Source organism: Opisthocomus hoazin, chromosome 6, assembly GCF_030867145.1.
Source record: "Opisthocomus hoazin isolate bOpiHoa1 chromosome 6, bOpiHoa1.hap1, whole genome shotgun sequence".
Taxonomy (NCBI): domain Eukaryota; kingdom Metazoa; phylum Chordata; class Aves; order Opisthocomiformes; family Opisthocomidae; genus Opisthocomus; species Opisthocomus hoazin.
In genome coordinates, this window is record NC_134419.1 from 49,717,530 (window position 1) to 49,961,322 (window position 243,793).

At 40.6% G+C, this 243,793-nt stretch overlaps 2 protein-coding genes across 4 annotated transcripts; one reads left to right on the forward strand and one right to left on the reverse strand.

The window, feature by feature from the left end:
- The first annotated feature begins 51,945 nt into the window (after positions 1 to 51,945).
- On the forward strand, positions 51,946 to 109,186 carry PHYHIPL (phytanoyl-CoA 2-hydroxylase interacting protein like). 3 transcript variants are annotated; one of them, XM_075423054.1, is made up of 7 exons: positions 51,946 to 52,246; positions 70,215 to 70,234; positions 84,623 to 84,643; positions 98,211 to 98,407; positions 103,427 to 103,601; positions 104,528 to 104,645; positions 108,122 to 109,186. In XM_075423054.1, the coding sequence occupies exons 1-7, from the start codon at positions 52,137 to 52,139 to the stop codon at positions 108,654 to 108,656; spliced, it is 1,176 nt and encodes a 391-aa protein (XP_075279169.1). In that variant the 5' UTR covers positions 51,946 to 52,136; the 3' UTR covers positions 108,657 to 109,186. The 3 variants fall into 3 exon arrangements, with proteins under 3 accessions (XP_075279169.1, XP_075279168.1, XP_075279167.1); XM_075423053.1 differs by lacking the exons at positions 70,215 to 70,234; positions 84,623 to 84,643 and having other exon boundaries at positions 52,205 to 52,288; XM_075423052.1 differs by lacking the exons at positions 51,946 to 52,246; positions 70,215 to 70,234; positions 84,623 to 84,643 and adding an exon at positions 73,124 to 73,340.
- Positions 109,172 to 243,217, reverse strand: FAM13C (family with sequence similarity 13 member C). The gene is made up of 19 exons (XM_075423051.1): positions 243,145 to 243,217; positions 241,402 to 241,576; positions 240,989 to 241,198; positions 239,043 to 239,226; positions 232,609 to 232,744; positions 209,098 to 209,144; positions 166,617 to 166,655; positions 159,329 to 159,527; positions 150,146 to 150,264; positions 142,661 to 142,730; positions 135,544 to 135,694; positions 129,586 to 129,796; positions 128,484 to 128,622; positions 126,968 to 127,049; positions 124,337 to 124,548; positions 115,086 to 115,181; positions 113,611 to 113,810; positions 111,964 to 112,065; positions 109,172 to 111,142 (listed from the first exon to the last, which is right to left on the reverse strand). Exons 1-19 carry the CDS (start codon positions 243,172 to 243,174, stop codon positions 111,019 to 111,021), a joined length of 2,526 nt encoding a protein of 841 aa, XP_075279166.1. The 5' UTR covers positions 243,175 to 243,217; the 3' UTR covers positions 109,172 to 111,018.
- Positions 243,218 to 243,793: the final 576 nt, after the last annotated feature.

The following is a 243,793-nucleotide window of genomic DNA, read 5'->3' on the forward strand; positions in this document are numbered from 1 at the left end:
GCTTTGGCTGAAAACTAGGTGAGCATGAATATATCCCCTGCTTTGATCTCTTAGAGGATTTTTGGGGTTTCCTTCTGGTCTGCTGGAGGGGTGACTGTGGTGTGAGTGGAGGTGCTGGTGATGCAGCCAGCAGTGTGGAGGGGGCTGCAGTGCAGGGCTGGATCTCAAAGGCTTATGCACCAGATTGCTAGAGCAGCCCTCAGTTTTGCATCCCAGAAAGTCGGACTGAGTTTCCAGCCATACCACAGTGATGGCACTGCAAAACACTTTCTTGCCTTCAAACTAGCTTTCACACTTGATGTGCACAAGGTACTTTCTGCACTTTTATTTTTCCAGACAAGCTAGGGTTACTCTATATCCTAAACCATAAAAAGCCCTTTTGTGCAGAGTTAAATGATGTCTATCAGCTCCCCACCATGTCTGATGGATCTGAGTTTCAAAGATACTGCATCATAAGCAGGTTTTAAAAATTCATCCATGAGCTGGCATAGGGAAATCTTGGAGGTGAGACATAATCACAGTCCAGCTTTCCCTGGGCATTGAAATGTAATAGAAATGTCATTGTTACAGTTATAGGTTGTATTCTATGCATTTTGTCAAGAACCTATTTGTCTATTATCTTGATTTATTTATGGTCACTCTTTGGCCAGTGTAGGAGCTACCATGGAGCTTTGCTGCTGCGTCTCACTATCTTTTTGCAACCATGGGCTAAAGAAAAAAGCTGCAGAGCACATACTCCATGTAAAGGATCAGGACCTTGGCAGGATATAGATAGGACAGAATTGCTTATCCTTCTCTTTGGCTATATGGCTCACACAGGCTGGCTTTACAGACTGAATTCTGGAGAGAGGCATAAATACGTGACTGAGAGTTTGTTCAGTCCCTCAAGGGCTTCCCAGAGCTCTCTGTCTGAGATCTCATTTTTAATGGAGGAGCATCTGCTCCAAATGCACACAGTTGTTAAAAAATGCCTACCTAATGCTGTTCCAAGCAACACCCAAGGTAGATGAAACAAATTAAGAAAATATGCCACCTGCTTTTCTATTTGTTTAGTTCATTGCATTTCACAACACATTGTGTATAGTCAGTTGTACTGTTGCCCTGCACAGTCTGTCAGATTTTGGTTTTGTGGGGTTTTTACACATGTGGTGAGAGATAATGGAGGAAACCGTAAGGGACTGTAAAATCACAAAACAAATAGCTGGAATGCAGAAGCGTGATTCCTGAAGATATTTGAAAACTGAAAATGGCTAGATTTGTGGTAAACAGCAACATACCTTCAAAGCCCAAATCTTCAGTCTGCAAGTGTAAATTTACAGTTTCTTGCCATCTCCCTGTTGGTTAGGCTGCAATTCCCAATGCAGTTGGGAAATTTCCCCCTGTTGCTTTTGAGAGCCCTCTAATTACAATTAATTAAAGAATAGATGTATCTCATTTGATTTCTGGAATGACTTACCAAACTCGCATCTTTGCTTTCAAACTTCTTGACATCTAGACAGTTCATACAATTTGCGTGTTCAATTAAAAATTATTTGCTGCTTTGATCTTTGATACACAATGTGAGCTTCATTTGGCCACCTACTCTTTCACAGCCAACGTTATTAGCAGAAGCCTTCTAATTACTGAGATATGGTTGAATTCCTGCGAGTTAACATTTACAAAGCTAAGTACCAATATACCGTGATGCTTCGTATGACCGTTGCTAAGCTCTGAGACTCCAATGCTCTCAAAAGTTTACTATGCATAAGGCAAAAAGCGTGCATCTTCATCTCGCCAACCTCTGCCTTGTCAGGGTAACTACCAATGAAAGGTCAATATTTATGCTGTGGAAATTGCCTGGGGTGCATCACTACATGGTGTTATCGATCTGATACCAGACAGTCCTGAAGAATGGTTGCGCCAAAAATAAGAGGGACCCAAGTGTAAATACTGAAGTTAGGATGACTTAATTTCACCATTAATTTTCTATTCAGGATTAGTGACTGTCCTCTCTGAGTGAGAGGGAAGGGAAAGGGATGCCCCTACCCACCTGGGCAGTCCTTCTGCCAGGGCAGCTGCCCTGGCTGGGCACGGACATTCCTTTTCCTTTGCTTCTGCTAAAAGCAGAGAGCTGATCTGCTTGGCCTTGGACAGCTTTGTACTGGCAGAGGGAACACCTGCAGTTTCATTTCAGCAGTAGTAGTTAGGACTCTTACTCTCCCCACTTTGGGAAAATTACAGCTGAGCTACACAAGGGCAGCTCAAAGTCATACACTTAATGGTACCCACTCTCTAACGAAGGAATCCTTATTTGCTCTCTCTCCCTAATTGAGTGAGCTGTCTCCCCCCAAAGCTGGTGCAGCAAATGTCTAAGTGAGGATCTAGAAATCCCAACTGGGGGTTTACATAAGCCTTTTGCTTTCTCTAGGCCCAGAGCTTGGATAAATAATAAATGCGTCTCTGCTGGTGTATCTTTGCAGACCTAGCCCAGACAAATGCCCGCTTGTTCTGATACAAAATGTCCCAAGTGTCATAGGCCAAAACTAAAACGTGTTGTTTTCTCTCTCTCACTCTCTTTTTTTCTTTTTTTTATCTTCTTTCTGGCTTGGCTTTCAGTTACATCAGTAATACACACAGCTGCAGGCTGAACAGGGACGCTCTATAATCTGGCCGATACGACAGTGGCATTGCATGGTACAGCCCAGAAAAGCAGTCAGACTTTCATGTTGCCCAAAATCCATCACCTCCTCATGACTCTCCACCTGCCAAGGGCCAAAGGGTGTTGGCTGGTGCGCTTGGGAGGGAGCGTGGCCTTCCCCCTCCAAATATCCCACGGGCACTCTGGGCTTCCAATTTCTTCCCCTGCCTGCATGCTGGGCATCACAGGTAACCTGAACTCTTACAGACTGGCTGCTCACAAGATTTTCTGGAGCATTTTCCTGTGTCCAGTGATTTCTCTGTTTTTGTGACCAAAATATTTACCCTTTTTGTAGCTGGTTCCCCAACTGTACACCCCAGGCTGTGGGATGTCAGTGCAGGGCAGCTTGCGCAGGCAGCTAAGTGTGCTGTGCTGCATCCTAACCCTGCTACTAAACTCAGAAAGTTTCCTGGGGATTCAGTTTAAGGTGGTTTGCAAACTGAGAACTTGCTCCATTGGATTCTTGCAGCAGGAATACAAAGCTTCTGCAGAGAGTAGTGTATTAATTATTTCTACCGAGTGTTACAGCATCATCAAAGTACCTGCGCTGCTCAATTAATTTGCAGTGCATCCTCTGGGTAACTTTACTGAGCTATGCTTGGAAAGAGCTGAAATTGCTCCAGGTGTGCCAGGCTGGGCCCAGCTTTTCCTGGACCACGTACAGGTTTCCACAATGCTGCAGCCACCGGCTGTGTCTCCTGCAACCATGTTTGTCCTGTCCGGTTGAGCCTGGGCTCAAGTTGACTGTGCAGCCCCCAACTACATGAGAAATACCTACTGTGTATGCTTTGGGAAACAGAAAGGCAGAGCAGCTGTGTACTTGCACAGGTGATGGGTGGCAGGAGAGAGCGAGGGCTGGGGGTGCTCGCCAGGCATGCGTGCAGGATGCAGCCTCCAAGCACATGAGACCCTAGCAAAGTGTGAAAGTCAAAAAGAAACATGAGAAGATAGATGGTAGGAGCTCAGCTCAAAATTGCAGGAAGTAACTGAACTGCCTATCTATATTTTTTTAATAAAAAAATCTTCTTAATGAAAGAATTCTTTTTTAATAAAAGAAGTCTTCTTCTTGTGCTGCCTTTAAAGCCCATTTTGGAAAACCTATTCTAATAAGCCTGTATGATTTACTGCCCAGTTTACTACAAAAAACACACAATTCATTAGAAGAATTAAGGGATAATGTTAGTAAAAAGCATACAGTCTGCAATGTAAACTAAACAGCTTGTAGGGGTGGCTAAATGTCAACACATCATGGGAGCATTTAATAACCACAAAAACCACTTATTGCAAATATAAAAGACAACGCGAAGGGAAATATTTTGCTTTGGCTTGCAAGAATTTGAGAGTTCAGAACCACCGGCACTGATCTCTCAGGTTGGTCCTCAACATGGGCTGGAGGAACAGGGTGAGGAGGTAGCTGGCTGAGGAGGTCCAGGGAAGTGGGTAATTAATATTGGCCTTCATTTAGAAGAAAAAAGGCAGGTCAGCGTTAGCAGACTGGCTGAGGAAGCTGTGGCACTCAGCGTCCTGTTTCATGTTGGCCTGGCATATGAAGCACTGAGGGGTGCACAGCAGCTAGTAGTGATTGCTCTTTCAGGTGAATGTACCTGTGGTTTGAGAAACTGAGGCTTTAAACTGTTGTTTGAGATTATACCCTGCATGAAAAAGAAGTGGGACAGGTAGGGAAGGAATATGGCATTTTGGAGGGTCAGAATTCTTATGGTATTTTAGGTAATGCCGGTGCTGCCAAAGAGTTGGTCTTGCAGCTTTTTAAAAAGGCAGTGTCACACAGCAGGCAGAGGGGCCGGGCACATCTGCCAGTGCTGCCGGGTGCCCTTTTCTGAAGGGAGCCATGTGCTCTCCTGTGACACAGCCCGGGCCTGTCCTGCTGTGGAGTGGAGAGGTGCACGCCTGGGCCGAGTGGGCTGCCACTTGCCTGGGGTCTGGCTCCATGTGCCTCTGATCCAGCCCCTTGATGTGCTGCTTTAGGGAATAACAAGTTGCCGCTGATGCAGACAGCCACCCATTTGGTTTTGTAGTCTCCTGTTGTGTTTTTTCTAATCTTCCGTTTAGTTTTCTTTCCTTCTGCCCTTTTTTTTTTCCTGTTCTGCACTCGGGCAGGGAGCCTCTTGTCTCCTCCCAGTTCATGTGCAACCCCAGCAGCTGCTGCCAGGAAGGACTGACTGCTCTTTTGTCGCGGAGTAATGCTATTGTTGCTGCCACAAGCCTTGCCCTGGCGCTGGATACGTTGCCATCGCTGTTTCAACTGAAACCATTGCCTGTGGCCATAAAGAACTATGTCTGATGGGGGACATGGGCAGCCCTGCAGCAGCATGGGAAAATGGAGCATCACCCCGTCATGGGAAATGGGTGCTGAGGCCACCCTGCATTCCTGAATGTGGCACTCGTGTGGTCAAAGCACAACAAACCCCAGTGCCAACACATGAAACATTATACAAGGATTTTTCACCTTCTTCCCGCTCACACCGCTCTCTCCATGGTATGTGTCAGTGGGGAGAAGAAGCAACGGAGGCATTTCCCACTGGGATGGAGATGCTGCCACCTCCCCACCCCCTGCCTCCTGCAGCCAGCAAAATTTCAAGGTACATTTCTTTTTGTGAGAGGGTAGCAAATCACAGGGACTTCCTAAGGAGAAAACTCCTTGTTCAGGGTGTGAAATTTCTCACTTTTTCAAGCTGCTAGTGACACTTCTCAACTGCAGCAATGATGTTATTAACCTGGTCCTGGCTCCTCCAAGGTAGAGCAATCTGCTGCAAAGCAGTCCCTCTCCTCAGGGTCTGAGGAAAATGCAGTCCCAGTCTGAAAGGGAAATACAAGTTGTTGGTTTGCTTTTCAGTTTTGTTCTCCAGCAAAAACTGGATTTTTTTTTTTTTTTTTTAATCTGGAAGTTTCTTAAGCATGGGAAAGTGCAGCTCTGGCTGTGGGCCAGGCTGGACTAGGAATATGCTGAGACCTCAGTGCAGCTCCACAGAGGATGTTCAGTCTCAACCTGCCCGTGCCTTCACCAGGCACTTATTCAAAACAGCTATTGAAATCCCTGGCAATATCTGCTGGCAGCAGCTTGGGCAGAATTACAAAGGAAGAAAGAGTCTTGCTATAAAAAGCAGCTTCTCTGCCCTGCTGATTAGGGACAGTGGGGCTGGTTCCCCTTCACAGAGCCACAAGATGCTGGATGTGCTGCTGCCAAGGAGAAGCTTAATAATCTCCTCCCGTCATCTCGAGAGCGAACCTCCCAGTTCCCCTACTGCACAGAGCTGCGAGCCCAAACAGCCTCAAGAAATGGAGAATTTGGGAAACTCCTGAAAATTTCACCACTGGGGAAAACAGTGTGTTTCCCCGAGCAACACGGTCATACTGTAATGGATTACATGACCGCATGCTGACAAGCCCATGGTTATTACTTTAATCTATCATTAGCATACGAGACATTTTAAAAACAAAACCAAACCCCTTTGGGACAAAGAAGCCTTTGCTGCTCCATCAGACAGCGTACAACGGCTGGTTGCATTACCTGGAGGCTACAAGCTGCTTGTGTCTTAGTCTGGGCTTTTCTTTCTGTAGATGGAAATAAATGTGAGGAGATACTAAAGAGGAGAAAGCACTGGGAAGAGAGGAGATTGAATGGTTCAAGATGAAGATAGCACTAACCACTGTATGATACTGTACTAAACAAGACTATCTTTGTTTTCTATAAATGAAGTGTGTTCAAATTCTCTCTCCATCTCCTGTCTCTTTTTTTCCTTAATAAGATGGGTATTTCTGTTATTTTGGTTAGCCTGCAGACAATACCGAAATGAACCTTTAGCCTTTCTTGAAAATGGCTCGATCTGAACGGAACACTGAAGAGATGTAGGTTTGACATAAACCTTTGTGTGCTATTGAGTAAACTGTTCTGATTTTGGTGTGAATATAGTGCTTAGTAGAAATCTTGCCTGCTGCTAGGAAGTATAAACCATGCCCTATTTAAAAATAAACAAACACCCTCCCCCAGCAGCAATATTACTTGTCATTAATAAGTGCACACTGGAAGTGAGTGTTAGTTGAGTTAAACACCAGTTCCCCTTTTTCTGTGTTTCACAGGTCTTGCTTAACCATACCCAGCAGCATGTGAACACAAACCATGGTAAATTCCAGTCCAGGAGAACCTAATTTTTTTTTTAATAGAAGAAAATACCCTAATGATTTAGAGGTGTTGATGGCCAAGGTATGTCACACAGCAACATCCTCAGGCATGGCAGAGTTTACTGGGTTGGCCACGGTCTGCGTGCTCGGGGTCCCCGCCAGGTGTGGGAGCGGCTGCTCGGGCCTCTCCACAGCCCCGTCACCCACGCGTGGGGGGTAGTCTCATTCAGTGTGCTCCGCTCGGTTTTTCTGCGTCGCTCCTGGGTCTGTGCTCTCCGTACCATGGACATGTTGTGCAGTGGATTTTAAAGCGTTTTCTGCTTTCTTTCATCAGGCTAAACCCTGGGTTTGTGAGGCTGGCTTTCAGGATTTGTAAAGCTGCATCAATGGCAGCAACTGCACCTTCTGGGACAGGAGAAGGCTATGGGGGGAGTAAAGAGAAAGGTTGTTTGGGATACGAGTGTGATGGCGTTGGAATAACACAGTGCTAATAACACCTTTCCCATCTATCCGAGAGGATTTTTCAGCAAAACCACACAAATAAGAGCCTTTTCATGCAGAATTAATTTTGCTCTTCACAGCCCAGTGGGCACATCTTTTTAATGGAGTCAGAGACACACCTACACTGAGTATGCTTACCTCTCTGTGTGTAAATATATGTATTTTAAAGCAGTCTGCACTGAAGCGATGTTAATCTCTGTAAAAAAGATCTGAAAATGTCTTAAGTCTCCAGGACAGTTGAGCTATATTTAGAAACCAGAGGGGGCCTGCCATTATGATACCGGTTGTTTCTGCTGCCAGCACCGCGCTTAGGCAACATGCTGTGCTATGGTGCAGCTAAGGTTGTAAAGATGTCTCGGGTACCTGGGCTGAAAGCCTGGTACGCTCAAACTGTACTACCAGAAATCACCTAGCCAGCTGAACTAGCATTAAATTTATGAAAATGAGGAACTTCTGATTTTCTAAACCCAGATCTGTTACCCTCAGCTCTAGGCTTTGCAAACTTATTCAGCTTTGTTCAGTTGGTGGAGAAAATAGTCTATGCAGTTTCTGTTGATCTGGTTATTTTTACTGTATCCCTTCAACAGGTTTTTAGGATTTTACATTATCGTGTGAAGCTGTGGTATCTCAGCCAATTCAGATCACTCACAGCCTGTCCACACCTCAGGTTTCCCCAAGCTGTGGGATACTCTATGTCCTTGCCTGCTCCCTGGAAGTTCACAAAATGTCCTCGGGGATTATAAGTAATCCTTTTTAGGGCAGTAGAATATACAAGTGACAAATTACTGGAAAGATATTCATCTGGGATGAACAACATGAGGCTTGCTTCCCTGAGATGGTCTGTGCTTCCTGACCGGGCAGCATTTTGCTCCAGGCAGTGATGAAGTTTGGAGCAAGTTGTTCTGTGTGTGTGTGAGGCACTTTCTGTTGTGGAAGATTTCCTGCTGTTTGAAATCCAGCCTAACCTAAGGACTTAGTCCTTCACGCCAAAACCCTGTGAGCACCTGACCTGTGGCAGAGCCCACTCCCACTGTAGTGGGAGACTTTGGTGGCACTACAAATTTCCAAAAGCACAAGCATCAAGCCTAGGAGGCTCCTCTGGTGAGGGTGATGTGTGAGGCAGCTGGAGAGCTTCCCTGGGGGGGGAGTATCTCTGTCCCCCCACGCCCCTTCACAGGTGTGGTGTGGGGCAGAGTGCAGTACCGAGTATGTGGGTGTATGTCAACGTGACACTGGAGGTTTTACAAGAAATGCCCAGCTTGCAGAAGTTTCCAAAATTTGGGACCACTGCCATTCCCTAAATTATGCTGGGGGTCAGGAGGCTGGAACTGACCCCTCTGTGGTGAACCTCTTTCTCGCTGCAAATTCCTCCTGGTGTGGAGGGAATTATACTGCCAGTAGAGGAAATTATCACATCATGAAATATAGAACAATACCGATTCTTATCTAAATAAACTCACTGTATGCATGGAATCATTTATTTTATATAAACACTTTTCATGTCAGTAGATTATAGGTGCTTCAGTTTGTGTGAAAGTCACTGTGCTCAGGCTGAAATCAGCTGCTGTTATAATAAGCCTCTACAAGACAAAAATGAAGACTAAATGATCTATTTGAAAAGGTAAGGGAATTTCAGTTACTCAGAAATCTGTCTAGAACACTGTATGTTGCTATAGCTGCCCCTGCAGAAAATGCTACAGAAGATTTGTTGCTCAAGAGTAGCCAGTGCCAGCACTGCACCAGTGCATCGTGGTGAATCGTGGCTCAGGTTCTGACTCAGCAGTGCAGAGACATGATGAAGAGCCCCTGTCTCCACCCTGTGCAACTGTTACGCATCCATCCTGATGCAGTAGGCTTCGTGTTCCTGTGATACGCATCTGTGATTTGAAGCATGGTATTACCAAATCTTTTGTCAAAAAAAAAAAAAAATCAAGTTTCATCCCCCACTTCCATTCTGGCTAGGTCCTCATCCTAGGTTGACCAGCCTGAAATATGAGTGCCTTATGCTCTAAATGACATATCACTTATTTGTCACCGGTGACGGTCCTCTGCTTCCTCAGAGAGGGAGAGTACGTGGGTTTTTTGTGGGAACAGATGTTTTGTGCCGAGGCAGGAGAGGAGGAGCACACCTGCTGGTGGGGAGGAATGGCTGGATCTGAGCTGACTCTGGCTCTGTGTGTCTCCAATGGCTGCTACCTGCTTGGCCAGGGGCAGTGTTCACCACAACCTGCACCCAGGAGTTTGGGGAAGCAATGGGATGTTACTACCTAAAAATTCTCTCCGTTCAGCATTCTCCCAGTAACTGGAAACTTTACTGTACATTAGTGTCTTAGTAAAATATGGTGTACTACTACTCTTACCTGATTGAAGTTATAACATACAATTATAAAAAATATTAGCGGTGCATATGTCTAAACTGTAAGTTCCCAGTTCATCCCGACAGCCATAAAGCGCGGCAGCATGGCTGTAAGAGCCTGTGCGTGGTTTTGAGGATGAGCATTAGCCTGACCTGTGTGGTGCAGCTGTGCTCGAGCCTTGCGAGGGGAAAATGCAGCGTGCCAGGAAAAAACAAAACAATCTCCCAACTACATGGCTCTGAAGAGTCAGGGTCAGGGACCACGCCTCCAGTGCCTGCCCTCTATTTTCACTGAAACAGATGAATTTTAGAGTAGGCACTGACCTACATAATGTGGGAAGCCTTTCTTGTTGCTGGGAGATTAGCAGAGGGGGCCAGGTGTGGGGTGTAAAGGGGTAATAATTTTTTTTTTTTAAACTTGTTAGGTATTTAGAGTCCAACCTCATTAAATCCATGCATTACAATTCAGTGGCCTTCGAATGAATGGATTAATTCAGTGTTATTTTATCGCTTTCCTCCTGCACCCTGCAGCTGTGTGGTCTAAAGTTATCTTGTTTTCTCATTTATAAGTGTTGTAAAGGAAGCTCCCTGGAGATGATGCAGTGTGCTGAACACGAAAGCCTCCTCTGAGCTGGACTGCTACAAACACTCGTCATAACTCCTCAAAGCTGCAACCTGGGCCACACTTCATGGGGGATGCATTAACTGTACGTGTTCCCTTTTTGCTGTTTCACCTATGGATGTCTGCAAAATACCTAGAAAGGTGCAGAGCATCAAGACAGCAGTATTGATTTGTGAGGTTTGGGATCATCTTTTTCTGGTCTGGGATGACTGTGAATTACACCTTCCAGCAACAGTGTCAAAGCAGCTGCAGGTGAAGAAAAATGATATGAAGAATTGGAATTTGTGCTTTTCATCGGTTTTATGTAGGAAACGCTGGATTTTTGTAAACAGAAATCTCTCATACTGAGCACAGCAGGCTTTGGAAAAAAATGTTTAGAAGATCTCAGGCCACTTCTGCTCAGTGGGCACTAGGAGGGCTGTGGTAATGTGCACTGCATTTTAACATAAACCTCCCATCTACTCTGGCATAACATTTGAAAAGCCTTGCTGGACTTCGTCTTTCCTGGTAGATAATGAAAGTTTGATTTGATTTTCAGGATGGACAGTTACTCAGATGGGTAGCTGGCAATGCTATCTGTATTCGGCATGCCTACAAAACATGCTTGACTTCTCTGGAGCAGGGTCTGAGGGGTGATAAATCTCATCCTTTAATGTCTGCAGCTGAGCTGCCCCTGGACAGTCCTCCCCTGAGGGCTGGTGGAAAGAAAAGCCAGCAGCATTTCTAGGGTGCAAACTTTTCTAGGTACAAACTGTGCTGTAGGATCCTTCATCTCCCCAAGCCTTTCTCCTCCTGCAGCCTTCATCTAGCTGCATCTCACGTTCTCTGCATTTGTGTTTCAGATGAAAGGGGACCACCACAGGGTGTTGTGGTGGGGGAAGGTCCCACCCAGCACTGGTGCAGCTCTTTGCTGGGGAAATACAGGAAACAGTGGCTTTCCCCTGGCAAATGCGTCTTGGGTGTGGGTAAAGAAGGTCAGATCTGCTTTGTGGTGTAGGCAGGACAGCCATCGGTTGGAGGAAAGCTCCACTGAAGCCATTTTAGGATTTCTGAAGCTGAGCAGTAAATGCAGCAGAATCAGTGTAGCCTTTTCCACCTGGTCACTGCATACTATATGCTCCAACCTGCTAGGAGCTGGTTATGTCTTTTGCTTTATCCAGAAGTTTCCTTTTGTTTTAGTTCAAAGTTCTCCTCTGATAAATCTGGGATAGCAACCCTCCCACTCAACTTTTTTTTGTTTCTGTAGAACTTCAGTATGAATAATTTCATAGCAGGAAATCTTAGACCACTGTGCAAGTTCCTCTGCAAAATGAGCAGCCTGCCCACAGCCCTGGGAAGCAGGGAGGCAAGGTGAGCAGGTGAATCTCTGTGGTTTGTTTGGAGGGTGCTGGAGGCACGAGGGATCTCGGAGATGATTCAGAAGTCTTGTTTAAGCTCCTGGTCTAAGGGACCTTGGAGATATCTCATCTCCTCCAAGGAGCACTTCTGCAGACACTGTGGCCACACACACTGCATGGTCGCAGGGAGGATGAGTGCTCTGAAATCTCACTGCTGAGAAACTGGAACACTGTTGATGCTGCCATGAGGGCAAGGTGCTGCCTTTCCTCCAAGCCAGCCCAGCCTCTGTCCTCTGCTGCCCAGCTGCGGGGTACCCTGTGCATTTTATTCAGGCTGTGTATTCAAAGATCCTGACTTATATTGCCTTGTAGGATTCATTCCTCTGACCTATGGCTGATATCACTGTGCTCCTAAGATGAAAATTGTCCTCCTGCCTCTTGCCAGCTATGGGTCTTTTCTGCAGCAGGAGGGACAGCCAAGAAGCTGTGTCCCAGGAAGGCACACTTCTTTTCCAGGCATAAACCGCAGCTTCAACCCAGATGTGCTCTGCTCCATTCTGTGTGTTTAATTTTCTATTTGAAGTTGATGTTGCATCAGGGAAAACCTGACAGGTAAAGGCAGTTAAAGAGTTCCCAAAGGCAAGGTACTTTGGCTGTAAAAATTCTTAGACTACTCCCTTCCTCTGCAGATAATTAGTAAACTGCTCACTGAGATTATTTCCTATTAACAGGTTTGAATAACTGCATAGTCCTTGTGCTGCTTTGGGTTTGGTACCTGACAGCCCAAAACCCACATGTAGGTAACTGTGGAAAATAAATTTCTTGCCAGTGCTCATGGGCTACAACTCCAGGTCTAACTGTGTGTGGGCTGACTTGATGCCACTTTAAAGAGGAGCTTATTTATGGGGAGCTGGATGGTAGATCTGCAAGAGACGATTAGACTCAATGTGTCCTACACCTGTTAATTCAAACAGGCTGAGGTGCTTGCGGGGAGGGTGCATTTAGACAACATCAGGGCTTGGTTTGTGCCTGTACAGCCCTGGCTGAAAGCTGGAGCTGCATCTGTAAAAACCCAAAGACAAGCAATGAATCATCTTCATCACTTGCAGCTGCTCCAGTGTCGGTGTCTGTTTAGCAGAGGTGCTCTCAGCCTGGTTTCTGCTTGGCACTGCAGCACAATCAGAGCAGGGCAAGCTGGGGGCGGCTGGGGGCTCTCCTAGCACCCACGAAAGCCCGTGGCAGGCCTGCTTGTGTGAAGTCGTGCTCTCCCTGGGACGCAGAGCTGTCAGCCCCCATTTCTGGTTCTGCTGGCAGACTTGCTTTGTGCCAGCAAATTAACTTAGTGTAGAGAGAGCACGCATTTCTGCTAAAACCGTTTCTTTGCTATTAGCTCCAGAGAGAAGGGCCCTTAGTGCAGAGATAAAACACCAGTGGGAAGAGCAGGATGTTTGCTCTTTTCCTCTGAAAGTCCTTTGTTTTCAGGAATGATGTGGCTGTCATCTCAATTAAAGTTCTGGAAAATTATCTGCATCATTAGATGGAGGGTTGTAGTGAGGAAACAGATTTTTCGAACTTAAAATCTAAGAACATTTAAGCATGTCTGGGCCATTTATAAATTGTTGTAAAATACAAATCTTTGGGACAAGGCTTAATGCAGCAGTTGTTAATACCAGCATTAGGTCAGTGCACAAAAATCCATTAGTGCAGCAGCAGATTGCAGGATTAATTTTGACATTCTCTCTTGCAATTATTTTTGTTTCATTTTTAACAAGGCGCACTAACCTTGATATTCACAGATGTAAGTACTGTTGTATAGGACTGGGAGGGACCCCTGGAAATTCTTCAGTCCAACTCTAAGAGAAAACCAAGTTCATCTACTACACCCCAAGAAATATTTGTGTAACCTCTGCTTAAAGCCTTCCACAGATTCCCCCAACCTCCAAAAAAAAAGTGGTGTCAGGTCCCAGACCATATTCATTATTCCAGCTGAGGCCTTACCAATACTGAAGAGAAAGGAGTAATTGCCTGTCTGAGTAATGCAGCCCATGAAGTCTGCCTCTTGTTCATCAGCATTGCTCTGCAAACTCCTGCTCGGTTCAAGACGACTCCTAACGCTTTTTACATATTGCTGCCTTACTAGTTATCATTGACGTTGTACTGCGTATTTGATTTTGCCTTCCTCGGTGTAGGGATTTGCATGTGATAAAACATTCTGAATCATGTCAGACAGGAAAGATATATATCAGAAGCAAACACAGCTTTGAAAGTCAATGTAGTTTCTAATGTACAGTCAGATACTCTGTGACAGCTGCTCTAATAACAGCGGAGAGATTTCATTTCCATTTGGTAGGTGTTACATATTTTATTTCTAACAAATATTAATAACTGCAGTAGATACTCATTTTCAGTCAACCAGGATGCTACTGATTTCCTGTTGTCAGTATTCACCTTTCTTCACCTGAAAGTGAATACATTTATATTCCAGACCATAGGAAATTTTATGCATTTATTGGTACAGTAATTTTGGGTTTTGTGGCATACAGGAAAAGTCCATGAGACAGGATATATGCTGATTAACAGTCTCTCCTCATTGACTACAATTAGCAAAAGTAGTTTTCTCTAGCTGTTCTGACATAATCTTCCATTAATATAAAAACTTGAGCCCAATGATACATTCAGCTTTGTGTTACAAACCTGGGGAAGGAAATTGTGCCCAGCATGTAGTACTGTTCTAAACGTAGTTAAAAGAGATTTTCAATACCTGAAGAAGTTAAGTGAGATAGCTTAGGAGTTTCTTGCATTTCATGATATGTGATCTCCATGCATGGAGCTTTTGTTCTGTGTACGCGTGTAAGAACACTCTGGGTATGTGCAGATGGGGGTGTTAACTTCAGCTTCAGACAGCTGCAGCGATTCTAAATAGGAAAAGGATGGATCACAATAATTTATCAACAGACTTATTTTCAGTGTCCTGTTCTAGGCTGAAGAAGCCCTTTGTGCAACAGCATAATAACCAGCAGGCAGATGACTTTGACTCTCACTCTCAGGGGCACATGAATAAGACCTAATGAAAACAGGAGGGAGACAAAGAGCGATAGCAACTTCATGCTGCTAGCAAAGATAGTCCTTTCTAACACTCCATACATCTGTAACAGTTCGCATCTCGCATCTTCAACACGCTGGACAGGGCCAACAACTGTAAACAACGTTATCAGAGGACAATGTGAGCTGTATGCATGTTTATTCCAGATAAATTAACACAGGCCTCTTCTTCACTGGAGCAGAGAAAATAAAGCAATTCTTTGTCACTCTGCAAAAAGCCTGATTTGAAAAGAGCAATTTTAACTAAGAATGTTTAGAAATCGAATGTTAGTGGTGATGAGAGGCTGATCTTCCACTGTCTTATCTTTCACTGTCATCCTGCTTGTTGCCTAGAAAGAGGGACAGTATCTGAATATGCTCCTCATGAGAAATGCAAAGGAATGTAGAGAGATGTAGATCCAGTCCAAATTTTTGATTATGGTGTCTTCATAGTCTCTAACAGAGATGTTTAATTCCCTGAAATAACATTTACTCTTTTGCTCAAAAAAATTTAGTCTTTTATTAATGCTTAAAACCTCCATCCAATAGTAAGACAAATAGACTGAACAAATATCTCCCTACCAAAACAAAACCTCTTTAAAATGCCATGTTTGGTTTCTTAGCATAACTCCAGCTGAATGCACCAAAATAAAAGCGATGTTTGCTCAATAGGTCTCACTGGCTGCTCGTAGGACTAGACACAAAACACCCAGTACAATTTCTAAAATGTAGGTGCAAAAATAGTTCTTTTTTAAAAAATACAGCTGATAGATGTGCAGTGCAGTAACGGCCTATGCAACGTTAGCCTTAAAGGAAATCTTTGCTGTATTACTGTGAAAATAATTTCCCCACTTCTGTAAGTCGTTTTCTTTTTCTATAGTTTTCTCCCTGCACTTTCCAAAAAAAGAAGGACATACGATTAGAAGACATACTAGGAAAAGAAAGCCTGAAGAGGTAGTGTTGAGGTTTGATGCTTTCAAAACACTCCCTCCCAACCTCGACTGTCACAGTTGGGTACATCCTCACAGGTGCCACATGACTCGCTTTAAGAGTAAATCCTGAGACCTGCAGCTTGTGCTCCCCTGCATGCCCACTGCCCACCCGTCCCACAGATGGAAACACTGCAAAGCATTATTTGAGGTATTTTGAAAGCTATGTCTCTAATAATGGCCATACACAAATAACTCCTAAGAGTTATCCTGTTAAAATATATGGTGCCCTTATCTCTCATGTATATGAAAGAGGATGTGAAACTGGATCAGGTACAAGATATGGAGACTAACATATGAGAGAAGACCAGAAGAGCTTTATTTGTTCAACCTAGGAAAGGGCAAAAATATCTGTGATCACTTTCAATTAGATGAATTAGGGAAAGAGACACAATGGAAAACCATTTTAGTTCAAATAAAAAGCTGTCATGAGGAAAACTAGGTATAAAATTGTCACAAATCTAAAATGGAAATAAAATCACAATTTGTAACCTTCATAAAAAAAAATAGGTTGGGCAAATAGTGAGTTTTAAGTGAAGTGTTTATCAGCTGTGGAACAAAGGGCATAGTGGGACAAAACTCAACGGCCATTCTCTGTTCAGGAAAACTTGAAGCCCTTTTTTTTTGGTCTTTTAAAGAATGGTAGGTGCAGCAGTCCTTCTGTGTTTGAAAAGCACTCACTGCTTATTGAAGAACCTTTTGTGCTCAAGGGACCAATCTACTTCACGCTAATAGGTCTGCGTGGTACAGCCTTTGGTTGTGTCACGGTTCACACTTAATAACAACCCTGCCACTCTTTGAAACGGGTGGGAAGACTTACACTGGCTGTACTTACAGTAGCCCTTCGCTGTGAATTCAGCAATACAGCATCCATCCCTGTCAACTTTGCAGCCCTGGCTGTGCTTCACAAAGCGCTCGGAGCAGGCAAACAAGCAAGGGCTGCTGCGACTGTGCCCACAACCTGGCAAACAATTCATAGTCAACAATCCATTAGGGGTTTTTTACCTGTTTATTGTGAATTATCTGTGAACAGCTGGTTATAATGAATGAAATCAGCTCTCAGAATTATTTCATGAATGCTTTTATAGCAAAAATTCCAGATTGAAGCATTTGCTTTGACTTTGTCTTGACTGGTCTTCCCAATGAGATGAACCCCCTCTCTGCTTCCTGGTTAGGAAGCTTGGGAGGACTAGCAAGCGATGCTGCAATTTATAGCCCAAAGGTAGAAGAGACAAACATGGTCCCCATTTTCAGCTTTTTGGGAGAGACAGTCCTAAAACAAGTTGGACTGAAGCATTGCCAAAGCCTCGGTGTAAAGCCCAGTTATGCACAGATTGAAAAGCAGTAGTAGTTATGCCAAAATCAACTTTAAAAATCAGCTACACAAGCAAGCATATGCTATAGTTATCTTTTGATATTGTCTTTTATGCTACTGCAAGTTCTAACTTCATTTCATTCAATTAATGTAAATTACTTATATATTATATATACTATATTGTTTCTAGCAAATACTTCAAAACTGAAGTTCATTTACTTTAATTTTAAGTATGATTTTATTATTCTTCAAGTTCTTTTTAGATTGGAGTGCGTTTCCATAACAAAGGAAGGAAAACTACTTGTCTTGTTATCTTCTAGTCATCCCCTAGAAATTAAACCAGTGTATTCTGAATAGATACTCTGGAAGTGAGTATTCAAAATAAACCTCTCAAATTATTATTGTCGGGTTGCTAGGGACCACACTACTAATTACTTTTCTTTTGCTATCAAAGCTGTATCTGAAAATTGAGCAGTGCATTTACAGATGTGTTTTTTCCCCACCCTATATCTAGAGGAAAATACAGCATAATTTGTGAAAGATGATTCGTAGGCAGGGAACCAGCTTCCCTGTGTTAGTACAGCGTTCAGAACAATTATGCACCTAAGCACACTACAGAAGACACGAGTAGCAATGGTGTGATAAGTAGCCTATTAAAATGACAGCCGATGCCATATGAATAATTTCCTCCTCATTTGTCACCTGTCACTGCAGGACTGGGGATGCAGGAAATTCTTTGTAATGGCAGCTCCTCTGGTGAGCTTGCATGGATGCAAGGCTGGGAGAGCAGGTCTGGGCTGCCCCGCAGCCCCCCGTACCGTGTGCAGCTGGCAAGGGCTAGCCTGCCCCTTAAGTGATTTTCTGTCTCGGGTGTTTTGGTGGCAGGAGTGCCTGTATGGGAACTGCTTCGGAATTTGGTCTTGGGTCAGCCCACTTCTGCCTCGGCTTCCATGTTTGTGTGTATGTAACAAACGCCTTTGTTGGTAGAAGAATATTACGTGTGATTTCATGAGGAAGATGCTGGCCTCCGGGAACAGTTTGATGACATGCAATTTGTAAAAGCAAGACAAAAGATTGGGGTAGCTTGCTGTAAATCATGTTAAGTAAGCCTAGTTTACATCCACCATGCCTAGACAAAGATGGAAGACCTTTTTCTGTGCGGCTCTGCACATCTCAACGCCATGCTGTGCTCAGCGCAGTGCCCGAGAGCTGCCCTGCCTCACGCGCCTGCACTGAGCTCCTGGAAGCGGCCAGGGCCTCGCCAGCACTGGGAGCAGCCTGACAGCTGCTCGCTGTGCCAGCGGCACCCAGCGCAGTGCAAGGGCAGCTACACCAGCCTTGTGCCTGCTTGGCTTGCCGTGGGCACGCTCCTAAAAGGTTGGCTAGTGAAAATGCTATTATAACTCTACAGTACAGTAAGAACTTCTGCTCGTTTTCACGGTGTGAGTCTGGTATCATACTGCTTACCATGGTAGCTAGGCTGGCAGAGCTAGGGATGGGAGCAGGAACCATCCAAGTTGTGGGATTTAGAGATAGTACTCGTCTGTGCCTGATCCTGGTGGAGTCTCAGCACGGCATTTGACTTGTGTCTTGTAATAGCGAGTGCAGCATCTGGGGAGACCTGGGGGGGGAATGATTTGTGCATTGCTATGTTCCTGATTTGGGTAAAAAATACTGGGAGACAAGAGCCAAGCTGTAAAGAGGACACGACTCTCCCCAGTGGTTAGGCTAGACCTTGGTCCAGCTGCTCCTTGACATCTTAGCTTAGCAGGACATCTTGACATCCAGGACCCTGGCAGCAGCTGCCCAGCCCTGCATGCCCTCTCTGCCCACTGCAGTGGGGCATCCCGTGCAGTCACCCCGAAACACCAGATAATCTCATGGTCCTCAGAGCATGCACAGAAGATGCGAGAGACTGAGGCCATGAAGCCTGGGAAGCCTCTGGGTTGCCATTTATCTGAAATAGCTGTATGGTAGTTCGGGGAACCGGTGCTTATCTATTGATTACAGATCACAATCACGTACTTTCTTTGTCATAATGAAGCTACAGATGCATGCTGTTTGATTTAAAGTTTGAAAAAAGCAATTGGCTCTGAAGCCTAAACCCTTATTTCCACAGAAACGAAGCACCTTTCCCGTCAGAGTTCTTCAAAAGGGCCTAATGGCATCATTTCCCCAAAGTTACACAACATTGACTTTATATGTTTTTTCCAGAAATGAGGGGAAATTATGTGAACATCTAATGCAATTAATTTATATAAATATGCCTTGTGGCAATAAAGAAAACCAAATAATATTCTTCCTTAGTATAATGAATGAGTTAAGAAATTGTAAAGCAATAAATGTATCAGACTTTAAATTTAACAGCACACACTGGAAAAAATGATGCTGTTAGAGCCACAGTTCTAGAAATGTTATACTTCTCTGAGATAGCAATAGAAAAAGAGAAAACTCAGCTATAAATAGAATACATTGGATATCAACGTGTTTCATGCCTGATAATTAACAGATCAAGAACAATACTGTAAGATATGCCAGGCTCAGCTGCTTTTGACATTTCTAGGACCTGAACCTCCAGACTTTTATGGAAACACAGGATTTTATTCATATGAGCATTATCGTTGTTGTCAGGGAGACAGTCACTCGTCTACCGTTGCAACACAGAGCATTTTAATCATCGCTTCTCCACCCAGAATTCCTGCTTTTAAAATATCAGACAAAGGTTCCTTTTCTCACTCGCTTTGCATCTAGATACCACAGTTAGATAAGTCCTGCATCAGGTCATGTGCGATGAAGGGAAAATGTCATTTTCAGAGAGACAAGCGGCACCTATTATTAGTGCTCCCAAGACACACTGTTGTAAGACAAAAAAAATTGATTTTTTTCATTCTTAATGTGTTCTGTGCCAATGCCTGCTATTTTTGCTGTTAGCTTTTCACGTTTGCTTGACTGTTTTATTTGTTACTTATTTTATTAGAGCAACAACCATCTCATACCAAAAAAAAAAGAAAAAAAGAAAAAAAAGCAGACTGGTAGGAAGACGTTTTATTTTCTTGTTGTTGAATTTAAGAGAACCTGCTAAAGACCAGAATGCCACAGAATTGTGGGAACCCTGACTGCTCCTCGTGTGTTTTTAGTATTACTGAATAATTTATATTTTTGAGTGAAAACGTGCAGTCTTTGTCACCTTTTATTTCTGTCTTCTCTATAAATTTAAATTTCTTAATGAGACAGTATGGAAGTACCATAAACACAATAGGGATTGTGCAATAATTTCAACCCCCGTAATTTAAAAGTTGTGTCTTTCAATGCAGAATAATCGCTTCTCCAAAAAGTAGCACAATTTGCCTGCACGTTCAGCCCCTTAACCCAACCGCTGGCTCCCAAAGGCATCTGGGCTGTGATGCAGGCTTTGCGCAATTCAGGGCTAAAATAAACACAAAAAAAAATACTCCAAAGTGGTTGGATTGGCGTGTCGCTCTGCACCATGCTAACACTACAGCCACGGTATGTCAGAAAACAGCGCTGAGCCGAGCCATCAGGTGCCGTCTCCTCCAGGATGGTGTGCGTGTGCCTGGGGCCGGCTGAGCAGGGATGCGACCGCCCCGCACGGGCCAGGATGAGCAACTCCTAGTGAGAACTGTGTTACCGAAGGACGACTGAGAGATGGTCTCTGTGTGTTGGTTGTCGTACCTTAACTCCTGAGAACCCACGAAAGAGACGGGAATGTTTTTTGTAAGTCTAAATAAAGAAATAATGCGCTCCTGATGAATGGAAATGGGAAATTCAGAGTTTATGTTGGTTTTTCCAGCTTGTTTTCCTAGTGGCCCCTGGCAAGGCAGATAGATCCTGTCTCCTACCTCTGACTGCAAAGACTATTTATTACTTGTCCTGTGGGCATGTTACAAGGGTTGTTTAGCTAATACTTGTGAAATCCTTTGAACTGGAAATATGTTGGACAAGAGCTTGTTTCTTTCTAAACTCTGCTTTCTAAGTTAACTATAAGCAGGTATTGGAGTGGTTTTTCAAAGCTACACAGTTACAACAAACAGCTAGTTTATGAAGCAATATTTTACAGTTAGGGTTTTTTTTTTTCCTTTTCTGCCCCAAGATATTTGAAGAATTTCTCCAGGGAGAGGGCAAAGCAGGGAGAAATGAAAGTCTCACAGGAAAAGCTTACCAAAACATTAAGGAAATGGGGTAAAATCTTGGTACCAGTGTCAATATTTCTTTTGTACATTGTATTGGAAAGGAGGAGTTCCAAGGAGAAGTTAGTTAATTTTTCATTCAGAGGTAAATCTATGAGAAAATAATTACTGCCAGCAAAAATCATAAATTGTATGTTCTAAACGCATATATAAAGTTGCTTTGTAGACCATACCCCAGAGAGAGACTTGGCTGTAATACTAAGCTGGATCTTGGGGAGTTTCTGGCTGTGTTGTGGATCTTGCCCTCTGCAATGTGCAAGTTCACGGACATCAATCCCACATATAAAATAATCCTTTTCCCTTGTGTCCATTGTGTTTAGCAGTCTGTAAGATTTTTGTGATGGAGACTCCCTTTTTGCCTGTTTGGGTTTTAACAAAATAATCCTCCTGCCCAATAAGAAGTGCTCATCCCTGCTCACACAATTAATACCTCGTCATCATTATAATCTGCACAAGTATATTAAAAGATTCACAGAAGATGAAACTTTTTTCCTTAGACAGTAAACTTTCCTTAAACTTAAGGTCAGAAAAAACATTGGCACATAACCAAAGCTGTCTCCATGTTTAGTTTGGATCAATGAGCAGATTCTTTGGGAAAAAGTATGTCAGTACAGGTAGGGACTGAGACTACACAAATAAAATGAATTTTTATTTTTATCATCATTCTGTTAGAGAAGTGTTTGAATGAAAGCACGGAAAGATCTGATAAGGAATTAAAGCTTAATGTTCCATTTCAGGGGGAACAAAACATTTCAAATTACCTGACCAAGCAAACATCAAAACTGAAAGAAAAATTTTCACTCTGCTCTACTTCTTATTTTTCTATGTAAGCTTCTTCTAGAAGTGGAATTTTCTTCCTGTAGCACTATGGCATAACTTTTGTACAGTATCCATTTTGATTAGCACCTCTGGGCAAACTTGTGCCCAGGTTCTAGGAGTAATTTATTGCTCAAACAACAAGAGAAACCCATGCTGTCTGCCAACTGCACAGCTTTAGTTTTCCTAAGTGTAATTCATCTCATCGTAAGGCAAAACTTTCATTATATGATTCTGAAACTAATAATATATTCAACAAAATATCTTCCCGAATGCATGCAGTGGTATATGTCTTTGTAGATTTAATATAAACCGAGCCTACTTTCAATAAAAAGCCACCAGAATTCTCCAAGCCAGTGGGGACCCACATATTGTGTAAAAGTGTAGTAAGTCAATAAAATAAACTTGGCAGGACCATTAACTTCCAGTATAAAATCCAGTTTTGCCGATTATGGAGGCCAATAAGGAGTTCTGAAGCCTCCAAACATTCGTATTTTTTTTTCTTGGCTGTTCAGAGTTGGTAAGATTGGCAGAGTGGGAAAGCAATGCTACCTGGACCTCATGATGTAAGGCTGTATTTTACAGTGCAGCCTAAGCACTACATCTTAAAGTCATGTTGTATCTTATCAGGCTAGTTTCTTCTCCTAATTACACTGGTATAAACAATTGTAACTTAATTGAATTCAGCTGAATTGAATAACTGCTGTGAGAAGAAAGTAGATCACATTGAATTCACAGTCCAAATTAATATTTTAAAAACAAAACCAGTACGCTCAGAAGCAATGCAAAGTGCTGAATGTTGTGAGTTCCTGTAGAAGTTCGAGCTGCATTACACTGGTGACAAATCCTCATTTGGTCCACATTAATAAACTGCTAATTCAACTGTGCATTTTTGTGTGATGTTCCATAAGCAAGAGAGACCTGTAAAATTTAGAAATTAGATAAATTTTCTCACCTAGCAACAGAATCCAGTCCCTTTAATTCTTCTCAGAAGCACACTAGCCTATGCACTGCTGCAAGGGCTTCTTTTGGGAGTGCTTAAGGCATAAAGCATGCAGCTGGGACCTGATCCGTCAGGTGACCCAGCTTTGGATATGGACCATTGCTTTCAGGGAGACTTCTTGGAGTGAAACTTTTCTCAGTGAAAGCCAACACAGCATGGTGACAGACACACAGCAAAAACGATCCACAGAAATGTATTATCAGTCAAACAGAAAAGGAGTAGCGGGCAAATCCATAAGCTGCAGCTATAATTTTTCATTCAAAGTGCTTTGAAAAATACTAGTTCAAACTCGCAGCCTCCTTGAGGAGCGAGGAAATATAATCGTGTCAGGAACAGTTTTGCTTGTTTAGAATTATACACTTAGTGGCAAAGTGGAGACTAGGAGCTGGAAGCCCCAAGAACCTGAAAGGCTTGAGGATGTTACTGGTAAAATAGCAGTTAGTCCTCACAAGTATTTGATTCTGAGTGATTATGACAAATTTTGCCTTGCAGTTCAGTTTCCTAACTTGGAGTCCTGTAAAGATAGAAATACCACAAAGAATTATTATGCATGAAAATTATTGAGGGAGGAGAAGTTTACTTAACTGATATTTTACTAAGCTAAAAAAAAAAAACATTTCCAATGCCACAGACACCTGAATGATCTTTTTAATGTTCTCCTGAGGAGCCTTAAGGTGACTTTGAAAGATGAATCTGGTATGACCAAACTTTACACTTAGTGAGGTCTCATTAGTCCCTCCCTAACAGGCTCACCTGAAACACTAAGAAGAGCCAGGGAGCTGGTCAGCCACTGAAGCTAACTGCTATCACAGCGCATGTCTATTTACGGATGCTCTCCTAAATAAAGCTTATCAATAGACAGAGTGTTAGCTTCTCAGCTGTTCTGCAGCGGCAGCAGTAAACAGGACTCCTATCACAAGGCTGTTGCAAAACCTTTCCTGGGCTATACATACTATGCATGTAATCAACTGCCATTCAAGTTCGTTCATATGATGTGCCCTGCGGAAATAAACATATGAATTATTTACTGTGCAGGCAAGATGATACTGAATAGTTTGGCAGCTAAATATTGTAGTTACACTAAGTTCCCCTGAACAGGGCATAACTTATTCATAGTCAAGAAATGCAAGAACTATTTCACAAGCTAGATTTTTGTCAGTCATGATGGTTTTCCATGTCTTCTGTCCTATAGGAAGTCGTCTTTGAAAAGAGGACAGTGAATTATTTACCATGCAGGGAGAATGATACTAAATGGTACAGCAGATAAGCCATGTAGCTACAGTGAATTCGCATGAGCATGATGTGCATGAATCGTTAATTTAGCCTGGCTTCCATGCTGAGCTGGTGATCACTGGCAGCTCACATATGCTTTTCAGCCATGAAACAGAGCTGTCTTCTAGAGAGCAAGCACAGGTTAGCCCTTTGACAGCTGCAGCACCTTCATAACTGCCCAATAAACAAGCTGTTCTTGCTGTAAATCTACAGGAGGTATCTAAGTGGTTATGGTGTCTCCAGACAGTGCTCTGCCTTTTTAATTTGTTGTTATCTGGGGCCAGACCCTGCCTCTTGTGGACATAGACTTACTTACCTCTCTGCAAGTTGATATATGGGCTGCTGAGTGATGGCTGCAGGACGTGGCGCTCTCAAGGGTTGTTTTCAGGTGAAATTGCACCCTGCAGCTCATGTACAGCACACTCTGTACACGGTATAGTCCGCCATTGACACTGATATATGACATATCGTTAGCCAGAATTCCTGTTTAAAAAGGGAGAGAGAAGAGAAAAATACCACCACAGACAGCAGATGGCATCTTGAATACTGAAGTAAGAAGACCCAAGTGCTCATCCACTATAAAAGCTGAATATTCATTTTAAACACCAGACTCATTGGAGGGCTGGAAGAACTTGTTGTCATCAAAAAGGATTCTCCTTTGTTTTATACAGAAGAGTTTTGAGGTGTCTGTGATGATTATTGTGGTTTCTGTACCCTGTTCTAGGGCACCTGGAGCCTGGCTCAAGAAGGAAACTCTCCCTGCTGCAGCCCCTAAGACTCTTCTTGTGTCCTTTAGTAGGGGAAGAATATCGAATATCAGTGGTCATAAAATTTTTGAGGAATGAAAGAAGGAGGAAAATTCACTTTCCGCTTCCTCATGCCTATCCTTGGAATTCTTCATATGCTAGTCTCTGTCTTAAGGACTTTTGCATCCCATGCCTCCAAGCCATAGTGCAGTTGTCCTCATTTTCTCTGGGGGATGAGATCTCCTGTCTCTCATGCACAAATGCAAGTGGTGGCACAGAGAAGCTGAGTCACTTGCCCTGAGCAACACAGCTTGTGACTATATCTGGTGACTGGACAAACCTCCTTTCCTTCTGCAGTGCTGCTGAGGAAAAGGACTTTTCATCCTCTTCATAATTTAACATAGATATAGCAGCACGAGAACCAGTGTGAATGCAAATTGGAGAACATTTACCTGCAGACAGTTAAAATCTGCTCATCCGATTCATTCACATAAGCCTAGATAAAAATGTGTTTATTGAAGATAAATTAGCTATCATAGTTAATTTATTCTGCATACTTCTTATTAGCTATGCTAATTCCCTTAACTCACCCCACCACATTTTTCTTCTTTGCCTCAATTCTGTTTTGATCCTCTCAGCACCAGTTTGAAGAAGTTTTACATCATGACTGCTGTGTTCAAATACTTTCCAGGAACAGCTCTATGCTTACGCTTGCTTGTGTAGCATTTCTCTTACAGCATCCAGGCTTTGTTTTCACTTTACAGACCCTCTTGCAAACACAGTGGTTTTTGGTTTTGCCTTGTTGCGCCTTATAATTGCTGGAAGCAGATGTATTTTCTTGCTTGTCACCTACCTCTCCACAATAAAACCGCTCCTCGATTCAAGCCTACACTGAAGCCCTGAGCCCAGCCCTGTGTCTAGAGGGACTGTGCAGTCCTTTCTAGGATGCAGAAGGAAGAGCTGTGCCTTGTTGAATATTTATAAGGTATGATGCCGTTTCAAGTAGAATAGAAGACTACGTAAAACAATGTTTGTTCAAGTCATTTAGTAAGAAGTACTAAGAAAACACCCCACATCATGTAGTACGCTTAGGGAAATACCGTTCCTTTTCCTGCTTTGGAAGTTGTACACTAATTTTGCAAATGTATTTGTTGTGCAGTTTTTGAATGAATGTCTTGTGCAAACAGATTGTCCCAGCAAATTTCTGAGGAACTATATGTTGCTCATTCACCTTTCAGTGTTCCTGTGTCTCAGCTGCAGGGTGCCACCCCCGGTTGCGTCCATGCGTGGTTTACAGAGTGACTCTGAACCTGGGAGTTGTGTCTACGTTCCCATGGGACTGAAAACTCCATTTTGACTGTGAGGCTGCTCCTTGCCTCCCATTTCTCAGACAGCTTACTAAAGACCTGCAGTATGGAGTTGTTGGCTAAGTGCTATACTGTCAAAATCTAATTGCTGTAACCAGCGAGAGCTAAACTGTGGCTCTCCTGGCAGACAACAGGCTGCTGGGGAGGAGGTCACCCTGGCAACGCTGCTTGCAGGTACCTGCTGAGGATGGCTGATGAGAGCTCATCAGGGAGCTCTTGCAGAGCAGCAATGGGTTTTTGCAAATGCAACTGTGGCTTTTGCTCTCTCGGGCTATTTCCAGCAGCTCAGTGAGAAACCCAGAGAAGCAAAGGAAATCCTGCTTTCCTTAAGACTGTCAGACCCTCAGGGACTAGGAAAGGAAAGGAAAGGCAGTGATAACCATATTTTTTTCCAAAAAGTGTTGTTTCTGTGATGACCTGTCACTTTACTCTTTCAGTAAAGGCCATGACATACTCAAAATGCCATGAAAAGTATTTTAGTTTATAGCTATTACAAATTTGATGTAGATTTAGCTGGAAAGCAAAATCATCCTGCAGTGGGAATAGGGTATTAAAGCATAGTGGGAGTCTGAGTCTCAGCTGGAACACAGCTGCCTGGGGATGCAGCAACCCAGCACCTCACAGTAGCTTGGTGAGTGGCCTACATGAAATGCTCAGCCAGTGCCAGCACAACAGCATGTGGAGGCCTCCTGGGCTTACTATTCAGTACCTGGACAGTCTGACCTTTATGAACTGTAGTTTGGAATTGTATAACCATCTTTCAGAATTTTTGGTTTGTTTTTCTGCTTTTTTATAGCCACGTAGGTGTTTGTCTCACATTTTTGCAAGTAGGGCATGAGGTTCTGATGACCTCTGCATGGAAAAAGAGGACTATTTCACAGCCATGAACCGTACAACACACTGTTTTCTAATCAGGTAAATTTTATCCTTTTGGTCAAAGTTTGACCCTTCTGTAGTGCAATGCGGTTAACCATGATCATTCCCTTAGGGACACTAGACAGTCTTTCAGCCAAGACGAGCTTTCAGCTATTTCTCTAGAAACAGAATTAAAGCAGTGCAGACCCTCAGCATCAATGCAGGGCACCTGCATAGCTGCTGTTTCAAAAGCACCCTCAGCTTCAAAGCAGAGACCACAGATGGCCCAGTGGGATGCTTCAAGGAAAATCTGTGCTCTGGAGTGGAGCCCTTCTCTTCCTTCAGATCTTCTTGGGAATCTGCCACTGCTTAAAGTCTGCTCTTACATTAAGACTGCAATAAGAAAAAGCTGGTTGGGGTGTCAATTCATATTGGTGAAATATTCCCAAGAAAAAAATCCCAACCCTAGGAGACAAAAAAGAAATAATCAGTTCTGTTCCTGTCAGGTGCATGTCTCATCTGCTGCCCGACTGAGCAGGTCAGGTGAGGAGAAGACAGGGCTGGAGGTAAATTTTCACAGGTGGAGTGTTGCCCGTGCTTAGCTGGCAGACACAGATGGGCATCTCTTGCCATTTGCCTGTTCTGAAAATGTCCCTCTGAGATCTGAAATCTCTTGCTGTGTTTAATTTACAAAAGCCCCTGTTAACATTACCCTGAAATGCTTCTAATGGAATTACTTAAAATTCAGTTTCTCAGGTTGTTATCTGTCTGCAGAAATGCAGCTTGAGAGATAATTTTACAACACTTGAACAAAAACCTTCTGGCTTGATTCTAACATGTATATCTAAGCAAAATGCATGGTACTAACAGCTCTGATCGATATAGTCCTTCATTTAAACACCCTCAGACATGAACTTTGATACATAAATTATGAGTGAGAAGTGCCATATTTTAATGAGTTTGCAAGGCACAACTAAGGAATGTTTAGGTAAACTGGAAGTTATTGTATGCATAAAAAGCATGAGCAGGTGAATCAAAAAGGATTTTTCTTAATATGATCAAAACCAAAATATGTGCCAGAGGCTTTCTGACTGCTCTGAGGAAATACCTTTTCATCAGGTAATGATTTGCCACATCTCTTCATAAAAGGCTAAGGTTTTACTCTCATTTTAATCAGACCTGCAACAGCAAAATATTTGCCATTTTGATGTTTAGAAAGGGTGTAGTCCAGTAGTTAAACACTACACAAGAACATGCTATTGATGATACCTTAATAATTATTCCTCAGTAAGTTTACAATAGCAAAACTTTCAGTAATTGAATATTTATCTAGACGAGGATATGCACAGACCCCAGCAGAATAGGTCTCCTCTGTCATGATAAAAAGAAAATAAATCTGATACATCCTTTAATTTGTAGGCAGAGTGGGAAAGTTCCAAAGCAGGCACAAAGCACTTCAACATTTACATTAAGAGCATGGCTTGGCAGGCTCCAGTTTTCACAAACAACATGAGCTAGTGAGTTAGAGCAATTAGTAGCTATGTGAGGATGTCCTCATTTTTAATGAATCTCTGATAAGTGCTGCTTCTCCCAAGACCTCATTAAAGACTTGCAGATTTGGAGCAAGGAAGAGACTGGCTTTTCGGATTGGAGTCGTAGCGAGTACTTGCCAGATGACCAGCCGGTCACACCCCACTTAAACAAGTCACCGTTCACAGACAAGGGTTAACAAAACAGAGCAGGGGGGTACCACCAGCACGCTGCAGACAACTGCTTGAAGGGGGCATCAGAGGACAGAAGAGCAGTGATGTTTGATGGCAAGGCATTTACCAAAACACTGTCAAGAGATTTGCAAAACCCATTTTCTTTGCTTTGTGGGTGCGGTACAAATTTATTTGTATTACTAGCACAGCTTTTGTTTTATTCCAGTTTTATGGGAGGCCTTTGCAGAAAGTCCTTTTCTGCTGTCCGTCAGGAACCAGCCTGCGAGCAGGAGTTTGTTCCTGTTCCTTGCAATCAGTTCTGGCTTGTCATGCCTGCAGCTTGTGAAGGGAAATCAGCCTTTTCTGGTCATGGTAATTCTTCAGACAGCATGAGGGCTGGAAGAGGCGGGGATTCAAGACACCCTGCCTAAAGTTTGTCATGTCAGTTGAAAGTGTCCAGTTCAATTTGAAAAATGAAGGGTGAAAAATTTCTGCAACAGCCAGAAGTAAAAATGGGCCTTGAAAATAACCCGTGTAGCTTGTTACTTCAGAGAGTGTCTGCAGGTCATAGAGAATAATGATATTTCAACTAGTCACTGACTTCAAAAAGGAAATACACATTGAGTAGTGCCAATCACAGCACAGAAATATCATCTCAGTTTTTGATCAGAGCATATATTAAAACAAAAAAATAACACATGTATTTCACTTTATTTCTTCCTCTGGCTAATAGATAAGTAAGTTATGGGAAAACTGGAGGTTTAAAAATTGGATCAGATGTATGTCTGCTTCAGCATATGTATTTTGCTGAACTCTATTTCTCAGACATTCCAATTTGTTACTTTGGCATGAGTGCTTCACATTTTTATTCTACATTTCTGCTCTGAATTGTGGTTTACCAGCTAAAATACAGTACATCAGGGTGAAAAATACACAAAAACCTCTTTGCTGCAGCTTTCTGTGACATAAACAAGTAGAAAACTTGATTTACTTGACCAGGCATGCAGTTGTTTGTTGATGTCCTTTCCTCATGATTCCTGGTGTAGCGGAAAGTGCTGATACAGTGTTTTCTGACTCAACATCTACGATACTTCCTATCGTATTCCCATGGCTTCTTTCTTTGCCAGTGTACTTTGTTTACACATATTTTAAGTAATATCATTTTAATTCTTGCTTGCTTCCTTTGGCAGTGTTTTCTTAAAATCTTATCCTGCAGGCAGTGTCATAAATCTTGCATAAGGTGTCTATACCTTTCTTGTCATGGCTTTCAGTGAGTTCAGCAAGTCTGCAGTCACAGTCACTGCTTTTGTGTTCGCTCACTGCTTTTTCTGCTTCAGTGCAGATACTGGTTTCTGTTCATTGTTAGCTACAATAAAATTTCTTTATTATCTGTCCGCTATAATGTTTTTATTACAGGTGCTCCACTCTCTCTTCATCCTTTTTCTCCATTTTATGCTGTCAGTTTAACCACTGCTGATTATCCCATGGCTTGGCTTGATGACATCCATCCTTGTCTGAAAGCCTGATAGGAGCTCTCTGATTATATCAAGTATACTGAAATAATTTCCCGGTTGATACAGTCTCAGGAAAAGCAAGCAATACACGGTGTGGTTTGCGTGTGCCTTTGCTGCCTGTCTCCTCTGAAAAGGAGGTAATTTTCAGTGTATGTTTTTTGCTCTTACGCACAAAGCTGCTTTCAAACACAAAAGCATCCCCAGTGCTTCGCTGTACTCACCAGTGTATCAAAGCAGGCACCAGTTTTTGCTAAACATCCTTCTTTTCTTGTGCTCAGTGCATTCCTGAGCTATTGGGCTAGGGTGCATTTGCAGGACAGCTGGACTTTTGACAATAATTAACTGGTCATTTTAGGCTGGCAATTGACAGTGCAAAGAAGCTGTGAGTGCAATACCTCTTAAATGCGAAACTGCTTTCCCCAGGCTGTGAAATAGTTTCCGTTCTTCAGTGTTGACCTTGGGAGCGCAGGCTGTTCTCCTGGCCGCTCGCTGAAACAGGGCACAGGCTGGTGCCCAAAGCAGAGTCAGAGTTGTGCGTTACCATACCATTATGCAGTGATGGAAATGCTCCTCCTGTGTGGTAGAGGTGAGGCCCTGGCAGCTGCCATCAAGGTATCAGGAAAAGTGTTGGGAAGCCATCAATTTCAGCAGTTGGCTGGGATTGCCCGAACTATTGTTTTTAATAGGACTATTCTGTTTGTCAGGGCCTTGGCACTTAGGTAAATCTTGTATTCCTTTCCCTTTTCAATCTTATGTTTATCAGGACTCTCCATATACTTCGTGTCACTTGGCACTGAGAACGAAAAAAGGCAATTACAGGCAAAAATCACATAGCTAATAGGTTGTCTCCTGATCTTACCTTTATGCACTGATCTTCTTTCTCCTCTTCATGTTAGCTCTTCTCTGCTATCACTGTTTTCTTTGTTGAGCCTCCGGATTAATCTTCTTGAAAATTCAGTTTTCTTGTGTTGTAAGTAAAGCTGTAGCAACACATTTATATAATCTGTCAGTTGAACAAGAAATAAAAATAGAAATAGTCATGCAATGTATTAGTCATTCATAAAACAAACTGCACAGCTTTGCACCTAGGGACTGCATAATAAGAGAAAAATTCCCTGGACTGTGGAGGTTTCTGGCTTAGCAGCTTTCCAGTTGCACTTCCCATGTGAAAAAATCCCTGAGCACAGGCTGGTGGGAGGGCGGCAGAAGCACAGCGGACTGCTGCGCTGGCCAGGGAGAGCTGTGCTGGGGGATGTGGCAGCTACCCTCCCAGCTTCAGCTTGCGCAGTGAGTTTTGTCTTTACCCCAGCTACACCAATAAACAGGAGACCCAATTCTAGCTACTACAATTGAGACACACACGTGGATTTCCTCCAGAAAAGCAGTTGAATTCTACTGTAATCTAATAGGACCTTCAAACTATTGTAAGCAGCTTATTCTTTTTCTTCTATGACAGTGCTTCTAAGTCATACAGATTTTAAATATAGGATTTTAAGCCATAAAGAATGGAGCAATCTGTGCTAAGGTAACTGGAACCACTTAATTTGCCAATTTTATCAAAAGCCTTTGGTCTGCACAGAGTTCACATAATATTTAGGTAAAATTAGGAACCTGGAAGAGGATGGATCTGAATTAGTTTTCTAATGATGCATGTGTCTTTTAACTGGAATATTAGAGAGACCTTTGCTTGTACTAATTAAATTGGCAAATGAGAACAGAATAGTTCTGATTCAAATGCATTACTGTTGCAAAGCCCATCAGAAGATACCGATGGGGAACCTTTAGTGGGTCATAAATAAAGTGGGAGAACATGACACACAATTTCCTAAGTCCCCCTCCAAAATGTGGTGAAAAAAATCAAGGCTTATGGCAGAAGGTCAGCTTGAGGCTTAAGCTCATATATTGGTGATCTTGGGCATGCAGACTGGAGCATTATTAAAGTTCTTAATTGCAAAGCCAAATTTTCTATTTCAAAGTTTCTTGCTCTTTATACACGGCAGCTGCATTTTTAGCCTAATTTCTGAGGAGGAAGGGAGTTAGTTGGTGGGCCAGAAATCAGTGCGTACACAGAAGCTGGTGATCATGGCCTGATTACATCAGTAATGGATACAAAGAGGACCAGTCCCAACCGCTGTTGTCTGTGGTGGCTGATTCCCAAGGTCTGCTTTATCAGATCTGAAGAAAAATAAGGACAAATATGACGTGTGTGTGTATGTCCACACACACACACAGAAAAATGTCCAAAAAACTTCAAAGATCTCTAATATTTTCCTAGATGGCCAAAAAGCCAATATTCCTTAGCAATGCAAAAATATTGTTTTGGTTAAAAGCATATCCTACTTTAGGAGAAAACAAAGTGAGGAAATAGAGATACAGAATGTAAAAAGTGAGAAAATCAAACAGCATACATTAAAAGTTTTGAAATGCAAAAGAGGAGCAGAAAGGATCATGAATATCACCATCATTCTGCAAGAGCAGGGAATTTGGTTAGTGGAATTTCAAAAAAAAATGGACTAGTTCTCATTTTGTAGCAAAAGGCAAGAAAAATCTTAGGAAAAAATTTTCGGACAGAGAGAACTGGAGAATAAGATTGTAATTCATGTGGTCAGACAAACCTGATTTCAGCCTCTAAGGTAAATTTACATGTTGGCTGAGACGTATATTTTTATCACTTAGCATTGCAACATAGAGCCTGTGAAGTGCACTTCAGGGAATGACGAACAGGCTAAGTGGTAGGCGCAGTTTCTCAGTAATCTGAGAGTAAACATTAAAAGTAGGATAACACAGTGATTGGTAGAATATTAAATAACAGGGTGAGCAGGGTACCAGAGATATCTGAGCTACTGGCTACACTCATTAACAGATTCGTTGGAAGAATACACCTTTAGGAACAAGGATTGCCACCTATGTGTATGGAAAGGGGCACTATGGCTATTGCTGAATTCGACAGGTAGCTAAAACAATATTCCATGGGCAACTGCCAATAAGTATTCAGCACTGGAAAAAAAAAATCCACAGATGGCTAAAGGAGGCGTAATAAATAGGAAAAAATGGGTGATACTGTTTTGTCTACATTTGGTAAATTGGTATTGGGGAAGATGATCTGATCATGGTTAAAAAAAAGGAGGAAAAAAAAAAGCAGCAGCTAGGAAACAACAGAGTGGTAGTAATTCTCTAACTGATTCGAGGGCTAGAGATAATGCCTTCCATGGAGAGGCTTAAGGAGCTCAATCTGTTTAGTTTATCCAGAAGAGACTTGAGGGGAAACTTGATTACAACATATAAATACTTTAATGGGTTCTAACGGGCTCTTGAATCTAGTGGAGAAAGGCACAAGGAGGATCATCAGCTGCAAGTTGCAGCCAGATGAGTGGAAATAGTGAGTAAGGCCAGAATGTTGAACAGTGACAGTGATTTGCCTTAGAACAAGATATCAAAGAAAGTGATATATTCTGCTGAAGTACCCTTACTGACTGACTTTCAGCATACCATGCTTCAGTCTGTCAAAAAGTCGCTGGATTCAGGTCTGGAGCCTTTAATAAGCAGGTCTGTCTACAAGCTTTGCTTGTTTCCCTGCTGGCCCTCTATTTTTGTCTTTCTAGAATAGATATACTTGTATATTGAGTAAAGAACACTAGAAACCTCACTATTTGGATATAATGAGCACATTCTGTCACTGTATAATAAGTTGAACTGGCTGAAACATGATTTTCTTTTATTGAAAAACAAAAAAGTTGTAAAGTTAGAAAAATTTCTGAGGCTGCCTTTAAGTATACTCTTGATAAAATCCTTCTCCTGAAAGCTCTGGTAAAAATGGGGTTTCTTCTGAGAATGTATTCTTAGACTTTTTTAAAAATTATTTTCAGAGCAAGAACACTGAGGAGGATTATGAGCGATGCATTGTTGAATCTTGGATAGCTCCTGATGCACGCATGCCATATGGCAAAAGATATTTGCAGTATATTAGTTCTCACGTTTCAATTTTTGGATTTGTGTCTTCTGAAATGCCCTGTGCTTTAAACCCCAAAGCCAGGTTACAAAAGTCATGTGTGCTTTTGCAAAGCAGCTGCACTGAATTAGCAATACTGTAGGTTTTCCAGAGTTTCAGTCCTGACCACAATAAACCACCCATCACACTGAGACTGATTTTATAGTTCCAGAATCTTTCACTGACTACAGCAGAAACTGGCAAGACAGGCAATAATTCACGATAATAGTGATAAATTTCTGTGTCAATATTTTAAAATAAGTGGTCTCAAACAATGTGCTACATCTTACATAAACCACACATGGTGCATGCAGATTGGGAGCTATACCTAGCTGCAGGCTGGGAGCTCTTTACTGGTGCTTGCTGCCCCTTCCTCTCCCTTGCCTTTGCCTATCTCTCAGAAGCATTACAGCGCTGCAGCGTGTAGGCTGCACATCACAGTATATCCTAATTTTTGCTACTTATGCTGAGAAAAGAGAATGCCTGCATCATAAACGCACTGAAACATTACCCATCTGAACCAGCAATACTGAGTTAGAAGGCTTCATATTATTGTCCTGAGTTAGTTCTACAAACTGCATTTGCTAAAGCACACGTGTGAATGTGGCAAGAGTCAGTCCACAAGCTGAAGTCAAGCCAAAAATAAATTTTGTTTTCGTTCAGAAAAACATGAACTCCATTTTCATAAACCAGATATATATATCACTTTGCCAGCCAACCATCTTACCCAAATTTGAAGTGAAAATCTGCCCCCAAATGTGAACATGCAAACACTATTCCTGGATAAATCAGTGTCAGAGATGCATGTGCTTAAAGGTTGAAATGGATTTTTTCTGAATAGGCTTCGGGTGAGCTCCTAAAACTTGTTAGTGTTTCATTGCAAGGCTCACTTTCATAGATGCAGGTTAGCCTGTTTGTGAAGCATGGTACTGAATTTGTGAAGACTGACTGGGGTATTTACATAAATGACATTGAGTGTATGACTTTCTGGAGTTTGAACATTACGCAGAATCTTCCTTCTAACAAAATGAATGGAGAATAATCAGCTTGTGCATGAAAATATACATTAAAGCAATTATAAGATGGTAAAGTAAATGCTTACAGAGGCTGCAGGAAATATCTGGCAACAATATTTTGCTCTGCAGAACACAGATTCATGGCAAAACTGTGTAGTGAACTGATCTATTTAATCTGGTTTACGAGTACTTTTCTTCTTTAAAAAAGCAATCAAATAAACTCTACAAATATGATTATAATAAAAATAAATGCTAAAAGGGCAAATATTTATATGGGCTTTAAGTCAGAATTTTAGCTGTGATGAGGCCAAATGAAGGCAATCCAAGCGCCAGAAATCTCTGATTGTATTTAGAACAATAGTTTTAAACAAAATAATCTCATCAATTTACTGTATAAAAACCCACAGGGTACAGCAGTGCCAAGATTTTATGCTTGAAGAGACAGCATGCTTTCAAAGTGCTAAATAAGGGGGAGTTTTTCAAAAACATCCTAATAGTGAAAATGAGGACACAGAACTGTCCCTCTGCAGGCAGAGGAAGGAGCTCAGCAGTCTTTACGGTGAATCGACCACAGCTGAGCTCCAGAAACTGAGCAGCTCTAGCTGTGTTTGCGAGTGCAGAAAATGGCTGCCTGCGCGCATTAGGCACCTCGTGCACGCAGCCAAGTCTTTAGATGAAAGATTTTGAGGACGAGGTAGAGTTTTTCAGTTCTTTCCATGCATGATCTTTCTTTTTCTTGGCTCGTGATGGTGGAGGGAGATGGCATGCTATGCAGACAAGTGACTGAGGTGCAACTAAAGTACAAATAAGCAAAAGAGAAAGCAGGAAAACCAATTTTGTCAGCAAAGCAGCTAAACATTGGTTTGAACCTGATTGAACCTACAAAGCTTTTTGAACAGCCCATGACTCATGCTGAGTGATGACCCTTCTTCTCCTTTCAATCTTCCTTAGGTTTTCATTGCTACCATGAGCAAAATACCTCTTGGTACAGCTAAGTTTTCAGGTTAGGCTCATTAGGGACTGTCAGTTCCGGGCCTTCCCCCAGCACACAAGCCAAAGCTCCTGCCTTGGTCGAGGTGCAAGAGGAGATGTTGGGCTCTTTCACCTTCAAGTGCTGCCCTTACAGCTGTTCCCCATCTCCTCAGCTGCAAAGTGGCAGCTCTGGCCGAGCTCCTGCAGCTTTATACACATTTCTGATACGTGTTTGTTTAAGCTTCTCTTTAAACACTGCAGCATTTCTTTCCTGAGTAATTTCTCAAGGCTTTGCTATCCTTACTGTTAGAAACATTTTTATTTTTTTGTTTGTAAAGTGGTGGGGGAAAAGGTTGAAAGTGAGTAAGGTGGCTAAAGGTGGCTTCTCATACAATGTTCCTCTTAGTGTATTTGCAGCTTATTTGTTATGAAAACACAAAGTATCATTCCAGGATTTGAGGGTCATTCCTCAATAATCTCAGGCCAGCAAAAGAGGCAGTTTCAGAGCAGAAATAAATTCTATGCTTGGCTCAAGTTTCCTGTCCTGTGTCTGAACCATCACAAATCAAAATTCACATGCTGCTGATACACAGACACATAACAGACCACAAATAGCAACATTCAGTAGTTTTGTTACTGTCTGGGGAAAAAAAAAAAAACCACAATGCCCTCAGTGGTTTTGGACTTTTTTCTTAGTTCTACCTCATGATAAAGGCTTTGTACATTAAAACTGGCACTTACTCTGAGATAACTTTTCATCCACAGTTTTCTTCTTGTAGACTATCGCAGCATTTTTCTTGCCAGAAAAGCAGCCAAAGGTAGGCTTAAGCTTTCATGGCTTGTATGTTCCTATTTTCCACCAGTTGCTTGAGACTGAAATAAAAATACTGACCACCCAAGCTGAATATTTCTAGGACTGGTGTGCCTTTGAAAAATAACACTAAGAGCACTTTAGGTAAACCACTGAGTTTAGTAACGGCTTTTTCTTTTTTTTTTTCCCCAACCACAATGTATAAAACATTTTGACCTCACAACATCCTCTACCAGAACCTGGCTTCATCATTCTAATTATCTCATATTATGTGGGGGGGGAAGAAGTTCATAAACATACTTTTTAAGCACAGGACTCAAAAGGCTGCAAGCATCCTACAGGTCACTTCAGCTCTAAACAATTTCTTTGGATCTGCTCAAGCTCAGCAGGTTGTGCAGCTTCTCCAGTAGCTTATGCACAACACGGTGCCCCAGGATGTACTGTTCCATGCAGTTCTTCTATAAACCACGTGCAGGGAGAGATATTTCAGAAAAGTCTCATGGTTAGCTGGGTTTCAGTGTACTTTTGAGTGGGCAGATAGATTATATAGCACCAGGGACATCATTGCCTGCTGGGCAATGTGGATTTGCAGACTGTTCTCCCCTTCTCCCCTCCTGAGTGCCTCCAGGATCTGCGGAGCAGTGGGGTTAACATCAGCCATGCACACACTTTTTCCCCCAAGCAGTGAGGGGTGTGCAGGAGAAGGTTTTGGGGATTTATACGTGAAATATGCTGGCAAATAGAATTTAAGCTGGCGAGGTCGCTAAAATGCTCCCTGAGTAGCCAACGTGAGTGCTGGGGGTAGAGCCGGCTGCGTGCATGCTGGGAGGACTCGCTGCAAGGCTCTTCGTCTCTTCGTCTGCTGGAGTGGCGTGCGGGCGTGCGGAGAGCTCTCCTGCCTCACTGCAGAGACGCGTGCCCGGGCAGAAGGGCTGGCTGTTGATGTGGTGTGATAGAGAAGCTTGTGTATATTGGTAGCTGAATGGTCCTGTTAACATTGAGAGCATATGTTAAATATCTTTCAAACCCTTCAGGCTAAGGGATGCCATATAAATGTAGTCAGCTGGTGTGGTAAAATTCTTAACCTGTATTTACTGTATAGATCTAATTCTTCTCCCTTAGTGCCAGTGAGGTCTCTGACTCCAGCAGGAGCAGGGCAGGACACTTTATTTTTGAGGAAGGTATTTCTTTGTGCAACAATTGAAATCTCCCAAGTACTGCTGCCTTTGTACTAATTTTTGCCCTGGACATGGACTTGGACATGGGTTATTCCCTTTGGACTTACACACTGTGACTGCCCTCACACAGCAGCTGGGATTCTTTCAGCTAACCAGCTTTTCTTTCTCCTTTCTTAGCTATGGGTTTTGTATATCCTTTTGTCTCTATCCTGTCACAACAACAACACAAAGTGAGGTCAGATTTTACATCTGAATGCTTTCCTCAAACAACTGGATACTGTTTTCCCTCCTGATTCCACAAATCAGTACAATAAACTTTATCAAGGGCTATATAACGATTCCCTTTTAAACAGCAAAATGTTTTTTCTGGCTCCTGTTTGTGTTACTCTGGTGACTCAAAGGTCTGTAAAGTCACCTCCCCTGCCAGGCTCGCTCTCAGTGGGATGCTTTAGCAGCCTGCAGTTTGGATGCATGCAAACAGACGTGTGCTGTTTTCCAAGGCAAGCACCCATTTGTTGGTGTGAGCTGCTCGTGCTCTCTTCTCTGTGAGAGCTCTTCCCCATTGAACTTTTGAACCACCGAAGCAAATGGAATTGTGTAGCTCTACAAAATGGAAACCGGCATTTGGACTGCATGAAGGAAGTGTACCAGCTTCAGCGCAGTTGCCTGGGTAAGCAAAGCCAACAGAGAAACACGTTGTCATGGATGACTAAAGAATAAGGGCCTGTTAAACAAATTTTGTCTCTCAAGGTTGTCGTATCTTTCTTGTGTCATCCCTTAGGCATGACTGTGTATGTAGGATGATAAATTTTTGCAAGATTTTTCCTGTTCAACTGTGATTGCTGAAGTCTGTGCAGTACCTGCTAATAGAGTTTCCAGGACTGGTGAGAGAGTGAGAACCAGTGCCAGAAATAATAGCCCTAAGTTTATAAAGGCCATATGTGCTTTCAGTCTTGTGACAAGGGAATGTACCAGTTCTTAGAAATGGGACTCCTTTAGACCCGTCTGCTTCCCAGGGTCCCTGTACACCACCTCCCTCAAGGCAAAGCACAAGTGTGCTGCCCGGCAAGCCAAGTAGCTCCTCTAGATGCATCAGGCCATGTGTAGTGGCACAGCCAGCAGACACAGGGAGGAGAGGGAGATCTTGGAGCAAAGGGCCTGGCAGGCAGGGCGTCTGTGGGTTCCCAGGGTACCTCTTCTCCTCCCCCAGCAGCACAAGCAGCAGATGCGGCTGAGCAGACGAGGACAGCAGCAGTGGCAGTGCACCCAGCAGCCAACAGCAAGTCCAGCAGCAATGATGGGCAGAGGTGGTGAAGGTGGATTCACATGAGCACACTTTAGTCCTGACAGGTTGAGTTCAGTGAAAAACGGAGGCAGGGAAAAGAAAGGTTTCTTTTTCAGCCTGCAAATAATAATTGAAGAAACCGATTTATCTGTTATTTTTTAAACAACTTCTTAAAAATATTGCCATGAAACTAACTGCCCTTTGGTGTATGTTTCAGACCTACCACTTCCCTAAAATGAGTTTAGAATGACCACACCTGCCCTCAGGAATGCTGCGTAACTGCAGTCAAAAGTTCAAAAAGAAATCCTAACCAGAGGCATTTCCACAGCCAAGCTGAATTGTGTATTGGGCTAAAGAATTCTTCTTAGCTTATCTTTGGTGGATTTCTTTTCCAGGAATACATTAGCTCAAATCTTGATGCATTTCAAGTCTGTCTTCTTCAGAACAGTGTCCTCAAGCTTGAGAGGACAGCACTGATTCAAGTGGGCTCGTCTAAAATGCCTTCCTCTTTGACGTAAAGATGCTTACAAGCTTATACAACAGCAATGAGTCATTCACATAGGATCATGTTTTCAGTCACATGTTTTCAGTCACATAGCAAAAGTAGAACTGGTGTTCTCTGCCCCCAGCTCCAATATTGCTAATACGCAGGATACATATAACGGATGTGCTTTGTGCCCTGGAAAAAACAAAATAGTAGCGGGTGATGCCACCTCCATAGAGGACAATCATTCTGTTGTTCATTAGTATTCACTTATTTTTCCTGTTCCTTTTCCTTGTTCCCAAGTGGAAACAGATCTGAATTATATTTCTGCACTTCATCTGGGAGTAGGAAAGGTCAAAGGTGCCAAAAGCCCCTCTCATATACCACAGGCACTACAGCTGCAGGTTTGCTCTTCATCCTTAATACTGTGCTAATTAATCCTGTTAAGAATGGCACGTGACTTATACAAGCTTTAACAAGTGAAGCTCGGTCTATCTTTTTGACTGAGGGCATGATTCAGCAAGTCTCTTTTGCATTTGCCTGACTGGAAGAATGCATTAATCTCACAGAAATTAGCTGTAATGCATCGCTGAAGCGAGGTATTGGGGCTGGATCAGACCTGTAAAATTAATCAAAGTTGATTTTGAATAAAATTAATAGCTTTCACTGTAACTGGGATTCAGATCTCCTGTATTTGGCTGTGTAAATTTAAGGTATGTAGCCAAGGTCAGCCACCTAGGTGGAGATGGTCATTGGAAAGGATCTCAAGATGAGGATGGGGTAGAGTGAGGTGCCGGTCCTACTGCATTGACTGTAAAGGGACCCTAGGTCGTTGTTAGACTAAATCTCTAATGTATACATGTCTGTACATGGCCAGTGAGGTGAATCCTACCTAACTCCTGGCTCTAGTGATCAGTTCATGTCAGATGTATAATTAGACCACATTGTTTAAAAAAAAAACAAGAATAAAAAAGCATATTAAGCAAAGGATTTATGGCAGCACAGTATGTAGCCTTTGTTTTTTAACCATCTCTTTGTTTGTTTAAACTACTTATCAACACAACAAGATAAAATAGCTATTAATTTGAAATTATTTTTAAATATCTAGAACTATCACATCATGTTTAAGTCCAGTAAGCAATCATGTTATAAAACCCTTGAAAGCAAGGACATTAAGATTTAATGATTTTTGCAGGGCAATAACTTACTTCATTGTGTTCAAGTAGATTTCTACATGCTACAAACTTGAAGGTGACATAAAATATATGTGTCCTATGTCAATATAGTTGCTTAATCATCTTCCTGGTATTACTCTGTTCTTGTACTGAATGACGTTTGAATCTACAGATCTGCTGTGCGTTAGAGCAGATTGACTGTAGACAAAACAGAAAATATGCATGCTAAAATTTGATACACAAATCAATAAACCATGTGTCCCTTTAAATATAATGAAAGTAAAGGCTCATATTGATCTACATCAACTCTGATTAGAGTTGCATAGTGTTCTCTTTTTAAAAAAAAACAGACAAAACAGAATAGTTGCTGGTGAATGAATTGTAGGCATCAGATACGACGTAGCTGGCTCCCATTGCAGTCAGGCAGAGTAGCCAAAACAAGTAAGGAACCATAGGACTACCAGCTTCTATTAAATGGCGTCTCAAAACTGGGGCTTTACAGTGTATTTTCTAAAGCTCAAATGTTCATTGCCCTAGTCCGTGCTAAAAAAAAAAAAAACCAACAAAAAAAACCCCAAACATAGAAAGGGATCCCAACTCTGAGCTGAAGAAATATTGGCATACTTTGCAGATTATTTAACGTTTTAATTTTAGGGAAATTTGCAAAGTACGCACAATAACAGGGCCTAAGCTGCCAACATATTTGCAGGAGAAGTAAAACTCCTCCCAAGATAACTCCTATCTTCACTTTCCTGTGACACATGATTTTTAAAATAAGGTATCTAAATGCTTTGCACACTTGCACGCTCTAATTTGCTGAAATGTGCTGCTCTTTTTGCCCATGGATCCTAGCTGTACTTACCCTCTGCAGCCTTTCTTCAGCCTTCCCTGTGTGGGAAGAACCAGTGTAGATAAGGCAACCTCCTCCAGCTCAAAAGTTTGTCAAGTGCCAGGACATCCAGAACGGCAGAAAGTCCAAAATCCTCTCCAGCTTCCTTCCCAGCTTGCTAATTCATACTTCACTTGGTTTGAATATATTATAGCTCCAGATTGCCTGGGTTTATCATCAAAACATGCAATGGGCATGGTGTTATTTTGCCCTTGACTGTAGGTTTCTGTTTGATTATCTTCCCAGGGCTCGTGCAAGGTGGTGGTTTCCAAAGTGATGTTACAAAGAGGACTGTGGAGTATAGAGAAGCCAGCTGTCAAAACTGTAGGGCACATAATGTTATCACCTTGTGTGAGAAGGATCCTGGAGCTGGAGACGCAGGGCAAAGTGCAAGCCCTCTGTAGGGGTTCAGAGAGCGTGCTTACTTGGGAAATTCTGCAGTTTTCACTGCAGTATCACAGTCTGCAAATGCCTACGTTCATTTTCTCCTCAAAATGGCTATCTAGTATTTAAGACAAGTATAGGGACCACTTTCAAAGAATAAACAAAAGCCTGGTGAGAAAAATTAAGACAGTGGTTAAGCAGCATTTTTCTCCCTCTTCATTTGTTCTTTCCTGTAAAGTAACAAACCTTAGGTATGCACGTGAGTGCTGCTCTGCACTTTGTAAATATGCTGAGGTATCAAGGTACAGCACTACATGCATGACCATAACATAGATTCCAGGGGCACCCCATCAACTCTTTTACCATTGCCTATTCTTATGATTACCAGCATTCCTCAAAAATGGAAGACCGTGCCTCTTCTTCCAGACCAAACTTCTCCAAATTTCTTAAAAGACATTATGCAAAGAACATGGAACAAGTCTGCAAGATGAGAATTGTAGGTAGAAATCAGGTGAATAGCAAAGCAGATCTGGCTACAAGTTCACAAACCCCTACACCCTTTCCTTTGGAAGCAAAAAGCTACTAGACCAAAGCATCTCTCTTGAGCATATTACCTGACTCTGAAGAAGATCAAGCGTTGCTTTCCTCTAGCATTGGATAAAGTTAAGTTGCTACAATAAACTTAGCCTCTCCCTACTTCACCTGTTTTTCCTCAGGACTTTATCTCACCCCTTCTCTTGCTGTAAATTTAGAGAGACAGACAAATTACTATAACATCTAGTACCCTCACCGCTAGGGCTGTGCCAAGGGCCTTATACTCTCTCTTAGCCCTGGTCTGTCAGATAAATTCTTACTGTGTTAATCATCCGGCAGCACCATAGCTCAGAACAAAGCAAGTGCTGTGCTGGGTTATCTGTAGTGCCACCAGTGCATCTTGCTCTTGTGATTCCAGTGGAAGCTTCAATTTCTTGTTAATGTTATCAAAGGATATCAGGTCATCCTTTGCATAGAAGATTTTCACAAGTTAAATCTGTACGTTCTTCAGAACAGAAGCAAAAGTCTTGTTACCATGACATGTTCCAGCAAAACTGCTTTCCTGACATGGTGCAGGACTACTGACACGCATTTATAAGGATGGAAACATATATTGGTGTATTTTATTGGGTTATTTGGAGCTTGAAAGGGAGGAACATGCATGAAAGTGGGACACCAGTGGCTAATGCACCTGACTGACATTTATTCAGAAAAATACTTTGGGATTTACTTTAGGAATGGAGTGTGGAGGTAGGTCTCTTCTCAGTCCCTGAGAGTAGCTGAGGAATACTGTACTGTTCATTTACCACATCTTCAGATTTTTCTCATAATCCTCTGAGAAATGTGGGCAAATCAATTAATAAAAGTTGTGCTTTGGAAACAGTACATCTTCTTTCCCCTTATCAGAGGGAATTTTGTGTGCCATACCTCCAAATGTACTAGAAAATCCATGCTTTTTTAATGTCACCTATTCTTTGTGTTTATTGTTGAATTCTTTTTTACACTGATTAAGAAGTACTGTCTGCCCACAAAAGATTAAGAATCCATACGGATCGCTTATCCAAGCTCCAATCTTGTATACAATTAAAATCCTCCTGCAATTTTAGCTGCGCTTTGATATTTAAATGGATTAAGAGAAAAGATCCTCAAGGAGATTGCAACTAGTTAGATACTTTATTGTATGTAAACTGTACGTATATGCTTACAAACAGATATGATTAATGTGATCATGTAGTTTGCTTTATCAGAGTCATAGGTGGATTTAGAAAACTCCTCAGTTCCAAACTAGCAGAAAGTCACACAGGACCTCTCCCTCTGCTACAGATGAGATCTGTATTTTGGCCCCTTCTTGAAAAATCATAGATACTCAAAGTTAGTTTAAACTCATGTACAAAGGCTATGTCTAACAGCCTTCAGAGCAGCACACAGGTATTAAGAGGTGGAATGCTACTGAAATTCATACAGTCATAGAATGGTTTGGGTTGACAGGGACCTTTAAAGGTCATCTAGTTCAACCTCCCTGCATTGAGCAGGGACATCTTCAACTAGGTCAGGTTGCTCAGAGCCCCGTCCAACCTGGCCTTGAATGTTTCCAGGGATGGGGCCTCTGCTACCTCTCTGGGCATTCTGTGCCAGTGTTTCACCCCCCTCATCGCAAAAATTTTGTCCTTATATCAAGTCTTAATCTACCCTCTTTTAGTTTAAAACCATTACCTCATGTCATATTGCAACAGGTCCTGGTAAAAAGTTTGTCCCTATCTTTCTTATAAACCCCGTTTAAGCACTGAAAGGGTGCAGTAAGGTCTCCTGGACTCTTCTCTTCTCCAGGCTGAACAGCCCCAACTCTTTCAGCCTTTCCTCACAGGAGAGGTGTTCCAGCTCTCGGATCATTTTTGTGGCCTCCTCTGGACCTGCTCAAACAAGTCCATGTCTTTCCTGTGCTGAGGGCTCCAGAGCTGGATGCAGGACTCCCAGTGGGGTCTCACCAGAGCGGAGCAGAGGGGCAGAATCCCCTCCCTTGACCTGCTGGCCACACTGCTTTGAATGCAGCCCAGGATACGGTTGGCTTTCTGGGCTGCAAGCACACATCGCTTGGTCATGTCCAGCTTTTCATCCACCAGTACCCCCGAGTCCTTCTTGGCAGGGCTGTGCTCAATCCCTTCATCCCCCAGGCTGCATTGATACCAGGGGTTGCCCTAACCCAGGTTCAGGACCCTGCACTTGGCCTTATTGAACCTCATGATGTTCATGCAGGCCCACTTTACCAGCTTGTCCAGGTCCCTCTGGATGGCATCCCGTCCCTCAGGTGTTTCAACCACACCACTCAGCCTAGTGTCATCTGCAAACTTGCTGAGGGTGCACTTGATCCTGCTGTCTAGGTCATTGATGAAGACATGAAACAGTGCTGGTCCCCATACGGACCCCTGAGGAACACCACTTGTCACCAGTCTCCATCTGGATATTGAGCCATTGACCACTACCTTCTGGATGTGACCATCCAACTAATTCCTCATCCACTGAACAGTCCACCCATCAAATCCATCTCTCTCCAATTTACAGAGAAGGATGTTGTGGGGGACCGTGTTAAAGGCCTCACAGAAGTCCAGACAGATGACATCTGTAGCTCTTCCATTGTTCATTGATGTAGTCAGTCCATCATAGAAGGCCACCACTTGGTTGGTCAGGCAGGACTTGCCCTTGGTGAAGCCATGCTGGCTGTCTCGAATCACCTCTCTGTCTTTCATGTGCCTTAACATAGCTCCTAGGCAAGCTTCTGTTCCATGATCTTCCCAGGCACAGAGGTGAGGCTGACAGGTTGGTGGTTCCCGGGGTCCTCATTTCTACCTCTTTTTAAAAATGGGTGCAATATTTCCCTTTTTTCCAGTCACCAGGGACTTCACCTGACTGCCATGACTTCTCAAATATTGTGGAGAGTGGCTTGGCAACTACATCAGCCAATTCCCTCAGGACTATGGGACGCATCTTGTCAGGCTCCATAGACTTCTATATGTTCAGGTTCCTCAGGTGGTCGCGAACCTGATCTTCTCTTGCAGTGGGAGGGACTTTGCTCCCCCAGTCCCTGTCATGGAGCCCATCCACTGGAGAGGTGTGGGAAGAGAGGTTGCCAGTGAAAACTGAGGCAAAAAACTTCTTGGCTACCTCAGCCTTCTCCTCATCCACTGTTACCAGTAACAGTCCATTGTTACCAATTCAACAGGAACTGGGCTACTAGCTCTTTCAGACCCGTTGGAAAATCCCTGTCCAAATGTAGAGGAATAAGACAGCTGCAAAACAGATTAAAAACTTACTTGGAACAACTTTTATGAACATCTGAATGTGAAGTATTTTTAAGGCCCTTCCTGTCCCAAGTCTCCCCTGTAATTCAGCGCTAAACACGTCCTCAGCTCTGTGGAGCAAGATGGTGTTCTTTAAAAGCCATCACATTTAAATGTATAGAAAAGCTTTTTTTTTTTTTGGCCCAGGATTGAAACTAACTTCTCTTGGGCTTTGAGGCAGAGTTAGTTTTCAAGAAAAGGTCTGTATTTTAATGTGGACAGCAGACTGGAAATGCCAGCTGTCTGAACCTGTTCAACAGTATAAAACTTCAGAATAAGTCCTGAGACAGAATGGTTACTGGCCAGAAAGTAAAAAAGGTAATTAAAGGTGTTCAATGCGTGCATTTATCAAATAGCTCTGTGGTTTATCACATAGTTCTGCAGTTTATCACAGAAATATCACTTCCAGGCATTCCTGGCCGTATGTAAAATATGCATGCTAGCCCTGGCTTTTTTCCGCTTGAATATAATGTTTCATGGAAACAGCAAACTGTGTAGAAGTCAGAGATCAAAACTGAATGTTATTTCCAAAATATCAATGATACACAGAATGCTGTCATGGAAACCTTCCTTGCAGAGCCCTTAGCATAATCCACAATCATCCCACGTTATGCTGTGGAAGTATTCATCTGTCACCACAGCAGACTATGTAGTCTATAAATTGTAGTCACAATAAAAATACAGGTTTTCCTCATGTGATACTGCTTTTTGTGGACAAATGGTGCAGCCTGCTTTTCATGCCTGAATATCCGGCTATGCATTGCAAAGCTATGTGAAATCACATGGACTTTGTTTCCTTACGAAAAATGGAATTTCCTCTTTCCTCTGAAATCCACATTAATATTAAAAGATACTGTAGTTTCATGAACACTTTTTAGCTTACTTCTGATTTGGACTACAACTCCTGCCTGATCATGTCCCATCAAAATCAACATTTCATTCCTATTCACAGGTGGCTTTGTTTATCCTTCACAAAATCCTTGTGGTTATTAAGTTATATTTCCTGAAGCCATTTATCTTTTTCTAGACCATAAATAGAGACACCATACCAAATTTCCAGACTAGAAGTCAAGCAAAACTTTCTTGTCTTCATTAAGTGCAAACTATAGGCAGATTAACCCATTGCAATGATTTAACGACAGTGATATTTAGACTGATCGTGGGGCAGAAGTAGTAGAGAGTTTTATATGAAAGATGAGATGAAGTTTTGCAATTACATAACAGAAGGGTTTATATTGTGTCAGATTCATGTCCAAGCCACATGCCTCAGAGAAAATCGAAATTTTTGAATGAGAGACCACAAAGCTATTCAGATAGGTAAGCTTTGACAATGCAGGTATCAGCTTCCTTTGGACTTGGTATATTTAAGTGAAGAGAACAATATGTTCAGCTATGTGTCACAGTATGGTTTTAGTCGCATCCTCAGTTTTCATGTGGAATAGAAAGGCTGACTCGGGGCATTTGGAATTTATTACAGGGAGGAAATAGGGAAATCATTGATCTTTTCTTAGTTTGGGTTTAGACTGTTCCCAGTAGCTAATTTCTAGAATATGTAAGTGAAATTTTTTCTGTCTTTCAGTGCAGGTGGTTCAGTGCCTAAAGGGCACCAATGAATATTTACACAGATTGCACGAACCAGAATGTAGGTTAAAAACAAACGCCAAAACCCTCAAAATTTTCATTGTGGAAATAGAGTGATTTGTAAGCCTTAGTTATCATAAACATGATAAAAGAGAAATAGAAATACATATGCTCCTCTGTGCCCATATAGGCACTGAAGTTAATCTCTGTTCCTCTTACAGGAAATGTATCTTCTGAAACAGTCACAGGAAATGCTACAAGTCATTCTAATCTAAAACCTCTTTAAGATTGTACATTACTGTAGGTCTACCTCAAAAAAACCAAATCAAAAACAACAAAAGAATGTCAAATATCTCCTTTCTCATGCTGCATGTTTGCAATCAAGTGTTAGAAATTAAGACAGAAATTTTACAGCTTGGTGTAGGACTTTCCTAGGTCTTACAACACAGTAAATAGAATTATGAGAAAACAATTAGATGGGCTACACAAAAACCATGATCACACAAGATCCTAGAACAAATAAGGAGCTGACAGAAATTAGTCCTCTGTGAGCTGAGCTCCAAAGAATAAAGAGCTAAAAGTAGGCGATAACTGGCTTGGGAAATCTCACAGAAGCTGATGGTGCTTGTAGCACTGTGTGGTATCAACTTTGCTCTGTGACCTCTTATAAAAGATTGTCACAACGCCACAGGAGGGACAGGGAGGGAGAGAGCATCTGTGCATTGTGGGGTAGTGGGGAACACAACCAACTCTGCTTTTCACTTTGGTTTTTGGTTTGAGAGAGCAAGTGTGACTCTGCCTCTTCCCCTGTCTATAAGATTTGTTTTTCAGCTGAGTGAATACTACTAAATTTTATGCCAAAGATGTTAGGGGATAAGTTTCCCTTGTGTTTCTATACAAATTGGATTAAGTAAACCTTGAGAAAAAGAAAACTCTTAATTTACTTTCAGGCTGAATGGATATATCTGTTGTGTTCTTACTCCATGCTGTGTTGCTTCCTCCCCAGCAAAAAATATTTTTTATTACTCACTTTGAAAGATCTCTGCATACTGACTGACCACTGACCCCAATTCTCAACTTCTATTTCAGTTACGTTGTGATAGTTGAAACAAAATGAGATTAATAAAAATTTGGAGCAAGTTGTATGAGTTTTTGGGAGGCTTTCCTCATCGCGTCAGAGAAAATACTCATCCTGCCTGACTTAAAGCTGTACATGGGGTGTACTGGGAAAGAAAGTCTATTTCTCAGATCTTTTTCCCCCTAAAAAAGAGATTCCAAATAAGAGTTTCTGACTTTCTATTCAATATTTAAATCGCTTAGAAGATCCAGTAATTTTTGGAAGACATCTTCTGCCTTCTGCTTTCATTTCCTCCATTTTAATAGGAAACTCTTTGTTCCTGTGTCTGACAGTGAAGAAAAGTACACTTCATTAAGCCTGCAATTGTTTAGAACTCAGAAGTGTAGATTGATTAGCAAATACTCTATAATAGCTTTTATAATGGAGAGCTTTAACTAAGTGGGTTTTAAACTATTCTTACAGTTTCTAGTGCTTTTTATAGAGTCTAAACGTGCTGTGTACACTATTCTTTGACTCTGCTGTGTTCCTGGAGGGGAATGAATTGGAATATTCTGAATGCCTTATGTAACATATTTAGAGAACCTTTTTGTTTGTATCTTTGTTTTAATTTCTTGGATGGAACTAATTAATGGCAAAGTATAAAGGCCAACTTTGAAATCCTAGATGACTTATACACTAGAGCTCAATTTGTATTCCACATCAAGGAAATGTTTGGATTTAAAAGAAGGACACCATTATCAAAAAGATTTCTGTAGATGGCTCTGTTCTTCGGAGTGCCATCTCTTTGCCACAGAGTGTGGCTTTAACATTTGGGTAATTCAAAAGGAAATTGATTTTTTGATCAGAGTACATATTTAATTCCTTATTAAAAATTAAATGCAGAACAGGAAATAGTAACTGATTTGGGATAGGAAAAAAATTATAGAGGTTGGATTTGTTTAAAACAATGTTAATTTCAGAGGAAAGGTAAAGAGAATAAAGTCTGCAGCCTGTGCTTTTATGGTCCTGTGGAAATCTGACGGGGTAACAGCTTTTAGGAAAGAGAAAGATTCTTTTTTTTTTCATATCCATATTTGCATTGCAATTTTGTAACTATATTCCTTTGTACAGTAATACACGACTGCAGTAATATGTAAGGATTAGTTTCTCAGTGAGTATAAATTTGTCCAGCTTCATTGAAGACAGTGGAATAAAGACAATTTGCATCAGCTTCCAAAGAGTTTGATCAGCTGATCCCTGCAGCAACGGGGAAATTGGCAGGAGAATTCTGCCTTTTGTCTTTGCGGAAAAGGGGCTATTCATGAAATGCCATGTTCTGTTTTACAGACAACTAAAGCACTATCTTACAGTATGCTAGCATGTGTGCTTCACCCCTCTGCCCGCTCCGTTGTGGGATGGGCAAAGCAGAGCAGATGGAGGTCCTGCTTGCACACTCATGCTTTCCTAGATTTCAGGTTCTACATTCAGGAAGGGCTTTCCTTGTAGGCAAAGCAACTCTGCCTAAGTGATAATAGAGGGAATGAGAAAAACATAATTTGGGGTTATAACACACACCAGCTTCTGTCCAAGCTACTGGAATTTCCGCAGGTTGTACTGCAGGAGGGGCATTAGCTCTCGGTCTGTACCTGGAGGCATCCAAGGGAACTTTGACATCTAGTATTTACAGAAGACTACACCAGCACCTGTGTCACAGCAGGAAGAGGCAGAATGCTCAGCAAGGAAGGCTGGAGGGTTTCAAGTATGTGCATCAAGTTCAGTAAGTACAGGGGAATTTTTCCCATCTAGAGATCTCAAAGCTTGGAGGGGCCCAACCTTGCTGATTTTTTTCTGGCCTGTTTCTTGTGTTCTCAGGCCTTGAAGTTTGTGCAGTCACTCAAATCTGTGCAAAGTCAGCTTAATGCTCGGATAGCTCATGCATAGTGCCTAGCAGTAGGGTATTAAGACTTCTAGGTAGATGAAAGATCTTGTCTTTACCCTTTCCAAGATTATCCTCCCTGTCAAAGAGAGGTTAGATAGGAGGGAGTAGAGTGCTGATGATATCTTTTATGCTTTTGAATATTTGTAGGCTAGAAACGGGATTGGTTGAGACAGCCTTTTATGGTTTTAAAATACTTTTTTCTCCTCATGCTAGTAACTCTTTTTTTTTCTTCTCAAACCTTATGTATTTTCTGCCTCATTTATTTATCTCTGTGGCACCTTAGCATGGTTCTGAGAAATGTTAAACACTGTCCAGTCTGTGTCTTTAGAAACAGTGAAGCACTGAAGACAATTTTGTGGCATCTAACTTTTTATCGCAGTCCTGTCATACTCCCTTGTCACATTTCTCTGATACTGACAAACTTCCATATTCCTGCAAAAAATATCAAATTAGGATATGGACAGCAGCTGGTATACAGAAAGTAGCCCAGCTTCTCTGGCTTGTTTGACACCGGGCGGTCATGGATTCCCTCCAGAGCTCTCAAGAGCGCTGTGGACAAGCCCGTGTTTATACCGCTGCAGTACAATGTGAGCAGTGGCACAGAAAGGCTGCTGGGCTCCTGCCCAAGGGCCCCACAAAGGCAGCCAGACCATCTCCCGGCAATGCAAACACAATGACAGTGGCGGCAGGGGAAGCCTGGTTGTGCAGCCAACCCCTCCTCTCTCCTGCTCACTCTCCCCAATCGTAGTGTGGGCAGAGTATACGTACTGAGAGGGAGGTCACAAGAAGGGCTGACCGCAACAGGATTTGGGCAGACAGGCTGCCTTCAGAGCTCAAAGCTCCCACCTGCCTGACTTTGGGATAGGTCTGGTATCATCCCAGGTCTCTTATTGACCCTTCTCTTTGGGTGTCTTTGGCATCTGGCTAGTGGCCAGAGTGGGCAGGACTGTTCACTGGATGAGGCCCCAATACAACTTTCAACAAAACCTCTCTTCTCTGTGCCCGAATGAGGGGACCAGCTGGAGCTGGGGGAGGAGCACCAGCAGGGCAGTGCGGAGCCCTCTGCAAGGGGAAGGGCCCGCAGAGAAGTCACCATCTCCAGAGTGAGCAAGGGCGGCTCCTCAGGCAAGGATCCCAGCCAGTCACCCTGTGCATGAGGTATGGCAGTCCTGGGGCAGGGGGAGACTGGAAAGAGGGAGGAAAGGGAACTAGAGAAAAGCTGAGCCACTAGGAGAGGAAAGTGATGAAGAGAGTAGAGAAACCAGGGTGGAGGGACTTGGAAGAACATGACCCACTGTCTGCAGGGAAGATGAGATTCAATGAGAAGTTCAGATATGCAGAAAGTAGGAAATAGTGATGCTGTGGGGAGCAGAAGGAGAATTTATTGTAGAACTAATGGCTTGATGCAATTCTGAGTATGCAATGACTGAGGGGTTTGAGTGGGAACACCTGCATTATACAGGCAAATCTGATGTGCATTTTTTCTTTAAATTTTTACTCTGCTGACATTAAGTATTTTTGTCTGGTTCCCACATGTCTCCAGAGTTTAGCAACATAAAATTTTGTCCTTCTACGTAGCTGGTCTTCCTCTTAGCCACTGTCTAAAAACAACTTTCAAGACTAAAAGTTTCCCTTCCAGAAATCACCAAGTAAGGGATTCACTGCATCTTAGTGCGTCAGGTTTCCTATCTGTTCAAAAGCTTGTAGCTGCTTCCTTGAAATGAATACACTTATTTACTTGTTTTTGGAGGAGAGGAGTACATGATTCGGGAATAAGATGTAACAGATGGTATCCTCTTCTGAAGGGGTGGTTAGACCTGCTCTTTAGCATGTGACAAAGCCCAAATATGATTTGTTCTCTTGAACTTGAGTGCCTTTGGATCCTAGATGCTCAAGGATAAAAGTTTTCTTGTTTGTTTGTTACTTCTTTTCTGAGTGGAGTTTTATTTGTTAATATACGTGCTGAATGATCTAGTCTACTGTGTGGGATGTCAGACTGTTTATTTTGGCATCTAGTTTGAGAAATAGGTGCATTTACTGTGCAGCTAAAGTGTTTTTTCTTAATGTTCCCTTAGGATTGTAAAACCTCACCAGAGTAGTTGTTCACTGAAAAACGAAGAGTGAATAGTACACAGCTTTATAAGTTTCTCAACACTTTCCACACTCTACATCAAAGTCATGCATATAACCTTCCATTTTTCATGAATTTCACATGGGTCAGCATGCTTAGATTTACTGATTTTTTTTTTTTAATTTAAATTCTTATTGGATAGCTAGTTGTGTAGGGTATTAAGTTTCAGCTGTCCTTATTTTGATACAAGATTGTTTACTGCTTGATTAAGAACATTTGTCCAAAATAACACTGTATATATCATGGCAGAGTACTTTCTATTCAAAATGTCATTTTATAGTATTTCCCTATTGACATTTCTCCTAAGACTTGTTTGGCACTTGGAAGGCATGCTGGAGACAGCTGGCCTTTACAGCCATGGCTTAAGCCTTATCCTATCATTATCAAATGCACAAACCATACAACACCGTATACAGGACAGGCTCTCTATCCATGGAGTGGCTACAAGCCAGACTTAACTCACTAGGTAGTATCTGCTCGAAAATAGAAATCAGAGCTGGGAACAGCAGGTAGAGTGATGCCTCTCAGCCATCTCTGAGCAATGTGTGAGTGTGTGCATTCAGGCTGAGGAGGTTCTCCCATGTCCTTGGGACACTGGAAACACCCTCGGAGAGAACAAACAGTAGATTCATCCCTCAGCTTCTTGCTGTTCAGCCAGACTGCTGACAGCTGCATGAGGCTCTTCTTTCACCTATTTGGTAAATACAAATGAGCATATGAAATAAATATATATAAAATAAAATATAAAAAATATAATATATAAAATGTAGCCTTGGTCTCCAGCTGGAAGAGAAGTGGTGACTTTGCAGGGTGGTCGGGCTCTCCACTCCTCTGTCCCCGTGAGCTCTTCACTCCTCTCAGGCAGCGGGCTGACCCCAAACTGGCAGTAAAACAGTATACCCACTTCTGCCATAGCCTGTCTCGGTTGCCTGCTGCCGAAAGCAGTCTGCTGATATCTCACTTTCTGGAGCAACATTGCAGGATGTTCATTCTCATTCAGAGGTGCATTTTGTATTTTGGTTTTTGGTGTGAGGGAATGTTGCAGTTTGATATTTCTCTACAGATATAAATTTCAAGCTTTTAGGCTTAAAGGGAAAGGGTGGAGAAAGTATCTTCCTTTTTTATGCTTATTACAATAACTGTGAATGTAAATAGCTACATTAATGAGGCTTATTGAAAGTATTTTATTAAGGAATGTGCAAGTCATTAACTTTGCAGTAAGAAAGTGTAAATGGCCCTTCTTATATTTGCATGTGAAACTAGGAAACTTAATTTCCTATGCATATAAGAGCATTTTTGTCCATCATAGTAGACAAAGCACTTCAATAAGCCATTTTAGTTTGAAATAACGCTGTCATTTGGCACTGTCATTTTTTCCTCCACCACCTACATTCCCAAATGTTTCATCAAGGGCAGCATATGTTTTTGTGAATGTAAAAATAAAAACAAGGGTGATGTTCTGTGGGTAGAAACCCCATTTTGGAAGCTGGTTTGGAGAGTGGATATGAACCATTACTACTGAATGGAAAAATTTCTTCACCTGAGTAACCAGCTAGTTTGTCTAGTGGCTTGATAGGACATTTTATTTCATTTGTTTTAGAATTTCTCAGTGTTAAAAAGCGTGCTTACTCTGCAGTTCATGTACTTGCTAGCAGCAACAAACTAATGGACAAAGTAGAAAGAAATAAAAATGAGGAACTGATTAACTTAGGGTATTTCCATAGGTCCTGAAAATAAATAATGATTCATATCACCTTATTAAATCTAGTGTGTTCATTTTCAATTAAATGGACTGAAAGATCAAGCCAAGTGTCATAGTATATATTTTGAGTTTTCTCCAGTTCTGTGCTGGTTGCTACTTGAATCTGTAAATCAACCTGTTTAAGGTTTCATGGACAAAATTTCTTGAAAATCTCAATGGTTTTGGGTCTTCAAAATGGTGACATTTTAGTTGTTGATGTCATGATAAAATTCTATTGTAGAGAACTTTCTCCTAACATATATAGCATAAGCATAGAGCATTGGGCTCTGGGATTTATTCCAAATAAGTAGTTGTGTAGGGATAACACTCAGAAGAGTAGCAGTGGTGGACTGAGGCACAGAAAGAAGGCCCTTTGAAGACAGTGGAGAAAGAAGGGTAGGCACACTCCTCACAGAGAGAAATGTCATGGCAAAATGAAAACAGAAGATGACTAGAAGACAAAAACCGAACACCAGATGTTTGGTTTTTTCCTAATAGAAGACTGTAGTGACTCTTTGTGTAAGGGTTGTAAGAGATCCACAGAAGGAAACCTCATGACAAGAAATAGTTGTAGAAACATACCCCACTGAAGTCTAGTGCCATTTTTATCTGCAATATTGTCTTTGTTGTTTAACTGCAATAGTTATGAAATGCATCAAATTAATGTGAAAGAGAAACAGTTTCCTTTGTCCTAAACCAACAGTTTTAACATCTTTCTTATTTCTAACAGAAACAAATAAAAAAAAAAGGTTGGAAACAACATAAGTACTTCCATTTTATGGATGCACATGTATATAGCACATAGACACCAAGTCTTATAGTAAAAAAAATTGTCACGTGCACTTGACAACAGCAGGCCTCTGTGTTTTTCCTTAAGGCTTGAGCCAGCTGAGAAAGAGTGCCATGTAGAGCACTACACTGTTTTTCTCTGGATAATTCAATGTGTGAATTATCTCTCTATTATTTCACTGTTTTCCTGTACACTAGACTTCAAGAAAGTAATTTTATGTGTACAGTATTTAAGCACCCATGAAGGCCTGCTGACATTTGCTGGGATTACACATTAAAATCCTGCCATGGATGCAGAGACTACTCAGCTTCTTCCTCCAAAAGGCTAGTCATATCTAGACATCTGATGAGATATTTATTGGGTACAATGTTAACAGCTACCATATTGCTGTACTCCCACGTTGACGCAAATGTTGGCAAAAGCTACCATGCCAGCTGCCCACTTACACACTCTAGTGGCACCTTTGCTATTCCTCAAATCCAGAAATTGCCATTCTTGTCCAATTAATGCTCAAACACTGGTGGGTTTTTTCTGCCTCACAAATATAGCAGATTTCTGTTGGAAAATGAAAGATGAATATGGATACACAGGCGACTGTCAAACCAGACCAAGCCCAGCAAAGTTAAGACTTTTTCAATGCCAGAAAATACCCTGGAGTGGTCTGTGGGAATATTATGAAAGAGAACCAAGGATTAGTGCAGAGATTGAGCAGATTAAACCTTAATTAAAATGAGCACTTGTATACAGTACATATGGCAGACAACTGTTCTTAGAGCTGTAATGGAGCAGAAGTCTTCCTGTAGTTACACAGGCCCTACCTCTTTTCCTACCCAGACAGTGGGTTTCTGCAGTGACTGCTGGAGAACATGTTGTTTAGGTCAGTATAGAAACATACAACTACAGAAGACTCCCCATGGCATGGTCCTTCTCTGTAACAAGATAAGGTGACTTCCATAATCAGCATTTGTATCTAAACCACACACTTGATTTTTGCTCTTCTGCTCATAATCTGTGCTTCTCCAGCCATGATTGTATGTTTACTATCAAGCCAAAGCATGGGAGCTGCATTTCCCTTTTGAGAGCACAGAAGTGGAGGTGACAACCATTTCTGATAACTTTTCATCTCTAGAAGTATTTATCTCAGATCTGAGATAGTCTCTGCCTGCTGACCTCCAAAATATGCTGCAAGACACATTCAGCACTTGAATTTGTGTCCCTTTTTATTTTTAAGTATGTTTACACTATTTTCTAATGGAGTTACATTTCTCATGCTAAAAAAGAAAAAAATCAACTTAATTTTGTGCACGCCACTTCTATGGTTGTGTAATTATTTTTCTCTGTCCATTAAGCTTTATTTTGATTATCAGGAGGGACTTGTGAAGAACAAGAAGCATGATAAAATCATACTGTGGTGGTGTTCATCATCAAAATGTGAGGAAAAAACCCTGCAACTTTTGATGTACATCCTTTCAGAACTCAACAGCCACTTCAATATTTTGAAGTAGAAATACAGAATATCAATATATATATATATATATTTTATTATTCTCAGTAGGACATTTATTGGAGAAACCTGAAGGGTCTCTACATTGCAATAGTGTTCGCCAGTATTCTCTTCTGACCTAGTCTGTGTTTTGGTGTAATGTCATTTTACGGACATTTGATAGTTTAGGATCAAAGTCTGGACATAGATATCTACATGTACTCTTCTAAAGCAGCAGGGCTTCTGCTGCTTGGACTCTCTGATGACTTCATTCCTTTATTTTATTCAGAGGTTGCTTCACAGAAAGCATTCCTCCAGGTCATTGCCAAATTATTTGTTTATAGTTTCATGGCATATTATGTTTAAATTATTTGGAGATAGTGTCATAACAGGTATAAACTAATTATTCTAATCAATGATGAAATACAGTACTGTCAGTTCCAGGTGTCATTTTAGAATGTGTTCCTGTGAAAATCCTTCTGTGCTGTTCCTCTGAGACCCTTCTGTTTCAACCCCTGCATCGAAGTCAGTGAACTTCCTTCTTGCTATTGCTCTGGGAATTAAAAACATGATCTCTGTCTTAGGGGACTTCACAAGAGATATTTTATCCTTACACTTTTCTATACCCTCTATTCCTTACTTGGCAAATATATAGGTGTTATATACCAATAAAAAATAGTTATATCGTATGTGCTATGTTATTAGGTGAATGAATTAAAAAGGCAACTCAGCAAAAGAGGGTTGAGAGGAGGAGAATGAAGACCATGACTTCAGTGCAGGAAGAAAAGAAAAAAGTTTGCAGAAGCAGAGAAAAAGTGTTACTTCAGAATTCTAATAAGCAGTATTAATGACTTTTAAAATAATAATGTTTCCTGGGGCACGTACAGAGAAGCACGACGAAAGCTCAGCTATCTGGTGACTGCCAAATGATTCTGCTCTGCAGCCGCTGCCTCCAACACAAATAGCTCAGCTACATTTAAGTATCCTTACTGGAGGCAATCAATCACATACGGAACAGAGCAGTTATAAATAAGGTCTGCCGTTCATATACATTCAGTTATTTTTGCAACTAAGCCATATTTGTGTCCAAAAGAAATATTTGTATAACTGAAAGTCTCTCTTCTAGAAGGAGCGGAGAAAAAAAAAAGAGTGCAAATTGTCAGCATAGGTCAAGAAATAAGTGAAATTCAGAATTCAGTGCCTGGATGCATTTCATCTTCAGAACCAAAGCGCTGCCACCCTGTGCAACCTTTTGAAAGACATTGGTGCCTTAGGCTTAAGTACCTAATGTCACACTGAATGAAGAAAGCCAGACAGCCAACTTACCGCTCATGATGGAAAACACAGCAAGTAGTAGGAGGAGCACTGTTAAGAATATTATAAAAATTGCAGAGATAGTTTAGAGAAAATTGTTAATAGAAAAGATATCTTTGAGCAGAAAGTCAGCCTCTTGAAATTCCCTGTGTCTCTGTGTTTCTCAGTGTGATGATACCAAAATGCTTTAAAAACATTGATTTTTTTTTTTTCTATCAGTGTCTGCACCACAAAAATAATTTTAGAAATTTCAGTCAAGTATGTATCTGCACACTGTGGGTGCCCTGCTATACAGCACTGGTGAGAGACACCAACAGATTGCTGGACATAGGACAGCAAAGCAGGAGACTCACAGAGAGCTCAGCACGGCTAACGTCATCAGCCACTGCGGTAACACGTCTGCTCACATTTAGTAATTCAGTGATCAACATGTGAAAGTCTCGTTTTCTTAATTGGCTGAATCTAGTCAGATGATCAATATTTCATTGCTGTTTTTCCCCCATGAAACAAGAACATGCAGTATGTCTTCCCCTAGTTTGGGGGTATTTTTCTCCTTACTTTGCCTCTTTTTGGACATTTCGTCTATCTTATATTTCAGAACTATTCTGCCAGGCTTAAGAGAAGACAGATACAAGTACTGTGTTTGGATTTGTTCTGGCTGTGATATTTCATTGTAACTGGAGCCAATGTTAGGAGCTTTAACCACTTTTTCCTCGAGTTTGGCCTTGATCTTACTGCCAAGCAAATGCACATCAACCAGTGTTCTGCATTTTAAGGAAAAAATGCAAACAGAAAAACAATTTACAAGTTTTTGATAAAATATGCAAGTTTAGGATGTGTTTACCATTTGAGAGGCTGATAAAGTCCAGCAAAAAAAACCATTTTGATGTTAACTAATTCCAGAATTACAGCTTTTTGAATACAAAAAACCCCAGATATGAGCCCTTTGTTTATAACTAGTGTAGCATTGGGGCAGAGGTGAAATTTCCTTAGCTGCTTCTATCTTTAAGAATCCAGTCTTTACCAATGCATTATTCCAAATCCTTCACTGAATATTTTGCATAATGATTTCAGTGTCTGTAAGTCTCGTCACCAGAAAATTTGTTCATTAGAATGTATACGAAGGACAAACATAGAAGGAACTGAACACAGCTGAACTGAATTCATAAAAACGTTTGAGCAAATGCTGGTGGACTTTTTTCCAGTATTTCCTCAGCTCTCTTACGAACTGATTCAAATTTCATCTAAAAGCAGTGAAGAATCTCCATCACTTACTGAGTTTTGTAAATCTGTGAGCCTGCTATACCTCATGCTCAGAAGTAAGGACAGGAGAGATCTTCTCCTGATTTTGACCTTTTTCTGTAGGTATGAAACTTGTTGAGGTATTCTCACATTGCTACAAACAGCCTCCACCCATGAATACTGTTAATCTCTCTGGTATGTTCAGGTCTTGCACGTGCTGGCTTTTTGCCGTCTTATCTGAGCACAATGTTCTTAAAGCTTGCAGTACGACACATGAAATAGCAAAGGAAGATAAAGAAAGGAACAGAGCAGCCAGTAATAAATATGAATGAAATAGGCAAAAGAGCCTCTCCACATTTTCCATCCATTCTGCTATTCTTGCTTCTTTTTGCTTCTTTTTATCTTTTGTTTTACATTCTCCTCTCTCTGCCATCAAGATTTTAAACATTTTAAGTCATTCCCTCTGTCTTTCTCTACTCTGAGCATGAGTTATGAGGAATGAGCAATAATGAATAAATGCACTCTTCCTTAGGAGCAACAAGCAATACGCTTACAGCAGGAGCTGCTGACGCAGCACATGGGAAGGCTGTGAACAGAGTAGCATGGCACAGTTTCATAAATCAGCATGCAAAAAATGCCAGGCATCGTATGTCACCACATGGTACCTGGATAGCAAGAAGAACATGTTTTTCTCCAACATGAACATACCTCAAGAACAACCCATTTGGAATCTTTATGCTCCAGGTTTTGGAGCTTTTTGTTTAGGGTTTTTTTTGTTTCACTTAGGATTAAAACTTACTTGCTTAGGTACCTTCCATTTCATTCACTGAACATCTGATTAGCTAAATATCAGATAGTGGATTGTCACACAGGATTCTGTAGTGAGGTGCAACTCTTACTTAAGTTTCTTGTGTATATTTAAAAGAGGGTGAATTTTATTTCTGTTGGCTTTTTATTAGCTGTGGATATTCTAGAAAGACTTTCCAGGTGGCAATACCTGTGTTGAGCTCCAGATCCCCTGCTGTTTTGCTGTTCAAATTCTGTTCTTTACGTTGTTTCTTTCTCAGTCCTTATGTAAGGAGATTACATAAGAGAAACTGTAAGCTCCAAAATCATTCACCATATTAAACAGCAACTACCATCAATGGATCTGTATCAGCTGCCTAGAGCAGAAAGGAGACACATGGCTGTACGTTTGGAAACCAGTTGTTTACAGTGGTCATCAATGCTGGCTGCCAATTGTGGGCAGATGTCATCAAAAGTCATTACGCAGCTCTGAAAATAGAACCAAATTTGACCTCGACAGGTCCTCAAATAATTGATAAACTGTCTCTTAACGATGGAAATGTGTGGAGTTCATTCTCTCCACTAGCCTGCTGCCGCTCGGGGATCCTGCAGAGCCAGGGCAGCATGGGAGGGGGTTCTTAGTTGGGGTGCAAATGTCAAACTGATGTCTCCTCACCCCAAAGAGTTACGGTTTCTCTGTGTGTCCCTGATGTGTTCTCGCAGAGAGCAGCACGACCAGCATGTGCCTGCTGATCTCTGCAGCAGTGTTGTGCAATCTCTGGAAACAGCAAGTTATATTTGCTCCTCGTTGTTCTTCCATTTTCCCCAAAAACCACTAGTAAGCAAAGAGAGCAAGCAGGAGAAAGCACTTTGGGGAGAAGGGCAAGGAGGTTTTGAAACCTCCTGTGCCATGTGTGTGCTTCTTTGGCTGTCCCAGCCACTGTGCTGCACCCCAGAAATGGATAAAACCACATCAGAGTGCAGAGCAGTTCCTGTGCCTCTGTCTTGCCCACTTTCCCACACCGTGTGCGCTCGGCATCGGGAGCTGGCGTCATGGCTCTGACAGCACTCCTGCAATCGCTGTGTTGTGTGGAAGGGGACAACCTGCCATGGTCTCATATTCATACGTTTTCCCAAGTCTGGCTTCCTCTGCTCAGCTCCCACCAGAGGATAAGGAGTACAGAGAGCAGCTTCCTCTCCCGTTCCTTACCCTGCCCTCAGGCAAGGCTTGAGAGGAACACTGCCTTCTCCTTTCATTTGAGAAGTGCTGGCGAGCACAGGCTGTTACAGTCCACTGCACGCAGTACCTTGGCATCAGGAGTGCTCAGCTGCTCCCGTGCTCCTGTTTGCTTGCTGGCGTGTGGCAGAGGGCATGAGAGAACGCTTCTGAAACGAGGTGTAGCACGCATTGTGTTTCCGCAGCTCCAGCCCAGCCTGCCAGTGTTTGTCTGCTCGTTAATTAGCAGGTAGAACATTACAAGTGACTTGCACTTAGTTGCTCCCCTGTGCAAACCCCTCTGACCTGCAGCAGGCCTGGAAGACATTAAGGCTGTAAGAAATGTGTTGCTTCACCTTTTCAGAAGTGCACAGCTAGCGTTCATGTGGTAATGTTATCTTTGAAATGCAAGAGTGCTTTGTAAAGGCTACCAATACTGCTCAATGTAATGACAGGAAAAATAATTTTTAAGATATGTTTCTGCCAGAATGATACTCTGTTTGTCAGAAATAGCCAACAGTCCTCCCACTATGAAAGAGGGTTGGATATCGCTTTGCTATTTTCTTCTCCTCCTTTACAGTGTCTAGAAGGGTGCATGCAGAGGGGCTTTCTATCTGTTTGTCCACTTTCCCAAAACAAGGAGGACACCACAGCAATAGTCTAACAGTCTTTTGGTGAAAAAATGTTGGACTGAATCAAAGTGAGCTATATAGCAGAACATACTGTTACACTTTATCTGTGCAGGGAGCGATCTCTTTATTTAACAGCAGTTGCAGCAACAGAAATGTTTCTGACTACAGGGTTTTTTATGCTTTTCCCAAGCATTCTCCTTCTCCCTTTTGCTTGTTCTTGAAGTTGTGACATGAGATCAGGGAAGCTTAAGAGCTTAAGTGACTTCTTAGTGTACCATCGTTTCAAGAGCAGTAAGTGTTCATGAGGACAGCCTGCAGGAAGGGAATTGATGTACTATTTTAATGCCCTGACTTTATAATTCATACAAAACTCTCTCGGCAGGAGTGTGCCCAGTGCTGAAAACTTTGCCTTAGGGTTCAGATGGATCAAGCAGTAGTAAGACTCCACGGCTAGCTGGGGGAGAGGAAGAGAAGAAAACAATTTAAAAGCAATGAAAGAAGATACCCACAGTCATTGTGGCAAAGCTTTTATTCCTGCAGCCTGTGGAACCACCACATAATAGGCTGGAGAACTGACCCTGCTCTCAGTTGCCTGCCTTGCAGCTGCATGCGGGATTGCAACGTGGGTTTGGGAGCAACTGGCTGAAGGAGAGGCAGCTGGCTGCTCTGCTCCGCTGTGTTTTGAGATGAGCAGTTTTCTGTTGAGGTCAGTGAGAGTTTGACAGCATAAGGAGTTCAGACTACCATCCCTAGAGAGGGTGGGAGAATCCAAAATTAGAAAATAGGGATAAGACCATACGTTCTCTCTCAAACTGTTTTGAATGATCTACTTCAATCTGAATATATTTGTCCATAATGTGTTTTTTCCAAGCAAGATACAGGAAGGAGGTTTTACTCTAAGATGAATTCACAGTTTGCGTAAAGCTTGCATAATATTTCAATTTAGACAGTGCTGTCAGGCAGTCATTTTAATGAGTGCTGAAAACCGCAAACCCACTGGTCTAATCCCACTGTTTGCTCCTGTTTCTGTATTGACACTCCTGGCACCTCCCAGGCATTTGCCTTCCTCAACCAAACAGCCGCACATTGGGAGTGAGCATCTTTGCCCCAACTGCCTGCTATGAAATAATGCTTATTGATAACAACTGTTCTCATAAATTCTAGATGGCATGGTTTCAAATGCTGAAGCACTGTGCACCTAAATAAAACCAAGACACAGATAGCTTAGTTTTCCCCACGCTAGTCATCATGTTCACTACACATTTTTTTCAGATGATTTTTTGCAAGTTTTAATTAAGAAGGTAGTTTTGAACTACCTGGTGAGAGGAGTGGGGGGATCAACCTCTGCTTTCACAGCTGGACTTCCCAATGCATGTCTCATTTGTCAGTAAGTATCCCTTATCCCTCCTAAGCACGGGAAGAAGCCCTGAAAACATCTTGGAGCACCTTCCTGTGTTTTCTCCCTGATTTATTTGCTGTCATGTTTTTATCAGACGTCACTGCTCCTGTGCTGGAAGCCGGAAGGTTTACTTACGATTCAGGTAGAGGCCAGTTACATGCACTTTTGGTGTTTGTGATAGCCTTGTTATTAACTCCTGAGGGCATAAGATTTAGTGGTCAGGCTATAGATAGCCTATGGATCTGATAGCTGCTAATCTCATTAACCCTTGGACTTAGCTTAATTTATACTTCATTTGCTCCCCCCAGTTTATAGTTATGCATTACTCAACTCCAAGAAAGAACAAAACCGCAGGGTAGATTACAAAAAAGTGGTCACAGAGCATTTTTGCTAAGGACTCAAATTCTCTGCAGAGAATAGAGGATTTGGATATAATTTTGTGCTGCTGGCTATTTAGTGCTGTTTTTATTGCACTATTAGGCAAATGTGAACAGTCCTTTGTCAGTGCTAAAGAATTTCAGTTTTCTTTCCATCTCTTCTTAGGCTCACTCAGTGCTATATCTGCCTTGTCTGAATAATTTTGCTTGAATAAATTTTATGAACGTAAATACACATGTAGTAATAAGCTTCCAGAGTTTTTAGGATAAAAGAACATTTCAGTCTGCTCCAAAAATACGCACAGGTTTCAGTACTGTCTTAATACCAGGGCTAATTCATTCCTGGCAGGAGCCGTTTAGTGGTACACAGAAATTACGAGGGTTTTGTTGTCAGTTTTTGTGTGACATTAGCTATATCACTGCAGTGTGTGTAATTAGGCTGGTGCAACCTCTAAATTAATTTGATGGAGCTACAGCTATAAAATATGTTTAAAAGGGTAGCGACTGTTCTAAAAATTTAAGGAAATAAACTGTAGCAGTGTAGCTATTGCCCACACAAATAGGAGGACTAATCTAGACAACTAGCATTTAAAGTACAAAACTCTGTGTAACTCCACCTTACACCATTACTTTTGTTGCTCTGCTGGATCTGTTGTTGTAAAACTTTTCTGTCACTCATATGCACAAATTCATAGTTCCACAGCATGACAAGGAATATGTTATGAGACTGATAAAATCCACGAAGACAGCTTTCTTGTTTAGTGGCAGCTACTGTAAATAGTGATGCTAAGGACAAGACACCAGAAAATTTATTTTCACTAAATAAAACCAACCACTTCAACACAGAAAGCAATTTATTGCTCTTTTGCTGTTCTCTACCTGACTTCCCTGCCCCAGGAGTGACCAGGTGGATGTCAATGTGGTCAAACCTAAAAACGTACTGTTAGTGGCTAAATTGAATTTATGTCGATACATATTAAGCAGAAACTGGTACTGAGACAGATGCGAGTCGGTGAGGTTAGACTAAAAATGGAGAAAAAATAAGAACAGAGAGAATTAAGAAGAAAAATGCTAGTATTAGAAGGGAAAAATATAGAAATATCTTTAGTAAATTTGGTAAAAAAAGCTCATGTAAGATACCAGGTTAGCAGTTAGCATGGAGGAAAAAGAGGAAATTAGAGAAAAAGAATTTACAGATTATGGGCTTTGATGCAAGTTCAGCAGGTCACAGATAAGCAGTGAGCAGACAAGTCTGAAAACCGACCCGTGTTCCATCACACAGGAGCCACTGTCAGACCTCTGTCACTAGGCACAGCTGTGCCTGGATAAATGACTACTTGTTCTGCTTTGCAGCCAGCACTGTCCCTGTGAGCATGTGTAGATTAAGCCCTCTGAACTTTGGACAAGGAGGTGAGGGGCTAGTGTTAGCCAAGGAGAGAGAGTTTTGCTGTATTTGTTTGCTGTTCTCATTTCTCATTCCAGAATATCCTGAAGATTATAAGAGGCGGCTGTTGCAAGCCTATATAATTTAGGAGGCATTCACAAAGACTGGATTTAGCCTCAGGATGCTTTTCTCCCCCAGCTTCCTATGAGAGAGAAAGCATTTCCTCTGGGGCAACTCACAGCACCTACAATGAGCTCCCATTGAGGCACTGCTGAGGATTTTGCCACTCCCCACTGGCTGTGGAAAGATCTTAAGGCAAAAAAGCTCCTTAGGCTAAAGGTGGCCTTTGCAACTGTCCTCCTGTGCAGCCTGGTTTAAGAACCAGGAGCAGTGAATCAGTCTAACAGATTTTGGAGTCAGTTCTGTGATTTTCAAGGCTCACAGAATGCCACAATTCCTCCACTGGCTTCAAGCACTCCAGGGCACTGCATATGCACAGCAACTGGAAATCTGTAAGGACTGCTGTAACATCAATAAATAACATACTGCAGGGCTGCCATATATTGAGGACACAAGTAAAGGTGATCGGACATCATTCAGAGCAGAACGTGGCTTAATTAAGATGCTTATGGAAGTTGTTCACAAAACCATGCTGTAAACTAATGGTCACTTTATCATCTGCTTGTGCACTCTCTCTGTCTAATCTGCCTGTGTATAGATGCTAAATAGGTATACATTCCTACCAAAACAAAAACATGTAAAACACAGCTTTTAATTGCTGTTTGTAATATATTTCCTTGTGAAATTCTAATAGCGGATCATACATTTAAACAATCATAGATCTGAAAGACAGAGCTTGTAGTAAGTGACTATGAGTCAAGTGAGTGAAATTTAAGACTATTCTCACTGCACATCCAGGCTCTGAGCCAAGGAGAGGGAATGTCTGGGTGTTCCTCCTCTCACTCATTTAACATAGTTTTCCTTCTGTTTCCTTAGCAGTTAACTAGCTGTATTCATGGTAGCCATGGCGGCTAAGACAAAGGCGTCTTTCCTGTCTTGTCATGTCACCTCAGCCACAGCAGAACTTGATGGTACAAAAGCCAGCAGGTAGCAACATTAATCTAGAACAACTTCTCTTCTGTGCTTATACAAAAGCTTAAAGCTCTGTAGTTATAAGAAAACCAGATCATTAGATGACATTGAGTAATTAGTCACTTGGACTTTCTTTATTAACTTTATGTATTACTGAACTGTACCTCCTTCTTGGCTATCTTTGAAGAGTTTTGACGTCATCCAATGAGAGGATGTAGTATTATGAGGAAAATCCAATGTACAGGATCAGTAGAGAGAGTTGAAGAAAAACCTTTGTGGAAAGGGGAAAGGCAGTAGGAAAAACTCTAGAAGATACTGTAATGGAAAGCCAGCAGAAATGTGTCTTGTTCCAATGAAAATGGGAAAAACTGAAGAAAGAATGGGTCACTGTGGGCAACTTAAGCAAGTAAAAGTAAAATATGAACTGCTTTGGAAACAGAAAACTGGAGGGACACCAAAACAGGCTTTTACATTCCAAGTTTAGTACACATGAGAAAAACAGGGACAGCATGAGGATACACTGAAACAGTTGCCAAGAGGTTAAATAGAATGTGAAGAGACTATGTTATAAGTCCTGAAGGCACAATAACACAAAATGACTTGACCAAGAAAATATTAATTGCAATTAATTTGTAATAGGGAGATAAATTTTGAGACCAGTTCTTATTCCCACTAAAATTAATTGGACTTTTGCCACGAAGTTTATTGGGAAGGGGACTAAATTTTGAATAATGTTTTGGTTAAGAAATCATTGATGTAATCGTGAACGGCTGGGAAAATGTAACTGAGAAATGCATAATGAAATATCATCACTTGAACAAATGCATCTGAGGTGTCCCTTTGGGTATTTATAGAACTGACAGAACAACTAGTTGCTAAAAAACCCACAGAGGATTGAGGAAGTATCAGGAGACTAATAAAGTGTCAGCATGTCACAAGTCTTTAAAAATTGAATTAAGAATAACTATGGAAATTATTGTCTTACGGGCATGGCTCCAAATTGAAATAAATAGTATAAATATTAAAGTGGAAGAGGAAAATGTATTTGTAGGGAGTGAGCAGTATAATGAGAGCCAGATATGACACAGGTGTACTACAGTAAACTAAGCCAGACAAGTTAGGTTTATCCCTCCACTTCTTTTTAAGGTGAAGCCAGAAGATTAGTAGAGGACTTTACACAGGCATTTGATGCTCTGCCACATACTATCTTACGGGACTTACCAAAACAAGTCAGCTTGGGCTAAATTTCACTTAAAAAATATCACAGGCTGGCCACTGAACTGTAGAGAGAAAATAAATCTGAATAGCAGTCAGCATTGTCAAGGACAAGTGGCCGGTAGTATCCTTTAAAGGTCAAGATATGGTCCAATATCTGGAGGATAAAGCACTAATTAAATGTGAAAATTATACTAAAGTGGGAAGAGTGATTAACAGCACAGAGGAAAGAGGAAATACAGAAGGTTCTAGTTGTTCTCTAGGGATACTGTGGATCTAATAAAGTGAGGCTAAACTTAAAAGAAAAGCAAATTAATAAATGATAATGCTAAGCATCAACAGTACTTTGTGCCCATTAGGCAACAAATAAATTTTGTGAAGCTACAAATACATTATTTTTGTCTATGAAAGAATTTGTCTTTCTTAAATGCTTATTCAGGCTTTATAAAGCTGATCAGAAAACTGAAATTTGGAAAGCAGCAGCATAAATAGCATTAATAAAATGATAATTTGCTCGATGTCTTTCTGTTTATCTGAGGAACATTTCTTTTTAATGGTTTACGTTGCTTAGAGTAGGTTGGGAGTTGCACGCCCAGATGATATAGTTGGAGGGCTCCATACATTCCGTTCATTTGGAATGAAAACAGCATGGCAGTGGTGGTGGCGGGGTGGTAAGGAATGAAGGCTTAGATACCAGGGCATTTCCTTGATTGTGCTGGGTCAGACCAAAGACCTACCTAGCCCAGCGGAGTTTTTTCAGGAGTGGCTGAAAATGGATGTTTACAGAAGATGAAGAGCAGGAGAAGCACATAGAACAGCCTTCAGTAACTCTTCCCCAGATGCTAGTAATTTTCAGATTAGGACTCTGAATCACTTGTGGGTTTAGTAACTCTAAAGGATTTATTTTCCATGAACTTTTCCAGCTTCTCCTTGAACCAATTCAGATTTTTAGCATTGACACTATCCTTTGGCCTTACAAGTCTAACACCAATTGCATGAAGTACCACCACCTCCTGTTTGTTTTGAAGCTGGTTGCTATCAACTGTGTTTGACACCCTCTAACTCTTGTACTGGGAGACCTGGCAAACAGTCAGACTTTGGCTACCCTGTTTGTGCTGCTCACGCTTTAGTGAATCTCTATCACCTATCCCATTCGTTGCCTTTTTCACAGACTGATTGTCTTTTTATCTGGGTAGTAGACTAGTTCTTCCCCATGCAGAAGCCATTTTCACATCATACTATACAAAAACCTACAGAGTTATGAGTAGGTCCCTTGGCACCAGAAGTCACAAGATTACTTCAGAATTGTATCTTTGATGTTTTAAAGTATGCTTTGTGGCCTTGGACGAAAAGCCTGAATGCAGCTGCTGAAATGAAGTCATCCTAACAGGGAAGGAGAGACATTTTGAGGTGTGTGAAGTACTGCGTACATCTCACTGGAGAGTTCCCAGAAATAGTGAGGCCTTCCCAGCACCACAAGCAACATCAAAGCAGAAAACAGCAGACAGACCCCTTTCCAAGAGAGCTGCAGCCCCACTGCTGGACTTCATGTCAGGATGCCGGGCTGCAGTTGTTACCTTTGTAGGGAGTGGGAAAAAGCGGGTAGACAGACTCACTCCAGAGCTAAGACTAAGCACTGCTGCTCTGCCTTGGATTTTCCTAGAGAAAAAAGGAGGACCTGTGCCATCATTCTCCTTGTCTGAGCATTGGAGGAGGCCCTTGCTTTGCTGTCTCAGAAAAAACAGAGGTTCCCAGTGAGACAGCAGGCCTAATGCTCTAAACTGTCATACATCAATGTCTGTCTTTGTGTAGAAAAGGAAGCTGTGTCGCACTGCACATTAACTGTACATAGTCACAGCTTTCACTTAGGGTCTTAAGTCTTTTTTTTGTCTTTCTGTCATCAGTGTGTGGATTTTACTTCAGTCCTATGGTATTTCAAGAATATCTCGTGCAAAATCCTTGCAAGTATGTGCCTTTGCACGCTGAAACACTGACATGTCCACTAAAGACAAAGAATGACTGTGAAATTGCAAAGCACTTTTTCCCATGAAACTTCAGGAGTTAGTTGCTAAGCTTAGTCAATGCTCCTTGTAGGACTGACCTAAAATGCTGCATATACTGGTTTTGACCATTCCATTTCTCTGCCCTTTAATATTTTACTTTTCTCCTCCAAAGTGACCTATTAATAGGGAAGAAAAAAAAAAAAGGCTGTCTTTATTCCTCCCTTGTTTTTTCTCTCCTGAGAACTATGTCTGTAGCCTTTCTGCCTTCTGCTTGCACAGTCCACTGAGCAATAACACAAGTCTTTTTTATTCCCAAATGTGAAGGAAGAGCTGGAACTCTGAGTCTTGCTGAAGCCTGAGAAAGGAGGTTTCTTTTATAACTTGCAAATAAAAACCTGCTAGTGTGAAACACAAAAGTGTTTTCAAATAGGATGAATGGGGTTTCCTTACAGCTCTGTGCTGTATTTGCTGCTGCTGTGAAACAGTTTTCCCAACATGGAGCGCAGCACAGGCGGGACAGAACTTTGTAGCGGTGTGCGGGTTGGTTTGTGGGGAGGAGAGGAGCATGCGGCACCTTTTCCTTTCGCTTTGATGGCTTGAGTGAGGTTGTGGCTTTCAGGAAAGAAGCCACACTCCTCTCTGGCTGGCTGGCTGCCTCTCTGCCTGTCTGCTGCAGAATGTAGCCCTGCAACAAGATCTCAGTGACCTACCTGGGGGTCTGTGAATGCCAGGCTCAGGCACAAGGGCAGAGATTGTTGAGCCTAGCCAGGCAAGAGGCGTGTGTCACAGCCCATGTTTCCTGGTACGTGTATTGTGCTAGAAAATGCTGCTTCTCTCTCCTTACGTGAGGTTGCCGTAATAACAGACCCACTCTTCTTGAACTACAGAAATTGGTAATACTCCATTTAATGTTGAAAGTGCTAAAGGGTGCTGTTGTGGCAAATTCTTTGCAAGCTTTTGCAGTTCTAAACACGTGACATCCTGCTGTCTCTGTTGTGCTGCCATTGGCAGACTTCCCATTACGTAATGTTGACCCATATTTGTGATATGTGACATTTTTTGCTAAACACTGTCAGGGATAATCCATCACAGAGTAAACTTTCTGATTATATGCTGAGACTCTGTCATCCTTTAGCACAAACGCAACTTGTGCCTCAGACAATGCTATTCCTTGTTAAGACAAGCAAGTACAATTCTTTCAGGTAAGAAAAACACCAAGATAGTATCGTGTACTTTGAGACCAAAATACCTAGGACTAAATTCACCGCAGAACGATTGCACAGAATTGCATCTGGGAGTAATCTGAGCTTTAACAAATGCAGAGCCCTAGCCCAGGTGATGGGAGTAGTGATTGGCTGAAGGAAGCATGAAGTCTGAAGTGTGACTCTGCAAAATGCTGTCTCAGGCAGGTCCAGCTTGTTTCACGCTTCAGAAAAGTGGAGCTGTGGAAAAGGTTTCTCTGCTCTACTCTTCTACTGAAGTCTGCCAGTATTTGTAGACTAACCAGTCTTTTCTTCCAAAAAAAAAGTGTAATGGTGTGGGGAGATAAATAGATACAGCTCAGCTAGGGGTTCCTGCCTAAAAGGCAGCTGAGAAATGAGAGGCCTTGGAGGAACGGGAACACCACCAAAGCTGTCTGCTTTCAAAGAGCTACACAAAATCCACCCGTTCTTAACAACCTGATTTCAGTTGCATAGGATAAGAAGTAGAGGAGAGAGGTGTATGAAATAGAGGCAGAGAATAAAATGGTAATTCTCTCAGTATTGAAGAACAGAGTCTGCTTCAAATGGACTTTAAATAATGTTGTAGCAAAGAAGTAACAAGATTGTGTGAGCTGCTGAAGCGTCTGCCACATCGTGGAAAGGAATGAATGTGGAACATAAGGCCCAGAGACTAAACACACCGTCTTTAGAGAGAAATTTTCCAGCCTTACGTAGGAGATGACTCTGTGCTAAGAACAGTTGCAATATTGAGGAGAAAGGTTTTGCTTCTGTTCAAGGAATGAATGCTTGTCAGAGCCAAAATTAAAACCTGATTAATGCAGTCTCATCCGCTTTCATTTCTTCCCGCTCAGATTCTACATTTGTCCTCATTCTGTCTGTGAGTTCATTCATACATTCCTCTCCCTTCCCACCTCCCCATTGACTCACACCCTCCCTCCCTGTCTGTTAGCACTTCCTTTTCATTTTCTCTTCCCTTAGGTTTCTGTCTCACTCATTCCATCTCTCCTCTGCCTGACCCCTCTACACATTTTCCGTCATGGTGAAAAAATAGCAGAGAGACGGAGGAGAAAATAGAAGGCAAGTGAAGAAGGGAGGGGGTGAAGTGGAGACGGTGCAGGAAGGGTGCTGAGCGTTGCACTTTTTCCCCACGCTGCACTACAGAATTTTGAAGGTGTCACAGGAGTCGGGCCCCTAAAATCTGTTCTTCTCTCCCAGGCAGCAGCACTTGACAGTAGCTTTGTGAAAGGTAACGCCAGAGCTCATTTCCTCAGATCAGGGCCCCTGGAAACCACCGTAAGGAACAGAATAATCCCAAAGTCCAGTGGAAAGCCACCTCTGAGTGACAAACCTTTGGCTGTGCGTGAAGCTTGCTGCCGCGTCGGATCAGTGAGGATTGGGCTGAGACTGGGTGGCTCTTGGGACTCCGAAATGGGAAACAGGAGCTTTAGGAGCACTCTGGACTTGGTGGCATGCGGTGCTGGCCAAGAACCGTCACGGCCTCAGGCTTGTCGAGCGCCTGTGTGCAGTGACCTGGTGTTTCTCGGAGCAGCCGGCGCTGCTGTCTCCAAGTTGACGGCCAAATGGTGCCAGTTTTTGGCTTAGTGAAACAACAGACAGGGCGCCGTGCGCGCCTCAGGGGAGAGACGCGGGCCCGCCCGCCGCGCGCCCCCCCCGGGCCGCCTCCCGCCCGCCGTTACTAACAGGCGGCGCGTGCCGCTGTGCGAGGGGCCGCGCGCCGGCGGGAAGCGGGCGAGGGGGCCGGGGAAGGGGTAGTGCCCGGCGAGGCTGCCGCGGCCGCCGCCGTTACATAAGGAGGGGCGGGGCGGGGAGCGGCGCGGCGCGCGCCGAGCGGCTGTTCCGGCGCGGCGGCCCCTTTAAACGCGGCGGCTGGGGTGCGACGGGCGCGCGCCTCGCCTCGCCCGTGCGCTGCCCCCTCCCCGCCTCACTGCGGTGACAAATCCGCTCCCCGCCCGCCCCCGCCCAGCCGAGCCGGGCGGCGCCGGGAAGCGCTGCCGCCAGCACCGCCCGCCAGCCGCGGCCCCGGCCTCGCCACAGCAGGCAGCGGCGAGGGGCGCGATGGAGGCTCCGCGCCTGGCGCACACCATGAGCAGCCCCACCAGCCCCTGCGAGGAGGTGATCAAGAACCTGAGCCTGGAGGCGATTCAGCTCTGCGATAGGGACGGTGAGTGCGGGCTCGGCGCGGCTAATCCCTGCGGGCGCGGGATGCTGCTGCCCTCACGGATGCTAATGCACATTAATCCCCGCAGCGTATGCTCCTTTGTTATCCCCCACGTATTTGTGGGTGCAAGTGTGTGTCGTCGTGTCGTCGTCCCCCCCCCCCCCCGCCGCCGCCGCCCGCCTGCCGTCGAGAACAAAAGAGAAAGGGGAAGGTTGCACCTTGCTGGAGGGAAGGGAGGGAAACCCGCCGCTCCCTCAGCCGTGCCTTGCGTTGCGGTGCGTTCACCCCTGGGCGAGGCGAGCCTGCTGCGCAGCCCAGCCCCTGCCAGGAATGGACGCCGGGGTTTACTCCGGGAGTGGCAATAAGCAGAATCGGAGCGGGCGCTGCAGAGAGTCCGGATCTAGGGACGGGGTAGTGGCCGTAGTGGGGCTTTTGTTGTCCGCGATCTCCAAGACCCTTTGTATTGTAGGGCAGTTCCTGCGCTTAAAATACACACGCGAATCTGCTGCCTGGCGTGGGCTAGCGGCGAAACTTGTTGCCGGTCTCCCGAGCGAGCGATCAGGCGGGGAGCGGACGGGCGCGGGGGGAGGCGTAGCGGGAGGCGCCCGGCACCCGCCGTTCAGCACCGCGGACAGCACCGCGCCGGCGGCGGGAGCGGCCGAGCCCAGCCCGGATGGGCCCAGCCGGGCCGGCCCGGGCCGGGCCGGGCCGTGCCCCGCAGCCGGGGAGAGCGCGGTGCCCGGGAGGCAGCGGCAGCCCTTTCTCCGGAAGGCACGGCTCGACCGCCGAACAGGTGAAGTTTGGTTTCAGACTGCGGGTGCGAACGGGATAGGTCATCGGGGTCGGAGCAACCGGCTGAGTGCAAGGTGGTGATGAGGGACAGCCAAAACAGATTTACGTGCTTAAGGCAATACTGAAAGCGGACTATGGTAGAAGAGAGTAATACCGAGTATGCACAACTATGACTGACAAAACTGAACAGAGAAACCAACAGCCAAACAATGAAAAAATATTTTCTTGTAGAGTGGTGTATAATTCATGTTCATATGCTGGATTGTTGTCATCTTCTTGTATGACATTGAATTATCAAACATAACTTCTCATTTTTTGACACAAAATGTGCTTTGGGTGTGGAATATACGTTACCTGGTAAATACACCAAGGAACAGAGATACTGTGTCAGTGGATGGTACAGTTGAATTAATGAAACTATTTCCTTGTTGGGAGTGTGTTTTTGGAGCACAACTGTTATAGGTGATGGTTATAGAAAGAGTCAGTCAGGCTTTGTCAGTTGTTTTTTTACAAATTTGTTGTGATGAAATACTTCACTTTTTTGACCAAGGCAGAATTAATATTTTAAATGCTGGATTTTTGTAAGGTCTTTATTTTTCTTGAAACAGTCAAGAAATTGACAAGGCATTGAAAAGTCTTTTCAGTAATTGTTTCTATACCTGCATTGGAAATTCTCTGAATTTTTTGATGTTTGAATTAAGTTATAATATGCACTTCCACCTGCTCATGCCTGACTCACTGCCAAGAGAAACTGAACTATGTTTATAGTAGTGGAGGCTAGACCGTTCTTTTGTTAAAACACTTTTTCTCATATATTTATTTTTATTAATACTAGAGAGAAATGAAAATAGATAACTTACTCAATCCTTCATTCCTCCTTCGTTTACCCCAAGTAATTGTAGTGAGGTACTCCATCTTAATCATTGCAGACTTTATTTGGTTCAACATACTGTAGTTAAGGACTGCTCGATTTCTGTGGAATAGTGTCGTACAGATAAGCAAATGGAATACTGTAGTATTTTAAATTTTAATTCTCCCTTGGATAGGCTTACCTGAAAAACAACAACTTTGCTGTAGATCTGGCTTTACAAACTAATCTTCATCAATTAAGCCGCTATCGTACAGGGTCGTTGCTAACTACAGTATGTGGTTGAATTTCTGAAGGAGGCACCTATACTGGGCATGTCAGATGTGCAGCTCGGTGCCTAATTTGGCACAAGACTGCTCTTGAGCATACTTCGGTATTTCCTACAGGTGGCACTTATGTATCAAGAAGCTTGGTTTAGTGGGAACACGGAAACAAGCAAGCAAAGGTTAGGGCATTAATCTTTCTAGGTAAGCGTGCAAATGTATATGCAACATGTTTAGATCCCTAATTGTGTACGTGGGTTTACTTAGTGCATTTGTATTCTAAATACTTACAATTTATTTTAGCATATCTTTGTTGTAAAAGATATAATTCTTAAAGTGATGTGTTGGCACCACCAACGTTGACCAAAGTTTTGTAATAAGTATTGATATGTTACCCATAGTGAATTAAAAATATGCTAGATTTTTGTATTCTGAAAATGTCCTTGATCTCTAAGCTGTAGGAACTGTAAAGGCAACCAGTGAAAGGATAACATTACATATCCAACTATGATAAATTTTGCAGCACACTTAGTTTATAATTGCAGGCAATGCTGTGGTATAAACATAAGCAATAATGGAATATTTATGCAGCTAACAAAATATTTTCATTGTTTTCTAAGATGAGGGAATCAATATTGGAATATTTTGTATTCAGAAAACTGGGTTATACCTCTTATGGAGATATAGGCAGGAGCCAGAAATCCAGAAACTGGAATGAGCAATTAATAATATCACAACAATTCTTATCTTTCTTAGATTTTTTCTGTTTTTTTCCAGTGTTTTCTTGCAAGCATTGTCATAGCTCTTAATGAATCAAGACCATGGAGAAAACTTCAAAATGTTAAATAAAAGAAAACAAATGTATGGATTTTGGAGATTTTTTTTTTTTTTTAATAAAACCACCTGGTAAGTTTTGATTTAAAGTGAATGCAACACGACGAAGCTAATTATCAGCTCTTATTTTCAGCATTCACTGTTATTTAAAAGCGTGTCTTGTGTTATTTTTTTATATTATTTTAGGTGGGTCTACTAGCACATCTTAGTATTAGTCTATTGCACAGTCTAACACATAGTTCTTTAGAACTCTTCTGAACGCACTTTGTGTATAGGAAAAAGTGTATCATTTGTTCTTTTCCTTTGCTGTATTTGAACATTGCAGCCGTATTTCTGTAAACTTAGGCCAGGAAAGAATGTTTAATCTGTGCTAAAAATTCTGGTGACCTTTTCATAAAACTTGTCTTAGCCCTAGCTAAGGATTAAACCTGTAGTAGATGGATGCCCTTTGTGTTATGAGCAGGTCAATTCTATGAAAATATACCTAACTCCAGAAAGTTGTAAGCCTTTGAAAAAACTGTACTTTTCACAGACTTTGTAGAACAGTCTTAGATTTTAGCAGCTGAATGTCCTGAAGCTCCACATTGTGATTGCACAGCGCTTTCGCTACAGATCTGCACTTCGGCTCCTTCGACTTCTGCCAGGGTGAGAGCAGTGACGCTATCGCCAGCTTTCTTTGCTCTTACCATTGGCACAGAGAGCTGGAAAGCCAAGACACCCATCAAAATGCCAAAAGGAGAAAAGCAGATAAACAGACCTTCGATGAGGATGTTGGAACTTGGGAGACACGGGCTGGGAACAGAGGCAAGAGAACTGGCCCAGAAGGTGGTAATAGAGGCTGAGGCAGTGACTGGTCGAGAGTGGAAGAACAGGAAAGACTTAGAGAAGCTGGGGACGTTTGTGAGGATTGGATTAAATGGGAAGGCAGAAGCAGGCAAAATGACTCTGAATGAGAACAGGAAAAGAAGATGAAGGAGCAAGGAAGGTAATCCAAGTTCAGGCATGGTGCCCAGGGAAGTAAAACTGGGAAAAAAAGATGAGGGGAGCGTTCACTCAGATTAGATGATTTGGGTGAATGTGGATGGAGTGAGAATGGGGAACTCTGTGAAGAGTAAACCTGGAGACCTGTTTGCAAAGAAGACACAGAAAGTACAAGAATGTGGAGGGGGAAACTGCATGGTTTGGAACACAGAGGTGAGGAGTAGAGGAATGGAACTAGTACTTGCTGAGCAAAGAGACTGGAACTGAAAGGACAGCCTAAGGAATGAAGAACACGACATTTGAACTGTGACTGGGGAGTAGAAGAAGGGGTGGGATGGGAACAGATGCAAGAACAGGGCAGAAGTGGCCATGTTTTGGGTTGACGGCAGAGAAAGGTCGGTGTGTATTAGCACATGCCGTCTCCCAAAGCCACACATGACCCCATGATACCAAATTCTCCTTGGTCATGTGCCAGCAAAGAATGGTACCATGGTGTCGGGGCTTCAGGGGTACAGAGAGTCAACAGCTGGAGCTGACTTCAGTGGGAGCAGGACTTTGAAAATACAGAGCGCAGTGCTAAATGCTTTGAGAAAAGACACGTTAACCACCTTAAATAGGCACTGAAAGTTACTAACCATCTTTTAACTTCTCTGTGCCTCAGTTTTCTGTTTGTAAAATGGAAGCAGTATTATTGCCTTCCCTCACAGAGATGTTTTCAAAATAAACTAATGAATGTTTGTTAAGCAGCCAGGCACTGTGGTAGCCTGGAAAACCCATGAGGTGCATGGAAAAACCCATGATGAAATTCATAATTTTGTCTTCAGAGCAGAATATGAATAATGTGTAGCAAATAAGTCCTGGGACTACACACAGAACAATAGCGAATAGCTGTTACAAGAAAAATAGTTCATTATGTACGCACTATTCATTATGTATGCTGAATGAGTCAGAATTTGTGTGGAAAAAATAGTATGTAATCATGCAGTTAAAGACTATATCATAATCTGAACAAACGAAGGGGCCGATTTAAGGTTATTCAAATGTACTTCATTCTGATATTTTCTAACTGTTGATGGCTTGAACTATGCAATCTTCCTAAAGTTCTTTTAAAGGTTTTTTTCTGTCTTCATATATTTGAAGATAGTATTTGGGTATCAGCATCAGAACTGGAACTGGTGTCTTGGCCGGTTTCAGTTGCATAGATCAGTTTCATCACCTTCCAAACACTTGACACCATCAAAATTGTTTAGTCTACCATGCTTGTATAAAAGCATTACATCACACAAGCTGTCATTTCTGCCTTATGTAAACAACTCGCATCTTTGGCTTTCCATGTTATTTGAGCATATCTCATGTTTTCTTATTTATTTCAGAAGTTTATTATTATGCTGGATTTACTGGAGCATTCTCAAAGATATTTCTGGAGTTTGTAAGTGGGGGTTTTCATGGCCATATCATGTACACATTTGCCTTTCAAACAGAAAGGATAAAGTGCCATCGTTCAGTCTCTGGATGAATTCTTCAAATGCCTTTTTTGGCATTATAGAGCAGTATCACTGCTATTTCTGAAATGTTATCCTGTAAGTCTCAGAGATGGGGAAAAATGGAATTTCTAGGTAGACTCCCACACAAAGGACAACTGAGACATCCAGATTTCTCAGTAAATCTTAGTGTCCCATTTTCATACCCAGCATAATAGAGAGGCGCTTGTAACTGTGATATTTTGATAGGATACAGAATTCAGAGGCATGTTTATTGTTGTTTTTACTCCTCTCCCCAGCTGCAAGTTTGGAGATTTAAATTCGCTGTCTTCAAAATGCAAACTGTATCACTTTTCTGGGGTTTGAATGATGGAATGGCCAACTAAGAAAAGTATTTCTTCCATAAAATTTCATCTAACCTGGCTGAGCTTAAAAATAGTGATTTTTTTTTTTTTGGTGGTCAGCGATAATGCTGCTTCGGGTGGGAGTTAAATCTCCTATACAGCTTCAAAAGCTCTCTTTTTGCAAAGAAAAATACTTACTACCGTTGTAGCTTTACGTTCTTGCCAGATTCTAAGATGTTCATGTGTAATATTCCTTACTGTTAGGACACTGAAAAATACTAAATGGAGCCAAGCAACTATTTTAAAGTCTTCATAAATTATTAGAATTGTGGAAGAGAAGAAAACTAATAATTTGCTTATGTCTTTCACTTCAGCTCAGCATTGCACGTATTTTGTCCTGTCTTGTTTTATATCATAAGCAATGATGCCACTAATAACTAGTGAGGCTTTGCTAGAAACTGACTATTCAACATCCCTTTCTCAAGAAGTGTAGTCATCCATATTCTTCCTTTATATTCTGCAATTTTTTGAGTTATTTTCCTTCCTTATTCCCCCCCTCCTCATCTCCTTTTAGAACTTTATGCCACTCAAATCTGTGTAGTTGATTATTAGATATTTCGACTGGCACTGACCAAGTTATGTATTATTAGCCATTTAAATCTTGCCTGATATTCTATTTGTGCCCCTATTGATTCAATTAGCCTTCACTGAAACTTTTCTAGATCCTTTATAAAGCAACTAAAATGCTTGATGTGTAATCATGCCAGATTCATATACAAAATCACTGTTCTCTCCCAGTACTATACACTGATATTTCTGAGACTCAGATATATAATGTGGGTTTTGTAGTTAATTTATACTCACTGTTATAATTAAGGCTTTTTAAATATTTCTCTCCTATGTATGTCCCTTCTTCTCTATGTTTGTTACAGATTATAATTCCTAGATGCGTTCTTTTATTTATTCTGTAACAGAATCCATTTTATCATTTTCTGCCTATGTTTCTAAGCCATCTTGTGTTGTAGCTGCTTGTATTTTAATGTTGTCTGCAATACAGAGATGTGATCTCTCTTCCCAGATCATTCATGAAGATGCTTATTTAGCCTGCAACTAGGCACAGGCTCTGTGGTAGCCCAGCAGACACCTGAACTCCTTAGCTGTTTTATCAGTCTGACCTCTGCCAGCCAATGTTCAGCCTTGCAGATCAGTAGTGCTTAGTAAGTGTAATGGCAGGACAAATCATTTAGGGAAGAGAAAGTCTACTCCCTCCAGCATCCGAGAAGCAGGAATGCCAAGCCAACCCCTGACTTAAAATTTTGTATATCTTCTGTAAATCTCAAAGACAAGACCTGTTTTTCTTAAGTAAGAGTTAAGACAGTAGTATCCACTTCATCTGTTTCATCTTCCATCTTAAACTAGATGTAGCAATTTCTTCTCAGCCTACTAATCTGATGGCTCTACCACCTCTGGTAAGCTGTGTTCTGAGCTCGCTTCTCCAAATTTGCTCTTTACCTGCAGTTATGCCTGTGTAATCTAGATCAGAGTCCACCCTGCAGGCCACTTCAGCTTTTACAACAGCTTTCCAGTGAGGTCCCTGGTTCCAGAGCCATAGCTTTTAGAACAAGCAGAATATCGCTTTTGTCTTGTAAAGTGGGGGGAGGAGAGACTATATTACATTCTTACTTAGTATTCTCTAGTATTTCATCATTCACTTCTGAATGGGTTACAGTCAGGCATTGTTGTGTTCAATCGTATCCAAAGGCTTGCTGAAGCTTATCTTCCTGACCTTGGGTTTTCTTTCTGGTACATCTCTGCCTCATTAATTTTCCATTTTTTTCCTCTAAAATCTAGAAAGATCTCCTCCTTTACCTGTTTCTTGTAATTTCCTTCACCTTTTATTATTCATGGCCTCTGTATAACAGGTTTGGAGGCCCCAGCTTTTCTGAATAAGGTAGCTTTCAGTTCCCTTTGTGCAGCTGAAGCAGTGCCAGCATCTTTAACCACAATTGAGGAGATAATCTTTAAAAGTCCTTACGGTTGGGGTTTGTTTTTCTTAGTCCACTTGGTACAGTAGGTACGTCTGCCGTGCTCCCAGCATGCAGGACCTTTTGTGCTTTACGTGACCTGGAATGCTTTATTTAATTCTGGCTGAACACAGCCCAGAATTATCCACTATGTTTTCTTTTCTCTTTTGCTAAAAGGTTTAAGCATTTTTACCTGCCCTGCAGACTGCTTTCTTCAAAAATTTATAAACATGTCTGGAAAAAATAGCACTGACATTGCCAATAGGTGATATATGTATAAAATATGTCACTGGTATAGCAAAAGTATGAACAAATACAGTGTTTATGATGTTGGAACTAAAGAAAACTCTGCTCCAGGATCACTTCCTATGGTTCCCACACTAGATTTTGTTATACAGAGGAGCATCCTTTATTTGACCTTGAAAATGTTTCCTTCAGCACAGAAGGTTTGGTTAGAACTCGTTGTAGCATTTGTAGTTGGATCAATTTTCACAGTGGTGTTTGTAGTTGAATCATTAATCAATTTTATTTTATTGTTTTCACAGAGTGTTCTTGTTTTATTTATGCTTGAATGGACAAGCTGTTTTGCATGGATGTTTTTAAAACCAATGATTGGCTATAGTGTTTTTATAACCTAACAACAGTTTCTCTGAGCCTTTACAGTTCTAGCTGCTGCCAATAAGGGTAAACCTTAAAACTAGTTTGGTGTTACTCTTTCATTCCTGCAGAATGACAGAAAATATTATCAGAGTTGCAGTCTTTATTAGTTCGAAGTATGGTGTGGCATCTGGAGTTTACTTCTCCAGTACTGTTAAGTCACACACAGCTGGAGCTCTAGGAGAAGCATAGTTTGAGAAATTCCCGTGTTAAGCTTTGTACACCAGTGCACATTCGTTAGGAGAATTCCGCAGTTTGCAGTTGTTAGAAGCATCCCACAAATTTATTCCCTGAGCTGTTCCAATGGCTTCAGTAAGAGTTTGTATAAAAACAAATTTGCATTCGTAACGTGGCATGATTAAGAGATCACAGCTACTGTATTTTCCTAACTTTTGCGGTGTGTATTCTATCTTATTTCATACAGATAGAGATCTAATTTGGAATTTCCCTCTTTAAATTGCAGCTTGTATGGATTTCATCTATCTTTAGTTTTGGGTTAGAAATAACATTTTTAAAAGATTATTCTGGGTTTGTTTGCAGTTCACTGCTATCTGTACTCATAGTTGAAGACATACGGACTTCAAAATCAGCAGGACAGAAAGATGTTAAAAGGCTCTTTCAATCTCGGCCAGCCATAAATACTAGTATACAAGTATCGGTGGAGTGATTCATGCTGTGTGAGTGTGCAGCAGATTGTATTTTAATGCTACTAAGGTACATCTGATGACATAAATATTACGCACTTACACTTTTATGATGGAATTTATGCTGATAATTTAATATAAATGCTCAGTAGTAAACATGTGGCTTTCAGAGCACGGATGTTTCTGGATAATTTCTAGCCTATACACTTTCAATATAATTTCAAGGCATATCCCTAATCACAGGAATTGAAAATCGCCAAGCCTATCTGCTCACTGAATCCATTAATTCACAGAGAATTTCTGTCCCTCCAGTGGAACATACTGGAATTCTAGCCAGTGTTACCTGTGCTCTGATGACACAGCTACCACTTTACCCTTCATGAAAGGACAGATTTGAGCAGTAAGACTTCACAGGCAATTTACTGGGATTGTCTCACCTCTGCCCATGTGTAGAGGTTACTTTCTTGCTGCCCCGCCTCCCCCCCCCCCACCAGACAGAGGCACCTGAAACTCCAGGTACATTTCTTTGTTTCCTCTTCTGTAAACTACTTTGTATCATGCTTTGGAATCTTGACCCATTGAATGTGTTGCTTCAGTATTTCACTTTGTCACACTGTTTAGGTGGTTTGGAGTTCTTAAATCATGTTTGATTTACAAGGATCTGAGTATAGTAGCCTTTCTAGAGTATGAGAGTTTAATCTGAAGTTCCATGACACATCAGGTAGCCAGGTGCCCCAGCATGACCTGTGTAGTAGGAGCATGTCTGGTACTCTGTGCTTTCTCATAACTGTACAAGTGCAACGAAGACAGAATCAGTTCCCATCTGTGAAAAATAAAGTACTAATTCTCTTCCTTCTATTTTTGTATATATTGTAATGCTCAGCTTGTTTCTGGGCTGGTTCCTTGAGCAAACTATCAGCAAACCACCTAGGCTGTCTGGTGAGGCTGTCAGCCCTAATACGAATGTGCAGTGCTTGAGATGGAAGCCATACAGTGAAGCTAAATTCTCCAGTATATCTTAGTATTCTTTTGTATATTTAGCTCATGTAGTAGGGAGTGCGAGTAGGAAAGCATTACCTGAGATGCTTTTAAATGCTGTAAATCCAAAAGACAAAAAACAAATCTAAATACAAATTCTTTTTAAGTAACATACCCAAGGGGACTTGGTTTAATCAATTTGTAGTAGGTTGTGCAGGTATTCCTCTGTAGGTAATAATTCAGTTTTGTCTTGCTGTGGTCATGACTGATCACTTGTTACGATCCAATGACTGTTTAATAGCCCCAATGATAAGACTACAGAAGACTTTGTAACAGAAACTATTTAAAGCATCCAACTGAGCTGTGCTTTTTGAAAAAATAATTCTGGAACTATTGAGGACCATGGCGTTCAAATGGATTTGAATCTTATGGTTCAGAATTGTTGTAGGCTTCTTTTAACTTAATTCCATCAAAACTTCAGTTTGAGTTCTCTCCTCTTCATTAGACAATCGTCGTTAGAGAATCTACATGAGATCTGTTACAAATGCCATCAGGACAGGAAAATTATGAGCTGGAGTCTTAAAAACCCCACACAGTCTATATGCTATACTGTGTCTGAGAGAGGGGTGAATTCTAACATGGCAAAAACTTTGCTTAAAGATTTCTTTTGTCTGCAGTGTTCATAGCTGTCATTTGTATAGTCTAGTATCTGTGAAAGGCTTGAACTTATTGTAGCCTTCCCCTTGATAAGGAGTATTTAACAGGGCCCCCTCTCATTTCTGCTTGCTTGCCTATCTTAATGAAACTGGCGACAACCTAAGTTGTCTATGAGCTCTCTACTGTTATCAGAGGTTCAAAAGTTGGTAACAGTCAGCCAGTGGCAGACTCACATCCAAAGACCATGACTATGTTTGGTTGCCCTAGGAAACCACCTAAAAATGAAACAAAACAGAACAACTCTAGCTCTGCCAGAAAAGGGTCTCAAACCCCTTATATCCTTGATTTGTCAGGGCCTGAAAGTCTGAAACCTGCGTAAAAAATAAATTAAAAAAAATAGTACAAGTTACAGAGTAGAATTTCCTGAACCATTGTGAATATGTAATACAGTTCAAATCACAGTTAAAAAGCGCAAGCTGGAGTAAAACAGAGCCAAATCCTATTCCTTACAAGAGATCTGTGTGCAAAGCACACAGCAATTACCAGGGTGCTGAAGTAAAGAAATGCTCATTCACGCTGCAGACTGCCAGGGTATCCAGTGAGTTACAAAAGCCCCCTCATGCTGAGCACCCTACTTTCTCAAAAAAATGCTTAGTAAAATTGTGTTCCCCAGTCTTGCATTCTCACTGCTGCCCTTCAAGTGACCAGTTTCGCCTTTCTCTCTTGGCTTCCCTTTGCTTGAAAGAAAAGTGGGTCTTAAAGGAAAACCCTTGTGCGATCAAGGCAGTTGCAGTTTTCAGACAAGCTGGCAGGTCATATTAAAGCTCATGTGAATACAAGGCTGCCTCTCCTTGCTAGATTTGAACTCAGATGACTTAACTTGAAGTAGAGAACACATTTTTGGTTTTGATTAAGACGCAGCTGCAATAAATGGCACAAGTTGTTGCCAGCCAAATAAGAATGAGGTAAACAGTATGACCGTGAGGTTCATAGTAATAAACTAAAATGAAAGTGTTTGTTTGTCTCTGTTTTGTTTAATGACATGTGAAAGCACAAATCAAGAAAGGCCACTCACTGCTCTAATATACAGTTAATATTAAAAGCAGTAGAAGATTAAGGCTAGTGCTTTGCCTTCAGTTACACGGTGTTAGATGGAAGAGCATTGGAGCAATTAGGCCAGTGACCCAGAGCAGTGTAACCTGGATTGGAATCTGGCCCCGAGCAACTTGTCCAGAGTCAGACATTCAGTGCCTTCATCTAGGAGGTCGGTTTTCTTCCGTTGTTAGTCTTGGAGACATGGGAAGTTCCACAGTCTAAGAGGCAGCTGTACTTGTTTGCTCACCAGAAGAGATAAACCTCATGCCATAAGAAGCTCCACATCCCTTCCTGCTCCAAAATCTGCCCCTTTAGTAATCAAGAGGGTGGGAGTCTGCTGAAAAATGTCACACCCTATTTTTCCAGAAAAACAGTACTGAGATAGCAGCCTTCGAAAATACACCACAAAATGGGTCTGAGTGCAGTCTGAAGTATGGTCAGAATGTCATAAGAATGCATAGATGCCTGACAATGCAGGCTTCTCCTGCTAAATGAATAAACTACATGTGATAAATTGATCTGCTTTTATAGTGTTCTTTCTGGTACAGTTACTTCCTTTCAAAATCTGGAATCCTGTATAACTGAAGGTATGCATTCTAGTATATTTAAGTGGCTGTAAAGTTCACTTTAATTTTTAAATGACATTTAAATTAAGCTAGAAGATGGTTTAGAGCCTTTTACATCCCTTATTACCTTCTTTCCCTTTCAGCAGCTGAGAAATGCTCATTTTAATTAAAATTTGTTTTTAAAATGCAGCTTGTAGTCAACACATGCTGAGAAGAGCCACTTACCACCCATGTACTGTAAGCTTGCTGTGCTGAACAAAATGGGAGCATTACTTTGATTAGTAGTAAACACTGTGGTGGCTGAGTGTTTGCAGTCTACTATAATGTCCTGTTTGATTTCAAGGAGGTAGAATTGCTCTAGCCTAGCTCCGACGATCAGAGACATGAAAACCAGTGGTGTGCCAGTGGGAGTTGTAGTGCAGCTGTAGCTATTTTTGCCACACTGCAATTCTCATTCCATAGAAGATTGCAGAGAAGTTTGTTTAGCTTCAACATGACAAGCTACCGTAAAAAATAAACCCAAGTCTTTAGTATAAGTGGTCTAAGAGAACTTTAGTGGGAACAGTATATCGGTATAAATCTGTTGCATGTATGAGTCACTCAGCAAACAGGATGAGGAGCAAGATGCTGATGTTTGGTGGTGTTATTTGCACTCAGTCTCAAATCATCTGGCTAATTCAGTTTGCTTGGTTTTGATATTCATGGGTCATGAAAGGACATCCCACCACTTCTCAGCTCTCTCACAAAGATTTGATCAGTCTTTAGGGTGTGATAGGATCAGTAGATCTGTGTGTCTTAGATAAGGGGAAAAGTAGGCATGATGGCACGTTAACTCAACCTTCTGGGCTAGGTGTTTTTTTAGTGTCTTACAGTTTTGCTGGTCCTTAGTGAAGAAATGTGTACCTACATGATTATTCACAACCTTCCCATTGCATATTTGTATCTGATTATGAAATTCCTCCTTTTTCATAATTCCCCATATATTTTTTAACACAATGAAGCTTAAATTATGTGTATGTTTGGGTTAGTATTTTACTGAGTTAACACTCCTCAACTTACGTGTAACAAAAATGAAAAGGAAAGAAGAAAAATTGGGTAATAGTGGCCCAGCTTTGTGGAACACCAAGTACTCTACAGAGCCTAGAGGCATCCAGTTTTCATAAAAAAAATTTTCCAAAAACTATCCATAAGGAGTAGGGGGAACTCTAAAAAAGTGTTATTGTATCAACAGAGACTTGCATCTATTTCCATTTTAGTACTCAGTCTATCCAAAAGTCCATATTTATGGCTGCTGTTGACATTCTGAAAATGTGGTTTGGTTTTGAATGAGTAAAGCATAAATACTAAATTCTTCCAAGACATCAGGATACTCAGTAAAAACTGATTCTTAGTGAAGGAATAAGGTCAGCCTTGCCATATTAGCCATTGATCAGATTTTCAGTCAGGTTTTATCTGCCATGGGTTTGCGAAACTCATGTGCCTCCACAATTCACTCTCAGACATAGGTATGAATTGTTAGGTATTTGCAGTCAAGTTTTCAGAAGCTCTCAAGTAACTCAGCTTAAATCCTGTTGATTTCAGTAAGATTATTCTGAATAATTTTAGACACTTCTGAAGATGTTACCAAATGTTACTTACATTTTTGCTTCAGGTAAGGATGGGTCAAAAATCAAAGGAAGAATCGGCACTGAATTGGAACAATTGACTGATAACAAGAGAGGACAACTCACAGTGATATATCTGAATTTTCTTTATGGTAATAACAAAAGAGGAAACAATTATTTTGAGAAATTATTTAATGATGCAATTTAATGCATTATTGATTTTTAATTAGAATTAATTAAATTACAGTTATTAACTAACTTAGCTATAATTACAGTTAGCAAGATACAAATTCATCCACATTCAAGCTTAAATGGTCCTGAGATGTTTGATCCTATTAGTGCTTTCAGAAAAAATGTTGTGGGGATAAGTGAAAGACTCTGAAGTATTCGACACATAAAGTCAGATAAATTATCTTGAAAAGTTTATCCCTTTTAAAATATCAGTCCAGAAGATATTTCTGAGTCAGTGAGACATCAATTTCTTTGCTGTGGGAGTTCAGAAATTGGCTGCAGTGTAAAACTTACTTTTTTTCCCTATGTTCTTTTTCTTGTTTTGCTTTCACAGGAATCTTGCAAATTATCAGAGGTTGGTGTTGTATCATGAGAACCACGAGAAATGACGAATGTAATTTAGGAAATAACTACAAAGGGCAACTTCAGCTAGCTCATAACTTCTGTGACCTCCCTCTCTAGTCTCTGGAATGAATTAGACTCCTCCAGGGCAGAACTAAATGTGAGAGCTAACTGTAGGGACACCGATTATCCAGTTCAGGAAACTGCCTTTCTTCACTGAATGGAAAGTGAGCCTGAGGAGACTGGCTGCCCAAGGCAGGTGTTGGTCTTGGTTAGTATTTTCTTCTTTCTTAGCATAGCAAGGGTATTAGTGGTTTCCACAGTAGTACACCTGTCCTGGGTTTGGCCAGGACAGGGTTAATTTTCACCGGACTCCAGTAAGGGGCACAGCCGGGGGGTGGGGGCTGACCCCACCTGGCCAAACAGAGCCCGGTATTCCATACCCTGTGACGTCACGCTAGGTTCCGGTGGGGGGTGCGGCGCGCGGCGGGGACTCACTCGCGGCTTGGGGGGGCGCGGCGCCGGTCCTGTTCGGGAGAGCGGCTGTCTGAGTTGTACGGTTCGTTGTTGTGTTTTCTCCTTATTTGTACCGTTGTTGTTCCTGTTTCCCTCTGTTTGCTGTTCTGTTAAACTGCCCTTATCCCGACCCACCGGTTTCTGCCTGTTTCTTTTCATTCTCCTCCGCACGCCGGTGGGGGGAGGGGCGGCCGCGTGGCGCTTTTGTTGCCGGCGGCAGCCGAAACCAAAACAACACCATATCAATATTGCACATGAACATTGTTTCAAGCCATGTGTATAAAATCTTTTGGACAGTAGCCTTTGGTTTCGAATTAGAGGATGCTTCTTTTTTATAAAATTTGTTCCAGGTGTAAGTCCACAGTCATCTGTGGTCTCTGCTTTCTCCTTGTTACTGTATCTATGTCCTTTTTAAGAAGCAAAGAAATGTTTGGGTTTTAGTATCTTTAACTTTGAGGAGTACATGTGGCCAAACAAATCCACTCTTGAGAATTTTGTATCAGCCAAAATTTATATTCCACAGAAATGTTATAATGGGACTATTTGATTTCTGCTCACTAATTATAGTAACTTTCTCTATATTGATACACTTAATTTCGTGCTGAACCTAATGCTGCCTTCAGTCTCCACAGAGAGAACGCCTGAGCTGTGAACCAAAGCCCTACAGTTCTGATAGCATAATTATGTTCCAAAATGTACCAGTGCAACTCTGCATTTGTTACTACTAGCTGTCAGGTTGGCCACACTTGTATTCCGTGTTCCCTTTGGTGTTAGTGGAAAACGTACTTATACACGTTTGAGGAACCTAAGCTTCTGAAGTCCCACCTGCACAAGACCTCAAAATATGTGATAGTCAGGTGCTTTTGCTAAGGGCAAATGAGCATCTCAGTTGAGTTAATGTTCAAGCAAGTGGCAAAACTTCAAGACTGTGCTGAATGCTTTTCTTTCATTATGCACCATCCTTCAGTGCTGTACTGCACCTCCTGTCAGGTGGCTACCGAGTCTCTGAGCTGCCTTTGTGAAACAAGAGGCTGCTTGCAGAACCAGGTTCCGGTCCTGCAGCTGACAGCAGGCAGTGAAAAATGAGGCTTGGGAGAGAGCAGGGCGCTGCTCGGTGGGAAATGAGAGCCTGCACATTTGTTGCTGTCAGTGGCAGGATTGAGATATTGGTCTGCTCCTGGTTTGAATCACGGGACCACTTGTAGAGTACATTTGTTCTCCGTGTGAAATGGAGGAAGGATGGAGTCCTTTGTAAGAGGCTGAGAGAAATTCTTGAATACGGAAACTAGACAATCTGGATATGGCTCGGTGCTTTATGTAGGCACGGTTTTGGGGTACCCTCTCGGCTGAAGAAGACGGCTGTACTAAAGGCACAGTTGTGCTCACAGAGTCTAGTTGTGTTCTCTTTGTCTTACGATGTGGAATATTCCTGCTGAAGTCAGTGGTGCAGATTAGTAGGAAAAAGCTAAATGAAGCCTTGAGTTAAAAGCAATAGAATCTGAATGTATATGAACATTTCAAAAACACTCAGTAAATATAGATATTCATATTATAGTTACAGATAAGTAGTGCTGTATTTTCAAAATAATTTTTTGAAATTTTGGACAGAGTGCACATTATCTTGCTACAAAATTCACAACAGTGGTATCAGACATGAGGAGCAAACGAGGAGAAGATTTAGAGTCGTTTATCCCTGTAACAGGATTTGGAGTCAGGCATTCTTTATCTAAAGTGGGAATCAGTTTTACAAGGATACTTACTTAGAAAATATTCTTAAATATGTTCGTATAAATATAAATACCTGTATTGGGAGTTAGTTTCCCAGGATTCTAGGGGAAAGGAGAGACTATACACTCATTTTTTGTACATGAAAAGAAGCACAAAAAAAGCATAAATGTTACTTATGTGGCTATGGATAGCAAGTCAAACTCTGGAATAGAAGAGCTATCCTGGAGAAGTGCTACTTACATGGCCTAACAAACAGCCTTGATTTGATAGTTTTATAAATGTTGCTGTATTTGTATTTCCTCTGTGCCATTTAATTGTCTCTCTTGAAGTAGGTATTGCAGTGAACATTGAAATTCTTGATATTCAGGTTAATTATTTGCTTGTTAGGGATATATTATCCTGGTCTTGTAAAACGATTTTATGTAGCTCGCAGATGGATAGGAACCCATTCGTTCCAGAGCTCAGGAGAAAAACATGATATTGTATTTTTGCTTAGTTAAACTTAAAGTATGCATCTAATATGTAATTTCCTGGTACTTTCCTGTCATTTTTATACAGAAGGAAGAATTATCCCTCCTACTGAATTTTTGAGGAAGGAAAATACCTCCACAGTAAGCTGGAAAATTCGGTCTCAATTATAGCACTCAAATATTGTCATTCTATATCAGCTTTCTAGAATTATAAACTTAATATTTTGCCTTTATGGACCTGATATGTAACCAATCAGCTGAATTATCAAGACAAGGAAGGCTAGAAATTTTTCCATTTCAGAAGGTGTAAAGATATCTCTGTTCATTTTATGGGAGTTACTGTGCCTAAAGGAGTTGTTTTCAGTTGTTAGCATCAATATCTAGTAAAAGGATTTCTTACGTCATAGTACCTAGGTGCTCTTTATGAAGTTGATTCCCTCTCATCAAACATTTCTACTTCAAAAGGTCATAGCTAATGTCTCATTGTATTGAAAATGTTACCTTGAGAAAAACACTTTCTGTTTCCCCCAATGGATATATTTTAAGATCTGAAAAAGATGGCATTTAAAAAAAAATGGGATTTGTATTATAAGGTTTTGTTTGCCTTTTGGTACGTTTATTACATGCACTATTGGTATCTGTGTATAATGCAAGACTGATCTTTCGGGGTCTCAAAAATTGCTTTGCCTTATAGTTTATTCCTCTGTGCCTGTCATCTTCATCTACATATCTTCTGATTTTCAGATATCTTCCCAGAATGTTAGCTTTTAACGTTGTGCTATGTGGGTACAGTCTCACCTGGCTTATTTTCTGGCTCACAAACCTTAGTCACACTTCCCTGATCAAATTCCTAGGTTTTCACGGAGCTAACACTTCACAGAAGTAACTGCAAGGTTTGATATCTTGTGTGTCTTTCTGCAGACAGTACAGTGCAGTACTTAGTGCATCATCTTCTGCATGACAGCAGCCCAGATAAACCCCAAACTGTGTGAACCAGATGAGTAAAATTACATCAGTATAGAAGAATATTGTGGGGAAGTGGAAGTGGCATGACAACTGTTCCACTGGCTTTCCTCCCAGTTGCTGGTTGTGGGGTGTCACCAGGGCTTCCTTGTGCTTTTGGTGTTCCCAGTTAGTTCAGTAGCTTCCGGGTGTCTTACCTGCCATAAAAAACTGCAGCAACCTACAGGCTGCTTTGAGTTGTTTCAGCACAGCCAGCCACAGTTTGGATGAATGGAACAATTACCACTGAACCTAGGGTTTCTTTTTTGTAGCAAACTTTCAATCCTGGGCCATAGGTCGGTGTTAGAGGTGAAGGTTCTTCAGGAACTTGACATGTCATGTAGGCTTCATTTTCTTTATTGTCTGTATAGTCCCCCTAAAACAGGTGTTTTGTATCACTGAGTTTTTCACCACCTTTCCCCATCACAAAGCCATTTTTCATCATATAAATGTCTGCAGGTGTCATTTTTGGAAAGTTTCTTGAATTGTTTTATTCTTTGTTGCTGCTAGAGGTAAATGCAGAGAACAGCCAGTGTTCAGATAGAATTTGAGTAGGAACAGTTATTTACTTTGCTGTTTGTCTACCAAGTTTTAATTGAACCTTAAATGAGTGCCTTAACTTTAAGAAGTAATAACATTTCTGTATTTTCAATGAAATTCTTTGGGAGTTAGTAGATTCCATGACTTCTAACACTATGTTTATTTGAAATCTCTAAATATACACATCTTTGTAAAATTACACAGGTTTTGAACAGATGTTTTTTGCAAATCATTGTGAAATCAAAGTTTAAGAAACTGCTGTCCTCAAGTACTTAGCTGTCACCTCCTCAGCTGAGAACGTGCTAGCTAGACTAGGGAGCTCTTAGGGTGTTGCAGTGTAACTTAGAGCTGGAAAAGACAGGGTTGTCACTGGAAAGAGCCATCACTGACAAGCATTCCACTATGTTGTGTTGTGTTTTGTTGTAAGTCTAGACCATATTAAATGCAAGGAGTTTCATCCTCAGATAAACTTCTTAATAGCAACGAATTTGGATGCAAGGACAAGCATGAGATCTACGAAGCACGGATTGACAGCCCAAAATGCCTTAATGTTTTTACGAATCCTTTAGGAACATGTTTTCCAAGATCCATGGCAATGGTGTTGGCAGCTTAGGAGAGGCACAATAGTGGCTTTTGAATGTCTGCTCCAGAAGCATCACAAGTCCATGTTTCCCACAACATGACTCTAAAGACATTGAAGATTTATCCCTGAGTACAAAGAAACTTAGAACCAGATGATTTGTCTTTGTCCGTACAACTGGAGATTTTCCAGTGTGATGCCAAAAGAGGCAAATCTATTTATACATGTTGAGGGGGGGTTCATAATGGGTTTAAATGAAAATGTAAGTTACCCTTCATTAAGCTGATGTAATTTGCATCTTGAGGGACAGAGGGACAAAGCCTTAGCAGGAAACACAGTCGACGAGATTTTGAAGTAATGCAAGGAAAAGCCATTTTATGGCTTTCTTCTCTTTTCTGTTGGTTGTTCTTCTGGCAGGTTTGGGCTTTATGATACAAAGCACGTGCACATCACTTCAGGGATGTAACTTTCCACCACTGCTTAGGACAGCTCTGCATTTGGTTGAGTGAGGGTTCAAACAGACCTCCCCTATATTCCAAATTGTTTCGAGATTTACATTTTATTACATGTATAAAATGAATAAATAATTTTTGTCCAGATAATGGACAAATACTTCAGTTTGTTGAATCTAAACTCCATGAAGGAGAAACAGCAATCTGAAAAAGCCTTCTTTTATTACTTTGATGGTCATTCCCCCTAGTATCCAAGCCTAAACTGCAGATAAAGAGTAATATTTTACATCTGTATTTTGTCATCCGTGGTTACTGGAGGGGTACTTTCACAGCTCCAGCAGAGAAAAGGATTTCACTCGGCCTTGCCTTCTTTTAATTTCTCCAGATTTAATGGACATCATTGCAGTTGAATGAATATTTCACGAGTTTACTTCACACTGAGTACAAGCAATCACACTCATTATGGCTGTAATATTTGTAGTTGATGGATGGCTATTATGTCATTGTATTCAGTCATTTGCAGCTTCTGTTTTCTGTGAATTTATTTCTTGACTGCTGGATATTTTTTCATGCTTGCATAGTGCAGCAAGCTATGTAGTTAATACTGTGAAAGGTGGCATATTAGTGTTATGGATGGAGTTATGGGAAAAAGGGTGTGATTTGATTGCTGAATACAAGTTGCATGAGTTCTGAATACTCAGGAGTTCCACTGCAGCGTGTCTGGTATACAACCTTTGAGCACGAACCTGTCTTTTTAATGTTTCTAAATGATGAGTTACATTCAAACTATTGGAAATACAGATGGATGTATAGGGAATGCGTATCTTCATTAAAGGTATGTCATACTGCTTCAGTTAATTTTTTTCCATTGTTAATGTTAATAGCAGAAATGTATTTGCCAAGATAATATCAGAGTCAAAACTTCTATAAGCAAGGCTGCAGGAACCCAAAAATGTATTATTTTATTAGTCTAGTTTCATAAAACCCACTTCTGTGAGCTGTAAGTATGCTTAGAGTGTGGATTACAAATCTGCCCTTTCAGGATTTCTTTTGTGGATAACATAAACAGTTTGTCTGTGAAATGAAAAATCAGTAGGCACGTATTCCCTTGCCCTGCTGTGAAGTTCTGCATTTTTAGAACTAAGGGGGAAAAATGATCAAGTATTCTAAAATTATGAAAATTCAGTGATTGTGAATGCTCAGTAACTACCAATCAGAGGTTGTGTTAAGGTTCTTTTCCACCATCCTTCCACTGCTGCAGATGTAATGGCTCAGCTTGTTTTGAGTGACGAGGCAAATTAAAAAAAGATATCTTTTTCCAAATCTTTTCAGTGTGGACTTATCAATTTTCAAGTCTTAGCATTTGTCTCCAATAGTAACAGATGAAAGCCATGAATGTTCAATGGGAATTTTCTACATTTTTTTCCCATTCAGAGATAATTTATGTAAGTAGAAGATATAATGAGGATACTAAATTAAGTATGTCTATGTGTATATAAATAAAATTGGTTTGTTACCCATTTGCCAGCATTTTGGCTCAGCTGCAGCAGTGACTATCATAACTGCTTTGAAATTGATTAGACAATTTAACTTGAAATTTAACTCTGGATACGGCAGAGAGAGATAAGCCTGTGAATAGGAGCATAAAGCATTAATCTTGCAGTTTTCCAGCTGATCTCAGTAAAGCTGGCATCTTGTATTTATTCTTTGGCTTTGAAGAAATCTAGTGTCTTATGCTTCCAATGCGACCGGTGCACACACGAGTGGTCTTTGACTTCTTATTGTACGGGTCAAGAATCACTGAGCCCTTTTGCTTGTTCTAAAAGTGAAGTGTGTTTTTGTTACAACAGAGGTATTGCTGCAGCACCCAGAGATGACATACCTATTTTTTTTGGCAGGGGAGACCAGGTTTCTGTTACAGCTCTTCTGTAAGTGTCTGCCCAACAGAGACCTGAAAGCAGTGTTTCTGTCCAGTGCTGCAGTGGCTTCCAGTGTTGAAGCAACATGAATGCGCAAAATGAAGTAGCCATTTTAGTTGGAAGCTGATCTATTTTAATCTGATATAAAGCTGTTCAGGGCAACATTTCCTATGCTGCTTTCATTTTCAATTTTTGTTGTATTGTGATGCTTCATCAAAGAAAGATCAGTTTAGCCTCAGGGAAGTGGCAAGGCGACTAACATGAAAGCAGCCAGTTCTAAGGCCTTTTCCACCTATTTTCACAACGAGAACAGCAGTAACTTCCTTTCAGCTGGAGTTTTGGAGCGCTTTACAGCAGCTATGTGCTGGTTTTGCGTATATTGCGCTGCTATTTCTACTTTTAGTAGACATCCTATTTCCTGATGTTGATCTATTCTTTAAATTGATCCTGGTATAAAGAAGAAGCAGCTAGAAGTGGACATGCTTTCGTGTATGAAAACCAATTCAAAATATTCACCAAAGCACAAGTGGAAAAAAGGCAAGGTACAAATGTGTTATTTGTTTATCAGTTATATCTGACAGTTTTTGATCTCCATGACCCATATAATTCACTTACCACACACCTGAAGTCTCAAGTTTTAACTCGCAGGTAGGCCGCGAGGCAGTTTTTTGTAGCAGCCAGCATTTTTAAGGGGTTTGGTTGACAATATTATCAGACCCTACTTGAACCCTCACTTTAACAGCAGATAGTAGTATTTTCTTAAACACCTGACTTCCAAGTTTAGCTCAAAGTTACCCTTCTGCTATTGAAAATTCTTATTATTTTGTCTTATGATTAGGTAACTATGTATTATAGTAGTTGTAAAGCCTTTATAATATTGATAAATACTAATGGAATTATTCCACATTATGTAGTTGCTATAAGTGATGTATGTGCATTACCAGACTGGGTAGGATATTCTTACTCTCCTCCTGTACTATCCTGTCATCTTCATTTCTTTCTAGTTAATTACGGTGCAGTGATATCAAGCACTGTATCTCACATTGTTATGTCATATTCCAGTACATCTCAGGAGAGAATGCTCTTCCTAACATTGAAAAGCACTAGTTCTTGCAGGACCCAGATTCTGATTTAAAGCTTATGCTTTACGAGAGAATGCTGCTTCAGAATTTCATGGTGGTCTGAACACTAGGGTGTCTGCTGTGGCGGCAGAGCTGGTCCCCTGCATGTTTTCATCTCTGGTACTTTTTGTCAGTGGTCATTACTGCTTTGCACATCTCCTGAAGCTTAAACTACCTTGGCTGTTTATAACATGGCTAAGGTCCATAGCTGTGGGGTATAGAGGTTCACTTTTGAAGCAAAGAAGTTGCACGTTAACATATTGTGGATGTATATGGCTTGGATTTACTGACTGCATGTCTGTTCATGTCTTTGTTCGGTTATTCAGTGTGCTGGGATCTGAGTCTGTCCAGCTCTCCAGGAGTTCTGAGAATCTCAGCAGCATTACTCCATTTTCTGCTTAAACACAGAGACTCACTCCTGGAAGAGCGATCACATGTAGCCTTTTCAGTGCACCTGGTAGAGCTTTCAGTCATTTTTCAGATACAAAATGCTTACAAAAGAAAGAAATGCCATTTTCTCCCTCCTGGCTTTCTGAAATCTCATGTTGGGAAAAGCGCTTACCATGTGTTTCATATGAACAGAAAGCTTGCATTAATGACTGGTATTTCTGAGTCCGTTGCAGCCAGTGCAGCTGTTGAAAATGTCGTTGTGGATGACACAAATAGGGTAGGATTTTGAGCAATACCATGCAGCATCTGACTTTGATATTACTTGAAAAGGAAAAAAAATAAACACCACCACAATAGGATGTTTGAAGAATAGACAACCTGTTGGATGTAAATGCATAAAACAGAACAAAAATAGAAAAGTGTTATTATTAGTTCTTGAAATCCCTAGTAAAATTACTTTGTTCAGAATGCTAACTCTAAATCTATGGATTTTGCAGATTCTGTGATTGAATTTCACATATCCATGAGGAGAATTTTGAACAATCAGGCCAATTTTTAATATTCTCACATTGAGGTGTTGATATAATTCTTTGACAATACATGTTGAGAGTTTGAAATGTCCCTAATATTTTCCAGCTTCATTTTTTATTATTACTGGCTAGACTCACCTTCTGTGGCCATTTTTTTTTTATCAGTTATGGTGGAAGTAGAAATACTAACTTTTTCTGTAGACATGACTAAAAATAATTCTGACAAAGTGTTGCCTCACATCTTTGCGTGGGCTTCCTGTCTTCCTCATCTGGACAGAGTTTGGGAGCTGCTCTTTCTTACACCGACATTAACCTTGGTTTTCTCCTTTGTTTTTTTCTATTCTTATCTATGTTGGATTTTTGTTTTTTCATGCTCGGTTTCTTTATTCCATCTCTTACATAATCTTCTCTATTTTTTCCTTTTTATGCACTCATTTTTCTCATCTTTCTGCTTTTTTTAATTTGTTCGCTTTTGACTTGTGTCTTACATAGTGCAAGATCACCTAATGTTTCTAAGTTTTAATGTTCAGTGAATGCTCTACCACCGGGTTGCCTTGGGAACTAAGAGAAGATCTAATTTTAGAATCTGTGGTGCTTTTGGGGGTCAATGGTCTTAGAGGGATTAGAAAAAACTTCCCAAGAAAACTGCAGGGTCTCAACCGGGCAAATAGAACAGAGAGAATATAGACCAGAAAATGAAACTGGTGTGTATGTATGTTTTACTGTGGCTTAACAAAGTGATCACAGTTCATTGTTTCATTGTAAAGGAGACAGTATTTTATATGTATGTATACATATGTTTATATGCATACACCAGCTATAAACCTTGAAGAGATTGGGTTTACTTCATACTTGAAAAATAGGTTTAGGATGAATATGACTTCTGTTTGTATTTATTTCACTGACAGATATGGATAGAACCATTGTGTTACATGTGGACATTGCTGGCATCTTGACAGTGTAGCACCAGACAGCTTCAGATGTTTCTTATTCTCAGATTGCAACTGCACACGGTTGTGCTACTATCCAGTCTATGCAGCCTGCTTACATGTTGTTAGTGCTTGTTCACATGAGGAATTCCATCCCTTTCCAGTATTTCCCATCACTGACATTGAGACTTGTGTTATTGTAGCTCATAGCTGCTTCTGAGTACCACCTCAGAGACTTTGTGTAAGGCTGTTTGGAGATGTGATTGTATTGGAGCACAGAAAATAGGTATCTACTATGTCTTTAACTGAACAAATCGTGCTTATTTTTTTTGCAGGAAATAAATCACAAGATAGTGGGATTGCAGAGATGGAAGAACTTCCAGTCCCACACAACATCAAAATCAGTAACATCACGTGTGATTCCTTCAAGATTTCTTGGGACATGGATTCTAAATCCAAGGACCGCATTACTCATTACTTCATTGATCTCAACAAGAAAGAAAACAAGAATTCCAACAAATTTAAACACAAGGTAATTTTCATTTAAAAATCAAGGTGGAAATACTTGATTTTAAATACATGAATCTCAGTGTTTTATGAGCCTTTCAAAGCCAGACCATGGGAAACAGGTATTGGACATCCAGCAAACATGGGTTTTGATTAATCTGATTGAGGTTTTTTTTACTCGGAATACCTTCTCCATCTCTAGCCTATGTGCATGTGTACACGAATACCTGTGTTTCGTAGAGAACTGAACATTACCTTTTCTACTTTATTTGAAAGCAGTTTTGGAACCTGCACAATGTATTGCAAGACAGACATTTTCATTCCTGACTAGTTCTTAATCATTATTTCAGCATTTTATGTGTTCTGTGCCTGTCCTTGTTCAGTGACAGACTGATGAAAGCAACACATGTCATTTCAACAGAAGAGTCACAAATTCTAATGCACTTCTAGGAAGGCTTCCAGCAATTTTAGTTTGCAGCATTTCAGCACTGTGACCTGAATATTTATCTGGCCTCTTTCCTCAAGCCACTGATGCAGGGACATACTGAATGCATTGCAGAATCTGTACTGAGCAAATCCAGCAAAGTTTGCTGTGACCTCAGAGTAGTTGAAATACTGAGATGTCTAGAGAAACATCGAATGAGACAGAAGATTAAACAACACAATCATCTGCAAATTTAAAAGCAATGTTGACAATATCTCTAAAAGATAAGGTTTGCCAAGGCACAAATAACCATCCTGACAAATATGAGAAATTCTGTCAACACCTAAATTACTATTGGTTTATAAACCAGTGGGATAACCAGGAAATATTTCCACCAATTTCTCTGAGTCTTTTTATTGTGACTGTGTTTTTCCTGTGACTTCTGTTAATAGCAGTTGTATAATTTTCACATTTCCTTATTTGCCTTTTTTTTTTTTAACATGGTTGGAAGTAACATATGCATTAAGTGCAATAAAAAATCACTTACTACTGCTTGAAATAGAGAATTCTATATGTTTGGCCAAGATATTGCAGTTGCTAGGAACCAGCATGCGAAGTACTATCAAATTTAATGTTATAACAGACCTTTATTATGACCCATTTTTAATTGTAATAGCAAATGAAGTAGCGTATGTTTGATTTTTTCCTTACTTTTATTACTTTTGGACTGACTGCCTTTGAATTTGAATTTCCATTTCATACTGCAGGTATAAATACACCTTCTAATGTAAATGCTTACAGGGATGGATTCTTTGTAATTTCTTTCTTTTTATTAATCAATATGTTTTTTCATTCATGTACAAACTAGTGTAAAATTGTAAAATTTGTTTTTGTGGAAGATAGAACCACCCTAGCAGATCAAACACTATATACACTTCAAAATCTGCATCACAGTGGTGAAACTAGGGTTAAAATGGAGAGAGAAAAAAAATATATTGGTAGTGTAATAAAGATAAGCCATTAGATTTATTTTGTTTTTCTTAGCAATTCTCTAGCTTTTACTGTGATGAAGTGTTTAGTCGAAGAAGAGAGGCAATTGGTTTTACAAGGACAGGAGACTAAAGTCTATCAATTAAAATGATAAATATGTTGGATGTCTTGTCAGTATTAACTTAAAATTTCTTGGTACTAATTGTGTTAGTGACTTGGTAACGCTGGTTTGGGTTTTTTTTTTTTTCCTTTTTTTCCCCAAGCCAGACTGCTGGAAATCCAGACAGCAGACAGGGTGAGCAAGAGAACTGCACAGACTGAGTGCTCTAACAACTGTCTGTGCCAGAGCACATATGTGTTTGCTGTCGTGCATCTTTAGTACTAAGTAAATTTTAACACACTTGCTAGAATGAGCTTTTGCTGAGGAACACAGAATTGCTCAAATTCAGAATTTGCCCTAACCCTAGGGTGGATAGAGACAAGCATCCTTCCTCCCTGTAGCGATAGCTAACCGAGTGTCACAGCTGAAGCTCAGCAGCAGACCTGCTGGGTAGGGAGCTGATAACCTGGCAGCTGCCGCACCGGGGACTGAATCCTCCCCGAATCTGGGGAGGATGGAACCGGCCCCCACCCGTCCGTTGCCTGCATAACACGGCTGTTGTAAAAAGGTCAAAGATAGCACTGCCCCTTCTCCTAGCAGCGCTTGTTAGAGTGAGCCCTGCCACTTAGGTATAAGAAAGAGCATTGGGACTTAGTCTCGGGAGTCATGCAGCAGTCAGGCTCTGGTAGGAGGCGGGCATCTTCAGGGGAAAAAAATAATCCTTATTTAGCTTATGGGTAGGATAAGTCACTGTCTTCAAGTGCCTGTCTCTCTCACAGGTGATAAACCCAGATGACCAGCTTAAACTGTTTTCTAGCTTGTAGAGAGTCAGTCTGAAGTCTCCGTTTGCTCAAGAGACTGTGAGCAAGTGCCTCGGGATATAGACATAACCTGATAGCTAGGTGCTGTACCTCAGGAAAGGGGGCTGTTTGTTTCCTTGTGTACCCAGGAGAGCATACATGAATGATGCATCCTTTCAGTCCTTTTTCTGTTGGCAAATATATAAAGTATATTCAACATATTTAGGGTGCACATAGTTTTATTATTATGACTGCTGTCATCATATCTGTGAAGGGGAGGTTTGTATCGGTAGTAGTACACATAGACTACAATTCTAATAAGTTTGTCTTTCTCTCAATGCGATTTGCATGCCTTCCCTCCTTTTTAAGATATGCAAGTATGATTATTCCCATGTAGTAGGAAACGAGGCTCAGATATTTAGCAAAACTAGGTCTTGAACCTGGGTGTGCTGGGTTTCCACAATGTGTCTTATGAGCAGACCTGGCGAAGGGAAGGAGAAGGTGAAATGGGAGAAAGCTGAAAATTGAAAGTTGGTTCTTTGGCAACAAAAAGGGACTGCAGATGTCTTTTCCCAAAAAGGAGTGAGGTAGTGTGACTGGTGTACCTTGCTGCTTAGTTGTTCAGTGCTTTCAGGATGTTCTTGGAAATTCTTGCTGTGTGGGTACCTTTAGAGTTGTCTGGTGGGTGCTGGCGGTGGAGCAGCCATCTGCCACTCCAGAATCCTGGCTACCTTTGGACTGGCATGTAGCCTCCTTTGCACTTCTTTGGGGGCTAAGCCAGGAATGACAGCGGAGCAGAAAAGACATGAAAGGAGGAAGTGGAGAATCCCCAGAGGAATTTTAACATGAACATTTGAACATTTTTTCCTGAGGTCAGTATAGTGACCTTAAAAAAAAAAAAAAAAAAAAAAAAAAAGAAGCGTTTGTTTAGAAAAAAGAACAGATTAGAGTTATGAAAAGCGTCATATTTGCCCCTTCTCCCCAGCTGTGCAAGAGATGAAACCCTCTATTTAACGTGGCTGTAGGTAGTCTGCCCCTTTTTTGGTACAGTTAGAAGAGTTTCCTGATACACAGCTGGAAAGTAAGGCTTTGACACGTGGGGGCAATGAAGTTTTTAATGTTACATGAAAACTGACAGAATTAATAAGGGCAAAACCCACCGCCGGGTTGTGGGCACAGAGACCTGCCCCAGGTGGAGGCAATTTTTACAGTAGCCAAGGAGAAGATGACAGGAGGACTGGTGATTGTAACTGTAGCAGCTGCTGACTGCACTAGCAGTAGCAAATTCAGTCCAGTGGGATGCCTTCGCAATGTAGCTTTAAATGTCATTTGGAGTTTCTTGCATTTTTCCTTGTAATTTTTCTCTAGCTTTTATATATTATTTCTTTCAAAGTGCACAACCGACCCCTTAACAGGGAAAGTTTTCTCCCAGCTGTTACTTGATTTAAAGAAGAATTAACAAAGAAGCAATCATGACAACAAAATCTTGCTCTTGGTTATCAGTCAATCACGTTTCATTTCTTGTAGTATCACAGCTGCTAGTTTTACAGTTTCTTAATACAGAAACTGACAAATATTTTTTTGCTGGCAGAAAGAAAATGAAAGAAAGATGTTTTTCCTTAAAATAAAAGACAAGCAAAACCAAGATTGTTCAGGTCTTGCGTACAGGTCATGAACAGAAAATGTCTCTTTTCTGTTTCTTTTTTTTCCCCTTAAGGGACTGTTGTGCTAGTGTTTATAGGAGGATGACTACGGATGAATATCTATAGGTGGACAGCTATGGATGTTATCTAAAATGCCCACTTTTCACACGGCAGCCATCTTACTATTCTGTGATTACTGATAAATATTCAGGAGTAAATACCTCTCTTGCTCTATCACAGCTCCTTAGGTACACTGTGCAGAAAAACATTCAACTCCATTGTGAGTCCTTTCACCCACAGTTCTAGCATAAACCAGCCAGTTCTTTGATTTTTTTCTTCCCCTTGATGGTCTGTGCTGCAGTCTTTGGTACTGTAGAAATTAGGTATTGCAGCAACAAGGCCCAGCTATGCTTTGTTGCACTATGATGTGGTGCACTGGAAGAGCAAAACAGAGTGTCTGAAATGGTGGCAGGGTGGGAAGCAAGAGCTGCAATGACAGGCACAAACTAACTGTATGTTTGGCTTGTTCTGACCCTTCCTGTACATAAAGGTATTTTGATACGTGCAAAACACACAAAGTTTACCCTGCAATGTATTTAGTTTTCTCTGTTGAAGTTCGGTTTGGAAGATACCAACAGCAATATAGGTGGACTGACTGACAGCAGGAGGAATTTTGTTTAGCTACACTGACTGAAGGAAAACAATGGCAATGAGAGCACAAGAAGCTCTTAAATTAAGGAGTCTTTGTGCTCAGTAGCGTGTTTTTCTCCATTTGCACACTTACGCACAAATGGCCCTATTCTGAATTATATATTTGGTCTATATATAATAATATCAGTCTATAGTCAGTTGGAAGCAATAATAAACTCATACGTGCGAGTTATCACCTTAGATCTTAGAGCAGACCTTAGGCCGTTGTCCTCAGCCACCCCGTTAACTTTGCTGCACCCGTGGACTGTGGGGAGTGACCGAGGTTTGTAACAGAAGACCCAGGGGCTGGGGATTACATTGCAGAAACAGCAAAGGGGGCATGTGCTGGACTGGTTTGGTTGCACTGCTGACGTGTTTGTTGTTTTGTTTCCATCAGGATGTACCCACTAAATTGGTGGCCAAAGCTGTTCCTTTGCCTATGACAGTCCGCGGGCACTGGTTCTTGAGCCCGAGAACAGAATACACAGTGGCAGCGCAGACAGCATCAAAGCAGGTTGATGGCGATTATGTTGTTTCTGAGTGGAGTGAAATCATCGAGTTTTGCACAGCAGGTAAGGTTGCTGAGGAGACGTGCACCGCAGGACGTATGCAATTAACACCAGCTTTGCTGCCGGAGTGGGTTAGCCATTCCCCAGTGCCACCTAGGCTGGCAGAATTGTGATAGCCACACCTGGGCACCGGAATTCTAACTTCAGGCTTCGGATGTGCTCAGGTTTGGTGCGTTATGGAGAGGCAGCTGGGTTGCCCCTGTGTTCTGCAGTGGGTCAGCTGCCCCGAAGTGCTGTGCCCGGCACCACTGCTTGTCCCAGGCTGGGAAGAGGGGCTGGTGAGCCCAGGCGGAACAGGGCCACTTGTGTGCCTGTTGCTCTGCCTTCCCTGCACGCTGCAGAGCCTGAGCACCGCTAGCACCCCATCTCAGGGATCAGTTTAGCCTGTCATTAATGTATGAGTCTCTTCCTTTCGGTGTTCATCGTCTCGTGCCAGTGTGCTTGCCTGTGTGACAGCCGAGTGCTGAAGCGAGCGCCCTGTGAATCCCTTGTTGGCTGAGAGGCTGGTTAGGCTGAGTCCTGAGCAAAGTTTCATAGTTATAGGACTCGCTGTTGGCTCACAACCGGGTACATTGTAGCAAACAGTTTATGGAATGGTGTAAGCCAGAGAGGGCAGTTCTTGGTGCCTCTGCAGTCCCAAACACAGGGAAACCAGCTGTAACACAGGAAATCCTGAGCTGAAAGTTGCTGTAGGCTTGCAGAGTGTGGGGAGAGGAGTGGGGAGAGTCGCACAGGCATGTTCCTGCCGTTTGTCTGTTGCCAAGTGAAGCTGGTGCTGGGCTACAGAGATTCTGTACAGCTGCTGCGTGATGCCAGCCATGTTGCTGAGGCTCTGCTCCCGGTTTTAAGCCTGCATGTCTGTGTAGCTTTTGGAGAGTAATGTGGCTTTTTCCTGCCCCCTATACTAGCAGATTGTCTTTTCTTTACAGATTATTCCAAAGTTCACCTAACCCAGCTATTGGAAAAAGCTGAAGTGATTGCAGGCCGTATGCTTAAACTGTCTGTTTTTTATCGGAATCAGCACAAAGAATACTTTGATTACATGAGGTAAGAAAGTAAACATATGCAAAATTGTTTGGCAAATTAAGGGAGCAATGAAAATAACTAACTGGAGGCAGCTGTGCTAAAGGCAGAGCAGAATGTCTGTATGTTTTATTGCCAGTACGGAAGAAGGGAAAAAATAAAATGTAACTAATTTCTTCCACCTTGCTAACTCAGCGCTGCCATTAGGCAATAAAAGTCTGTGTTTTGAAGCACAAACTGAAGTAGTCACAGGGTCTCCAGCCTGATTAAAGTGTCTGTAACCATAATGGAGTGTGTAGTAGCCCAGTATTTCCATTATACCAAGAAATTCGGAGGGAGATGTCTAATAGTAGGAGTGCACAACTGTGTGCATAGGCATTTGCCTGCACGCGAGAACTTCATCTCAAATATTTGCTTTCCACATACATCCACCCCATTTCTATGCCCAAATGTAGTAACTGGGGCTCTGCAATCCAAATGTTAATTCACAGATCCTGTGGGAAGGGGGGGGGATGATACTTAGACAATTTTACAACACTGTGCTTCAGTTGGAGTGAATAAATGCGATAGCTGGAGGTAGGTTCCTTATTCCTGTTGGAGACCCAGTGTGCCTTCGCACACGCAACCAGAAGCATCAATACAATAGAGAAGACGACTTTTCAATAGAAGCAGTCAAAGCTCACGTACTGACTGAGCAGGAGTAGCCACCACGCAGAGGTAACCTCCCACCGTTAGGACGTGGACGCGAGGTAAGCAGCGTGTCATCATGTTTCAGCACGGTGTCAGAAGGGCCTCAGCACTGTGCTGCTTTAATACACGTTGAGAGATGGGGCTGCTGCTGTGCCACAGGATTCCAGTTTTGTGTGGGTGTCACCCTAGTACCTGTCTAGAACTATTTAAAACTGGTAAATCGAAAACATTCTCGAGGGAATCCAAAGAATGGGCTCCACTACCCTTGGAAACATTCCAACTTTATAGTCATGAGTATCTGCTCCATTCCAGGAGTGTCTTGTGTATTCCAGAGCATGGGGTTTGCTCTTTCCATTCTGTGTTTTTCAAGAATTATTTTATTGCACGTAGTGACAAAGCTGCAAAACTCAAATGGAGGTTGAGAATGAATTGCAGCTGTTCAGGTTCTTTGAGGACCTCCTAAATCCCTGCTGCCATCCTGGACGAGATACCACAGAAGGGAACTGCCTGTGGTGGTTCTGATTCTCATATAGCTTTGTTTGTCATTGTAGTGCAGCTGCCTTTGTGTTCACAGAGCTTTGAAAATTGCCGCTGAGGTGCACCTGTAGCTGTGGGTCTGGCCTTGTTCTGCCAAACGTGACTAATGGGTTACAGTATGTCTTTTCCCCTCCCTCCTGTTATGTTCCTTCTTGGTTCAGTACAGATAGAGACTAGTTTGTTTTCCCTTCTGTTGGTGAATTAGCGAGACAAAAATCTGTGTTTTGCCAGGTTGGTGTGAGGCTAGAATACCCGTAACTGTCTGATGGTTGCCTTTTCTGATCAGAAATGTACTGGTATGGTCACAAGGGCTGGTCCTTCCACAGTGCACCCTTCTGAATGCTGTGTTAAAAACCCTAACCACATGCTTCCTTCTAGGAAAAATTCCTTGTCACACTCTGCCTGCCAATGGCCTCTGTGGTGTCATAACTAGGAAACGAGCTTGGAAGAGCTTACAGAGTAGCTCTCATAGCGCTGGCAAACAGGCAACTGTCACAGTGCGAAAGCAGCAACCCCTAAATGTAGGGCTTGAAGTGTGAACTCGTAAGTAGCGTTTGTGTCGCTGCTGCTTGCCTTGGCTGGGAGCACCGTGAAGCTGCTCAGATCCCCGGGAAGAGTGGCCTATAATTAGCCTAATTGGCCACTGGATGTCAGTATCTTGCCACAGAAATGGAACTGCAAGAGGCCTGGCTTGTCATGTAGCAGAGACGGGGTTTTTTCTCCCTAGTAATCGCTTTAGTCATAAAATACCAATTGTAACCCCCCCACCCCAATCAATGTCTTGTGAAACAGGGCTTCAGACAATAACCATGTAGTATTTGAACGGCCCTGAAAACTTCTGAAATTTATCTTAGAGTCAAATTAAGATATGCTGCTGAGGAGATTAGAAATAATGAAAAAATCACAGTTGGAGACATTAGTGGGTTGATTTATACCTGTTTTGTGTGTATACACTGAATTTGTTTGCTTTGATTGCTGCCTCCCGCTTTAACCAAGTAAAACCTTCTCCCACACAGCACCATTTTACCTGGAGATGTAGCAAGCTAAAAGCAGAGAGACAACAGTCTTTCTTGGCTCATTTTCCCTCCCCCCCCCAAAAAAAAAGAGGAAAGAAGGAAAATGAGAAGAAAGAACAGAAGTAAAGCAGCATGTGCAAGACTCTGCAGCCCCACGGGCTCATGCATTTTTAGTCTGTCAATGTGTATAAAGTCATTTTCTAAAGGTGCTCAGTAAATCTGGTGAATGGTAGGACCTGCAGCAGGGAGTGTTTCTCGTTCTGGTATCTCAGGGTTGCAGGTGCAGAGAGAGCCAAAGCTGTCACTGCGGCCTTTCCAGAGAGGTGTGGGGCACGAGTTCTGGGGAAGTTCCTACTGCACATAAAACCTCAGGTGCCAGGCAGAATTAGATGGGGTGTTTTGGTCTGTTCTCCGAAATTTAGCAGCCTAATGCTGCCAATTTGGGATTTAGGGTTTTGAAAATTCACTCATTACATCACTGAATGTTTCTTTTCACTGGAACCAAATGGAGCTTAGCTTGCAAAAAAAAAAAAAAAAAAAAAAAAAAAAAGCGCTAGTCTTGTACATTTTTTCCCCTTAGGACTAGTGACTGTAGAAGCTGGATACCGACCACAGTGGAAGTTAACCAAATTGCCTAACGCTCTATGCCCACCTCTGACTGACGTCAGCAGTAGACAAATTAGAGCTGAAATTATCATTTGGGGAAAAAAACCATGGCAGGCAGTACGTTCCTTCCTATAAGCTCCCTGAAAAACATCATTCAGAAAGAACTTTCACTGGCTGTTTTCTACACAGAATATATACTACCTATGCTAAAAATATGCATTAACAAACAGTACATCAGCATATTGGGACTGACTTGCAATTTTCAACATGTGATTAAACTAAACTATGTTTATTGTTAGAAATGTAGTGGAAGGCTGAACAAATCAGCTAATTAAAGATATTGGTGGCCTGGGGGCTTTTTTGTTTGTGCTATTCTTTGCCTTCGTGTAATACCCACACAGCTCACAGTTGGCAGAGAAGCCAGACTGGAAAAGCAGATGTTCCCCTTGAGCAGGAGTTATTCTGGCTCTTTCTGAGTTGGGCGTCGCTTGATTTTCTCGGTCCTAAGATCATGACGCTAACCACAGTTTCCAGTTTAACAGTTTTCCTTTGTGTCCCTTCAGTACAGTTACCAAACAGCAGGACGTCCTAACTTCCACTTTTCCTTTAACGTGTGTTACAAAATAAACAATACCAGTCATTCGTTTCTAGGGAGCACCATGGGAATGCTATGCAGCCCTCTGTTAAGGATAACAGTGGCAGCCATGGCTCTCCGATCAGTGGGAAGCTGGAAGGCATCTTCTTCAGCTGCAACACTGAGTTTAACACTGGGAAGCCACCACAAGATTCACCTTACGGAAGATACAGGTTTGAGGTTGCAGCTGAAAAACTCTTCAACCCAAATACTAACTTGTACTTTGGAGACTTCTACTGCATGTACACGGCCTACCACTACGTCATTCTCGTCATCGCCCCTGTTGGATCGCCGGGAGACGAATTCTGTAAGCAGCGCCTTCCTCAACTAAATATAAAAGATAACAAATTTCTGACCTGCGATGAAGAAGATGGTGTCATGGTGTACCATCATGCCCAGGATGTTATTTTGGAAGTAATTTACACTGATCCTGTGGATCTGTCCCTTGGCACAGTTGCGGAAATTACTGGTCACCAACTAATGAGCTTGTCGACTGCAAACGCAAAGAAAGATCCCAGCTGCAAGACCTGCAATATCAGCGTTGGACGTTAACACTTCCCTCGTTACTTAGGAGCCTTCAAACCTCTGTTGCCCATTTCCATAGTTGGACATTTTTGTCAGAAGCATGCACATGCCGCTGTCACCAAAAGCAAATACCAGTCTTCAAAATCTCCAATAGCGTTTTTAGTATTTCTTCTCTCCCTCTTTCCCTTCTGTTCCCCCGATGCTTTAAATGATTAGAAGTCCTGGATTTCTTTCTGGCAACCATTTATACCTAGATGCTGCAAAAATTGTTTTCTGTTTCTTGCCAAACATAACAAAATCCTATATAAACTGCTTTAGCAAAATAAAAATAACGGCTTATAAATGGTGTTTAAATATGCATTCATTTTAACTACTGAACAAATACTGGGATAACGCCAAACAGCATGAAAGGTTGTAATTGCAGCATGATTTAAATTTCAGAGCCTAGAAATGTCAGCACTTCCAACGTGTTGTTTGACAGTGTTATTTATGTTATTTATATTAGCTAACTGGAAACAGAAACTGTGTCTCGACATAATAAATATAATAGAAAAATATTTTATTTGTACTGTTGTATAAAATATTATACAATCATATAGAATATATAGATTACATTTTAATATCAATTGTATACATATGTCATGAAATCATTTTCCCTTATCAAAGATGTAGTTTGTAAACCTCAAATAGCTCTGTATCTGTTCCTGTTGCTCTAGATGACTTTAATTAAAACAGATTTACGAAGGAGACCATTTCTGATTCATAAAAGTTAAGTTAGAAATTACTAAGTACACTGAAACAACAAATCTCTGAGAAATAAAAAATTCCTTTTTTAGTGTTCATACTTTTTCCTCCAAACTACTTGAAAATGTGTACGTCTTCAAAATCATGCCGAGCCATTACATACAATATAAATACAAACATGACTGGTACATAATAGGCTTTATAAAATGAAAATCTTCTTACTGAGATAGAAAACAGGTTGCTTGTACTACGTGGTCAATATAAAATGACAGTTAAAGCAAAACACTGAACACGATTCAACTTATTCGGGTCCCCCCTTTTTTTTTCTTATTCTTTATTCTTCATTCTTCCTTCCTTAATGTCTGGGCTAGGTATTTCCCAGGATCCCTGCTTTTCATTTCTAGGACAAAACCCACTGATAATCCTTCTGTTCACAGTCCATTTTTCACACAAATGGTCTATCACAAATAGTGAAAAAATCTCATTAATATTACAAACTGTGGTGCTCTGAAAGTTAAGAAAGATGCATAATTCCAATGGAAAAATATCTTTTTTATAATCTTATTTTAGTAAACAAGAAGTCTAGCATTCCTCATCAGATAACTGTGACACTCAATTATATACCATGTACTTTGTCTATCCAAAATATCTGAGCATAATGCAATAATCTAGTCTTGTTTTAATATATATATGTGGCAATTTATAACACAAGAAATACTTTGACATTTTACAAAGTGCATGCGGCTAAACGAGCTTTGGTAGTTAGAAAAGCAAATGTTCTAGCATCAGGCAAAATAAAGTGCAAAGTTTAATACAGAAATAAAAATTAGCATGTAGTTGATCTATTTACTGAATTTTAAGTACCATGAGCCAGGTCCTGTGAATCATAGTGAAAAGGACAGCAGCCAGTACATGTGTTTTGTCTCTTCCCAGTAAACGTTTATCTATTTTGTTTTGCCAAACACTTTCTCTTATTTCTAAAAAAACAATTCCATTTGGCAGCCATGTTCCGTCCTTCTTTTTTTTGCATAGGTAGCATCACTTCGCTCTGCTCCCAGAATTTAGACCAAATCCTGGCACTGGTTCTTTGTGTGCACCTTTCTTTGAAGCTACTGGAATCGAATGGCAACTCCATCTTTGTAAGATGGAGTGCATTAGCGTGTTTCTCCCTCGTTTGTTTTAAGCTCATGTTTCTTCTAATCTAGTGAATCAGCACACTGAGAACTGCCGTTAACAGTTAATTACAGTGCATGTTAATTGTGGAAAGAAATGCGTGGTGCGTTGTCATGTACTAAAATCCTGGAGAGCATTTCCTCACACTATTTGAAACGAAGAGCAGGTCAAACTCGGGATCTACAATACTTCAGTGTCCCCTTAAATTCTAACATTCTCACAGTGCACTTCAGGGCTTTTTCAAAAGGAAAAAATATATACTATAGGCCACTCACCCGTGCTTAATATTCTTGCATATTGCTGTCCTCTCTCATCCCAGCTAGTATAATTGGTAAAGTGCATCAAAAATCTCAGTGTGTCAAATAATTGTGCAGCAGACCAAGACCTGTAAAATTACTTCCTCTTTTTTCATTACTTGTTTGTTTGCTTGGGTTTTTTTGCTGGAGAACAATACCACAGCATTGCATTTGCTTCAAATCGTTTTGGAAATATCGTGCTTACTGATGAGAACCTCCAAGAGCCTGATTTTGGCTTTTGTGTGCTTGTATTCGGAGTATTCCTCGGCCATTGGCACCCGATCTTCTTTTTGAGGACTCCTATGAAAAGCAAGTTAAAGTGCTGTCACTTTTGTGAGTAAGAGGAGAAACAGTTTTTAAAATTAGTTCTGCAACAACTAATGAGGACTGGGTTGGATTATCTTTTTTTTTCCTAACTGTAGGTGACATAATAAATAAATAAAGATAATTTTACAGGACCAAAAAGCTCAAATAGACAGAAATGAAAGAATAGTATTTGCAATACTGAATTTTCATTTAGCAGTTAATTTTCTTTCTTGTCAGCTATGCAAGCGTAACTACTGCATTCTCAAATATGCGGCGAAGTTATTACATAGTGCTTTGACAACTGTTACCAGAATACTACATGCCCGTATCCTCCATGGTTTTCAGCGAACAAGATTGCTAAATGAAGGGAGGCTGCTACAAGAGAGGGTAAAACTAGCCAGCATTTCTCTAAGGGTGAAAGAAACAGTGACTTCTTTTTTTAAATCTGGCCTTTTAAAAATGGCCCAACAGCCCAGTGTAATCCCTGCAGCTTCACATCCTCAGAAAGACCCCTTAGCAGCCTCTCTTCAGCTGAGGAAAGGTCCCGTGCTGAGGCGGGGTTTATACCCATTGCAGGCATGTCGTGGAGGATCCTCAGCTCCAGACCATCCTCAGGGATGCGCACATCCCGGAGGAACTAAGCAGGGAGATGGACATCTCCACAGAGACCAGACACTGCCATGGTGTCTTCCAGTCCCTAGCAGCAGCTTCTTTGGCCTGCTCACCTTAAAGTACCCACCCTAGCAGAAACACACACGTCTGCCTCGGAGCCCAGAGGGGAGAAGGAGAGGGCTTGTGTTGAGCCGGTTATTTACCTTCCTGTCTGTTTATAGAATTGTTCCTCAAACTCTCTCAGAGCTTTGCGAAGCCTTTTCTTATCTGCCTTTGTTTCTCTGAGGTGTTCAAGCAGAACGGGCCTGTAAAACAGAGACAAGAACGTGAAAACCTCCCCCGTGCACTTGGGAATGTTGTGAAAGCTGTGGCTTTGAGTCATAAGCAGCCTGCTGCTATGAGCTCAGTGCCCTGAGGCATTCCACCACATCCCTCCAACTATGCCTTTACCTGACCATGCCATCGGACGCGATAAACAGCTGTGCTCCTTCCCTTTCACTGGTATGCTCACCCTCCTAATAAAGTGCAGGCAGAGACTCTGTGGTCAACATGGGAGGAAAAGCTCTCCGGGCTGAGTCTTGCTTGTGGTCTTAATTCTGTGTGGAACTTACAGATGTGACAGGGCTCAGCATCTCACCAGAAATGCTTTGCCTCTCTGTAACTGAATTAATAAAGTCAACATCCAAGCCTTATTCCTAAAAGCAGCTGTTGCCAAACGTGACTGTGATGCAGTGGAAATGCTAGTGGTACCCAGAATCCACATTTTTCGGCGCCCATGTTTTAGCTGGTGTTTGGAGAATAAGGTTTATAAGCAGAGAAGGAATTCCATTATGACATATGCAGCTGTGTTTGGGGTTTGGTTTTTTGTTTTTTTTCCCCCATAATAGCAAAATGCACAGAAATATCTTCACAGCGTTTGTGAGCAAACTAGTGCATACAGAGTTGAATTACATGGAAAACCAAGACTTTTTTTATTTACTTTCAGTTTTAGTAGAGTCTAGTCAACTTCATTTATGCATCTAAGAGCTCCCAATCAAAACACAAGAAAAAAGATGCCATCCTATAAGCTATGAGAATACATCTGTTCTTGTTCTTCAACAAGTTTCAGGGCTGAGTGATAACACCCACATGCATCTGGAGATTTGTTATCTCATGCAACCTGAAATTCTTATCTACACATCAGGAGGGTGGCTTTATTTTGGTTTTATAATAGAGGATAGGAAGGTGGCGTTAAGTTTTCTGGGCATCCACACACTAGTAACTATTCATATGAGAGGAAGATATTGATTTTTATGCTTGTTCAGTGGCCTCCCACGTGACCATGTGTTACGTGAGCCTTCACTCAGGTCACCTGTTGCTCTTTGTGTGCCTCGTGTCGCTGGCGTTTTTACATCAGTCACACAGTCAGTCCCAGTACACACACACAGGAGTGGCCTATCCTGCTTGGGCAAACTGTGCTTTGTTTTATGGATGCTTTGTAAGAACATGAGTAGTTAGATATCTAAAAATTATAGGTACGTCCACGTATCTTTACTGTGCCATTGTGTCATATCAACCCCTCTGTGTATGTAGTTATTTCTCCTGTCTGCTCACGTTCCTTCACCTTTCTTTTCATAGACTTGGCACAAAATTGTTTGAACAAACAGCTCAAAGCACAGGTGTGCTGCCCAGGCAAGAACTATCCTCTGTCCCTTTTCTCCCGCAAGAAAACATTGATTCACTACTTTGGTATAGAATATTCCCATGCACTAAGTATGGATCCTGTCTCATTTACAAACTCTACATGAAATATTAAAACTTTCAGGAAAAATTCATAAGCATTCAGGAAATAAAGAAAGGACAGAACTTACATTGTTGCCTCGTGTAAATTGGACATAGACAAGGCTGTTTGCTTAGAAACTTTCTTTTCATCCGGAGGAGAAACATATGCAGGTTCACTCTCCTCCTGAGAGTAACACAGGTGCTCATCAACAGGGAGGCAAGATATCGGACCGGATGATAACTCATGGCTGCTTTGAGAATGGTCTTCATCTGAGTCTTCCTCCTCCTGCTTGTGAAATGTAAAGCATTATTAAATCAGTTGCTTACATTACAGTGCTAAAGGTTAATAGGATGACAGCGAAAAGAATCAGGATCTAACTTTCTGGATGTATTCACTGGAATAGATTACATGTATTGAAAGCTTTACCCAAGTCTACCCAAGATTGTTCATGAGAGGATGAGAGGTCTCATGAGGCCCACTGTATATTGTCCACCGTGACTGAAGTCATGTGGACAGGAGGTCAGGGTTCCAGGACAGAAGCTGGCCCTGCTCCTCAGTATCTCCAGTCAGCAATTTATTTCTGTATACTCAAAAGCCTTTATATGTAGTAAAGATTTAAAGAACATTCTGTTTTTATGTAAGCAGTGCAGTCTTGCTGGAACTTGTACTCTGCTTATATACCATCTACTCTTCGTATTATGTCCGGAGATTCTGGCTGTAACAGGAGCTGGAGGTAGAGATTCCACAGTTTTATAGCTATGAATATGAACTACCAAAACAGAGCAATGCCAATGTCTTCCTCACATTCCTTCATCCTCAGAAGAAAAGTTGAGGTTTTGAAACTGAGGCTTAAGCATAGAAACTCCATGGAGCAAAGCTCCTAAGAAGTAACACAAGGGAACTTCAGTTAAATTTTTAAATAAAATAACTGTGTGCATGTGCAAAAAGATTTACGCTGGGATTTTCCAAGGAAATCTAAAGCTCCACTGTCATCTAACAAGACAGTAATTCATAATTTTTAATATCAACCCAGCCCCAATTACTGTTAGATTAATATTTTTGATAGACATGCTAATTCGCTCCCAAATAGCCAGATTCCACAACCTCTACCCACAGTGAGACCAGTACTGTTACATTACATTGATACATTATTAATTGAAGTACTGCAAATGCTATTTATGCGCTACATGATTGATAAAAGTATTGTCAACAAACTATGGAAGATAGATATAGTGCTAGTATAGCGCTTCCTGGAAAGAGACAGGTTTCATTCTGTGTTGCACATTAGCCATGACAGAAAACTAATGCAACGTTTGATCTCTTATGCAGTTTGAAGTGATTGCCCCAGAAACTGCTGCCATACATTACGGCCTCTGGCATGCTTAGAAGTTGAATTTTACAGAGTATTTGCTGTATTTGAAATATCAACACCCTGTATTAACCAATGAGCAGATTCTTCAAATGTCAGTAGTTCTGTTGCTGCCAAACTGACATACAGGTTCAAATCCAACACAGCGTTTCATATGTTTTCTTGACAATGGATATGAATTCTTTCCAACTTACAATTGTTGTGATCAAAGATGGAGTTGCGAGAAGTTTCTTGATAATTCTGTATCTGTCGTAAAGAGGTTTCATGAGACTCTTTTCTTGCTTTGTTACCTAAAGGGAAATCGTAACAAAATATACTCCTCCAAAATAAAAAATAATTCCATTTCTCATTTGCTCCTGTAAAACTAAGAAAGGTATTAGAAGAGTGTGCCCTGATGTGTATTTTGTTTCCATAGACATTCCGTGAGAATTGTAGTTTAATCCGTACAATTTCTAAAAGGAAAATGGCCATCTAGTTTCTAGTGGAAAATACCCAATGCAGATTCCTCACTTCCTTGAGCCATACCACCCAGGCAGAGGGTAAAATACTCTCTGTCTCATTCTGAAGATGCTAAGAGAGTCATGAGAGTTAAGATATGCTTCTACTGTACACTCCATTGATATCACACTTCCTTAACTGTAATAATGGCAACAGGCTCACTACTGGCACGCGACAGTCTGCCTGGGCCAACGGACTCAGCGGCCCAGTGGGCTGGTGAGTGCTGAGAATCCAGCTTTACAGCCTCGGTGAGCGAGCTGGCCCCATACAGCACCGCTCTGTGCATCCCTCCCTGGAACCGCCTGCCACTGTTGGGACTAACCGTCTGCTCACATAGTTTGCTCTTGCTCTTTTATGAGCACTAGGAGCATTGATTAGAAGAACATTATTTTAGGTCAGGCGTGAAGAGCTTGATCACCCACAAATATTTGTAAATACAAAAATAAACCTTATGAAAACTAGCTGTGCAGTAGACTGACTTATTGTATTAAGGAAAAAAAGAGCAAATCCCACAAGAAAGAAAAAAAATAAACCAAAACCAGAAGAACAACATGTTCCTCAGTGATCAAATGTCAAAAGAGAGTCAGCTGCAATTTAGTCCACGATCAGCCTCTGCTCCTCAACTTACATATCCACCAGCACCCGCTGGGTACAAGTTCACGCTCTTTTGGCACTGCAGCTGTGCAACTGCGTTGAAGCCCAGCTACACAGGCTCAGGTGAGTGAACACATGGCAGGCTGGGAGAGACACAGGTGCTGGATGGCATGGGCAGTGGTCCGGAGTGGCTCAGAAACAGACAAATACCGGGTCGTCAGGAGTAAGGGTGACAGCAGACAGCACAGGTCGATGCTACCCCATATGTCTGGCTGGCCGCGTACGTGGGGACTATTTCTAGAGGCATAGAATCATAGCATCATTAAGGTTGGAAAAGACCTCTAAGATCATCAAGTCCAACTGTTGTGCATGCTTCACTGCAGAATGTCAGGCTTGCCTGTTGCAGCTAGTCCTCTTCTCTTCCCCAGTCTTCATATTCCGTGTGGCTGCAACGCATAAGAGCTCCGGGAATGCCAGACAAGCCAGAACAAATCGTTTTCTGTTTTAAACCTGGCCAGTGCCCTCTCTCTCTGACTTTCCTGAGGCCAGTCTGGATAAAGATGGTGCTCATCCATACTGTACATCAGCAGGCAAACTTTGTCACCAGTGCTGCTCCCCACTGTGTTTCAAGGGTGCTGTATTCATCACATGCTGAATGTGCAGCAGCTTGATAAATTTTTCAGATGGGTTCTCTATTTGTACTCCCAAAGGAGGTTTCTACTATAACTGCAGCATTGTCTGGGACCGATTTTTGCTATTTGCTTAAAAAGAAAAAAAACCCCAAAGTCAAAAAAAAAAAAACCACCAAAGTTTTTGCATATTAGGCTAAATTTCTGATTTTTTTTTTCTTGGAATCCTAGTACACACCATTTGAATTATCCTTTTGACAATGCTGTGGTGTGGTATGTGTTCAGTGACAAAACATGTCATGGGTTGCTGCTAGTTCAAACATCTGAAGTAGGGAATCGTGAGGCTTCAGCAATCCACGTTCGTGTATTGTGAAAATGCATTTTTTGCACTGGGACACCTCTTGGCTGGCAGAGAGGCACCTGTTTTGTTGGCTGATGTCACTGGAGTGCCTCGGCCGTCACCAGTTTGCCTTCTCCAAGTCATCACCTCCCAGCTTTTACAAACTGCGTCAGCTTCCCCAGCAGAACTCTCTTTCCTGGACCCCTCCAGCTCTGCCCAGGGCACAGGGGCTGTGCTGCCCACTGAGCTGGGCCTTGCTGTTCTTGGTGCCCCGGATGCACACAGACTCTTCATCCCTTTCCCTCAGGAAAATACACTGATACAGATAAAAAGATTAAAGTTTGCTTCTCTAAGATACATCATTATTGAAGTATGCAACTCTAACTGTGTGTAGTGTCTCCAGATTGCTTGTTTATTTTCAACAACAAAAAAAGACATGAAAATCTTGCCTAAAGTCCATTTCCCTGCTTTAAATTCTTGACTGTCCCCGAGCTTTCTGTGCCCTGAAGTCAGAGCTGTTTGGCAGGCCTAGGATTCCCTCATGGCTGCTTAGTATCGCTGCTCACCTCTTCCCTTGGGCAGTTAGCATCGTCTTAGCTGGTTATAGAGCTGCCTCAGCCTCGAGAAGAAACACTCTTGCTGAATCCCATGCTACAAAGCGTGCCCTATTACTCTCTTTTTGATCTTTGACTCTTCAAGTCTCTTTTACCTCTATATAGCACTAATAACACAATTTCTTTGTTGTTCTCCTTCCTAGGAAATACAATTTCTTCATATCCTTTCTGTATATTCTTTCCATCCCATCCCTTGGTTCTCATTCCAAGCCCAGAGAAGATGAACAAAAATTATTTTATCCAAGATGCGGAGAGATCAGACTGAGATCATAATAATTTTAAGAGCTGGCATATTTTCAGACACGTGCTGGTGCCACTCCTTTTTTACTTAATGACCACAATTACTAGCCAGAAACAGAGACAGTCATGAGGATACAGACACAGATATCAAACAGGAATTCCTCAGTTGTCTGTAGACAAATTTTCAAATCATCATCTCGCCAATGGTGGCAATTTTTTGGTTTGTACCTACATTCAGCAATGATGTCCCTTGAAAGGATTTTAATAGTTTCAAGTGCTGCTGTGAAATAAAGGCAAACACAAATGACAGGTCATGTCACTTCTGTATGTGGCGTCTCAGTGCCCTATAAACGTTTCTCAGCTGCTAAGCATTCTAGCCTTTCACACGTTGTAGCACAGCTACAGTATGCGTGAGCCACATCTGCTGTGGATATATAATCCTCTAGCTCTGTCATCAAAAGCTGCATCTTCCAGTCATTTTTATTTATTTCAAAAATATTTTATTTTTAAAAATGTAAATAAAATTTATCAGCATCAGGCAATAACATTTATACCTGAAGATTAGTTTGAAATAACTACAATTATGTTAATCATCTAAAATATATCTAAATATATTTAATACATGAGTCCAAAAAATTTTTTAGACAAGTTAGATAATTTTTAATGTACCTATCTTTCCATCGTATACTTCCAGATCTTCCATGAATACTTCCAAAATATAGTAGACATTTCTGAGGATTTTTTTTTTTCCAAAGCCATTTGCTTTTTTGTCATATCCTATTTAAAAAAGTTATTTATAAGATTATGAGTCAGGATTTCATGACAAGGGTACAGGTAGGTATCTGCTTAATAATCTGTTCTCCCCAGATAAACATTAATAATGAATTCTGCTTCTGTCCACACTGAGATCAGTGGGGACTTGGCATTGACTTGGCAAGAGCAGAGTCCGAATTTACGTGACTGAAGTTTTAAATGAATCAAAGTACACGTCACCCTCTCAAGACAAAGCTGGTGAGAGCTAGGAGATACTTCCGCTGATTACAGCAGGTGTTAGGGTAGGCCTTTACCAGTGGGAAAGACACTGTGTTTATTTTGTCCGGTCAAAGGGGAGTCTTTGTGGCCTGAACTTGTGCTCCTTCATCTGGTGAAAGATGAATAAATGAAAATGTACTGAAAAGCTGGAATCTTATTTTTCTTCATGTCATTATATAAACATCTAATAATTTGTTGCCTTGATTTCTTTCAAAATTACTATTCTAAAATCTAAAAGCAATTTAGCAAGCACTGCGTCTTTATCTAGGAAGTTGCCAAGGGCACAGACTGTGGTCTTAGTCAGTAAGACAGGAATCTTCATGTGTTGCCCCATCAGAGCCTGCGTCTGAAAGACTTTTCTGGGAACACCAGTTGATAGAAAGTCTAAACAAGTAGAGATTTTTGCTTGGATATCACAGCCAGATTGCACGGGCATGGGGTATAGCTCATGGGTTGGGTTTTGGAAAGGCAGGTGCACAAAAGATGACTGCAGCATCTGAGTAGAAGGTGTTGGCCTTGAGGTCCCACAGATACCAGTGCAGCACTTTCCTAGAACATTTTCCAATGTTTAGGTAACGTTTATGAATAGTTGCTGTAAATGAAAAATTAAATAAATATTTTTCTTATGCATCCTAGGGAGAGATTAATTAATGAGATCCGTATGTTATTAACTTCCATTTGCCAGATCAGTTCATAAATCATAGATAGCATTACCCATTATATATTAAATATGATTTAGTTGTAACAAATGAGGACAACAACTATTCTAGACAAAATACTCAGAAATTTGCAAAAATGCAGAGAGGACATTCCTCAACTTTTTAATTATTCATTAAGAAAAATAAATTTGCCTTGCTGGTGAGGGATGAAGAACAGAAATCTTCAGCTACGCAGACACAACACATTTATGGAGCGGAATGATAGATGCACAACAAAACCCCTAACTATCCAGTCATTGTGATACCATGGTTAATACCCCATAAATGCTGAGAATGCTAGAAAAAGGTGCTATCTGTAAAATTAAATGGAAGAATAATCTGATCAGCTGGCAGGAGATTACTGTTGGACCGCGTGCAGCTGTAGAACCGCTATCAGGAAGCTGCTGAACGAGCAGCCCTTTACTAACGATGGGAATGGAGGACGGCTTTCTACCGCAGTCACAGTTCTTGCTCTGCTGGGCTGAACACCCAACACTAGCAGTTTGTTTCTGTTCAAAAAAATCACAATGCGAATCACTGGTACCAGAAGGAAGAACGTTGATGTTTCGACAAAGTGATTTGTCAGTGTTGGTGATATACCCACATATGTACAGGTGTCTGCTGCAAGGAGCACACTGTTTAACTGGTATTGCTCTCCTCCTCTCCCTTTCCCCCTCTTTCCAAGAAGACCTGCTCCTGACACTTGTGTATTTTTATCTGGGTTGGAACAGCAAAGAGCACATGAAGCTAATGGAATTTTCCAGTGTCTCTGCCAGATCATGACAGATCTGTCGGAGTTGGGGCCAAGTGTTTGGAGGTTTGGAGGAGAGCTTGTCCTCCACAGTGATGTAATGTGAAGAACAAGGAGTCTGGGGGAGCGGAGAATGCCTTTCTGCAGAAAGTCAGTGGCTAGGGTTTTTTGTTGACAACTTGGAGAAGTGTTTTTAACAATTAGCCTCTACTTTTTAAAAATATATCAAGCCCTGAAAGAGTAATGCTCTTCTAATATCAAAGGAGTGCTTTGCTGTTAACTGCAGCAGGAGCAAAACCTTTTTTGTTTGCTGCTCAAATGCAAAAACAGTGCAGAACCTCTAATCGCGTTTTGCCTTAAAGGTCTGCGTGAGTTAATCACGCCGAAATTATCTATCGTTCTCATTAAGAGAAGAGCTGCTAACTAGAATGTAGGAGTATTATAAAGTAGCTAATTGGTTTATTTATTGCGAGTTCTGCAATTAATACAAGGTTAATTCTTTCAAAAACTATTAAGCCTGGAGCAGCTGAATAGTTAGGAGGAAACAGGGGGTGATCATTAATATTGATTTTACACATGAGAAACGATCTCAGGAGGGTTTAGCGTTTGGGCCTGTTTCATTAGCTCATTTTCTTAGCAATCTGAAGACAGGTTTGTATTCAGCTGAGTTCAAAATGGCTGATAATTTCAAAATCAGAGTAGGCAGCTGAAATTGCAAACTACACACTGGTCTCAGCTTAGGATTGTAGGCTGCATACAGCAACGTGGATTTCAATGCTAATTAAATAAAAACACTGCCTCGTAGCAAAGGAAAAAATGAACTGAAGCAGGTCAACGGTGAGAGGATGGATACATAAAGGTAACCAGTCTGAGCAAAGCCTTGGGGGACCGACTGCAAGTCTTCAAACTAAGCATAAGGCAGAAGTTGTTTGTTGCGTATCAAGAAAGAAAAAGGAGACTGCATGCAAAGTTAAGGCAGTCTTTTGGTTCTCACAACCTGGGACAAAGGCACACAAAGTACTGTGCAGTGTTCTTCCTCGCCAGTCAGTTCCCGGAATGCTTATGCCTTTTAAGCTGGTGGTTGTTTTTCCAGGCGGAAGACACAGACTCTGAGGGCAGAGAGTAGGGCAGGGAGGCCTGGACCTGGCTGGGGGCTGTCGCTCCCCAGGGCAGCGCTTTGCTTCCGTGCAGGCAAGGAGTCCGGGTTCCCAGGGCCGATCACTCTGCCGCTTGGGGATGTCTGGTGCCTCGCCACAACACGGTGTTTAGCACAAAAATGGCACAGAGAATTTTGAAGGAAGGCAGCAAGCGACAGGACACATCCATAGAACGATGGTGGTTTCCTTCAGCTGAGGGCCAGGCCAAGTCCGACGGTCGCCCCACTGCGAAAGGCGGCGTTTGCTGGTGGCCCGCAGCTGAGCGCCGCAGGGCTGCCGCTCCTCCCGCTGACTGGGCAGCAGTGACGTCTCCAGCCGTTAAACACTCGGATTGGCCTAAAAGTCGGGAGCTGGGGTCTGGGCAGGGGGATTCGGTGGTTTTTTGAGTAATAGTTCAAATTATGTCTATTTGTCTTTTGGCTCCTGAACTCCTATGTTCATGGTCTTTATCTTTTTTTTCCTGAAGCCTTGCACCTAAAACTGAGGTGAACTGCTAAATAAATCTCCAGCTCCCAGCACAAGGAGCTGGCAACAGGAATTGTAACAAGCGGCCGTCCCTTTCTGGGTTACTGAATCATTCACAGGCCAATCCCAATTTTTGCTGTGTCTTCTCGTTCAAGAACTTTACTCACAGGCTTTTTTTTGTGGGAGGGGTGTTTTGTTCTGAAAATCGCATTCTGCTATTTCGTATTCAGACCTTGTGGTTTGTCCTCTTTAGACATACCGGGTGGTTTAGGATTTTGCTCTGTGTCTCTCTTAAGGACACTCATTCTCTCATCTGTATTCCAGCAGAGCCTCAGAGGCTTTCCACAGCTCAACTTCAGGGGAGAACTCAGCAGGCTTTTGTGGAAACACTATCCTTGCCCAAAATAACTAAATCTTGAAAAAAAGAAACGTTTAGCTGCTATTAGTTTACTATTAACCTGTCTCACATTCTGGTACAGGATCTAAATGTTATATACAAAATAAAATATTGCACATAAATAAGATCTACAGTAACACCAAAGTTGCTTGTAGCTGAAATGAAGCCTTTGATCTTTGCTGTAACCAGCAGACATCCTTGATTCATTTCACATCATCAGTGCTATAAACCTCATTCTCCCCCAAAAATCCAGGATTACTCATAACCAAAAAATGATCATTTTTAACATCATACTTAAAGACCTACTAAAAGATAGCATTTAGAAATAGATCAATTCGACTTCATTTTATTCCTTTACGAGCCTCTGTTTCATAGCAGTTTCGTATAACTGTTACCAAACACCTTTGCCAACAAACCGATAGTTCTCTCAACACATTCTCTCACTACAAGAAGAAAACAAAGTAAGATCTTTAAAAAAAAAGAAAAAGAAAATATCAACTTGTGTAAACATTGAATTTACATTACACATTCTCTGTGAGAATATTTCAAGCCAGCACTGCCGTTGCACAGATTTAGGAGGTTCTTTCTTGGAAAATCAGAAGTCAAATTAATCAAAAAAATGAGTGGGACAGAGACCCACACCCAACTCGTTGGTGTAAGAGAGTTTTTCTGGACAGGATTTCCTCACTGACGTCTGTTTTGGTATCATCTGATCTCACTCCTTGCATAATAAAAAAAAAATCAACAACTGAAAATAATAGCATGCATTCCGCACTGTTGTGATTTTAGGACTATATACGGAACTGCATGGTTTTGTTGTCATCTTTTGTTTTCTTACAAAGGAGTTCTGGTTATGAAACACTTTTTCCAGTTCAGCTTTTAAAAAAAGTAGTTTATAAAAAGAAACGATTAAGAAGTCAGTCATGTATGCAGAGCTCAAGAGCTCAGAAGCATGGCATCATTATGCACAGTTCTTGTTTTTAGAGAGTACCTAGTTGTTAAACAAAACAAAAAAAATTAAAAATTATCTCTGCTGGGTAATTTCTGCTACTGAAATCCACCCAAAATCGTTTCTTAGTTCTCACATAGTTTAACATTTAGTTCCTCTTCACTCCTCCTTGTCCCTCTTGTCCCCTCCCCTTTTTCATTCATCAGCCAGGGTCTAAATTCTACTGTCAACATTTAGATTTTAGGTACCTTTGGTAACAGAATTAATTGTCTTGCTTGGCTCTATAGCGTCAGGAATAACAACATCATTTGATGGCAAAAACAGGAAAAAAAAAAGTATTTTTATGGACGATATATATTGCAGAACAAAAGCTTCAGACAGACCCTATAAGGTACCAGTAGAGACAAGGTACAGCAGAATTTTAAAATATGTACTAGTTTAAAAACAAAAATAAGTTGCCAGCCAATCAAGCATGTTCCACGGAATATTGATCCTACATGTACAAGAGTAACTGAGGATGTGGAAGAGCAGAGGCAGCATCAGCACAAGTAAATGTACAAGATCAGCAGGGCAAAGCGGTCTGAACGGTCGTGCTATCCGTGTGATCTTAGCACAGTGCTATCAACTGGGCAGAAACTTTCAGCATTTCTCTAGTGAGAGGGGACCTTTATTCTCACAATCACTTCAGGAACGTTTTTAGTCACACAGTTTCTGTGGGCTCAAGTTAGGAGTTCTTTTGCTGTCATCATCTTTAATACTCTGGAATATGCACTTCCTGCGCACACAGCCGCAAGTAGGAAGGTTGCAGCAGTGCCTGGCAAACAGTTTTGTACGTGCATCTCTGAGCAAAAAGCCCTTAGCACTGTTAAAAAAAAACCTTCTGCACCTCTTTTTCTATGCACCTCTTTGCAGAAAAGTCATTTCAGAAAACTGCTCCCGTCTTGTTGGAGAGAAAAACGCACTGCAGTGCTGGCAGACACAGGACGCACACCCACCCGCACGCCCCGAGACAGCTACACACTAATTAATATCTGCCTCAGAAGACAAAGTTCTGAAAGGAACAGCCATACTTGTTAAATACCTTGATAGTCTCAGGAAGGTTGAAGTGCTGTCTTTTCTCCTTTAATCGTCTCAATACGCTGTCCATCGTTTCTTCTACCGAGAGAGCTGGTTCCATGCTTGTGGCCTCCTGTGTCCCAGCCTCTGTAGAGGCCCCAGTGCTTTCACAATGATCATTTCTTTGGGGTGCTCTAGAGGTACAGTTTTGCTCTTCTGACATTCTGAGTTTCAGCTCTGAAATGCAAATGACTTGGCGAGTAAATAGATTGGAAGTATTTGCAAAGAAGTGTCCTCTGACACGACAAGAAAAAAACATCCACATTTCTTGCATACAGTTATTATCATACCACAGTTGTGTAGGAAAGTAACTCTGCTTCACTTCAACGTGTAAGATCTTTTACATGGTTAAAGTGAAAACCAATGGTCAAGGGATGAGCTGTGTCCAGAGCAATGAAGCCCACAGCACACACGCGCTTCTCCTTTCCCTCCAAGCACATCTCTGACATAAAAGGTATTGTCGTGGGTGAGGACTGAAGAGGCACTGGGTTAAAGAGGGGGGCCGGGGTAGGAGTCAGTGTAGAATTTCTGTGGGAGTGAGGTTAGCAAAGGGGCTTAAGAGGACAAACAGCACTTCAGAGTTTTTGGGGGAGTCTGGGGGGCGGATACGGAAGCAGAGCTCCCTCTCTCCCGCTGCTCACTAAACCCATGCACTGTCTGGTGATCTGATGTCCAGATGAGTAAGACCATGCCCAAGCCTGATGTGGGGATTGTTGTCTGAGGACGCGGTCCTTCACAGATGCCTTCCTGGACAAGAGGCAGTGTTCCTGCAGGCACTGCCCCACTCTCAGCCCGGCTGTGCTCGCCTGCTGTCCTGCGCTGCTGCAGGAGTGGGGAGGCGAGCAAAGACCCTCCCCGGGAAGGGCTGGGGAGGCTGCGCTGGGCTGCAGGGCCCACCATGCCAGCCTGCTGGAGCCATGTGCTCCAGGTCTGCATAACCAAACCACTCTTCTCTTGCACAGTTTAAACCATAACCCTCCCATCCAGAGGCTGCACTGCCATCCCAGCCAGGCTACTGAGCTGGTCCTCACAGGGAGAATCACCCACTTCGCTTAAATGGCTTCCCTTGGCAAAAGAACGCCTGAGCAACGAAGAAGAAGACATATAGGTTACAGTGTGTCCTAGCTTCCCAGTCAGCAGCCTGCCTGGGCGCAGTAAAGTGTGTAAGTATATGAGCTTGACACCAAGTCAAAGACCCTGGAGCTCTAGGAATCTGCACAGAGCAACAAGGAAATTGAATTACAGTCTGAATTAGCTCCCGTAAAACCAGGCTTTATTCCTAGCGTATACCTGGCTGGTGAAGGACCTTGGGCAAGGCAGAGACTGATGGCTGCAAATATGTTAAATTTATTGAAATCCATGCAGAAACAGTAACATATTTTTTTTAGGTGTGACAGTCCAAGGATACAGGCTAGGTTTGTAGGGAAAAACAGCCATTTTTATTGAACTTGTGGAGCTAGGAAGGATGGACAAGCCTTACAAACTTGATGAAGGACCTACAAGAACTTGAGTGGTTTTCCATTTCAGTTGCACCTATCTCATGAACCTCATGAAGCTTGCTTCACTTAAAAGCAGTGTCATTATTCAGGATAATAAAATCAAGAATGTTCACAGCATTGAGGCATTTTGGGCGCGCAGGTGAGGCTGATCTACAAAAGCCAGACCCCCCTGGCTAGCTGAAGCAATGTTTGAGTCAGAGAGGTAATTTTCAGAGAGTTAACGATGTAGTTTGGTCATTTCCTCTCGTTTGCCCTTCCTGCATTTGTAACGCAAAGTTCAAGTCTGGGGTGGGGGGAAAGACATCTAGTAGTTATGCAGCCTAGTATCTAAGGGAGAAATTTCCAGAAGAAATTTATTGAAAGATGAGTTTCTAATTATTTACCACAATCACACCCACTATATCTACATTTTTAACTATATCCAAAACAAAGACAAAACATAATCTTACAATTTAATTAGTAGTAAGAATCCAGTTATAAAGGGGAAAAAAAAGATTTAGATCAATTATAAATAGCCTTTAAAAAAAAAAAATCCATCAGTCCTGGCTACATTCTCCCTGATGGCAAGCATGCAATATGCCCAGAGACATGAGTGGAGTGGTATGCAGACAGTCAAGGGCAGAACTTGACCCTCAAGACCAAACTTAGTATCTGGAAAAGACCATTTTTTATGATCAAAAAAATAAAAGCTTTAGAGTTGTGTAATCTCAGTCCTAAAGAAACATTTTGCACCTACATTTGTACTACTACAAGGACATTTTTAACTTTCTAGTTCTATATTTTAGACACATACAAATGTTCAGAATAACATTGCCTTTTGCATGAATGTTTATAGTGATGAAGAGACGATGTCTTTTCCCCCCTCCCCTTTTCAGCCTTGTTGTGAAGGTTGAACTGGCTTACTTTAATCCCTGCTTTTAGAAATTAAGGCAAGCCATATCACCTAATTTCTTTGTTGTCATTGGGAGACTTATCACCACGCACTAGTGAAAAATAAGCAGAGAACTGAGGTTAGAAAACTAACTCTAAAATACTCCAAGTACACTCATACTTCCAAACACTTCAGCAGTACAGTGACATGACAGGCTGTTATGTACCTTTGAGCTGCTTACGACCTTTGGCCAAATCATTCATCCATTTCAGAACTTCCGGATTGGAAGTCTTGTCACCATGTGAAGGCTGAAGGTAAAAAAAAAAGGGAAGAATAAAAGAGGAGGAATTGATGGTTCTACAATCAAACAGATAAAAACCTATCCATACACAGTGTGCTAAAAAAACGTCTGTAGTTCCTGCTGAACTGTATCTTTGTGTCACGCAGAGCATTTGGCTTGATCACGGTACTAATTCATCATGCCTTATCTCTCCCCGTTGTGGCACAGTGCTACAGGGATCTGAGTATTTTGGCTCTGATCCTAAAAAAAAAAAAAAAAATTTAAATCCTTGACTAATTGGATAAGTAATCTCAGTGACTTCAAAAGGACTGATCAAACACCTAATGTTAGTCAGGTTCCTAAGTGCTTTCCAGGATGGTAGCCGGAGCACTCTGTCCTTTGCAGGGATAAGGCCTTACTGTTTAAGACAGGGATTCTCTTGCACTTTAACAGCACTCTAAACATTTCAAATTAACTGCTTAACTAATCAATGAAAAAGTCCTGTGCAACAGAGTGATTTCACAGACAACAAACAGCAAAATCGTTGTATATCAGTTCTTTGCATTTAAAAATTGCCTCCAAATTAAGATCAGTTTACACTGGATCTTCAAAACTCAGGTACTTAAAATGGCAAAACAGTTTTGCAAAAATAAACCTCTGAAATAATAATTTCTTTTCTGGTCACAGTACGATGACTGGTTAAGTATGAAATTTTACTCCTAAGAGTATGTGATGACCACAGGGCAGTGCAATTCACAAATGTACATTTAAGTTTGTAGTCATTGCTGAGATTACAAGGCAATATACAATTAGCAGAATTTTCATTTTAATGTAGTCATAAAAGATCACAAACTTCCCTGTGTCGTGGTGTACACATCCTTCGCAGCACGGGTGTTTTGGTGTGTTTATACTGCACAATTCACATTACATAAACTAGCTCGATATGAGTGATGATCGTGCGTGCGCTGCACGGAGGACACCATTGACCACAAGCAACTCCCCACCAGCAACACCACAGTTCTTATTTCTCTAATTTCTGCCATCAGTTTCTACTGCGCCTCATGCTTTGAAGGTTTACAGGAGTCTGCTGGAATGAAGGAATCTGCACAGCAGAGCAACAGTTTCCATGAAATGACGTCTACAAAGTAAACATGTAGCTTTTCATCTTTTCAGTCATTTCGGTTCACAAGCCTGTCAGCTGTGTTTCACTGATTCCCACTTCTCACACATCTGGAAGATGGATATTTTGCAACAAAGGTAATCCAAAGAAAATGCAAATTAGAGTCTCAGAACTACTGCATATACTGAAAGATGATAAAAAGGTAGTCCCTCATTGATGCTTTTTCTATTTCATTTTACTAAATATACCATTTTTCCTATTGTTTTGCGTACGTTTAGATACACTGGGATTCTTGCTTGCCTCTTGTAGTATTTCCCTTTATCTTTTCAATTATTATCTTACCAGGTATTTTTTTTCTTGCTCAAACTTTTCTTCATACTTCCTAATTTTTCTCTTGAGACTCTGAAGATGCTTGGTAAGCTGCGCTACTGTTTGGGGTTCTTTGCACTCTTCACAGTTACATCTAGCAGAACTTCTTGGCCTGCAAAACCCAAAAGCACAGTAGCTGCATCAAAGAACTGGCTATAACGGACCGTGCCTTCCTTTCAGGCACATTTAATGCTTTCCTAGCACTCCAGAATTTGCAGCTAGGTTCTTTCACAGGACAGAGACAGTTTAGTTCTACAAAGTAAGCATAAAATAATTGCTTTTGCTTGAAGGTACCCATAGGGCATTCTAATGACTTCACCACCTGTCTTTCACGCTTTCGTTTTCTGTTTGGGTTTTTTTTTAATTAATTGTGGGATTTCTGAATATTTTTCAAAAGTTTAAGCTAGTAGGTCATAACCTGATCCAGTATTTACATTTAACACCCGCATCTTACTTCACAGATCTTCCAACTGTAACAGGAGAGTGTAACAATGATTTGTAAAAGTAAGCTCAGGAAGGGTTTTATTATTGGGCAAAAACATTATTATTTTGAAGGCAGTTTAGTTTCTAATTTTTTACAATTGAAAACCAGCACATCTGATTATTATTGATATGCAGCTGACAGCTATGTATGTAAGCTTTTAAGAAAGCTTGATTTCTGTGTGACACTCACAGCTTGGTTTCTGGAGATCACATATATGGACTGTTCATATGCTCTCTGACACTTTCATATCTAGTGAATGACTCAAGCTGCAGTTCTATTACAGCTAGTGAAATTTTTAGTATTATACCTTGATAGCCCTCTCTATCTTATGTTCACTCATCAGACTAATTACTAACTAATATTTAAACTTTAAATTAAACCTTGCTAACTATGATTAACAAAGACTTCAAACAATATTGTGCTGTGTTATTACTGAAAAAATGCTAGGTCCTGTTTCTGGTATTGCAAATCAACCATACCAAAATTTCTTGTTTATGATGTAACAGTAACTGAAGAAACATGAAGAGTCAAAGATCGTGGACTGTACAAAAATTATTTAAAATATCTAAGATTTAAAATGTATTTTCTTACATCATGAAAGGCTGAGCACTTGGTGGAGAAGGAGCAGACTCTGTGTCTAGATTAAATCTCTGGCTTTGGCTGAAGATAGAGCAGCGTGGTGACAGAAGAGGATTGTCTCCATCTGTAATGTGATACAGCAGTCGACTGGTCCCTAGGTAATGATGTTCTTGTGGGCTGCTATCCATTTCATTCTGCCAGTCTCTGCGGGCTGGCACAGGCTCTAGAAAGAAAGCATAAACCACATGGACTGAGGGTTACTCACAAGGTATTTAGCTACCTAGATAAATACAAATCTGTACTTACAGAAGTATTCAAAGCATGAGTATTCAAAATAAACAGCAAATAGTTCAGCAAAGTATCCCATGCAGGATGAACAAAATACTGAGGATGAGAAGATAGAAAGAACAGTTACTGGCTTAACATAAAGTATTTTTGGGTTCCACAGGAGAAGGTTGGTGGGTGTGTTTGTAAACTATGAAGTATAATATAAAGATGGAGAGTTTCCCAAAATAGTAGCATTAATTATATGTTCATAGATCTGTTTGCTTTTGAAAGCCACATTCCTGCAGAAGACTGATTGTACAAAACAAGTTTAATTTTGTGATTTAGCATTTAGTATTTTGGTCAAGAGAAAGGCGGATCAAGAATACAATATGCCCTGATGCTAAGAATCTCCAGTGCTGCAGGATACTGCAGGATTTCATTAAGGTTTGAAGTAGTGTACACGTGGTTCTAAACAACACGAGATATGAAAATAACGACTACCAATAACATCCAAGGTAGTTACTCAAGGTAGCGCGCAGTGACTGCTGCTTGGAGGAGTCATGCTTGTGATATTATGTTAATATTGTCTTTCACTATAAATGGAAACCTCACCTCCAATGCCTCAAAGGGTAAAATTTGTTTTATAGAGATGGTCAAGCTAGAAGCCAGAATGATTTATTCTGGTCTGAAAAAGTAGGAATTGGTGAACCTCATCACACTGGTTCTGTTTATGGGTAACTTGGAAAATAATGGGCACATTACGGAGCCTACCTCCAGAGAATACCAAGAGTTCGTCTTCCCTCTGCTGTACCTGGGTACATCAACAGGAATAACCATGGAATCTTATTCCTCAGCCTCAGTGGGTGAAATTGGTGAGGATGATCTAGCCTAGTTGATATTTTTGCTATCAGATAATTGTGTTTTAAAGCAGATTATATTTGTAGGGAGAAACTCCATGCTCTCATAAAAGCTTTCCCCCAAGAAACACTTAATGTATGTTAAAGCAAAGAATGTGCACTGTCTCAGGTTCCCCGACACCAGTTTCCATCGTACATAATATTTTACACCAGCTACATTATTTTTTTTTCTCTGAACCCATGTATATATACAGTCTTTGAATTCAAATCAATTATTTTATATTTCCAGGCAGCATGCATGTTATTTCTGTTCACTATTATATTTACCATGTAGCATGCAGTCTAATACATTTCACAGAATCTTTTTATTAAATGAAAGTCTAAAACTGTACAGAGAAACAACTGTACATGGATTTACTCACAGAAGAGCAGGCAGGTTTATAAAGCTCTTTCACCTTCACTTTCTTTCCCTGTTCTCCTCTGGACAGGGGACATGACATTCCCATGATGAGTGGGTGTTTTTTTCAGGATTTTAATGGAGCCTTTGTAATACGTTTTATTTGGCCTCTGCCCAACAGATACTGAAGCTACAAATCCTTATTGCTGCACTGGGACAGTGGGGACAAACCAGCTTTGAATGGCACCTTTCATAGAAAGCAACTATTGATGTCAAAAATAGTAGTTACAGTGGCCTAAAGTATCATTTTGTCAAGCGCTATCCAACTATTTTTGCTTTACAGGCAACAAAAAAATCCAATTGTATATTGTATAATCATCATAGTTTAGTCTGTCATGCAAAAGTTACATGTGGCTTTTTATCTATAAGTTCATTTACTCTAACAGCACCATCAATTATAATTACATTAAACATTTTCACGATAAGGCAATGTAGATGATTATTAGTTCTAACCTAGCATATTTCCTCTAAGTACTTCGTACTCTGTAGGTCAAATTCAACTCTCCAAGATACCAGAGCAACACCCAAAACTTCTAAATCATGTACGAGATTCAAATCCTTCCACAGAGATCCAGAAAGGTGTCTGGGAGAAGCGTTGCACCGCTCACAGGAAATTGCATTCACAGACAACATACAGTGATACAGGCTGGAATAGATGTTGCTCTGCAAGTAAAAGCGTTGTCTCTTTCTGGCAAGTAATCTTTCCTTCAAAGTAAGACTTTGAAACATCAATAGTTTTGGTTGGGTTTTGGTTTGGTGGTTCTGAGGTTTTTTTAACTTCTGAAAAACAATTTTGTCAACCAGAAGAAACTGACTTCCTTCCTTTTACTTCACTGTCTTTGAACTTAAAGAAACATAATCAATGTGAAATAGGTTTACTAGGAATAGTTTTGCTATTTCTCATGCTCTGTTATTAAAAGGAATAAAATTTTTTATAGTCATACTAAGTAGCAGTCTCCTCACTGTGAAAGGAACATGATGTTATAAAAGAATCATCCAGTCTGTGTATAATGGGTGCAGGAAAGAAGTTTCCAACATTTGAACTCGGATTTTCTGTGGACCTAGAGGTACTCCTCTTGCAGGAGGCAGTCTGTACTGGTGGTAAACTGTAGAGTCACAGGCTTTTTATCCTTTTCACATTTACATCCAGGCAATTTTACTAAGCCCAAGTCAGTCTCAGAAATAGAAGAAAAGTAAACATTCAGGACTAAACACTCCTGAAAGATAAATGCAAAGGACAAGTAGGGGCTGCAGCAGTCCCAGTGCAAAACCAAACACACAGAGCTGCAGGGACTTCACGGAGTTTTTCTTACTCAGCTAGCAAATGAAGGGGAGACAGCCTGCGTGCCAGGTGAATTTGGGAGTATTTTCCAAAGGCCAGGGCTCTTCCATTTCCTTGGTACCAGGGCTGCCTGACAGCATTGCTCTAGTAAAACTTTAAAACTAATGCAACTTTGGTGTGGCCCCAAGAAAGGTTTTAGTCCCAGCCCTACCACGGATGCACTAAATTACTACCTGCAGTCCAGAAGTGGCCAGCAAGTCACTCAAACTGATTCATTTATGTGGCCTGATTACTATAATAGCGGAACATCTCAGGACGATGACACATTATGACTAACCCCATTTTTAATTACAGCTTAGGACCATCATCTTGATTCCAGTTCTGCATAGATCCTAAACAAGACACTAAGCATTATCCTGAGAGCAGCCCATGGACTGACCAAATATGGACTCATGTTCCTGTGTCTGATCTAATTTTAGCCTCTATTTTTGCCAAAACTGGGAACTAAAGCCCCCTCTAGCCAAGCCAGTAAGTTGCCCCTTAGCCTGCGCCTACTCCATCTCATCTACTCAGTCCAGTTTAGCACCGACAAGAGCTCACCACAGGACTTAAAGCCAAGATCTAGTATCTTATAATATGCAGCATGCTTCATAATGTGGACTTCAATCATATGACATCAAGTCATATGGTACAAGTCTGTATTCCTGCATGTGATATTCCTTACTTTAAGTAAAACAATAATACTCTGAAATCTGATGTATAGAAAAAAAAAAAAAATGCAGACGTAGTGTGTTCATCCCTCAACATGTTATGTCCGTGAATGCTAGCATCAGGACTTTATTTTAAAGACATTTAGAACATCTTGTATTTAAGTTCAGCTGCTCACTGTTCAAATCACAGATTTGATGTATATTCATATCCAAAAGCTATAAAAATGACACTCTGCTGTACCCCCCCCAAAAAAAACACAAAAAACCAACAACAAAACCTAGCTTAATAGCACATTGCAATTCTTTATGGTCTCATTTTGCCAGCTCTAATTCAAGTTTTTCCATATTCAGAAGTAAACCAGAAATTGCTGGCTTTGCTCAGAGATAAGAGTTACTGTTCACCTCTTAAAATCTGCATCCTGAAATACCCTGTGGTTTTACTACACTGTTCTAGCTTCATTCATTATATGTATAATGCTTTTTTTTTTATTTTTTGGACTGGGATGTGAAACAAAAGAAATTCAATACACTTCACAATCATGCTTGTTTTTAAAAATAATACATTTGTACATTGTTATTATTAAAATTTTTATTGCTTGGTTCGCTGAGCAAGGGCTAATAACTAGACACATATTATATATGGCATATCCTCTAAAAGCTCTGTTCCTAGCCTGGTACAAATCTCTGGACTTCCATCCAAGTTCAAGATGAAACAGCCAATAGTCCCATGTGAAAACTACCTAAACTGAATGTATCAGATTTCAGTAATAATGTAAGACAAAGAATTAAGAATATCTCTATGCAAAATGGCAAGTTATGAAAAATCCCCACAAATCACAAAGCAGATTTTAAAAGAATGAGTGTGCCTTAAAATCCATTAAATAGGTAGGTTTTCATTCAAGCACAAGTTTGAACTGCTAGAGTGACAGAGGGTGCTGAACTGTGTGAGAAATGCTACATCATCCAGCCTTTGCCTGTGTAGCTGGAGATAGGCAAAAAGGAGCCAGAGAGGACATCAGAAGTAAGGGTCACTAACAGTATGAATTAAAGAAAGATCCAATCAAAACAGCAAAAATAAGAAAAGGAAACGATTATGAACCATTCTAACAACGGATTATGAAACTAGCAGAGCAAAATAATTCAGTAAACTACTGGAAAAGGAGAAAAAACCCACCCTGCCATAAAGGAAAAGAGTCAGTGCAGATTTTGGATCGGCTGCAAAATGTCTCTGCCCGCGCAGCACAGACATGAGGTCTGTCTCTGCCTCAGATCAACACCAAGGCACCAACACCAGTGCAAATTCCACACCTGTATTCAAGAGCTATTAAGGTATTTGCCTAGCTGGGCTAAAGCATCCGGGTTTTTTTAGACAAAACCCAGGATATTTAGTATTTTTTACAGTCCTTCATCTTTACAATAGTTTGGATTATACACACCATTTTCCTTACTATGCAATGCAACCCTCAAACTTTAGAATTTCTGAAGCAGAACACTGCAATTTGTGATTTTTTTAAGTAAATAACTTACTGTTATTTCTTGCTGAAAATTCTGAGCAAACAGCTTCTGAAATAAGTTCTTCTGAACCCAGCCTTTTTTTTGGCATAAAACATCAATCGCAAAGAGGATACTGACCTGTCTGCCTAAATTTGGACCATACGTGGTGAACGATTGAAGTATTTGCGTATTCACATCACTTGTGAGATGTATTAGTCATATTGCCTTTGACCTGTTTTTCACAAACAGTGATTTCTTTTCTGCTGAGCATCACGACTCTGCCAGCTCTGTGACTACAAGCTATGAATTGACAAAAATAGTGCCAAGCCTTAGGGCTATTTATTTGCAAGGACTGGTTTCCATATTGAGGAAAAGGGGAGAGATAACACACCACGGTTTACCCAGATGGGTAATAATACTGGATCATGAATGATTAAAATCCAGATGCTGTAAAACTCACCTTCGCTACCTCTCTGCTGAGGCACTAAATTTAAATCAATAATAGGAGAAATGAAGTGATATTGCTTTTACAAAAAGAATGAAGAAAATAAAATTACATGATATGGCAGGTGATCTCACACAATACAGAGATAGGAAGTAAAGAATGTAAATTTACTTGAACAAAAAAACCCAGATTAAATCCAAAAATAAAAGAATCAGGATTCTTAAAACCTGTCTGAAAAGCAAGACTGCCTTTCAGAAAAACAGAAGGTTATAGCCATTAATTTCCGTTCTTTTAACAGGTATCACCCTTTTTAGATTACATAGCATTTGCATCAGGAAATGGTGCTTTGCATTAGCTCTGCATTGTTTCCCAGAGGACTGAAAACCTGATATTAAACTGCAAGTCACAAGGCTTTCTTATAATTGCAAATGAGAACACATCATGACATGATTGCTTACCTCCACAACTGGCCCCATCAGTTAGCACACTGGTTTGGGCTGATGAGGGGGCTGGATCCTTGGGTGCTGGCAGCTGAGGAGTTTCTTCCTGGGTTGGCAGAAACGCAGAGCACAGATCAGTTTCGAGGGCTTGTAGCTTCAACAAAGAATTCTGCAGACAAAAGCAGAACATTGGGCTAGATAGACAACAACAGAATTACAGCGATAGCTCTTCAACTCACTGAGCCCATCAGCATCGCCTGCAAAGGGGTGTTCCACTAGCAGCTGTGAGAGGACGTGCAAGAGAACAAACACGCACTATTCCACGAGTTTCTTGACTTCTGGTTATTTAAGTCCCGATTTGCATGGATTATTCATGACACGTGGGAAAGATGACTTCGTCAGCAAAAGACGATTTATTCTAGGAAGCCAGACTGAGATGGTGTCCCTTTTCTTGGTCTTGAAGCAATACACTAAGGAAGTATTTCATTCATTGGGCTGACATCACGATCTGATGACATTATGTCCCTCCCCATTTACCATTCATAAAAAAACATATCTCCCTCTCCAGCCTATTGTGCAGTACACAGCGGCGAACAAAGAGTTACTGAGAACACGCTCCCTCATGGGATTCTTGGAAGAGATTTTTTTTATTTGGCTTTTTTAGAGACAGTTCTTTATGTAGACACAGCGTTCATATAGGCTGCTGCTGTTTGTACAGGGTAACCAGATCATTTCTTATGAGCTGCAAAGGTAAAATTAACAGATCGTTGTCACTTGCTGCAGACAAATCAGTGAGGACAAGGCTAGTTATCTATAACATCACTTCCAGCTACTGTGTCATGCTCGGTCCGTTTCTCATTTTAATCTTTAATGCTGCATGCAATATTCAGCTGTACACTCTGACACAAGCGTCTTGCTGTGATGTAAATACTGTGAAAGCCCTAATCACCATCTGACTGGGCAAAATGAGTCACTGCCGATACCCCACACATTCTGTTCCCCTCTCTCAAGGGAAATACAGCTTGCAACATTAAACAAAATCACACAAGGCTGTCCTAATAATCACACAACTGGGACACACAGAATTATAAGTAAAATGTTAAGTCACTCAAATGGTACATATTTGTGAAAAACAATTTCTGAAAAAAGATCTGAGTTGCAACAGAAAAAAAATTCCTCAAGTTTATACCCTGAAAATCTCCTTTCCCTGCTCTGTCAAAGACCTGAAAGCAATTTATTGATTCATTTAATGAAATTATGAGTTTATTTATTGGAATAATTTCCTTTGTGTAACAATATGTCATCTATGTAGTAAGTAGTTTAATATGTCTTTGTATTATTGTTATAGTGATACATCCCTTTTATAAACCCAAGACTGCCAGTGGTTTTAGTTTAAAAAAAAATAAAAAAGGAAACTAATTTGTCTGAGAACAGCTGGGAAGATTTCAGCCTTAATCCTTCCATTCCTTCTACAGAATTCAGGCAGTAAAAAGGGAGCAGACACTAGCTCTTTCTAGGAGATACCTCAAAACATGGAAATTTCGAAAAAGCACAAGATCACCAACACTAGATCCTGCAACCCTCTATGTGCTGTCAGGAGTGCTTCAAAATCCATATCCCGTCCCACAAAACAGACTAGGTTACAATCAAATGCTTGGACTGTGGTGTCAGCTTAGGTCAAAAAGGAAATCCAGGAACACCTTCCTTCTCCTGGTACAAGAGCAAACAGGAGCTCGGGCCATTCCTGTCAGAAGCAGCATGATATTAGAGACATGAGAGCAAAGAAATGGGTTGTGTTACACATTCATTTTAGAATTAATTTCCTCTCATCTGTTGTCAAGATACATTGTGACATCTCATCCTATAACACCAGGAAAGAAGGGATTGCAACATCAAGCACTGGTCCATAATGAAATGCCTAAATGTAATACTATTCTTTTTAAATATGGCATGATATAGAGCTGTTTTCTATGATCTGAGGCAGAAGATACTTTTACTATTCCCAGGTGCAGGTTGCATTAACAACCTGCCATCCTCTGGCCCAGCTGCCATTTGTAAGGATAATTTCCTATCTTGACCAGCAGTGCCTCATCTTCACAGCTCACTTTCTCCAGGACTCTTGAATGAATGGCATTTTTTCATTGTCACTTACTGGCACTATTTGGTCCAACACTTTACATATACTCCTTCAAACCGATCTGGCTCCTTTGGCCTGTCTGCAATATAGAGTATACCAAGTGTGCAAATGTCCACCACATGGGCTTTTTCAGTGAAGACCAATACAGCAAATTCACTCAGCCGCTCTGTTTACAGCTGTATCACCTTGGTGCCCATATTACACATCAGCCAGGCAGCAGTCCCAGCGATACCCTACCTGGCTTCCTGCATCTGACATATTTAGTAGACTTCTTACCATCAATTTAAGCATCTTTTGTGAGGCACTTTCAAACTCATCTTTAATCCTCTATAGGACTTTCTTGAACTAGAGACAGAATGATAGAAACCTTGAACAGCTTTCAGGTGGCAGTGAATTTTCCTTGTCAAGGGAAGGGTGATACCATGGCACTGTTTTGGAAAGAGCTTTCCTGACATGACAGGTCTCGCTTTCCACTGCCTCTCACCCCACCTAGACCCAAACAAAGTGGCTGTGGGATTACCACAACCGCCAGGCAGCATTTTACAGTCATTAATGTCATCTGGCGAAAGACGACTATGCCACTTACAGACCAGTGAGGACTGTGATCTCAGCCCGGACCTTATTGTGATAACTGCTGATGGTTAAGTGAGGAAACATAGACAAACGTACCAGAAGAACATACCAAGAAGGTGAACGTAGGTGAATAAGTGACAAATATACCTAAACTTCACAGACTGTTACTTCAAGCATTTGACAAATATCAAGAAAATGTCTTCACTTTGCATTATGGCAAGTTCAGTATCAAAGCATTCACACAGACTACATTGTTAGACGTTGTATTTTGGCAATGCTTATGCTGTAATTCACCAGCTGGTTTATATTCCGTTGCTCTAAATGATATTTTTCACCCATCTGTGGAAGGTGGGTGGATGGCAAATTTCCAGTCACTGGCAAATACTAAAAAAATTCATATAATAATAATAGAAATACCTTATATGATTTTGTGAATGTGCCCTTGACAGGGATTTGATATAGGGAGTAAAAGAGTGAGTACCTTTGATCATTTTGATGTTACAAGGGAGATGATGAATCTGGAGTATGCCATCAACCTCATCTTACACCTCAAACACAGCTGAGTACTATGGTACTGCCACAGTGCTCTACACATGAAAAGCCACCACCTAGTTATGGGAACACATGTAAGGAGACATAGCTTTAAGCAAAGACCAAGCACAAAGCTGCCCAAGGTCACCAACTCATGGCAACAGGAGCGTCCTAGTAAATGCTAGGGATGACCTTGTTGCCTGCCCTGCTGCAGGTCCTGTCCTGTGCCTCTCAGGGGGCTGCTTGAAGTACTGGCCATGCCAGAGTATCCAGGATCCCGCCAGCCTTGCACCTCCCGCTCCATGGCAGGAACAGTGCGGCCCCCTGTTTCTGCACCTGCAGCCTGAGCAGAGCAGCAGCGTGCTCTGGGAGGGGACACAGCCACATATCAGCAACCAGCAGCAGGTCCTCTATCCTGAGGCTCACTGGGGCAGGCCAGCATGATACCAACTGCCAGCGAAAGGAAGGCAAGGAGAGAGAAAAATAAAGTTTGAGCCCTGTCTTCATCTTTTCAAGCCTTCTAAGTTCATTTCAAATCTTACTGACCACTTCCAGCTTTCCCCTAATTCTCCAATACTTTCCAGCACCTGTACAGGCCTGATGTGACTGCAGGTGTCCTGCCACGGTGGTGGGAATGTGTACTCTTCTGCACTGCACACACTCAGCAATGCGTCTAATCTGGAGATGAAAGAGCCTGGGCACCTGCTACTCAAAACTCTGTCATGGTCCAGACCTACCCCTGGGGCCCAGCTGGGCCATCTCTGCCCTTGGCCATTTAAAAGAAGTTGCAAACCATGTTAGAAGCAAATATAAACAGCTAAAATACATAGAGAGGTAAATGTTCTTTCATGGTGGCTACCATCATAAATTTTGGTAAGCTCTTACATGGAAAACCGCTGTCACTTAAGGAATTTAAGCTATGGCATATCATATCAGCTAGTGATCGCAGTTCAAATACTTCAGATTTGACGCTCATTCCAGCTTTAATCTGGTGCCTAACACCAGTGTTTCTGAAGCAGTAATTCCTGATCCATGCTAAAGCAAATGAAAGGACATATTAATATTTAAAATGGATCCTTAAATTTCTTTGGAAAAATAACCACATTGTTGCCCTTTAAGAACAGTACTTTGCACATTTGAAAAAAAAAGCAGTTATAACTGTCTTGGACAAAGGTTTCTTATCTCTTCTTATGTCCTCTTAAAGTAACAGACAATTCAAAGAACTTGAGAAAAAACATCCTATATTATTCCACATCCAAGATAAGGGAAAAAATAAAGACATTTATAAGAAGTCTGAAGAAAACAGAAAGAGAGACACTGTGGTATTTCTCTCCTATTTGTAATTTTTGCTAAAGCTTTAAGAAAATATAGTCATTAAAGTATCATACTCTTGCCTGCTGGAGAAAACAGAGTACAAAAGGATTGCCATTTGCAGAGGAAGCTCAGTCTGTAGTAAAGAAACCGTCTTTACAGACAAGTACTCCTGTAGACTGTACCCCACTGACCATCTCGCTTTCCAGATGATGATTATTGAAAATCAAGAGTTGAGACCTTGGGGCAAGGATTTATTGAGATGACAGATAACCTCTTACATCTAGAGATAAATACTAAACACCTACTCTCACATTGGTAAATCCCGCTGGAGAACGGGACACTGAATGAACAAATACTCCCAATTTATCACCAAAATGCTGTGTCAATGAGTGGGAGTCCCCTGAAATAGAGTATAAACAACTTCTTGGTAGGTGCCATCAGTAACTCCCTCTCCAGCTGGAGGTCCCTGCTTGGGGCCCTGCAGGATCAGCACCATGGGACATGTTGGTCAGCATGTCCAGGGGGCCGTAGCCTGGTGGGAGACACTGTGCCAAATGGAGCCTCACAGCCCTGCGCTCTGCCTCATTGCACAAAGGGCTACAGCACTGCCGAACCAGTTACTCAGCCAGTGATCGCTGCTTATCCACAGAGAGAGCAGGCAGCTGTTCTATTATACCCAGTTTATTGATGGATTTACTGGATTTATGAAATCAGCTGGGGCAGAGAAAGAGAATAATCCAAACTTCCAGTATTTAATGGCCTTTGAAGTAATTCACACAGAAAAGAAACTGAGCAAATATCAGCCTGTTCAATTTCTTCACTCTAAGGAAATGAATACTTTCATACATCACATTAAAAGAGTGACATATAAAAGCATCTCCCTTGCTTTTTAATCTAAGAGTTCAGGTCAAAATAAGATAGGTGTATTTTATGTGAACGTAAATAAATATCTGCAGTATCTGTTATAGCAATATTTATGTCTTGAGGCGTATGACATTTTCAATTCAGAACTTCCTTTATGGGGAACAAACAAGCAACAATAAGATAGAACAACATATGCCCTGGGTCTGTATAATGCCACGGGTGAGCAGTGAGGAGAAACACCGCTTTCTCTGATCCAAGAAGAGAATTTATTTTTTTATAACATATGTCCATTTGGATTCTCAGTAAACCTGAGACACAATACAATCTAAGATTTTACAAAAGAAAGCACCAGAATGTGATGCTTGCTCATTCCTCATAAATTCTTAGCTATTTATTTCAATTTCTGATCTAACTATCTGGTTTAATGTTTTATACTGATTTTATATATTATCATATTTTGTCTTAACCTTTAAGGAATCCTTTGCAAGGATTTTAAACAGGTGCTTTTCAGTGGAAGCTTTGGTGATTATTTGCAATGGGGCTTCTCAAAAGAAACAGTAACTTGTTGATTTCTCCCAGGGCCTTAACTGGCTAGACAGACGCTGAGCACATGCCTTGTATTGGTCATGGATCGTGCCTCACAAGTTAGCATGGAGATTTTCAATAGTGAGCTGCACAACAATGACACAAATGCATGGGAAATAATTTATTGTAAGAAGATTACATCTGAATTCCTTTAAAAGGACACATTGTGGTTTTCCTCTAATGAAAGTCAAGCATCTATTGATAGACATAGATATTCTCTGGCTCATTATGGAAACAAAGCTGGTTTTCCCATGCTTTGACAGGAAAAGGATTCCCTTCACCCCAACTCTTTTTTTCACCCTGCTTCTGTTGATCTGTTGTCCTGGTCTACACTTAAAAATATTGACAGCTGTTTGTTTAAGTCCAGTATTGTTCACTGCCCTGGCAGTGAGCAAGCATACTCAATGCTAGTATGGAGATACCCTCGACTGTGGGAGATGCTTCATAAGGTTTCCCACTTAGAATAATTGTAAAGCTTGGGTCTGGCCTCCAGTATATTGCTGATTGTGAGAATCTAGCCCAGGCTCATCCATTGTTTGACACGATCACACAAACCGTTTCTTTGTGCTCTACTCTCACACCATCGTCCTGCCATAATCCCTGTGAAAACAGCTCTTGTTTCAAGTGTCACTGGTGTTATTTGGCTTTCCACTCCAACCCTCCCCTGCTCCCATCCTACAACAAGAGTACCTTTTAGACTACATTGTACTGTTCATAGTTCATTTATGAAGGATGTAGCAACTTTGAGAGCTCCTTATTTTCAAACAAAACATAATTGATAGTTGAACACATTTGAGCTGTAATATGAGGAAAAAATCAAATGTTCTTAAAAGATGGCCTTTTCGTTCAGTCAATATTGAATGTTTAATTCTTTTCTGAGCACAAATGGAAAGCAGCATAAAGTTGGCTTAAAATATTTTAAAAATCTCTTTCTTCTGGCTTTTAAACAGTTATAGCAGTCTCATATCACATTTTTAAGCCTTTCTCCAAAAACATGACTAGAATGATTCATTAAAAAGCTAACCTAAGATTCTCAAGTGATTACATTATTCCAAGTCCTTAGAATTAACAAAAACCAAACATCTAATTCAAAATTTGTAACATCATATTTCAACTTTTGGTTAAGCTCACCTCATTTAAGCTGTTAAATTGCTTAGTTTCTTCTTCTGGTGAAATACATGTGTTCTGTTCTAGTTCTATCCTACAAAACAAAACAAGAGTTTTCATGTAAGAGATTGCTTATCTGTGCTGCAAATATTTCAAAATGTTCATCATGTCTGTACATAAATTACAAGCAATAAAACTATTGCTGTCTCAGAGAATGAGATTTCACATTGCTGAAAAGTTGGCAGTGTTTGCTGGCCCCCATGAGACTCACTCACAGACACGATCAAAACTAGCACAAAACCCAGATTCCTTTGTACAAAATAATTCATATTTTTCAACCTATTGTTCTCAGAATCATCCCAGCAAAACCAAATAGTTTTAAAGGTCTCTAGAGACCTCAGAAACGGAGCCGACTGATGCGTAGGCCTTTGTTGTAGTTATTCATAGATCTATCAGGCATTTATAGACTGAAATGACAGGTATGCCACTTCCCTTACCGAAACAGACACACTAGACAGCAACACCAGGGTGAGCAACCTCTTGCCTCCAAACAGGACCCAAGGTGTGCAATTCACATAGGAATAAAACCATCATTTTTGTGGTGGTACCTCCAGCACCAGAATGGGAGGTCTCACAGGCCAGCGAGCTGCACCTCCCTCAAGATACACAGGTACATGACCAGAAGGGAGTGATTTCTGGAGATACTTAAGCAGCAAGGTGCCTTGGCGGACTGTTGTACAATCACCTGTCTACACCTCTGTGTGGCTCTCCACATACATATTCATTCTGCCATCTTCCCTCCAAATGAATAGCAAATGTCTCCATAACGTGAAGAGAACAGAAGGAAAATGGGCTTACAGGAGCAAAAAGGTTAATGCCTAACAACCAATCTCTAGCTTTTAGGCAGCAGCAAGGACATTATGAGGCAGCAGAAGAGAGTTAAAGAAAACTGAGAAAAAGCATGGGGAGAGCAAAAGGACTAATTTAATAGGAAAGAGTGAAATTTTTATAACATGTAAGGAAGGACCTGCAAGGCTACAAACAGCTGAAGAGTTAGTTCTCTAATGAAGAAAAAAATATTTAGAATTATTTATTGCATTGAACTAGAACTACATGTAAAGAAAAGGAATAAAAGCACACGTGTCAGATTTGTACACTTCGGATATTTGTTTGGATGATTCCTTTCAGGGTACGTAACACAGAGCAAATGTGAACTCTCCCTGAAAAAAAAAAAAGCAATAGCTGCCTAGCAGCAGTTCTTACAGTTGTTATATGAAGTTCTACATAATTCACAGCTGCATCACTCGTGAGTCTTGCAGTGTGGAGAGTAAAACACTTACAAGGCCCCTGACGCGCCACCTTTCTCTCATTTGGGATGATGTCCTTGTCTGCTTTTTTAGGGATGCAGAAGTCTTGCATTTTATTGTTTCTTATTCACTCAAAATAGTGGAGCAAGAAGCTGTTAGTTTTGCATTCTTTGGATTCTGGAGATACTGACATCATTCAGGTGAGTAATGGTTTTTGTGTGAAGCCCATTTACATTAACAGTCATATATCTATGCTGAGCTGATCTCACTCTATACAGAGAGTTTTGGGGGGTACTTTTTTGTTTTCACCACGATTAACTGCTCTGCTAGGCAAATGCAGGTTATCTGATTGTCACCAGGCAACAAAGGGCTTACAATTTAATAACTATGGGTTGGATCCTACTCTCATTAAAAGTCAAACACAAAATATCCATTAACTCCAAAAGAAGCAGGAACAAGCCCCAATTTTCCATCTGCGCTGAGTACATCAAAATTATTTTAAGCCTGAGCTGAAATTTTGAACAATTGCAGGCAATCCTTATTTTGTATAATTTACATCATGTAAAATAACGACAATGGAGTTCTCTCTGTGGCTACTACTCAAATATATGTTATATCATTCTTTATAAAATATGAGAAGCCTGATCTCTCACCCTCGCTATAGACTGGCAACTCTGGCTTTGGCAGAATCATTCTGTTCTGCATGGCACAAATGACAAAGAAAACCCAGTAACATGTACATTTGAAGCTTGTGGACATCACAAAAAAAAAAACCTCAATACTTATTATCATAACAGAGCTCCTATCAGACTTCAAGGGGAAAATCAATTTGCATGAGCAGTGAGCTGTTTAAAAAACAGACCAGAACATGTGAATTATTGAATTATGCATGATATCACTTCTAAACTCGCATAAAATTCAAATAAAACCACATAATTTTAAAAACTAGGAAAAATGTTTAAAGAGAACCTAAACGAATTCACTTCTTATTTCCCAGACTAAACCCAGGAAGGAGCATTACATTCTGTAATTTGCAAGTCTCAATCCAGTCCAACCCTGGATTACACTATCTCCATCCTCAGGAGACTTCTGTGTGTATGCACCATAATGCCACGCATGCTCAGTGTCTTGGGCCAATTAACGCTTTAGTGAAGCCAGGATAAATCCTGACAAGAAAACCACACACTATGCTGTGGGATTAAACCCTTTTTCCAGATTCACTTTCAGTCTACCCTGGCCCAATACTCCTTCCCTGTCCACAGCCTAGCAATCAGTGTTACCCTTGCCGCTGTGAGGGCGGCCTGCCAGGTTAACAGCTCGCAAGGGGAGTCTCAGTACCGCGTCAGAGGACTGATTCAACCTGTCCAGAGGTCACATCACTCCAGTTCACAGAAAGGCAGACCCCACAACAAACACGCCTCAGTGCCAGGAAAACAAAAGGTCCTCTCTGAGACCTCCGCAGACGGCAAAAACCATTATGAAATTCAAGCGTAGTCACCATCTTGACGCAGGGCTGCAGGTGAATATTTCAAAAGCATGCCTAGGAATCCTTACAAAGCAATACAGAACCACAAGAGGCTTTCGGGTGACCATAAAGTGCACACTTGCAGTGAAAGAAACACCACTGTTAAGGGCCCAAGGCTGTTTGGGTACATCCCAGGCTACTCCTTGGGCAGCCTCTGAGTGCTGGAATAAGCAGCCAGCCAGAGAGCCAGCGCAGCAGTGCCTGTCTCGTTAATCACAGCAGTTACATAAAGGCTGGCTGTGGACAACCACACTTGTTTTTCTTTTTATGAGTGCCTCCCACACTCACCAGGCCCAGTCCTTACTTAGGCTACAGTAAGATGCTATTTTTTTTTTTGTCCTTCTTTCCTCTCCCCACCCTGCCTTTTTTTTCTCTTTTTTCTCTGAGTGTACTGCAGCCGAAGAGCTTGCTAAGGGACTTTCCATGCCTTGATACAAGAAGTATCATTGGAACCATAAACACGAATATTTTAATAACAAGATTCCTGAAGAAACTGTTCTTAGGAACTGGTTGATCATTTCACAGCAAAGCAGTGTTTCATCAGCAAATTCTGATTTGCTGACAGAGAGCTATTTGCAGACACATGCAGGTTGTGATGATTTTTCGCCAGGTCTGAGGCAGGACTCAGAGTCTGGCCAAGATTTCTCCCTGCTCACCCGGCCGCCTGTGCAGGAACGCAGCCTCACAAGCTCTGCCCCACCTGTGTGGGTCCACCACATGGCATGGGGACTTCAGCACTTCTGCAGCTTCCCTACTCCCTCCCACACATCCCTGAGTTGTAGCTGTTCAGCAGAAAGCGTGGAAACTACGAGAGTCCTCACCTGAACTGCACTCTTGAAAGATACTTGCCTTGAAAACTGAAGTTTGAAAGCTTCATTAGAGCTCGGTCTCGCTCCGGGGAGCACAGAAACCCTGGGAGACTCTGGCTGAGCCCAAGACCCAGGGCAGCCCAAGGCTCTCAGCATTTCCAGTTTTCCTGGAGTAGTCATAGGTCTGACAGCAACTGCCACCCTTCAACCTCTACAGAACTTAGAGACCAACCCAGGGACCAGCTGAGTCCTACTAAATGAAACCCTTCCACTCCCATTTTGTTTGGGGAACAGGAAAGAGGGGGAACTTTCAGGAACTTTTCTTTGGCAGAAAACTTTACCCCAAAGTGTAGTTCCTACACTGGCTTGGAATGCAGTCTTCTCTGAAACACCGATATTCCCACCGCCCAGGAGCCCCAGGTCTCAGCCCCCTCTCTGTGTAACAGGCATCTGAACCAAACACCATCCTCTATTCAGGTAACAGCGTACACAGCTCTGCAATCCACTTCAGTTTTGCTGATTGCCTTTGAGAAGGCAATTGGTAAGAGCAGGTTTTTGTAATCACTTGTATTGTTCCATACTGGCTTTCTTATTCTCTGCCAAAAAGAGGCAATTCTCTTTATTGTAACATTTGTTCTTGGGGCCTGCATGTAACTTTTATCTCCCAAAGGTACAGATTGTATTACACTCTTTTCCAAACTCAACTACAGACAATGACTAGAGCAATATTCAATGTAATCACTGGCAATAGTATTAGAAATTCATGTTCTTGTAATAAAATGTAAAGGTTTCCTTCCATGCGGATGGCATTTCAAATTCTAAATGCCGATGTTCATAAATCATGCATGATAAACACCACGTGAAATTAAAATCCTTAATTCACAAGTTGGGTATGGCTTAGCCAAGGACAAAACAGTATTCCCTCATTCTTCTGACTGTAAAACTCTTCACCAAGTCTGTTCTTCCATTTCCCCCAAACCCTGCTAAAACTTTTTCTTCACTGTTTCGGTGGTTATCCTAAAATAAAAGTGCCCTCCCAAAAAACGATGAACACATAGGAGTCCTGTTTCTGTAGATTGTTTCTCTGATATTGCCTGTTCTGTTCTTCTCTGTCACGTGTCTGGTTACCAACATCCCTTTGTTAGGTTACTCTGAAATTAGGTTGCTCTGCTTAACAGAGGCTGTGCTGAAAAGATTTTCATATCTCAGTAGCTTTTAATCCATATTTAGACAAATTAAAACTATCCTGTTTCTAGCTGCCCCACACTCACTAAAACAGATTTTTAAAACAACTCTGTACAGCTCAGAGGCACCTAGAGCTTTAGGCTGCAATGAGACTGATGACTAAGCTATAGCAGTCTGCAGAAACTATATCAAAGCACAAGAAACAACAAGCGACACTAGACATCAACCTTGCTTCTTAGTAAGAGACAGAAATAAATCTTTCTTCTCCTATCTTCCCCACACACATCTGATAGACTGAGGAGTCTGCCCAGTGGCACCCTGCAGAGCTGTGGCCATCGCCTCTTCTCCAAAAGACCAGAAAGCTTTTGGTCTATGAGTTAGGGATCCTAGGCAGATGTAGCATTCCAAAGCATTGCTAATTTTGCCAGTAACCTAGGGTGGAAGATAGTGCAACCCAAGTTTTGTGGGACTAGCAGATGTGTTCCATCAAAATCTAGCTATGATTGTTGCCTGCTGCCAAGACTGAATACTTAACTTTTGCCATGTCCCAGAGCAGAGAAGGCAGAAAACAGCACAAGACGTCATACCCTGGCAGCTGTGTTTCACAGTCTGTTGCACGAACCAGTTCTGTGATCCAGATGCAGCAGCCAGCGATCTGCGTGAGCTGAGCCATGGGCATGTAATTGCTCTAGCGCTATCAAAGCTGATTGACGGCAGAGGGATGGGGCAAGCTGCTGGTGACCCTTAAGAGGAGTCACCAGACACAGTGATCCTCAAAGTGAAAGTTGTAACTTCAGCATATGTAATTTAAAGTCCTCTGCCTCAGCTGGGTGGTGGGAATGTTTTCTCCAAGGACAGTTAAGACAGTTAAAATAAATGAAATGTGTGTGTGAAGCCAGAGACCATGCATTAATTCTTGTTTACTCCATGTTCAAAGTTCCTTATTTGAGAGTAAAGTCACGTCCGTTTTGTTGTAATATAATCAAAATAAGACATGGCCAGAGTTGAGATATGATCGCTATGCTTTCACAGCTCTTAGCATAGTAAATCCAGGTACCAGTATTTAACAGATTTAGCACTTGTGGACAGCAGGATTCCTAAGGAGCTACCCTGATATTAAACAGGAATAAACAGCAGGTTTAATACCAAACAAACTAAAAAGGCCAAACTGTTGAAGTGGACAGGGGAACTTTACTGTGGTTGCTGTTTTATTCATGCACACTCTACTCTGGTTCTTACCTTTAAATTCTATGTTTCTTCCATCATGTTCCTTTCATCATTAACCAGTAATATTTCGTTGTCTACCCATACACAGATCTCCTACCAGCAAAGCCACTAGGTAGGTCTAACTCTCTGATACCAAACTCATTATGCTTCTCTTTACAAGAAATCCATGTGATTTTTTCCTTCCATAAAGAATGCCAGAAACAGAGAAGGCCCACTTCCTAGGCTGGGACTAATTAGAAACACTTTCGGAGATGCAGGACTTTGCCATGTCTCAATTACAGACACAAGCATTGGAAGGTAAAAGCAGTTCTTTCTGAAAGCTAATCAAATGCTTGGTCGTTCTGCTAAAGCTTCCTTTGAGAGCACAAATTAGTATCATTTACAATGTTGCCTACTAAACCTGTGGTGAAGGCAACCAGCTCATTTCAGATAGAGCACTAAACTCTCCTTGGATGGCAACCATCACTACTAACCCACTCCTGACTTGAAACAGACCTTGAAGGCAAAGAGCTCTGTATGTCCACTAGCTGTGCCCTGACCCATTGCACGTCCCTGGGATGTACAGCTGCTGCTCCAGTCCCTCCAAAGAGAGACAGAGCTTCTGCCACACAGCACCAAGGCTGTCATGTAGCTCGAGGCAGAGAACAAAGAGCAGAGACTTGGCTCACCTACCTAAAACTCTATGAGCACAGCAAAGCAGGGCCAAATCAGTGCCTGAGCATGGGCAATTTGTAAAGTAGTGCCCCAAAAACTGATGGCTGTGAAGAGCATGATCTTATTTACATGGTCCAAGCCAGTCAGTAAGAGCTAAATCTTATCTTTAGGACACACCCTCACTGGTAGATTGGGTCATTTGGGCACACTGAAACCTCATCTCTAGCCTTTTGCACCACTCTGAAGGACTGGAGGAGGAACTGTGACTTCCAATAGTTACCAGAGCTAAGTTACTTCATGATCAGCCGAGTTACCTGCCATCAAGACTCAGCTAATGCCAGACTTGAATATCCCATACCCTCCACAGCATTGGAACAAGCACAGTTACCACAGCACCCAGGGTCTAAACTGTACGTAAATGCATACCCATGCTAAAATCAGGTGTGTAGCTTCCCATGCCCATTTCTCAGGGAGAAAACAGCTCTGAGAAAGAGCGAGGCAAGTCAGCACTGGGGAAAAAAGAAGTGCCAAGATATTTCTGAAACTTGGCACAGAGGAACTGCAGTTTCTGAACTGAGGATGTTCTTCCTGCTTGAAACCTAAGGGGTTTAAAGGATGATGAAATTTGCATTCTTATCTCCATCTCTTTCATTTTCTCCAAACAGTTCTAGGCACATAAATACAGAATACAACTGTCAGTGGGAGCCAGGAGTCTGAATATTTTATACAAAAGGCAGCAAGTGAATTAGCCTTTCCTATGGTTAATCAGAAGTGAAATGCACTGTCTTATCCCAAGGCTTACCTTGGTTGAAATCTCACGACTGCTTCCTGGCCTCTGAAAACCACGTTCTGTGCATAATTAGCTGAGGATCCAGCCTTCCTCTGCCATTCTGAGAGACCCGGCAATGCACTTTCCAGCTCCTGCACAAAGCAAGAAAAAATGTTGAATGCCCTGTCAGTACAAATTAGGCTTAGCTGAACATTTTGCTTTAAGAAAAAATGAGCTCCACGAGACCAGATGCTGATTATGGTTCTTTATTATTTTTTTGTAATAATCTGGAAATAACTGGAAAGCAGAGACTAGAAAAGGTTCTAAACAAAGTAATATCTTCTTTCACTGTAAGAAATTTTTTGAAACCAAAGAAGACTGTAATCCGTTTTCTGTTTATTAGTTAGATAACAGATGTCAGCTTCTTAGCTAAGAGGTGCTATACACAGAGTTCAATATTTTTGTGCTTATATATAGATTCATATTTCATTTGAAATTATTTACTTACTTTTCAGTAATATTTTATTACTTGGGCATCATCAGGAAAATTTTGGCTGACAAAAGCAAGTGCAATTCACTTAAATAAGATTTGTAGGTTTAACCAGTTTCCTTTTTCCTTTTGCTCTTTCCCTTCCCTAGCATATGCACAGCTTTCAGAAAAGAGTGTTACTGAAGGAGGAGTGAAAGGCAGTGAGGGGAAAAAAGTCACATCAGTCAACCTACAACACAGAAAATAAAAAAGCTAATTTAGCCCAACTAATTGAGGAAGGGAGTAGGAATTAGAAAGATATGTATTTTACCCCAGACTTTTGAAAACCAGTTGAAGGGCTGTAACATGTTCAGCAGATCTTAATTTCCTTACCTATAAAATGGGTTCAAATATTTCCCTTGTATTGCAAATGGGTAAGTTAATGAAGCTCTTTGAAAATGCGATAATCATAGTGGGGCTTTTTTCTACTTCTCTATTAGCTTTTATCATCCAATATTTTATTCGAATACTTTACAAAATTAAAATACAGTGTGCTTAGCAAAACAATAGCATTCACTTCTCCCGGTAAAGCAATGCATCTAATTTTGCTCCAGTTTCAAACCTTAGTTGGAAGCATGGAAGTCAGAAGTTTAGATAAGACTATTCAGATGGGAGCTTGGAGGGCTGAGATCGTTCTGTTTACAAGAACAGTGGTTGCTTTAGATATTACGAATGAAGCTTGTTTAAACATGCATGCTATTTAAAAAAAAAACTAAATCAGACTTTCATAAAATTGTCAACTTTATAAAAAGTTTTAAATTTAAGAAAGTTGCCCAAATGTTCTTCTCAGGAGAAATATTCAGTGCCCACCTCTCAAAATTAATGAAGGACTAATGGATCTTGAAAAAAAGAAAAAAAACCCTGGTGAAAATAAATAAAAAGTCTGTTCACTGGTATTTTACTTCCTCTCCATGATGATATTTTAACTACAGGATATTTGTTGGATAAGTGAACATTAATTCCTCCTACATAGTCTATGAGATGAGTATAAAAAGAGTATTGAAATCTATCTCTAGAAACAGGCAGCTGTCACCACTGTGATGGAAGGTACTCAGGAGGAAGCAGCCATGTGCTGACTCTAACACACATGTCCATCTGTGGGGTATGTCCGCACTGCATTTATGAAAAGCAGACCTGCCCTGGGGCTGAAAGCACCTTCCCTGCCAGCTGAAGAGATCTGCGCTAGCGTTAAATTAGTTTGCTTGGGTATCAGCCGCTGCAGTAGAACTGACCCAGCAGAAGTAAATCAAGCTTTCCAACCATACTGACTACCTACAAGGGGAAAAATTCCAAAACAGATCTCCAGACCAGAAGCTGTCTTTTTATCAGACTAGATGTTACAAAGCTCTGGTGATGTCAGGGCAAAAGGAGCGAAAGCTTCACTGAATTGACTAGCGTTACTTTTGCTTTTATTACCCTTTGCCTCCTTCAGAGCCTTCTAGGACAGAAGTCCCCCTCTCCCCATGTCTATCTAATAGAGTTGAGCATTGAATGGATGATATTTTATCTAAAAATAGCAACAACAATTCAGGTTCCAAATGGAAAGCATTTTTTTTTTTTGCAGCTGTTCTACTTAGTGCATTACTATCTTAACATTGTTTTCCCCTAGTTATACAAAAAATGATCATATGCTTTTAGGGGCTAAACAGGTTAACACAACAGTTTTCATTAAAGTGCAAGGTAGAAGTGGATTGAACCCTTTCAGCTTATTTTATGTGCCCAGAATCTAATAGCTTTCTACGATGATATGACTGGCTAGGTAGACGAAGGGAGAGCCGTGGATGTTGTCTACCTGGACTTCAGCAAGGCTTTCGACACAGTCTCCCATGATATCCTCCTAGGGAAGCTCAGGAAGTATGGGCTGGATGAGTGGTCAGTGAAGTGGATAGAGAACTGGCTGAATGGCAGAACTCAGAGGGTTGTCATCAGCGGGTCTGAGTCTAGTTGGAGGCTGGTAACAAGTGGTGTCCCCCCGGGGTCAGTACTGGGCCCAGCCTTGTTTAACTTCTTCATCAACGACCTGGATGAAGAGTTAGAATGCACCCTCAGCAAGTTTGCTGATGACACCAAACTGGGAGGTGTGGTAGACACACCGGAAGGCTGTGCTGCCATTCAGCGTGACCTGGATAGGCTGGAAAGCTGGGCAGAGAGGAACCTGATGAGGTTCAACAAAGCCAAATGCAGGGTCCTGCACCTGGGGAGGAACAACCTCATGCACCAGTACAGGCTTGGGGTGGACCTGCTGGAGTGCAGCTCTGCGGAGAGGGACCTGGGTGTCCTGGTGGACGACAGGTTAACCATGAGCCAGCAGTGTGCCCTGGCTGCCAAGAAAGCCAATGAGATCCTGGGGTGCATCAAGAAGAGTGTGGCCAGCAGGACGAGGGAGGTTCTCCTTCCCCTCTACACTGCCCTGGTGAGGCCCCATCTGGAGTATTGTGTCCAGTTCTGGGCTCCCCAATTCAAGAAAGATGAAGAGCTACTGGAGAGAGTCCAGCGGAGGGCTACAAGGATGATGAGGGGACTGGAACATCTCTCCTACGAGGAGAGGCTGAGGGAACTGGGCTTGTTCAGCCTGAAGAAGAGAAGGCTGCGAGGGGACCTAATCTATGCTTACAAATATCTGAAGGGTGGGTGTCAGGAGGATGGGGCCAAGCTCTTTTCAGTGGTGCCCAGTGACAGGACAAGGGGCAATGGGCACAAACTGAGGCACAGGAAGTTCCGTCTGAACATGAGGAAGAACTTCTTCCCTCTGAGGGTGACGGAGCACTGGAACAGGCTGCCCAGGGAGGTTGTGGAGTCTCCTTCTCTGGAGATATTCAAGACCCACCTGGACAAGGTCCTGTGCAGCCTGCTGTAGGTGACCCTGCTTCAGCAGGAGGGTTGGACTAGATGACCCACAGAGGTCCCTTCCAACCCCTACTATTCTGTGATTCTGTGATTCTGTGAAATATTCAGAGGTTTGATGGTCTCCAGGTAGAACAGGCATTTAACTCATTCGTACTTAGAACCTCTTGTAAGGACTGGGTTACATTTTGCTAGGTATTAGGTACAACAGAAAGTAGAAAGAATAAGACTGTATTCTTTAAAAAGCATAACTTCTATATTGGCAACAGCAACGCTGGAAGAAAGAATTCTGCATCATCACTATGATACATACTGAAAATATTCTTTCTCAAAGAGATTTAATAACAGACAGATAGGAAGATTACAGGTCAGATCTCAGAAAAATCTTTGGAACTGAAGCTGGGAATTTGTATTCTTTGTAAATCTGAGGGATGTAGACTGGGGGGACAGAGGGAAGAGGTCAGGACATGGGAGTTCAGAAGAGAAGCTTCTTATGACTGCAGTAGCATTGTTAGGGGGGATTTCTAGTCAGGACTTGAATCCTAGCTTTTTATGCCATCATATCACAATTTGGAGTTTCAGGATACAATAAAACACTGAAAGAGGCAACATCCATTGACTTACACCGGTTGAAGACCTTGTCTAGAGTTCTTGCAACACCCTCAACTTTTACGCTTCGATGGGCTTAGCTTCAGAAGTTGACCGCAAAAACAGTTAATACAGGTAAAAAAAAAGTTTGGGTGCTATGAAATGATGAAACAAGTTCATTTCAAGTTAAGCAAGCATATCTTATGTCTGAAGCCTTCTCAGTGTTGTACTGCTTAAGTTAATCAGTCAAAGAAAGTCAATCCAGTTAAGGTGCAAAACCAAACCTGCATTAAAGTGGTAGACTTTCTTCAGCAAAATCCTCTTCTGCAACAAATACCCCTCTCCAATATCAGCAAAGAGAACATGGCAATTCAAGATGTCTTCTGCTAGATGAAGGGAAAGCTGAGGACAAGAATATATGCTGGTAACAGGTGTTCACTTGCAGGTTGGATATTTGAGGATTTGGGTGGGGTCTTTTTTTTTTTTTTCTTTTTTTTTTTTCTTTGTCGTTGTTGTTTATAAGTTATGCCATTAGGATGTTAAAGGGTAACCCTATGGAAACACTCTTGATGAGCCTCTGCTTCTTAAGAGCAATAAAGTCCATTCCTGATGTGTCAAAGGCTTCCGACAGTATAGTGCTGCCTTTTATTGTATTTTTGTTTCTTCTTCACTATGGAGAGTGAAGCTTCTACAATGAGGCTGCATCTGGTAAGCAGCCTGTGAAGAGTGATATCTCCAGGCATTGCTGAGAAGACTCAGTGCTGCATAATCACTATCCCGATATTTGCTTTGTACACAAAATAATACACGGGTTTGGAAGCAGCCAAAAATTACCATCATTGATACATGTGCTGAGGTAAATCATTTTGTGTTTCACATGCTAATTTAAAAAAAAAAAAATCTATTTTCCTTAAGAAAATCACAGCATGTCATAACCCATCTCTGTCAAAGTATCTGAATTACAGTACACGCATAGAAACCTTTGCTGTGTTTACGCAGCAGCTTAATCTGCTCTTCAAATCTAGAAAGTGCCTTGCACTCTTCATATGCTTTATCCAACAGACAGACACTTCCATCTCTCTCTTGAAATGCAAGCACCATGCAAATGTTGTACCAACATTTGGGATCACAGCCTTGGCATACCTCGTGCTGCTGTGTCAATGTAGAAAATAACCAGAACTGCAGTGCTGAGCAGAAATGCCTGCTACCCCTCCTGAAAATGCCAGTCCATACAAGAAAATAAGCAGGTACATTTAATGGACAGAGAATTGAACAGATTTAATCCACAATGAGAGGTATGGTTTAAACACATACAGAGTAAACCTAAAAACTGAAGTGGAACTAGCAGACTGCCTGTCATGTTCATGGGTTTGTGTAGCTAACGTGTTAACATCGGCTGTGTTTTTTTGATTCCAGTGCATTTAAAACCACAATTTTAATACAAATATCTGGAAGTTCTTTGAAATCCATGCAATTTTCCCACTTAATTTATACTCAAAATACGAAATTCCACACAGCAGTTCTCAGCATTCCTATCTCTAGGCATTTATTGTGAAGTCACTTCTTCATTTATATAGTCATTTACCTTGATATAATGACTTTAATACTGAACTTTAACTGTCTCTACCTATTAGCTAGCATATTTAGTGTCATTTTATAACTATGTCTCAATATCAACAAGGAATCTGAGGATGACTCATTTAATAATCTATATTCATGACAGTGCATCAAAGGTGAGTGACAGGAAAAAGAAGACTTTTCATTCCTCACCATCTGTTCCCACACTGACTCCCCAGTGTATGTTCCGAGCATATGCTTCCTCACCTCTTGAAGTCAAATAAATCCTAATTAATTTGATTTTCTACAGATTAACATTGCAGAACTGCTAAAGCAGTTCATGAAACCATAGGGAAGATGAAACCAGGTAGCTGGAGTACAGCGGTGTAATCACATTCTAGAGCCTGCCTCTCTTCCCACACCTTGGAAAGGTTACAGCTGCCCCCATATCCAGATCCTGCCCCCCAAAAACAACCACATGCAATTTCCAAGGTACAGCTTTACTCTAGTGACATTTTGTCAGCTCATAAGTGGTGAAGTCACTTGGTGCTGCACTTTTATTAGACTCGGTCCTGTAAATCATCACTGTAAATTTAATAACCTTTTCTTCATTAAGACCTAGGGTACATGACTACAGTACTACACCTGCTTCAGAAACATCAGAGGCACTGGAATCACTCTTCAGCAGGCTGAGAGCCTTGCGAAGTGAAAAATCCCTAAGTTGGCCGTCTTTCCTCTGCTGGAGCACAGAGTTCTCTCAGTGACCTTTCTGCGATGGAAATCCCCTGGATTCTCACTAGTAGAAAGGCACACAAAATTGGTTCCCGTCCAAAAGGACTTTAATCCTTCCAACACATACAGAAAACTTAACTATCTCCCAGTGGCCTATTCTGATTTTAAAGGGACAATTTTCTAAAAAAGAAACTCATGGGCTTATAGCACGTAAGAGCAACCAGCAAACATTTCCTTCGTTTATCAGAGCAACACACTTAAAAAAGTTACTGTCACTGCAATATTGTCACTGTTTCTTTCTGATGCCACAGAGAAGTCAGGTCGCTGAAGTGAGAAGACTATTGAAAAAACACTCTATCAATAAACTCAGGAAAACGAGCATGAACGGTTTAATCACCATGTGCAGTGCACCACGCTTTTCTTTCATGAATGCCTGTAGTCAGATATTGATGTTTGTCAGCTCAACATCAGCTGCTTCTAACCACATCATTTATCTCATGGAGTGGTTTGGTGGCAAGATGCTTCACAAAAGGAAGGTATATGCAGTTGCACAGCATTTCAAAGCATCAGTCTGGCCCACTCTTCCAGATAATAACAACCTGCCACATACTTACAAACAACAGCTACTAGAAACAACACAGCAGCACTCTGCTTTCAGCTTCAAAATGGGGAGATGCAGTTGCTACCAGTGCACGAGTAGGACTGCTAACACAGGCAGCTGCAGTAGGGTTTGGGAGGTCATAACACATCAGTGATCCCAATGGGAATCCACACACAGAAACAAACTCTTCACAAAGCTCTTCTGCAAGCAGAGCCTTGTTTTTCACAGGCACTTTTAACAAAGCCAGGAGCCTTATGCTTGCTTCTTCAAGAACAAAAGCCCTTGAGGTAGCTGAAGATGCATCAAGGCAAGCACTCAGGGTCAAGGAGCATGCACATCTTTACTAATGAGGATGAAGGCTATGTGAAAGGAAGGGCCTGGCAGATACTTTCTCCAAAACAGCTTCTGCCTGCAAACCGTTCCAAGGGGAAAACTCCTTCCTCTACAGCAAGCATCCCTGAACTCCGTGTAGATACAGGATATCTACTTAAAAGTCTTTCACAGTAGTAGGATACAATTCCCTCTACGAACAAGTGGAGTTCCTGTTATGGAGGGTTGTTTGCTTTGTTTTTGTTTTTTTATATTATACTCAAAGCTCTACACTAGCTCTTGTCGCTCAAGTACTCCCATCCAGACCTCACTCCATGAGATAAAATAGTGCCTGCACATCTTACCTCTTCCAGTATGCCAGAGATTAGAGCAATGAGTAGTGTGGGGGCCCAGGACCTCTTTTGTCTTTCCTAATTCATGCCCTTGAATCACACGACAATTATCTGTCTGGCCCTGCTTTTGCTTCCGGAGGATGCATATCGAAGTTGCACTAGTGGTTTTATGGCAGTCTAATTATATACTTGAAAAGCTTCCCATGAAAGAGTACCGACATATTCAGTTAACCACTTCAGGCCATGTAAAATACCATAGAGCAGCAAATCTGTGCTGTGTTAGCTTTCGTTGGGTGAGAGATACAAGCACGACACACCCAGGGAGCAGGCAGGCAGGAGACTGGGAAGTAGCTGACAGAGCAACAGATCATCTGTGAGACAAATCTTGCCCTGTTTATGACTTCTTCATGACTCCTCTTCCTGATACACCTCCACTTGCTCATCACAGGGCAAAATTTCCTATCATTTTTCTTATCTGCTAATAAACATGCACACCTCATCTCCCTGCAGTCTAAATAACATTTCCTAGTAACACAATACAGTTCAAAAAGAAATCAGCGGTTGTTACTTCATCTCACGCATGAACTCCAGCAAAAACATGCATGAAGATTAGGGCAAGAGTTGATACTGATATTCTGAAAGAGACTGTGATAATACCATTGGGATGCCATTTGCTTTTAATTTTTCTTCTGAGATTCAAAAGGGTATTTCTCACTTAGAAGGTAAGACATGCCATCCAAAATGATGAATTCCCATTCTAAATTTGAAAAAATGAACCAAAATAATTCCTGGTCTATGGTGCGTTCAAAGCACTTCAGAAAGTGCTCTGCAAATTTCTATCCACAAACAAGAAGAAAGGAGAGACGAAAAATAGCCAAATACATTATACATCAAAGAAGAGCTGTAAATACAGACATCTCTCAGGCCTTGCACCTGCTACAGGCCAACAATCTACCAACATTAACGTCAACTTTCTTGTTAAGAGAATACTTCTGGTTGAGGGGTTAAACCTGGACCAGAGCTCATCCCTTACACTGCACATGAGACACGACTTGGGAAGCACCAGGGCAGAACAGAGGCACTTCCACCAGCTGCTGGGAGATGGTGACTCAGGAGTCTATGCAGACAGCACAGAAGCTTCTTCTTTTCTAATCTTCTTTTATAGCCTTTAGAAAAGTTATAGTTCTGCTCCCCTCAGCTCAAACCGGGGATGCCTGTGGGCACCAATACCATAATCTGGACTGGAACAGATTTATTATTCAAAGATGAGAACAAACAGAAAGTAAGATAAAGGGAAAGTACTAAATCTCTCCACTGGCAGCCAAAATATCAGCACAAGAGATCCTCAGTCAAACAAACAAAACAGAAAAAGTCCAATCAAATGCTGCAACTAATGAGGTTTTTGCATTTGGTGAAGCAGTCACAGGAAATCTAAAGAGAGATAATCGCACACCTTCAGCTATGCTCTCCACTCATTTCTGACAGCAGTTGCAACACAGCACGCTCTACAATTCCCTGGCTGAAAGAAATTGTCTGTCATTACAGGAGGGTTCCAGGACTCCAGGACCCTGAAAATTAGGGTAGATTGTTGTAAGGTCTCAGTCACATTATGGATTAGCAGGGAGTCCCGCTTTGCATTTCAAAAGGTATGTTTGCTCAGACACTGTGCCATAAACCTACCCTTGGTAAGTTTAGTTCTTTACCTGACTTTCTTCATGGCTTTTTCCATTTTCTAGTTTTGCAATGGGCTTAGGTTTTCTTAGCTTTAAGTTGCCCATTTCAGGCTTTAGAGCGTTGTCAATTACAGTCTGCTGCTTGTGCTGCTGAGTATCTTGCAAAGGCAGCTGCCTTTCCTCTAAGACAGCAGCATTGTCTGGACAATTTTCTTTGTTATCATCATCCCTGTAAAAAATATAAAATTGAAATGCATCAGGCAGGACTTCAGACACCTGTCAAAACATTATGAAGGCAGAACATCAACACGTTCTTAGCTATTCATGGCATTTTAATTTTACCAAGTTGAGTAGTCTACAAACCAAACACTGCATATGTTAGTAAAATGAATCTGGGAGGCTACTGTTTATTGTTGAATCACAAGATAAACTACTGTTAGTATTATTACACATTCAATTGTGGAGCCATTTAAATAAGACTAGTTTTAGAGGCACTCTTTGGCTTCAGCCCTGTAGTTCATATCCCTCAAATAATATCTGAAACTTTTTCATGCAGAAGACCTCTCCCTGTCCGATGATTCACTCTAGGTTATAACCTCACAAAAATGTCATCACATAGAATAATTCCTTGCTATAGTCACTATTACCTTCTGACAGTCCCTAGTTTTGAGGGATTTTGGACAAAGTAAGGGAGGTAGGCATACAAAGTAGTGTTTGAACAGCCGGAGATGCGTTTGGGTGGAAAGGAGAAGCATCACGGGTTCCCATTTTGGAGAAAAAGTCCTCCTGTATAAGAGCACATTTGGTAGTTTAAACAGACGCTGTTGCTCATGGCTGTTCAGTTAACCGCTGAATCTGGGACAGATATTTTCAATCTCCACCTAGACTATAGAGTGCAACCTGTCGTAAGTAAACCTAGCTAGTCTTATCCACACCCAATCAATCTGATCTTAGACTGGTCTAATTCCTTCCACTGGGAGCATCTCCCTGGCACCATTAAGAAAGCTACTGCAATGCAGAATGCCAGGCTGCCTGCTTAATTGGCAGGATCACAGAATCACAGAATCACAGAATAGTAGGGGTTGGAAGGGACCTCTGTGGGTCATCTAGTCCAACCCTCCTGCCGAAGCAGGGTCACCTACAGCAGGCTGCACAGGACCTTGTCCAGGCGGGTCTTGAATATCTCCAGAGAAGGAGACTCCACAACCTCCCTGGGCAGCCTGTTCCAGTGCTCCGTCACCCTCAGAGGGAAGAAGTTCTTCCTCATGTTCAGACGGAACTTCCTGTGCTTCAGTTTGTGCCCATTGCCCCTTGTCCTGTCGCTGGGCACCACTGAAAAGAGCTTGGCCCCATCCTCCTGACACCCACCCTTGAGATATTTATAAGCATTTATTGGGTCCCCTTGCAGCCTTCTCTTCTTCAGGCTGAACAAGCCCAGCTCCCTCAACCTGTCCTCGTAGGGGAGATGTTCCAGTCCCCTCACCATCCTCGTAGCCCTCCGCTGGACTCTCTCCAGTAGCTCTTCATCTTTCTTGAAGTGGGGAGCCCAGAACTGGACACAGTACTCTAGATGAGGCCTCACTAGGGCAGTGTAGAGGGGAAGGAGAACCTCCCTCGTCCTGCTGGCCACACTCTTCTTGATGCACCCCAGGATCTCATTGGCTTTCTTGGCAGCCAGGGCACACTGCTGGCTCATGGTTAACCTGTCGTCCACCAGGACGCCCAGGTCCCTCTCCGCAGAGCTGCTCTCCAGCAGGTCCACCCCAAGCCTGTACTGGTGCATGAGGTTGTTCCTCCCCAGGTGCAGGACCCTGCATTTGGCTTTGTTGAACCTCATCAGGTTCCTCTCTGCCCAGCTTTCCAGCCTATCCAGGTCACGCTGAATGGCAGCACAGCCTTCTGGTGTATCTACCACACCTCCCAGTTTGGTGTCATCAGCAAACTTGCTGAGGGTGCATTCTAACTCTTCATCCCGGTCGTTGATGAAGAAGTTATGGGTAGAAGAAGGATGGGTAGATTGGCATCACTGCTGTGAAATCCCTGGCTCTTGCTTAGTCTGCAGGTGGAATTTCAGATGTTAGCTTCAGCTGACAAAATCCTAATGGTTAGCTGAGAGATGACCTCTCTCCTGGTGTGAAACTTCCACAACCAAGGGAGTCAAGGACTGTTGAATTAAACCCCTCAGAGATTTTTTCAGAAAGCATAACTTTCTAATTCAATATTTTCTCCTAAGGAGAAAAGCTGCCAAACTCACTTTCCATCTGTGGCCTATCAGCATCCAAATGGATGCTCGCAGGGTGCCTATGGAGTTAAACACCACTGCTGCCCATGTCTTCTGCAAGTGCGCTCCAAGGCAGTTGTTATAGTTACAGGGTACAGTGCTTTACATCCTAGAGGCATTTCAAGAATGTGCAGAAGTGTTGCTAATTTTAAGGCATCATCTGATTTTTAAATCTTTCTGAAAGATTAAGTTGCATTCCCTGGCAATCAGCATATACTAACATAGCCATGAGACACACATGCCTCAAGAATACTGAAGTTAAATTACAATTTGAAGGATTTTTTTTTTCACAGAGACATTCTTCAATGAGCATGTCCTTGCACAGCTGCAAGACTCCACTTACTACTACTTTGTACCAGCTGCTGTACAGTAAAATTCAATGTATTAGCATCAGAGCTACATCTGAATGAAAATTACAAGACATTCTGTATTTTAATTGTTTATAGTATACTTCACATTAAAAAAAAAATAAGGAATTAGAAACAATTATGTAAGGGTGTTTTTCTCCTAGGCCCACAATATTAACTATAGTAAAGCAGTCAATCTTCATGCAGCAAGAAAAAGAATCCCCAAATAAAAGTGATCGTTAGTCTTAAAAAGTGAACTAGCAGAATTTTTTAAGATGCCTGAAGAATCATTATCAATTACATCCCTTTAAGTTACAAACAACAGAGTTGTCATCAGGCTGCCTAATGAAGAGAGAAGTCTGGATAAATATGCTAACCATTCAGTGTTGGACACTATATTGTGCTGCATGGCTGAACTTTGCAGAATGATCTAACTGCAAAGCCTGTGAGCAGTCTTTCTTCAAATAAACACACATATATATGCATACACTCCTAAACAATAGGCATATACGCTTTCAAGACACTATTTCTGGAGAAAAGTCGGGGCCCTCTCCTCACCCTCTGTTCCTACTCACAGGGCACAAGCACTAAGCAGGTCTGGATGACTTGAAGTTTGCTGGCAGAGGAATCTCTTCATTATGTGGGAAGCAGCCTGTACTTCTGCTGACTTGTTAAATTTTCAGAACTTCCCAACTTAGGACAGAGAACATTAAGTGATAAATTCATAGCTCTGTGTTGCAATTTGATGGCAAGGTTTTTAATATATTCCTCTTTCCCACCAGTTTTCTGCTAGTATCTTTATCAAAAGCCAGGCTGCAGCAGAAAATATTTAAAGGGACACTCAAGTGTTTACACTTCCTGAATACATCAGCATATGGATGAAAGCATTTGCTGCTCACCACTGGAACATATAACTACAGTTGCAGACGCCTCCTCATCACACAATATTCCTGCAACGAGTGCAGTTCTCCCTGCAAGGCAAAGTGGGACGACAGGTGGAGGACAGGGATTGATGTACAAAATGGACAAATTCACTGTAGAAATCTAGTTGTGTTTGCCTCTGTATGCTGGGCACACCTTTCCTGCTGGTCCATCACTAATTACCTTATTGGTCTCTGACACCAGCAAGGTGTGAGGATAGAACATACCGGGGGTATGAAGAAGGAAGCCCAGTACGAAAGGAACCTGGATGGAAAACGCGATGGAAAATTTCAGAGGGAGAAAAACATAGCAAGGAAATACACTGAGGAAACAGTGCCAAGGTCAGAGCTGGATGGACAGACATGAGAGCAGGGTAAGATGGCACCAGATGTGCTGTGCACCATGGGCCAAGCCACAGTCAACAAATGCCAGGGACTCTCTAAAAGGACAAACTCTCCCTCCTGTGTGTGCCACAGGAAGATGAGGTGGGAGGAAGCAGCTCTGCCACCAGCTTATTCACCCCCTCCTCTCACCAGTCACCACACTTGGCAGCCTTCAGTCCTGAAAGACTATTTTGGCAACTGGGAACCGCCTCTGGAGGGACGATGGATGACTGAGCACAGGTTCATCAGCCAAGTCTTTGTGTGCATACTTGTGTGCATACTCCTTAACTTGGAGAAGTGCCCTGGGGTTGCTTTCCCCAACCTGGCTGTAATAGGATGACCTTGAGAAGCAGAGATCCTAACTTAATATCCAGTAACTGACAATAGTCATAAAACAAGACAGAACTTATAAACAACAGAAGTGAGGATGACAAAATGTATTTGAATATCCAAAAAGCAGTAGATAGGAAAGATAAGCAATAATGAATCAGAGATGACTGCATCCATCATGCAATAAAAAGACTGTGAGGAAGTTCAGAAGCAATACACTCTGAAACTGGTAATAGGAATTTTTCTCTTTGTAAGACAAATATTAACCAAGAAAGCTCTCTCACACAAGACAGTGCTTGAGGCTAAGACAGTAGCAAGACCTTTAAAAAGATGAATCCATGATATAATGTAAATATCCATCATAAAAGCAGAATGTTTTTACTTTGGTTTCTTTAAGAAATGCAGCTTATGTGTTCATGCCACTTGTCTGCACACATCAACACAGACATGCACACATTCCTCTCCTCTCACCAGTAGCTTGTAAATCTCTTCCAATTTTAGCTGTATTTGAGAGATAGAGGGATATTCAAGAGTTTTCTAAGTTTTGTGAAAGCTTGTGGCCACGTAGTAATGTTCCCACCAACCCAAAATCTGGAGCAGCACTTCACTCATTCCTAAAACATCAGAGAATATGCCAGAACAGCTTAAAGTCGTGGATCCATATGGGTTTTAGCTTACACTGGGCAGGAAGTATGTCTTTTGACAAAACCAGTGATGTGAATCCTTTTCCTTCAGTGCCCACTCTAACTACATCTCTTAAAAGAAGTTGTACATAAGTACATCCATTACTGATCTTCTGGTACTGGCCAGAGTCAGGGCAGAGATGGGATCCCAGCCTAGATGGACTGCTACTCTGACTCTTTATAGTACTGCCTCTGTATGTTTCTTCCAAGGATCTCTGGTTTAATTGGATTAGCTTTTCAAACTTTCTTCCATTTTCATCTGTCCGTAGGAGCCATTTCAGTATAACTGGAAAACTGCTCCCTTTTGCTGACTTGACCTTTAAGATGTTCACATGAACAACTTCTAAACCAGGATGCACGCATGGCTTGCTGGAAGCTTAGCAGCCCCAGGCACTTGCCTTGTCTGGAGAAATGTTCCTGAAAGTATCGTATCACGAATTTTATATCATTCAGGAAGCCCTAGTTTTACCTTTGCCACAAGTAAAGACAGAAATTGTCAGATGGGGATGTCTAAAGTTGCACGGCAAGCTCCCTCTTTATTCTGCTGTATAAAAGTAACCTATTTTCAGATACGGCCAGCATAAACAGCTAGTGCTGAAATCAGTAAGAATTGTGTATCATCAGCGGTTCTCAAAAATAGGCTTTTGTGGGAGGATCTAAACAGGATTTAGGGAAATCAACTCTGGAAACCAAGTTAGTTCATTTGGACAATGCTTTTCAGGTGTCATTGTTCGCTTGCTTTGTTTTCTAAAAGCATGTTTCTACTTCTATGTTTGGGAAGATAAGATTAAAAATTAAAGCCACTGAAACAGAACCAACAACAGCTTAAATGGGGGAGAGATTCACCCCTGGGGCAATGTATGGCCCACCACAGCTCTGCCATGCTGCTGCCTCTCAGCTTGGCACAGCACAGCACCACCTGCACCCATCTCCCTCTCCCCAGGGGCAGTGCTGGCACCCCGCAGTCAGAAGCACCACAGTGAAAGGCCATCACCTTCAAGTCCCAGAAACCTCAAGGGTGAGGCAGTTACAGGGGCCACTCCAGAGGAGTCTCTATGGGAAACAATGGATGTTCTTAGGGGCAGAGAAAAGGGAAGGAAAAAAAAATACGAAAAATTTACTATCTGTATTCCAGTTATTCTTCTGTGAAGGGGGAGGATCCCAGAATTTTACAGACCGCAATTCACCACCTAACTAATAGGGACACAGGAAAATAACAAAAAAATGTCTTAATGATTTATTAGCTTCTGTTATATCTTTCCGTGTCTGTCACAATCGCAGAAAAGGACTAAGTTAAAATATTAAATAAAGCAAGGCAATGTAAGCAAATAAAGTGAAGCAGTGTATGAGAGAGAAATTATTTGGATCCCTATGAAATGTTACTTTTCCTGTAGTGATTTTGACAATACTTAGGGATGGCTCAGGCAGTTACAGCTTGGCCTGCTTTCAGAATGTATCCAGTTCGCACAACACTAACGCAAACAGCTCACATTTGCTCAATAGCTCAATCCAGCTAGGATTTTTTAAATTATGAGCATTTTAGCAGTGCAAAACTCACCTAATACACAAACAAATGTATAAATAATTTCCTTCCTGAGATATAGCTTGGCATATTACTGCTGAAGAATCTTCCCTAAATACTTCTGAAAGAGTTAAAAGCATGCAAAATAATAATGTAGGAAACACCAAAATTGAAGTGTTTTAGACTGAAATAAAATAAAGATAATTTCATTTGTAATAGTTCCTAAAGCCTTTGCCTTTATAACTTTCTGATGTTGCCCCTTGTCCTGTTCTGTTGTCTCTGAAAAACAACAACAAAAAAAATTCAAGATACATATCCTTATGATCATGATACATATGAAAGGCCTTCTGATAAATTTATGGAATTGATTACAAAGAAATGACATATATGGTACTTGGCCTGTCAAAATTATGTATAGGGGTTTTTTTTCAAAATATTTGCAAAGAATTTCTTTTTCTAGTAATTCTTGCAGGAAGTACAGACCATGTGTTCTTAGAAAACTGACATACTTGTGTTTGTCAAGATCATCAGTACCAGAAATGAGCAATATTTTCACAAGAGGTTTATCCTACACTGAAAATCATGCATTTAAACCTGTGTGATGTGCATCGAACATATATTCTGCCAGAAAGGTATTTCACTGCTAAATGGCTACAGAGCATGTAAAGGCAGCTGTTTCATGCAATCCTTCCCATACAGTCAATAATATAGTTAGATTACAGAAAACTGAATCAAAATATATGACAGATAGCTTGGGACTTCTCACACACACTCCTTACAAATATTCTCTACAGTAACTAAACTCATCATTCTTATTTAAAAATAAGTACATCTTTAAAGTGTTCACTTACTCTGCTAAAGCTGTTGTGTTGAAGGAATTATCCTGAATGCTGAAACAGAAACAAGAAAACATCAGACAAGTCAGCAAGGCAGGCAGGCTCCTTGTATCCTTCTCAGTTGTAGGAACACATGCACAAACATGGCATTGCAAGGCAAGTCTCTGTGTGTTAGCTCTACATGCACGACTGTACCTTCAGCTGCTCTGCACATGCTCATAATCAAGGAACCACAGGGATTAGTCGTACAACATTCACAAAGCCCGTCCAGCAGCGCTTTGAATTAATAGAGGGATGCAGGTAGTCTGCAAGTCTCAGAAAGGGAACATATTCTTTTATAAATGTACCAGTGCTGCTAATAAAGGCTTAGGTTTACAAACAAGTATTTGGCATTCTGTCCTTTAAACATTTGCTCTGTGTAATCTGCTCATCAAACACAGTTTTTTCTGTTACTTAAATAGGGTTGCTCAGCTAAGATCTCTGGAGGATTTTTCTTCTTGTTTAGTGGTCTCTTACACACTCAGCTCATGGCCAAACCCCAGTGGAAGCTATGAAAAAATAGTCTGGCAGAAAGGACAGTTCAAGTAGCAGAAGGTTATTAAGCTAACAGCAAGCAATAGATGAAACCATTCCTATGAAAGGAACAGGCTGCTGTGCTCCGGCAACAAAATGTAGTGTAACTTGATGTAATACATTCAGTAGGGACCAACTCAGGATACCATAAACCTCTGGTTTGGAGGCAGCGGTGGAATTCCCCTTGAACAACACCTCTCAAAACCAGTAAATATGCTATTGGATCATCCTGAAATCTTACAGCAGCAGGAAAAAAAAAAATCTCACTGCTACATACCAGAGCTAGGATTTTTTTTGTTGATTTGTTTGGGTGGGGGAGGAGAAGGTAACGCCGACAGCAGCATCTTCTGAGCACTCCTGCTTGTGACAATGGCACCTGGCAGACGGCAGCACCACGCGGAGCAGGGACGCGTAGAGGTGCGGCGTCCTCTCCGCAGCCGCTTGTGCCGCTGCATGCTGTTGACACACATTTCCCAGGCTGCAGCAGCAGCCAGGAGCCACAGCCCAGACAATTTCCCTGCTCTCACCAACAGTGCTAACAACGTATCTTATCTGCACCTCTTCCCAGCCTTGCTACCTGCTTGAACACACTATTTTGCTCTTTTCTTTCCCATATTTGTGTAAACATATCAATTTATATAATCGCGCAAATTACCTGGGAGTCAGAATATCACAGCCAGTCTGTAGGGACTTCTGCCCTACAGAGTAGTAGATTTTGTGAGAGAAGGGTGAACAGAAAAGCTAGATTTAATGGTTAGCATTTACATATTGCCTTAGACAGAACATTCCAAATTTTTTCTCCTCCTGTTTGCAGTTTCTTGGGTCTGACTATACTAATATAAATTTCTTCATTGTTTTTCTATTTGCAGGAGAGCACCTTAATAAAAGGTACGCTTCTAGCCATTGGGGCAATCAAAATCTCAATTTACATGCACAAAAAATAGAGGGCCATTTGAAAAAAATGATATTATTTTTAATAATTGTATTTCAGAATGCTTCAGTGCTCAGCTCTTGATTTTTAATGGTTAAAACTAGGTTTACAGCTAGCATTTCAAGTGTGTAATGGAGGAATCACAACTTTTAACCACAAGATCACATTGCTAAGCATCACAGCTTGGTTAGAGTGGAGCTTAAAGACAGACTATTTATCCCCACTTCCCTGCATATGCCCACTCAAGAAGGGGAGCAAACGCAGAATGCTCTTGTAAACATAACTTCTCCATTTCTACGTGCAAAAGTTAAGGTCAAGTTCTCTGCTAATTCATGCCCTGTGAAAACATACTGCAGAGCTTTGCTGCTGTTACTAGTAACAGAATATAACTGAAGATCAGTTTGTAAATCAGGGGTGCTTTAGAGTGAGACCAAGTTTAAAAAGTCACTACTTTTCCATTGTTTCTCTGAACGTCGGTGCTATACAGCTGTTGCTAAATCTCTTCTAGGCAAGAACTTCACATTTATTTCAGGTCACTCTCAGACTTCTGTTTGTTTTAAAGATGGTGCTTGACCAGTGTTATTGGACAGTGTCTTCTTGCAAGGTTGTGAAATCATTCAACAAAAACCAAATTTCATGTAAAACAGAACAATATTAATAAATACATGAAAGTAAAGTACATCTAAACCCAGGATCCTGTTTCAGAGCTAATCTCCTGATCAGATGGATGAAGCCATCCTGCTCCTGGGGGAACTTAGTGGAGGAACTATAGTTGACTCACAATAACTTCTCTTCTTTTCCTCACAGAAGGAAGTAACTTCTCCTTAGGGGCAAAAGCTTATTTCACCAACGCTGTTGGTTTGGGCCTATGGCCTGACCCCAGTTTCTTTCACCTGCTTCCTACTCACATGCTCTGGGTGAGACCAGAGCAGGCAAAGAGCCCCTGGCCTTACCACGCCTTACAGGGTAGAGCCAAAGATGGTTGCATCTGCATTTGTTTCCCTCTAAGTCCCAGGTGCAGGGAAAATATAATACTGCTGTTACCTCCTCATGTACAGCAGTGACTTTAAAGTCAATTGCACTTGTAATGCAATAAAACATCACTCTTCAAAACACTGAAATTCTCAGTGCCGGATATGTTTCATCACCACATTCAGATCACGTGTCAGGTCTTTCATCACCCTGAAGCCCCAATGAAAATAATGCTACACTTGTATGTGAAGTAAGCTTTGGACTTCACCACCGGGTAGCAGATATACTTTTAAAGAATCTGTATTTTGAAGTCATTAAAATACGTCTTTCTGAAATTCTGAAATAAAAGCTTTTAAAACAGTTTTTCCTTATTTATGCTGAACAGCTTAAGTGATTCATATTTTTGCAATACCATGTCTATGCAAAGACACTTTCCCTGTTAAAAAGCTTCCCATTTTACACCCAGTTTTGTTCTTATGCTCTTTTGCCAAATGTTGATCAAACGAATGTAAATATTACATGCCAGGCCTCTGCTGGAAACAAAAATGTCAGAGAACTCCAAAGCAAACATCTACATGTATTTTTGAAATACCATGATTCAGAAATACATTGCTGTTCACTTCTGAAAATTTCACTAATATATTGCTTATTTATGGCTGACAAATAGATTGGCATAGAAATCCCATTCTTTATTCGGTTTATATCATCAGAAGAATTACCTGTAGGTCAGGAGGAAGACTGAAAGAGGAATCACTTCTCCTCCACTCAGTTTTGCACATAATAGAGACATATGTTCAATATGATACATCCATAAGCTCAGAACAGCATTAATTGGCACTATAAACATGTATCAAGCAGTGAATGCTTTGCAAAGACAGTATGGTCAAGTTGCAGAAGACTGCAAAAGAAGAGAGAGGTAGTGAGACAAAAGTGGGCAGAAATAGTTCTGGCTTCAGGAGAACAGCAGAGAGTGAAACAATCAAAATCAAAAGGCCAGAAAAAAAGGAGGAGGAGTGAAGCTTGCCAAGATACAGTTGTCTACGTGGTCACAAACACACCCACACACAACCCCCTGCAGACTTTGTGGCAGCTTGGTTTCACCTTTAGAACAGAGCCTGTGCCTCAATTTCCAGAATTTGCTTGTCTCAGTAAATGACTATGCTATCTTAAGAGACATTACTGACTCAGGTAAATGCTGAGGCCTTCCAGCGTTAACTACAGAATAACAAAGAATTTGTACTGGGAAATAAACTGTATGTTTAGAGGGAGAATTACAAACTTACAAAGAACTCGAAACTCTCTAAGGTTCTAGGAAGGTTAGTATTTCTGCATTTAATATCTACTATCCAATGACAAATTCAGTGCAATCCTGTAGGGTGTGATTAGCATTTATTGCAAGACTATTTTCTTTATTATTATTAGCTGTTCCACAGAGTGCAAAGAGCTTGTGCTGAAATTGCTGCATCGGAGGCAATTGCACGTTGCACTATGGTTAGGCCATAAGAGGGAGCTGCACTAGACGCTATGGAGGGACACAAGAGATGCAGTACAACACGCTGTGCGTGACGAGGAGCCCAAGTTGACTCCATCCAGCTCTGGGAAGAAGTTACTCATGTTCCACTACCCAAAAAAAGGGAAAATTGGAACGATCTCCCCCCTACTGCCTCTGTGGATGAAGTCACGTCATCCCTGCCAGAACCAGCTGAGCTCAGAGACTCATAAAAATACTGAGCAAATTTGTTTGCCTCGGAGTACGTATGTTCCTGCCAAGTAGCAATACCCTGAAGTGCTCCAACAGTCCTTCATCTCCCTCTCAGATTGTATCAACACAGAGATGCACTGTCCCACCTGTATGCATACACAGCACATGCTTTCATGGACAAAACTCACTCAGCTTTGCCAAGGAGCAGATTAAATATGCTTGCTTGTCACGTCACACTGCTACTTCTGAGGTCACATGACAGAACACTTTTATTTGAGCAGAAAACAAACTGAGGGAATGCAGTAATTCATCTCTGCCTTCAGCAAGTCCTTTCTCTTCCAGCACAGAGGACTTTTTTCTGGGATCACTCTGCAGCAAAATGTTAGCGCTGTGGATTGTTGCAGTGCCTTGTCCTTTCTTCAAAAGCGATCCTGCAGGACACTTTTGCTATTTTCCAAGCAGAAAGGCATAAAGCAAGGAGATGCCATGTGAGAGAGAAGTCACATGCCTCTTTCCTGTAGTGATAAATACTGAAGGCTACACTCTGCAGCTCAAAATATTCATGTGTTCACTGACTTACTTCCTTGACGTGCAGTCTGCCGTTTATGGGTAACATTTTCAGAGACATCAGAAAACATCTTAAGACAAATTAAACCAAAATACAGCAATTACGTGTAGGAGCCATTTGGTGAGCACTCAGTCCAGTTTCTATCCCTTTGATTTTCTCAGTGACCTAATTAACACATCATCTGCGTGAATGGACCTGGGGGGAAAAAAGCTTTCAGCTGATCTTGCTGTATGTCTTAAAATGCACAGACAATCTCATGCAGCAAGAGACTCCAGCTGAGCGTAGGTGCAGACACAGTTGTCATAATCCAGTCCAGGGCAATTCCATATATATGTTAGGTTGAAGCTTTGTGCAACTGCGCAGACCTTCAGGTTATATTTTCTGAAGATATTACATCGAGCAATTGAACTGCACATACTTCCTTACTGAGGCCTTCTAAGCAGTGGCCCGCAAATCCCATACACACTCCCATAGTACACCCAAGTTTACACTGGGGAAGGTATATCTACCATGCAGCTCAAAAGGCACAGCCGTACATCAGTCAGATCCTTGCTCTTTTAAAGGGAAAAATATCATGGAAATGCACAATTTTGTGTAGACTGGAAATTCTGATTCATGAACCACTTCAGTCTCATCACTTGGGTTACATTTGTGCAGCTCAGGTGCAGAGACACCGGAGCAAGCACTAACCCTGCCAATGGGGAAACCTCCCAAGAACACGGGTAGTCGCCAGGGCAGGGAGCCTACACTCATCTCCCTGCTGGAAGGCCATGCCGCGGCTGGTGCCCTGGTTAATTAGCATAAGCCTACTTCATATAGGTCTGCTGACTTCAGTAAGTGTACTAAGCTGGAAATACAGAACTGTGCCTCCAATTTTGTTATTAAAAAAAACAAACTGCTTATGAAGTCCCTTAAACTCTGCTGAAAATTTCTGTAGAGATGCCCAAGAATCGTTATCCAGCATCCACTAGGCTGCATGATAAACCTAACTGTACCAGTCAAACTGGTGCTAGTGACTGAGCCATTACAGGCACTAAAACTTGCTTGACTGCCGTTATCCACTGCAGATAATTTAATACTGCAACAGATTACAAAACTATTTCCAGCAACTTTACACCAAAGTCAGGCTACACTCGACAGAGCACTAATTCAAAATCAGTTTTTCCTCTGAGTATTGCAAGATGGGGAAAAATACACACACCCCACCTCCCTAAATTCTACTGACGTACCCAGAATGCTTCAACAGATCACTACACTTAAAGGTAAACATTCTTATTTAAGAAGCCTTGATCTTTACCACTACTTACTTAAGAAAACATCAGACTGGCAGGAATGACCTCTCTGAATTAATTTATCTGCTTGAAGTGTCTGCAAGCTCACCATGTTCCTTTTGCTTGAGATAGTAGGAAGAGAGGCAAACAAAGACAAAGACATTGTAAAAAATAATACTTCTTCCCTGGAGCAGAGCATGTGTGGAGAAAGTATTTAGATAATGGCAGTCAAAGGATGGTTGGGTTTTTTTTTGGTGGGTTGGTTTTGGTGGTGGTGGCTTTTTAAAACGGTGTTCCCGTTTTTTTGTCCGAGCTATCTAATAGTGTAGGGATGCTGCAGGGTCACATTCCTCCTTTACACTCCCAGTCTCATTGTTTTAGAGGTGTACTAAAAACAACAGAAAACATTAACAGTATTAACTAGCATTACATATACTAAAGTTATTTAGAGGAATTAGCACCTTGTGAACATAAAAATTAAGGAAAGTCAGGATTAGGCAGTTCCATAGTTCATGTTTCTTCATCTGAAGAAGACCACAAAGAGCTAGACAGCTCAGCCAAGAATAGATTTCGCTCTCAAACATTCAAGAATTTCCTTTTCTTTCTAAGAGTGCAGATATTGTTGAATAATTTGAATGTGACCATATAGAGGCCGTACAAAATTTATGAGCAAGAGTGCCAAATTAAGGCTTAAATGTATAGCTTTCCCAGCATTTTCCAATACAAAATTAAATGGAAAGGTGAACTTGACCTAAACCACTTTCTCAAAAAGTTGAATATTTGAAAGTAAATGGAGAATCATGCAAACAGCTGCTCATACATTCAAAAAACATTAATGACTTTTTCTGTTGGGTCTATAGATGAGCGGAGCCACACAATTTGGTTCTTGTTAAGCTCAGAGAAAGTCATATGCAAGATATTTGTGAATTTTACCTTCATGATTCTTGGCTATTTCTTGGGGTGATGACTGTTGTCATCTAGAGCAATGCTGATTATGCTAGGTAATCTACTTGGTTTCTGAAAACAAAAAGTAAACAAGAAAACATCTGCTTTTTTTCTCAGATTTCCCTTTGCAGAGCTCTTCCTCACCACTCGGGAACCCACTCGTGTGACCTGTGTGCACATACATGCGTGCATGTATAAACATGTTTATGTTTATTCCAAACATCTGTTCACAGAACCATAAACCTGAAAGACTTCCATTATTTGCCTGTCTGTAATAGTATACATACTTATGAGGTACTTTGCAAATCTTGCTCACTATCCTCCATGTAACTAGCAGAGCAGTACATGCTACCTTGGTTCACCTGTAGCTTTATCTTCCCAGCAGCACAGAGGCCAGAATGATATAAAATAAAATCGCATAGCAAAACCAACTTACAGCAATTGCTGCCTGATGTCAGAGCTTATTCTCAGTGACATATGGGCAACAGCTCTTTGATCAGCATTATCAAAGAGCTTCATTATCAGCAATTATGTGTTTTCAAAGGGCACTTGGCCGGCTCCCCAAGCATGCACTGTGCATCACATGACAACCACTGATTAGTCCTATAGATGTTTGAGGGACAGTTCGGGTAACATTAAAAACAGATTGGCACGGAATCCCATCTAAGCCTCTTTCTAGTTTACAAAACATGTGTGTGTGTTTTTACCCTCTGACTACCAGCAGAAAACACCAACAGGCTGCTTTCAGCGGGCTGGGTGGCTGTGCTCGGATTCCATTCAGAGCTGTGCTAGTTTACACCACCCGAAAGCGTTGCCCACAATATTTATAGTCCAGCAGGGCTGATCCCTTTCATCTGATGTGCCTGAATCTTTCTTGGGTATAAAGCCAGACAGACCCTTCAGGTCCTTGAACATTACTTTTTCATAGCTTGCTTCCTACTTTTTATATTTGTTGCACTGCAGGAAAATGTGACTGTTCCAGACAGACTATGAAGTGTTAATGTATAAAACTAAACAGAGATATGAAATGTAAAACTACACTGTCATAAGCCACTTCAACACAAACTACCTTCTATTTATGAATTTAGATCCTATTCAGAGAATTCTGAATAACCACTACTGTTTGTGTGACACCAAGAGCAATTACTAAAATTCAGAAATAGTAAATGCAGTTACAAAAGTATAAATTGTAGCTTCAGACTCTTGTACCACAAAAAATAAACAGAATTAGTACTTATTTGGAAACAAAAGAAAATATGGGCAGTAACACATGGATGTTTAGGAATGAAGTTAGCTTTACACTGCACTACTCTGCACATTTGAAGTCTCTGAAAAACGAAAGATAACATTGCTTCTTACAATGTGAAAAAACAAGGAATCTCCATTAGCCCACACCAGATACAAGACACGTGATCCCACATAGAGCTTTTTAATCCATTCACTGCAGTCAGTATCTTTATACATATGAATCTTGTTACTCCTTTGCCGAGTGTTTATTAATTTCAGGGGCTAATGGGGTTAGAAGAGAAGTTGATGTCATTAAGACAAAACTGATGTAATGTGTTTATTTACATGTCTTTTTCTGAACTTGCTGCATGTGTCACACAAATCTAAAACCAAGACAGATTCAATCTCTCACAGGCCCCGCTGGAGCTCCCTCCGAGCCACAGTAAAAGCCTACCAAGAACTGCATTTAGTTAACTTGTTTCTGACTGTCAAGTCAGCATAATGTTTCTTCAGAGCCATCTTACCTCTCATAGAGAGGAAAAGCTGTCCATATGGCAAACAATTTTGGGCAGGGAGAAAAGACAGAAAAGAATGTGGTGGGCAAAAGAAATGAAACTGATATTGGAGGACATAATAGAAAGGCAGGAATGAAATCCAGAATAAATACAATAAATTACCTTAGCAAACAATCATCATGTAAAAAGCAGTTGTGATGGGCAGCTGGGGGAGGTCCCTTTACTCCTTGGAATTAGCTCATCTATTTTTGGGGGTGGATTTGAAGCTCCGGTTGCTCATTCTCATTTCCACCATGAAAAATTCATGGTAATGAATCCAACCATTTTTATTTTTCCAAGTTATTTTTCTGCATTTCTATTCACTGTAATATATAGACAATGACGTTTGAAAACCACTGATTCAGACCATTAACTTTTCCGATATCATGATCCATTGACATCAGAAAAGTGTCCTCAGTTATGCCATATTCGCATGCACTTGTATTTCACTGAAATACCATGAGTAAGCCACTCAATATTAGCAGCCACAGTCAGTGGTAAAATCCTACTCAACTTCTACCTTGCTGTATTAATTTCTTCTCATAGCAAGTAGACCTCCTCTATTTGGCTTCTGTTTCTGTCCAGGCTCAAGATCTGTGCTAGTGTCCTACCGCCTACTATTTTAATTTACTGGAAGGACAATACAGTGCTCCTCAGCACCGATAAAAGTTCGTTCTTCCGAAGTTTGAGAAAATGTTTAACTCCCAACACATTTTGTTTTGTTTTTTCCCAGTAAGCAAAATATTTTTCTCTTTTCTCTTAGATTGGGGGAAAGACAGAAGAAATTCTATTTCACTCAAACATACATTCTCAGCAGATTATGTCTTTCAACATAGTAAAACAGCCAGGACAGGACAAAGCACTCTGCAGAAATTAAATAATATAATCCTGTTACGTAATATTCAGCTTTCATAAAACCAGAACCCCACAGAAAATATAAGTAAATAGCACATAGGTGTTTTACACATATGTTTGCATTTGCCTTCTCATTACTTTAAAGCATTTTCTTTCGTGTAATCGTTGTTTGCTGAAGAGATAAACCTGTGGCAGGCACCGAAACAAGGGGAACATAGGACCTAATTTCTTTACAAACTGAGGAAATATCCACATAACCACACACCATCTGTACTCTTGGCTTTTTATTCTCCTGCCGCACTGCGCATCGCTTAAGTGTGTGTGCTTGTATCTTGTGAGCTGGCTTGGTTCCCTGGCTGTGCAAAAAATATCCCGAGATAGCACTGAGCTCAAGTATGTCTTCAGATGTACCCTGTACCAAGGCCCCTGGGACATCTCCATCTCTTAGGTAACCGAGTTTTTTGCCCCTAATAGCAAGGTCTGAGTTCTGACGTAGCGAGACCACAGGTGATCTACCACCCATGGCACCACAGAAAGGTCCTTACTTCAGCTCATGATCTTCCTGGGGCCAAGGTTTGCAGCTCTTTCCAACTCCTAAGTGGAGGTCCTCTTCCAAGGACCAAGACAAAACTCATTTAATCAGACTTTGCAGAAGAGCTGTCTTCTCATTCTGACTTAGACTGTCTCATGAAGATCTCCAGAATTAGTTCAGTAAACTGCTGTAGCACACACAGAGGACAGCAGTCAGTCCTTCGGTTATAAAATACATTCTGTGTTCTGTTTTTCAGTTGGTTATTTGTTTTAATATGTTCTCACCCTGGATTAGAAACAGCTTTTAAGCCTCAAAAAGAATCTGAAAGCAAGAATTTTCCCTGGGATGACCTTGTGCAGCTTTACAACAATGGATGACGCTGAAGTAATTACCCCTTCTCACGTAAATTTGGCCCAAATGAAAACTATTTGTGACTCAAGTATAGATCTGCTGAAAGGAAGCTGATGCATACGTAAAGACATTTATGCAGGAAGCAGCTCTACCACTTTACTATCCATTGCAATAGTTTTATTGCAAAAGGGCAGTGAAAATTACTTTTGAGGCATTTAAATCCTCTGTTGTAAAGCACATTGAGTGCTCTTCATGACATCATCACATTTTCTAACTCAAATTGTCTGTCCCCTGACCTCTTTGATAAACTAAAGAAAACTATTTTAGGTTTTACATTATTCAGGAGAGAAGTAAAAATAAGAAAGACATTTTCATTCTAATTTTAATAATTTTTTTCATCTAGTAGTCATGCAGCACCAATCAGCAAGATACTAGTCATGGAAGAAAGCTTTATTTGTAGGTAAGCTATCCATTTTTGGAGAGAATAAGAGTCTTTCAAAAAATTCTCAGAAGCAGAGCCAGTGAGAAATAAAAAATAATCCTTAAAACCATGACTGTAATATCTTTTTTTTTCCTCTGTAAAGATTACAAGGAAATGATGTCATCTTTATATTAACAAAAATGCTGACAGTACTTATTAAAAAAGAGCAATGAATATTGCAGCCTAAATGTAGGCATATTCAGGAATACTCAGAGCTGCAGTAACTTCCCTCTCTTTGCTGATGCTTGAAGAACTACAGCCTACATTTTCCAACCCAAATCCAGGCTCCCAAACCCACATTTAAGCACCTACACAGTTTCAGACTAATTTTAGGTAGCCGCTAAGCTGAAAACATTTGGCCAATACATATTATGCTAGTTTTGTGTCTCGAATGATGGTTGTAAAGGCTCTGGGATTATGCCTAACACTACAGCTGTGTTGATGCATGCTCACCACAAATACAGAAGGAAAAAACCACAACACATCCAAACCCAGCTTCAACAATTATTAAGCCACCAACGCAGTTGCCATCTCAGGACTTCTTTGTGGACCCCCCTCTGTCCCCCTGCCACTTTTTTTTTCCGTTCCTCAATGATCATCTCCATTCTGTATAACTACCCCAAAAGCTTCTGTCTCAGTCACTGTAGGTGGCAAAAGGGCTAACGTAAAGTAGGATGACTATTCATATCTCCTACTAACCCCCACAGAAATGGTGCAAATTGTGGACTGCTAGTGAGGCCCCTTATTTCCTTGTCTCTCTCCTCAACTCAACATTTGGCACATATTTCATTGTTTTACGCAACCAGCCACTCAAATGTTTTGATTAGAAAGGGCCAAATAATGACATTGTAAACTGCCCAATACAAAAATGTATTCAGAAAGGGCATCACGAAGAGTAGGGAAAAGCCATTCTCCAAAACAGTTATAGTTCTTAATACAGCATTACTCATAGCTGCGTGAAGAAACAGGAAAACCAGATAATCTATAGCTACCAAAAAGTAAGCATGAGTCAATTCAAATGACTCATGGTTGTGACTAACCTGCTTAATAGCTCTTTTTCAAAAAGTTGGCTTTTAAATCATTTCTGCATGTTGTTTCTCAATTGCCTTGCATTCTATAATTCTGAAATGATTACAAAGCACAGTCACAGTGTAGGTTTAAGCATATCACAATGATTTATAGATGTATCTTAAAGCTATAAATAAAACATATAGTAAGTAAGTGTTAGGAAAGTGTCTTTGTCTAGAATCTAGCATATTATTTCCTAGTCAAACATAAGGCAAATACAACTGAATACCAGTCTGGAGGGATGGAAGGTTGAGTCATCCTGCTGTCAGGTGCCTGCACCCTGCCTGCGGGTGCTCTACAACTCATTGCTCAATCGCATTAGCTTTGCACAGTGAATTTCAAGCAGAATGAAAAAGTAGCTGAGTCCTTTCTCAGAAGCAAATGTAGCTGAGGTCAGGAACAGCAATGCTTTTAGGGAGAGCTGGAGAAACAACCGTCCTCTGGCAAAAAGTATTTTGCATTATTAAATCAATTGAGATATTAAATCTACAAAAGAGAGGGAAGTTTGGAGTTCATTCATTGTTAGCCCATTCTTCAATACACAGTAAACATTCCTCCTCATACCCTGTTAAAATGAATCCCCACTATTTAATAATGTTTATAAAACCATAACTACTATTTGCACCTGTGATGTAGAGTAGGCATATGCATTTATTACTAGTTCATTTTTACAAATAGTCATATGCCAAAGTCAAAGAGCAAGTAGGCAGGAGAAAAGGAATCGAATGAAACCTATTCTCCAAGGGCATCACCAAAGAAAGTTTTTTAATTTCAACTCTTACCACAAAGTGTCCTGTCACCCGTTGCAGCAAATGACGTTCATATCCACCCAATGCAGCCAGCACTATCAGAAATGGCTGTCAAATCAGCTGAAGAGACATATTGAAACTGCCCATTATATGGTGCTGTAATTCATCTGTTATTCTACTCTGTCATTTGGTGAATCTATAGAGGTACCACATTTCAAAATTACACTTACGTCTAAAACTACACATACAATAAATCATCCATGTAACATTTCTCAGGAGTCTCTAAGCAGGTTTATCTGACATTGCCACTAATGGAAAAGAGGACTAATGGGCATTATTTTTATTTATTACTCTCCCTTTGACTGTAGAAAATCCAGTTGCTTCCCCCAGGTACTTGCTAAAGGCCTTGATCTGAATCTCTACTTGCAGCCTTAGGTGGAAGAAACGTGAGAAAGGGAACAAAAGGTTTGTGTTTGTCACTGGGGATCACGCAGTAACCAAGGACAGACTAAATTTAATCCATACTGTAGGGAGCATTTGATTGATTGATTAACAACTGCTGTAGACCAGTCAAGTATCTCTCTCCACTATCTGGGAGAAAATTTCCAGGTAATTTGTCAGAAAATATTTACTTATGCGCGCTGATTAACTCCTCAGTTTCCACTGTCCTCAGCATCCTCACTTCCTTGCTTGTGCACTGTACACCTTTCAACAAATCTGAAACTGTTTCATACTCAAAACTAAGATAAACTGATTACAATTAATTCAGCAATCATTGTGATAAACAATATAACACACCTTCAGGATTTTCATCTTCTGCATCAAAGCTTCAGAGGTTCTGTAAATAATAAATACGCTAATGCACATATATTCAAGTCATCACCCAAATACCTTTTGGCTCACAGCAAAATAAAACTATAAAGCATTTCCACAGATTATTTTTAGGAGGTGGTCATTTAATTTTCTGGGAAAAATTACATTATGGAAAAACTATATTACGCAACCCTATATTTCATTAATATTTTGTTTGTTGGCAGAAGCCTGTTCCAATTTTCAAAATCCATTATGAATGTAGGGAATGATGCCCATGAAAAGGGTGAGTCACAACACTGCTGCCACTTGAATTGAATAATCCTCAACTTTTTTCATAATGTCCTCTGATCTGTGCTAAAAATAACTTCCCACTTTACCAGGAAAACTTTGAGAAACAGTAAAACAGGAAACACGTCTCAGATTTAATCTTGAAAAATAGTGACATTTTCCCATATTGTTTAAAAGCAGTCTTATCAAAATGAAATATTTATTATCTGTAGCAATCTGTTTACACAGCACTACAAAGTACACAACAAGAATAACATTGGGATATACTCCTTCCCATGGCAGTGAAACTACATACAAAACGTTGTATACATATGAAAGAAATGGTAAGAATTTCATAGAGGTATTGAGAAATTCCTGCAGATCAGTCAGTTATCTGGACAGGCTTTTTTCACCTGGCTATGTTGTAACAGTCTGCAAAACCTGCAAATGAAAAGTCACAGCAGCTACCCTTGAATTGAATTCTCAGTCTCTCTCATATAGTGATTACACAGGACTTCATCAATAGCAGTGCAGGTCCCCTGCTCCAAAAGAGCAGGCCTGAGTTATGCACAATAGCCAAAGCATGCAGCAACCCTCATCTCCAACCTCATATACGTATTTTCCTGGAAAGCTGCCAAGTTATTAATAAGTTAGATGAGAGATTCCTCACCATGGAGCTCCTAGGATATTAGCAGCTAGATTAGCTTCATGCAACAGAAAGTTCTGCTTTGCTGTACAGATAACCTAAAATTTCCTCACTATCTCCTACATTTTTGTTATATTCTTTTCACCTGCTTCATCTCCCACTTGCAGAGGTGATGGCCTCCTCAGGCTCTCAGGAGGACAAATCTTTTAAAGTGTGATTATAGCATTGAAGTAGACAGCATAATCTATTTCTTGGTGCAGAGCAGCCATCTAAGCCATGAAACATCCTAAAAATTTTAAGAATCACATAGTTCCCATAACTCAACCCATCATGCAGCCATCTGTGTTTCTATATATGTTTCCACAGTGTGCAGTTTTCAGGATATAATTTTTGCTAGTGCTTAGGTCAACAAGACATATCCTTTAGCAGGAAGAAGTCAGCCAATTGTAAGATTAAAAACCATCACACAGTTTGGAGAATCTGAAAACCTGTCATTAATCTAGTAAACATTCTTGTAAATTTATTTCAGATACAGACACAGGCAACTTCTACATAACCAAGTAGAAATATTTCAGCTCTATTTGAATGAAACTTCCTATTATTTATTTGAACTGGTTTTAGTATGACTTTGCTAAGTCCCTAGACGCTGAATATGAGCTTGAATATTCAAAGTAAGATCAAAACTGAAAAGGTCTGCAGCCATAAACAAAGAGATGAAAAAAGTGTTGTTGCTTCCTCAAAAATCAGTCTAAGAGAACTGAAGGGGACAAAAAAAGGTAGTGCCTAGCAGGGATGCGCTGATGCTCTTGGGTCTACTGACACTAAGTCAGTAACCGGCTAAAGCCCCTTGTTCCACCACCATGTATGCAAAAAAGCCTTTTGACTTGTGGGCTTAAAATCAGACTCAGGGCAAGGGAAAAATGAGAGAAATGGCACTCTTACAACTGAAGAAATTAGATGGTAACGAATTGTTGGGGGTGAGGAGACATTAAAGTTGTTGAAAGATAAAAGGGTACAAGTATCTCAGTTCATGGTTGTCAAGAAGTGTGACAAAACCTGAATTTTTTGAGTGGGGTGGGAAGAGGCACTGAAAGAAAACGGAGAGGGGGTATCAGTCTCATGTGGAACTTGAAAAAGAGAAGACAGGGAACTGAAAAGACTGAATCTTGATAAATTTCCTGTAAGCACAGAAAGAATTAGTTATTATAACAGAAATATTAGACTAGAAGAAAAAGCACTGATAACAGCCAGGGTAATTTATCTTACCTGTATTTATAGAGACACGCAAATTCCCGCCCCACCCTTTTTTTTTTTTGCAAAACCTGTAATAAAGACTCTGCAAACCAATCTGTTTAGATGAGCCATCTTGTGAGGGACCTATTCTTACTGTGTGTTGCAAAAACACTGAAAACAGTGTCATGTTTGGCATCATTTCCAGCTGTATCCAAAAATAGGCTGTAGGATCTCTGAAAGTTTGCAAACCTAATTAATCCAGGGCAGAGGTTTAGGTTTGTAACTATGCTTGCTTTATTGTGCATTTCATTCAAAAAAATTGGAGATGTTACACTATCTTTTTAATTGAATCAGTGCTTGGAAATATGCATGACCATAAAAAGCCATCTGGTAATTCTAGCCATGGAATCAAGCCCAGTGACTGCTCTTTAACCTTAGCACCCCAGATAGTTAGGATTCAAAGTTTATGAAATAGGTACACAGACAGTAACATATGCAAACAGAAAAACACAATCTGCATTTCTCCTTTGTTTATATATTTATTAAACTGGATTTCTGCGTGTGCAAATGATCAGTTGGTTGCATAAGTATGTGTGCAATAGTTATTTGCATTAAATCATGATAAAACTAATGCAAATTATATAGGAAACATTTTTCATATGTGCCTATTTTGATCTTCTGGCAGTTTGGGAATAATCTAGGTTTTAGAATATTCTATGGAGTAAAGTTTACACCTTAACCTCTGCGAGTCTGGAAGAAATAGAAATAATTACAAAACTGACTGATAAAAACTTGGATTAAAATGAAAATTAGAATTACCATAAAATAAAAATCATTTTGTACACATTTTCCTTTCTGTATGTGATAAATGCTAGTGTGACTTAAAAAAAAAGTTTTCATGTATTAACAGAATTGTTTGAACCTTTTTTATACACAGCTACCTCAGACGAGTATACGATTTATACTTTAATTTATGTTTATATAAGCCAAGGCCAGATTTACATTTTAATGCATTCTCTCCTGTTGGCAACTCTAATTTGCAAATGTTGTGCACATAGGCTTTCACTCTAAAACAGGAGCAGAAATTCTGGCATGTTTGGAAGACATTCATATCTACGATAGAGGCTAAACAGACAGAACAGATGGGCAGATGAGACTGGGGGACAGAAATAAATTAGGACTTGATGTTACCTGAATAACAGTTTGTTTGGAAGCTAGTATGTTTTCAACAGTGCAGCATAAAGCAGTCATTTTCTCTGGTTAGCATACTTCTGTCCAAATGTTTGATTTTTGTCAAATGTTCTTGCATGAAACCGAAATGTGCCCAGCTAATCTATACTGTGCCTAAAAGCAAACCTTGTATGGGTTTCTAGAACTAAACTGAAAACACACTTGTTCAAAACTCCATCAGTTAGTCATCGGTGACAAACTGATGAAAAAAGAAGTGAAAGTACCAACACATTACCTATTTTTATCCAAAATAAAACATTACCATTTGCAGATTTTTTTTTTAAAGGAAAGAAATTATGAAATAGTCTCATAGAGTGACTTACAAAGAAAAAGAGAGAGAGATGTTTATGCTCTCCTTATCCTTTTTTTCTCAGTTTCTAAAGATCCTATCTCTCCCATAATTTGTGCACGAATGGTACTGGGAATCCCAGCTCAATCTGTCTGTCCTGGATTGTGAATACAAACTTTGGCTGTTCATCTCCAAACTGTTTGCCCCAAACCGTGGGCTATAGCAAATTAATCTCTCCTGACCTCTCCCGTTAAACTGTTCCTCTTTGTACCATAACTCCACACAAGGGAGGATTAGAACTCTGGATGCATCTCTTAGTTTAGTGACACCCAATGGCCCACATGAACCCCATTCCCCAAACTTAAACGTTACAAAAATACTCCAATGAACTTAGAAAAATTACTTGGGAGGTTAGGGACTGAACTTGTCACCAAAAGTGATCTGTATAAAACTGCACTCTGTCATCATTGCAGACAGTATATTATTCTACTTACAAGGCACAGTGAAGCTCTGACTCAAATATACATCGCTGAACAGAAACACAGCCAAGTCAGCCCCTGGCTGGAGATGACCTGAAATTGATGCAAACACCCTAGCACTAATTATCTCTCACCTGAGGCATAATGCCAACCAACAGGAAAGAGTAGTTCAGGAGCTCAGGTGCTGTTCCTGCTTTCTGAATGCATCCTCACATATGACCATGTTCAATAAATCTGTTCATTGCTTGAGGGGAGAGATGTCACACACTTAGCTCCTATCCTAGTCTTACCACACCAGTGAAACCAGTAGACACTCTTCTGGGGGATGAGGCAAATATGTCCCAATCTTTCTCCACAGCAATATTGTCAGACAAAATGAAAAGCCCAGTGCCATTCAACAGAGATACTGCAAAGCAGCCAATGCACTCCCTCAGCAGGCTACTAAACAGACATTTATACAGTATTTTGCAGAGAAATCCTAGATTATAGCTCATGATCTAACTAAGCCCAATTTAACAGCGCAATTGCATTGCCTCCAGTCAGTTCATTGCATGGGCAAAGAAAGGACTGTCACAAAAATAAGTATGTATATAGTTGCATCCAGTTTAGTTTCTAATATTCACCATTAAAGGCATCAGAGATTTCCAACTGGCACCAGAACTCAGATATTTCAGTGGTACTGAGTTCAGTATTTTTACCACTTCCAATAGCTTTCAGCACCAACATAATTTTACAGGTAATGGTATTCATTAGAACACCAAATGGCGCTCAGTTGCATCAGATAGAATAGTGTGCATAAAGCTGTTTTAAGGTCAAATCAAACATACATGCACGAGTGAAATAGAAGGACCATAAAGTGAGAACCCACTCAAGAAGGAAGTTTAGTTTTGACTGACACGAATCAGTAGTGTTGGTTACTGAATTATTCCCAGTGAATTAAATAAATGAGATGTTCTTCCTGCCTTGTGTACTGTAGGCATTTTCACTCAACATTTCACATCAGATGGATGAATCACATGTGTCTTGATTTCCCTCATGGAAAACCTTGACTCATCTTCCCCGCCACTACTAAAAACCTTAGCATAACACTCTTATAAGCAACAAGCACAGAGAAACATATAAAATTATTTGCTTATCAACAGTTCTCAATATTTTTAACTGAATGTTTGTTTAAAAAGGTGAAACCAGAAGCAACATGCTCTGAAGCCACTTAATGTTGCAGCAAGCTGTGCTTGACGCACTACCCCGGTGGGACGTGACAAGAGCAATAAGATCTGTTGCTGAGTCCTGCACGGCCTCAAATCACCTGCAGGCCAACTGACACCATGGTCAGGCACCCAAAGCTACGCAGGTCTTTGCACGTAACAGTTGTATCCTGAATAACTAGAGCAGAACTGCTGTCATGCCCCTCGGCTCTGACGTGCTCAGCATAGTCCAGGCTACCAGATGCTGCAATGCAGACTTGTTTTGCCATCTAGATATTCTCTGGGAAATGGATTCAGCTAATTTATGGCCACTACACTGTCAGAGCACCATAAACCGTTTCTCAAGTCCTGGTGATGGGCTCCATTAATTTTATGAAAACATAAATTTCTGATTTGTTATTTTGACAGCGCCACTAACACTCGGACATAAAATTTTCATTAAGCATACACTATTTTCTGCTAGGATACAGTATATATTCTAATCCAAGTTACATAAAGCCTCTGTGCAAACTAAGGATATATTATCCCCAGTGATACCTTTATTTACAATAAACAGTCCCAGAGTCCCAAAATTATTCAGCATGATGTGCTTCAGAAGCAGAAGTTGCTCATATTTCTCTAGGTGAAATGTAGTTGGAAGCCAAGTGGTTCTATTTGCCCCATTCCCCAGGCAAGCAGCACTTGTTTGGTTAACTTAAGCAAAAAAAATGCGTCTTGTCTTCTGGTCTTCACTTTAATATTTTAAACTAATCTAGGAGGTCTGAATAACTCTATTTTACCTTCAGTTCAAGCCTCACAAATAAGCACATCACAGAAGCTAAGGAACTATGACAGATGACAAAAAGCACTGTGTAGCTGAAGATAAAGAAGAGAGACACATTAGTCAAGTGCTGGAGTAAATTGTAGAGGGATGTTGCCCAGTCTCCATCTCTGGTGGAGATATCAGGTTAGATAAATGTCTGTAAGGAATGTTTTAAGTGGAGTTTACCTTGCCTTCGGGCAAAAGTATGGTTTAGATGACCTCCTGAGGTGTCTTTCAGATCTGTGAGTCTACAAATATAGTAGCATTAATCACTGTCTGTCTCTGGAGTAGCCTGCATAGCCCTTGTAGCTTTCAGGATGACACTCAGAAAGAACTGCAGCTACTATAGCAACATCACAGAGCTACTTCACCTTCTACTATAGGGCAAACCAGCAACAGCTAGTAATTGTTCTGAGACTTACTGTAATGCATGTTTTTTTCTTCAGATGACTATATCTTACCAGATAAGACAAAGTGTTTTAAAGGATTTCAAGCAACAGGCTTTCTAGTCTGCTGGTAAAACCTTTATAAATCCTCTGGTGAGAAGGACATAGCACATACTTCCAGGGTTCAAGTTGTGAGTTTGAGAGCTGCTTGGAGGGAATAAGGACTAAGCGAAGGCCTTCTGCACCTCTAGGTTCCTGGCACTGCCCCAAGTCCATCTGTGCAAAAACCTGTGCGAAGGAGAGCTTTATCCATTCAATGTATTAAAAATTTTTTTCTGTTCTGCTTTGAGCACTTATACTTCCGTTCTTCTCAAAAGCCTGTCACCATTCAAAACAGTTACTAGAAACTAAAATAATGCTTTCCATTTTAAAATTTCTTTAGCAGGAGCTGAAGGATTGTAAAAACAGCATGAAAGCCAGGCATCCATTTTTATCACCTCCTCACTGCTCAACATCTCCAGGTCAGAAACAGATTTTTGATTTATTTTTTGGTATCCACAGCAGACCCGTTTCAGGAACACACAGCCTGTACAAGCAGGAAATCCAAAGATACAGGCAGTGTCTTTGTGGAACAGGCAGACAGAAACAGGTACTGTAACCCTTGTACATTTTGGAAAAAAAAAAAAAAAGGAAAGTTTTTAACTAAAATAATTATTTCTTACCCCGAAACGATTAATTCAATTATATCTAAGGTATAGTTTGAAATGTTGTAGGCAAACCACAGGGGAAAGCATTTCCAGAGTTCAGTTTTTCTTCTTTCGCCATACACCTCAAAGTAAATGACAGCTAATATAGCAGAAAAACAGCCTGACATCTTGAGAGAAGTAAACAGGGAGCAATTCAGAGAGAAGAAAACAAGATTGTACTTGTATTTTATTCTTTTGGCTCTAAAGCGAGCACCTGGCTGAAACTTTATGAACTGTCATAACAGAACAGTAGCATATATTTCCTTCACATTATTAGATTTTTGTTTCTGTTTGTAAGAGCTGATTAGTCCCAAATGTTGAAGGAAGAAGAGAACTGCACATGCTGCATTACGGAAAGTTTTGCCATGCTTCAGTGTGGGCAATGGAGGTTGAAGCAGCAGCTGCTTTGCCAAATTAACAGATGCAAAATCTATTGTGAAATTTGTGTTTCATTAACACGAATATTATAAATGTTTCATTAGTTTACATACATTCAATACTCAGGTCAGGTCAATTGATTCCCAAGGATTTCAAAGCTTTCTAAAACTTCTGGGGAAAAAAAAAATGGTTTTGGCAGTAAACTTGGTTGCAAGATCAAAATCCCTGTCATCTGTGATCAGTATCACATCTGGACAGGTACTATTACTATAAATTTATTAAAAGGCAAAAATGGTTTCGGGGGTATTTTTTACCTTTTTTTACAGTCAAAACTTTATTACTATGAAGTACTCTGACTAAATTCCTCTACTTGTTTTTAAAGGCACTAATTAAAACGAAAATCTTTGATAATGTAACAAATAATTTATGAACAAGGTCAATAAAATGACTATTGTTCCAAAATTTGTTAAATTTTCAGAATTGTGTTGTTGTCAGTGTACAGCTTGGTTTTGAACAATACTTAAGATAACTCATATATGAGGAGATATGTACAAAGCAGAATGTACACTTTTGAATAGGAACAAAGATAGTGTTCAGACTGACAGTAATATAAAGCAAGAGTTTCAATAACATTAAATAAAATAGCTAAAAGCAGAATGTCAAATGTAGAACAGAATGTAAATAATCTGCAAGAAAACAACTAGAATTACTTCACCATTCTGGAACTTCATCACAGTATCTTTGGTACCCTATTGAATGGAAGAAAAGAAATAAAAAGATTCCTTTATATGCACGCACACACGCATATGCAGAGATACATTCATATGTTTCTTATGTATATTTTCTTTTTGATCTTATATGTACTCGCTTTTTGCTGTTTCTATTTTTAACCCCACTGATGAAGCAGAACTTCAGAGCTCTGCTTAGTTATTCCCTCACTTTTCATTAAAAGCTATCACAATCACCAGTAGGACCTGTGCTACATCATCGCAGTTGGAATAAAACGCATTTCTTATTGAGTTTTGCATCGCTGGAGAATATATGTGACTTCAGGATAGAAAATGATGCAAGTGACAAGTACCTTTAGGAACAAAGAGCTTCACAGCAGTTTGGTATAAAATTTTAGTAGCTCATAAGTGAGCTCAATATTTAGATCTATTTACTGATGGTTGAGATTTCGGCTCCTAAATACCACGCTATGACACTTTTTACGGTAGTGCTTTGGAAAACATAGGAAGAAACCACCTTCTAGAATCTGTCACCATGCACACCAGAGCCCTAACTCAGCCTGAGAGCAAACACCCACTACACCAGCTCCAAACCCCTAAGTTGCAGACTAAGTGGCAGCACCACAAGTATTCCCACTGGAAAGGTCGAGCGCTCAGTGTATGAGTGGTGTCCCTGCACAGCTCACCTCTGGAAGGGTTCCAAGCACTTCACTGCCCACCCTGAAGCATGGCAAAACTTTCCTTAATGCAGCTTCTTCTTTCTGTTTGCTTCTTCTTTCAACATTTGGTACTAATAAGCTCTTACAAATAGAAACAAAAACGTAATAACACAAAGGAAACATCTTACAATTGGCAGACCATCATGCTCACAATAAAAAAGGATCATTTTAATGGACTTTGTGCACACTGAAGAAAAGATCTCAAGAGATCACCAATGCCTTTTTGGTACCTCAGAGCTTGGAAAGCTCTTCAGGCACAAGACATTTTTCACTCTAAGTGTGTTTGATAATATCTGCGAAAACATTGTGCTGCTGATCAGCAGAGATAAACCATATAGGGGGAATAGCAGAGTCATCTCTATGATACATCAACACTCACGATGAGTGGCAAACAAATCTCAGATTTTTTAAGCAACAGGGATAAATAACAAGTGACGATGGATATCCTGTTGTCACACAGCACAGATGCTAAGGTTTATGCCAAACTTAGTAACAAAGCAAAAATAATACTGGAATTCCCAGAGTATCACACATGTCTAAATCTACATCCAGAATTATGCAGATGGCTGTTTTCCACATTTTCAAGTATTATCACAATGCCTTTCATTATAAACAGACAAACAAAAATATTTGAACTGCAGTAGTATTGTCTTTTATGGTTTGGTGTGGTGTTTGTTGGGTTTTTTTTCCTGTTCTCGTCGTTTAAAAAAAGAATAAGCATTGACATATTGAGACCTATGCAGCTGTACAGAAGTCATTAATCTCTCTGGCTGACCTAATACAATCAGCTTTTATTTATTTTTCACTGATACCTGGTGACAGTCTTGCATGTACCCCTGATGCAAGAGCTTGTTAATGGTCATATTTGTACCAGAGACCATGAAATGTAACACTAGAAATAAATCACTTTCTTTTGTAGAGAAGAAAAATCTGTACTGTATTCAAAATGTGAAAATAATTCCAAAAGTGTATCATTCTCCATTACCAGTACCTTGAAGAAAGTAAATTTTTCATGCTTTAAGTGGAAGCTAGGATAGTCACTGTCATACAATTACAGACTCACTGAAACTCTACCAAGAGGTAAAACAATAAACACACTTTAAAACAAATTTCTCCGCAAAGCAAACCTGACCTTGCTAAACTGCTTGAGAAATTTCTTCTTCCTTGCAGTTTCTGGAAACTAACATTTTCTGAACTTGACCTTTACATATTCACATTCTGGGCCTTAATAAATTTCATTTTTATGTAAACACAGACATGTTAGTGAACACATGCAATATGTTTATACCAATTATAGAAACATTTTTTGGTAAACAGTTTGTTTTCCATGTGTTCTTTGTGCAAAAGTACCACCTACAGATATAACTTCCTACAGCAGCCAGGTCCTACTGTCTCCATGGAAAAGATCCTCCCATCCCATCACTGTCACTATTGATATTTCCATTTGTTCCCTGCACAGAATGTTGTATCTATGTGACAAATACACCTAGCAAGACACTGAAGTGTACAAAAAGCAAAAGAAAAGGATAACAGAATGACAAAGGAAACTATCCCGAGGTGAATTATTAATTATTCAGTTCCAGCACTTGTGTTTCTCAGTATCATGCACGCATACCTTGATGTTATTTTAGAAACAAGTTTTACCGAAACTAGAAATCATGTATTGTCTAAGGACAAGCCAGAACAACGTATGAACAGGTGTATCTTTTTCCTTATCTTATATTTATTACATACACATATTTTAAAGTCCTCAGATAAATTGTTTTTTTATTGCATGCCAAATATTAAAGAAGCAATTTATAGCTCATTAATTTTATGGCTCGTTAATAGTGATTCAGCCAACTTGTATCTGTCTCAGCTCAAGAAAGAGTGAGATTTGCAGTGAAGTTAGCATATTAATAAAACCCACCAATAACGCAAGGCAGTACTGAGAAACAGGTCGAGGAAAGAAGAAGAGAAAAGAGGTATGTCACGAGCCTGTAATTTATTTGCCTCATTTTCAGATCCAGAAAATAATCAAAGAGGAGTAATCCCTAAAAAAATTAATACACATACAAAATATTTTTTACCCTAAAGTTACTAGACAATACTATCTCCAGGATTTTTTTCCCATCATCTCAGTGCTTTGGCAAACACTTTTATCTGGACTTTCCATTAAAAAGTTGAATCTGACCTTGCTCACTATAAGAATCTCTGTCCAAAGGGCTTGCCAAGAGTAACTACTGACCTGCTTTCAGAAAACTTGCGAGAATAAAATTCTTTATGGTCTCAGCTGGTGTCCAGCTTGTTACCCAAAGGTGGAAGATGGACTAATGAATTATGGAATTCTTTCTGGGATCTAGTGTTGAGACACATCATTGTCTACAGTAGCAGGTGGCTAGTGTCCTTGCTTGGCACTGGTTTCTCAGTTGATGCACACCTGAAGCTGGCTGAGGCAAAAATACGGTAACAGATATTTGGGCAATTCTTGATATGGCAGTTTTCAAGTTTGTAGGTTTGGGGACTTTTGATTTATTTATTTTACCTACAGCTGTTAATGTATTTTAGCTTAATGCTTTGTTATAATCTGCTTATTGTATTTCACATAAAATAGTGAAACATACAACACTATTTTAAGGCATTCTGATTTTTGCTTTTTGAAAAGTAAACAAAGTTACCTTCTTATGCTTGTTTCTTTAGAGAATCTTTTTAGTCATTACCATGTTTAACATTATGGAAAAAATAAACAAATACCTTCATAAGGTAATGTTTAACCCAGTAATCTTTAAAGAAAGAAATCCCACAAATTTTTCATGTTGTTTTTATGGAATATCTAATAAGCACGCTGCATTTTATATTTCTGTGAAAAGGTTAAAATTTTCAACAGTTTTTTATCAAATTATTTCTCATAGTTTGTTCAAAGGAACTGAGGACTGCAAGTTTTTAACACTATGCCTGTCACATAAATAAGGGTATAATCTTCATCAAAGTTCAGTTTCCAATTGAAAGGGTAAGTAATCTAGAATATCACAATGAAGAAAAAAATGGAAAAACTGTATTAAAAAAAAAAAAACACTGCAAACTGCCATTTCATTTTGCCCAGAGATCAGATTTCTGAGGCAGAAATTGTTTTTTCTAGTCCTCTAATTTATTTATCTTAGGAACACAATGGGTTTGAACTAAACAAATACATTTCTGCCATCTCTTTAATACTACCTTTTGGAAATTGGGTGAAGTTCTTCTATCATGTCTTGCCACTGGATAAATGCAAGTGTTAGCCTATGTTATCCTCCCTCAAACAACAGTTCAAAACTCACTAAAGCACTTGGCATTCTTTACAAAACAGCATTAGATGAACATTCTCTCTAAATTTGTTCTCTTTTTTGCAACAGCTCTTCTAAAGTAACTTTTTTTCCCCTCTAACTCTCTTTCCATTGTGGAAAAGATTCACTGCATTGAATACGCCAAGAATTTAGCTTTCAAAGACAGGCAGACTGCAGGGCTAAAATCGCTCTGTTTCAGGGGTCCTGACTCTGGGACAGGGATGTACACTCAGGCACTTAACCCAGCTGGGCAGATGTTAGGAGTAATGGCACACCAGCAGCGCTTGTCCCAGCCAGTGTAGCTGTGATACCTCAAAACTTGTGCAAACCAGCCCATAATTAACTGTGGGCTTATGGATCCTTTTATGCAGGCTTGTCTGGAAGTGTTGACACCCTCTGTGGCATCAGCTTCTCATTATTTTTTTTTTTAATTTATTTGCAAGCTAGGATATCATTTTCATTGCTTGTCTTGGGTAATCCATAGGCCAAATTAAGATTGCATCTATATTTCCTAAGCAAGACAGAAACAGAATAACTGATAGCAAATACTAAACATTTCTTGAAATTGCATTGGCAGAAATTCAGAGAATACTGTGCATGGGTAAATCATCACCACTCATCAGCCTGCCTCAGTAAGGGACGCTTATTTTCTGAGTGTGTGGTCAGATACTGTGATGATTCTCATTAATTTAGTGACTTTGGGGAGATATATGTGTCATCTCTTGGTATCAAGTGCAATTTAACAGCCTACAATTGACAGCAACATGTCTGGAGACATCTATATCAGACATTCTTGCCCAACCGTGATATTACATGTCTATTTTTCTAATGATAACCTGGTTTATCACCTTAGTTCTACATATCACATTAGAAACTTTCAGCAGGTTATAAACTCCTCCAGCTAGGAACAATTCAGAAAGAAAGACTCTTTGCTGGGAGAGAACCATGCCATGGTGAGACTATTTTAAGTTCTTGAGAAAACTAAACAAAATATTATGTCAGTCTGGATAGGAAATTGCCTAAAAATAGGCATATTCAGAAATTTTTCCTTTTATCCTTTATGTTTCTCGTACTAGTGAGTGTCTCCCAGCAGAAACACACATCAAATGGAGCTTAGTCTCTGTGAACCAGGAAACATAACCCCTCAAAATCTTGTCTCTAAAATTTTTGTTTCCTGCATTTTCCAACCGGTTCAAAATAGAATCAAAAGAAAAAGTAAACCATCCTTCCTCCCCCACCACTACCCTGATCCTCCCTGATAGGCAATGCTTTAGGCAGAATAAGACATTGCTCCCAGTAGTAAAACGTGCATGGTTTGCCCCTTAACACCTACTTATGTGGTCCATTAGTATTAATGGTGTTTATGCATGTGTTTCAAAAGGAAAATTATCCACCCAAGGGTCTCATTCTGCACCATTTTCTGCACTTTCTGAAGATGATGGAAAAAAGAGCACATTGCACAGCTTTTGGCTGTCAAGATCATGCTTACTGTGTAAATTGATATAATGGTCTCTTGAGGGGTTAAAACAGTGCCTGAGGCATGAACTTGCAGTTTTCTTAATGGAATTTGAACTTCAGCTAACCACAATAATGTTAAAAATATTAGAAAAGATGTTTCAGTAAAATATGGCTTGAGCAGTTAAACAAGTGTTCAAGGCTTCACTGAAAGCTGAAACATTATCTCCTCCTTAACATACAGAAGAAAAAGTTGGAAATACATCAAAGGTATCAATCCGTGTCTAAATACTGACATTTACCATAAGAAATACTAGCAGAACAAATTCCAGAACTGATGAATGTCCGGAAATGTCATCTCTCAAACTATGCTCAAAAGGCAATGGAACTGTCTCACCTCTCAACGAAGCCATTCCTTCTTTGTTAGCAGGAATGTGTGAAAGAGTCTCTTTGCAGAAAGTTTTTGTCCTGACTAGCAAGATTTAACAACATAAAGAACACACAAAACAAGAAGCCCAAGATAGCCATAGATGGATAAATCTATCCTTATGCTCTATGTCATAGTATGAAAGGGAGACTGTAGAAGGAGTCCAAAACTCTCTCACAGTCAAAAAGAAAGCTTTAGTTGAATTTTGGATCATCTGGTTATTAAGTAATAAATAAAAAGTCATCTCTTCATGAGAAATTAACATTTTCCAGAGCATCCGTATTTGAAGCAGAGAAGGAGAAGAGCCCCAAGCAACAGTCAGCAACCAGCTCAGGTGCCTCTGCTAACCAGGTAGGTAAGCTGAACGTAAGGGGTATTCCAGCAGCATTCTAGATGACCGAAAACAGCATAGGCACTGAATGCAATCTCAAATGTCTGTCCTAAAATTAAGCAAAAATGGCAGCCTTCTCATAAAAAATTATCTATACAGCTGTGGATATTGTATAGCTAGAAGTATTCACTTTAAGACAGGCATGAATATCCCAGTCTGACGAACAGGCAATAAAGGAGCTAATAATCATTTTGCCAATTTAAAATTGAACTGGGAGAAATTTCTACTAAGAAAATAAAACACACAAAAATAATTAGCTTTCTCCAAGAGAAACTTTGCCACCCTCTCAAGTGTTGTCAGCGTGCTGCTTTCAAATTTAATATTAGCTTTATGATGCGGAGTAAATTACGTTACTGGTATATGTTTAGCTTTTTGCTTGATATGAAAATATTTGTAGTCTGACACAAAAAGTCAATTTATACAGAAAAGTACAAAAAATAAACACAAAGTTTTATAATTTGGTTATTTTGAAGTATTTCTAGCATAACTTTCCTGGGAACATGCAACCACATCTGCTGAGGTCACTGCTTCAACTGTAATACAGTGTGTAGATAAAGCCAAGTTAATTTTAAACTAGTTAGTTTATTACAGGTTCTTTTTATTTGGCCATAGTGAGGCCAGAGCTCAGCATGGGCTCCTTTCTCTCACTATTTAATCAGCTCCTAACTTGATTTTTATAGCTCACATGGGTCTCTGCAGCCACACTGATGTTAGTTCAGCTAACTTGAGTTAGCTAGTCCAAAACTGACCTTTTGCCTACATTATACAGCAATTTCAGCTACCAGACTGCAATAGACAAGTAGACATATTGCACAGAATTCCTTAGAACAAAAATCCCATGTAAATCAAGCCACTGATGTACTCCATAAACATAGAAGAAAATAAATGTTTTGCTGCTTTTAAAGTGCATTTGAAATGGAAACTTTTTTGGCATCAATCTGAGCAAATGTGTTCAAAAAAGACTGAAATGGACAGATGAAGTTATTTCAAAGAGAGAGAATGAAGTGGGATGTTGATGTAACATTTCTAAGAAACCCATATTTTCTTGGTGACCACTTCATAATATTTTCATTAACCTCCCTCACACCTTTCAGCTCCACTGAAGGGAGACTAAACAAGCTGTCCGTCACATATTAAATTGCAGGACAAGGGTGCCTCCTCCCATCCTGAAGATCGTATGCTCAGAGAGTCCGTACATTGGCCGCACCTCTGGCTCATGCAACCCCTTTTTGACGACATCACAGCCTTGGCAGGAGCAAGGTGCAAATTTACTCCCTACCTGGCAGCCCAATGATATGTATCAGCATCGTTGTAAAATGACGCTGTATTTTCTCTAGTGTTTTGTGACACCTGTGACTGTATGCTTTAGATGCATATTACCCAGGAGTCCACCCACACTACTTGCACCGTCTGCTTTCCCAGCATAGCCATATTACACTTTTATACGTCTTGCTAAATATTCTGTGGTATTTCTAGGTGCTCAGATATGACCAGACTAAAGACTTAAAATATTCTCAAAAAGCAACATTCCAGAAAATTTTCCAATTTACAATGTGAATTATGTACAATTTATTTGAAACCCTGCTACTATCTTTCAGGGCAGTCCTTGCTCTTCTGAACAAATCTCTTAAAACACACAAGAAACTGTGATGCAAACCATTCCCACAAGAGTCTATGGACTATGAAGGGGTACAGTTGTTTGAGCAGACAAGAAAAAGGAATTATCTTTTACACAAAATTGTGATTTGGAAAAAATAATACTAAATTTTCTGTGTCAAAGAATTAAGAAGAAATACAATATACAGAATTCAAAACACAACTGAGGTGGAGAAGAGCACTCTGGCTACTGCCCTGAAAAACCTCTGTCCATTTGCTTCTCATCAGGGCAGATGGTGAAGGAGTCATTGATTTTATTTTCTTAAGGGGGGAGCACGGAAAAAAAAAATGCAGTATGTAGGCACATTGAGGATTTTACTGGAAAGATATTTATCCATGAGAAAACATCTGCAGCATGCAGTTTTAATGAGATTCTGTATCTGTGTCACTACATTACATTTTCATCTGTAAATGCTAAGCGATGAATGCTGACAATTGTAAGGGCTTAGCTAAAATTTTTTCCTAGGTTTTATTTGGTGAAGGAGGTCTACATAGTCATAAGACAGCAAAAATAAACCTGTGGTCTGAATTTCAGTCAGGTTGTTGTCTCTCCTGTTACCAGATTTGTATAGTCTCTAGAGCAACCGAGTTGGAAATGTAAGCAGCAGACTTCTCAGAGCTTTCTCTGAAAGACAGCTAGCTTTTTTCATGCTGAATCTGAAATGCAGCAAGACTGTATCATGTATTTTTTGCTCCACGGAACTGTCAAAATAAAAAATATCTAACGTATTAATAAATTAATAAATTATTTCTCATTTGGGGACAAACTTTTTAGCAGGGCCCGTAGCAAAAGGACAAGGGGTAATGCTTTGAAACTAAAACAGGGTAGATTCAGATTGGATATAAGGAAGAAATTTTTTACAATGAGGGTGGTGAAACACTGGCACAGGTTGCCCAGAGAGGTGGTAGATGCCCCATCCCTGGAAACATTCAAGGCCAGGTTGGACGGGGCTCTGAGCAACCTGATCCAGTTGAAGATGCCCCTGCTTATTGTGGGCGGTTGGACTAGATGACCTTTAAAAGTCCCTTCCAACCTCAACTATTCTATGATTATCTATGATTAGCTATTATTTGTCCATTCACGCTCACATTAAAAGAGTAAATGAACCATATATCAGTCTTCTCAAAGTTAAAAAAATGTTTCTCAAATTCATCAAATAAGTCAAACAAATTAGATATCACAGTTGATTTAAAAACAACATTTCAGCAGTGTGATTGGAGGCTTGCCTGCTTTCAAAGTAACCAGCCATCTTTTCCTTTCAATATTTGAAGTCTTGCACCTGCAGACTATTAGCTTTAGTGCTTTGCAGAGAAAGAGTCAAAAGAACTGATAAATAGAAAATACCAGCCATTTTTGCCAGCCAACAGAAACATCAGAGACGACATGCAAACCTAGCCAATATGAAGTAGCTCAGCGTGAATTTTCCATTAACTCAGGAATATGCTGTTTGTATGGAAAACTACTGCACTTCAAATCTAGGAAAAAAACCGCTGCTGCTGACATGTCCATTTGAACATATTACAATGAAACCAAAACAGAAATTTAGAGAGTTTGCTTTTATGAAGGGTATAGTGTGAAGTAGTAGGAAGAATAGTGTACTGTTTTGCTTTTTTAAAAAAAAGAGGTTATTCTGTTAGAAGCCATGGCTATAGAACACAGATAACAAATAATCATTGTTTTTGAGAGATACTCTAATTTCATTATATGCCCGTATTACTTGTAAAAATTTTATATGTAACATATACGAGTCAAAAATGCCAAAACTTTGGCAAGCCCAGAATGAAAATGGAAAATACTTTGGAAAACTAAATGGCAAATGAGTATCAGTGTTTCATACAAAAATCATCACTATCAGGCAAAAGAATAAGCGGTCACTGAAAAAAATAACCTTAAATGTTAAATTGCAGATTGACCAAGATATATTATGCACACATTCACGCACAAACCTGCCTAAGCCAGGTGTAACAACTGGATGAGTAACACTGCAAATTCATCGGATCGCAATAGTAACACAAAGTTAGCAATATTCTACAAAGTCAGTAAATCACCTTGAAAAAAGGATGAAAGGGATGAAAGTGCTATTCATTATTGACATTTTGCACATAGTCTGAGAAAGAAATGAAACACAGTTCCCTTTAAAAGCATGAGAACAAAATAGCCAACATATGCATTGGTGTAAAGTCAAAATTCTACTTCAGCATGCAAAGGGTCTTAATAAACTCCCACGGTACTCCTGCCGTTGCCCTGCCTGTGCAGTACTACTGCCCATGGGCGCAGGGGCACACAGGGCAGAAATCAGCAGGACGCTTAAGAGACCAAGTACATGTCCCAAAACACTGCTGGGTGTTAAACCAAACCCCAGCTCCAGACAATAGGGAAAGTTTTTGAAATCCCAAGGCAGTGTACCTGAGCACTGCTGGCTTTTAGTGCTAACTGCCACAGTGCTACCCACCACAGCACACTCCTAGAGTGAGCCAGAGTGTGGCCATGAGTTCAGTTCATCTCCTGCCCTGGCCACAAGGCCTGAACTCATTTCAGAGCCAGGGGCCTGAATACACCATCCACATGTCCAGTATCTTCATTAGCCACAGCTAGATTGCACGAGATCTGTCTGACCTTGCTCAACAGAAGTACATGTGCCACTTGAGGGCTGCCGTCCATGAAAGAAGAAAACTGAAACTTCCAGAGTTTCCATTCCTTCCGTAAACCAGTAACAAGCAGTGCAACAAAAACTAGGGAAGATACATTTTATTTTCCTTTCTTTCTGCAGCAACGGAAGTCTCCTCTAAAAGACTGCACCCAAACCAGGATCAGGGAAGCAATGTGGCTTAAGAAAAGACCAATCGGTACAGATATTTTCAGAATCCAAGCAGTGCAGAAAATTGCACTTCTAAAACAAAACTAAATCTTTTTCCTGTTACCAATGGCCTCACACTGGAAATGATATCTAGGAGTATATTAGTTCATCACTGCAGGTCCATGCTAGTGTAACTTTATATAATAACAAGTTCTAATTGCAGTAACACAGGCATGACTCAGATGTTGGATGTTATCTAACTATACACCGTTATTAATGAATTTCTGACATTGGCCATACACAAGAAAAGATTTGCAGCTACCTGAAACATCAGCTGTAGTACTTGCAAAATACCTGTCCTCTAGCAAAGAGCCGGATAAAACATTTTTCGTTCTAAACTCAATGAAGTGTCACCAAAACACCCCACACCATCAGGAAGGTAACACTTTGCAGACATTTAGGGGTCTTAAGAAAATTTTTTATCAAGAAACATTTTTGGATTAAGAACTCTGGTATAATGTGGCAAGAGAATGACCCAGAGTGATCTGAAAATAAAATAATTCTGCTCTGAGACAGTACAAAACAGTCTCTCATGAATAAGTCAGACTCTGGAAGAACTAAGAATTAACTACAAAGTAGTGGAACAATTTCTGTCTCGAGAAGGAATATTGAAACCCAACAGAGGAAGAAATAGTTATATTTTTTAAATCTAAAGCATAGTCACAGAAGCGGAGCTCAAATCAGAGAGCAGAAAGGAGGGGAGGGGGGAGGAAAAAGCATCATTTGATGAGGTCTGCTGCCTGCTAGACCTGCTAGTCGAGCTGAAGAAAGCTGACTGTACAGGTCAGATGGAAGAGTCTGTAGTCCAGATAAGAAGCTGTGTCTTTGAGAAAAACTGGAAGCACTCCCCCACCTAAGGACCTGGCACGGGGCAAGGAGACCCTCAGGTCAAGCATGGGTGCTACACATGGTGGTGGTGGGGACATTAATCCTCTGCTCAACAGCAAAAGAAGATTGAAATGCATATTGCAGCCCAAGCCCTTTACTGTTGCCCGCAGCTGTGTCATCTGCAGAGAAGTCTTACAGCATGGATTGTCCATTGCACACAACACATTGAAAGAGGTCCTTTTTGCTTACACTAGGAGTCTGGACTTTTACTAATGCTTCCCTCATTTCTCCAGGCAAAAGCCTGCGGCATGTGACAAGAGGGTATTGGGACATTTACTTAGTAGTAAAAGTTCTCTGAGCCTTTTCTGCAGAATGAAAACATTGCCTTCAGTCCTCCTAAGTGGAAAAAGAAAGAGGTTGCCCCACTAATCAGAAAGAGCCTCCACAGCATTCTCCATTGGTCATATCAAAACATTATAGACTTCATCCTTTTAATTGTACCCAGAAATATTTTATCACACATGTTCAGGACTGTGTAGTGAGAAGCAACACTAAACAGTACTTTTGTTAGCCACCAAAATTATTTCATTTCTTCGTAAAGAGACAAAAACTTAATTTAGTTACTTCATTGAAGTTAACCATAATCGAATCTTCAGATCACAAGAAAGCCAAAGCAAAACAGATAGTATTTCAACCCATTATGGTAGGGACGCAGAGAAGTTGAACTATTAGAGCAAATTAATAACTGCTTAAAGATATATAAGGCAAAATCAGACACTATGTCTATTGCTAGTGGTTTATAAGTGCCTTCAAAATCTAGGTTCAGAATATTTCATTAAACCTGGCAATTAATTAGTGGGCCTAATGATGCCCCTCTTCAGCAATCTAAGCGAAATGAACAGGAACATCTTTCCTGGCCACATCCATACTCTCTGGACATGTTTTGCAATATGTTGCACTAACTAGCATTCCTATCTCCTGTGCAAAGAGGAGGTTTTCAGGTTTTTGTGCCATCACTCTCAATTACCAAATTCCTCAAAAATAATTAAATAGAATTAAACAGCTAGATGGCTTGTGGTATCAAAGAAAGCATCAAGGAGTATCAGGAAATTTCTTTCCCAACCTACTGAATTTCTGTTCTCAGTAATAAAGCAAGATCTGATCCAGAGTTACATCACAGACCAGTAGTCATGGAAAACATTACCACTGTTTTTATGATGATTTATATCCTCTCATTTTCAAATTCTCTTGACAGTCCTGCTGTGCCACAAACAGCATTAATGCCACGCTAAAAGAAAACCACAGATCTTAAGTGCCGTTTCTGAGAAAGGACTTTGTGAAATTCATAATCCTCTATTTTCCAGGCTCAGCCATTGTCAAAGATATATTTGAGGGACAGTAACAAAGTCAATGGACAATACAGGTCTTCAATGTTTCTCAAAACAACAGACAAAACATATGTGACCATAAAAATAAACCCAAAACCTAAAATATTCCATATTGGCAGTGCTCATTTTATAAAAATGCATACCATTTTTTATAAAAGGTGCATACCACCTTTCCCACGCAGTCTGAGTCATGAAAAATGTAAGATCTTGAAGCTAGGGTGGGAAACTAAGAGAAATTCAATTAGTTGCAGAGTTCTGCTCTTTAACTTTGTTTCAGCAGCAAATCAAACCAGCTCTGAGACACTTTCTTTCATACCCTTGCTGTGTGAAGAAAGATGTACTCATTAACTCCCTCTAAAGCTGAGGAACTGCTCCAAAAGTGGAGCCCAGTGTCAGACTGTATTACCATAGCTGCTTACGCTGGCAAGAGGATCGCATAAAGAACTCAGCATTCAGCTTTCCCTCCCCCCTGCTCCTCATGCCTTGGTGTTTCCCATAACACCAGAATGACCCTTTCCCTGAAGGCAAGCGCTGGTCCACCGTATAGGAATAGCACACGCAAAAAGAGTTGGCTATTTATATGTTTTGCATATGCTTTAGTCACACTATCACTACAGCACACAACAGCAATATGCTTTATAAAGCACTGACAAATTTTATGGTAATTAGAAAGCGTAATTAGCAATTCTCACACTGCAGGCAGATATTGTTTGATTCAGCAACAGCTGAAGAGAGAAAAATTTAGAAGAAAAACCAGTTAAACGTATTTGAAGTTACAGAGAAATCTAAGTCTGTAATTTAAAGTATTTTTAACATATGTTTGAAATCTGTTCTTCTCAACAAGGCTTCTGACTTGGGAGCAAGCTGCTTGACTCAGTTCACCAGCATTTTTTCTCTCCTTGACATACCTGGCTTATAGTTTCTCTGAAAAAGAATTTTATCCCATAAGAACTATCAAGAGCTAAGAGCAAATGCAACTTTACCTTAACAAATTACACACCAGCATAAAACCTGTCTGCATAGAAATGCAATCAGCAGCTATACTTGTATAGGTAACACCCAAATGAGAGACAGTTACCAATTACCTCAAGTTAGGGAAAAAAAAATCCAGGTTTATACTACAAAATGGTTCCCGGTGGTGGTTTATACACCTTTCAATCTTAAAGTATCTACTGCCCAAGGTGATCCTATTCCATTCCCAGTCAAGGTACATCACCAGCTGGATCAGAAATGCAGCCCTGTTATTCCAAAGCAGTTTAGAAAGGTGCCCAGGTGTGCTAGCATTGAAACGTTGCTGTTTGATATGAGAGACGGACTGTGTAAGTTGGAAGCAAAGCAAACTCAACCTCAGACTTGGGAGGAATTCTGAATTTTGTAGCTCAGTACTGTCCCTAGTGTAAATTGGACTGGCTTCTCTTTTTACATAGACTACCCAAAGCTCTTAAGTTAAATAAATTCTATTTTCATAAGAAATCAGTAGGGAAACAGTTCATGTATTTCTATTTCTTCATCTCCTCCCACACAGCTCATATGACTCATGATCCTCAAAGCTGTTTCAGCTTTCAGGGACATTAGTACTTGCCTCATTCAATTTACTGTAGCACTAGTTATACTGAGATACAGACACCTGCTTTACAGCTGTGAGAAAAATAAGCTACTTGACAGCGATTAAGGTAAAACTTTGCTTTGTCATAAATTCTGGAAAACTGCTACTTCCTCAGTCTATCATGCTCCCTGAAGAAAGGGTGAAATGTTAACAAATTTTAATGACTGCTCTTAAGGGGAAATGAGGGAAATTCAGGGAATTATACTTGCAGATTAAAATATGGTAACATAAAACTTCTGTAGAGTTCTACTGTCAAACCCCCAAAGCTGAAAATGAACCCACTGAACTACAATTTACAATGATTGCTGACAATACTTCCCAAGGATTTTGTACATGTCAGTTGTTATTTGATTTAATTTTACTAGAGACTGGATAAAAACCATTCTCTTTCATTTGGAAAATACTCAAAAATACCTTCCTTTTTTTCAGCAGTGAAAGTTTAAAAGGAAAACTTGACATTTGGCACAATACCTTCTTAGAAAGAGTAGTTTCATAATTTATGTCTGCATCCTCATCAAAACCACTTGAAATATTCCCTGCTGAATACCCTGTGTCAATGCACAGGACTCAAAAGTGCACACACACAGATGGATACAGCAGAACTGAGCTGACTCTAGAAAGTGGATCACATTAGCTATAACCAGAGACTCATAGAATGGTTTTGGTTGGAAGGGACCTTATGGATTGTCTAGTCTCTACCCCCATGCCCGTGGGCATGGACCCCTTCCACTAGGCCAGGTTGCTCAAAGCCCCATCCAGCTTGGCCTTGAATACTACCAGCAAGGGGGCATCCACAGCTTGCCTGGGAATCCTGTTCCAGTGCCTCACCACCCTCATAGTAAAGAATTTCTTCTTTATACCTAATCTAAATCTACCCTCTTTCAGTTTAAAGCCATTACCCCTTGTCCTATCCCCACATGTCTTTTTACGAAGTTCCTCTCCAGCTTTCTTGTAGGGCCCCTTCAAGTGCTGGAAGGCATAATCATTCACTATGATCTATTAGAGAAGATGTGCCTGCATCTGCTTAGTCTGGATCCACCCTAGACACCTACAGGCAATGCCCAAAATGACTAGACTTGCTTTCTCTTGACCAGTCTGACTGTACAAATACAAAGAAATAGTGTTAACAATATTACTGTAAAAAAAAAAAAAAAAAAAAAAGTAAAAAAGATTAGTGTAAACACTGGAGAAGAAGTAACAGCAATGAAAACTGGTCTTTCTACACGGCTGTGAGGGAGCTGAAACAGTGGTAGCATACCACTTTATACATTACTCTGGATTAAGGGTGCACATGAAACACAATGGGGAAGTAATACTAAGCTGATGTAGTTAAGCTAGTACAAAAGGCTGTGTGGCTCCATTGCCCCTTAATCAGGTCTATTTTGGTCTAATTCATATCAAGCAGGAAAAAAGTCTAAGAAAAAACAGACCTACTCTCAAAACCAGAGGAAAAAATCATCATGTGGAATTTTGAATTGCTTTAGCTAACACCAAAGTAAGCCTGTGTACATGAGTATGCATGTGGACAGATATATAACACAGTGGATTTCTTCAAAGCACTTACCTAGAGGAAGTAAAAAGAGTATTTGTGAGACTAAAACAAAGCCAAGAGCATTTGCTGATTCACATGTCTTCATCATTGACCTCACTACCAGGAAAATATCAAAACCGAATTTTTCATTTCCTGTATTTTGTACATGAGAAAAAACACCACCAAAAAGTAATTCCAGTGTACTGCAAGACACATTGGTACATCAAGCTTACTGCATAGCCACAGATCTCCAAATCCTGGTCAACTTTTCTGCATCAAAGACAAAAAAATCAGTTAAAAATATAAAGCATGATCAGAAAAAAATGTGATCAGAGCAAAAATACTCTGGAAACTTTTATTACACACTTGTCTTTGCTCATCTTTTTGCCATCTTTGATGTTCACTATAAATTGCAATTCCATTTGCATATTTTATGAAAAGCATAGCAGCAGTGTAAAGGAGGGAAGTGAAACATCAGCCTTGTCATCCCTTCTTTCAAAACACACTTCATCCATTTCAAACTTTCCTTTGTGGACTTTCTACTTTAATAATCCCTAGACAGTTTCTGACAAAACTTTCTTGATAAGTGAAACAAGGTATGTCAGTTTTATCTTGCTAATATTTTATACTCTAAGCTTTCTGACTACTTTGCACATCTTTCTCCAGAAAGGTAACAGGATTATATTGGGAGGTGTATAACAGAGTTAGGTAGGACAAAAGGCCAGTTGCCCATAACAATGACAGTGCTATTTGTACTAGATTCAATAGTCTTTAGCATCACGTACATTCAGACTAGTGACACTACCCTGGCTATAGTGGGGTGCCATGGGGTGTTCCTGCAGCTACCCTTGAATTTAGCCAACAGAGTTGGTAAATCTAGTTATATTTAACAATTATCTTTTACATGAAGAGAAGTAACAACAAATAAAGCCCAACAGGATGAATCTGCCATAATTAATTGTTCCCAAAACAAAAATATCCTGCAGCATTTCTAGAAACCTATATATGTTAGTAATCTGTCTCCCAAGACAGACACTTTCATTTGCCCTTAATAACAAATTTAATTTAAAAGGATTAAAATAGCCTGGCTAAGCATACTGATAGACATCTATCAAACACATTTCTGTGTATCAGATTCCCAAGCTGACAGATTTGTATATGCAATTAAGTTAAGCCTCTATGAAACAAAACACAAAATCAGTTAATAGGTATCTTGTGGTAGCGTACTGATTTACTTTAAAAGGGCATAACACTAAATCAGCTAAATGAAAGACAATTCCTGTTACAGAAAATTAAAGTAACAGAATTCTGTAGCTTGTTAATCAAAAGTGTGAGTCATCCTCACTTTTCCATGATAAAAGTAATTTGATAAAAGTTAAATTACCAGTACAAATTTTAGTTCCAGAATATAAGAGCACAGGACAGAAAAAAGGCAGTAAGTAACTGAAAAAGGGAAGCATCATCCTGTTTTATCTGAGAATGCTTACTTTATAAAAGAAACTAGGAACCCATATAGGCGTACTAAACAACAAATAACATATCTAACATCAGTGATGTGAAGGTAGTGCACGGTATGTAGTCTTGCTTTCCGTTCAGAGCCAGCCATGAAGTCTGGAAAGCTAAAGTAGGTATACTGTCAGTTCCCAGTCATGTACTCTTGGTAACACCTTTCTTTACTAATTTACTGAGAAACTGGGCAGCACTTAATTGTGCTTAGACCTAACAGAAAGGTGATTTTATGGTAAAAAATACCAACACTGGTTCTTAATAATACCTCCAGCAGGTTTCTTAATTACAATACCTATTCCCATCGTAGCAGACTGAGGCTACATCTATCTCTTCTCATACTTATTTCGCGAGTATCTGTCTTTGTGCAGTGCACATCTGTTGGGTGGCAGACTGTCACGTCTAAAAGCTGGTTTCAGAAGCGACCTTCTTGTGGCTTTGGGTAATTTTTTTAAACCAGCAATGTTGCTGAATGCAAGTAGTGTCCCTGCTTGTTGGAGGTCAGGTCATTTCATGCAGGTGCTCCATTCTCTGCTCTTAATTGAGAATGAGCAAGAAGTGCCATGCTCACTCAAAATAATGGTCAAATGGTTAGTTCCACCTGTTTCACCAGAAACAAATTTCTACGCATTTTCACTCCAACAGAGCGGCAGTAACAAACAGCTGGAGTTACAAATTTGTAAACTGGTACCTTTGACTGGCCTGAGGGTTTGCAAAGTGAGTTTTTACCAACAGCATTTGCTTACTGTTGTTTAAATGAAAATAAACAAGTGAGGAAGTTCATATCAGCAAGTGGCCCACTTGCTAATACTTATTAAACAAATAATAAAGCACTGCTTCCAAGACAGGCATATTCAAATTCATTTCCTGAAAAAATTGTTTTTTGCTCATCTTCACCAGACCTTGATTTTAAAAGAATGAATGCCAGTGAGAACCTGGCTGTCCCAAGGATACATAAATTTGGATTGAATTTTCTGCAGAAATTTCAGTTAGCGAGTCAAAATTATGAAATATTTGAGGATAAAATGATTTTTTTTTAATCCAAAATGTATGGCACAAACTCAAGGTAGAAAACCTGGCTTTAGTTCCACTCTGTGCTCAAAGAGATTTGAACTTAAATCGCTGAGAAGAATGTCCTAATTCCAGTAGGGTTGAAGCTGAACATTTCTAGTCTCCCTGTTGATATGCTCCGGTGTTTATAAAATACATTCACGTACTTTTTTTTTTTTCATTGCAGATATTGAAATTCAGCTGTTTTATAGCCCAAATGAACATCCAAACTGCCACTTACCAAACGTGTAAGATAGGAAGGACTTAAATTCAGTGTCATCAGAAAAAAAACAATTGCCAATTGTTCCATTATGATCAAAAATGTAGAAAAAAATGCTCAGAATTCCTGTTATCTGCTGATTCCAGTACTATATCTCAGATTCAGAAATGAGTTAGGACTACATGCAAGTCCTCCACCACACCTAAACAATCAGTATGATTTAGAAGATACCTTCTCACAGAACAGATGATTATTTCAACAGTGCTTGACAATTTCTATGGCTCCACGTTGGGAGGTACTATCTACTGGCAAATAGTGATAGTATCTTTTGAAATCTTCTTGCCTGACTTTTGTTTCCCAAATTATGTATTACAGTCCCTTATTGCTCTACTAGTACTTGACTAGCTCTTGGGAAATGCCAGCTTGTCTCTGCTTCAATAGCTTTGTCTAAAACTTCAATTATCTTTCCTAGTTCTCTCAGAAACCTATTTCCTAACTAATGTGGTTTATTAATCTGCTGCATTTCTGGAAAAGCAAGCAGAATATGAAGTGGGATACTTCAGCAGCGTCTGCCATTACAAAATATCTGGGAAATACTTGAAGTTGCTCTGAACCATAACATCTTTTCCTCAGCTTTTTCACTGCAAAACACAATAAACTTGGCCTCTATTATAGTGTTTCAGTGGAATCTCAGAATAAAACTCACAAAATCAAAAAGGCTGGAACATGTACCATGATTTTTCCAGTGGCTCTCAGTCTATGTATTTCTACTCCAAAGTGCAAATAAAGGTGGGAATGCATTACCGAGTTTTTAAGTCTTATGGGTAAAAATATTCCTTTAAGAAATTTTTTGGCTAAGCCATGGTCTTGTGGTCAGACAAGTCAAATGCTGGGGAAATGAGGCAAGGAATTCTAGTCTTGGGGCATAACATAACACCGTTTGCTGACATAAGCGCAAGCCTCATAAAAGCCAAGTCTTTCTGACAGAAACACAGTGAAGGTTTTCAGCTTTGTTTAGACATTAGTTTTTCTCTCTCCAGAAAATTTAGCCATTTAGAAAGTACAGTCATTGCACACCCCAATCCTCTCCAAAAAGTAGCTTTCAAGATGCTGACTTTATTGCCAGCCCCCTCCCCTTCCCAGCAGTAAGCGCACGCAGTTCTTTATAAATTTACTCTGACTGTATCTCAGCCTACTGCAATACCACAGCAGTGCAAACCCATGAAAAACTGTCTGAAACTTGGCAGTTCATCCTTGCAGCTTAGGAAATACCAACATGTGCCCATGATACAGATATATATAAGCAGAATAAAAAATTAGAGGAATACGGGGGGAAAAAACCAAACAACTCACCCAAAAATCAAAAATACATTTGTTTACGGGTCAGCTGGTAACATTGGCCATTTATCTGTTAGCAGTTGATATACATCAGTGTTAAGAATTTGAGAAATTTCACTTTTGAGATTATTCCTCCAACCAACCAACTATCCTTACATTATAGAAGTATATTATACAGATTGGTAGTGACATACTAAAAGTTTCCATAAAGCAGTTATTTAACTGGTACTTTCATCCTACCTTAATAACATGAGTCTGTCTCTTTCTTCATCCTCTGCGTTGTTTTCCTGTGTAGAGAGAAGAAACAAAATGTACAAGGCTAGATTTCAATTCAAGACCCTCTTGTCCCACTGTTCAGTTGTGCTGTTCTTGTCTGTTTTCAGGAGGATAAACACTTCTTGCTCATTGAAGTCTTTGTAATTTTCTTGCCATTTTCCTAGTTTGCAGCCCATATGCGGGAGCAGGAAATCCTAATACAGTCCTAATAGAAACAGCTGGAAAAAACATCGCCTTTAAAATATGATTTTTAATGACGATTAAATTAGGGGCTTTTTTCTACATACAATAAAGCAGTAGCTCAGTAGGAACACAAATAAAGGAAAAGTGTACTAAAAAAATACCCAGACCATAAAGCATGCTAGTACACAGCACTTCTTTCAAAAGGAAGAAGACAAAAAAAAAACAAGAGGAGAAAAAAAAAAAAAGCAAGCCTGTTTGGGCACCAAAAGGTGTTGGTTTTTATTTTCTGCTTACTATTATACAATGCTAATATACATCCAGACCAACAGGGACATCTGTGCTTGGATTCAGAACAACACTTTCCCAAGCCCTAACTTTCTGACATTTCTGTAGCCTGAGTGCAGTCATCTCTATTTCCTGAGAAAACTTGGCTATGCAGCTTTTCACACTGATGTCATGTATTCCATATGTTAAACTCCCTTCTTCTAAGAGTACCTGTAATTCTACACAGTTTAAGAGCTATGATAACCCCATAATTGGCAAATATTGTGGCAAACAGAAGGCACAAATTTAGAACAAGAAGAGCTCTTAGTTGAACATGGGAGGCAACTATAAGAAACATCAAAGTAGCCAAGCAGGAAGGATTTTAAAAGACTCTGCCCAAACCAGCTAGAACTTTTGATATTTAGGACTGAACTAAGTCTCAGCTTTCAAAGACCTCAGTGGTACCTATTTTAATTTATTTTAAGAGATAATAGAGTTTTGAATCAGATCTTGTGTTATCTGGAGCCCAGACAGTTAGTGATGTAATTGGAAACTGGAAAAACTATTCCAGCTTTGCTACCCTTTTCACTTTTCATTCGTTCACCCCTTGTGATTTTTACTGCCTCAGTGCTATATTCTAATCTAAGAAATTAGGACATGGCAAATATTCACCATTTTGTAATATAGACAGAAAAGTGTTACTGTAATTACATTTGTCATGTAGTTAGCATGTAATAACGAAACACCAACTACATAACTAATCAGAGCTACCCAGGGAGGAGCTGTCGTGCACAAAAAGTGATCAACTAACCTTCTATTAACTCAAGCCTCAAGCAACCTCACAATGATTATCATAAAAATAGAAAACTTCTAGTTTAGGCCCCAAGTCAGGCAAACACTTACACATGTGCTTAACTTTAAGAACTTAAATACGCTAAGCACTTGTTAGGTAGGCTGGCAAGCACTGAACTGCCTTGTTAAATAAAGCAAGGCCTAAATCTTACACACACACACAGAGCAGGCAGTGTCTGCCAAGAGGAATTTCACGAGTAGCACTGAACTACACAATTTCCATTCACTTACATTACTAACACTAATAATGCTCAGGTGAAAACGAAGATGATGAGTTCAACAGCTCTTAGATCAGTGGTTTAGCAAGTGAGAATGCTTACCTGGAACCCAAAGCCTTTTCACTTTCTTTCCTTTCTCTCCTCCCCTGATATAAGCATATAGTTTCCAGCTTCACTATAAATTTCCCTGACTGCAAATAAGGAATTGCAGGTTTTTAATCTTGATCCCCAGATGTCCTTTTCATCACCGCAGTGTGCTGTATCTACCAACCAATATACCCATCTGAACGTTGGAGACACTCTGGGACAAGTGAGACTACTGCTGGGCAGATGGTTAGGACCTCCTGAGGTCTCTTCTATGCCGAGTTATTCTACAATCCTAAATCAGTCAGTTCCCACAGCTCTGTGGCTGTGGTACCCGCACAGGATGGGAAATCTAGGTTCAACTCCCTTGTCTTCCCAGGAGCGTACCCTAACCACTGCAAACTCCAGAGGGTGGGTGCATTTGATCCCAACAAATGCAGCTGCTTTATTTTATTCTGGCCTTGTGCCAATATTTTGTTAAATATTTGGGGACTGAACCTAGGCCTCCCTGTTTCTGTGCAATGACAACAATTCCCCTAGGATAAAGAGTCAGTATTATTTTTGTTCAAAATCCCTCTAGGATAATCAGCTTTTAATTATTGCATGGACTTCACTAGAACCTTTTCAACAAGGGGTACTGAGTGTTTTCTTCATGAATTTTACAAAATGAGCAAAGAAAATAAACTCTTTTTTAGAACAATACACAGCGCACACAGCTTCATTGCTTACATCACTATACCTTAAGCATACATAACTGTTTGTTAATTACACATGGATTTTTGCATAAGGAGGAGGATTTCTCCAGGGATCATTGCAGTTAGTTAGTGTAAAAAATTTCTCTAATTAACAACTCTTTCAACAATTGAAAAATGCCTCCCTTGTAGCTAAGGAGTCTGGAGCCACAGAAAAGGAAAACAGGTCTGCAAAATAAATAACATTTTGTGTCTGACTAAGGCACACACATTGAATTTTTTTTTCTTCCCATTTTAAAATTGGGCTTTGGCTCTAGATTTTTGGACTTCTTCCGCTAATAGATAAACCACTGCAGGACAGTTCACAAAGTTATTGCATATTGCATTTGGCCCAGTTCCTATTTCAGTGGAGGATAAACTATGCCAATGAGAAACCTTTTGTTTGACAGTACCTTAGGCTATTTTAAGTAAAAAAACTGCAATGCAAAAGGTTAATTTCAGTCAGTACACTGAGGCAGTAATAAAAATTTCATACTTTCCAGAACCAAAAATTTTCCAATACAAGCAAAATTTCCAAGCTCCTCTGAAAATGCAAGTCACTTCATAAGTACTACAGGGTAATTTTTGGTCTGAATCATAGCATAGGTGGTGTTGGAAAGAACCTTTAAAGGTCATCTAGTCCAACCCCTTTGCAGTGAGCAGGGACAAGCAAAGACTCCATACTAATGACTTTACCTACCCCTGTCTAATCACAAAGAAAGAAATATTAAAAGGTGTCAGGAGTTTTAATTTTGGAGAGGTTCAGGGAAGTCTACTGTAAATTAAAGGGCCTCTCTTCAACAATTCTGCATGTTTCCCACCACTGGCCCTACATAAAATTGTTCTTCATCCATGCGCCTTTCCCCAAGAAGCATCTCCCTTTTCTGACAATGCAGCAGAAGGTCACTCATACTACTCCTTTGAATGGTGTGATTGAGGACACATTTCTCCAGAATCTACTAACACAAAAAATCCAAAAGGTAGCCCCAAACTCATCCTCTCCAGTGCCAGGAATATTTAAAGATAAGGTAGTACTTTTCAAAAATGCATACCCTTGTAATCCATCATCTTCCCCACGGTGTTTTGGACATAATGCTTTTAATTCATTCTGCTAAACTTTGCTATGACAGATACATTTCTGGCTTCCTATTAACAGAAAGTAATCATAAGAGCACTGCTGGGAGAGAAGATATAATGCAAAGTCTCAGAGAAAGGTTGCACACACCACTGAATATAGTATCTCAAAATTCACAGCAGAATAAGCTGCTGTGAGCAAACGCATGTGATAATTTATTAAAACATAACTTTTGAGAGATCACCTGCTATGGGGAAAAAACAAACTGGTCTTCTTATAGGTACAGTAAACGTGAGTCAATATCTGGCATTCTGGGTTCAGCTACTCTCCAGCTATTTTGCCACTTCCAAGAACAAGGAGCTAGAGTTTCCACCCAAAATATAAACAGAGCGCAACAATATATGTATTCATTTACATATTTTTAAAATATATCCATCTTCACTGAGTATGTAATATACAAGAATCACTAGAAACTTCAGTTTCCTTTTTCTTTTATTCAGATTATACTGTAAGGCCCAGTAACACTGTTATAGATGTTTAGTTTTAGTACTCTCTTTCAAAGCTATTGCATTATTATGTTTGGTAGTCATTTAATAATCTGAGGTCGTATAACCTCAAGAATGTACTAAATAAATTGGCCATGGTAATAATACCTGCTGCACCACGAAGATTTTTGAAACTGAATTATTTTAGTATGAAACAAAGCAAGGTATATCCTACAACTGTAACCTACATACTTTTCTACTCAATTGCAATATTCTATCTGCATTTTAATCAGGATGAAATGTTAGCGTGCCATTTGCTATTGAGAATTCACATTTTTAACAGAACCTAGGAGATTTTGAGCAGAGATATCCATGATTTTACCCCTAAGGAATGTGATCAATCTTAAAATGTAGAATTTTGCAAAAATAAAACTATGAAAGAAACAGATAAGTACCTCTTGAAATTGAAGATATTTAACTATTCACTATGACAATCAGTTAAGTCTTCAACTCTAATCTCAAAGTTTCTTAATGAATCTTCTGAACAGAATACTAAAAATTATTTGTGGCAGAGATTTTAGGTTTCTACTGTATTTTCTCTCTCATTCTAAGGCCAGAACAGATAAGTCTCGCTTTTATGGAATTATAATAGAACACCAATTTGCTGCAGCCTGAGTTTTTCTCAGCTGATAAAAATTTAATGGCATATTGTTATTTTTAATTAAGCATAAGGTTTGTGAAAACACACACATGCCAAAATCTTAAAATGTTTATTCATTTAACAGAAACAGTCATTTTCAACTTTATAAATCTCACTCGGAGAGCTGGTAAAAACCAGGCATCACCCACCGCATTATCAAGTAACTCGGAACCGATCTGACTGTGAATTCAGCATTTCTCTACACCGATGCAAGTCAGCACGATAATACATGCTAAACTCCTAAAACAGGCTTTATGATTACACTGATTAAATGCATCTACAACAATTTCTCCAATTTTTCTTGTTGTGTTTGATGCATTTTAAAACCTCAGTTTATACATATATGTTACCTCACTACTCTGGCCTGGTTCCATCCTCCCGGTTGAAACTCTGATCTGCAATATAAAACTATGCAATCCCACTTCATTGTAGTGCTCAGAAAGCATCTTCTGAGGGTTTACTTTCCCCAGTAAGATTCATTAATTGTATCATCCTAGCACCTCTCATTCTTCATAGATTTGTAATGAGCAGCTTTCAAATGCCTGCTACACAATAGCTTTATGACAAAACCCGCATATGGAGTGTTTGTCCTGTTCAGTCACTGTTCAAGCTGGCCTGGACGTCAGCTTACTGCCTACCTCAAATTTCAGCTGACACATTGCCTCACAGGGCACAATTGTTTTGGCACACTGCATGCAAGATCGACAAATATTTTGAAGACACAGGAGTTCTAACACTTCCCTTTTAGTCTCCTTTAAAACGTTCTTGCTAGTATCTCACCTATAAGATTCAGAAATAATTTGTCTTGTTGTGCTCATTAGCAAAACATAACTGACTTTTTGGGGGCAAGAAGCAGAAAGATAATGCATTTCATTACTAGTCTGTTTTTTGTGAACCAGAAACGTGGGCAGCTGCAATAGTGTGGGGACTCATTTGTTTTTGAACACCAAAAATCAAACTCTAATTTGGGAAGCCTGTAACTAAATGAAACATTAAGCCCATCAGAAATAACCTAGTGCAGCCTTGTTTGGGAAAGAGACATAGGAATGCTTTGGAAACAAATATCACTACTTCCAAAAAAAAAAAAAAAAAAGAAAATCACAAAAGTCACACAGTATTTGGAAGTGGACATCACATATAGAAGAGAGTCTGGTATAGGAGCATGCTCCAACCCCATAGATTTTCCAAGGTATTGCAATGTCTGCCAACTTTCTCAACTTTCTCACCTTTGTAAAACTCTTAAAGTACTTCTGGGAAAAAAAATAAATCCCAGATAAGTCCTCTCTGCTTTTCTTCATATGCCACAGTTAATTACCAAAACGCCGTGAGACCCTGTCAGTGCTCTCCGCGCAGATAAGAAACGCTACTGAAGTTCCTTCTTTACAGAAAAGCAATTTTAACCTGCTGGGCATTTTAAACACCACCTTCGTCACTAGACTTCAACCGCACAGCTGTGTTTATGTCTCCCTCCCCACCTCCTCTTTCCTTACACTATTTCCACGGTCAAACATCATATCCCATACAGTTCGGGCAACATGGTAGTTGTGAGCGTCGTGCCAGACCAGCAGCTTACAGAGCACGTTGTCTCAGCAGACTGACAATCAACAGGGATATTGACACTTCCTAGAACATTTGACCTGCTTGGTGATAGGAAGCAGGAGCAAAAAGGCAACATGGCTAAAGTCTGCTCCCAAGAAGTGCATAAATTCAAATTTTGCAGTTACTCTTGTAACTTCTTTCAATAGCAACGAAGAGTAAGAGACACTATTTCTTTTCCTGCAAAAATGAAAGACTACATCTTTCTGCACAATGCAGTCTTGGAATACGTACCATTGTTCAGCAGATAAGAGAAAATGAGAACTATATTCACAACTATTTATTACTATTTAAGTTAAATAAGAAAGAGGGCAGAAGAGAGTCAGTCACAGATGGTGGCGTGTAGGGAAAACCATACTGCTACATTAAAGATGTGCTTTTAATTAACTTCTATCTGAATGATTATAATTAAAGACTTTACCACAGGTGTTCTTAGATTAATTACCTTCTATTTCCTTGAGCAGTGCACATTGCCAGGAAATGGGAATCGAGACTATTTCTTAATTTAAATACTTTCTCAATTTTTAAAAAAATTTATTGCTTTCTAATTGTTTTATTATTGAGATTTTCTTTGTGCTTTTTTGGCCATTTTCAGATTCTTATAGGCTTTTCCAAGACCTCAGAAATGTCTTTCAGGTGGCCAGGTGCAATTCTGAGCAGTTAAACTGTAGATTGCTTTTTATCATGTTTGGATCCAGGAAAACCAGTTCATACAGAGAGTTACAAATTTACTTTTGGATGTCAGCATTAATGGCTCATTTTTGTCACTGGTGCTGCACGTGGTACTAATTTGGTTCAGTTTTGTTCTGGAGATTGATATCTCTTTTACTGTTGCATTTGTATATAGGCCTTAGCAGATGACCTTGTTGTACATCAATTGTTGCAATGTGTACTGAATACAAAAGCTGGAGTAACTATCTTGATTTTGTTTCCACAAGACTAGTTGTGCAGGTCAATGCATTAAATAGTGATTCCTTGCTTTCTTAATAACATTTCCACTGATAATATAACAACATATTGTCAAAAGGCAATTAGAAAACATAGCCCAAGAGAAACAGGCTCCTGCTTCGTCTGTGCTGCAAAGGCACATTGGGTCACATTTTTCCCATGAGACTGAAAGTCATAGTTCATAATTTTATTAAAACTGAAAGACAGAGAGAGCTGAAGATAGGATTACATGAAGGGAGAAGAAGAAGAATGCACAAAGGACAATGATTTAAGGCAGAGTCCTGCCCTCTCTTGCATTAGTTCCCAACAGATCTGCAGCAGTTTTTAGTATGCAAGATTACATTCTGAAATTCTTCTTAACTATATCTTCTAGCCTAGGGAAAACAAACAACAATAACCCAAGAATAAACAGGATCATTCATCTTTTCCTTATGTTTATCTCTGATAATGTTATCTTTATACTGAAATAATATTCAGCCAGAGAAGTTTTAAGAAACTGAAGAGACCTTTGAAGTAGCACCTCCTGAGACAAAGCAACAGAATCAAACGGCTTATATGCTGGTTTCAGTAAAACAGGCAGAAAGTAAGGTACTAATATCACATTCACAGAGCTATCAGCGTTCAGTCCAGCTATGAAGCCACTGAGGAAGAGATCTCCCTGCTTTCCTCCATCAGTGTACATCAGGGAAGTACTAGATAGATGGATGCATGAGGGTGTGGGCTCAGCTCCATGTGACACAGCATTGGAGATATTGACCTTTGAGCCACAAGTTCTCACTTAATACACTCATTCAATATAAGCATGTAAGAAAAACGTTAAAGGCTGTTGAAAAATTTATGATGTTGTAGATCTAAAGCCATCTATTGCCTCCATTACAGCCTTCTCCAACAGCCGCCCAAAATGTAGTCTATATATGACCATATACAACAATTCAGCTGCTCCTATGGCTCCTTGCATAAAAATTCAATAGCAACTGACACTAGAAATCTAATCATTGCTGAGTAAGTCACCTCAGCCACCTTATACCTTTTGGTTTTGTCTTTTTATATTAAGGACATCGACAGACAAAGCATTGGGAAAAAAATATTTCCATTTTGTCAGTATTTGGAAGAAAATAAATAAAAGACAATTTTCCAGAAGTTCCTATTTGGGACTCCAGTTCCTCTTTTCTTTCATTAGACCCCCTCCCCAAGATTAAGTATCTGGCTGTAACTAGATAAAAATTAAGCCTTCTTTGAAATAAACTTTGGGATTTCTGTGTGTCAGCTTTCAAAGACAGGCAGAAACATTCAGTGTCTATTTATTTAAACTCCTGTGCAGAATAAGGCCTTGTTACTGTTGGCTCTTACCAAGCAAGCCCAGAGCATAAAGCAACTTTTGCCAAGAAACACTGAGATTCTTCCTTGTAGAGTAATTCCCAAGCTTCTGACTGTCTTGTTCCCACAGTGCTTCATTAGCTAAAGAACTGAATAAAATGGATTCTGTTTACATAAGAACAGCTATTAATAGAGTCCCTGCTCTTTTCTGTTGCATGCCATGCAAGGACATTCCAAATGATCAATTTAGTTAACACATGGATGAAACCCTTCTGCTAAGTGGCCACTAAGGTGAGCAGAGTTAAGACAGAAAATAGAAATTTCACTGGGGATTGATTTTGCAGGTACAAGTGGGGGGTAAAGAGATGGAAATTACATTAAAAGTAATTTCTAGGTCTGCATTTCAAGAATTTTAAAAGTTTTGCCCTACAGACCCTACATTCCACCCACATTTTATCAGTGTTATCTTCCATCTTGCTCAGTGTGTGTTATTGGAAAGCTTTATTTAGTGCACCAACCAAAAAAAGTAATACAGAACTCAAGAGCAGATCTGCTGAATGGCCTGTCCCTACTTGAGCACCCCATTCTCAGTGCTTCTCCTTATTTTGGTGTGGATATTTGCCTGAGATACATATAAACCATCTCACCAGTACCTCTGCTTATCCAAAACTCTCTCTATGGTCAAGTTTCACTCCACCTTTTCTTTGCTTATACTGAGAAGCAAGGGAAGGAGAAGCAATCAAAGCTTAAAGTCAATTACAAGATTTAATCTTTCCATGGTCCACTAAGCAGCCTGGCTCAAACCTCTCTCCCTGAGTTCTGCCAGCAGCTTGCATGGTTTATCTTCCCAGAAACACCGAGGCTTCCATCACAAACATCTTGGAGCAGCATTACATCTGGTCCGACAAACAAGAGAGCACAAAGGCTGTAAAGTAGCAGCCTCTCTACTTTTCACCCACCTCTGGGTAGTGCACATGAGCTGGTTGTGAGTCAGTTTTCCCCCACAGGCTGGGCAGGCAAAGCAAGGAGGAACAACAATAGGCACCTGAAGACAGGTTTTGGCAAGGCACAACAAGCGAAATACAATGGTAAGTGCCTCTCTGCAACAAAGTGCTGCTTTCCCTAACCAAAACTGCATGAGCTAATGTGGCCCCAGAGATACCCTAAACATCCAGCCACCTATACTCTAAAGATGCCGTGTGCCTATAGGAACAGCCTGCCATCAGCATACCATCAGCTATAGGAACAGCCTAAAAATACTGCAAACCACAGAAATCATAAGAAATTATGGCTTGTGCATAAAAGCTTTTGCAATACATTCTACAGTAGAGTAAAACAACCTGCTATTGGCAGTCCTCAGACTTTTAACGAGTTTTCTCTCTTTACTAAAACTGCTAGCAACTGTATGTGACCAGGTTCAAGCCCTCCACGTGCTCACGCATTGGGCTGTCCAGTTGATGGGCAAGGTCTTTGTTCTGAATGCCTACCGAGACACTGAGAGCAGTGCTTTCTGTAAACGAAGTGCTGTCACTGCCTGGAAAATAGCTCACACAGACAGCCATCTTGGAGACACGGCTTGTCAGGAATCACAAGGAGCCAACAAACAATGCTGGGTTTATATTCAAATCCAAATGAATCCCAGCCCACAGTAAGTGTTTTTAGAATGTTTGGGGAAGGTCTCCAGCACACACAGATTTTTAGAATATATGTTGACATTCTGTAGAGCAATCCAGGAAACGTAACTTGAGCCAGAGCTGGCAGGGAAATCCAGCTCTTTTTAACATGCATTCTTACAGAGCAGCTAAAAAGGAAAGCTGAGATGCTGGGGAAGAGATTTAAGTTCTGAGACAGAAATCACACTGTGTTGTGGCAAGAAGTGTAAAATAGGTAACTATTGAAAAAGAATATGAAGAAAAAAAGAAAGAGGGTGAAAATGAGTGCTGCAAAACTGCCTACACTCTTTCAGATTAATCCTGACAATATTGTCAAAATTTCTTGCTTTCCTAATTCATCTTTTTTGTTGAAAGAGCTAAAAAAGAACAAAAATTTCCACACAAATTCATAGAGAGACATTAGCAGTAAGGCTGAGGCCAGAAAAGCTGCCTTGGCTTACTTAACTACAAAGATTTTCATAGAGGACCATCAATACACAATTCAAGCAATGTAGCACATATAATTAATGACAAAAAAGGGAAAAATATTGTGAACTACATGAAAAACATCAGCACAAAGTGTCAGATTTTAAATTATATTTTAAAAGTTTAAAAGTTTTAATGGGTATATTTAAGCTGTCTTCAGAAGTTCAGTATCTAAAAGTGTGACAATGTGCATGAACATTTCAAAGTGACATGTTGGTGAAATTCCCACTTTGCCTGGTTTATCAGCATCGGTCTGACTTTGTCCATTCACCAGCTGTGGGGCATCTCTAATGCTTTGAATGAGGACAGATATACATCTTTGGGCCAGCATTAACACAAGTACGGAAACATTCCAGGTCTGAGAGCAATAGTGCACGGAGGGTATCTGTCCTGTTCCCCATCTCTCACCCACTAAGCACAAGCAAAGCAGAGCTGAGACAGAGGGCTTAACAGGAGAAGTAAACATACGCTGCTTGCTCTCTTCCTTCAATTGTGATACATTTTCTGTCCTCTTTTGCACAAGAGAACAGTGGGGACTGCTTTTTTTACTGTGGAGTTCTGAACTTACATCCATTGAATGCAGAGGAAAGTGATGTTAACCATTGGTTCCCGATGTTCGTCTCCACTGAAAGCAGAACGGCGTTGGTAAGAACAGTGTATTTGCACTGACAGCATCATCATGCTGAGAACCAAGTAGGAAAGCAATCTGAGACTTCGTTGTACTAGTTGAATGAGACAGGTTCTCAGTTCAATTTTGGTGAGAAATTCCATCAAGGATAGAATAAATACTTCTCAGAAAAGCCTCACTGAACTTTGCATACAGCCATACACAGTTTCTGCTTTCGTGAATTGGTATTTCCCCCGTAAAAACAGACCTGGCTGAAAAACTGCCTATCTTCGACCGACACTGAGCAAGCAAAAGTCATGTGGTAAAGAGCACAGAGTCAGCACAAGCTCACCAGGGCTATCAAGATAGCAGTTATGCACTTCCTTGTCTGCTTTCACAGAGGTGAAGGAGAAGTCTCAGAAAAACTTCAGCAATGCTAAGGTAGTTCATGAATAATTTGACTTCTCTAAGGAAAAAAAAAAAAGTCCCTAAGACTAATGACTCTTGCAGCTACTCTGATAGCATCAAAGACTGGAAAACATCAAATATAGTGGCAGCAAACAAAGAGAATCCATCCCTGAGTATCACTACATGTTACAGAAGAGTTTAACCAGCTGGTAAAGGAGATTTTGAAAAGGGGTATGGAAACATAATATTAAAAATACACATGCATCATATTGAACCATTAATTCAACTCATTCTGCAATGTGCTTGTCTCTGTCAGTGCTGCAGTTAACAGAGAGTGTATGAAACTCAGAATGCAATTAAGTCTTGGAGGAAGCACAGTTGGAGGCTGTGGCAGTTTCTATAGCAACCTGAAAGGCTCAAGACTAGTAATGGGAGATTAAGTTAAAGGCAAGATAAGTATGTAAATATAGCTCTCATTTACCGTTTTCTCTGCTTCCAAATGGGTAATGTATTTTTGATTTAAACAATACAGAAATGTACTCAGATGTCCTACTTGTTATAAAATAGGGCAAAAATAACCTTTAAAAACATCCTGTTAAACAAAATCTGACATTTTCAGAATTCGGGAATCATCCAAACTTCACTAATTAATTCAATGAAAATGGAAAGCACTGAACTTGAATGCTGCCAGAAGATTAGAATGAGGCTTCAAGATAGGGAACATGACAGTCATATTAAGAGTCTGCCGATGTCAACGCACTGTATGCTTATGAACAAATCCTCTTGATGTATTTTTCGGGATTACACTTCAGATCAGGTTTTCAGTGTTCAAAATGGTGAGGGCAAGATAAAGAAGAATTTTTGTAAGCACTACAGACCTTTTTTCTTTCCTATTTTGTAATACTCTCTTCAGTAAGAAAGACAACATTGAAGAAACCTCATCCGGTATTTTTCCTGGAGTTTTACTCAAAGGTTCAATTGAGACTGCAGTCACCCTTTCGAACTTCTGTCCACTTTACTTGCAAATAAAAAAAAAATACATGAAAGAAACTCTCTGGCCACATCCCTCCACATCCCTAGTGCAGCCAGTTGCTCTGAACTTGTTTTACTTTGTCATTGATAAACAACTGATACATGCGTAAGACATTCAGGAACATCCAGGAAAAGAACATGTAGTGACAACACTACCTCAGGTGCTGAAAGCAGTTACATTAGCCAAGTAGTGTAGAGCTAGCACTGGCAGCTCTGCACAGCACTAGGTTACTTCACTACTAATTGGTGAATTAACCAAGTGCACAATTAATTCGCGATGCATTCCAAGAATTACCATGGAATACCTGACTCATATAACACAAACCTCTTGGGCTGACCCAACTGTGACATCAAACCCTCATGTGGTTTTACATGCATGGTGAGTTTCTTTGGTTTGAATTTGTTGACTTGTTGCCTATTTGAGGAAAAAATGCAGATACCCTGTGGATATATCAAGAAGTCGCTGTTATTATGTTAATATTATATGTGTTATATATGTTAATTCAAAACGTTTTTTCCACTTCACTGAAGCTATTCCAACCTGTCCTCAATAATATCTAAACACCATCTAGAGTACTGAGACTGGCATAGCATTGTTCACACAGGAACATGTTCTCTTCTTCTGCTGTGGTGGGAGGCTGCCTGTTGTATGTGCAAAGCACATGAAAACAGAAAGCTGATTTTTTTTGTCAAAAGCATACTACATTCTTTGCCATGAGTAAAATATTTTATCTTGTAAAATGCCTTGAAAGTACTGTGATTCAGGAATAGTACTCTCCTCTCCGTAAGATCATTCTGGAGACAAAAGTGGCTTTACCCAGGGAGCTCCACCACATCAGCTACACAAATCAGAGTAGCAGTGATACAGGAATAACCTTCTTAGCGGCATAGCTGGACATGAATCCATTGTGGGCTTCTAACATTTGGACTAAGGACTTCATTCTCTACCCGAAGCAACTGACAGCCAATGAAGAGCATGAAATACACTAGGATTTTCTCCAACATTTTCCCTTCATAGGAAAAAAAAATTCTGCAACAAGAGCTGCAGAACCAGGTTGAGATGTACTGAGGCAGGGAAGAAACCTTGTAATTTCTCTCTACAAGGAGCAATTTACATCACCTCTGTCAGTACAATATCAAATTTATGGATAGGTGACTTCTTGCTTTAGCCTCACATTAGACAAAGAGCCAAGAGTTTAACCAGTGTGAAGTGGGTCAGAGCAGTGAAAATTTCCTCCTATTGGTTTTAATTTTAAAACAAACAAGAAATAAAAAGAAAGAATCGTTCTAATGCTGAGTGTTTGTTCTACTTTGTAACAGCAACAGTTTCAAAGAACTATATAACACTTTTTCGCTGTCAAGAAAAAAAAGTTGGTAGACAGGGGGGAAAAGGGAAAAGGATATACCTAAAGACCTTCTACCAGCAGTTTTTAGAATTAATATTTTGTTCTGAGGGGAAGAGTTGCAATAAGGGAAGATGAGGACACCACTCTCAAGTTCCTCATTTAAGTGATTTGTAAGTTGATATCAAAGAATTATTTTATTCTTCTATTTTCCACTATTAACTTTTTTCTCCCTTTCAACTTATTGAAAAGCCACAATTGAAGACCATACAGCGACAGCAGCAGCCCTTCAACTCTCAAGTTAATTTCGATTAAAAAAAAAAGTCCCATGCTATATAAAAATTTCAAAGAAGGGAACATTACTTATTGTAGAATCTATTAAGCAGGAAGAAGTTGAAGAGATCCATCATTTCCCTCAGTATTCTTAGGAGCTGACCTGTCCTTTAATTGAAGTTACCGTATCACACTTTGAAGAGTTTCTTTTTCTAGAGTGGCTGTGGCAGTGTCTTCTCAATAGAGATATAACTTATAAAGAACATTAAAAAACTGCCCTCCTCTTCTGCACATACAGGATTGTGGGTTTTTTTCCTTTGATTTTAACTCAATATGAACTTCTTTCCTTTGAAAAAATAAAGTAGGCTTCACTGGAAGATAATGCAGCAATCACACTCAGAAAAACCAACCTCAGGTATTAGCAAAGGGTGTGAAAACAGAAATCAGAGCAAAGCTTTGCAAAGTTGTTTGGATTCTTGTTGGTATTTTGTTTTGTTTTGTTGTTTGTTTGGTTTTTTTAAATCGTGGTTTAGGAGCTCCCTAAACACACTTTTCAGAAACAGCGTATCTGTGAATCTTAAGCATACAAATGAATTCCTCTCCTACTTGTTTTGCTACAGACTTTAGAAACAGACTTCATAAAGAATTACAATTATGTGGATCTGGATTTGCTACAGACATTAGAAACAAACTTTATAAGGAATGACATTTACACGGATCTGGATTTAGATATTGTCTGTTTATGGTCTCTCTGGTCAGAAAGCACAATGAATTTGTTACTTCGTGAGTACAAGGTATAAGAAAGACAGGAAAAGAAGTCAACACTGTTTGCTGCTGCTAATAAATAACTCATGCTCCAGGCAGATCCAGAAGGAGATGTTGTTTTAGTTGACAAGTTTGCCTGCAACTAGAAAGTTGCTAGAAGCATCTTTATTCTACAACTTGCAAGAAGAAAAGACTATTTTGTTTGTAACACACAAATTCCTAAAGGCAGGTGACAAGCAAAGCATACGCAGTTCGTTGACTATCTAGAATACAGCAGCTTGTTGGTCTGTCAACAGCTGTTTTCACAAGTTGCTTCTTACATGAATCGTGCTTAGTGGTTGCAAAGGGTAATTAAATAGATACAGCTCCGCGGTACTGTTCTACAGCCCATTTAGTATTAATTTTGAACACAGCTTATCTTGCTCTTCTCCCACCCCCCACCCCAATTGCATTTTGGTTAAACAGGGAAAGTATTACGGAATATAAATGATTAGCAAAATAGCTAGGAATTTGGTTAGACTAAACATTAAGGACATGAAAGCAAGAGTTAGAAGAAAAGTAAAGCAGAAGATCAGATACTTCATCAAGGAAATATTCCACTCATCGATCACTCCTTGCAGTTAAGCAGTGGATTGCTTGCTATACCTTCCTAGTGAAAATATGCAAAACACAAACAGATTTTTAGAAGTACTGTATGGTTTTGAGTTACAGTGTGCTGCATATATCCAAATTCAGCTCACTGTTTATTATTGCTTCAGGGTCCTCTTGCATTGACCAATGAAAAAGATTATAAAGCTCAAAGCTATCCATGTAACTCCCAAAGAGTTTGAAAATAAAATTAGAAAATAAAGAACTAAAACAATATCAGATAAAGAGTTCCAGATCATAATTTCTTCACTTGATCTCCACCACAACTCTAAAAAAAATACTAATGTTATCATGTGGACAGCCTGGTAGACTAAAAAAGTTTCTTTCTCTATTTTTTGGAAAGTCGTATTTTTTTTCTTCCAATGTAGTCCCATTCACCTTGGGGCGGGGAGGGGGGAATATAAATAAAACACACAAAAATCCTAAAGTTACAGAGTGTAGGATCTATAAACCACTCCATGTCATCTCCTATCCTTCTTGACTTACACCCACATACTTATCTTGCACAGCTTTACCATTCTCCTGCCTGCAGGGTTTACACAGGGATCAGCCTTTCCCTGACCGAGCACCCAGATCCCTCTCCTGCCTATGCCAGGCAGAGATGCCAGCAGCTCTCTGCTTGGAAAACCTCTGCATCTTTCGGCCACGCCATGGGCAAGATGGAGGGGATGTTGGGTTTAACCTGTCGATTTGGCAAACGGCTGCCCCCTCTGCGCAGCTCCCCATACGTGGACATCGACATGATGAGTGTCCCAGAGTAATCAAAAGCTGAGGTCCTACAGCTGCTCTCACATGCAACCCAGTGACACCCGGGCAAAGCTCCAGTCGCATGCTGGAAGCAATGATGCCTCAAACAGCAGCCCCTCAGGTATTTCCTTGTACTCCTAACAATTTACAGAAAAATTCAGTTCTGATCAACATCCTTTAACATGATCATCTCCAGGCACAGCTGACTTCCTCACTGCTTGGCATAACAGCCTAAGGCTCACATTATTGTATCTTTACTAGCCAGAATCCTTGTATGCACATCTGCAGTCCTCTGGGAATAGGGCAACATCTAATTAAAGTAGATGGCCAGTGAAAATTCGAAGGTTAGAAGTAAGGCTGTTGACAGAACCTCAGCTTCAAGCGTCCGTCTAAATTACCAGTCACACAAGGCAATCTGGGCATGCAAAGCCAAACTGCAGTAATGTTTGTTTAAATTAAAAATGGTCTTTGAACTGACTAGAAATGCGTTTGGCAAAAAAAGTGCATATGAAGATGTAGTGTTTATTTATTTAAAACTTTCTGAAGTATCATGGTTTTTCCATAATACTCTTACAGGCTTTTTCCATCTATTCCTCCCAAATTTTTCTACAAATCTCTCTCTGTCTCTCTGCTTTATTTTTCTTTTATAAGGAAAAAAACCCCCCATGTATCAGTAAATCAGGGCAAGTTGGACTAAACTGTTCTAGCCATGAACCCTGGTGAACAGGTGCAGCACACAACTTCACCATACATTTCCTTTTGTTTCTCATGTGTTTGGCTCAATTGCATTTGTATTTTTATTACAGGCATATTTCATCCCTTTCCTTTTCATAGCAAAATAAAAAGGTACCCAATATTTTGTTTCATAGTTCTGGAAACTATTTAGCAGAAAAGCTGACTCATGAACATGCATTTCCTTTTTTACTTGAAGCAAAGAAATACTGCAGACTCTGCTCTACAGCAAAACCCCAAATAAAGTGGGAGAGAGTGAAACTGCTTTACACTGTAACATGCTCATGGGCTTTGAAGATTCAGGCAAGCCTTGCTGCACGCAACTATAAGTGCTAGCCCTATTCTTCCCTCAATTCGTGTTGCTTAAGAACTTCAGCACGTTTGCATCTTCGCTAGAATAGGTGAAATAAACCAATTAAAGAGGAACAAAGCTGTCTAGCAATTGCTGAGGCAGGGGTAGAGGAGGAGGCAGCTTGAACGGAATCTGTATTCAGAATATGCCTATTAAAGTCACTGTTGCACAGCTCTGCAACTAACTACAATTAAAAAAGCTACAATTAACTACAGTTAAATGAAAAATGGGATTTTCTTATCTTGATATTTTTTTCCCTGAGAGTGGAATTTTTTTTTCAGGTTTGTATTTTATTCTACATTTTTTGCCTGCTTTTCTGAAAGCATTTCCCATTTCCATCCCTAACCTTGCACGAAAGGAAAAGCCACTAGGGGTTTAAAATAATGTCTTTTTTTCCCCCTAATATTACAGCCAATGACAAGTCAAAAATGCGGAAATATTTTGATGCTTACATATCACAAGCCTTTCAGTAAAAATAGTTTTAATTTCGCAAGGGATGATCTTCCTATCAAAGACTTCAGTTGTGATGTTGTTTTTTCAAAAGTCCTGATCATCAGCAAACAAATCAAATTGCTCATGTACGCCAAACAAAATGAATACAAACATGGTAACATATTTTATTGGTAGTCCTGCTGAGGTAAGGAAGGTGACTCAAGCATAAAACACAAAAGGTTTGCATTTCACAATGGTTTGGAGGTGAATTCATACCCTTCCTTCATGCCTTTCTGATATCAGTAATTATCTGAGGAAAGAATAGGCTGATGTTCTGATACGTTACAAAAATAGAAATGTAATATGCAATTTTAAGATAGGTACCGGGAACATAGCAAAGGGTTATGTTCAAAGCAAAAAAGAGCTTCGGAGTGAGAGAGAACAATGCTGACACCAAGTGGAAGAAACCGCTGCCAGCTTCATCCTCTACTGCAGCCTTGAGACATCTGAAAATCTCAGAGCCGCGAGTCTTAGATTTAAGTGTTGTGGTAAACTTTGAAGACATCAGAGGAAGACCACACAGATCCTCTGAAAGCAGAAAACTTTGTTATCCTAATGTGAACACTAGCTGATGAATTATAATCCTCTTCCTTGTAGTGTAGCTGATCTTAGTAAGTAAAGCTGCTGCTCTGAATACATCAAGTATTACTCTTATTCACAAAATGCAGATAAAACTCTTAAATCTGCAATCAGCATAAGTTCTGTGAGTCTGACTGGTAGAGGCTGTTGAGATGCTTTCTTAACAGCAAAACTGAAAACACACATTCACAGGCTAAGAAGTGACAAAGACGAGTCTCCATTCAATTGGTTTCTGTACAGCATACTGCCTTCAAAACATTTTTTTCCAAGCCAGGAAAGGCCCTTATCGGTGACCAGTTTTAGAAAGACCTTCCCCTCTCACACACTTTATAACATTATTGAATGAGAGACAGTGATCAGAGTAATCAGCTAGTGTGATTGCCTGAGCTCTGTTCTTGTGTTACTGACTGCATTGAAGAGTCACAGCATTTCAGTTTGACCAGCTTCCCTCTTCTGTGCTCAAGCTGCTTGTTACAATAAAGCACAGCTGACTGTGTGCTTCTTATCACACAATGCACACCTTCTCCTGACAGTATTCTCTCCTAGTGCAGCCTTCCCCACCCAAAAAATCAAATTATAGAACTCTACGTATTGGGGGGAGGGGGAAGAGAAAAAAATGTACAGCAGTGAAATCCACTAAGTCGTAGAAAGGGGTTGAAGTGTGACAGCAGTGTCCCAGAGCACTTCTACAGCAAGTTGAGAGAAACCCCCAGCAATGCTGGAGCAGACATTAGATGAGTGACATTTCCTCCACACCCTGTGGTTCGCTAGAAATGGAGACCAGGCACGCTTGTCGTTTCCAAGTTACGGAGCTCCAGCACAAAAGACAGTCTGCTGCAGATCACAGCACAGAAATAGCAGCTGGCTCTCTCCATGCCCTATTCACTCCACTGACAGGCAGAAAGGCTCTGGCACTGAAGACCTAGGAATAATGAGTACTCCAGCCACATCCACTTCGGTTGTTTTAAGTCACACCTGTCTAAGCTCAAGTGGTTTTTATCAAATCCTGATGCCTACAGTCAGTAAAATACTCTACACTCTTCATCCAGAAAAAAAAAAAAAAAAACATCCTTACAATCTATGGACAACAATTTTTGTGGAGATCCAGGTCCTACTTTGATCCTCGATGTATTGCATTTTTTATTCAGTCTTCTGGTTTGGGCAGTACTCAAACACAAAACTAAAACTTCATGTTTAACAAGTCCAAGCTTTTGCTAAATTTACAAAGGTTAGGGAAAATACTTTTTCTGTGGAATATGAAATAATATGGAGAAATCTTTCTATAATGTAACAGCAGTCCCTACAGAAACATTGACAAGTCTCCTGGCAGTTCATATGGCACACATAGGATTTGCTATGTTTACATCTAAACCCAAATAAAATTTATCATTGCTAAGCAAAGAACTTAAATGAAAGAAAACAATCAAGACCTGTAGCAGTTTAAACTTAGGAAAAATTGTTAAGAGCCACTAATAGGAATTGGAACTATGTTCCTCTACCCAAGAAAAATTATTTTGACAAGATAATTTAGTCTAACCTGGAAATTTCAGTTTACTAGATCATGAGATAACGTCTGGTTTTTTGTTCATTCTGTATGGTTTCAATTAATTCCACAAGCATTTTCATAGGATTAGCAAAGGAAAATATGAGTTAAATTATTACTGTCCTCCAAATCAAGGACAATCCATTCAGGAGACCGCAATTTTTTTTTATGGCAACTCCAGATGAGACTGAGGCACCAGTTTGGTGATTTTTTAATTTTTTTTTTCACAAGACAGGGTTAATGCCAAAATGTCCATCTCCTCTTTGAAAAAGGCTAAAAACTTGAGATTGACAAAACTCTCCAGACCACTAAAGCCTTCCCAACAAAACCATAATTTGAGTAGACAAAGCCTCCATGAAATATTTAGTTGCACTGTTCCGACCAACTCCAAACCACAGTACAGTTCAGAAATTCGCTCCGAGGTGTCTGTTGTCAACCTGCAGGTCCAGGACACTGTCCAGCTCCACCTTCCCCAGCCCCCCTGGATCTCTGCAATCCCTTTTATAATGGGGTTCCATGATTGTAGGGAGTAGCTAAGTGGGATCCAATCAATAGGCAGTCCCTGCAGCCTTACTGATATGTAGAGAAGCATGCATAAAAGGACAAAGGAAGAAAATAAAACAAGCAATGAGACTGATTTCCTCAGGGTGTAGGCTTTTCTTCTAATGAATTCCATGCTTTGATGGAGATACATGCAGTGGCTTGTATGCACTCACAAAGTCATGCTTCTGTGGTAGCATGCACAATTCAGGAAGGATTTATCTATGACTTCTGTACAAAAAAAAGACATATAGAAAAAACACTCTTGGACTAGATGCAAAAAAAAAATCCATAGTCAACTTTTATCTAGAATGTAAGATTCAGAAATGATGAGGGCAAACAGCATGACAAATTGCTATTAGCAAGGTTTCATTCATAATTTAATTACACTACAGAAATTAAGCTAATTTTGTACACCTCCAACACAGCTAGCAACACACTTCCAGTTAAACACAGCTATCTAGAGAGGCCCCAGTTCAAAACAAACACTAAAGCATCAAACCTCTTTTACAAAGAATGATTTAAGCTGAATAGGAGAATCAGTTTAGTACCAGTGCAGTTTGCAGGTTAAGAGAGAAGGTTGTAGGACAGCTTTAAACACTAATGGACTCTCAGAGGGTAAAATGAAAAATTGGAAAAAATTATTTTAAAATGGCATTATTTTACAGCATTCCAACTCTATTTTAGGGGAAAAAAAAAAAAAAAAAAAACAAAGAACAAAACACCACGTAAAACATACAATGGCCAGGAAAAAGAACTAGCTAAAATACACAGTAGTTTGGATACATCTTTTAAACCACTATCTTTAGATGGAATAGGTTGCTGTGAATAGTCTACTATCCAGCCCAGGGTAATAGTTCCAAACTATTAGGCTGGTGCTTTCCAAAAACTTGATATTCTTCTCCCAATTGGTCAGTCTGAATCAGCCTGCAGATGTAGAGTAAGTGAGATGACTCCTGGCACTTGAACATACTAAGAACTCTGCTCAAGAACAATCAATCTTGCCTATCTCTGCCTACAAACAATGCAACTGAAGGTTAAGTCTATGTCAGCTGTATGGCATGTCTGCCAGATTAGTATGGCACTAATTTATTAAAGCTCATTTAACTAGGATAACATATAACTTTGGAAGTGGGGCAAAAAAAAAGGCACCCCAACAACAACAAAATTCAAGTAGTCCAAATGCAAGTATCTGTGTAACTGCTTAAAGTTATTTCATGAGAAACAGCCAATAAAAGCAAGTTTCATTTCCAGGAAATAACAACGGATCTGAGCCAGGTTTGCCATGTCACGTTTTGCTTGCTTTGCTGGAACTAGAACATGCACTTTTAATATGTTTAGTTTGTAAACCTAACTTTGATGTTTCCAGTTTAGTGGGCTTTGAGCAATTGTTATATTATGAAAGATGAAGGGTACCTATCCAACTCGCTGGGTTTCCTGCCAGAAATTACAAAAACAGGATCAACCACAGAATACTGAATTCCTTTTTCACCCACAGATGGGATTTCTTTCGTAAGCTTACCTCAGAGCAGGAGAGTGCTTCATGGCTATGCCTTGTCTGAGGTTTTATTAAAGAACTTGAAAGGAGCTTTTCAGCAGAATTCTTTCCCACATCACCACAATCCCAGATAGACTGTGACATTTTGCAGAATTACAGGGAGGGAAGTTGCTTCTAAAACAAAAGCACTGCAATAGAAAGCCAGGTTTCCTGGCTTTTCTAATACCTTTCCAATTTCATTTAGCTGCTGACACTCCTTCCAGTTTTGCAAACTGAAGCAGATAGGATAGCTAATATTTTGGTCTTGCATGCTCATTTGAGTACAGGTTACAGGAATATTTCAGAAACATCCTTGTATCAGTGTATTCTGTTTTCTGTATCTACAGCTGTACAGGATTTATTTTAAAAGAGAGGTTCCAAGGAACATTACAGTCTCAATATTCCATTTGGTATATATAATATGCTCTAAATAATGAATTTGACTTTTGAGTAGAAGTCTGCTGGTTATCCTTAACAGAGATACGTGGAGAAAGAAGCCAGGAAATAAACGAGTCACAAACAGGAGCAGCATGATCTGCAATTATGTTCAATGCAAATCTCTTCCATAGTCCTTCACCTGATCTGGCACACTGCTAGCAATCCTGTCATGAAACCCAAGGGTGTCTGGTAACTGCATAGTGCGGTATTAAACTGTAGGCTTTGCTACATTTCCTTCCTGTCTTTTTCTAAGAATCAATTTCAAGTTAAGCAGAAATGATACATCACATCAAAAACTGAAAACAAGACTTACATTGACCCTCTCCCTAAACCAGCATTTGTCTATCATGTTTCTTCCACCAGGTGGTTTTTGGCAAAAAAGGCAAAAAATTAAGTACTAACAATGTTTAGAAAAGAACATGCCCAAGGAGAGGCTGAAACATACATAGTGAGTTCTGGAAAGGTAAGAGGGGTTTCACTCTTCTGGTTTTACTTTCCTGCATCGACAATGTATAGCCAAAGACACACATTCAAAATAAAAAGTGCTTCAGTCGAGGAAAAATCCCGTGGCTTTGATCTAACAAAGGTCGGCATTAAGATCTTTAGTGGAACAACTTGGGATTTGATTCTTGACCTTTTACTTCTGCCTTTGCTTTTTTTTCAAAATCAGAATTCTAAACACTTCTCTGTTCCTTCTGTCTTAGGCACATGATGAATATTTACATTGCTGGGAACAAGCTGTAGTCCTTAATTACACTATGTATAAGCAAACAAATTTCAATTTGTAGGTTCCAACCTAATGAAGCATTTTTGATCACTTGCTGAATCTGTTAATGTAGCTTTCTTACCTGAAGGCCATCTGCTTGTCTCGGTGAGAAACAAGGGTTTGGGTCAACAAAAAGCACCTCATGGTGTTGAAGCAAATACAGCAGGAGGCTGTTGTGAAGCCTTTGTTCTTCACAAGCCAAGGGACCCACAGAGATCCTAAGGGAAGAGGAGATGGATTAAGTTTAGGAGCTCTCAGATCAGGCTAGTGATGAATCACACAGGAAGCACCCCAGTAGCCAAGCTAATTCAGCAAAGAAGCCAGCTGGGCAACTGGATAAGACGGTGTTCCAGCCTCATTTCCAACAAGCAATTATTGGGACAGGGACCGATGTCATTTGGTAGGTTCACAACACTGGGAGCTCACTCACAGTGACGGAGCCCCAGTTTGCTACGACGGTTCACAACACAAAGAATCTTTGAGGCAGCACATCAAAATAGCGAGAACCTGACAGTAACTCAGACATGAAGTTCCTAAAATCAAGGATGAAGAGGGCAAAAAGAAACGCCAGAAATCTGCCATCACTTACTGACATTGGGGCTGAAAGAGATATGGTTTGTTCTAGCTTAGTTTATGAAGGCAAACTTTGAATTGGCTAGAGTGTCTTATTACCAGAATTGCATGGAAATAAAACATAGGTAAGAAACTGTGCAGCCTGCTGTAGGTGACCCTGCTTCAGCACAGGGGTTGGACTAGATGACCCACAGAGGTCCCTTCCGACCCCTACCATTCTGTGATTCTGTGAAACTGTTTTAGTGTAATAATTTATAAATTGAGACATCAGGCACTTCAAGCAGTGGAACTTCCGGATGCTCCCATTAACAGGATGGGTTTCGGTCACTCTCTTTTTTTCTTTTAATAAATTATAGTTGAATATGTACTACCCACGCAAGTAGACTAAATTGGAATCACCCAACCAATGTCAAGAGATTCTTTATGAGGGATTCTAATCTCATCCCCTGAAGGAACTGTATATTCCCCCAATGAACTATTTGGAAGCCTGGAGGATATTTACATAAATGCTGTTGCCTTAATCCAGCTTCTCCAGCCATGCTGCACCAACTCAGTTCCACTCAGCACAATTCTAGTATTTAAACAAGAAATTAATAAACTCTGGAGATTAATGTGGAGACATACACACACCAGCCTTCTATTTGCCAAATCAGTACATTCATTATTCATTTGTGATTTTAAAGTACAAATACACACACTGGGCCCAGTCCAATTGCTTTCGTTCACATTCTTCTTTTGTAAACTTACTGTTGTTCATGTAAGAACTTGAGTTTGGGCTCCCTCTGAAAGAAGACGGTTTAAGCAGAGCTACAACCAGGTACAATGTAACAGATTTACAGGATAAACTCCTCTGTCATCACTTCTTTGTTTAGGCCTGGCTAGCATATCTCCTTCTTGGATTCCTATTCTTCTCAGGACAGACTCCTTTTCTCCAGTGTCCTGGGTTTGGCCAGGATAGGGTTAATTTTCACCAGAATCCAGGAAGGGGCACAGTCTGGCGGGCGGGCTGACCCCACCTGGCCAAACAGAGCCGGGCATTCTATACCATGTGCCGTCATGCTGGGTTCCGGTTGGGGGGAGGTTGGGGGGAGCTGGGCTGGGGGAAGGGACTCGCTGCTCAGGAGCTAGTGGTGGCAGCGGTAGGTGAGAGTGGCTCTGTCCATTCTTGCTGTTTGTTTTGTGTATTCTCCTTATCTGTATCGTTGTCATTACTGTTCCCTTTGTTTGCTGTTCTGTTAAACGGCCCTTTTCCCGACCCACCAGCTTTTTGCCTGTTTCTTTCTATTCTCCTCCGCACCCCAGAGGGCAGAGGGGCGGCTGCGTGGCACTTTTGTTACTGGCCGCAGCCAAACTATAACATCCAGGAAAAGGAAGCTTGCATGTAAAACCTTATTGACCAAGTAACAGCTTTTCCTGCATACAACAGTCCTAAGAGATTGTTCATCGCTTACCCAAGCATTAAGACCCTCAACTCACAGGCCACACAAGCAATCTGTTTAGTCCTTTGCCTTCTTTTTCAGCATCTTTCTTTAATTTAGACATAAGTTCCCGAACCCACCTCTACCAGCTGTTAACTCCTTACTAGCAAGGAGCTCTCCGCAAGTTGTTCACGAAGATAAACAGCTCTCATGCTACTTATTGGCTCCCACTTTCCCTTACTAGCAGCCTATGTTTTGGGTGCCCAGTTCTCTTTTCATCTTAAAACAAATCTAACCTATACTCTGCGATGTGACCTTACACCTGACTCCCAATATCAATGTCTGTTCATCCACAGATATTCACGTCTGGCAACAGATGGGTATTCCAAATATAGAAAATACATTTTTAGTTTTCTCTGCAGCCACCTTCCACGAGGACTTCCAACTAATTTTGTAAAATAATCACTTCCTGCCTCTTCAGATACTTCTGCTGCTAAGAGAAACTATATTATCATGCTGACGGTAGGGGAACCATGTTCACGTACTGCTAAATCCAAGAACATGTTCCTAGGAAGAGCACAGCTACTGAAGTATATTCTGCACTTCACCATAAAAGCCCTGTAATCAATTGTAGTGCAAATCAAACACAGGAGAACACTCTACTACAAACAAGGAACAATTAAAATTTGATCATCAGGAATCAGCTGCTGGTTTCCCTGTGTCTAAACCTTTCAAAGTTGCTTTCCCACAAAGTGCAAGTTAGTAAATCCATACAGTCCCTTGCCTTGGCTTTGTTCAGGAGATCTGCCAAGGTTCTGTGCTGGCAGAAGTTTGCTGCAAATTTACAGAAAGAATGAGTCAAAATGAGTAGAAGCAAACAGCTGGTTGGCTAGCACCCTTGTGCACTCATGCAAGAGGTTAGTAGCAGAAATCTCTTTACTAAGGTGAGGCATAACGAAGTACTCATAGAAATTTAAGTACGATCAGTTGAATCGCTGATAGAAGTGAAACAGTATGTTCTCCTTGGCATTTACAGAGACTAGCAGGACATGAAGCAGCTCACAAGAAGATGGATGAATGGCAACAGAAATAAATAGCTCAGAGGATGAGCAGAAAGAAATTAACAGCAGAAGTTTACAGGCAAGTGGAGCGTAGCAATGAAAGTCTAGGGACTATCCAGCCTGACGCTTCACCTACCAGTCATGGTTTTGGTTGCCTTACATACAAGGGGGTGAGGACATGAAAGCTGCACCATAAAGATGTTAAGACTGAAGTCTCAAAACATAAGAAACAGATGCCAGGCTCAAAAAACTGAAAGAAAAACAATCTGAAAGGTGCTGGTGGAGCAATTTAACAGCAGTGAAGATAGCTTAATTCACAGGCAAAACAGAGCATGAGGAAGGAAGACCAGTAGATAAAATCAGAAGGAGCTGGTTTGCAAAGGAGACTAAAAGTAAAATTAAAACATCTTACTCAGTTACGCTTTTTCTGAAATATATATTCTTTTCTTATTCCCACCTTGGGTCCCACCATCCTAGACAGGGACAGAAAGCACATATAACAATAATATAACAGAATTCCTCCAATATGAATTTCCAATATGAATTTAGTGAATTCTTTGATATCAGAAGAGGCTGCAACAGATTAAAAATAGATAAGAGGCAGCTTATTTAACATTCAATTTTCACAAAAACAGTGATATTACTTTCCTAGCAATTAAAATTCATGATAATAGGAGTTTTCTGTGACCCTGTAACTAGGCTTCCAATACAATATCTGTTCTAAGGATTATGTTTTTGGGGTTGCAATTACCGTAGTTACTAACTGTGAAGTCTATGCAGTTTAGACTTGCAAGGTATAATGAGCAGCAAGCATTATATTCTAATTTTCTGTCCCCAAGGCCCATATGTGCTCCGTGTTCCCACTACTGAATATTCCAACTCTGTCACTTCGGTGAAACTATAAGCATGACAGGTCTCCACAAACAAAAGCGTCAACAGATTGAGACAGGTGATTATCATAGACGTAATTTACACTTGAATATAAATAGATCAAAAATTTAAAATAAAAAGGCTTCTAAACAACCTATTTTACTTGTTTAAAGTCAAAGAAGGGAGAACTAATTGCACAAAAATGCAGATTGCCAGTATACGTGCAGAACAGTTTTAACACCTGCAATGAATTAGTACCATGAGTGGAGCTGACATTACATCCAGAAGGTTATTTCCAGCAATTGCATGGGGTATACATTTCTGCAGATTAGATCTAGAATTGTTTTTTTCCCTAACCTTCATGCTTTCATTGAACAGCTATAGCAAGTGCTACCCAACATGTCTCACTTTGCAGTGAATCTACACTCTGGCTGCCAAATATTTCATAATGCAGCTGCTAATTGCATTAATTCTTGCTCTGAAAGACATAAAGAATATATATGACTTTATTCTCTGTGTCAGCAGATATGGTTTGCCACATTAGACTACACTGAATTTTGCTGCTGTACAGGACAATGCAAATGGTTTATTCTGAGTCATTTGAGGCCTCAAGTCACTCAGCAGGAATTGGTACAGCAATCTCACTCAGAGAAAATGCCAGTTGCAAGGTTCTTCTCTCCACCCAACAACCAAAAAGGTGTTTTTTCATAATCCTAGGAGGTAACTCTCCAAGGACATCACTAGTTATACACTTCACAAAAAAATGAGCTGCAGACTTACTGGTTTCTCTCCCAGAGCTGGTGAGATCAGAATAACTGCAAAAAGCTGGAGTTAATGTCCGCAGGGCAGATATACTTCTGTTTATGGTAGCTGTGTTGTCTTGACAAGTTGCTGGCAGGGAAACCCAATGCTGGTCATTTTCAAGGCTTCTCAGACAGGTCATTGCCACAAGCATGTAGTTCAGTACTAAGTGTACTTTAAACACCAGACAGAGGGGCATGTTCAGAAATAGCTGGACTATCTCCCAAAATGGAGTGGGATGCTTAAAAACTGGAACAGCTCATCAATCAGTAAGGGAGCCAACCAGATTCTCAGGTTTAGATGAAGTGGGCACATGTTCAGACAATTTTCAAATAGAGATAAAGGAATAAAGTATTTCTGCATGTGTGTGCATGCACAAAAGCCCTATGTGACAGCGAAGGAGGCCTAATGGCAGAAGAGTGACAGTCAGTGCATCCTTGCTGAGTTATTGTGGGGGTCAAGGGATAGATTTTTGGTGAAGCCTTTTACCTGTTTATGTTATAAGTATCACCACAAAACTAATCCAGATACTGGGAAGCAAACCTCATCTGCCTCTGCTCATTTACTAATTTTAGCATGCAGATACTAAGGAATTTGGGGTTTGGTTGTAGAACTGCTTTGTCCCGTCACTGAATGTCCTCCTTGGTTAAGCTTGTTCTCACAGGAGCTAATGGCACAACTCCTACCACACTACATGTTGTCAGATTCTTTTCCCTAGTTGTACTTTTGCTAAAGTAAGGGTCCTTTTACTTATATCAGCTGCAAAGGTCATATGCTGGTGCATCTGGCGATAAGCCCACAGAGCAGGTAAACAGACACAAGCATAGAGACCTATGGCAACAGCTGCAAGGTTTAAACCAAAACAAAGCCTCTCATTGATTTCTAATATGCTTGGTAGAAATTTTGTTGAATATATCTTTTAAATTACTTACTTGGCTTGCCATACAAAAGAAAGTCAAAAACAACAAGGCTTTTTTTACTGCATGGAAATAGTAATTGTTAACATAAACATTTTGCAAAGTGGCATTGGCTTATAGTTCACATTAAGCTGGAATCCATTAAAACAAAGATTTACAAATTGTAAGACAGGTATTAACTATTATTAACTAATCTAGTGCCAACACGAAGGATAGGATGAAGAACTAAATCATCCGAGCTTCACTGGAAAATCCTCTGTTGTCAGTTCTCTCTAGGCTGTTCCTTCTCACCACCTTGACTTGCAACATATGCCCTCCCACCTTCTTTTTTTTAGCATCCCGTTACGCGTCCACTCACCATCATCCCAAACATGCCCTGTCTAGCTTCAGCCAAGCACTCACTGCTTGCAAGCCCAGCTGGCTTCTGCTCGGATGTCAACTTATATTTTGGTGGCAAGGGCAGAATGAGTTACTTCCTTTCTCAGTTGAAGAGATTCCTTTCTCTGATATCAAACGCTATTACAAGGTCGAAGTCAGTCTTAGCTTTTCATAATCAAGGCTAACAACTAAGTAGCTGCCACAGCTAACACATAGCTTGGCTAAGAAGAGTAATTTGTATTACACAGCTCTTAATCCCTCATGTCTCTTCTCTTCAGACAGTTTCTTACTGGAGGCTGGACCTGTACAGTCAGTGCCTAGCAGGATAAAGGTGGTCAGCCAGCTCAGAATCTGTCACATCTGCCCATGATATGCTATATAAACATTTAACTTTCAAAATGCTCCACTTACTATTGGACATGCAGTTATGACAGAAAGCCTCCTTGTAACACGTGATCTAGTAGTATTATTTAAGGTAGCTAAACAGAGAGTACTCACTTGAACAGAGCAGGTCCAAACACAATGGCTAGGTTTTCCAGAGTCATGAAATTCACGGCACTGTATGCTGCTACCTTTAACAGGAAAGCAGACAGGAACTGGAGAAGGTTTTGATGGGCTTTGGGCAGGCAGCTGAGCAACTGTCTCAGGTTCTCTATGCATTCTGTTGTGTGGATTTTGTGCTCTGGGAGGAAAAAAAAAGTTCTTACATAGATGTTTCTAATAACAATACAATTTCATCATAGACATTATTATAGATCTGAGAAAGAAAGAAGGCTTTAAAATATATTAGAGCAAAGTAATGAATAAATATGTCCTAAACAAAATTTGTACACTAAATTTTGACAACAATTTTCATATATTAATATTTAAGTACCATGTGTTTTCCAGATATTGAGTTTTATACACACTTTTTCTGCTATTCTTCCTGTTATGACAGAATCTTCTAGCACTTGCTGCTTTTTTTAATGGAATTGCTGGCAGCAGGCATGTACCTGAATCCTTAAAGCTGCCTTTATAGATGATACAAGATTGTCAGCCTTGACTCTCCCCAGAGATTTTGCATATGCTTTATGATTCTCATTAAGAGGAATATGAAATTGTACTCTTTCAGCCCCACGTCATCTTCATTTCCTGACTAATTGGTAGCTTTCAGTCTCAAAACATTTATGCTCTGTAAATATGCAACTGTACATACACAAGAGATGCTTAAAATCTAAATTGGGGATACTTAGCATTTTCTTGGTTCTCATTCTTCAAAGAAGAGTTACAAGGCAGAAAATGGGTTCACAAACAATTCTATTTGATCAGCAGTTCAGAATTAGTGTGATAAAGTCTCCTGGATATTAGAACTCAGATGACAGAACTGCTCAATAACTGGCAGCTGATGCTCAAATTTGCCATAGATCACCAGGACACATCTGAGTAGCTTTGACATTGTGAATAGCAAATCATGCCCTAAAGGGTAGTTTTAGCCCTAAGAATACATTTCGTAAAGGTCAAGACCCATGGTGCTCAACCTATTGAGAGTTATGGTAAAGGGGATTGAGAGAAAAAAAAAAAATTAAAAATAACAGCAATACTGTTACGGGTAGTCAAAACAGGGTGCTCGAAAAAAACTGTAGATCTTTCAGCATATCAGCATAGACTTTCACAGTTGATAAAAATTACTCCTTTTTCTCTCCCCGCCCCCTCCCTCCCCCCCCGGGGTTTTTTTGTAAACTCGTACATAACTTGGCACTTAGCAGATGAAGTTTGAATAAAAGCAACCTGCAATTTAATCCACAAAACCTACTTATTTGTATGCAAACACCTGAATTAGTTATCACTGAAAATCACTGAGCAGAATTGTCTGAATGCACTAGCTCAGCAATTATAGACATAAATAGGGAACTAGAGAGTGTACTGCTATAGGTACTCAACCTGGCTTTGCATTTTGAACACTTCATGTTGCTCCAGATGCTGCTGTCCAAGAAGACTATAAGAAACTAGTAAAAAGTACTAAATGAGAACAGGGATGTACAAAAAGGCTTCAGTACAAGGGAAGATTAAATAGAGAAAGAGGTTTCAGCTTGGAGAAGTGAAGCACTGACTATACAAAGGCACAAACAGCATCATGATAGTGATTAAATTAAAAATAAATATTTTATCTCAGTAACAAGTAAGGTATCCAATCTAGAAAGAAAGCATGCAAAGAAGTACTTTCTCAAAGAATACAGGATTGGACTGCAGAGTGCCCTGGTGCAGGATGTTGGGGAGTCCAAACGCCTTAATAAATTCAAAAAAAGACTATAGACAAGTTCGCGGAAGACTGGTCCATTAAAACAAATTAAACACCAGACTCAGGTTAAGGAAACTTTAATCCTTGCTTATAGGAAGATGCAATGAACACATTATCTGTCACTGTCAGAGAAAGGACAGAAGTTTGGAAGTTGCCCATTCTGTACCTTGGAAAGTTTTTAGCAAGTCAGAACAAACGTTGTCTGGAAAAACAGCCACTGGCAGTTCCTTCAGAAAGAGTTTCAGGAGACTGGCCACAGAATCAACATCTCCATCATTAATAAGGTCTACTTTTTCTCCTTGATTGTATTTCTGCTTCAATTCCTTGATCTTATTTACTGAGCCACTGATCCGAAATATACCAACACGCTCCAGACCTGTTGATGAAGAAATATGAAACAGTAAGCAGTGGTTGTATTACCATACCTGTGTGATGAGAACTGGATCTCAAAAAGCAAGAGCTCCTCTAAGAAAGCATAGTAATTGTAAAAATAGACTTTTCAGCAGTTACAGCTGAAAAGTACAGCTTAAACAAAGAATAGCAGTTTTCAGAGACCAAATGGAGAAAACACAAACTTACCAAACACTTCTAGGTACTCCACCATCTGTGCCACAAGAAAGGGAACTCCACGTTGTGCTGCATCCTGTATGAGGGTTTCCAGAGGAACTCCAAATGTGCTTCCTTCTCTGCTGAGCTGTAGGTCTGGTGAGACTTTATTTGTTGTGTGCCTGACTTGAACAGAAGACAATGATTTCTGGGGAATAAAAACAGGCAAGTGATAAGCAGAAACAGGTTGTTATTATTTTAAGGTCCAGAGGTCTACATCTTAGGTAAAATTATTGTCCTCATTATAGCACCTTAGTACAGATTTTACTTCTTTTGCATGTTCTTAAAATACTAACACTACTCTTCTTCTTTAGAGCTGAGACAGGACATGCGATGGGGTAAATCCTAATAGAACCCATTCACACCTACGTTCAGAGGAAATGGCGTTGCAGGCCAAGGCAGATGCCCCGCTTAGGGCAGGGAGGGGTTGCTAAACCCCTTCCTCAAGAAGAGCCCCAAGAGTCAGGAAAAAGGTTAACAGAGTGGTAGTGCACAGCCTGCCAACCCCTTGAAACTTGTGGATTTCTACCCAATTCACAAAGATAAAACCCGCAAGATGCATGGAGAAGCCAGACGAGGAGTTTCAGCAGCATCCACCACACGAGCCTGGCAAAGGGTACCCGTCCGCTCGCCCGGTTATTCCAAAATTCTTACCCTGATAACTGATACAAAAACACACAGAAGAAATCAAGAACAGCTTGCCCTCAGGAGCTGCTTTTTCATCTTGTTAGGATGGAGAGGGTGCCCAGCATAGGTGGAAAAGTCCGTGGGGCATTGCGCTGGGAGCGGCTGCGGGGCTGAGGGGTCTCTGTGAGGAGAGGCCGGTTCTGGAAGGTTCCATGGCCCCGCTGAGCCCCTCAGTCCCGTGACTGGCACCTCAGGGATGTATTTAAGAAAGGGGAAATGCTACCCAGCCATGAGACCTTGGTCCCTGAACCTCTTCCCCACCCTTCCACCTCACCGCTTTGCCTTGTCAGCAGGCTGCATTACTTGCTCTGCTATGTTTTACCCACTTTTTTCCTGTCAGCCAGACTATGCTCACAGCCACGAAGGAGATAACCTATTTCCACCACACAATGAGAGCAGAAGTCCAAACTGGCAACACCTGCATTTACCAGTTCTGCATCAGGAATATTTAAACAGTATCTGCATTTCTTTTTAAAGGAGGATTTTAATTTTTTGTAGCGTCATCCCAACATGCTCTAAAACCAGCCTCTTCTTCAATGTCTTATTGCTAGGTTTTCAGAGGGAAAAAGGAAAGACTTTGCTACAGATCTGTAGCTGACCCGCTACAGAAAAGCTGTTTTTCAGTTCACAAAGCCCATGCCCTCAGTAAAGCCGCAAGCTGGAGCTCCAGGAGCCGCGTCCAGCCACGCTGCCATGGTGGAGGCACCCCAACACGCGCTGAAACACCTAGACCCCACTGCACCCTGTGAATACGTAAGGAAGCTTAGAAGGTGATGTTACTGCTAAAGCGTTAATAATTACCTAAAAGGAACCAATAGCAGCATGTACTGAATGTATTCTGCAGCGTTTTTATATACAATCTGTGAGGTGTTAAAAAAAGCCTGTAAAGTATCTATAATATATTACTCTAAATACCTCCTCTATCCCCCTTCAGGTGCAGCGGCTGGGTTGGGGGAAGAAGCGCAGCCTTCTCAGAGATAAGCAAGCATGTAAGAAAGGATTCAGGAAGCCAGATTTCGGTTCACTTACACAAATTGAAAGGGAGGCGCTTGCTCCCATATTAGACTGCAGGAGACGGTCAGTAATTCAGCTGTGCTGCTCGGGAGACACCACCACCTTTCTTCCCCTCACAAATCCATGCAGTCCAGCCAAAGCTAACTGCAGCCATCGGGCTGTTCCTCTGTAATTAACTTCTCCCCGCACAATTGCTAGGCAACATCTTAATCAGTAGTTTCACTGCAGATTTTGCTGAAGGTAGAAATTAACTGCTAGTAGAGGTGGCTTCCTCGTAGCCAACGCTTGCCTCCAGAGTCCCACTGCGCAGGCTGACGGATGTGTTACTACCGGGAGATGTTTCCATGGCACCTAACACACACAACAGCAGGGCTTCCTGAAGCACTGCTTGATATTTACTTTTGAGTGGGTTCTTTTCAATGCAGGTTTGCAGATATTCGTACTACCTGCTGTCCATTCTGCCTGCTAGCAGCAATAAGTACAGTATTTTGAGATGGCCCACAGTGTATACATATTATAGATACACGTTCATGTAACACCTGCACAATCCTTTTGGGAAACATAGAAGCAAGGATCCATCCAGCCTTTGAAATACAGAAGATGTAGATGCTGTTAAGCCCAGCATCTTCTATTATAATTCTTTCAGATACAAAGCTTCTCTTAG

Excerpts from the sequence above, each read along its gene's own strand:
- PHYHIPL (XM_075423054.1), top strand. The coding sequence starts at position 52,137 with ATGAGGGGACCAGCTGGAGCTGGGGGAGGAGCACCAGCAGGGCAGTGC. Across the intron at positions 84,644-98,210 it reads AAAACCCTTGTGCGATCAAG|GAAATAAATCACAAGATAGT; the intron begins GCAGTTGCAGTT and ends TTTTTTTTGCAG. Across the intron at positions 103,602-104,527 it reads CATCGAGTTTTGCACAGCAG|ATTATTCCAAAGTTCACCTA; the intron begins GTAAGGTTGCTG and ends TTTTCTTTACAG.
- FAM13C (XM_075423051.1), bottom strand. The coding sequence starts at position 243,174 with ATGGGAGCAAGCGCCTCCCTTTCAATTTGT. Across the intron at positions 239,227-240,988 it reads CTTGCTAAAAACTTTCCAAG|AGCACAAAATCCACACAACA; the intron begins GTACAGAATGGG and ends TTTTCCTCCCAG. Across the intron at positions 135,695-142,660 it reads AATTTAACAGCTTAAATGAG|AATTCTTTGTTGAAGCTACA; the intron begins GTGAGCTTAACC and ends TTTTGTCTGCAG.